Source organism: Gopherus evgoodei, chromosome 9 (assembly GCF_007399415.2).
Source record: "Gopherus evgoodei ecotype Sinaloan lineage chromosome 9, rGopEvg1_v1.p, whole genome shotgun sequence".
Taxonomy (NCBI): Eukaryota; Metazoa; Chordata; order Testudines; family Testudinidae; genus Gopherus; species Gopherus evgoodei.
Genome location: NC_044330.1, coordinates 97,724,896 through 97,964,700, shown reverse-complemented (window position 1 = coordinate 97,964,700; position 239,805 = coordinate 97,724,896). Strand labels below are relative to the sequence as shown.

General features: G+C 42.6%; 3 protein-coding genes across 13 annotated transcripts; 2 read left to right on the top strand and 1 right to left on the bottom strand.

Moving 5' to 3' along the window:
* The first annotated feature begins 18,535 nt into the window (after nucleotides 1-18,535).
* On the top strand, nucleotides 18,536-76,703 carry MTM1 (myotubularin 1). Of its 2 annotated transcripts, XM_030575163.1 has the most exons (16): nucleotides 18,536-18,704; nucleotides 19,256-19,385; nucleotides 34,845-34,913; nucleotides 36,039-36,111; nucleotides 38,077-38,171; nucleotides 39,441-39,551; nucleotides 40,485-40,586; nucleotides 53,030-53,113; nucleotides 54,862-55,011; nucleotides 56,838-57,026; nucleotides 63,398-63,583; nucleotides 65,150-65,356; nucleotides 68,026-68,118; nucleotides 69,906-70,019; nucleotides 70,369-70,545; nucleotides 73,416-76,703. In XM_030575163.1, exons 3-16 carry the CDS (start codon nucleotides 34,854-34,856, stop codon nucleotides 73,581-73,583), a joined length of 1,809 nt encoding a protein of 602 aa, XP_030431023.1. In that variant the 5' UTR covers nucleotides 18,536-18,704; nucleotides 19,256-19,385; nucleotides 34,845-34,853; the 3' UTR covers nucleotides 73,584-76,703. The 2 variants fall into 2 exon arrangements, with proteins under 2 accessions (XP_030431023.1, XP_030431022.1); XM_030575162.1 differs by lacking the exon at nucleotides 19,256-19,385.
* Nucleotides 76,704-78,943: 2,240 nt separating this feature from the next.
* On the top strand, nucleotides 78,944-139,920 carry MTMR1 (myotubularin related protein 1). Of its 7 annotated transcripts, none has more exons than XM_030574916.1 (17): nucleotides 78,945-79,140; nucleotides 86,437-86,542; nucleotides 91,261-91,284; nucleotides 93,483-93,533; nucleotides 96,258-96,333; nucleotides 97,950-98,044; nucleotides 98,287-98,394; nucleotides 98,812-98,913; nucleotides 105,313-105,396; nucleotides 106,093-106,242; nucleotides 107,296-107,484; nucleotides 108,304-108,489; nucleotides 111,744-111,950; nucleotides 112,975-113,067; nucleotides 121,134-121,247; nucleotides 123,792-123,968; nucleotides 138,647-139,920. In XM_030574916.1, exons 1-17 carry the CDS (start codon nucleotides 79,013-79,015, stop codon nucleotides 138,809-138,811), a joined length of 2,055 nt encoding a protein of 684 aa, XP_030430776.1. In that variant the 5' UTR covers nucleotides 78,945-79,012; the 3' UTR covers nucleotides 138,812-139,920. The 7 variants fall into 7 exon arrangements, with proteins under 7 accessions (XP_030430781.1, XP_030430776.1, XP_030430775.1 ...); XM_030574915.1 differs by having other exon boundaries at nucleotides 93,483-93,536; XM_030574921.1 differs by lacking the exon at nucleotides 105,313-105,396 and having other exon boundaries at nucleotides 78,944-79,140; nucleotides 93,483-93,536.
* Nucleotides 139,921-143,165: 3,245 nt separating this feature from the next.
* On the bottom strand, nucleotides 143,166-235,382 carry CD99L2 (CD99 molecule like 2). 4 transcript variants are annotated; one of them, XM_030575045.1, is made up of 14 exons: nucleotides 194,051-194,223; nucleotides 193,076-193,238; nucleotides 189,826-189,891; nucleotides 183,884-183,922; nucleotides 177,248-177,313; nucleotides 175,570-175,608; nucleotides 170,469-170,549; nucleotides 169,117-169,209; nucleotides 167,803-167,844; nucleotides 166,100-166,165; nucleotides 154,527-154,547; nucleotides 154,116-154,235; nucleotides 147,335-147,400; nucleotides 143,166-146,870 (listed from the first exon to the last, which is right to left on the bottom strand). In XM_030575045.1, the coding sequence occupies exons 2-14, from the start codon at nucleotides 193,158-193,160 to the stop codon at nucleotides 146,803-146,805; spliced, it is 852 nt and encodes a 283-aa protein (XP_030430905.1). In that variant the 5' UTR covers nucleotides 193,161-193,238; nucleotides 194,051-194,223; the 3' UTR covers nucleotides 143,166-146,802. The 4 variants fall into 4 exon arrangements, with proteins under 4 accessions (XP_030430905.1, XP_030430906.1, XP_030430907.1 ...); XM_030575046.1 differs by lacking the exons at nucleotides 193,076-193,238; nucleotides 194,051-194,223 and adding an exon at nucleotides 235,330-235,382; XM_030575047.1 differs by lacking the exon at nucleotides 167,803-167,844.
* Between the last annotated feature and the right edge of the window lie 4,423 nt (nucleotides 235,383-239,805).

Genomic DNA, 239,805 nt, shown 5'->3' with positions numbered 1-239,805 from the left:
ATCCTTGGGCCTACAGCAGGCCCTGAGAGGGCAAGAGGGGACAGTAGGGTGATGAAAACCCCTTGCTATGTGCGGAGATGGGAAGATCCCTGACGAGCCTGGTCCTGGGAAGTGATAAGCACCTGCAACTCCCACTAAAGAGGGGAGGGAAGGAAGCCAAGATGTAAATCAGTGGGAGCTGTGGGTACTCTGCACTTCTCCAAATAAAGTCTTTATGCATAAACACAGCCTCACCTCCGTACAAAGCAGAGTATGGTAAACTCTTCTCAATAAAACCACAATGAGGGCATGGGTGAGTGAGTTTGGCTATGAGAATTGTTGAGGCTTCTGCTGCTTTTCTGTTCTGAAATCCGCTCTGCCAGTGAAGGGGCATTGGCTCCAACTGGAAGTCAATGCAGTTTGTCTCTTTAAGGAGAGGTGAGCTCAAAGTCCCAATTTTGACTCAATCTGAGATTCGCAGCGTGTCACTTAGAGACAATGTCAACTGCAAAATCCTGTGCTGCAAATGTCTTTACCTCCAGTACGTTACTAACTACATAGATGATTTTACGTGAAACAATTGTTAAAATCAGATTATTTTCTCTCTGGTTTTTTATTTTCTATTTTTTTTTACTTTCTCATCTGGGACCATTAAAATCACTGAAGTCAATTTGCCTTCCAATTTTTCAAACGCTGCAGAGGGTGGGATGGAAAAGCAAACATTTCTACTAGCATGTAAGAAAAATCATTCTCTTGGTCTCAGGCTGTGTTAAACACTTGTTTTCACACTCTAATTGTTAGGCCAGGTTTGAGCTGACCGTGCCCTTTTCACCTCTCTGTACCTCAGTTTCCCCATATGTAAAATAGAGTTGTTAATACTTCCTACCTCACAGGGGTGTTGTGAGGACTAAAGCTTGTAAAGTGCTTGGAAGATGAAAAGTATTATTACCTGGTGTCTATGGAGTATACTCATGAACACTCACTTTTAAATATGTCCCTTTGGCGATTCCACATGTAAACAGTAATGGGAACATCTCCATTTGGGATAGGCGGGCTCTCTCTTGTCCTACATGTTGCCATCCCAGCCCGCAGACTGCCTGTGAATGGAGCCTGCAGTACGTGGCCCACAAAGATGAAAGCAGGGTGAATATTGTGTAATGGATCACCGACTGGAGCATTAGCTTTACATTTCAAGTTGGGATCAGACTGTAACTGACAATGCCTCTGTCAATAAACTGTTTTGTTCTACCAAACGTCTTTCTCTGCAATTCATCTTACTTTGATTACAGAAAACAGTGTTCAGATGCATGGGGCCTGATCCTGCCCTCACATGGCTGTAAATCAGGGAGAGCTGCAATAGAGTCATACAGAGTTCAAACCAGTGTGAGACTAGGAGGGCACGTCTACACTAGAAATGCTACAGCGGCACAGCTGCGGCTGTGTAAACACACTACAGCGATGGCAGGGGTTCTTCCATTGCACTAGTAAATCCACCTTTCTACGAGGCAGTTGCTTAGTTGATGGAATTCTTCCATTGCCCTAGTGGTCTCTATGCTGGGGCTTATGTTGGCTTAATTACATCGCCCAGGGCATGACATTTTTCACAGCTCTGGGCGATGGAGTTAAGCTGCCTGACTTTGTAATGTAGTCCAGCCCTCTGGCTAGCTATTTGCACTTGCACCATTAGCAAATTTCATGTACTGGATCAACAGATTCCACCACAAAATACATGCAGGCTTATACCAGCAGCCAAATTCAGCTGTCAGGCACTCCAGCATAAACACAGAATGCTTTGTGCTCTCGCTGAGATTTGTTGCATCTCGCTGAAAACGCTCTCAACAAAGGCATGTGATGTTGAAATTTCAGGTCAAGTTCTGCTCTCGTGTAGGATGTCGTAAAGCAGGAATAACTTTGCTGACTCCAGCAGTTACTTCTGCCTTATGCCCAATTCCTGAGAGCAGGACTGAGCACTCAGGACAAATCCTGCACTTGCCGCTCTGGCGTGATTCTGCTGCATAAGGCTTCGGGGACCATGCCACAGCTGAGTAGCCCTAGCCCTGGTCTGCATTAGCACCCTGTGCAGCTGGACACGTGCAAGGAGGTGGAGAAGGGCTGAGGTCAGAGGATCTGTGGCCACATCAGTCTTCCTCTCCTCCTCCTCCTCCACTTACGGGGTGTGGGTGATTCTGTATCATATGGGAAAATTTCTCATAAGTACATCGGCACAGCCAGGCTTTGGTGCTTAATATCAATTTACAGCCTGATTCATCTCCCGTTCCCTGTTATACATAGCAAAGAAAAAAGGAGGGTGGGGGGAGTGTTGTGCATTTTAAGTACCAATAAGCCTTTCTCCTGGGAAAGCTAGAACATAAGTACTGATTGGCAGCTGCTGCAGCTATTGAAAACTTAAGGCTCCTTAGGGCCACAAGGTATAATACTGAATAAAACCCTGCAAAGGTTCCTTAGTGTGAAACAAAAGAGACTTTTAATAAAAGCAGTTTTCTTTGTTCCCTTCCCCCCTCATTTAACTGCTTTTGTAACACTGCTCAAAATTAATATGCCATTTTATACGTCTTTCTCCATTTCCCATTACATGGTGGGTAGGTCCAGCCAGAGATGGCTTCCCTCCCCGCTTTGCCCAAGGCATGCATTAGCTTAACAAGGACTCGCTCTGTCGTGCCAGGTTCTTTCTTTGCAGCCAAACACATGCGACCTCGGTGCATCTTTGTTCAAAGAGTCACAGTGCAGAGGCCAGTTTCTGTGTTTTTCTACTCTTGAAAAGCAGGGAAGGTTGGAAATGGTGTTTTCAGCATTTCATTAGCCTGTTCTATGGCACATCTATGTGGCAATTAAAACAATGCACAACCACACTGAGGATTTGTCCTGGAAGTCCAGTGGGACCGTCACTGTGCAGCTGAGCTCTGCTCTGCTGGTTTTACAGGTGAGAGAGCCAGATACCAATCAGATCTCCCTGATTGTTCTGCATCACGTAGACTTCGCCCTTATTAAGACTGGTGTTGCAATTTAATGACCAGGATTAAAAAAAATACTCCATCAAAATGGCATTTTCAATTGGCTGTCTCTTGAAAATCATGTTACATTTTGAATGTTCCAGTTTTTAAGTCTTGACCCTTTTTCAAGGACAGATGGAGACCTGAGTTTTGGCCCTGTTTGGTTTCCATAGTATAGTGCTGTGCTGCGTTCAGTGTGTGGATGGGATGCCCCTGGGGCATAGGCCAGCTGGCGCAATGAGAGAAAAGGATAAGGAGCTGATTTTTTCTTTTCACTCCCTGCGGGAGACCAGCTCTCCGGCATATCTAAGACATACAATTGTTAACACTCTGTTTTTCCTTTGCTGATGTAATGATGTGATTGAGACCATGATCTGTATCCAAACACTCGGTAGCAGGTTTTTGTATTACTGTCCTACAGATTTCTATGGAAGGAAATGTTCTGTATTGCCTCTGGAACGTGGGGGGAAGCTGAACTGGTTCTTCTGGGATCAGGCACTGTGTTTTCCCTTCCTCGCAATAGGGATTTTTATTACCTGTAGCTATCTATGGTACATACTTGGCCTCCATTACAGTAGTATCTGAGTACCTCACAAGCTTCCCAACACCCCTAAGGACCAGACTCTCATAGCTGTTTAGGCACCTAAAGATGCAGATGCATGTCTAGTGGGATTTTCAAAAATTCCCAAGCAGGTTAGATGCCCAGCTTGTGTTGATTTCACAGAGCTGGGAACTGAATGCAGGTCACCTAAATTCCAGATTAGCACTCTACCCACTGGACCATAATGCCTCTTAATTGTGCATCATTTAGTCCCAAACCACTTCACAAATTGTACAGCCAGCCCCACCAATAAGCTTTCATCTCTGGGGTGAAGTGTGACAGCTAGGAGAGGTGTGATCAACACACAACGTAAGTGTATTGGTGGCAATTTTGGACAAGGAGACTGGAGCTAATTCCTACCTTGTGGCAAAGTTTCCTGTGTAACCAGCTGCAGAGCAGCTAAAGGCTCATTTTTCATGGTTTCATCCCACAGACTCCCCACATGGCCGGTGTGCAGAGATTTTTCTCTGCTTTGTAAGTACACCACTACCTCGATATAACGCCACCCGATATAACACGAATTTGGATATAACGCGGTAAAGCAGTGCTCCTGGGAGGCAGGACTGCGCACTCTGGTGGATCAAAGCAAGTTCAATATAACACGGTAAGATTTTTTGGCTCCCAAGGACAGTGTTATATCAAGGTAGAGGTGTATAAAGAACTGGATCAGCTCTTATGGGATTCCAGCCTGTTGTAAACCTGAAGCTTAGACAACAAAGCTATCCTCTCCATGTGTGCCTCAGTTTACCTGCCCATAAAATGGGAATAATTTCAATCTCAGGGATATTTGGAGGATTAATTGGATACTGTTGGTAAAGTGCTGTGATTACATAAAGTAGTACCAGTGCCAACTATTATTTTTATTTTCACATCTTTGCTTTACTGTGTTAATCAGATCAAAGAACCTCATGGCACAGTAGCACTCTTGCCGCATTCTCTTCTCACACAGACCTTTACAGGCCATAGGCAGCACAGCTTGCACTGGACAGTGGTGTATGTAAAGAAAAATCCAGGCTGAGCACTAGTAAATGTCTGACTGCTTGAGTTACAAAGAACCTCGTCCACTTCAGAAAAGAGAGATGAATTTTTACATTAAAGATTTTGGGCCAGCTTCCCAATCCACTCAGTAAATTTGTGTTTGTGTCTCACAATTTCTGTGCACAGTTGTGTATGTTCAACGATTTGCTTTGACTGAGAAATGGAATTTGTGCCATTCATGCACCCAAATTCTCTGTGGGTGTGAATAACACTTGAATTGTAGACATGTTTTAACACATGAAAACCAAAAACATGTTAACTAACACAAGCGCAGCATCTAGCATGAGCAGGAGCCAAAAGTTTGTTGCTAGTTGTGTTGGGTTAAATTACTAGGAATAAAGGGCTGTTTGTGTCCTGAAATAAATGTTTGTTGCAGCATCTGCACTAGAATGTACAATTATGTTAGTTAACCCATGGTCAAACATGACTGGAAATTCAAGTGCAGACATACTGTGCCCCACCAATCGGGCAAGATGCCTACCGGAGCATCCCAGCTCATGGTAGGGACAGAATTTGGGGGGAAGGGAGGGAATGTCCACTTAACCACTCTTTATGAAAAATCAACATGAAGCCTCCTCCACGACTGGCTCCTACAGAGGGCCAGATTCCTGCCCCCTCTTCCTAGCCACCATGCCAAGGGTGCTAGCAGGCAGCAGTCTGTAATCATGGTTGGCCTTGCAGGGGGTCAGGAGGAGAGGCCCTTTTTGCCTCTCCACCATGGACATTCACCCGAGAACCAGGCACCATTTGATGTTATATTAAATGTTTATGGTGTAGAAAATTTTACTCCTAAAACAATCCACACTAACCGTCAGGAGAGTTTTGGTGCTGCCATGACTGCAGTGATGGGAACCTGTTGTAGCCACCTGTAATCTGTAAGAAATTCAAGATAGCTATTGTCTCTGTTATATCCTTGCACAGTGGGGCTCTGGCCTTACGCACTACCATATTACTACTAATAAATAACTCAATGCCGAGGTTAACACTACCACACAGAGGCTTTCTGATTTGATACATTAACTTCCCGTTCTTTTCATGGTGCATGTAAGCCCTAGCTGGAGATACGCAGTGCTGTGACGATTACTGTGAGTACTCTGATCTTTTCAACTCTGAATGGAGGTCACTTTTGTGTAATAAATTATATTACAATATAAATGAAAAGAAAGCATGTAGGCTTTTTTTCCAGCAGGAATTAGACACAAGAAGCTTCATGGAAGAAATGATGGCGTAACTCCAGTAAAAGCCAATATTTCTTTTAGGTGTCTGCTTGGAGCGTTGTTAATTGCCGGGAGCATCCTGTTTCTCAATCCTAGGTGATACCCAGAGTTCCTAAGAGGATTGCTGGTTTCAGTGGTTTAGTTGAGCTATGAAAGGTTTTTGTTTCACTCGGCAAATAGATGAATGGCCTGATTTGAAGAAGGGCTGAGCACTCACAGCTAAAACTGAAGTCAAAGGAAGCTGGGCAGTGAACACATCAAGTGCTATATAAAGCTAAGTACTCCGAAAAATTATGTTCTAGTCGTCTCAGGTTGGGCACCCCAGACTAGTGAATACTTTTGACCTTAATGTGTCTGTGCCTCAGTTCCCCATCTGTACATTGGGAATAGTGATACATCTCACAGTGGGCTTGTGAAAAAAATTTTTTTATGAAACTCAGATATTACAGTGATGAGCACCACAGAAAAGCCCATGAGGAAAATTTAATTAATTCTGTCCTCAGAGCAGGGTTTGAATAGCATGTAGCAAATAAGGCCTATTACTGCACCTTGAATGAGGAGAAAACAAAATATCGAACAGGTGCTCATTAAATGAGCACAGTCCATCTTGTGCACTGAATGAGGCAGGATCCTGTGGAAAAATTAGTATGTGATCACTGATTAAAGACTGCATTATAATTCATACACACAAAGGGGGTAAATTAAGGTTGCAAAGACAGCCTTAATTCTGACATTTCCACCCTTTGCGTGCTTGACTTTGCAACCTTGAACAGAAGCAGGATCAAGGCCTTAGTGATCCCTTAGATGAGAGCAAGTGAAAGAACCTTTACAGTCAAAAGTACTGTTCACTTCTATGCTGCTTGGTTAGTTTATGTAGTTCTCTCTTCTTGGACACCAGATATAGCTTGAAGAGTACCCATTACACTGTGCTTTGGCACGTACTTCTACCTAGTAAACATACTTATCAAAAGCATGAGTGCCAACTCTATCCTAGTGATAGCAACACAAAGTCCATTCCCCTGATCAGCTCTTCATGTAGAAGAGGTCAGAGTGGCACCCAGACACAGCAATAACTCTGAATGGTTCTTGAATAAAGAGTACTGTTTAATATTCCTCAGTGACGTCCTCTGGAACATTGGCAAATCCTATCCTGAGATATGGAAACCAACCCTTTAAGAGCCAAAGTCTGTTTCCCCAGATTCTAGCAAATGGTAAGGGTCTTTCTGGAGTTGTGTGGCTAATTCTACATCATGCTCTTGTTCACGTGATTTATTATGGTGCATCCCATGGGAGGGCACTAGCCATGCTTTCTCTGTAAGAGATCAGGCTTTAACTAAACATATTCACCTCCCTGTCACAGGTCACCTGAGCCCGTTTTTTTCATACAAGTTACAAAATGGACATCCACTAAAATAGCTGCCTCCTTTTCCAGCTGACTGAACTCTGTTTTCTGCTTACTTCTCGTCTCCATGCACAGGTGTGTGTGCACAGAAATGCAATAGCTTAGACTGGTGGATCACAGTGTAAACCGTTCCTTGAGGGATGCTGCTGACATCACAGGAGTGCAGATTGCTTTCTGGATTGTCAGTTTTTGTATCCTGACATCATATGTCATTTCCTATAACTGTGGGAAAGGAAACTGTCCATCTGAAACCCAGATTCTTCTTCCTCTCCTGTGACATGTATTTAAAAAAAAAAAGGTCTCATTTAATAGAAGGGAGGAGGTGCGGAGTTTTGCCATAGTGAAGGATAAGGCCTGCGAGACTAGGCCTGTTTTTCCTGTAAATCAGATTTAGAAAATAGTTTAGGGAAAGCGCAGATTAAACCAAAGTCAACCAACCATGGCTTGTGGGAAGTCGAGAGTAACCCCTTTTGAGATTCTTAGCTGTGCTCATTGTGGGTTCCCTCCTGGAATAGCACTGAACCTAGTTCTACTGGGAATTAAGTCCCTGCTCTTGCTAGCACTAGGAGCTTTCTGCAGAATGAATGGAACAGCTGGTGCCTATGAGAGAGAGAAATCAATGACATTGCAGTGGGCAGTGGTGACCAGAGCAGCTTGCCTCTGCTGAGTGCCAAGTCATTGATTTCCCTCCCTGATAAGCAGCAGCTGCTCCAGTAATCCTGCAGAAACCCTCCTTTTCAAACTGAGTTGATGGTGTGACAATGTATTTTATCGCTGAAATTATGCAAAGTATATTCTAACTTAATGGAATTATGTTCCTCAAGTGGAAAGAGTGGTGGAGGGATAGCTTCCCTGGCATTTCTATTCCCCGCTGCTATCCCTTCTGCAAACCTCTCATACTATTCCAGTGACCCAGGGCTCTTGAGTATTGCAGCTACAGTGGTTCAATGGCTGGATCTTTGCTCATTCATATTTTAAAGGCAACCTTCATCTTTGGTGCATGACAGTTGGTAGATGGTAGATTTTGTTTTCAAAATACCAAAGATCTCACTGGTAGTGTTGTTTGGAAATGGCATTCATCACTCCTGGCCCTAAGCTGGCAAACAGTGTCACTTTGTGCTGGTGAATACAGAATACTGCAGAGGGCATTATCTATTAGGTCTGTTCTGTCGAGCTGTCTACACTATGCCCATCACTACATATTTGAGCACCTTGCTTAACACATGTTACACAATGATTTTTAAATTTGATTAAACTGAACTATAATTTCAGTTGTGTGTGAGTGTAACTTTAACAAAAGAAGGCAGAAGGAGGATATTTTCCAGGACAGCAGAAGCCTTTTACATGGATAACGATCTGAAACCAAAACCCTATTATTTTACTATGTCTGTTCCTTTCACCGTCTCACTGCTGCCTCCTTTGCAGCCCCACATACTAGTTATAGCAGGGTGGTTCTATTGTGATTTGAATGAAATGTCAGCACTTCAAAGAACTCCACTGAAGCAGAGCCCAGCAGCAAAGCACTTAACAGGTATTAGTCTAAGAGGTTTCTGGTGTTTTATGAGCTAGAGTTGAACATTTAACAGGTCACTTTTTATTGTATTTTACCTTTCAGTGCCCTGGGAGTTTATCCCTTTATCTGGCATTGAAGTTAAGGGGATTTTCTTCTATTTCTGTTATTTTGGGCGGCTGTGTTGATGTATCTAAAATGTATTCTACTAGCAGTTCTGTTAATTCAACTGCTAACATTAATGATCTTGCATTTATTTAGTTCCTCTCATCCAAATGGGTCCAAAATCACTTTAGTCCTTTCCTATATAATTTGTACAATAAGTGAACATGAATCACATTCCACACCTCTGAAATGAGCCACCAGTGGGATGGAACACAGCACTGAATCTTATATTTGCATGTTTCCCTTAATCAGCTGTAGTGTCCCTTAATATCTGATATGTTCTCTGCTAGAGGACTGTGTCTTATCCTTGTCGGAGAAAGCATCAGCAGCCTAATAGGTCACATTTTTCTAAGATCCCTCCACTAGCCTCCAAGTATGCATGCCTAGGTTGTCACATGTTTGCTTTTTGGGTACTCACATTATTGTGCATAGAAAAACTTGACATCAGAAAGAAAGCACGCAACTAGATGCATAATTACAGGTGTGCCCATTCAGAAGGCATTTCTGAAAATGTGTCCCAAAAGGCAATTGTTATTTCCAATCAATATCATTCTTAGACTGCCAACATACAGCAAACTCATTATACAACTGCCTGATTACTACAGTGAGCTAAGCAGCAGAAGGAAGATTTTTTTTAAAGGTGTGGTAGGGATTTTTCTCTTTTTGTAACATGTTACTTGATAATGAAATGATTATACTAATCATGGAAAAAGCTAAATATAAATAGGCTACAGAGGTATTAAAGTAATGGCTGAAAGGAATTAAATCTGGGCAGCCTTTATTTACTGGAGTCAAAAATAAGCTGAGTTAACAGACAGAAAAAACTATAATAGAACCTTACAGAGGTGAGTGGCACAATATGATATGGGCAAGGAAACACAGTTAAATTGGTAATGCATCACCCTATGCTTTCTATACCTACCAACAATAAAGACGCTGTTGAGCCAAGAATGCACACATGTGCTTTGTGTGTGGGGGGGGGGAAGGTTCTATTTACCTGGGCATTTCCTTGCTTTATTTTGTCTGCGTCACAACAGCAACCTGCAGAAGTCACCCTTTGTGGTGAGGTTTGCCCAGATAACTCTGTTTCCACCCACAGGCCCTCACACTATGGACAGCCTGTTTCCCCAATTCCTTTGCCTTCTCCTTCAGTGTGGGATGGGGCCTGGTGCTTTGCCTCCCTTTTCTTCTCCACTGGGGGCTCTGGTTCCCCCACCCCACACACTGGTCCCGGGATCCATCCTCCTGCTGTGCTGGTGGTGAGGTTCCCTAGAATGATCTGCTTTCTGCCTGCAAGCTAGGAGCACTGTTTTCCCCTGCCCCTTGTGTTAGGCTGTGTTTCCACACTGTCTTTACCTAGGGTGGTCCCATTTTCCTTCTGGTTTGTATCTTTAGGTCTCGGTTTCTCTGGTTTTCCATTCCTGCACCTCAACCACGGTTAAAGGGATTTAGACCAGTTACACTAGCAGTGAATTGCACCAGCAGTGTGTATATTACACTTTCACTATATTTTCCTGCAGCTGAATGATTATGTCATGTAAATGATGGCTGATGAATCAAGCCAAATGTTGCTAGAACAGTGGCTCAAAACAATGAAATGGAAACTGCACCAGTGAATTTCCTAACAAGCCTTTTGTTGAAAAGGAGATGTCAGAAGGAAAAGAGAACAGCATCTCAACACAGATGAGATTATCTGGGGGAAGAAAAAGGAAGAATATCGTTGTTTCGTCTCCCTCTGGCTCAATGCTTAGTGTTGCTATTGTTAATATAAAATATGCTATAGGAATATCTTGTCTATACGTCAGAAACAATTTCTGTATCATAACAGGCATTAATTCAGTTCCCTTGTGTTTAAAAAAAATTGTTTGGACAAAATTAATTTGGTTTTTGGGAATTCCAGCTGTAAATTGTTGACAGTAAAGGAGACCCTAAAAATAATGGATTAAAATTATTTTAAAAACAATTTGTCTCATGATCATGACACGTAAAAGTGCATCACATCTGGAAGGAATGCATGTCTAGCCTCAAAATGCAGTTGTTAGACTATTGACCAGATCCTCAGCTGGCTCCACTGACAACAGCTAAATTAAAAAATTACTTTGCAACGTTGAAGGAAAACCCATGAAAGAACGCACACATTAGTTGCAAGTGTGATGTCTGTGATTTGGGAGGTGACCCTCTTCCCTCTGAGCTAATACTGAGCCAATGGCCCAGCATAGCGTTAGGGTGGTGACCCGACTGTTGGAGGTGCCATATCTTGGATTAGATATAAAACCAGGCTTGTGACCACTGATGCTCATGAAAGATCTCATGTCACTTTTCACAAGAATCAAGTTGGTAAGCCCATTGTCCTGATCCCAGTTTGGATAATTATGTTTTGCTTACCTTTACTATAAGACAGGGTATTCTATACCATCTAATGTCATTAATTCCTTTCTCTGTTAGAAAGCTAGTTCTACATGAGTGATAGGTCTCCACGTTATAACTTTACACTGTCAAGTTTTATATTAGTTACTTTACACTGTGTCTTAATATAGCAAAACATCTTGGTGGTCTATGAGTCCTTCCATTTTTATCTCATATTAATCATTCCCATGTCACCCCCCCTCAAACTGTTTTAGTAATTATTTTTGTTTTTTATTTGTACTGAGTTAGTATTCAAAAGTCCCAATGAAGCTCAGAACCTCCCAAGGTAGGTGCTCTATAAACACCAAAGCCATAACCTTTGCTCCAAAGGACTTACAATCTAAAAAGGACGTGACAGACAGACATACAATAATAAACAAAAACAAGGGCAGATGTGAAAGTAAGCCGGTACAAGCTGGTACAGAGGACTGGTAAGAAAAGGAGACTGGTTGAAGGGGGGAGAAACCTTCCCCCTGCATAAGAATAGTTTAAACTCAGCTGTTCCCTGAGTGGTTCAGCCCTTAGGGTTAGGAGCATTTTCTGGCATCCTTGTTAATTTCATTCACGGTAGCTGGGAGGAGTGGGCAGGGTGTGTTTGACCATGGCAGGGGCAGTCCTTGTCTGCCCCCGGGGATGAGGGGATCTCTCTCCAATACTAATATACACAACAAATACAAGCATTTGGCTCCACCGCTTAAATCCAGAGCTAATAAAAGCAGGTGGAAGGGGAAAACTCACTGTCACACTGGTTTCGCATCTCCGCCCTCCCCCTCCTCCAGCCAGGCTGCAGACAAGGCTCTGCATTCCTCCCTACCCCGCCCCCGCCAGCAGGGGTTCTCCTCTAGGCTCTAGCTTGCAGTAGGGACACTGGCTGAGATGCCTGCTGCTGCTGCCTGCATAAGAACAGTTTAAACTCAGCTGTTCCCTGCGCAGTTAAGCCGTTTCTGGCATCCTTGTTAATTTCACTCCCAGTTGTTGTTTTGGGGGCGGGTGAGGTTGACCATGGCAGGGGCAGTTCTTTTCTGCCCCTGGGATGAGGGGATCTCCTAAACACAAAAAACACAATCAAAATCAGGAACAATTTCCAAGTTCAAATCTATCCCATTCTCTCCCCAGCAGATAATGGTTTTGATGTCCAAACTGCTTGCAGATCCTCTTTGAAATGTTACTGAACCATGCAGGGAACAGCTGAATTTAAACTGTTCTTATGCAGGAGGCAGGCTTCTCCCTCCCTCAACCAGTCTCCCTGCTGCAAGCTAGAGGGAAGCTCCTGCTGCTGCTGCTCAGTGCCAGGCAGGAAGAAAGCACAGAGCCTAGTGTCCACAGCCTGGTTGGAGGAGGAGGGAAGACACGGAGAAAAATGTGACAGTGAGTTTTCACTTTTTCAGGCTTATTCCAATAGTAAAGTTTTATTACAGACAGTACTGGTAGTAGTAATAGTAGCTCTATTTTCTCTATCTATGTCATGCAATGGGAGGGATCCATGAAGTACATGGGAGAGGTGGGTTGCTTGTGATTGGACCATATGGGTAAGAAATGTAATTTACTTTCACCCCTGCCCAAACCCCAGGGCTCCCATCCGCCTCTGCAGCTGGTAACTCTGGGGGTGATTTAAAGGGCCCAGCCCCTAGCTTCAGCTGAATCCCTGAGCCCTTTAAATCCTGATTTAAAAGCCCCACCTCTTCTGATAGAGGCCACGCCTCTTCTGGTTGAGGCCCCTCCCCCTCTGCAGGACTCTGGAGTACCAGCAAGTCCTTTAAGTTACTTTCACCCCTGAACAAGGGGTAGTCATAGGTACATGTCTTGTTGGTGCCTTTTTCACTATTGCCAACCTCAAACATTAAAAAATCATGAAGTAGGCCTAAAAAAATGAGATTTCAAAATGGTTCCTGAGCCTTTGGTTCACTCAGGTCATGTTTTCCAGCTTTTTTCCGCAACATGAGGGCTAGAACACTACTTTTGTTTTAAATGAAGCCAAGATTCTTACCAAACCATTTGACTCCAGGAGCTGGGGCCTTAAGAAAAACACCAAATATCATGAGACTTGTGATAAAATTGTGAGAGTGGGCAACACTGCTTTTTATTAACTCATTGCCTAATTAGCGGTACTACTTTTACTTTATGATTAATCTTTGTCTGCTTACTAACCCATGCCTTGCCTTGTGTCTTCTCTTATTTTTCATTATGTTGTTTTATTGATGGATAGGAAATATGTTTTATTTAGGGTCCCTATCTAAGTGCAGACCCTTACAACTGTGGAAGCCTGTTGACTTATGTGAGAGGGTATATGCTTTTACTGGATTGAGATGTAGTATTTGTTATGTGCTGTATAAATTAATAGCATGCTATACCTAGTTTTTATTAAAATAATATTTAAGAAGTTATATCTTGAGGTAGCATCAAGACATCATATATGAGGTGTTGAAATTTGCTTTGGGCTGAAATCTGACACAGTCTCATCCCAGGAACAAGTTCTTTAAAACCATATTTAATAAAAAAGCTGGTTGTCTTTTTCCAATTATTTCTGAGATGCATTATTAGATTTGTATAGCTTGCAAATCTCAAGACAGATTTGTGTTACATTGCTAGCTGGTTAGGCCATGGATATTACTTTATTCTGACAACTTTCCTATTTAAAATGTTGCGGAAAGGCAGAATTAACCATCCCACTGAGTTCTTTAATAATAACTGACTCTAATGCTATTTAAATGCAAAGTTACTAGTACATAATACAGGCAAGTGAAAGACCAGCAAAGGATCTTTAAAAAAAATGGGTTTTCTGCAATCTGCATGTATTTTTTTCTATTTTGATATATAAAGGCAGCCTGAAATAAGTTTTGTTTTTAATCTACTCTGAACAGGCACTAGTATACATTGGACACACAAGTACAGCTTTTAGCACCACGTGAACAGGTTGGGAGACATGATGTTAAATATACCTGAGACTAGTCTATGCTGGTTCTCCTACTGTTGCCAGTACTGGTGGAGCTGCATCAGCACTGGGCCCATCACAGGAGAATTTCTGAACACAGTCTGTAGCAAAAGTGGGCAAACTATGGCGGCCCGCAGGACCGTCCTGCTCGGCCCTAGAGCTCCTGGCCAGGGAGGCTAGCACCGGGCCTTGCCTCTGCTGTTCCCCCTCCTGGGCGGTGCAGCTGCCAGACATACTGCTCCGAGCGGCATGGTAAGGGGGCTGGGACCAGGGGGTTGGATAAGGGGTGGAGGGTCTCAGGAGCCACTGAGGGGACAGGGAGCTAGGGTTCTGGGATGGAGATGGGGAACAGGAGAGGTTGGATAAGTGTGGGAGTCCCGGGGGGGCCTGTCAGTGGGCAGGGGTGTGGATAGGGGACTGGGAGGGCCTGTCAGGGGGCAGGACTATGGATAGGGGTTGGGCCAGTCAGGGGACTGGGAGCAGGGGGGTTGGATAGGGGGTGGGATCCCAGGGGGCAGTTAGGGGCAGGGGGTCCTGAGAGGGGGCAGTCAGGGGACTAGGAACAGGAGGGGTTGGATGGGTTTGGGGTTCTGAGGGGGGTAGTCAGGGGACGGGAAGTGGGAGGGGGCCAAGAAGGGGTAGAGGTCAGGAGTTTGGGGAGGCATAGCCTTCCCTACCTGGCCCTCCATACAGTTTTGCAACCCCAATGTGGCCCTCGGGCCAAAAAGTTTTCCCACCCCTGGTCTAAAGACTGAATCCTGCAATCCCTAGGTATGTGAGTAATGTTAGTCACAGGACTGCACATATGATGATGTGAGTAAAGTTACTTGCATGCCTGCAGGTTTGCAGAATTAGGCCTTAACTAAGACAAAGAGAACAAGAAGTGTAGGAAGAAAATTTGAGAGGGAATACAGATGAGGTAAAGATCATATTGCCTCTTGCATGAGTAATGCATAGGGCTTGAGCATTAAATAATTTTTTTACTTGCTTATTTGAGGGAGATTTCCTCATTTTGGATTAATTTTGCTGATGAAGAAATCACTGTAGGTGTTTCAGGTGACACATTTAGACTCTCACTGCTATGTTTTTAAATCTTCCTCATTAACATAAGAAAGGCCATACCAGGTCAGATCAAAGGTCCATTTACTCAGTATCCTGTCTTCCAACAGTGGCCAATATTCTTATGTTCAAGCACCGACGGTCGAAAGGACTCGCCGTGACCTTTCCAGCTCTTTCATTTTGCAGAACAGTCACCAGATCTCTTGTTCTCCTCTGTACCGTGCCATTGCCCCGTGGCAGCTTTCTGAAAAGCTCACTTTCTGGTTCTATGGCCAGAACCATTTTCTTTAGGTGTTCTCCATCGTGGAATGTTTCTTTGCTTCCCTCATAAGTGGTGCAACTTTAAAAGTCGCCCCTTGAATTTGATCCCCTGTATTAAAAAAATCTTTGAGCTGCCGCTGTTGTCTTTCGAACTTGGTTTTTGCATCATGTAACAGCTTGCACCTCTGAAACTCGTTGTGGCAATTCTGTTCAAAAAAGTGGCCAATGCCAGGTGCTTCAGAGGGAATGAACAAAATAGCTAATCATCAAGTGATCCATCCCATATCCCCCATTTCCAGTTTCTGGCAAATTGTAGTGCAGGGGTCGGCAACCTTTGGCAGGCGGCTTGCCAGGGTAAGCACCCTGGTGGGCTGGTCTGGTTTGTTTACCTGCCGCGTCCGCAGGTTCGGCCGATCGCAGCTCCGACTGGCCGCGGTTCGCTGTCTCAGGCCAATGGGGGTGGCGGGAAACGCTGGCCAGCACATTCCTGGGCCCATTGCACTTCCTGCCATCCCTATTGGCCTGGAGTGGCAAACCGCAGCCAGTGGAAGACGCGATTGGCTGAACCTGCGGACGTGGTAGGTAAACAAACCTGCCCGGCCCCCCAGGGTGCTTACCCTGGCAAACCGCGTGCCAAAGGTTGCCGACCCCTGTTATAGTATTTAAATTGTCAGAGTCCTGGTACTACCCTGTTATAGTGTTTAAATTGTCAGAGTCCTGGTACTATCAAAGTACAGCAATGTTTTTAAATATTTGTTGGATGGTCTCTGAAACGGCTTTGTCAAACAGTACAAAATGGAACAATTCAATAAAGAAGTAAAGCACACGTGCATGTATACTGCTTTATCTTATTTATCCTCGCCAGGTTTGAGAGTAGCACATTTTACCGCAATCAATGCCTTATCTAGTCCTGCTGATTTGACTTCAGTCAGCAGCCCTTGCTTTAAAAAGGAGAGGTCAGAGAAGTAGATTTTAAACAGACTGAAGGGAGCAGGAGAGGAATTGCACAGCAAACACCAAAGTCTCACAAAGGAGTGGACACAGAGGTGGATGAAGTGTGTCACTATCTTAAGTGTGTAGTTACTTGGGATCTTGTGGCATAAAACACCATCATACATATGCAAAAAATAAAAAGGAGGAAGCCATGGAGAGAGGTAGTTAGCCTGTCCTCACCAAGAGAGGGGATATTAAAAGGCTCCTAAGAGCCTCTTCTCTAAACCAAGATGCCCTGGAAGGGACTTAATTTCTATGTCAGCTAAACATAGCCTTCAGTTTCACTTGTCTAAACAACAAACCTTTCTTCTCTACAGCATAGTAATTCACTCCTCACAACAATGCCTCTGGAATCCCAAAATAGCAATTAGTACAACTTGCTGCCACCAGCAAAACTAACCAGCCAGGCAGAAAAGCTTCCATTTCACACTTGCTCCCTCTCCTTCACTATTTCCTGTTCTTTTTCTGATCCCTCCCCTCTTTCCTTTCCGGTTTTCTCCTCTCCTGCCTTGTTCTGTCTCCTCCCAATCTCTCTCCTTCTTTGCTCCCATTTAAAATACCTTTTAAAAATATAGTAATGGCATTAACAAGTGCTGCCAAAGTGTAAAAAAAGACAGGAACTTGGGTGCTTGTCAGAGGCAGATACAACACATCAGGCATCTATCCAAGACATAGTTCCGGTATGTGTCTAGGTTTTAATCCAGTGTCTATTTGTCATTATTATCCATTCTTGATTTAATGGTAGATTGCTACATAGCAATACTGCCTCTGCTATCTGTCTCCATCTCCTAGGCCAGGTGTAGGGGGTAATAGGAGCATACATAAGAAAAAGACCCCAAAATCAGGACTGTCCCTATAAAATCGGGACATCTGGTCACTCTAGGCCAGGGTAATGCACAGTTGTCCCACACAGCTTTTTGATTGGCAGTCTGTTATAATTTCTGATAATCTGGGGCAATAACTCTCTTGTAGCAATTCACCAGTTCCCTGCATTTTCCGGAGTCATTTGCGTTGTGAGCTTCACACCAGTGGAAATGACTCCACGCAGTGGTCACTCAATGGTGATTAAGATATTCCCTGTTGGTGTGACCATTTCAATCACTCCTCTCTCATGCTGGTCGCTGTCCTCCAACTTTTCACTGTGCTGTGTTGCCAGCCTTAGTTCATGGCTTCTCAGCGTGGGGCTTTTGACCAGATTTCACAGGGATCCACCCACCTCTATTTAGGGCAACATGCCCCCCAGCACCCAGAACTTTTCCCAGTTGTAATGGGAGGTTACAGAATGGAACAGACTGAGGACAGAAACCCTAGTGGAGTCCGTGTGTGGCGCTGCTAGCAGTCCATGCACTGTTCTCCCCAGGGTTAGGCCTTAGCCTCCTAAGGGCTGCGGTGAATAGGATGACCAGATGCAGGGCCGGCTCCAGGCCCCAGCGCACCAAGCGCGTGCTTGGGGCGGCATGCTGCGGGGGGCGCTCTGCCGGTTGCCGGGAGGGCGGCAGGCGGCTCCGGTAGACCTCCCGCAGGCGTCCCTGTGGAGGGCCCGCTGGTCCTGCGGCTTCAGAGAAGCATCTGCAGGCATGCCTGCGGGAGGTCCACCGGAGCCGCGGGACTGGCGAGCGGCAGAGCGCCCCCCCTGCGGCGAGCCGCCGTGCTAGAGCCGGCCCTGACCAGATGTCCCAGTTTTATCCCGGTGAGGCAGTTTTTTCCATGGGTTGAGAGGGGGGCTGTTGTCCTGCAGGGGTTCATGGGTCTCCTTTGCCACTCTGCCCCCACCCGGCCACTTTCTCATCCTGGCTCTTTTTAGAGTCGGTCGTTGTGATATGGACCTGAGACAGGCGCTTTCAGCCCAAGCAAACTACAGCTCCCAGCAGGCCCCGCGGCCCGTCCCTGCCCAAGCAAACTACAGCTCCCGGCAGGCCCCGCGGCCCGTCCCTGCCCAAGCAAACTACAGTTCCCGGCAGGCCCCGCGGCCCAGCTCGGCCGAGCCCCTTCAGTCAAACCCTTAGACGAGGGGCTCCGCTCCGGCCCGGTCACGTGACAGGCCCAAGTTGGCCCGTGCCGTGAGGGGTGCGCTCGGCGCGGAAGCGGGACTCGGACCCACGGCAGGGGGAAAACGGCGACTAGAGCGCGGTGAGTGTCCTGGCCTCCCGCCGGGCAACAGGCGGCTCCTGCGGACCCTCCTCCCCCCCCTCCGCGCGATGTACTCCTCCCTCCCGCCCCCACAGCAACCCCCACCATACCCCTCCCCCACCCCCACCCGCGCCCCTGCAGCTCCACCCTGGCACGCCCCAGCCCCATACCCCTGGCGCCCCCCCACCCCATTCTCCTCCCTCACACGAACCCCCGCCATACCCCTCCCCCACCGCACCCTCACGGACACCTCTCCCGCCCCGCCTGCTAGGTCACTCCCAGCTGCCATGCCCCCCCCAGACCGCCTAGGGCAGCCCCCACACCGCAGGGTCTTTACCCCCTAGGTCGCTGCCCTCCACTCGTGGCACCCTCTTTCCCTTTCCCTTCCGAGGCTACATAACACCCCTTCTTCCAGCCATCACCAGGCCTGCCACCCCGTCTTTCCAGCGCCTCTCCCTCCAGATCAGCCCCATCCCACGGAACATCACTTCACTTCCCTAGAGCTTGGTGTGATGATTAACTCTCAGGCCATTTCCTCTCCCTTCTCTCAGGTCACAGCTCACCTTGTCTCCCAAGACACTCTCTAGGCTCCCACCTTCCTGCCATCCTAAACCCTTTTAAAAGCTGGGAGTTGTGTTGGAGAAGGATATCGGGCCGTGGAGAGATTTCCCTTCCCCCAGTGTCTGTGTTGCTCTCGGTTTGGGTGCTGTGTAAATTACCTTTGGCTTCAAAGGGAGATGCTGCTTCATGGGGCTCTTTAGGAGTCTGTTTCTGTTACTGTTCATTCCCTCTGGATTCTTCTTCTGTTTCTAGCTGCTCTGATGGCCTCAGCGTTGGTGATTTAAAATGAGATGTTAAATGTTTAATTGAAATACATGACACATTCTTCAGGGGAGTAGAGGTGCTTACATAGATTTTTTTCTTCCCCCTCCAGAAAAGTTTCCCTTCCCAATGACATTAAAATGTGGGGCAGGTTTTTTAATTTCAGAGCAAATATTTTTATTTGATTCCTAATGAGATTAGTTCTTTCTAGCAATTTGCTAATTTGCTGTTAGTCCTCCTTGTTTTCAGTCTTTTCTATGTGATGTAGGAAACACGGGAGTGATGTTTGCAGTTTGTTCATTTGGCTGAGTTAGTGCTAGAATAAAATCAGAAAAGTAAATCAATTTTAACATCTGCATTGTTTTTCGAATTGCTATACTGCAAGATCTTATAAGATCTTTTTTGTTAATTTGAATGGTGCTGGGAGTAGGGCTTCCTTTAAGGAGAAAGAGGGAAGTTCTTGGTAGCTCTCAAAAAATACCTCTAGAGATGCTGAAAGACTAGAATACATTTTAGGTTTAAATTAGTTGTGTGTTGCTTAATATTAAACGACTGAATGGATTTTGTATTTATTTGTATCTGGTATGAAGATTGCTGCCCTTTTGGTGGTGTAGTTAATAAACAAGGTTATATTATGTTAAAAAACAGACTGACAGAAAATGTGTGTATAGGTTCTTATGGTTTGGCTTGACTGTAGCTGTGGTATAATTGTCTACCGTCCAGAACCCTTTACTTACCCATAGGGAAATAGTGTTGTTATGGTCAGACTTATTTGTCATTAGCCAGGTCTAAAGGACAAAATTTTCCTGGCAGAAGACTGTATCGGTGGACAAAAACAAAGCATACTTATTACACACTGCTATAATATTTGGTTTTCATCCATCATTTGGTGGTAAAAACAAACTAGGTTTCCAGTTAAAGATATCAAAGCTGATAGGTGCAGAAAGCTGAAATGTAATTAGTATTGTCCTGCAAGTGACAAAAGTAGAGAGTTCAGATAAAAAAAACAGACCCATATGAAATGTTGAATTATTTTCCATACTATGTATCATACTTTGTTTGCTCAGAAGGAAACTGGTAATAGAAACATTTCCTGAAGAGAGAGTTAGGTTCTGCATCATCTAGTTTGATCAAACTAATTCTATAACTTTTTTTTTGTCTAGTAGAATACATTTCTGGTGTGTGTCATAGCTACACAATATATTATGACATTCCCTTAAAATCTTTGACAAAATGAATCTTGCACACTATGTAACAGTATTTTTAAAATGTGTGAGAGAGGGCATAAATTGCTTATTGTTATTGAATTGAAATTGTATAAATTACAACTTCTTTTTCAGACCCAGTTGTTGCCCACTTCCTCTGCATAGGTACTGTCTTTTCAACATAAATGTATAGCTGTGTGTGTTAAAATAATACATCAAAACAAAACACTACTGCACACCTCTCCCCTGGGGAGAGGATCAGAGAGCAAACATGTGACAGATGTTAGTCACATTGCTTAATATGCTGCTGGAAACTGCACAGACACTACAGTGATGAGTGCTTTATAAGAACCTATGTAGAAGAGAATAGAGAAGAAAATAAATGCTAGAGGCCAGTTTGGAACTGTCATTCTTAGGGTTCCTGAGGGGAAAGCCCTTTACCTCCCCAGCTGAAATTTTGCCTCCACTTAGTTCACTTAGGTGGAGTTAGTTCAGTTTTTCCTTTTACATCAGCAGTTGAGAGTTCCTTATTTTTTGCTTCTTATTTTGGCATTTTAAAATTAATACCTGCTAGAACATTGCTGGCAACGGTGGGATGCCTCTCCCCACCTGTTGGATTCCTGCCAGAGGCCCAGTTATAACACACAAGCCAAGTAAACACCATTTGTAGTGGAAGTGCTTAGTTTACAGTAGTCATTCAGCCTTGCACTGAAGTGGATCGGGTCATGCTTTTGCATCTGAAATGACTTGACAGAGTCTAAGGGGGATCAGCAGGTGAAGTTAGGATCTCCCTGAAAGTGATGGCGCCACCCAGTAGGATTGATGTTTTAGCCAGGTTATCTCAATGATCAGTTGCCCACTTAGAGGGTGGGCATTCTGGAGAGGTATAACATTGCTAACAGCATGTTTAAAAACATAATTCCCCTGAAGAAATGGGTCTTCCAGATGACCACACATTTGATAGAAAGCAAGATTCATGTCCTCCTCACCCCTGCCTCTCCCCATCCTTTAGCTAGTTTTTATAGGCACTGGGGATAAATCCAACACAGCACTGAAAAATGGACTAAAGGGAATGAAAAGTATCGATGAAAGAGAATGGCACATTAATATATCCATTGTTTGAGAACATTATCAATGGGGAATTGGGGAAAACCTGGACACAGGTTGTCATTTCAACCATCATAATTAAGTTTTTATAAGGTATAGCAATGTAAAGGAGAAATAACTTCCATTTCATAGGTGGAAATGTCAGTTTAATCTTTAGCAATAGAGCTAGTGTGGCCTGAGGGGATATCTTTCAAAAAGAACAAGCAGAAAGAGAGACTGAAGACTTTCTTAAAAGAAACTTTGAAGCAGCATCTGTTGCTTCTCAAACATTTTCATCAGCTACATCAGTTTTTCGCAACATGAGTGGCGGTATGGGAGGTACAGACTACTTCAATGGGATGCAAAGTAGAAAAAAGGGTCTGTCTGGCTTGGAAAGCTGCAGATCATTCCTAACTACATGTGCACATACTGCAAATGTGCTGCTCAGTCTGTTTCCCTTTTTTCCTTTGCTCCTGTTGTGCGTCTTTCTGTAGCTTGCTGCAGCAGAAGCTCACTGTACAGGACTTCAGACTGAGCAACCTGCCACACCTGAACCTTGTTTGCTGTGCTCGCGTGGCACTCACATCAGCTTTGGAGGGCAACAGTGGATGTTCCCCCACTCTGGCAGTGTATGGCTTTGAATTGAGTGGGATAATGAGTAGGGGAATCAGAGCTACCAGAGAGTAAATTAAAGTAGGAGGTAAGTAAGGGACAAGTCAGAAAAATGCAAGAGTGGCAAAGGAAGAACATGAGGATGACAAGGGGAGGGGAGGGAGAGACAGAAAAAAAGAGATGGCACTTTCACGATGTGGCACTGGGGACAGGCACTAACAAAAAAAAATATTGGGAACCACTGAAGTGCATGCTGCTTTTTCTTGGTGATATGAAGACAGAGGATATATAGCAAGACAGTAAATACAAGTCAATCTGCAAAAAGCTTACTTCAGCTACATCTATTGGTACACACTTCTATTGAATCTGTCTTGTGAGATATGGCTTCTAATGCTATTGCTAAAAGACATTGTTGGCTCCTCCATGGCAACCTCTCCAAGCAATTTTTTCAACATAATTTAAAGGAGGAGAACAGTTAGAGAAAGTACTGTTGGAGGCCAATGACAGGAATATGTAGTCTGCACCTTAAGTGACCTTAAAGGAGGTCTAATTAACTCTTCAAATGCAGTCTTTTTGAAATTTGGGTAGAAGTTAGAGTTCAGACTACAAAGGAAAATGCTGAAACAGAATTTGAGGAGGAAAGCCTAGGAGCGGTAAAAATCCTCTCCAAATAAGAGTTGGATTTCCTAGAAAATTTTTTCATTCAATACCTGCTCTAGAACAGCAGGGTGTTTTCATTGTAATGTTAATTTTTATTTATTTAAAGCCATTGGTACAATAACATCTTGTCTCCTGGTTCTAGGAGGCATTGGAAGAGTATCTTGTCAAATTTTCCGTTGAGTATTTTCACACTTCTCGTTTGTGTAAGAGGCAGCATGGGGAGACTCCTTGTAAAAAATCTACAAGGCCACCACATTCTCTTCCTTTAAATCTCTTTAAAACCTAACAGTGCCATGATGTCTATAATATGCTTGACATTCCTTAGGCAGCTGGAGTACTATGATTGCTGCTTATTATATTAATCATTATTATCTCACTGTTATCTTGTGCACTGTATTGTATCCTCCCTGTTCTCATTTCATACAATTCTATTGTAAGCTCTTTGTGGCAGGGGTCATTGTCTTGTTATGTATATGTTTGGTGCATATGAGGAAACTGTTGGGAGTGGTTCCAACTCCTTAATAGTGTACCTCTCATGATCCAACTTCTCATTCGTAGTCTCACAGAGAATTGGTGATGTCAGAGGCATTACTGCATAGTCCTAAAAGAGCAGGCCAGCCTGGAAAAGAGCTCAGTATCCGCACAGAGCAGATAGAAACGTCTTCTGGAGCTAGAAGTGATACTACTGACGACAGTCCTCCTTATGAGACACGCTCAAGAATCTGCGTACATCAGCGATGAAATTGACTGACTTCACTTATGTAAACCTACAAGAAGGTCTAAATAATATTAGGAAATTCTGCAGATAGAGCATATACTATTCAGTCAAGCCACATATATAAAGAGCTTTCCACATGAAGGTGGTTTGACTTATCAGGCAATTTGCACATACTGATTGCTGCATGGATTTTTGTCTGCCTTCAAAACTCCAAGAGACTTGGAGCTCCACAGGTAGACGCACTTGACTGAATTTGTGAATTGCTCTTGGTGCAAATGGAATGTCCAGTCTGGCAATGTAAATGGCTACTCTATTCCCATATTGGTTAGGCATGCCGTCATGATTTTATTCAGACCACAGTCAGCAGGACCATTCAGACAGTAAGGGTAGAGACATCATCAATGACATATGTAAACCAAGATGAGCTTAGAATGCTATGGTCTTCTGACCTAATGGAATTGTTGTTATGCAGCTTACCCTACTATATAGACTATTATTTTCAGGTCCTATTTGGCATCCAAAGCCAGAAACTTTGAACGTGACGTAGCAACTGAAATAAATGTGATGAGTGAGATAGATATATCTGAATGTGCAAGCAAAGAAAATGAAAGCTTAGTGGGGTTGCTGGATTTTAAGGAACTGATTTCTAGCCTGTTGTCTTAAAGTTCTTAACTGTATATCTTGAGAGTGACTTTGTTATGAAGAAAATGTTTGTATTTAATTACAAACTTATAATGTGCTCTCTGACAGCTTTTTTTTTTTTTTTTTCAGACGGGGAGTAAAGAGTAAGTATCTGAGGAGGGGCTCCTTTGAGGGGAGGGATGAGGGAAGAGAGGGCAGAAGGTTGGAGCCATGTTGTCTTTACAGGAATGGAAAGGGCGGGGAAGCAAGCAAGTTGCATAGCAGTTGGTGCAGGGATGGGGCCCATAGGAGAGAGAACTAGCAAGAGGAGCAGCAGATGTACTGTGAAAAGGACTGATAAAAAAAGAAAAAGGGGGAAAAAAAAAAAAGGGAAGCCATCAGTTTCCTCTCTAAGCCCAGCTGGGAAGCTGAAGAAGCATCTGAGTAACTTAGAAAGTAAAATTTATTTGTAGGCACCCAAATTGGGAGCTGCTTTTTGCTTTCAGTGCAGTTTCTTGAGAGAAGACAGGAAGGGGTTAGAGAGGGGAAAAATATTGTAGGTTTAAACTGTGCTATCTCACCTGATTGTCTCCTTCACATTTTGAAATAGGACATATGACTCTTAGGCTGAAAACTTTTGGATGCTATTGATTTTGGATCTGAAGATGTGGAGAAAGGGGGATTTATCTGTATTTCTTTTATGAATATAATCTTCACTTCCGTTTAGTTGTTTGATATCTTGTCTGATTTAATGGAATTTAAGTCAAAGGAGGCTGTTGGGGGAAACAAACAGGAAATAATGACAAAGATAAGGTACTGCCAGAGAGAATACCTAGTATCCTCAAGGAAACAATGGGGGAGCTACTAATAGGGAAATGCCTGGCTACAATCAGGCTAGCAGATTAATTTTCTCAGGCCTGTGCCTGGGGTCAAAAGGGCACTAGACTGTTAGATCCTGGCCTGGAGAGGAACTGGTGTGATCGGGCAGCCATAGCTAGGGACATAATGTAGGGTTGCCAACTGTCTAATTGTACAAATGCAAACACCATTTTCCCACCCCTGCCCCAAGGTGCCCCCCCATCCTCCCTCCCGCTGTCACTTGCTCTCCCTCACCCACACTCACTTTCACCGGGCTGGAGCAGAGGGTTGGGGTGTGGGAGGGGATGCAGGCTAGGGGATGGGGCTGAGGAGTTCAGAGTGTGGGAGGGGGCTCCAGACTGAGCCTGGGGCAGGGAGTTGTTGCAGGGGGTATGTATGGTGCTGGCTCTAGGTGGGAGTTTGGGTTCAGGAAGGGGCTTAGAGCTGGGGCAGGAGGTTGGGATGTAGGAGGGAGTGAGGCAGGAGTGCAAGCTCTGGACAGCGCTTACCTTGGGCAGTTCCTGGAAGCGACTGGCATGTCCAGTTCCTAGGTGGAGGCGTGGCCAGGTGGCTCTGTGCACTGCCCCTGCCTGCTGGCACCACCCGTTAGCCACAGTTCCTGGCCAATAAGAGTTGTGGAGTTGGTGCTCAGGGCAGGGTGCAGGGGCAGCGCGTGGAGACCTGGCCACCCCTGCATCTAGGAGCCAAACAGGCCATCCCATTCTGGGAGCCACATGGAGCCAGGACAGGTAGGGAGCCCGCCTTTGCGCCGCTGACTGGACTTTTGTCATATTAAAATGTCTAGGATTGCTTTGAAAGGTCACCGGGAGACTGAAGCCAATTTCGGTATACTCCCAACCAATCCGTTAGGGTTGGCAATCCTAGACGTAAGAGGGAGAAGCACAGAAATGGTGGTATCTTGGCTAAGTGCAAGAAAATGCAAAACTTGCAAGGAAGGGATCGAGATTAGTTGGGACCAGATGTGTATAGACTGTTGTTTTAATCTTTCTCCCGGCTTGGTATGTACCTTTGCATAAATAGATGATATGTTTGTTTTGAATAAGTTGTTTTGTAGTCACTTTACTCAATCACTGGCCTCAGGCTTCCAGAGACTCATTTCTTATAGATGCCAAATACAATTGGGTCTGTTGTGTTAACACAATTGTAAATGGGGGGAGCTGCCACTGCACGAGCTAGTCTGAGTGGTAGAATTGAGGGCCTCCACATGGAGAGAGGTGAAGGTAGCAAAATTTGACACTTGAGTGCACTAGAGAGGGGCTGTAATGTGAGTCTAAGGCACTCCTAACAGTGGCAGTACCATTGGAATGGGGGTGGGCTAATCTGGTGATCCAGTCTAAAGTGTGGGCAGAGGTCTGACACTTAGGACTTGTGTACATTCACTGGAGGATCCACATGCAGCGATCGATGCATTGGTGGTCGATTTAGTGGGTCTAGTAAAGACCCAGTAAATCAACTGCGGATTGCTCTCCCATCGACTTCTGTACTTCACTGGATCAAGAAGAGTCGGGGAAGTTGACAGGAGAGCATCTCTCATCAACATCGTGTAGTGTGGACCCTGTGGTAAGTAGATCTAAGCTACGTTGACTTGAGTTACACTGTTCACATAACTCAAATTGTGTAGCTTAGACCAACTTTTCCCTGTAGTGTAGACAAGGCCTTAGAAAGGGTGCCCACAAAGACACTGGGTAGAGGTCACAGTTCTAACTTCCCACTGAATTGTGACAGAAGGGAATCTTAGATTTATTGTGCACTTTTGGAAATTGTCTTAATATTTCCTCTCCTGTTTAAAACCTATTGTTGAAGCACTGTGCTTTCAGGTTTGCTCATTCTGCTTATGATTTTAGGAATTTTTCTTTTTCATCTGGCATTTTCTTGCTAACTAACAAGTGAGGGCTGGTGGCCTGCAGCAGTGAGTGTGTATACCAGTGATACTTAAATTGCCTTCATTTTTTCTATAATTCTTGGTGACTATTAGTTGTATCATTGGCATTTAAATTTGAAAATCTTGAAATTTCTTGAAGCTGAATATCACAACTTCGAGTGTATCGTTTTAACATCATTCTTTACTTCTTTCAGTGTTTAATTTGCAGGTACAATCTGCCTTGACAGTTCAACCTTTTATATGAGAATCATTATTTTCTTTTTAAATATGCATAAACAGAATGACTTAAACCTTCTATTGGCACTTTTAAAATATTTTGATACTTCATCCTATATTATATTACAAGGATGTTGGAACTCTTCTACATGTTTTCATACTCTGCTTATTTTTCGGCAGCTTCCTTTACACTTTTTGTGACATTTGAAATTCATCTACCTTATTGCTGTCTTCGTCTGGTATGGTTGACCATATCCCCTCTGTGTTAAGGGAAAGTTGTGGATTTCATTGATCATTTTAAGATCATGGATAAGATTGTTTCTGCTTGTCCTGATTTATTTATTCAGTTTTGTATTCTGCTTTCTAGTCCTGACTTCAGATTTTTTGCTTTTATCTTTTGTTAATAAGCACTCACTCTCTTAGCTTAATTTTAACGGAATTCTTCCATGTGAGAGCGATCTCCCTAGATTTCTGCTCTTCCCTACATGTTTATATGTGTGTATGTCTTTTGCACAGTTGTGGAGGCTAGTATTGTATACAAAAAATCCAACTCTGCCAAGAGACAGTGACTTTGTTTTTTGTCCTTTATATTTTATTATTGGAGACAGGACATCATCTTTTTCTCATTGCATCTGCAAGTTGTTACATAGGTTGTACAGACTTCTATGTGTTATAGTAACTCTAAAATCTTCTTACGTGCAATTGTTTTTCCACTTATATTTTTCTTTTTATATTCTTTGTTTCCATACTTATATATATCTGCACTGCTCTGTATTTGCCACTTATATTCAAGGTAACAAATTATTTTAATCTATCTTCATTGTTCCTCGTTGCTTGCTATACTTTTTCATTTAAAATCATGTTCAAACATGCAAATATTGATTTCGGTACCATCATCTTTATTTATATGACAAAACTGCAGATCCATTGCAAATCGTAAATAAGTAACTTAATAACATGGGAAAGATCTCTTTCTTGAGTATTGTGTGAGTCTGATGTTACTTGCCTTCATCTCTGATGCAACACTTTCAGTTGTTGTCTGAAAATATAAGCAGACAATTCATATGTTTTTCATACCAGAAATTTGACAGGTCTTCAGATATTAACTTTTTTTTTTACGCAAAGCATGATTTTGGGTAGCACAGAGTGCAAATATTTGGTATCATCATGTATTGTCACTGATGGATTCATATTGTAGACATTGTGATAAGATAAACTATCAGACTTTCTCTCTTTTTTCACCTTATAATTACTAAAGGTGATCCTGGTTTAAGTAAATGTCCCCCATCCTGTTTAGTCACCTCTAGTATTTGTGCATATAATTAACTTCACTGTAGTTGCCTATGTCACTTGCGATGAGCCATAATGTCATCCTTTCCTCATGTTACCACTCTACCAGAAATCTAACATTGGTACCTTCTTTGTGCTTTGTTAAATCTGCAGTGAAAGTGGGTCATCATCCGAGACTGCTATAACATAAAATATATGGGAGAAAACGGGTAAAACAGAGCAGGGCACATACAATTCTCCCCCAAAGAGTTCAGTCACAAATTTAATTAACACATTTTTTTTTTAATGAGCATCTTTAGCATTAAAATATGTCCTCTGAATGGTGGCCAAAGCATGAAAGGCTAAACATTCATATGCCCCATCTGACACGTAAATACCTTGTAATGCCGGCTACAAAAGTGCCATGTGAATGCCTATTCTCACTTTCAGGTGATATTGTAATTAAGAAGCGGGCAGCATTAGCTCCCATAAATAAACTTGTTTCTCTAAGACAGTGGTCCCCAACCTTTTTTGTCTGGCAAGTGCCAGATGACAAGCCACGGAGGACCATGGTGGCAGATGAGCATCAGCGGAAATGCCGCCGAAATTTGGCAAGGGCCACCTCTTTGGATGACGCTGTTTGTCGGCAGTGAACGTAATCACTGCTGAAAAAAATCTACAAAAATCCAATACTTTTCCTTTTAGTATTCAAAAAAAAAAATGTCTCTCCACACCAAATTATTGTTTCATCTTCTAACTGTCATATTGGTGTATTCCTACTTTTTCTTCATCCCAAAGACTATAGAGATATATTAAGTATATATTTTACTGAATAAGATTTCATTCATTTATCCTATTTGCATATTCTGAAACTAAATGTAGTAAGGAATTACTATAAATGAATGAGGAATCAGTAGCAATTAATAGCAAAGAAACATCTTATATGAAGTGCTTCATGGTAATATAACTGCCATTAAGGTGCTGTGACTTTTTAAAAGCCATTGTTTTTCTGTTCTAATCAATGATAGTGGCTTAAGAATAGGTATCTGTAAAGAAGCAAATGCTATGTTATCAATAACTTACACTAATTACACAACATTAGTTGTAAGTATGCATGCCTCAATGTAATACTCAAATGTAATTTGAATAAAGTTAAATTGATATGTTGGGTACAAAGTGACTTTAAATGTGTCCACATAAGGGTTTGCACAACTATAATAATATCGATTTAAATACTGATTTTAGTTAAACAGTAATTCTCGTATATAGATAAGGCTTTAGAAGACTCATCAATGTCAAAGGATCCTTAATTGGATCCTGGACCCCAAATGAGCCAAATCACTCTTGTTAGGACTCCAGTGATCCAAATTTGGCTCACTGGACATTAGATCCTAATAATGGAGTTGGTGGTGGTTTCCAAACCTTTTAAGAGTCGTAGTGCAGCGGTTTTCAAACTGGGGGTTGGGACTTCTGAGGGGGTCACGAGGTTATCACATGGGGGGTCATGAGCTGTCAGCCTCCACCCCAAACCCTGCTTCACCTCGAGCAATAGGTTTATTATAGTTTTAATTAAAAACACTTCCTTATATATTTTATAAGGGGGAGGGTTGCACTCAATGGCTTGCTATGTGAAAGGGGTTACCAGTGCAAAAGTTTGAGAACCACTGTCCTAGTGAACTTTGCAAATTCTTGAGGGGAGCTGCCAGACTTTATAAGGGGGTGATGAGGTGTTCAGGAAAAGAGTGAATGCCTCTTGCTCTCTTCTTCACTCTTGCAGATCTCCCAAGTTCTTTAGGAAGGGTGACAAAATGAGAGGATTGAAGGGAAGTTGAGGTTTTACCCTCTTGTGGACCTCCTGCAATTTGCGGGAGGAAAGAAACCCCACAAGGAGCCTCAGTAGTCACTCCCAAACCATGATCTTTGAGTGGGTTTGACAAGCTACTCTCAAGGCTTAGGACCAGATTTTTAGAGGTATTTAAGTCCTAAAGATGCAGTTAGGTACCTGTAGCCGTTTTTGAAAATCCCATACCACCAAACTCCTATTGAAATCACTGGGGGTTTGGTGCCTCTGTGATTTTGAAAATTCCACTGGGTGCCTAGCCTGCATCTTTAGGTGCCTGAATACCTTGTAAAAATCGGGCCTTTGGTGCCTGCTCTTTCAAGCTCTGAGGAAGCTTAGTGAGGCCCCAACCTTATGAACCTTAGGCAGAGCTAGTATAGGTATAGTTTTTTGTTTTTTAATGAAAACTTAGGTCCAAATTATTTTTAGGTCATCTGAACCATCATTCTCTCTCAATGTTACTATATCATGTTTTAATAAACTTGTAATAAGACTTTGAACGACTATATTTTAAATCTGGTTGCTAGAACTCAAGTACATTAAGTAAAAGAACACTTTGTATCTTCTTTTTTCTCTCCTGCACAGTGGCTGAGGGGAGAATGTACCAACTATTTAACACAGTATGTATTTAGGATGTCCTAATACAGCAGTTCTTCGTATGATTCATTTAAAATTTTTCGCAGAAAAGTTGTGTGTCTGTCCAGGAGCTAACCTACCAGCTTTGAGGCTTGTATTTTTACATGGGTTTGTGTTGTGCAGTGTATTTGTGAGGGATTTGGGGGGACAAGAGGGACGATCAAAACTGATTCACTTGAAAATTTCTTACTATGGAGCTAGTGCTGTTGCTGCATAATAATTAGAAAGTTGAAACTATTTTAGGACTATGAGTATGCCTTTGGACTCTGCAGCAATATCACTTTGGCAGTTTGCCAGAAACAACTCTTCTAATCTATTCCGCAGAAGAAACGAAATCAGTGTTTTAAAGGGAAATGTTTAATGTGAGATTTAAAAACCTTTTCTGAAAATCAATTAGTTATTCTAGTCTGAAGGAAAAAAACAATATCGGGTACTTCTTGAATTGGCAGGTACTGTCAATGAGAACTTGATCTGTTCAAGTAGATCTTCATTTAGAATTTTGTTCATTATCTTATTTCTTCATAAAGTCTTATGCAAAGTTTAATTTACTTGGCTATAGTTTGCATATAAAGTAAGGGTAATGAAGAACTCTTTAGTTTGGTGGTAAGATCTTATCTGATATTAATAGCTTTGAAGAAATTCAGTTTTTGCCATTTCTGGCTATTGGAAATGAAACTAAATTATTTGACTATTGTTCTGTGACTATATATGAACATGTTTCACTTCTTTGTATCTTTTGAAATAGATAGATGTCAGCAAATGATTTTGTTCCTATCATTACTGAGATCATCACTGAAATATCTAGAAAAACAAGGCTTATGAAGTATTGACAAATAGATTTCCTAAAAGTATTTATGCCGTATGTTCTACGTTGTGTAGCAAACATACTTTTTTGCTCCATCGCAACGTGTACTAGAAAACTTGAGTTTTTCAGTGGGCTGATGGGATGAAAGCAATTTGGGTTTTTTGTACTGCTGTGTATCAAGGTTTTATAACCATAAATTAGCAAGTATCTAGTAGACTTTTTTCTCCATTCAGTGAAACTCTGCATAAATACAAAGAAAGTAATGGGGCTAAAATTATAAGGCCTGTCCTGTGAATTTGATGACTGGGTTTTAGCTATGCAATTCAACTTGTACAGCTACATACAGCCCCAATCAACTTTGTGTGCCTGTAATATAGGAGGAAATGTTGTCCAGTGGCCAGGCAAGGGAATTGAGGGGTTTAGGATTCCTTCAGTCTGTTGCAGTTCCACTACTAATTTGCTGTGATCTTGAACGAATCACTTGCCCTTTCTGTGCCTTCATGCGCTCATTTTCTATGCTAGATGCCTGCCTGCCTACCTACCTCATATGGGTGGTATAAGACTTAACTTACATTTGTATAGTTTCTAATATAAGATGATAGATAAATACATCTTATTGTTGTTCGAGAAGAAATAAGGACTCTGAGCTCTGAATTACATGATTTTAGTAACTAAATTCTCAGTCTTAATGTTGTATTTAACTTCCCTCACCGTTTATTTTTAAACTTGTAACTGAATATCTTTAAGGGAGATTTCAGTAAATGCTCAGGTATCTTTGTGAACATCTGTATGTGAAATGGCTTAATGGACAGTCTTTCTTCTTCTTTTAATAAAAATAAACTTGAACCAAGAATAAGTACAAAAAATATCAGTTAAAAGCCAGTTTTAGTTTAAAGAAAATAGTTTCAGCCATTTGACGGTTGAGTATTCAAATATACACAAATGACAGCATTATGATTTAGAAAAGGTTGCAAACTTGTGTTCAATATTTTTTATACTATGAAAATTTGTCTGAAAATTTGCTAGTTCCAAACTACCTTCTCTCACACCTAGTTGCCTTTTCTATTATTAAATCAATACAACTGTGGTTTCTGAGGTATTGTCTGCTGAATACTAGGAACAGTTCGTCCTGAAGGTGGCACAAATAGATACACCAGACTTAGTTTTAGAACAGCACACTCAATTTATCTTCCTATGAAACATGGCAAAGGCATTAGAATTGCCTCAGCACTTGGTATGTTCCACATTGTAAGTTTTAAAACAAAAGTTTCTCGGTTTCATGAATCCAAAGATAAGGTTGTTCTTGAGCTCAACTGGCTAAATGTTTAAATTGAATAAAAATCCAAAATCACTTCTGGGTCACAACCAAAACAAGTTTTGGAGAAAGTTGAAACGGAGATCTAGGAAGGAAGTAATGCTTTGATATGACAGTGTTAAAAAAGCTGAATCAAAAGATTCTTTTTTCCTCATGGTTTCATTTGGAATATTAATGGGTTTCTATTTGTTTTCTGAAGGTGTGTTTTTATACTTTCCCCTATTTTTTTGCTAAGCCATAAATCATGGCAATTTAAACAGACTTGTAAATAGATTGAATATTAGGATTCCTGTATTTACCTGCTCTTATTCAAAAGACAAGCCAGTGAAGTTCTATTTTACCCTTGTGCTCCTCCTGCATGGAGTATTTTTCCTGTACAGTCACAGCAATTTCAAAACAAGTAGGGTTACAATTTTAAACTGCTGGTATCACTTCTGCCTGTTTCACACTGCTGCAGCATCATTGGTATCATGCTATTGTGCAGAAGCAGTGGTAGATTAAACCAAGTGACAAAAAGGATCTTTTCAAAAGTCTGTAGGAAAAAAGCCATGGTGTGTTTATCCATGGACACAACATTGTTGATTAAGGCTGTAATAAGAGCAATCTTTTGGTTTTATTACCTAAAAGCCACGACCTTTCAAAAGACTGCTTTCAGTTAATAGTTAATCTTAAGGAAAAGTGTCACTGGTAGAAGAAAAATACGTTACTGGAAAATAGTCTTGCACCTCTGCCCATCTGAGGTTAAAGCAGACAGGTTCCCCTTCTGCAAAAATCAGAAAAAATAAACTGAAGCTTGCTTTATACAGTAAATCCTGAAATGGCGCACTTTTGTCTTTAATCAAAACCAGCTTTTTAAACTTGAATTAAAAGGGAAAAAAAAAAAGAAAAGAAAAAAGCAGCCTCTTCATTTAAATATATCAAGGCTACTCTGATCAAGAAAAATACAGCAAACTCCCCCTGCTGGTGGCTTCATGGACACTTCAATTTGAGGAAGTTGGGATTGTGTTTTCTGACTATAAAAATACTGGGGAATTCCTTCTGTTTTTCCCATTCTGGTCTCTCAGTCTTTCTGAAACACTTCTGAGTAAACTTATAAGCTTAAATTTTAAGGTCTGTGTGATAAATGCCAGTTAATTTAATTTTGTTCCTTGTATTCCTAAATGAAAGTTTATAATATAGACCTTCAGGTGACAGATTACAAGGGTATATGTTTCTGTTGTGTAGCAGAACACAATAGCTAAGTATGCAGAGTAATTTACTCCATTAATCACATTTTAAAAATACCCAAAATATATAATATGGACTCTAGGGACTTTTGTTTGGGGCTGTGGGAAGGAATTAAAAAAAACCTAGTATATTATTATTTTATTATTTTGGAGGCTTTAAAATATTGTGATTAATTAAATGAGTAAAACATTAGATTGCAAGGCATTTTACAATAAATCTATATATCTGAAATTTTATTAACTTCTTTTTGCAAACGTTCAAAGCCTGTTCTCTCCTGTTCTTACATCTAACTTCTGTATAATATATGCAGTCTAGCTGAAGTCTTCCAATATCTGCTTTCTCGTCAGATCCCCAATATGGCCTCCTCATCACCTAAATATAATTCAAACTCCTTGGAGAGCTCGTCAATTAAAAGGGTGAGTGTAGCTTCTTCTCTATTATTGTGGCTATGTATTTTTTTTCCCCACTTTTTAACTCAGGTATCCCAGGGGCCATTAGCTTTCAGGTTCTTGAGCACAAAATGAATATTTATTGAGTAACTTTTATTATTCTTAACTGTATAAATTATTTCTATTTCCAAAATTGAAATGCAACTTGAAACAACAATAAACTGTAAGATTGAAGCATCAACCTGTGAAAACAAAGAAATGTCTTATCCCAGCATCCGAAAGTCAATCCTGTTTCAATTTGCACATTGCTTTGCACTTTTTCTAGTATTGTTGAATGTTGTAATTTTGTTACTATTCAGCTCTTTTTGTCTTTAGAAAAATTCCGTAACACAATTAATAAACAAGTTGTATCTTACTACACGTAGTAGCTGGCCCACTTTGAGATTAAACATAGTTACCTAAAGATAAGTACTCTCTCTGCTAAACTGCACTCTTTCATCACAAGTATTGGGAGAGGAAGTATTTTTATTTTAATTATTTTAGCTTGATTTATTCTGAGGCAAATAGATGCTGCTTCTTCATTACTTGGTGGACTGTGTATCCTTGCACTTAAGTAGCATGATAGAAGTTGATTTACTTGCTATTTAAAAGTATTTCTCACTACCTTCTACAGAAATACTTTTGTTGAACTACAGCCTTGTCACTGTTCTTTCTCTTAAAATCTTTATTAAAAAATATAAGTGCCAAATGTGCAAAGTGTGTCTAATAGTGAGATGAACATTTTGCTTATATAACTATTTGAAAAGTGGGAAAGATTTTTAAACTCTTGAACTAAGCAACTCTGATGAATAACTCTTATTCCAGACAATTGGAAGCTACAAAACCTTTCGAGACATTGAGATGTAGACATTTTATTCCAGTTAAATTCAAAAATTATTTTTGAATATTTCTCTAGCAAATAACATTAAGCACAGAGCTGAATTATTATTTTAGGGGTTCCTTATTATTTTGCTTTGCTATGTCAGTTCCTGTACTGAAGTTCCTATTCCTTTATGTACTAGATATTTCGTGTTTTAAAACAGTTTATAGCTATAAGATTTGAAAGAGTTGCACTAAGTATGAATTTGTTTTTATACCAACCTTTCTCTTTAGATCCCAAAAGATGGAACTAAATGGGAGCAAAATGAGGAAATACCTCGTCTACCAGGAGAAACTAGCATCACAGGTAAAAAATTATCATTGAACAATCTAACCTAGTGCATATTGAAGGATTAGTAGGCCATATATATGTAGTTTCATCTCTGCACTGTTGTGAATTTGTAGTGGAGTAACTTTTAGTGAACTCCCGTAAACAAACATTTTATTTTAAAGAACATTCAAGGTTGTTGAAGTCTGACATCCACGGAGTGCAAACCCTTAAATGCAAGGAAATGCCAAGATAAGGGTAACCTCTTAGTTGTAACTTACTGCCCATACAGCATGTTTGCAATGACAGGACTCCCACACTCCCTTTTTATATGCTGCACATAACACATCAGTCTCCCTCACACAATAATGTGCAACTTTAACTACAACTTCAGCAACATTAGCATGTGTCAGGGTTGACTTGTGCCCACCTGCCAGGTGTTGCCCTGTTGTGTTAGGGAAGTATGATATTGTAGTGAAGGTTTTTGCATTACAGCATAAGGAAGACTGTATGTAGTGTTTCCTTATGTGTTGGAGACTGAAGGCTGGTCCTTGTGAAGGTGTGTAGTCTATCCCCCTCAGTGGAAAAGTGCTTTAGCTTGACATTTCTTTGGGTATGGCTGCACAGCAACTAGACACCCATGGCTGGCCCATGCTAGCCAACTTGGGCTTGTGGGACTCGGGCTGTGGGGCTGTACAATTGCCATGTAGACTTCTGGGCTCAGGCTGGAGCCCAGGCTCTGGGACCCTTCCACTTCTCCAGGTCCCTGAGCTTGTGCTGGAGCCTGAGCCTGGAAGTCTACGTAGCAATTAAACAGGCCCATAGCCAGAGCCCCGCAAGCCCGAGTTGGCTAGCATGGGCCAGCCGTGGGTGTCTAGTTGCTGTGTAGACATACCTTGGTCTAATGGTTTGTTTTGGAAAGATATCACACTGATGAAAACCTTAACTGGTTTTAAATATTTTTTTAATGTGAATTTTCTAGATTTTTAATAGAGCAAGTGAAGGAGGGAATTGGGGCAGAGTAGATTGGGGGAGGAGGAGTGGCTTCCCGGATTTTTCCTATATTGTTAGTGTACTACAGAATGAGTGGGAATTCTTGATGTGGAGGGTGGGTGGGGAGAATGGGCCAGGGGAATAAGTGGGGAGAAAAATGGATGTACTGCACAATGAAATCTCTGTTTTTAATGAGAGCAGTAACAACTACTATAAGATTTCTTCACAAAGCTTATGATAGATTTTAAGAGCAGTTATTTGTATATGTAGTAGTATTTCCTGCGTTGCAGATGCCCTCACTAATTGGTAGTAGCGGTACTGATGTATTTAGAATGCCTCCAGGGCTCCAGTATTTGCAGTATAGGCTACCCTGTGAACTGTTCTTTGGCTCTGGTCAAAGTGAAATTGAGTAGTTCTCTCCAGGATGAACTGTTAATGATGAGCCCCATCACACCTCTACAAATAGAATTGTGTACCTTGACACGAGAACTTGTTGCAGAGCATCAAAAGATGAAACAATATCAACATTAAGAATGTGTTCACTTTGGAATCTTAAAGGTACAGTCCAACCGCTATAAAAGAGAGAGATTTTAAATCTCACTCACTTCCTCATGTTTGTGTAGTTCTTTCACACGGGAGTGAGGAAGAGGAAAATACCGATGTAGTTAGAAATCAACAGACTTGGGGCGTGTGTAGAATCTGAAACATTCAGCTTTTTTTCTAAAGGTCTGTTAATTAACATGTAAAAGTTTTCCCCTCATGCAGATCCTTCTCTTAATAAAATTTGTATTATGAGTACAGTCATCCTTTTTAAGTATGTATTATAAGTACAGTCATCCAACGAAGTGGGTATTCACCCACGAAAGCTCGTGCTCCAATACGTCTGTTAGTCTATAAGGTGCCACAGGACTCTTTGATCCTTTTTACTGCTTCTTATTAGTGTTGTCCTTAACTCCTAAATTATGCTTTTTTCATAATTTTTTAAAGGTAAATGCTGTTTCTCATTTACAGACAAGGAAGTTATCTACGTATGTCCATTTAATGGTGCTGTTAAAGGAAGACTGTATGTTACAAACTACAGACTATACTTAAGAAGTGTGGAACTAGTGAGTAGTGCGTGTAAACATTTTCACAATGCAAATCTGCATAACTGAAGACCAGTAATAAGATGCAATAGTTTGTTGTTGTTTTGGTCCCTTCTGGCCTTGAAATCTATGAATCTCTGCCCGTGGAACTGCAATGGTGGGGGAATAGCAATGGCTGTTCAAGAAATTATGAGTTCAAAACAGAATAAAACTAAATCATGGGCTGCTCTGTTGTAATCAGACTCAAGGTCTTAGAACCCTTGAACTGAGATCATTGCGATCTCAGACAGCTTTTATTACTTGGATGTAAAAAGTTGGCAATATTTAGATGCAAAAAAAGTGGGCAATTTTCCTCTTCAGTGCTAAAGTTCATTGCTGTGACAATAGTTTTACATTGCCAATACAAGAGTTATTTATTCCTGCAGCAGAGTTCATGTGAAGAAAAATAGAGCTGTCACAAAAAAGATTTGTGTTGTTAGCAAAAGGAAGCTGATATTCAGTTAAGATAGTAGCAGAAATATTAGCTTGTAATAATCAATATGGTATTAATTTTACTGCAGAAATCTTTATTTTAAAAAAGTTAGTATATCATTTTTCAGGTTTCGTTGTCTTAGCTTAGTTTGTACTCTTACAAATGAATGCAGGCAAGATTGTGGTGTTGCCTTTGAAAGATGAAAACAATTTTCTCAGATATCTATGCAGTCATTTATAATTTCAAACATTAACAGAAAATTACAAACTAGCTCAACTTATTTTAAAGCTATATTTTTCTTAATTATATGAATATTGTTAACACTTTTGAGAATGAATCTATTTGTCAGACAGATCCAAGCCAATAGTCTTACTAGAACTTTAGCACCTCTGGATAACTAGCTATATTCTTCTCAGTTCACTGATTTGTATTCTATCTGCAATTAGACAGTCAGAGCTAATGTAATGTCACTACAAGGTGTCTTCTGTGCTTTTCCCTCTTTTCCTGCTTCATCAGTATCTTGAGTGAAACGAGACACAAATTGGCAGTTCCTGGAAAAAATCAGATAGGCAGGGATATAGAGTGACTTCACAATTTTTCAGCATACATTAGGGGGGAGGACTTATCAACAAGTCGGTTTTGGGTCTGCATTGTAAAGTTAAAGCAAGAAACAAACTCATTTACAGAATACATGACACCTGCTATCTATATTTTATGACTATAATAGACTACATATCTTGTGATTTTAAAGAAGTTTTGTCTGAAGCTTAATGGCAGTAATACTGTATTTACTTTTATATTTTATCTTTTCCTTCCAGGATCCAGTTGTGATATTAGATGTTCCTCTGGGTGTAATTGCAAGGATTGAGAAAATGGGTGGAGCTTCAAGTAGAGGAGAAAATTCCTATGGACTAGATATTACTTGTAAAGTAAGATTTGCAACAATTCATTAAAGAGAGAGAATTCGTGGATGTCAATTTTTTATTGCATACGTCTTTTGCAGAAATTAGAAAACAAAGCATTTTGTTCATCCAACAATCAATGGGATTTTAATCACTTTTATGAAAGAAGGCCATAATTCATGCACCTATAGTTCCTTATTTTATGGACCCTAAAGGTCATTAATATATTATTTTATATATTTCTTAAAAGACCCACCCATTGTCTTATAGGAAGGGTCAAATAGTTGTACTGGGTTTCATTGCCAGAAAAAGGATCTTAACCCAAAGGTGCAGGCATACTTGTAAAACAATACATCCATTTTCTTAAGTGTCACAAGATTTGTGGCTATGTATATTGCCACAGAAAATATGGTCATGAGTTTAGTTCCTTTTTGATAATCCAGGAGTCCTCTGTATAACTCTTGAATAGAATATGTAAGCCACAGAGTCTGTTCTCCACATGCAAATTTCTTAATTTTAAAGTTAATCAAGAGGAAACGTCTGAGGACAGTGTAGTCTAGACTGCTTGTTGGCAAAGTACTAACGGTGTAAACATAGAATAACTCATAATCCACAAACATTCAATAGCCCATGAGACTTGCTAGAGAATCAAATAATATTGCTTCTGACAGTTTTAAGCCAAAGGGGAGGAGCACCAGTATCGCACGGTAAGGTAAAACTCTCTATTCCAATCATATGTTGCATGTGAAGTTATAAAATTCTTTATGCCCTAAAATAAAGTACCTTTTTTTTTTAACACCAAAAATTAGGAGATGTCTTTAAAATGAACATTCATATTTGTTTTTGATACATTGAGTACATTCTAAATCATGTTAATCATATAATACAGTATTTATAAACAAAGTAAAGATACTGTATTACTTTGCTTCTTTTTTAAAAAGGTAATTGTCCTCATTTTAGGATATGAGAAATCTACGGTTTGCACTGAAACAAGAAGGTCACAGCAGAAGAGATATATTTGAAATCCTTACAAAATATGCTTTTCCCCAGTCCCATAATTTGGTAAGTTAGCACTATTGTACTGTTTAATCCCTTTTTTAAATGCAGAATTATTTCCTCACCATTCTCAATTAATCTCTGTATCTGGTGACAGGCACTGTAGATGCATAGAATTATAGAACTGGAAAGGGACCTCGAGAGGTGGTCTAGTCCAGTCCCCTGCATGACTACTTAAAAAAAGAGTCACTACCCCATGCCTAATCTATACAGAAGAGCTGTATTTCTTGAAATTCATTTATATTAAGATCTTTGCCATTTAAAAACATCCAAGTATCTCTACTGTTATTAAATACATAGACTTGTATCTTTCCAGTCCCCTGTGACCCATACAGTTGTTATCATTGCCGGTCAGAAAACATGAGAAGTTACATCTTTCTTGGTCATGTTAATAAAATACTATTTAAGCTGTTTGATTTCTCCCCTTCTCCCCCCAAAGGCTGAATTGTTTGGCAGTCTCCAAAGCAATCAGAGTTCCTTGGTGTTGCTGAAAATATGATTTCATAGAATAAAACTGACATTTGTGGGCAAGTACTCCATAATGTAGACTCCTCTTAGGCATTTTGGAATAAAATATTTGAGTGAATGAAATTTTGTATTATGCAAAAAACAGAAACAAACCCTATGAGGGACAAGAATTATATAACTTCTGCTTGGGAAATAAAATAAATGCCACTGCAGGTTTAAGCTTAGAAAAATTGCTTTCATATTTCATAAGCGAATATATATATATTGCAACAATATATATGTTGCATCAATTGGTATAATTATACCAACTTTTTGCTTAAAATTCAGCTCCCCTGCTCTGTTTCCTTCCTGGTTAACAATCTTTAGTGCTCTAATAAAATGTAAAGCACAACTAGCCTTTGAAACTTACAAGTTACAGGTAAATGAGTGCACATTTTTGCAAGAAAATAAAATTTCTGAGACAAATGATAATTCTAAGTGCTTTACATGTAAAGCCTTATTGCCCTGGCCTGTATTCTGAATCAGTTGCTTAGTTACCATCCTGCTTAGGCCATGTCTAAACTTCAAAAATAACCATGGTTAAACATACAACATGGTTTGTCCACAAGCATCTTTAAACCTGGTTATTTTTATATTGTACATGGGGCCATAAATCAGAGTTGACACTCAGTGTTGTGTGATTAATTCTGCCCCAGAGACTTTCCCCACGGTGCTTAATTACTCAGTAGGTAAGAAGTAGGAATTTAATGATGTAAATTTTGCTATAGTTAGAGAGAATTTTCTAGTTTCAAAAACAAATGTTCAGAATATTTGCAGCTGCTAGTTGCTGTTTAGAAGTGGCACACCAGTCTGTCATATACTTACATCTAATCTCCTTGTAAAAATATTTCCAACTTTCAAATATTTTACTTATGTTCCTTCTAGGTGCCTTGGTACTATGTATGCTTGATGCTGTCCTTGGTGACACAGCTTGATATTTTAAGAGATTCTAAGGACCCCTTTCATGCAGGTCCCATAATTGGGTCAGAGTAGCATGGATTCATTTTTATTAGTGTATCCAGGCAACCTTCAAATACAATGTGATCACAGTAACTATAGCAAACATTAGCACTGCTTATTTGCAAGGAATAAAACATGCAGCATAAACACAAACTAAAAAGGAAATATAATAGTACAAACAATATTGGTAATGCCCTTAATAAACCTTGTTGCAAAGAATGATAAAGGATTACATTTAATACATATTTGTGGTCAGAGCCTAACATTGGCTCTCAAGGTAGGCTGGATTGTGAGAGTGACTACAAGTGAATGATGTAGAATGAATTGCTGCATCCTGTGCCCATTTGTTATCTTCTAAGTTCAGGTTCAGTCCTCCATGGTCTCCAAAGTCTCGTCCACTCAATACACTCCTGACTAGCCTGTTTGAGTTTAGTAAAAATTCACCACACATACACAAGCCCATAATTTAAAGAACCCCTCTTCATGTGACTGATAAGACATTAAAAGTCTTTCCTACTGAATCCAGGGCGTCTACAGTCCAATCTCACGGTAGTGATCAGTCTTTAAAGAACCCCTTGCCCTCTATGTGTGTGCTTTTTTTTGCACACAGTGTTCAGAAAAGAATCATCATTAGCTAATTTAGGACCTTGTGCACTGCTTCCTGGTGTGGTGCTTTGTAAAAGCCAGCGTGGATGGGGTTATTGAAACTATTTCAGCCTTCTGAACCACTTGTTTCCCAACAAGTCTGTCTTCTGAGATGGTTAACTAGAAAATCACCCTTTTAGCTATCAAATCCAAATAAATATCATCTGCTTTAATTCTCTTAGGAAAAAAACAAAAACAAATTTAAGAGAATTATATGGAAAAGTCACTGTATCAAATATGAATCGGAATGTGATCAGTAATTGTTTACTACTTGTTTTCTTGGAACACTGTATTTAAAGAGTTTTAAAATGTGATACATTTTTTTAAAAGTGAAAAGTTTTATACCATGGATTCTGTGCTTCCACAGTTGTGGTTGTCGACTTCAATAACTTGCAAAACAGAGCAGGAAATGCATCCCTTTGTTTCTTTGGTTTAAATAATGTGCTCAACTATAGCAATTGACTCAATTTTTACTTTGAAAATAAAAATGAAAATTATCATTAAATGTATTAGCGACTTTTAGAACTAAATATTTCGCTTATTATTATTTTGGTCATTTGGGACTTTAAGGGGGTTTGTTGTGTACATAGTTGTGTTTTGCAGCTCAGTTTTAGTTTAATGCTCCAAGGTTAGCCATAGGCATAGCCATCCATTGCAGATGTTTTTGAGCTGCTGTTCTTTAAGCAAGTGCCTTACATTTGTCATCAGTCTGTTGCCATGGATATTTTTGAAGTACTGTAATAATGTTAGCAAACTAGCTGTTTTCACTTTTATTTGTCATGCGATACAATTTTATAGGTGGCAGTTAAAGCAAGCTGTTGAACCTGAATAATAAAGAGTATGTTTGGTTAAACTCCAGTAAGCATAATCTCTTCATAGATGTACTTTAAGAGCTATTGCTGAATAGCTTTTATAGCCAACTTATCAGAAAAAACTTTGTTTTTAAGAAAAATTTTAAAATGTATTGCTTAAGTTTCATAACTTCTAAATGCTCTTCTGCATATCTTTAAAAAAAAAAAATCAGAGGATGCCTTCCTTGGAGAAGATTCTACTTTTCTGCTTTGTCAGGTCCTGACATGATTGATGTGGGTTTCAGATTGCCTGTTTGGGCCAGCCATTGCCTAGGTAGAGTGCAGCAGGAGGAGGTGTGTGGTTTTTATGATCCTAGCTCCTCCTCAGTCTGCCCACCGGGCTTGTATGCTTCCCTTGGGATAAAAGACTGTTAAGTGGAAAACTGTATCACTTCCAGCCCACATTGTGATAGCGGGGAAGACTTTCTCTTGTGATAACTCCTACCCTACTCCATGGCAGTCTCGTGGTACATTAATAGTCAGAATAGACTTAAATTATGGGCAAATGGCCTGTTTCTTCTGGCTGAATAAGTAATTAGTGCCATGTTTCGATGGTCTTTGCTGACAAGATCAGCGTTTTGTTGACTATCGGCTTTTGGGTCTGCAAGGAGTTTTCTCCCATGGCAAATTGGCTGTTCCTTAAATATTTTATTATCTTGTCTAAAGTGTCTGTCAGAGATCACTTAATCTAGACTTCATTACTGAGCCAGGGAGGTTCCTGGTGGAGGAAGAGTGAGTGAGCCCATGTGAAACGAAGCTATTCATTTAAGACCTATTACATTGTGATGCATATGGAAGAGTCCCTTATGGTTTTTGGTTGGTACCACGTCTAGTCCAAGCACAGAGTGGGAGTAAGATGACTAAGGGATGGGTTGAGAGCTGGCGTGTAGACAGGCCTTATGATCAGAATCATAGTTGAGATACTCTGATGTGGAGGCTAGATTTCTTCCTTAGGGAACTGATTTTAGGGAGTTTCAGCCCAGTGATCACAGTGAGTGATGAGTGGGGACACTGTGCCTTCTGCCCTGTCTCATGTTTTGGACCTCTTTAGGCTCTCACATGAACAGATTTATGACAGACTGAACATGGCTTTGCAATTAAAAAAAAAATCATTATCTAGGGAGGTACGGAGAGGGCTTCAGGTCGTTTTGTTTTGTTTTGTTTTTTAAAAAGCTCAAAACATGACTCTGACCCGTGACTCTAACTAAATTTCGAGCTCTCCTATGGGACCCTGAGAGCTATGAAGTTAGGTGTGATGGGTGATCAGTAAGTGGATGCACTGCGGTGCATCTAAGGTTGTCAGCTACCTTCCAACGTCACTTGGTATCTCCCCATGTGAAAGCATGATTTTCTTGCTCTGGTGTTTCTCTTAAATTGTTTGCAGTGCTTCTTAACAAAATGCTTCCTTGCTAGGCTATATAGAACTAATTTGCCTGGGAGAAATCCTTAAATGAATGCAGCTTCTAAAGAACAAACTTAAATTGCCCATCATCTGAACAGTGTTATATACTCAGATCATATTTTTTAAATCTGAAATAATCTGTGTGTTTCAGATGTTTAATTTCTGCCCAGCAGCTGCTTCATTTCCTGTTCTTGGAACTATATATTTAGATTCTTATATGGTTGTCCATCACTGTGGTATTACAGCTCACTGTATGCACTGTGGGCTGACGATATTCATTTAACCACTGTTTTCTGCTGGAGCAAGGGGTTTGAAGAAAGCAACTTTACTTCGTATAGGGAGGCCTACCGACTCCTGTACCAACCAGTGGGTAGTACTGACCTTAGCACTCATCAAGCCAAAAAGGAAACAGCAGTGAGGCAGAAAGTCTGATGAAGAAAAAGGCTAGATTAACAGATCCATCCCTGATGTTGAGCTCTGCTTGTTAAAGGCACCGCCCATCTACTAGCTCCCTGCATTATGTTGTGAACACATTTTTATTCTAATAATTTAACAGTTACAAGTCTATTTGTGTCTGTGGCTTTTTATGTATTTACTATAAATAGTAAAATTATCTTAAATTTGTGATTATATAAAGTTACTATTTGTTTATCATTGACACCTTTGAGTCTTAGGTCCTCAACGTGAGGCTGTTGAAATTTCTCTAGGCCTCAGGGTGTTTTGATTTTTGACTGTTACAGAAGCAGAGTAAAAGTTGATCCTGACCATCAGGCACCGCATTATGCTGACTATAAATGCTGCTCCATATGCTCTCAATGTTTTCCTTCAGGACCTAAGTCTGCTTAGCATTAGGTGTCCGATTTGGTGAAGAGACCTAAAAAGGAAACTCCAAGTAGCTGCCTTGCACAGAAAATAACTTATCTGAAGAGCTGGTAAAGATAATTTTACAGAGGGTGAAGGAGACAAAAGGTCATATTGCAGTCTCCTGTGCCTACAATCCCTGCGTTAAGCATCTTGGGTCGCTCTTTTAAAGTAAAGAAAGGAAGGGCTGTGCTTTGCAAGCCAGCTTTCATGTGGATGACTGACTTCAAGGAAGTGCCATATTCAACTGCATGGTGCATTAAGGCTTGTCAGTACCAAAAAGCCCAAAGGCAAGGTTTTTAAGAGGTTCCAGAGCATTTAGTCAGCTTGGGTCCTGACTATTGTGCAGTAAGGCTGCATGATCAGGTTTCAGAAAACACTCCAGATTACCCCACTCTGAGGATATTTTTGTACTCCTTAAATATAAGGGTGAGATCAGGCTGGTGAAACACTCCTAAGGTCACCATATTTTCAGCATATGGAAGCAGATTTAGGTTTCAATCCAGCAAAACACTTGCGTAACTTTTATATGTGTGAGCACTCATTTTGACCTCAGTGCAACTATTTATGTGAGTAAAGTCATGCACAGGACTTTGCAAGCCTGGGGCCCTACTGTTAATACTGCAACAGTTAAATCTGTATGCATGATGGACAAGCTATCAACTGAACAGGATTCAAAACTACTAAGCTACTTTGCTTTTTTTTTTTTTTTTTTAAAGTAGAGCAGTAACTTTGAAAGTAAACTTTAAAGGAGTTACCATAATATAAGCCACTCCATGCCCTAGTGTTGTCGATTTTAGTTGTACTTATGGAATTATTTTTTAAAATTGTATATGAAATTCATGACACCTTAAATTAGGTATAAATTGTCTTTTTAGGTGGCTTTGTAGGCTTACTATTTTTTATAACTTGTATTAAAGCTGCGTTTTGCAGCTAATATCACTTTTTCCTTTTTGAGAGTAGGAGAGTGAGCTAAACTGTAAACCGAGTAATTAAAAGCTGCGTTTACAGTACACTTTTTGGATTTAGAGGAGCTGCATTTTAACGCCGTAATCAGGTATGTTTTGTCTGGTGACATTTAGACGCAGTGGCTCTTTTTCTTTTCTTCTTTTTTTTAAATTGAATGATGGGTGAAAAATACCAGCTTGATCAGTCAAGTGAAATATAAAGATTAACATTAAATATCTGTCTTATGCTAAGTGGTATCCATATGGCCAACTAACACAAGTCTTTCTAAACCTTAGAACCTCCAGGAATCTGCGGGAATTTCTATTGGGAAAATACACTGCATGCTAGAGAATTTCATTTACTTTTCAGTTTATAAAATGTATCTATTAGGTACTCTTGGCATGCATACAAAATTTACCTAATTTAAAAATCCTAAATTGACACAATATCAAACTCCTAGAACCCTGTCTCCTGTAGTGGAAAACACACTGGCCTAAAACTAATGTGTTAAAATGTTTCTTTATGTATAAGAGCAACACATTAGTTTAGTTTATTCATCCCAGATTCTAATATCCAATTCATGTGTTTGGGTTATTTTTTTTCTCCATTTCCCTGTGTGCTGAGACACTGAAAATCAATTAAGTTAGTTTCACTGTTAGGATCTTGGCACAGAAATGCTTATTTTTAAAAAAAATTTCCAGGGAATTTTTTAAAAAACAGATTGTTAGGGAAACATTCTATGACCGTATTATTTTTATTTGCACATGTGTATATGTATGTATAGATGTGAACTGTAATGTCACTTGTCAAAAAAATTGTTCCAAAATTTCCCTTGTGATGTTGTCTTTTATGAATCAGTGCATGGAAAAGCTAATTCCTGTTATATAAAGGCATATATATTGTTTGAACAAACCTGATTTAAACTAGAAAATCCAAAAATAAGATATGGAGCTTAGGGTATTATTATGTCCTTAATTCACCCTGTCATGCTGTAAAGCACAAAAATACATTGTCCTATGTATACCTGCTAAAGTAACAAAATTGTCACGGATATTAATACATCCTCTGTCAAGTAGTGCACCCTAATGCTCAGAAGGTTGTTGAATTGTAGCAATGAAAAAAATGGTTAGTATATGTCAATATATTAAAAGCTGGAGACTTCTGTATAGAATAGTAAGTAGTCTTGAATTGTGGGTGATATTTGAGGCTGTACAAGTTAGCTGGGCTGGTTCACATGTTGACTTTGTGCTGTTCAGTAAGGAGGGACAACTTAAGTAATTTTATTTAGATTTAAAAATACTCAAAGTACTGAGGTCAGTTGTTTTAAGAACCAAATAAAAGTGGCATAAATGCTTAGATTTCTGAGTTACTGCTGCTGTGGGCAGCTGGCCATACATCTGCAGTGAAAAAAGCTGATGGGGGAAACTCACATTAGCAGACATTGCTATATGTACAGCAACATTTTTTGTTTTTTGGCACTTATGCCTCTTGGTAGGTAAACTTACAAAGTAACAATGAAAGGTAATGCACAATATAATCAGTAGTCCCTGGAATAATATTTTATTGTTGCCATTATTGAATATTGAGTTACTGTTATTTTGCAAATACACTTAATGAGGTAAACTACAAATTCTGCTTTTTGATATAGAGTACAGCCTGCTGCAGTGTGTGTTTCTTAACTTCACATTGTAAATGTTAGGCTCCCACAGCCCAGCTAATACTCTGACCACTTGACAGTGGTTAGAATTCATCTGATATATAAAGGTGTCAAGTTACTTGAGTTCAGTAATATTTTTAACCATTCACTGTGCTCCAAAACAGTAACAGGTGGATAGTTCTTTCTGATAATACCTGTCAAGAGTTCTGTACCTCATGGAGAACACTTTTGTTTTCAGTCCACCTCATTTTCACCCTCAGTTGTCAACTCTTATATAAACTACAAACCTTTAATTGTTGAGAAACATCAGCTGGGGGATGAGGGACTATTATATTTCTGACATTGAGAGCTAAGAATGAAGAATTTTCCTGCCACTTTGCATCTCTAGCAATAAAAAAATCAGTTATGCTTTTAGAACATTACAGTAGGGTTGCACTTTTGGTGGAACTGAAAAGTCTATAGCTAAAGCACTTTTATTCCTAGCATGTCAGTGGTCTAGAGTAAAAATGTTAGTTAACATTGGTGTAAAGGAAGATAATTTTAAAAATTAGTTTATATAAGATTGATAGGAGCGGCAATGGGTCTTCATGACATGGTTTTGCAAAACATTTTGACTTGAAGCTTCACCCTGAAATACTTCTCAGCAATTTAAGTACGACAGTGTGAGGTTATTACATTTCAGAAATAATCAGGTTTTAATTACTATGCAAATACAAGATGTTTGATTTTCATTTGTAGGCAAAATCAAGTAAGGGTTGCATGATTAGCTGAATTGTAGTAATAGCATCCTAAAGCTAAGGGTAATGACAACTTTGTTTTAAATGTTTTTGCTGTGAAGGTAGCTGTTTTTCATTGAATAACAGAGTACAGTAGTGAGTTATGGTATATAGAAGGGGTGAATCCAATGAGTTAGAAACAGAAAAACCTGTGTGCCAGGATTGGCATCGTTTGCAAGAGGTGTTTTTTTCAATGCTCCTTTTTTTGTTTTCCATAGTAGCTGTTATCCTACATTCACTGTAAAAAGACCAGTAAAACAGTTACTAAAAATGGCTAAACCAGGCTGTCATGTGACAATCTCCACAGTCAAAATTTTCTTCTCCTGTAGTGTTCCAAAAATCTCTTGCTGATGTCAGACAGTATATAAATAGTTTATTTTCATATATGAAGTGGTGATGGTAAAGTTAGATGTTAAAGTTGAATGTAAGCCTAGGAGGGCTTTGCAGAGGAAGAGGCTAACATGTATATTGAGAATTTGAGTTGGCTTTCCACAGAAGTGAACAGAATTATTCATGTAGTAAATGTAAAAATTTTACCAATGTCAAAAGTTGGTTGAAAGCTTTTTTCATAAAATGCTAGGTTTCTCCTACTCCTTCCCTTGCCCACAAATTCTTTGGTGATGGATGCACCGTTAGTGCTTTATCTGTAATCAGTGAAAATATTTTCATCTGCCTAATTGGTATCTTTAGTGGATTTATTTGTTTAGGTTTTAAGCTTTTTAGGGAAGGAACTGTCTTATTTGTATTGCCAAAGCCAAGCATTGAAAAATCATGAGTCAGACTGCAAAAAATCTTGGACTTTTTAAAAAATGTTGAGGTGGTTTCAGATTCTCTGTGGTTTACTTGCTTCACTTTGCATAAGTAAACAGTCCATTGGATCAGGGGCTTTGAACTTGAGTCCTCCCCATCCTAGGTGAGTGCCCTAATCACCAGGCTTCCCTGATCCAGGCTCTGTACTGCAGTGTGGGAGACTCAAGTTCAGATCCCTGCTCCACGTCAGGCAGAGGGGTGAATTGAACCTAGGTTTCCCACATTTCTGGTGAGTTTCCTAACCACTGAGTTAAAAGTTATAAGGATGATGCTACTGACACCTCCTTCTCTGACACCTCTGGCCACTTTGATTCCAGTCCCCCAAAATCAAAAGGTTTCAGTAGTGTTATCAATTCACACAGTTTCAGCCAACCTGAAACTATTTATTTTTCATTAAATAAACTATTAAATGAAAATTTTTGCCCAGCTCTAGCTGAAAGAGGTCTGATGAGAAGTGTCAGTGGGAGACAATGACTTAAATGCTTATTGCCTTGCCTTTAATGGTATGCATTGGTGGAATATGCAGTCAAGAATCTTTAGCTCAGTTAATCATAGAATCATAGAAGATTAGGGTTGGAAGAGACCTCAGAAGGTCATCTACTCCAAACCCCTGCTCAAAACAGGACCAACCCCAACTAAATCATCCCTATAATGAAGGTCCTTGTTAGGGGGATGAATAAAAATTTAGATAGTTAACTGAGAAAAGACTTCAAAAATGTTTCCTGCATGTGAAACAGTCATGCCTATGTTTATTAGTGACTGAAAAAGGAAGCAAATTCACTCTCTAGAAACTGTTCTGCTTTGGATATTTAAGTATTTTGCTCTGAAAGAAAAGCCTAAGATGAGAGTGGAGGTGACAGTGGAGAAATGAACTATATTCGGTCTTAAACATTAGCATTTGACTTGTTTTGTCTTCTTTCAGTGTCTAGTCTTTTAAAAAGAAAAAGCTTAAGTGGAAGGCAGAGGGGGAATGTTTAGCTTATTAAAGCAATCTCTACCACATTTTTCTTCTCTAATGAGTAAGATCATTGATAGTTACCAGACCTATAATTTGGATGGTATATGTACAATATATGCTTTTTATTAATAGCTTTTTCAGCTCCTGTATAAGGATACAGAAGCACAGTAGGCCTCCACTTTTTAAATCCTTTCATCTTTTACCAAAAATATTATAGCAAACCTAAAATTTATTTTGAAAGCATGTAGCATGCTGGGATTCTCCTCCTAGAGCAGGGGTTGGCAACCTTTGGCACACAGCTCGCCAGGGTAAGCACCCTGGTGGGCCAGGCCAGTTTGTTTACCTGCCGCGTCCGCAGGTTTGGCTGATCATGGCTCCCCCTGGCCACGGTTTGCCATCCCAGGCCAATGGGGGCGGCGGGAAGCAGCGCGGGCTGAGGGATGCACTGACCAACGCTTCCTGCCACCCTCATTGGCCTGGCCTGGCCAACTGTGGTCGGTGGGAGCCACGATCGGCTGAACCTGCAGACACGACAGGTAAACAAACTGACCCGGCCTGCAAGGGTCCTTACTGTGGTGAGCTGTGTGCCAAAGGTTGCCGACCCCTATCCTAGAGGATAGTTCAGATAAATATATTGAAAAGCTCCAAATGCTTCCCTCATTCCATACTCTTATAAAGCTTCATGTCGTCTTTGCATTTCATAATTGTGTTGTGCTGTTATATATTTTAATGAGAGACAGCAGATTTTGGCACAATTCAATTGACTGCTTATATTCTAGCTTTTCTAAGGTTACCTAATAAAGTCTACAAGTCCTGAAAGGAGAGCATTATCAATTGTTAATTAGCTTTCTTCTCAGTTTGTCAACTCTGAGTTAATAGTTGTTCACTTGACTACTAAAGGGAACTTATTTCTCAATACCATGTTCTTAAATTTCTATGGTTGCGCTCTTAAAGTTTTAGATCATCCTGTTGTTCTAACAAAAAGAGACTAGAATTTGTATATCTAGATGTTTCAAAATAAGACCTGAATGACACACTATACGCATGGGAGCACAGAGTCCTGCTTTAAATAAATCTTTTTTCCCATTGTAAGCATTCATCCCCTCTACGGACAGTTTTCTCATTTCAGTTTTGAAACTTGAAATTAAAATAAGGGTTTCCCTATGTCATTCTACATCTGAAAAAAAAATTTTTATTTTGATGGTGAAACATACAATATGGCTACTTCTAGATTGGGTCACCAGCTTCTTGATTTATTTTAACAGGAAATTTATCAGTGTTAGGAATATTTAATTGCTGTCATAGAGTACTAGAGACAGCTCATTCTTATTTTATTTTTCAGTGATTGAACTGGGGAATGTTTTAATTTTCCGGTGAAAATTCTAAACAAGTATGAATGTTTCTCAAAACTGGTGAACCTAGCTCTATTGAATTATTGAGCTGCATAACCTATAGAAAGCCAGCTTTTATAAAAATTAGGAAGTCTTTTCCAACTCAGTATTAAAGATACTGAAAGGTAAACTGCTTCCTTTGTCCTGAGGTTGCTATATGACCTTAGAAACATCAGCAACAACCCAGTCTGTTGTTCCGCCTTCATGTTTGTGTCTAATGTCTTGAGTAATAATAGCATTGACGCTTACTAGAAAAGAAGTTGTTGACTTTGGGTGGAATATGAAACTACCTGGACTGTACAAAATTTTAAAATAGCTCAAGGAGTCATCTGCTTGGATTAAAGTATTAAAAAAAAACAAAACCTCTTACCGTTTTCACCCTCCTAATTTTCTGGTTTTGTATTACTTTTTTTCAAACTTTTTGTTTAAAAATTTATTTTAAAACTCTATTTGTCAAATTTACATTGTTTCATTTGAGATTTTTGTGAATACCTAGAATACAATACAGAAAGTTCTGTTTTACATTCATCTGTCGCATTTCAACTTTTACTAGAACATACAGTGGAGGTAGCAACACCAGAAAATTGATCTAGTCATTTGGGACATAATGAGAGAGGGTCTTTCTTGTGTAGCTACTTTCAGCTGGAATTCTATGATTAATTCCTTTGTCTTACCTCTTACAGCCTTTTTTTGCATTTGTAAATGAAGAAAAGTTTGCTGAAAATGGTTGGATGGTTTATAATCCGATGCCTGAATATAGGAGACAAGTGAGTTAATAATAACATTATCTGAAAATGTACAGAGACCTATTTTTTTGTATGTGAATTTCAAAAAGTAGCAAGGTCATTTGTCACCATTTTTGGTGTGTGGACTGGGGGAGAATAAAATAAAGAAGTGAAGTAGAGAAAGGTTGACAGATCTGACCCAAAAAAAAAAAGTAAGATTAAAAACAAAATATGGTGGAACCTCCAAGACTGTTTAAAAAAGAGACTTAGTAAAGTGCCTCTGTATTTCTTTTTAGACACTTGATAAATACCATTATAGCACGCTATTATTATTATTATTAGACTTATTGAAGAGTTACAACAGTTCTCAATTGTCTATATTGCATGTAAAATGAATTGTAGGACAACACAGAGTTTGATTTTTTACATTGTAAACCCTGCATTTCAGAAGTTTATAAATCAGCTCTAAAAGCTGTTGGGTTTTTTTTAGCTGAAATTTTCTGCATGCACTGGTCAGTATATAATATTAAAAAATGTAGAAGTTTTCACTCTGGAAGTCTGTCTTGCTAATTTTGGATATTTTGAGCCCTGCTTCAAAAGTTGAGAGAGTGAGAATGTAACAGAGGCAGTTAGGATACTAAGTATGCAAATTCCATCCAGTCTGGTACTTCCAAAAGTTTAGAAAATTGCTTATTATGGAAACTGCACATTCTTTTATAGTGGTTATTTATATGAACATTAGTTCACACTTTGAATTGATATGAAAAAAAGTAACGGCAACAAAGGAAAGGGGCATGGTATACTTAATTTAAAAAGGTATGTTTATTAATTAGGTGAATGCATCTGAGAATAGCACCAAAACTATTTTCATGACATATTGCATAAATACTGAGTACATTAAAAAGTTTTAAATTCATGTTTACACAACAAGCCATAACAACTCTCTTGGATTTTTTCCTTGTAATTTTCTGATGGGCTAAGGAGTATCCAGATTCACGCAGCATCTGTTTGGTCCGAGGTTTAGAGGCCCAGAAAAGAAAAGGTAAAAATTCAAACACCCACACAAACCCCACTCAGTGTGTGTGAGTGTATGGGGAGCTTGTTAGCCCCTTTGAATTCCCTGATGGGCTGTTGGGGGAATAGTCTCCTGAGTAACAACATCCTGTTATATCAGTAGTCTGTTTAGCTAAAAGGCAATTATGTTTCCTATCTAATCAGGAGTCTGCCTTCAACCTCAACAAACTTCAAACAAATATGAGACTCAAGGTTTGTTAGGGTATGAGAAGGAGAAAATTTGAGAGGAAGGGCTTTCCTCTAATTCTCTCCTCAGGGTTGTGCCTTTTTATAACCTTTTTTTCATAGGCAGGCTGGAAAGACAGTTTTCTCTGTGAGAGGAAAAAGCTTTTCTTTCCCTCCTCTACTCCTAAATTGGGAGGAGGTTTTTTTCCACTTTTTGTTAACTATTTTTCTCATAATTTCAGTGTTTTTTACATGAAGGTCTAGTTAAAATACAATTTGTGAAAAGGACTGCATATACAGGCAAGCGTGTTTTAACTACTGTAGTTGTTAAAGACTGTGAGTCCATCAGCAATGTCCTGTCTTGTGTGGTCTTGTAATCTTCTAAGCTACCATTTGTTCTGTATCATCATTACTATAGTTACTCATGGTAAATTGGTAGGTTGTTGCCACCATGTGGCCATAATAGCATGTAAAAGAATAAGTATAAAGAAGAATTTGCAAAGTTATAAAATACCAAGTAAAACATACCTTATTTCTGTTTCGTTTTTAAGGGACTGCCCAATGAACAGTGGAGAGTAACTTTTATCAATGAACATTATGGACTATGTGATACATATCCATCACTTTTGGTAGTCCCATATAATGCCACAGATGATGATCTCAAGAAAGTTTCTGCTTTTAGGTCCCGAAATAGAATTCCAGTAAGTACTGTACGTGATAGAATGTGCCTTATAGAGTAATTAGTGTTAAGTTTACATGCAAATATATTGTTCTTGTGGCCTGAGAAATGAGGGGGCTTTTTTATGTTGCAGCCAAGTAACTTAAATCGATTTTACTGCTTTAAACTACTGTGACTGCCAAGCCCTGTTCCTGGTTCCCCTGCAAAAATATCTCCCATCCCCATTTTGCTGTTCTCATTTCCCTTTCCTAGTAATAACTGCCACTGTTGCACATTCCCTTTTGTTGACAGAGCCTGAGCCTCAGGCCACCATCTGTACTACTTTGTGGGCTGACTATTGTTGGATGCACTTAAGAATTGATAACAAATGTTATCCTTCTCATATGCATGCAAACCACCTGGCAGTTGAACACAAATCTGAAGGTCATTCATAGAGCCAGACCTCCTACATAGTATCCTTTTTCCGAGTTGCCAGCTTTTTTTTTCTTGATAGCTTGGAAGAAATATTTTTAACTTACACAACTAAAATAAATTTTAGGTAGTCCTGGAAGAACTTCTTTAACTTTAGAATAGAAACTACAGAGTAACAAATTGCAGCCAAATAGAAACACACAAAAAATTCTAATTCAGTATAAATCATTTTGACTGATGTTTGTTTTTGTTTTTATTTTCACTGTTTGTTTAAAGGCGCTCTCATATGATCATGTACAAAAAAAAAGTGCTAGATCAAATCTAGTGACATGTTTAAGGTTACCTAATGGATTTACTGTTAGTTCTTTTTGTAACCAGGCTAATCTCATCTAAATCTTGCTAGGTCCTGTATACGCCTGCACAATGGGATCAAATTCTTCTGCAGCATGAACTTATTCTATCACTGTGAAATAACCGTTCATTCCCATCCCCCACCCCACCCCCCCAATTGACAACTATAGCTCGTTGATGTAATCTTCATTGAGCATTATTTTCAACAGTGATTTTTTTTTAAGGATGTTCACAAAGTGGCCTGGCTCCATCCCTAGGTTCTCACAGTATTGTCAAGGTACTCAGAATATTCTTGTTCTATGTGCCAGGGACAATGGATAAATTGTAGCCAGTTGCAGAGGCTCATCTCCCTGGTTCCTCAGACTTTGTTCTCATAGACTAGGCTGCCTCGTTTTTTCTCCTTCCATTCTCTGACTTAGTGAAACAATGAAGAGAGAGAAAACAAACTCTACTCAAATTAACTCCCCATTGCTGGGTGATCTGGAAAGCAAGAGGCAGCGGCAGGGAGACAAAACAAAATTTCAGGCACCTAGATGGAGCAAAAATGCTTAAGTATGTGATATGATGGAAAAATGCCAGACTATGCATTTGCAGAATTGTGGGGCCTCTAACTGAAATGTATGGGATCTGTTCACACCTTTGAATTATTGTTTCAGCCTCTTTGCTATCAGGCAGGCATTTCTGCATTAGTTTATGCTCAGTTTGCATTTTCAAAATTATTTACCCAACCATAAGAATTTAAAAAAAGATGAGATTAAAGAGATGAATTCTGAAGTTACAGAATACACTTGGCCTTGTATTTGTGCCTATAATTTCAAGATACCTAAATAGAAGTTACATACACAAGAGGAGAATAAACTCTTTACATGCCAGTAGTTTTGTGCAATGATCTTTTACTAGAAATAGTAGCTTGGTAACTCCTAACTTAAGACAAAACATACACGACTTTTTTATTTCTTCTAATTTAGCAAGGTCTAAATATTTTAACCTTTCCATTAACTGTTTGTAAAGAACATAACTTTGATGCCTTAACTTGTGATTCTCAAAGAGTATATTCCTTGCTAACATTTTATGGCATGTGACTAGGTGCTGTCATGGATTCATCCAGAGAACCAAGCTGTTGTTATGCGCTCCAGTCAACCTCTTGTTGGTATGAGTGGGAAAAGAAATAAAGATGATGAAAGGTATCTTGATATTATCAGGGATGCTAATGGACAGATCTCAAAACTGACTATCTATGATGCAAGACCCAGTGTAAATGCAGTAGCTAACAAGGTAAGTAGATGTTTTAACAATCCTGTTTCTGAAACTAAAAGCAATTGTGTCATAAGTTTGCTGTTTCTAACTGTAAAGAGGTTTTTAGAAGCAGTTTATTTTTAAAAATTTTTTTAACTGTTGGTAGTTTAAAATAAAATATCAAAATACGAGGATGCACTACACTACAGTCCTCACGTAAGTGGAGGAACTTGGAAGCTTGTAGCAAATATGTATAATATATTTGTTGGGCTGCTTCAGAGTTCTGAAAGTGGGATAAAAAATGAACTCTGCAAAATGCTTTTGCACTGCTATAACTCAAACATAAAAAACAAATGCTTGTAGGCTAATTGCTGGTAATATAGAATAGCTTATTAAAAAAAAAATATGGCTTTCATTTTTTCTCTGAAGTGTATGGAATGTACTTTATCACAGACAGTTTAGCTAGATTTTAATCTGATTGGTTGTGTTTTAAGGCTTGGGTTCAAATGGCTGCATTTTAGTCCACAAATAACATTTTATGCAGCACACTTAATTTTAGTGGGTGACCAAAACATTCTCTCTCTGTTACAGCCATGTAATCCTCTTGTGGTTTGCATTGTGGAAGGAAAGCCATTTCTTACAAAAGTGATTTAAAAATTTTTGGACTTAATTCAAAGATGGATTATGGCTGAATCTTAAACACACACATTTCTTTTATTGTAATTTTCCTGTACATCTTTTCAACCTTTTAGCAAAATGTTCTAAATATTTGTCATCTGATTGTTCTTTTAAAACATTTTTTGTTAGGTAGGAATGATCAGTCCCACTTATTGCTCCTGGGGGAATTCTGCACCAAAAAATTAAAATTCCATGCACAATATTTTAAAGTTCTGCAAAATTCTGCTTATTTTATTTGTCAAAATAACACTATATAGTCATGCCAGTTTCAATTATTTTGGTAATTTGTTTCAAAATCTCCATCAACAGGTATGTCTGTAACAATACAGACAAGAAAAATCATTCAGAAAGTGTTTTTTGACAAATAGATTACTTACTAGGCATATTGATACATAACTTTGAGTAATTAATTAATTAATTAAAACTACAGTACAGAAGCATATTTCGAGCACACCTCAGAAGCTGTGCAAAGGCTTGTGGGAGTCAGGGTAATGGAGGCACTGAGGGAGAGGGAAGTAATTGCAGGGAAGGAGCCTGGGAGTGAACCTGCAGTGTTGTGGGGTGTGGGTGGGAGAAATATGAAACAGTTTTTGGGGAGTTGGGAAGCCTTACCCATTCAGACTCTTGCAGACCCATAGCCTTTCCCATTCAGTCAGGCACATTTTCCCCTGTCCCATGTGTCCCTACACCCCACTCAACCACCTCTCCTCCATATATCCCTGCAACCCCTCACCTTATTCCCCTGCATCCTCACACCCCCAACCCCATGTGGCCTTGCACCCCCACCTCCCATTTAACCCCTGCCCCAGTCTGTCTTCTCCTCCCCCACACCTCCACAGCCCTTCTGAATATAATACAACCTAGACGGAGCTGCTACAACGTGGGTGCACAATTGTTTGGAAAACGGCTCCCTGAGAGTAGTTTTCAGTGGTTCACAGTCAAGCTGGAAGGGCATATCAAGTAGGGTCTCGCAGGGATCAGTTCTGGGTCCGGTTCTGTTCAATATCTTCATCAATTATTTAGATAATGAGATAGAGCAGTGTTTCCCAGACTTGTTCCACAGCTTGTGCAGGGAAAGCCCCTGGTGGGCCGGGCTGGTTTGTTTACCTGCCGTGTCTGGAGGTTCGGCTGATCACGGCTCCCACTGGCCGCGGTTTGCTGCTCCAGGCAAATGGGAGCTGCTGGAATGGTGTGGGCTGAAGGACTTACTAGCCGCTGCTTCCAGCAGCCCCCATTGGCCTGGAGGTAAAGAAACCGGCCTGGCCCGCCAGGGGCTTTCCCCACACAAGTGGCGGAACAAGTTTGGGAACCACTGGCATAGAGAGAACACACAAAGTTTGTGGATGATACCAAGCTGGGAGAGGTTGCTTTGGAGGATAGGATTAAAATTCAAAATTATCTGGACAAACGATAGAAATGGTCTGAGGGGGTAAATAGGATGAAATTCAATAAGGACACATGCAAATTACTCCACTTAGGAAAGAACAATCAGTTGTACACATACAAACTGGGAAAAGACTGCCTACGAAGGAGTAATGCGTAAAGGGACCTGGGTCTCATAGTGGATCACAAGCTAAATATGAGTCAACAGTGTAAAAATGTTGCGCAAAAAAAAAAAAAGCATGATTCTGGGAGTATTATAGCCAGAATGTTATAAGCAAGATAAAAAGTAATTATTCTGCTCTACTCCATGCTGATTAGGCCTTAACTAGAGTATTGTGTCTGGTTCTGGGTGCCACATTTCAGGAAAGATGTGGACAAATTGGAGAAGAGCAACAAAAATGATTAACGGTCTAGAAAACATGACCTATGAGGGAAGATTGAAAAAAAATTGGGTTTGTTTAGTCTGAAGAAGAGAAGACTAGGGGGCAGGGGGGACACAACAGTTTTCGAGTGCATAAAAGGTTGTTACAAGGAGGAGGGAGAAAAATTGTTCTCTTTAACATCTGAGGATAAGACAAGAAGCAATGCGCTTAAATTGCAACAAGGGCGGTTTAGGTTGGACATTAGGAAAAATTTCCAGTCAGAGTGTTTAAGCGCTAGAACAAATTACCTAAGGAGGTTGTGGAATCTCCATCATTGGGGATTTTTAAGAGCAGGTTAGACAAACACAGCAGGGGATGGTCTAAGATAATATAAGTCCTGCGTTGAGTGCAGGGAACTGGACTTGACCTCTCAAGCTCCCTTCCAGTCCTTTGATTCTGTGAATCCCAGTCTGTGTAATCCCCCAGCATCTCCATTTGTCACTCTCTGTCTGTCTCCCCCCAACTCCCCATAACCCATGCCCCCTCACCTGGCACCGTGGGCGGGGCAGTGTGAGGAACGCAGCCTCTCCTCCCTATTGGCTGCTGACTGCTATGCCTAGTGAGCTGGCTGCCCTTTGTTTTGGTACCACAGCAGCCCCTGGTGGGCATAACTGCCGCGCCTCTCTGGCAGAATGTATTTTCTGCTGTGGAAGAAAAAAATCGACGGAGACATGAATTCTGTGCGTACGCAGTGGTGAGAATTCCCCCTTGAGTAAAAGTATTTTCAATTTTCTAAGCTGTAGAAGCAGTGGAAGGGTGCATTTGCTGGGTTTGAGAAACATTGACCTATACAGTGCAAAGGATTGGCCTGTAGAGTAAAAAAAGCTGCAAAATGGAGACTTCATGATTTGCCTTGGATAACTTTTATGTACAAGATTTTGGGCTTACTCCCTGGGCTTTGTATGTCGTTTTTCATCCATACCCAAAGACCACAGAGCCAGTACGAGTTACTGAAGCCCTAGAGCTAAAGTAACAATCGTTCCTTACGCCAGGATGGATAAAGCCTAATAAAAGAGACTTTATATAAAAATATGTAAACACCTCTCATTTTAGGGGCAGGATGGCAGCTCTGACTCATTGAGAGAGTACCATCCCATGGCAGTGGTAGTGGACTATCCATGTACTCGTTCCTCACTATAGTTTAGAGGGTTAAGTTGAATTTTTACTGTCCGTGGGAAATGTGATTTCAGACAGCTTGGAAAGCATGACTTGTAGGGGGAGTGTATTTTTGTCTTTCCTCATAACCTCAAATACCAAGTAGGAATCAGCCTCTGCAGCTGCATTGCCGTGGAACTGTTGGACCTTCTGAGAGAGCAGCCATAGCAGTGACTTTTTAGTAAGAATCTTAAAATGTGTTATGCAAGGCACATAAAATCTGTGGAAACAAAAACTTTGCATATAGAAAACTCAATTAAAGTAAAGCTGATGGTGATCATTCTTGAATTCCATCAATTATTGGTCAAGCTATAGGGCAGGGGTGGCCAAACTGTGGCTCGTGAGCCACATGTCGCTATTTTACTGGGGCTTGCAAGCCCCCCACGCTGCCCCCCTCTCCGCCTACCAGACTGGGAGCTCAGGATCTCTGCCTTGCGGTGGGATGGTGGGGTAAGGGCTTCTTTACAGTGGGGAGGGGGCTCTAGGAGCTTCAGCTCTGTGGGACTCACCTGCTGGGGCTCAAGGCTTCAGCAGGAGTGGGGCTGAAGTCCCGAGCCCCGCTCCCGACAGGTGTGCCCTGACTTTCAAACTTCTGAAGATTGTCGTATGCAGCTCAGAGAGCCAGTAAGTTTGGCCACCCCTGCTATAGATAATTTTATTATTTAAGCTTTATTCATTCTAGGAGCAAATAAACAGGACACTGAAATATAGCAAGCTTTGAGACCCTGCGCTTGCATTAATTAAAAGTTTGTAATATGGAGAAAGGAAAAAACTGTCAGTTCCTCTTGATTAAACTCCTGTCTAGTTAATATAGAAATGCAGTGAATAAATATTTGCTCTTTTCATTTCTGCCATTGATGATCCAGTGTACTAAGAATAATCAGAAGATTGAGATATTGCTGCTTTGTGGCATGTACTTACATTTTAATTTTTATCTTCTAGTCCATCTGAGTGCACTTATTTTTAATCAGTTCCCTCCATACTTAAATCACAAATTTGTTTAGCTAGTAGAAATAAAGCAGGAATTAAAACAAACCAAACAACATGGTTAGACAGCAGAATGTCTATTTTAAAAAAACAAAAAAACAAAAAAAAGGTAATTTTTATTAAGGTAGTTTTGTGTCTGGTCAAGGGAAGGCTATTTACCACCATTACTTATGTATACTTATATATAAAGTCCAGGGGCATACCTATTTGTCCTCAAAGCAGCCTGGATCTTATCTGAGATAGTGCATGTTCCATTTTTGCTTGTCTGGGTAGTTTAATCCAGTCCATGGATTCTGGGACCCACCTCCACAAAATTTAGCTCTTTTAGACAACATTATTATAACTGTTTTGTTTCACTTCTTAATTTTGGCACTTATGAAAATAGGGAACCTGAATATCATCACTGTTCAGGAACTGGAAAACCAAATCAAGACTGAAATGATTATCTTATTTTGAAAGATGCATAAAGGCTTTGGAGGACATGGAAGCATGTGATGATGGTGGAAGGGTGAAATGTGTGAGGAAGCTTGTATAGCCAATAATTCCTCCACATGAACCTATCTGCTTCAGTAAATACCTCTCCTTTTGGAACCTTGATCAAAAGAGCACACAGGCTTGGAAGATTGTAGAATAGACCATCCAACAGCATTAGCCACAAGGCAAAACAGATTTATCTGTATGCTGATGATTTGTCAGACACATTTTTCAATAATGGTGATTGTGGTGTGGTGTGGTGATTTGTATCTAGAGGCCTAATAGCGAGTGCAAGAAAGAGAGCATTTGTTTGGGGTATATCTGTTCAAATGAAATGAAATGAAAGCTATTCTCATTGCACTGCAAGTGTAGAGCAGAAATAGAGGCGGATGTTGTGATGTTTGTTGACTTGCAAGCAGCACTCCTCCGTTTCTTTCAAAGAAACCAGAACATTTTCATCAATCCAGTTCATAAAAAGAATCAAAAAGCAAAGCAATAAATTGATTTTTCCATGGATTTAATCATGTTTGTATGCGCAGGAATGAGGTAGCTGCTAATCTTGCCAAAGTTGGAAGATGGGAAATTCAGGTATATTGGCGCTCTATTAAGGAAAATATTAACTGAAATAAATAGTTGAAAGTTAAAAGATCTTTTGATCAATATCAGACCATCTTAGAAAGTAACATCCACTATCATGAGCTGGAGGACAGGGCATGTTGCAAGAATGAAAATCAACAGAGATAGAAACAAGATATATCCAGTTCTGTTGGGAGAGGCCCAGACTTCTGAATGTATGCAAGAAAAGTGATGCTCTTCAGATTTGACACCTGGATCAAACTCTTACAAAGGGCCCTGTAAGAGTTGCCAAAATCATTCTCTAACTTCATGGCCTGATATGTTTATCTAAGACAAGGCGACAGCAACAGCAGCAACTCATGTGGGTTCCAGAAAGAAAACTAGATTGATGGACAGATTTGAACTTTGTTAGAACTTTTACGAAAAAAACATTTATTGGGCACAAAGCAAGCTACCTTGGATTTGCATTTTCTATTATTTTCTTCATGATGAAGTTTGTATTGAGGTGAAATAAAGCTTTCTAAAAATATATTTAATAATTACTAAATATAATATAAAAACAGGGCTAGCCTAATATAGTTGGGCTATATAGGTGGACTTCCTCATAAATAATTGACTTGGTAATGTGGCAGGGTGTCCTAAAGAAAGTTTAATCCCTTCCATCTTTATTAAAGTATTTCAGCAGAGTTTAAATGACAACTAAAAGTAGATTTAAAATCTATTTTTGTTTTTTAGGCCACTGGGGGAGGATATGAAGGCGATGATGCATATCCCAATGCAGAACTCTTCTTCCTAGATATTCATAATATTCATGTCATGAGGGAATCTTTAAAAAAGTTGAAGGACATTGTTTATCCTAATGTAGAAGAATCCCACTGGCTATCTAGTTTGGAGTCAACTCACTGGTTAGAACATATCAAGGTGAGTTTCTAGCACAAAATAATATTCTGTAGGGATCAGATTTTTCACTTACCTTACATGACTTTTTTTTTTTTTTTTTTGGTAAAAGAAAAACCACATTAATTTGCTTTTTAATTTGTGTGATTACTGAAGAATCTTAATTATTGCTTTTCTGGAATTGAGTGACCTTGAAAATGTCTTACTGTTTTGCTTGTTGGAAACTGTATAAAGAGTTGGCTGGTAGGGTAGGACTTCTGCAAATATCAGACTTGCTCTCTTTATTACAGATGCTATTTTCCAAAAGAATTCTTTTAAATAAGAGGCAGCATTTATCTACTCTACACAAAGTGGGTTACCTTTTGATTAGTCAGGCTGTAAAATTATTCAGGTATAGAGGTGTTAATATCCAATAGCTCTGTCTAGATTGTACTAGTCTTAAGAATATATCGTTTTAATATCCCTATTTATCAACAGTAAGAGACATTTATAATTTTAAATATTGACATACACTGCTACCTTGATATAACGCTGTCCTCGGGAGCCAAAAAATCTCTACCGCGTTATAGGTGAAACTGCGTTATATCGAACTTGCTTTGATCCACCGGAGTGCGCAGCCCCGCCGCCCCCTGCACTGTTTTACTGCGTTATATCCAAATTCGTGTTGTATCGGATCACGTTATTTCGGGGTAGAGATGTACCTTGCTTTTGGGGGGAACAGATGAAGGTAGTTTAATAATTGAATAAGTACAAGACAGTGTAAGATTAAGATTAAATTAATAAATGAGTGCTGTAAAATAAAGATTCTTGAGTTGCAAGAGCACATGAACACAGAAAATTAAACTATTTTACAGCATGTTTAAGTAAACTGCAATTTACAAAACGTACAAGTTTTAATCTAGCAATATTTATTTATTATATGAATTTTTGAACTTCATTTTCTTTGCAAACGGGCTGTGTGCGCTCCACTTTATAATTGAAATAAAATATTTTAAAGTATGCATTAATTGTCATAAAAATGTTTTTAGCAATATATTTTGTCAGCTGGCTTTTTGGCTTGTACCCCTAACATTTCTGCATTTTTATAATGTATGCCCTGCTGTAATAACTACTGTTTACTTAGAATTTTCATGTTAAGTGAATGGTTGCAAAAATAAACACGAGAAAAGGATAAAACAGGCTTTAATTTTAGCAATAGCATCTGTCTCAAATCTTTAACTCAAAAGGAACTAAATGGAATGTGTAATTTTTAACACAGGTACTTCTTGTGGTAATCCTATTTTTAAAAAGCTTTTATTTTGTTCAGTATGGTAAAGACACTATTTTCTATCCCATTTTGGAGAAGTTGCTGTGAAATGAGTTTGGTTCTCTTTTTCTTAGTAAACCCTATCTTGTATAGTTTGGGTCTTCGTTTTTTTTTTACAGTAGAAATTGCAAATTGCTGAACTCCCAGAAAAATCTGATTAATTTAAGATACACACAGGTGTTCTTCGCCAAGTCTTTTAATTAAAATTGTAAAAAATCAATCATTTTTGCTGGAATGATAACACTAACCTTCTGAATTGTCTGGTATCTGTACCTCGTTGTCAGCTTGTCTTGACAGGAGCTATTCAAGTGGCAGACAAGGTGTCTTCAGGGAAGAGCTCAGTGTTGGTACACTGTAGTGATGGTTGGGACCGAACAGCACAATTAACTTCTCTAGCCATGTTGATGTTAGACAGCTACTACAGAACAATTGTGGGTTTTGAAGTTCTGGTACAAAAGGAGTGGATAAGCTTTGGACACAAATTTGCATCGGTAAGAATTAAAGAAAATTATTGAAAGGAACTGTTTTTTAATGTTTTCTATGTACATTGTAAATTCTTAAGCAAGGACGATTTTTAGATGCTTGTATTGAAACTTGCATGCTATGAAGGTTCTATAAATGTGTTCAACTTTTCAGTTGATCAGCATGTCAAGTTTTGATCTGCTCTTTACTCAGTCTGTCTAAAGTGATGAAGAAAAATAAATTTGAGCAGAATGATCAGTCTTGCCTAGACTTGAAGCTAGTCCATAGCATTTATTTCATTTTTGTAAAATTCATTTTCTTTGTCTCCCCTTTTTGCATCCTGCTAGAAATGCAGAACAGCTCATGTTATGGTGCCATTTAGCAGGCATCAGTAAGGAGGATAGTGAAAGCTTTCCATATGCCTCCAGGACGGAGCAAAGAATACTGGAAACGTGGAACATAAATTCAGCTTTCTGACTCCAGCAGTTTTTCTTGGCTTTTCTCTGACTGATCATAATGAGACACACAGATGGAAGAATCTGGACAACCTTTTCTAGGTGACGTGCTGAGAGAGAGTGTTCCACCTTCTTCCAGCATGTCCTAGAATTTGTCATAACAGGTTTAAACATAGGACTTAAGCACTGCCATGTCATAACACCAAGTCCAGCTCTCTCCTTCTACAGTCTTTTGAGTGAGAGAGAATCCTTAAGGCTCCACCTCTATACTTAAAAACTTTTCAAAGGCTTTTCCTACATGAGGCTCATCTTCAGATCCATTCTCTCTCAGTAAGACCTGTCTTTTATCTTCCCAAGTTTGTGTCATTGTCTCTTTAAGTCCTTATGTGTTGCATCTCATGATTTAATCAGAATTGGGCTTTTAGTTGTCCTTTCCCCGGCTTGTAGTTTTGAAGAGCTAAGCTCCTTAGTTATTAATCTTTGCTACCAATACCTTCCATTTCTTTTCAGACAAATTGATAGTTTTTCATTTGCCTCAGGAGTACTTTTCCAGAGTAATCATATACCTCCACATGGTTTTTTCCAACTTTTACCTAAACTCTTCCTCTCCTTTCAAACAGACATACTACTCTCAGGCTGTAAAGGGATGAGCTATCCAGCTTTAGTTGCACAGGACTGATATTCAAAAAGTTAAACTGTTTTCATGGTCCAGTGCAAGGATTGCCAAAGGCGGCGCTCGAGTTGATTTTCAGTGGTACTCACACTGCCCGGGTCCTGGCCACCGTCCGGGGGGCTCTGCATTTTTAATTAATTTTAAATGAAGTTTCTTAAACATTTTAAAAACTTTATTTACTTTACATACAACAATAGTTTAGTTATATTATAGACTTATAGAAAGAGACCTTCTAAAAACATTAAAATGTATGACTGGCACGCGAAACCTTAAATTAGAGTGAATAAATGAAGACTCGGCACACCACTTCTGAAAGGTTGCCAACCCCTGCTCTAAGGCCAACATTAGTGACTGGCCGAAATCCTGTATTGACAGCAGGGTAAAACCCCCTTCTCTCACAGCGAAAAGATGCTCTGCCAGAGTCTGTCTTTCTGCTACTTAAGCAGAGAGAGAGAGAGAGAGAGAGAGAGAGAGAGAGAGAGAGAGAGAGAGAGAGGAGGCCACTTCCTCTGATATCTGCAGGGCCACTACCTACTCTTCACTTCACATCACACCTTCATCAGTCCCTACAAAGTGGACCTAACTTCCCCACAAAGGCAGACTTTCAGGTAAACCCATGCTCTTACTGGGGATACTGCTGGCTTCTGCTAGCTATTTTCACATCCTGCTGGCAGCACAAACTCTGTTACGAAAGTTACTCTGTGCATGAAGCTACATTCTTTAGAATCTCTTATCAGCAAGGCTAAAGGTATGCAGTAGATGTTTTAGTTCATCAGTTGTAGTAAAACAGTAACACAAGTGAATTGTCTTTTTTGAGGGATCATCTGACAGTGGATCAACATTGCTTCAGCTCAGATCTTTAGAAAGTTAGAAAATATACTGCTACATTTTGGGAAAGGAAGATTCTTGAATATGAAAAGCTATACAACAGCTACTACTTATCTCTGAGAGAACATGAAGGGGTAGGATAAAGGAGCATAAACTTGATTTCCATCTCTGAGGAAGTGTTGGTAGAAATTGATTCCATACGTTTACAGCATGTTCAAAAGAAACTCAGGACTTGGAAGGCAACAGTAGCATGAATTTAGTGTAAATGATTGAGCTGGGTAAGTATTAGGGAGAAAAGATGTCATATTGTTTCAAACTTAAATGAAGATAAGATAAACTAGTGCAAGTAGGTGGAGTTCTTGCCACCTCAGTCATGTTTTGCATAGTGCTTTATGTACAGGATTAAGGATGCTGAAAATGCCTGTGCTTTGGAGGGTTGATTTGAATGCTGAATGTTGCAACCCTTAATCAAGAAACTCCCCTTGATTCCAGCAGAAGTTATTTGCACTTCAGAATCTTTCAAATCTTTGTGTTTTAAAATAATGTTAATATGTAAAATTATATAGCTAAAGTCAGGAGGGTGGACAATAGAGTATTAACCCTCTCATTGTAATATTGTAGATCAAATGTGTTTTTCATGCGTCTCTTGGCATTTATGAAGCATGTCTCACACCAAAATAGACATCAGATATATACCAAAACCAGTTATGAGTAATGTCCAACTTGCTTTCTTTCACTTCAGAGAATAGGCCATGGTGATAAAAACCATGCTGATGCTGATAGATCACCTATCTTTCTCCAGTTCATTGATTGCGTGTGGCAAATGTCTAAGCAGGTAAGCTCTAGCCATATCCAAGATGATGTTATCCAGCAAATAACAATATTTTAAAATTATCCTTGAATTAAGAGTCTGAATCCTCAAAAAACAACAAACAACCACAAACAAAAAGCTGCCACTCCCCCCCTAAACCCCCCCCCCCAAAACCCACAACAAAAACAAACAAACCACCACTGTATACATAAGTTTTCTACTCTGACGAAGTGGTAGAAAGTAGCATATTTTCTTACCTTTTTTGTATGTTAACCCTCTCCTCCCTCCCAAGCCGGAAGTCTCACTATTTCTTAGTAGAAAATATGCTGGCTTTATGTCCAGTCCTTTTGCTCATTAACCGATATTTCATGCTTAAAGGATTGTACTATGACAATTTAAACAGATTATGTTATGAATGTTTATAATAGCGTAATACTGTTGCATATAATTACAGGAACTAGAATTCCTGTATTATGACTAATTTTGTTTTATTTCATCATTCCAAAAACTGTTCCTGGAAACAAAATTCCCTCATGCAAGGACAAAACAACTTTAAGTCTTTGAGTATCAAACTAGGTCTACCAAACTGCTGTAGGTTATTTCACAGTCCCTTCCCGTGTTTTCACAGCACTGAGATTATTTCTCCTTCCCTCCTTTTTAATCTTATTCTAAAACCTTGCCCTGAAGACACTGTGACATTGCTCCTGTCCTTCCTATTGGAAGCTTGAAAAGAATGCTTGGGGCTACTCAGTTTTACCTCATGAGCTAACAAACTCTTTGTATTAAGTAACAAAACTATGCATATTGTCTTTATAGCATACCTAGCCCATGTAGGTCAAAAAAAAATGAGAGTCAAGAACTGAAAATCAAATATTGGTTCCCCTATGTGTCAGCGCAAAGCAGGGTCACTAGTTCACTAGGCCTATGACTGTTATATTACTAGTTTAAATGTAATCATTTTGGTTGTCTAATCTTGATGTAGTTGAGTTAGCAATCTTTCATGGTATCGTTACTGAAGAACTGTATTTCACTGATTTTGATTAATTGTGTTTCTGCCAGAGAGCTAATTATTCATAAAAGTTTAGCTAACATTGTGGAGACAGAACGTTTGCCTTGAATTTCTGTTGAATCTTATCTTGTGGATTGCAGTCTTCCAGCTATACCCTTTCACAGCTTATTCTGTTTATAGAAACTTACTGTCTCCACTTGAGATACCTCAAGAAATGTACAAGTTCACTTAGTGTAATAATACTGTGCAACCAACTAAGTACTGCAGTTTCCTTTTGCCCACTATAAGCCCCTCCTTGCATTTTGTTTGGATAAACAAATCCTTTTCCAATATCAAGTTAAATCTGTCACAGAGAGGTCAGCAGCTTTCTGCTTAATTGCAGTGACCCCATACCTTTATCAGCTCCTAATTCCTGCATGTAGTTTAATCTTAATCGTTTTGAGACAAAAGTGAAAAAGTTCCTGATCAACAAGGAAACCAGCCTCTTGTTAGGCAAGATGAGACTTTATCCATCTTTAGAGTGGCAGAACCTTAGAAACTGTAAAGCAACATTGCTGGTCTGACAGGACATGTGCTAATGTATTGATTGATAAGAATGTAGGAGTGTTGACATCTTATCTGTTTGAGCATTTAATCCATCATGTTTGTACTTGTTTTGTGGCAGGAAACCTAATTTTTATGTAAACTTAATAACAGGTTTCCTAAATGATGTCTTTTAAGCTAACTATTCAGTCAGACTGTTTCTATGTGTGTGTGCACTCACACAGAAACAAATCTCTAACAATAACTTTTTTGTGCCTAGTTTCCAACAGCTTTTGAATTCAATGAACAATTCTTGATTACAATTCTGGACCATTTGTATAGCTGCCGATTTGGTACTTTCTTGTACAACTGTGAATCTGTTAGAGAAAAAGAGGTAGGTAAAACTGATGATTGTTTGGCTGTGGCAGGAAGAATATATGATCTTAATTTAAAAAAAAAAAGTAAGTTGTGTATAGCCAAGGTAGCAAAAATGGCAGTGTTATTGGAACAGTTGCAAGACAGCAAGCTTGTTTTCATGTATCAAAATGACAATATTCAGACTTCAGGGTACTTTGTAAGTTTGTTACTGCTTGTGGAATTTCTTCATATAGTGATTATACATGTGATACTTCTAGTTGGAACAGAACCATGCTATATGAAAAGTGTAACTGGAGTTACCATAGTGCGTGCTCTCTTATACTGTACAAATACTCAAAACCCTTACCATTTCATTTTCTTTGCAGAAAGTGACTGAGAGAACATTGTCATTGTGGTCACTGATAAATAGTGAAAAAGCAAAGCACACCAATCCTTTTTATACTAAAGAACTGAATCGAGCACTCTATCCAGTAGCTAGTATGCGTCACTTGGAACTTTGGGTCAATTATTACATTAGATGGAATCCACGGATTCGGCAGCAAGTAAGTCACCTTCTCTAACTTATATGAAATACTTCTCAACGTAAAGCTACAATAACTTTAGTTATGGCTTGTACTGTTGGGTTTTTTTACACTATACAGAATGTAATGTATGTTCTCTGTTTAGTCATTTCAACTAATGTCGGTCAGGAAGAGTGACCTTTTTTGAGGAAAGAGAGACTGAAGTTGCTGATTTTTTTTTCCTGTTGTATGTTTAAGCCCCATCTTCACTAGGAAATTGACTCTCTGTTGATGTGTTCCCCTGAACCAGTACTGAATTTTAACTGCTATTGGAAATGGGACAAGACACTTTTCAGCATCATTACAAAAAGCACAGCTGAGGCTTCTGTGCAAGCAATGGATCAGTTTCCTAGTGCAATATTCCTTTAGAGTTAGGCATATTGTTTGATAGCTTTGCTATTTTCCTGCTAATTCTCTAGGTAATAACTGAATCCAATAGCTTCTATGGTTGGGTCATACTCTCTACCCGTTGTACCACTACCTCACCTGCTGCTTAATGTTAGAGAAATAGACTACATGTGAGGGGAGTAAAGAAATTAATTTATTTATCCCTAAAGGTATGTGGCATTTTATTTGGTCCTGCAGGGACCTGGAATTTGTTGCTGAAACTGTTCCTCTGATGGATCACTTCTGAAATTATAGGGAGATATCTGAAAAGCAGCAGCAACCCCTTGACACTTGTGGAACCTGGCATAATTGAAGGCTGTGCCTCTAAGTTTGCCACGTGCAGTATCTCTTTTCTACTTAATTTATCATTTCCTCCCTACAGACAGAAATTATTTGAAGTTTTATTGAATTATGTCAGAAGGGAAATGCTTATCACCCCATCCCCTGTTAAAGAACTGCTATTTATCTGAATAGTTTTTTTTCCTGAAGCTCAAGAAATTTCATAAAACAGATGTCCAGAGTTTCATTAGAGAATTTACTAATAGAAAATGCACTAGCATTTTTTGGAGGAACTCGGAAAACGTAGGTACAAAGGTTTTATTTAACACCCACTCCCCTCCCTAAAAAATCCAAACAAACCAATAATTATTTTTAATTATAAGGATGCTAATATATTATTGGTCTAGCTTTATGATTTACCAGCACTTCCAAGCAAGACACTGTGACTTTAAATCTGGACTTAGATTTTCAATTCTTGGGTTGTGAAGAGGTAGATGTGCTCATGACGTCTGTGAGCACAATAACTCGACCTAAGTTACGCCACTACGCTTATGTGACTCTATATATATACTGGAGTTGATGTAGTTTAGGTTGACTTAACTGCGGTGACTACATCACGTTGTATTGACGGGATACGCTTTCCCGTTTACTTCTCTTACTTTTCTCGGAGTGATGGATTACCGGAGTCAGCTGCAGGATGCTCTCCCATCAATTTAGTGGGTCTTTACTAGTCTTTACACTGTCACGGTTCCTTCCACGCTCTGAACTCTGGGGTACAGATGTAGGGACCCATATGAAAGATCCCCATAGCTTATATTCTATCAGCGTAGGTTAAAAACTTTCCCAAAGCACAAATTCCTTTCCTTGTCCTTGGATGGTATTGCTGCTACCACCAAGTGATTTAAACAAAAATTCAGGAATGGGTCACTTGGAATCCCTATTTCCCCAAAATATCCCCTCAAGCCCCTTCACTCCTTTTCCTGGGGAGGCTTGAGAATAATATTCCAACCATTTGCCTTTAATGTAAGTACAGACCAGACCCTTTGATTTTAGTGTCCTAAAGATAATCAGGTTCTTAAAAGAAGAAATTTATTGTAAAGAAAAAAGTAAAAGAATCACACCTGCAAAATCAGGATGTAAGGTAACTTTACAGGTAATAAAAAGATTTAAAACACAGAGGACTCCCCTCAGGACTCAGCTTCACAGTTACAAAAACCGGAATAAAACTACCTCTTAAGATAGGGAAAATTCACAGGCTAAAACAAAAGAGAACGCATTTCCTTGCCTTACTTACAATTTTTGTAATTTTAGATGGATCATTTCAGGAATGTTTTTAGGAGATGTTGTACATGTCTGGTCTCTCTCTCCGTCCAGAGAGGGAACAAACAAAGAGAGCATGAACAAAACCTCGCCTTACTCCTGCCCCCTCCCCCCACCCCCAAGATTTGAAAGTATCTTCTTTCCTTATTGGTTCTGGTCAGGTGCCAACCAGGTTATTTGAGCATCTTGACCTCTTACAGGTAAAGAGATTCAGTACAGCTGCCAAGGAGGAATTTTATGCTACTCTTTCCTTTATATTTGACATACACCCACTGCATCGATTGTGGCAGCGCCAATCTAAGGGCTTGTCTACACTTACCAGTAGATCAGCGCTGCTACAATCGACCTGCAGAATTGATGGGGGAGCCCTCTCTGGTTGACTCCGGTAATCCACCACTCCAAGAAGAGTACGGGAACTTGATAGGAGAGCATCTCCTGTCAATGCAGCGCAGTGTAGACCCCGCAGTATATCGACCTAAGCTACATCAACTCCAAGTATGTTATTCACATAACTGGAATGGCGTAACTTAGGTCGACTTACTGTGGTAGTATAAACAAGGCCTGAGAATGGGAAAAAGGGAACAAACAACCCTCTCATCATTCAGCAGCAAGCTTTTCTGACTGATATTGAAGTAGCATAAACTGGCTTTGGATAAAGCTGGATATAAATCTCTTGTTGTGAGGAAAGGAGGATAGATATGAGGAAACCCTTTTGAGAAGATTTTACTGTTTGTGACGCTGGAGAGCCCAAATGTTGGGTGCTGCCAGATTGTTAGGTAGAGTTGGAACAATCTCATGCTGAGAAAACCTGGTCAAAATAACATTGTAAAAGTCACCTTTGTTGTTTTGTTTTGTTTTTTTTCCAGCAGCCAAATCCCGTGGAGCAGCGTTACATGGAGCTTCTAGCACTGCGTGATGACTACATGAGAAGACTTGAAGAACTACAGATCACAAATAATTCTAAGATTTCCAATTCATCAGCCTCATCAGCATCTCCCTCACAAATGATGTCCCATGTGCAAACTCATTTTTGAAGGAAAAAATGTTTCTTTCTTTGAACATTGTAACCATAAGTGGTGCTTACTGTAGATCTATAATACAAAAAGGAATATCTGAATGCCTTATATTGGACCTCTTCCTAACATGAAATTTTTTAGATTGTCTCCATAGTTGGAAGACTTGAAAGAACAGTCTCTTCAATTCATCTGTGCCTTTCAGAATCTGTGGACAGGAAACGTTATCCAACATGGGAAGCTTATATGGGATGCTTTAGAAGTGTATTTTGTAAAAGTTTGATACAATTAGAAATATGGTTTGATTTTTTTTTTTTTAGTATGCATTAATTTATTGCATCATTAGGTCCTGATCCTGCAAAGACATAACCATGTGCTTAATTTTATGCACTGTGAATAGAGCCATTGACTTCAGTGGGGCTTTTCACAGTGTATAAATGTAAGGATGTGTGTAAGTCTTTGTAGCCTTAGGGGCCTTAGACTTTTTGAGACAAAAATGAGAGTTGTATTATCTTCTTGAGCTTTCAAAAGCAAAGTGCTCAGAAATAGATTTTTTTCTAGTAAACTGAAAACTACTCCAGTTTTTATTGTTCAAAATAATTCCAAATCTGAGGACTTTAGGTGACAAGAAACTTGTAATTAACAATTCAACTTGCTCAGTACGTATCTGAAAACAAGATAACTGTATAGAAAGGCTAACTTTTATATTGCAGATGAAGATTTTAGAATAAATGGATGAGGATTGTGGTGGCTTTGGGGAAAATAAGTTGCAAACTCCTTTTTTTTTTTTTAAAGTTAGCTGTGGAACACTACATATATTTTTGATTCTCGGTTCCGTCAGTAAAAATCCAGAAAATATTGCTTTCATTAATTTGCCAAAAATAAAGAACGGTTCTCAAGAAGACGTATATATATCTAAAAAATAGGATCCACAAAGACATTACTTAAATGTCAAATAGTAGCAATAAGCTTAGCTTTTATATGTTTTCTAAAATGAAACTTGCCTATTCAGAGCAGCTTTTATACCAAAATAGTTTAAAATTCTTCAGATTATGAGTAATGAGTTGGGAACCTCTTAAATGTGTAGCTAGAGCATTTTAATCTATTCCTTTAACAAATTTATTCTTTATCAAGTATTTAAAGGGATTTCAGTATATAAAATTTGCAGATAATAGATTGTGCATTGACTGAATCTTTCAACGAACTTGGTTTGACGTTCATTTCAGAGGCTTCTATTGTTACATTTATAATTTGCTCCTTTCAGGTATTTTTTCATTAGAGTTACAAGCACTTAAAGCAGCACAAACTTTGCTACTTGATATTTTAATTCATATTTGCATATACTTGGAAGTTTTAATGATTTTCAGGCAATTGAGTACATTTTGCAATATAGGATTTGTAAAGGACTGTTCATAGATAATATAATTATTTTAAAGGGAATGTTTGACACTTGAGGCTTCTACCTTTGTAAATTATTGTATATGTAAGTTTTGATCTACAAAATGTAACAGCAAAATACAATAGGATATGTACAAATTAAGTTTGTGTAAGTATATAAAATATAGTTTATTAGAAATTCTCCAGTTTTTGTAAAGTGTAAATACTTGGGTACAAAAGCTAAATTTAAAGCATAGAATTCCATAAAAATCAGATAGTTTAGAGAACATTGGAATATTTCAGAAATAGTATTTTGCATAGAAATAAAACACCTCTTAATTTGATACAGTAAATATCATGCTAAGAAAATTGCACTATTTTTTCAGGGAAATTCAGAATACTGCTTGTATTGTGTGTGTTCTAAGGACATATGGCTTACCTCCACTTATATTCATCCTCTCAATTTTACTCTCTCCTGAATTTGTCTTATATAATTCAGCATATGTATCTGGAGCAGCAGCTTTGAGTTCCCCTCCCCCCAAAATCTTGGCACGTTTAAAATAAATTGGGCACTGTACATCTAATGAACAAGGAAGCTCAAATTCATCTTGGCTACTTATCCCTATGGCAGAGTATAACTTAACAACTTTAAAACTATGCAGATTCTGATGTAATTACCTTCTATTTGTATATAGTCTATAAAAAACTAGTTTATTAGTTTTTGAGAATTGTAGTAGTTGGATCAAACACCCCTGTAGAATCTTTCAGCAGTGTGCAGGAGGAGTTTAGAAAATCTAGTTTTTACTTTGTAAACACTAAATGATAAACTTATCGTTTGGGAAAGTTTAATACAATGAAAAGGATTAAACGCACTTGTTTCATTAAATATATACAATTCATTTATATTGCCAATACAGTTGATACTGCATTTGTTATGTAGCTAGAGCTGAAATTCATTCTTTGAAAACCTCTAACTTAGCTTTGTGTTCACTTGGATTCTTTGTCAAGACAATGATTTAGAATAAAATCCTTGTTTTTAATTCTATTAAAATAGCAATTTTAAATACAAAAAACCACACCTTTCTAATTCTTTAAGCTTCTATTTGTTCTAGGATGCTAACCTTTTAATCTTAATGTGGCTATGGATATAGTGTGAAAACTCTGATCTTTATTAATACACAGCTTTTTCTATTTGTTTTAAGCTGCTTATTTAGGTCCCGATCCTGCAGTTCACTGCATGCTGATGAACACTGAGGCTCCATACGGACACAGCAGTGGACTTGTAGAATTGGGCCTTAGACAGCTGTTAGCTCAATTGTTTGACCAAGGTAGTTATATGAAAATTGCCAAACTCTTAATTTAGGGAGGGTGAATTAGAAGAGAATTTTTAGGCATTTTTAAAAGCAATGTTGGGCAGCCTTTTATTGTGCTATGTTTCTGCACTATACCATGGTGCTAAAATGACTGGAGTAAATCTTCATTGTGACAAATCCCCCAAAACTTCTCCCCCTACAAAAAATTCTTCTGCTTTTTCCTTTATATCCAACAGGGCTTAGATGTAAAAGATGAACAAGCTGCACATACATACCATGCATCACTACTGTGATTACCGCTGCCAGCTTCAAAATGTTGGTTTCCTTCTTCCATTCCTATCTGCATACTGTCTCAAAGGCTTGAAATGGCAACTCAGTTGTGTTACATCAAGCACCACCTTCTCCTTATTCAAAACTCTTCTGAAAATTCACTTTTTACCCTTGTTGCACATTCTCTCCACCCCAACATCACAATACAGGTACACTGATTATAAACTAACTCCCTCATTGCTGTCTTCTCAGAACCTCTCTTTTAGTTTATTAACTCTTCAAGACAGAGTCTTGCTTTTGTTTGTACAGCACTGCAGACATTGGCATTGCTCAGCAAAACATTGATATTTATAAATGACTAGAATTCTGAAAATGTAGAGTTTTTAGCTGTTTTGTAAATGGCAAAAAGTTGTTACAGTTCAGACTTATCAGAAGGAGTAACACTGTAATTCTTCATAATTGTGACTTGCGAAAGAGTATAAAATCCAGCTGCATGTATATGAGTAAAAGAAAGATGTCAATATAAAAACCCAGACCTCAACATCTGATTAAACCTCTCTTGTTAGAGGTTTTTTTTAATACTTTACTCAAATACTAGACTGCTTTTCAATCAGTTTGGCGTTCAAATCAATTTATTTCACATGATTGGCATCATAGAACTAGCATATTTGCTAATTACTAAAGATGCGATTGTTTAAACAAGTGTGCTCCTTAAAAATCTATGTAAAAGGTATAAGAGCATCTCAAACTCTAGTTGAAGTTTATAAGCCTTGTTCTTGATCTGCATTTGGCAGGCTACTTGGAACAAATATTATGCAATCAGACTTTTAAACCAGATTCCTTAGAGTTCTTGCTAAATGAAATCTACTACTACCATTAGTGAAAATCTGTGCTATCAACCCTACCTCCTCTTTACAGGAAGAGCTTGCTGCTCCAGTATCTTGTAATCTGATTGATAATGAAAGCTGTGCCACTAGTTACAGAATAGGAGGTCAATATACTTAGCTCAGTATACTTTCCTCCCTTTCAAAACTGGCCATGTTATCAAAAGGATCAAAATTAAAAATCTGTCATATTTAGATTGAAGAATGTGTTACTGCTGGAAGACAAACTTCCCATAGCTGAACCTCACTGAAATTTTGGGCATAGGCTACATTTGACATTTTAAAAAAATTTTTTAACCTGTTGAAAGCAACAAAGAGTCCTGTGGCACCTTATAGACTAACGGACGTATTGGAACATAAGCTTTCATGGGTGAATAATACCCATTTCATCAGGCATCTGATGAAGTGGGTATTCACCCATGAATGCTTATGCTTCAATATGTCTGTTAGTCTATAAAGTGCCCCAGAACTCTTTGTGGCTCTTTACAGATCCAGGCTACCCCTCTGATGCTAAACCTGTTGCATCACTTTAATTAGTAGGTTAGTACCATAACTAAACAACCCTTTTATTAAAGTGAGATAAATGAGCTCTTCCAAACTGTATTTCCTTCTTTATGTAATCTCTGCATTAATAAAGGAAACTCTAAACCACTTCCGAATCCCTAGTTGGGTATGCCTGTCACTGCACAAGGGAAGTGCCCCTGTGCTGGGCCTGCTCATTCTGTTCTGCTTTATTTGGGTGAAAGAGGGATAGCAACACTGCCTGGAGCTTCCCTCCCCCACTAGGTGTGGTCTCTGTAACCCCCCCCCCCAACCCTTTTACTTCTGATGTGCTAGTCTACCCTGCATGCTAACCCTGGGCCCTAATTCAGATTTGAGCTTAACCCCCTTTCTCTCTATACAGAAATCAACTGACTTCAAGCAGGATGCCAGGACCCTGGAAGGGGGTGTGGGTCAGCACCCCAGTGCCATTGTGACCAGCCCTCTCCTGTTGCAGTATGTGACTGCAAAGCTGACTCCCTAGGGCTGCATAGGGAGCAGGGAGGCATTAAAACTAGGGAGACCTGACAGCAAAGATGAAAAATTGGGATGGGGTGAAATAGGAATCTATATAAGAAAAAGACCCTGGCGTTGGGACTGACCCTATAAAATGGAACATCTGGTCACCCTAAAAACAGCTGTGAGCCCCAGCTCCCTCAGATTTACAAGGCAACCCCGGGGGGGAGGCGCTGGGGGCTTTGGAGAGCAGGGGCCGAGGGCGCTGTGGGCGGCTGACGCCCTGGTCCCCTTTCCAGACCCCTCTGCCCTGGGGTGGCGGGAGCTCTGCCCCGGCCCCGCGCTAGGACACACCCAGCAACGTCTCTCGCGGGCTGTGAGGCCGGCGAGCTGCGGGGCCCCGCGGCACCCTGCCCTGGGGGGGGTCCCCTCCCTGCCGGGGCCCGGCCCGGCCCCGCTCCCAGCCTGGCCGCCCGCTCCCCGCCCTCTCGGCGCCGCGGAGGCCTGTGGGTAAGCGCCGCCGCCAGGTGACAGTTCCTGGCGCCGCCTGGGCCGGGCCGGCCTGGCTGAGTGTGGCCCGGCGGGAAACCGGCAAATCCCGGCCGGAAAGATGGAGCGGGTGCTGGGGCCGGGTCTGGAGGGCGGCGGGGTGGCCCGCAGATCCGTGCGGCCGGCGGGGTTGGGGGTCGCCGCCCCCGCTGCGGGCTCCCGGCAGCCCAGCGTGGAGACCTTAGACAGGTGAGCAGCCCCCTGCCCGCCGGGCCCTGACAGGCGCCTCCGCCCATCCGCCGCCGGGTCGCTCCCCGTCCCGCTCTCCCTGGCTGGCGCTGCGGGGCACGCCCCCCCCCGGGCACTACTGGGGGAGCCCCACCCTCGGCGGGGCCGCCATCGGTCCGGGGGGACCCGCAGGCGGCGGCACGAACAGGAGGGACGTGGCCCCGCTGTCCGCGACAGGCTCGTGAAACGGCCCGCGCCCCCTTCACCAGCCGGGCACCCCCTGCTCTGTGTCTCCGGCCAGGGCCGCTCCTCCCAGGCTGATGCCAGCTCCGGTTCTCAGCTTGTTCACCGTCCTGGGCTGAAGACCAAGGGCCGCCCTCTCCTGCTGTGTGGATAGCCACGGGAGGGGGGATAGTTGAAAGAAAATTAACTTCCCCATGAGTTATTGCAAACAGGGTTGAGACTGTTGTTTTACACCAGCGGTGCCCTTGTAGCTTAAGGTGCAACAGCAGGATGCTGACATCAATCTGGAACTTGGCGTTGTAACCTCACACACAAATGGAAAACAATCCAGCTCCAGGGATGTACTTGATATCTTAAAAATAGGGGGAAATTATTATCTAATTTACCTTAGATAAGGGGTATCTGAGAGAGCTTTTAAAAACTTCTAATACATATGTATGTTACATCAACTAAAACAAATCTAATATGCACAAACTAGTGGGTAATATTATGGGGGGAATGGGCACAGCTGGAATCAAGCAAAAAGTGCACCAAAACAGTAATAGCATTAGACTATAGTGTCAGGGTAGTCTCTCCGTCCAGCCTGACACACTTAATGAGGCTTGGAATTATAGGAAAGAATGATCTCTGAATAATATACTGTAGTGGATGTTGCTTGATATCAAACTTCTTTGTGAAGAGCATGTTGCTGTTAGTGATAAACTAGCAATATTTATTTATATAGAGGAAGTGAGCAGCCACTTTCAGTCTTGTTTTCAGAGACTTGTACATTTCTGCCCAATACTTTTTTGTACCTTTCCTGCTTGTACCGTTCCGAAAGAGAATTTTCTTGCAAGTTCAATAAACAATTCCTTTAGCTGTTAGAATTATCAGAGCATGTGAGGAGAGTATCTTTTCAGTGGTTAAGATGGAAATTTGGAATTTAGATCATTCAAGAGTTCATTATTTTAAAAATATTTTACCTATAGTGTTCAAAATAATTTTGTTTAGAAATGGGAAGAGAATAGTATTCCTTTGATATCAGTGCTAGGGCTGGGGAGAAGGCATGCTGTGCATATGTGAGGGACAGTACCATGGTACCAATAGTGAACCTTGCAGTTCCTGGCACTGAGGAAAGGCTTTTATGTGCAGCTGCTGCAACATCAAAGCAAGCCTAGCTTGTGCATGTAGTGGATCTCCTCCTTCCTGTGATACTGATATTCATCATTGCTGTGATTCATGAGAACAGCCATACTGGGTCAGACCAGTGGTCTGTCTAGCCCAGTATCCTGTCCTCCAAAAGTGTCCAATGCCAGGTACTTCAGAGGGAATGAACAGAACAGGTATCATCAAGTGATCCATCCCTTGCTGCCCATTCCCAGCTTTTGGCAAGTAGAAGCTAGGGGCGCTTCAGAGTATGGTTTTGCGTCCCTGCCCATCCTGGCTAATAGCCACTGATGGACCTTATCTGATTCTTTTTTCAACCCTGTTATAGTCTTTGCCTTCACAACATCCTCTGGCAAAGAGTTCCACAGGTTGACTGTACACTGTATGAAGAAATACTTCGTTTTGTTATTTTGAAGGTGCTGCCTATTAATTTCATTTGGTGACCCCTAGTTCTTGTATTATGAGAAGGAGTAAATAGCACTTCCTTATTTACTTTTTCCACACCAGTCATGATTTTATAGACCTCTATCATATCCCCCCTTAGTTGTCTCTTTGCCAAGCTGAAAAGTCCCAGTTTCATAAATCTCTCCTCAGATGGAAGCTGTTCTATACTCCAAATCATTTTTGTTGCCCTTTTCTGTACCCTTTCCAATCCCATTAGATCTTTGCAGATCCTGATGAACACTGAGTGTCTGCAACCTGCTGACATTTACAGGATTTGTTTTTAATATAGCACCTATTGCGTGGTATCTAAGTGCTCTACAAAATTAGGCCTTGATTCTGTAATGGGTGCTGTGCTGGCAAACTTTATTGCAGGATCAGAGTCTTAGGTAGTACAAAAACAAAAAATCCCTTACTTCTTTTTTCTGAGGCAGAAGAATGTGTGTAGGAGTTTCTTCAGAGCAGTGCTTTTGGGGAAGTCACTGACACATTACTTATTACCATAGCTACTGCACACCACAGACCATGCAACAATAACAATGTCCCCCACTCCCCTTTGCTAAACTACCATATCTCCTAACATCATTAGTTACAGATATTGGGTGTAGATCATAGAATATCAGGGTTGGAAGGGATCTCAGAGGTCATCTAGTCCAACCACCTGTTCAAAGTAGGACCAATCCCCAACTAATTTTTTACTCCAGATCCCTAAATGGCCCCCTCAGGGATTGAACTCACAACCCTGGGTTTAGTAGGCCAATGCCCAAACCACTGAACTATCCCTCTCCCCTCAGATTAGTGGTCTCCAATCTCTTTACACACAAGATCACTTTTTGAATTTAAGTTCAAACCAGGATCTGCCCTGCACCACTTGCTCTTCTCCACGCTCACTCACTTTCACCGGGATGGGGTTGGGGTGCAGGTTCTGGGCTGGGGGCCTAGGGGGTTGGAGTGTGGGAAGGGGCTCTGGGCAGAGCCTGGGGCAGGGGGTTGGGGTGAAAGCTCTGGAAGGGAGTTTGGGTGCAGGAGGAGGCTCTGGGCTGGGGCAAAGTGTTGGGGTGCAGGATGGGGGCTGACTGCAGGAGGGGGTGGGGTAGAGGGTTCAGGGTGCAGGAGGGAGTATGGGGCTCTGGCTCCTGGAGGGGGCTGGGGTGCAGGAGGTATGTGGGCTCCCGCTGGAAGTGGCTCTTACCTGGGGTGGCCCGCGGGCAGCGGTGCAGCGAGGCTAAGTCAGGCTCCCTGCCTCTCCTAGCCCTACACCACTCCTGGAAGTGGCCAGCATGCCCCTGCGGCCCCTGGAGGGGGGAGCATGTGGTTCTGCACGTTGCCCCTCCCTGCAGACACCACCCTTGCAGTTACCATTGGCCGCAGTTCTCCGCTCCTGGCCAATGGGAGCTGTGTGGGTGGTGCTTGCAGGCAGGAGCAGTGCGTGGAGACCCTGTGCCCCACCCCTGGGGGCCACAGGGGCATGCTGGTCAGTTCTAGGAGCAGCGTGTGGCAAGGGCAGACAGGGAGCCTGCCTGAGCCCCTCTGCACTGCCAGACTTTTAGCATCTATAGCTCACGATTGACTGTCAGAGGCTCATTAATTTAGTAGCAGGGATGATGGAAGGTTGGGATTCTCTAGGGGATCGGGAAGGGCAGGGTTATGGTTGTGGTTTGTGTTCCACAGTAGCTGTAATGGTAGGGTGCGTCCCCCTGTTGGTGAAGGAGAAGATAGTATGTGCTCTTAGGTGGCATAATTTTTCACTTCCTTGGTTTTGTGGATTTGAGTCAGGCATGTGATGAAGTGATTAACATTAATTACTTCACATTTTTATAGATTAATTTCCTTTTTTTTTATGATTAAGTGTGGTTTTGTTTCTGTGCAGAGTTGGAGACTGGGACCTGGGTGGTGGGTATACATGCACCTGCTGATAGAGAAGATGAGGTACACCAGCAGCTGGTGCATGTGAATCATAATGTTTTAGAAACTGTATGTAAAAGCCTTCTCTGTTGTGAACAGAAGCTGCACATAAACCCTTATGCCAGCCGTTCCATATTAAAGTCTTTTGTCATATGTGTCAGGAGCTGCACATAGTTTATGCAATGGCAGCTGCTTGTGCGCAAATAATTACCTACAATCCATTTTTAACACAGTCCTCCCACACTTCTCACCTGATCTACTCAGAATACACCTTTCTACCAAATTTTGTGAAAATAAACATGACTCCTGCGTCTATTAAAATCAGAAGTAGTTTTGCCAAGTTTTTCCCCCAGAATGTTTAGATAGCAACTGATTGTTAAATAGACTGCTAAAAAAATCCAGCAAGAGTCAAATTTCAGACGCTTCCTGTAAAAACAAAACAAAAAAGAGATGTCAGCCAAATTACATAGTTTTTAGACCCTTTGAGTTTTCTGACTCTGAAATTTTAAACCAAAAGGCCACCCACTTTTAGGAGAAAAAACGAGTTTATGCCCCATTTTAAGAGCACAACTCTAACTATGACGTTCCTAGCAGAGCGCCTTTGTAATGTTACATGAACCACTGTGGAAGTGAAACCACTGAGTTTTAATTTTCACGAATATGTGTTTTCCATTCTACTTTTCCTTTTCAGATGTGTCAACCATTAAGCTATATGTGGTATAATTGCATACAGTTTAAGCTGACCACCTTAGCCTACATTGGAAAAGTTGCACTAAGTATATCAGTGCTGGTTAGGGGTGTGTGGACTTTTGTTTTTTTAAGCAATACAGTTATATCAGTATAAAGATGCTTTATATTGGTGTATCTTATTTCACTTCCTGAACTGAATAATTTATACTGTTGTAAGCACTTTTATGCTGGCATAACTGCATCCATAGATACTAAATTTTTCTTTTGCTGCTTCAACTGTACTTGTATAGTTAAAGTGGCAAAACTTTCTGGTGTGGACAGTCCCTAATAAAAACCCAAATTATTTTCATAATTAACAAAATGGGGAAATACAAACTGAAGTGTGTGCATAGAGAAATGCTTAGAAATGTGGGAGTCAGGGCAAAAGTGTAAGATGCCTGAAAACCAGAGACTGTTTATCGTGAGATGAAACACACCAGAAATTTCATGGAATAAGGAGAGGGCCAGTAAGTGAGATCAAAGAGACAGGTGAGCAAAAGAGAGAGAAATACTATCATTAGCTGGATTTGTAGCTAAAAATTCATACACTTTGTTCCGCAAAATGTGGGTAGAAGTGTCTGCAAAAGACGCAAATGAAACTAAAATCCGGTTCAAGGTAAAGGAGACTTCTCTGAAAGAAGAATGTAATTGATTTTTAATAATGAAACCATACATTATGAAGTGGTGCTGTGTAAAGTTTATGCAGCAAGGGAGAGAACTAATAAAATCCATGACTAAAAATTACTTGATGGTCTTCCACTTCAGATATGTAGCTGCTGCAGCGCTCGCCACGCTTATCTTCAGCCAGCACCTCTTGAAACCCATGTGCTACTTCTCGCTATGACATAGTGCAATTAGTGTGTTTAAGGCCTTTTAAGAGGTATCTTGTGCTCCTGGTGAACAATCTATCACGCCCCCTCAAATCCCAGTTTTACCTGTTTGTGCTGTGTTCATTTGTGATTTATTAGTCATTCACTTTAACATTCTGGGAGTATCCCAGAATTCAAAATTAGCTTATATGTTTGTTCATTATATACTATTTTAAAAATGTATTGTACTTTCTGTTCCTAACTTGAATTGAAACACTATGCATACAGAAGAACCTCACCTCACTAAAATGCATTTAATTGTTGAAACACTATCTCACGTTATACTGCTGTGCTTGGAGCAGGGACAATAGGGCAATAGGGACCATCCTATTACTCCCCCATCCTCTCATCTGGCACTCTGAAATATACTGAAGTAGACCTAGGGCACTTAAAATTCTCTGGTGTCAAATTACAGTCGTTCCTCCAGTCTCAATATTTAGTAGTCTCTGAACTTCACCAGTCTGCACTGCCCTGTCCCATTCACACATTGCATTAGTCCAGCTTAGTGAAATTCTGCTGTAGACTTGCCTGTTCCAGTATCTTGGGGGATGGTGGGGGAGGGGAGGGTTATCTTGTGTGCTTGCTAAATTACAAAATTCAGTAATGTGAAATGGGTGTCCCTGTCATTAGCAAATGCAAAAAAGGAGATACAGCTAGGTAGAAAATTCCCTTGAAGAAGAGTTATATATTTTTCCTATTGTTTTAGAGGTGTTCCCTTAAAAATATTTCCTTTTAAATGGCAGCTTCTATCTCTTAAGGTATGGCTACACTGGGAGTTACAGCTGTGTTTGTACAGCTGTGTAGGGAAAGTGCTGCAGTGTGGCCACACTGACAGCTACCAGCGCTGCAGTGTGGCCACATTTGCAGCGCTGTTGGGAGTGGTGCATTGTGGGCAGCTATCCCAGCGTTCAAGTGGCTGCAACGTGCTTTTCAAAAGAGGGGGATGAGGTGGTGTGTGACAGGGAGCGTGGGGGAGACAGAGAGAGTGGATTTTTGGAGCTGACACTGTTCTCAGCTCCCTGCCTTGCAAGTTCTAAGGACTGGAAGATACACAGTGCCTACCTTCAATCATTTTGACCTTTCCCCCACCTGTCTCTTATTCACTAAATGCAAATTATGCACTCCTAAATAGTCTTTAGACCATATAAGCAGCTGCTCAACACTACTCCTCCCGTCTCTCCTCAAGCAAACAGCTGTGAACATTCCAAAGCAATTCCCCTGCCTTCGCTCGCTCGCTCGCTGGAGCAAAGAGCAGCTGTGTTTGTTTTTTAGCTAAGTAGCTACGGGGAGATCGGAGTTCAGCCATTCCGGTTTGTTGTGGACAGGAATTCTGGGATACCTCCTAATACCCTGGAGGCCAATAACAGCGCTGTTGGTGGCTACACTTGATGACCAGCGCTGCATCACCAGCGCTGGAATCGTTACACCCCAAGCAAACCAGGTGTACAGCCAGCACTGCAACCAGGAAGTTGCAGCGCTGGCCGTGCTTTGCAAGTGTGGACACAGAGTGAGTTGCAGTGCTGTAACCCCATCACCAGCGCTGCAACTCTCCAGTGTAGCCATGCCCTTAGGCTTTATTTGAATAATAATGTCACATATATGAAATTCTTGAAAGCACTTAAGTCCTGGAAGCACTTGCTTAAAATAAATTATTTTTGATGGCCTTAAACAGAAATATATGAATAGTTTTAACAATATCTGATAAGGGAATCAAGAGTTTCATGTCCCCAGGGCCCTGAACATTTTTATAGATTAACAGTTGCACATCTGAATCAAAATTAATGGCAAATACCAACAAAATTGAATTCTTCTTTGTAATCTGATGGACAAAAAAGTAATATGTAGTCTGTTCTTTTAAAGAGTGTTTGTGTAATTGTTTGTTGGTTGTGTTCGTGTGGGATGTAATTAAATGTTCTCATCGCTTCCTCAGTGTAAAGTAGTAATCATTGCTAAACATTCTGAAATATTTATTTTGTTCTTGTAGCCCTACAGGATCCCATGTTGAATGGTGTAAACAGCTCATAGCTGCTACCATTTCTAGTCAGATTTCAGGTTCTGTGCCATCAGACAGTGTATCCAGAGATTACAGGGTAAGTGACATTTATCATTTGAGGAATACAAAAATAATTGTTCAGTCTGTTGAAATGGCTGGGCAGGAAACTTGCTACTTTGATTTATCCACATGAGTGGATCCTTGACCATTTGAGAGTCAAATGTCAGTTAATAGCGAATCGAGAGGTGCAAAGGTTTTCTTTGTATTTTCTCTCTCATTTAGAGTAATGTCACTCAGTTCTACAGAACAAAAGGTAGATAGAGAAAAGAAAGGAAACTTCGAAGTGGCATTTTACAGTCATGGGGTGATTTTCTTCTTTCTTTTGATTTTGATCTAGAAATTTTCTGGAAATCGGATTTTTTTTTTTTAATGGTAGGAATGAAACATTTGTTTCTTGGTTTGAAATCTTGTCTATTCACCAGGCACTCACGAGAAAGAATTCAGCCATGTGGATTTCACAAAAATTAAATATAATTTGCCTTGGTGAATATTAAATGAGCATATCTTCTCCAGCATGAAAAGAACATTTACCTATTTTTACTTCCTTTGTTTTAATGTGACAGTTTCACTGTTTATGGTACAACGTCCCTTATAAATCAGAACAGACTCTCTCTTGTTTGTTTTCTTATCCAACAACATAGATGTAATGAGTGTGTAATGTCTTAGCTCTGATTAGAATCTTTGGGTTTTTCCCTCCCTCTCCTTTCACGCTCTCTTCTGTTTCCCTACATAGAATCATAGGACTGGAGGAGACCTTGAGAGGTTATCTAGTCCAGTCCCCTGCACTCATGGCAGGGCTCAGTATTATCAAGAGCAGTGTGTATTAAATCTCTCTTGCACTGCAAATTGACACAAGTGTTACCTCTGTTTCCAGTCCCCATAAAAGTCCAAAAGGTGCTGTTAAGCTCAGGTCTTCCATGTGCTTTATATTCTCTTTCTTCCCTGGAATTAAAACAAAATCGTGGGTCTGGATGCAAAGTGTCCAAATAAAGATTTTATCTTGTTTGCTTTAAACTGTAGTTAAATAATCTACCAATGCTTTCTGGATTTAAAAGGCCTTGAATGCTCTCCACCAACAGCATATTTCCTTAACTTCTGTGACTGCGGGTCAAATTCAGCGTGAGCTTGAAGATGAAGCCACTAACTGTATTTGATCTTAGTCTATTTAAAACTTCACCTCGCAGTTTGTCACTATATTGGTACAGTCAGCAACTTGTACTCAGAAAAAGCTTAGCTCTTCTATAGTCTGGCAGCTGAATTGCAAATGTTCGCTCTGGGTCAAGGCTGATGTCTTTGATAAAGCATTGTGGGAAACCTTGCATTACAGCTGTCTATGTTGTATTTGCCCTGTAGATCAAGGACTTCATTTTAGCAGAATCCAAGTCTGCAAGTTTAGTGTTCAATTCACCAGTTGAGTTATTATGCATTCCTCCAGAGGAGAACCAATTTTTTTAATCTAAATAGTCTGGTTCTCTATTCCAGACTGGTCTTGCACATTACTTAGAAGGGAGAAATATTTTGAGGCTTAATGAGCAGCATTTAACTCTAGCTCATTCTCTGTCTCTGACAAATAAAAATAAGTTAAACCTTTCTGTGCTCAAAATCCTGGTTGTTAATAAATTGTATTTAACATTTCATGTCTATTAAATGATATAATGAGCTAAACTCCCACATTTGCAAATCGCATTGCAGAGTTTCTAATAATAAAATTTTATTTACCTACCCTGAATAATAATGCATAGGTTTTTTTTAAGCTAAGAAGCTATTATATGGTATTTTCAAAGTGCTGCTTTGGAAAAGGGCCTCCTTTGCATTATAACCTCTCCTTCAGATGATTAAACTACTGTCTTATTACCTCCTGATTGCCATGGAATAAGCAAGGTTTTACATATTTCCAGAAAATCAGTTGGCTACTGCATACACAATATTTTAAATGTCACAATTTTTTTAAAGTGGGTGAATTTAATGTATGTGTAAGTGAGAAACTTTGTATAGCAGCAACTAAAATCAAGAGCAACATGGGAAGATGCTGTGCAAACTTCTCCACACAGTTGTCAAAGCATCTAAGTCTTTAATTGCAACCTTCCTATTCTGGTCTTGGGGTAAATCATGCCAAATAGTACTAATTTTTGTATGGCTTTCTTTGAGGATGAGGCCACCATGCTTGCTTTCTCCTGTGATCCAAGTAAAATATCCAGAGATACCTAGCACTTTTTGTCAAAATTTTGATATGCATCTACATTAGCATTTCTCATTTTGAAAATGGACACAGTACCTTATAACTAATGCAAAGTTAATTAAGTTTAGGCAATAGAATATATATTTACTGTTGTGCATTTATCCAATACATTTAATTTATCGTATTTACACAGTAGGTTGTAATGGTTGTGAAGTAATCATTCAAGTTGATCAGCTAGAATGTCCATGTAAAAATGGCCAACATATTAAATGAAAAAGTTGTTATAGATGAGTAAATGGCAGACAAAAGAGAATCCATATGATTATAATATAATAGTGCCTATAAAGCTTTCCATCTGTAGATCTCACAGTGCTTTCTGAAGGTGGGTGAGCCTCATTATCCTCCTCTTACAGATGTGGAAGCTGAGGTGTAGAATGGCTAAATGATTCTCACAAGGTCACCCAGTCAGCAAAGGAAAGCCAGTTTCTTGATTTGCAGACCAGTACTCTCTCCACTGGACCACGCTGCATTCAGTGCCTTTTAAAATCTTGATTAGCATTTAAGAAAAATAACACATCAAGGAAACAATATAGATAGCCGACTTCTGAATTTGTGTTCAGAGTTGTTTGCTTGTGCAAATTCGGTAGTTAGTCTGTTTTCCCAATTTGTGAGCAGGTTTTTGATCAGACAAATTTAAAGGCAGTTTTTGAAAATGTGCCCCTAAGTTTTTTGGTTTAATGGCTAGTACAAAAATTGAGACTTAAAGCAGGAATATAGTCCTGAATTGCAGTGCACTATGGACAGAACTTCTGTCTTCAAGGCTGAATAAAACTGTGAGCAAGAGAGAGAGCAAATATACTCCTTTCTGAATTTCATTCAGCTTTGCTAATTAAAGTTCAGATACTTGCTCTTCATGATTAGTTAAAAAATATACAGTTTGGGGCCATTGTCAGTATGGATTGTTCAGAATACAACTTGCTTTCATTCCAAAAGCAAGTGATTGCTAGACCTAGTTGATCATGAGGTGCTGTTGAGAAACCTGTGGGAATGAATGCGATAGCTTATGCTGTTTATGTGCAGGCCTTACGGGTAGAGTCTAGTGGCTTATAATTCTCTCTCTTCCTGATGGCTCCTGCGTCAAGGATCTCAATACGAAGGCTCTCTTCTGTCATTCCTTCTGCTGAACGTGTGTGTGAGATCGCTAGGGACAACAATTCCCCCTTTTGATTGACTCTAGATCTTTTAGTCTGCTAACTTTCCCAGTGTCTGGTCTACTTAGCCAGGGGCGAAAACTAACTAGCCCCAAAAAATCAGAGGCAGAGTTGTTGGGAAAGCATCTCTAGGAATAAGTGTAATTGGGGGTATGTGTGTGTGGGGGGTTATTATTGTATCCTTCCCTGAGGGACTGTTCTTCCCTTGGTCTCATCAGTATGCACACTCAGGAGTCACTTTGCTCATCACTGTTGCTGAATTCATGGGTAACAGGATGCTGCAAAATGCATTCTGTTCTAGCTAAAACTTCTGAGTCACTCTGATGCAGAACTCAACACAGTATCTGTGACTTGGTCACTCTGGTCTGGGCTGTTTTAAAGTGCTGTAGCCTTGGAAACTACTCAGAAGTTTCAGCTAGGGTGGAATGTGTCTGCCTACCTCTTCAGTTTGACAGACAGATTTGAATACATAACATCAGTTTTCTTGGCTTTTGGATGGCTCCCCATCAGCTTGTGCACTTCAGATTGAATGATTATCAATGTTTTGTTTCTTAAAATGTCTGTTGCTATGTCCCTGAATCCATATACACAAAAGCAACACACACAGTTGTTAAAACATTCTAAGTATCATGGCTCCCTCTCCTCTGTGTTCCATGGTGGGAGTTTCACTCCTCCACAAAGCTTTTGCAAAAATACAAAGATCAGGAGGGAACATATTGGGTTGCAAAGGGGAACGTGGAATTTGAAGCATGTTGAGCTTGCTTTTTCTTGTTAGACTTGTACTCATGCCATACACAAGCAGCATACTTGGTTTTGGGGGCAGTCTGAATTCATAGCGTCTTATGTAAATCTCACCTGACTGAAAACTTAGTGATAATGAGGTGGTATCAGTGGAAAGCACTTAGATAATAATGGCTGCCTAGAAAGTTGTGGAAATAAGTTAGGGAAAAGTTAGAATTAAACATACTCTGGTGTTTGACTCAAAAGTATAGGGCCATCGTTTCTCATAGCTATTATTGTGGACTTACTATATACTATCCTAAAGGTTTGCTAAACTCTTCAATTTTTCACTAGTATGTTGTCACTGAATTGAAAAGATGCTTAGGACCTGATTTCAAGAGCGTGGCTCCCATTTAGACGCTAAAATGAAGTGGCCAGATTTTTAAAAGTGCTCATCACACTCTGTTGAATGTGGTGGGAGCAGCTGTGTATTGTGCAGTTTTGAAAATCTTGCTACTAATTTAAGTACCATAGTGGCAGCTGCGTTCCTGTGAAAATCTGATCTGCTACCTGATGTCATCTCTGTCACAAAGCAACATTTGAGTGCACATTTTGTTGGATAACATTTTGTATTTTAACTAACAGGTATACAAGAGGCCTGATATACGGGTAAGAATACATTTGGCTATTGGCAAAACGGCCTCCTACCTGTTTGTCTTTCGTGCTGTGTTGAGAGCTTAGTGTGCCTAGTGTTCTTTTTTACGTCATTAATGTTTTTTATGAACCAATCAGACCATTTTGCTATGCAGCTCAACAGCTTGTTTGCCATAGAAATGCTTTATATACATTGCAATCTTTTCATGAGCAGTAAAAGCCAATGTGTGAGAGAGCCGTATTTTTAAGTTATGTTACAAATGTGCAGTACAAACTTCAGTTTTATTACATTAATTCTGACAAAATGGATGCTCACGATGGATGCTTACATGGTTTGGACTGCAGAGCACTGTTTAGTGAGTTTAATGTGTTATCTTGCTAAAGAATTTCAATAGTAGTTTATGGAAAAACGGTAAGTCTTTGTTTATTCTATTTAAATAATCTTTCAATTCATGCTTGCATTTATACGTGTTTTACCTTAATTGCTACAGCCCTTGAGCAAAATAGAAAGTTGGGATTGAAGTTAGATACTAATGCAATGACCTACATCTTTTTGATGATCATTTTAGAAGCTGGGTCTTATCCAGTGTTCATTAATGATATAAAAATTCATATCTTTCTCTTCCGTCTCACTTTGGAACATTAATTAATTGAGAAAAGAGAGGGTTAATAGTTTGATTTTATTCTCTAAATATTTTAACCCTGTCATTCAAACAAAGGTTTGCATTTGTCAAAGGGAATCAGTTAAGCCTGATCCCCTGGTTTGAGACTAATCAGTTATTTTCACATCTGAAAGCTACTTGGATTTGTATAGTAATTGTCATACACAAAGGTCAGTATTTTCAAGGGCAAATCTAGTAGTAATTGGAATGAAATAATGCACGAAAATGCATTAAAATAATAAAACTTGATTATTTTCTTTGGTTTTTCACCTTTATCAGTAAATGTTCAAGGATAAGAAACCATCTTCAGTGCCTGTGCATACTTTCTGTCATCCGTAATCTGTTGGTTTAGAACTCAATTGCCTTTCTTCCAATTTTTCCTTTTCCTGGGATTCTAGCATCCACCTTTCTTTGGACTTTAAATATAGAAGCAGTCTTCAGCTATTTCTGTGGCCTAAGCTTTAACTAACTACTATATTCACTAAGGTCTAAATGTTGGGAATCCTGTGTTATTTGAAAGTGGTGGCTGTTGCAATGTAAATTTTTTAGAAGCATGTAAAATCAACGGAACCTATGTTTTCTACAAATGTAACCCCTTTTGTTAATTTGTTTTCTTTGGGGGTTTCATAAAAGTGATTAAAATTAGATTATCAAAGCAGATATAAACTGCCTTTCTTTCAGACTTAGGACAAGAAGTGTTATCTGTTAAACAATAAGTTTTTGCATTTGTGAATTGGGACTGATCTGGAATGTAACCCAACTCTGTGAAAGATGATGGTGGCTTCATTCCAGTTAATTTTGGAAGCAGATTGAAAAATAATTTTGGCTGAAAGTAATTAAAAAAAAAACAAACCCCTTCATATGACCCAATGACATTTTGTGTTCTTGCCTGTAACACATAGGGCTCTTTTTATGATATAGTAAGAGAGATCCCAATATGATACAACAAGTGTAAATACATAAAGATGTGAACCTTTTGGCTATTAGGTGTAATTTGGGTACATTTTTAACAGATGTTTTTGACAGTAACGTTGGAGTTACTGGAAAAATGTATCAAACCATAAAAACAAGCATTTAAATGTGATCTATACAATATAGCAATTCCTTAAATTACCTGAATACTAATAAATATGGAAATATTTAATTTTTTTCTTCAATGAAAAATGCATGAATTTTCTCTTTATGCTACCACAACAAGCAATACTCAATTTCTTCTATTTTTAAGCATGTGGCATACATAATTTATATTCTGCATTTTCTCTCCTATACGGTTGATTGTTTTAAAAAGACAGTACGTACTTTGTGTTCTTTGATATCTACACTGAGTCTTTTTGTGAGACTGCAAATAAATATTCCATTTCATATTGTGCCATAGCTGGGCCTAATAGCTGTGCATAGTTTAAGCAAAGAGTGGAAAGTGTTGAATAAATAGGTTGATGTTCAAGTATCTACTGTCTCTTTAAAAAGTATGATTCTGTCCTTTCACCTGTTGTCTGCATGTTTTTTTCCTATTACCCCTCTTTTGCCCTATTGCTGTCTCATGCAATGCAGGAGATTCAGGATGGACACAATGGCTATCATTCTGAAGCAGAAGCTGATCAGGTGGCAAGTTTTACTCATCTTTTGTTCATTAACTGTGTAGTAAATTACTGTATAATAGCCCATCTACAGTAGGTAGAAATCATCCATTGTTAAGTTCTGAGGAGCAGTACAGAGTTTCAGAATATTACCTCTAAACTCCTATCATTAAAAACAAACAAACTACCCCCAAAAAACTGAAAACAACCCTCTTCCCCAAGCAGAGTTTTTAAGCCCAAAAGGGAGAAGTGCCAGAGACAGCATGAAGACCACTGTGGAGTTTGAAATATGCATTGCTTCTGAAGTTCTTTTCTTTGGATTCAGGGTTTATTAAAAATTTATTACACCTTAATTTAATAATAATAATGGGTAGCTATAAAAACCCCTGTTTTCTAATATTACATTTTTAAGGCACTGAACAAATAACATGCATAAGAATCTAAAATGATGGCAACATTACCTCTCAAAAGCTTAGCTATGAATAGATTCTTTAGAGGGAGAAAAAAAGCTTCTGCTGAAAATAAACTCTGATTCTAAATGTTTCTAGAAAATCAGCTGTGAGAAAACAGCTTAGACAGTAACATGGTTGAACTCTGACTTTAAATAGAATTTAAAGGAAAGCCCTTGCTTAAAATGTAGAACTTCTGATCAATGAAAAGCAAAATGCAATGCTTAACTGCTAAAACAATAAAATTTAGTTTTTGGCATACCAGATTGTGTATGAAATAATGTGTTGAAGTTCTTATAAAGATTTGGTTAAAAATTCCTAGACTTACCTGCATGCCATTTATAGTGTAAAACTCTTCCCTAATTCATTAAGCTTTTCTGTACTTCAAGAGAAAAGTGTCCCTGTGTGGGACTGAGTCGGTGAAGTGTCTTTATAGTAAATTATAAGAATATTTTCACTTTCATTCAAAAGATGTTTATGGGTCTTCTGTGCACTATACAGAAAACATTGTACATACTGGTATGTCTAAAAATGTTTGGTTATATTGGGAAATATAAGTGTTGTTCCTACTCTTTATTTTTATAGGACACATTCATTGTATAACAAATTATTTAATAAAGAGTACCTAAATTATTATTTATCTGGGGCTGAGGTAAATTATGTACTTCCAATTTGTGCAACTTTTATTTGCTTCTGAACTCAACTTAACCATTATGTTACATTTGGTTGAGATGTAGTGCTCTTTCTCAGAGACAAATGTGTCAAGAATTTGTAAAATATAATTCGATAACATATCAGTCAGGACTGGCATTTCGTAATGAAATTAATACGTCTTTAAATTACACATACCATAATGATTTTAAAAAATGTTTTATTTTGATGTCATTTTTCAAATTAAAAGTTATATTTCTGACAATGAAGGAGGAGTTATATTAAGTCTAGTGCAGGAAGGAAACACCATTTGCCTCGGTAGCACTTTTTGACTGTATAAGAGGTCATGAAATATAAATTATAGCACTGTACTTGGATCCCAGTCTAGCAGAGCACATAAGCACATGCTTACCTTCAAGCACCCGAGTAGTTCCATTGACTACTGTGCTACACCTTGTTCCGTGATAGAACTTTAGATAGCAAATTCTGCTAGTTTCAGACAAGATTAAAAACAAAAAACTCATATAAATTCATGCTAAGAAAACAATATAATGTTAAAATTCTGTGTTTAAAAATATAAAGAAACCCCCTAATAATCTTATTTCCTTGCTTACAAGTCAGAAATATGTTACAAGGGATGAGTATCTGTATATGTTTCTATGTACTGTGAAACTAGCTCACTGTTTATACTATTCTAATGTAAAATATTGTTACTTTTACACCAACCACTTAAAATGGAAATCTTAAACTCTCACCTTTATATGGTCATAACATTTTTTGTAAACCCTTAGGTTATCCACTAAAATCTTCTTCAGAATATTGCAAACATCAGCAGAAAACTAAAGGCCCCTTGTTGCAGTATTTAAGGAGGAAGACATTCACCGGAGCATTAGCTTTAAAATCAAGCCCTGAATTTATATTAACCAGCTTTTGAGACTCTCTAGAAAATAATGTGGCATCAAGCTATAATCTGAATTTTTAGTTCTGTCATCTCTATAATATATCTCTGTCAGACCAAGTGGTACTTTACGACAATGATACCTGGTCAAGTAGGGTGTGGTGCATTGTTTCTGATATTATAGTAACTACAACAATGGTACCTTGTCAAGTAGGGTGTAGCAGAATGTTTGTCTGTCTGATATATATTTTTTTACATATAATTTGATTTTTTTTAATGTTAAATAAATTAAACTTCTCTCATACAATTCTCCGTGATATTAAAATAGCTGACATTTAATTAAGGTGTTAAGAAATAAAGAATATAAATGCTTTTAAATAAACACTTTAAAACATTCATGAGTAGATGATAACCTAAAACCACAAAAATTAGCCTAAATTTTTTGGCCTAATTTGGGGCTGATGATATTGCTCACGTATTTGTGCGCTATATATGTAGCTAGCACGTTAAACTAATCATTGTGTAAGTGGTTTGTTACTAATATTTAAATGTCTGCATAATAAATACTTTGTTACCTACAACATCAAGCCCTGTTTTCTAATACAGCATTGGTTAACACAGTTGTGCTTTGGAAAAAGGATGCACATTCTCATGCTCCCAAAACCTCTTAGCAAAAGCACTTTGCAGCAAAATGTATCGATGGTGTGCAGATGGAATGTGAGATTTACTCATGGTTTTGGATTTCTGCCAGGCACTGAGGGATGGGAACAAGCTGGCACAGATGGAAGAGGCCCCACTTTTTCCTGGAGAATCAATCAAAGCGATTGGTATGTGTAGTTTTGAGTTTATAGTATTAAATCATTATTTTATGAATAAAGATAAAATCAAATGGTTTCCATGTTGGTTTTGTTCTTACTTCTTATATTTTATAATTCTACCTTGAATGATCAAATTTGCTGTGGATTTTCTTAGTTATTCAAACCCTAATGCTATGCTGCAAGTAAATCAGTTCAACATAGTGCAACCAGATCTGTGTGGTATTTTATTTCAACAAGCAGCTGATCGACATAGACAAATTAGCAAGGTGTGCAGGGGGGTGCATTGGTGCTCAAAATGTCCCCATAGGTCATAAATTCGTTCCCTAGTTTCAAGCAATTCAGGATTTAGTCAGGAAAGAAAAAGAAAATGAAAATGTGGTGCTGACTGTCCCACTTTAATTAGATCTTTTTCAGTCAACTGACTTGCTGTGGAAAGTTGTGTGGTGGAATTAGTATGTGAGTAAATGTTTTGTAGGGACCACAAAAAGATCACTGACTACCAGAATGGAGATTGTAACCCAGTCTGTAGAGGCAAAAGGCACACAGTCGCTCATTCTACTCTCAAGATCTCTAATTGAATACAGTCTTAATGATGGCTTTTTCAAACTGCTCCCCAAACCTGAAATTATCTGTGGAAATCTGATAACTGTGTATAAACCCACTCTGTTTAAGTATGTGCAAAATAGAAGGCCTTAGGTTTAGTTTTTGTGAAGTGATATAGTCTGATCTTGGGGTGTTTTGTTTGATACAAGTAGGACAGTTATGTGAAACCAGGTTACCAAATGGTCACTGTTTGTTCTTCTGAAATGTAGAAATTATCTTTTAAAAGGTATGCAAAACCCAGATTTGGACATAATCTTTGCTCAGACATATTACTTGAGCAGCTCACTTGAGTTTTAGTTTCAGGATGACTGTTGCTTGCCACATGAGCCTTCCCATCTGACTAATGTAAGGTGCAGCAAGAGCAGAGAATGCTCTTCACTGTTGTAATTATCAGAAAAAGGGAGACAAATATGGGGCAGCCTGGTATTTCTGTAGTATGAAGACTTTGGGGCGCCTCGAATTCTGATTTGAAGTAGATGAAATGTGGACAGAACTCCCATATGGATGGTTACAGGACAAATAGCTACTATTCCAAGCCACTCTGGTTTTCTTAAATATAGGACACAACAAACTGGCAACTTTGGAGAAAGACAAAAGGCTGTTTCTCTTGTTACGTAAAATATCTGTATGCCACTTCATGGACTCCCCACAGAAACATTCTGTATAGTATAGCTCCATTCTGTATCGTAAGGAGCAATGCTTGATGTCACATTACCATTCTCGTAGGCTGGCTTATGGTGGGGATTTAGCACATATTGCCTAGAACCGAAGAATATGATCATTCTCTTTGTAAAGTACCTTTTTTAAAAATGCAGCGGAGTTTTTCTTTCAAATCAAAATTGAGAGTAGCAGGTCAGTTATAGTGGCTTTGAAATAATTTCATATAGAGGTCTCAAAGATCTCTAGTGAGTTGGAACTGTAGGAGGTTTCTTGTATAACATTTTTATTTTTCTATAAAGAGTTTCTTATACCACAAATATCTACAATAATAAACTGGAACTTTTATTTGTGTCTTTCTCCAGCTAAAGATGTTATGTATATCTGTCCATTTATGGGAGCAGTCAGTGGTACACTGACAGTGACGGACTTCAAAATGTATTTCAAAAATGTGGAGAGGGTGAGACTTTAAGATCTATTTGCATATTTCTTCCAGCTAGATGCTCTTCTTTGCTGAAGTAGATTTTCAGAAGGTGACAAACTTAGTTTAATTAAATGTCAAGTTCCACTGCAATCAATTAAAAAGGAACTATAAAAGACTAGTAGAACACACAATTTGACATGAATTTTACCAGATTACATATACTTCCCACTGCAATTAAAGATGTTCTCATCTTTTTTTTTTTTTAATCTAAATTTCAGGATCCACATTTTGTTCTTGATGTTCCCCTTGGAGTAATAAGTAGAGTTGAAAAGATTGGAGTGCAGAGCCATGGAGACAACTCCTGTGGTATAGAAATTGTTTGCAAGGTACAGAATGAATTCCTAGGAAATATAGTGGATGCCTATCTATTACTGTTTAATTGCATTAATTTAATTTTTGTCTTGAGGGGAACCTGCAACCACAACACCTTGTGCTGTTGTCCTATCTGATCCCCTAAGCATGCTGGGTTTGGTTGGAATTTGGATGGGAAACTTACAAGAAATATTTCACCCCATTGGTGAATTCTAGGGCATAATGCCGACTTCAGTAGCATATTGAGACCTTCCTGATGCTCCCAATAGTCTCATTTTAGAACAGAATTTTTTTAATTACTATGAGGGTTAGAAAATGTGATTTGTCTTAATGTCAGTAGCCAGTGCTTGGTTTCAGTCAGCTTTGTAACTGCTTCTATTTTTTTTTTTAATTTATCAAAGTGTAAGAGAGTTTGACTTATTTTCTGACAGGATATGAGAAACTTGAGGCTTGCCTATAAACAGGAAGAACAGAGCAGACTGGAAATATTTGAAAACCTCGTAACGCAAGCATTTCCTCTTTCTAATGGTCTGGTAAGTACTAAAATGAGGAGAGGTCTGCCTGCCTCTGTTTTCTTTTTGGAAGTGTAGGGAAATAAGAAAATACTGCATAACAAGTATATTAAATTGTTGATTCTAGATATCATGGAACATTCAGATTACTCGGGCGTGACTTCTTTATTTCAATAATTTACAGAACTGAGAGCCAGGTGCTGCTAATGAAAACAATGACTTTATTGGTTTCAGGGTAAGGCCCTCCATTTTGTATGGAAAAAGGCACCTTTTTTTGCACATACATAGCCCTGACATTGTTAGTTGTGCCTGTTAGTGCTTGTGGAGGTCAGAGTTTGTTGACGTTTATAAGCGTTTGTCTGTGACAGATATTTGGGGAATTTCAGAATGAAGGATAAAGGAGTTAGGTGCCTCAGACCAGTTTGGGGACCACTATGATGTACAAAACTCCCACTGAACCCTGTAGTTGCCTAATCTCAGGCCTGGTCCACACTACGCAGTTAAACCGATTTTAACAGCGTTAAATCGATTTAACGCTGTACCTGTCCACACTACAATGCACTTTATGTCGATTTAAAGGGCTCTTTAAATCGATTTCTGTACTCCTCCCCAATGAGAGGAGTAACACTAAAATCGATATTAACATATCGGTTTAGGGTTAGTGTGGTCGCAAATCGAAGTTATTGGCCTCCGGACAGTATCCCACAGTGCACCACTGACCGCTCTGGACAGGTATCTGAACTCTGATGCACTGGCCAGGTATACAGGAAAAGCCCCGTGAACTTTTGAATTGCATTTCCTGTTTGGCCAGCGTGGAGCTCTGATCAGCGCAGCTGACCACGCAGAGCTCATCAGTACAGGTAACAATGCAGTCTCCTGAGAATCGAAAAAGAGCTCCAGCATGGACCGCATGAGAGGTACTGGATCTTATCGCTATATGGGGAGAGGATTCAGTGCTAACAGAACTCCGTTCCAAAAGATGAAATGAAAAAATATTTGAAAAAATTTCCAAGGCCATGATGGGAAAAGGCCACACCAGGGACTCAGTGCAGTGCAGAGTGAAAGTTAAGGAGCTCAGACAAGCCTACCAGAAAACCAAAGAAGCAAACGGAAGATCCAGGTCAGGGCCAAAAACATGCCACTTCTACGCTGAGCTGCATGCAATTTTAGGGGGCTGTGGATTCCGAGGTGGAGGTTATAATCTCAACCATGGCTGAGGATTCAGCGGAGGGGGAAAAGGAGGATGAGGATGAGGAAGAGGAGGACGACCTTGCTGCGAGCACACAGCACTCCGTTAGCCCCAACAGCCAGGAGCTTTTTGTGACCCAGACAGAATTACCCTCCCAAGCCACTAGCCCAGACAGTGAAGCCATGGAAGCGACCTCTGGTGAGTGTACCTTTGTAAACATAAAACATGGTTTAAAAGCAAGCGTTTTTTAATGACTGATTTGCCATGAGGGCGTGGGATGCATTCACAGCCAGTAAAGTTACTGCAAAAGTTTGTTAACATGTCAGGATGGAGCGGAAATCCTCCAGGGACATCTCCATGAAGTCCTGGAGGGACTCCAAAAGCCTTTGCAGAAGGTTTCTGCGCAAGGCAGCCTTGTTCCGTCCACCATGGTAGGACACTTTACCACGCCATGCATGTAGCAAGTAATCGGGTATCATTGCATGACAAACCATAGCTGCATATGGTCCCGGTGATTGCTGGCGTTCAAGAAACATCCGTTCTTTATCTCGCTCTGTTATCCTCAGCAAAGTGATATCGTTCATGGTAACCTGGTTGAAATTAAGGAATTTAATTAAGGGGACAGAGATGGCCATTTTCCTACTGGGCTGTTGCTTAAAAGAAAGCCTTCCTTGCACGTAGCAAAGCGGGGGGAGGGGTTGGGTAATGGCGCTGAGCTTTTTAGCGTTTGGCCAGCAGGAATCTTCCCAGCTACCAGCCACGCGGTGGGGGAGGGGAGAAAGGGGGGTGATTAGCAGTGATATTCCATGATACCAGCCATGCGGTGGGGGGAGGGGTAAAGCAATCCTAGAGTATTGGATTGGAGAGGGGAGGGGTTGGTGTCTGCTGCTGCTTGTTAACAGGAAAGAAGGATCAGAGGGCACTGTGTATATGAAGGCTGGAGAAGCTGTGGCTTACCATGACCGCATGCAAGCTGAATTGTGATGCCCAGACCTGCGTCTGTGAGATCTGTAACACCAGAGCTGCAGGCACTCAATATTAAAAGTTTCCAAATGCGACCTTGTAGTGAAATCACATGTGCTATGTAAGGTGAATAGTGTTGTTCACTGTGAAAGAGTATAACCATTGTTCTGTAAAATGTATCTTTTTAAATCCTTCTCCCCCTATTTTCCCTCCCTCATGCAGCTGCACATTTTTCAAGCGTCCCTACTCCATCTCGAAGGCTAGCTCAGATAAGGCAGAGGAAGAAGAGGACGCGAGATGAAATGTTCTCTGAAATCATGGAAGTAACCCGTAATGAAAGAGCTCATCTGAAGGAGTGGAAGGACGTAGTAGCAAAGTACAGGAAAGATGCCAGTGAACGTGAGGATAGGAGAGACGCTCGAGATGAGAGGTGGCGGCTGGAAGATCAGAGGTGTAGGCAGGAAGATTAGCGGTGGCGAGATGCAACGCTGGAGCTGCTGCGTGATCAAACTGATATCCTCCGACATCTGGTGGATCTTCAGGAAGAGCAGCGGGGTCACAGAGTACCGCTGCAGCCCATGTTTAACCACCCTCAGTACTCACCATGTTCCATATCATCCTCACCCAGACATGTAAGAACGCGTGGGGGAAGGCTTTGGGCACCCGCCCACTCCACCCCCGTGGACAGTCCAACCAAAAGGCTGTCATTACATTGAAATGTGCTTAATGGCCTTTTCCTTCCCTCCTATCCTCCTCCCAAACCACACCTGGGATACCTTGTTAATTCTCTTCCTCTTTTTATAATTACATGCTTTTTAAACAATAGTGACTTTATTTCCTTAAGCAAGCTGTAATCGAAGGGGGAGGGTGGGTTGCTTACAGGGAATGACTTTTAATAAAGAATACATGCTTTTTAAACGATAGTGACTTTATTTCCTTAAGCAAGCTGTAATCGAAGGGGGAGGGTGGGTTGCTTACAGGGAAGGAGTCAATAAAGGGGGGGAGGTTCATGGAGGGGAAACAAACACAGCAGTCATACCGTACCCTGGCCCATGATGAAACTCATTTTCAAGCTTCTCTGATGCGCACCGCTTCCTGGTGAACTCTTCTAATTGCCCTGGTATCTGGCTGCGTGTAATCAGCGGCCAGGTGATTTGCCTCAGCCTCCCACCCCACCATAAAGGTCTCCTCCTTACTTTCACATAGATTGTGGAGCACACAGCAAGCAGCAATAACAAAGGGGACATTGGTTTGGCTGAGGTCTGAGCAAGTGAGTAATGTGCGCCAGCGAGCCTTTAAATGGCCAAATGCACATTCTACCACCATCCTGCACTTGCTCAGCCTGTAGTTGAACAGCTCCTGACCACTGTCCAGGCTGCCTGTGTATGGCTTCATGAGCCATGGCATCAAGGGGTAGGCTGGGTCACCCAGGATAACTACAGGCATTTCAACATCCCCAATGTGCTTGCAGCACCATTGAAAAGTACCCCTTGCGGTTTATGTACTGGGTGCCCTGGTGCTCTGGTGCCAAGATAGGGATATGGGTTCCATCTATCACCCCTCCACAGTTAAGGAATCCCATTGCAGCAAAGCCATCCACTATGACCTGCACGTTTCCCAGAGTCAAAACCTTTCATAGCAGCAGCTTAATGATTGCTTTGGCTACTTGCAACACAGCAGCTCCCACAGTAGATTTTCCCACTCCAAATTGATTCCTGACTGACCGGTAGCTGTCTGGTATTGCAAGCTTCCAGAGGGCTATTGCCACTTGCTTCTCCACTGTGAGGGCTGCTCTCATCTTGGTATTATGGCGTTTCAGAGCAGGAGAAAGCAAGTCACAAAGTTCCATGAAAGTGTTCTTACGCATGCGAAAGTTTCGCAGCCACTGCGAATCGTCCCACACCTGCAAAACTATGCGGTCCCACCAGTCTGTGCTTGTTTCCCGGGCCCAAAATCGCCGTTCAATGGTTAGAACCTCCCCTGTTACCAGCAGGAGCTCCAAAGCGCAGGGGCCTGCGGTTAGGGAGAATTCAGTGTCCATGTCCTCATCACTCTCGTCGCCGCGCTGCCGTAGCTGCCGCCTCCTCTCCTGCCTTTGCAGTTCATGGTTCACCATAGACTGCACGAGAATGCGCGAGGTGTTTACAACATCCACGATTGCGCTATTGATCTGAGCAGGGTCCATGCTTGCTGTGCTATGGCGTTTGCTCAGTTCACCCAGGAAAAAAGGCGCGAAATGGTTGTCTGCTGCTTTCAGGAAGGGAGGGGTGAGGCTGTACCCAGAACCACCCGCGACAATGATTTTTGCCCCATCAGGCACTGGGATCTCCAGAATTCCAAGGGGCAGGGGAGACTGTGGGAACTATGGGATAGCTACGGAATAGCTACCCACAATCCAACACTCCGGAAATCGATGCTAGCCTCGGACCATGGACGCACACCGCCGAATTAATGTGCCTAGTGTGGCCGCGTGCAATCGACTTTATAATATCTGTTTTATAAAACCGGTTTATGTTAATTCAAAATTATCCTGTAGTGTAGAGATAGCCTCACTCAGTCCCTAAGCACCTTGGTTTCTGCCTGTGGGCATGCACACTGCTGCCTCCCTCTGGACAGCTGGTGGCTTATCTCTTGCCTAAACCTCAGACATTTACAAACTGGTTGTTCAGCCACCTAGGTCTTGTGTGAGATCTGAACCAGTAGGTACCCTCTGAGCATGTCTACCTGGTTGGGCCCCTTAGGTGAGTTCAGACAAAACAACTGGGGGACGGGGAGTTATGGGAACTCCCTCATAACTTTTAGCCCAGTGATTACCTGGGATGTGGGAAAGATGCAGTTCAAGTCCCCACTCTGTCTGAATGGGAAAAGGGATTTGAACAGAGATCTGCCACCTTCTCAGGGCAGTGCTCTAACCATTGAGCTATGGATTGTTCTCAGTCTCCTGTTTAACTCTGGATAAATAATCATTTCGGCCAGAGAAAGAGAGTGTGTACAAGATGAGTGACTCCCTAGCTTGGTGGGAGATCCAAGATCCAGTCCTACTGCTCTAGTGACTTTTCAATTATTTATCCAGAGTAGAACAGCTTCAGCAGGAGACACTGAAGGAGCCCCACATCAGAATATCCCATAGCCCAATTGTCCCTATCATCCCACCCCCAGGACTTCTTGCAAACTCTGAAGAGAATTCCTGGCTGTGACTTGCTAGCAGAGATAAGTGCTTCCCTACTGCCTGGACTTAGGCGCGTATCACTGTGAGAGGGACACACAACCTCTGCTTGGCATCTCCCATTGGATAGCTTAGGTAGCTACTTGCCTACTGGGCTGGCTTTTGTGAATTGCATCCTAAAAGTACATTTACACAGCAATGAAAAAAACAACCCATGCACCAAGTTTCAGAGCCTGGTACAATTGACTTGGGCTGTAGGGATAAAAATGTCAATGTAGACACTCGGGCTGGAGCCCAGGCTCTGAAGCCCACTCCCCTCACAGGGTTTCAGAATCTGGGCTCCAGGCCAAGCCTGAATGTTGACACTGCAACTTTTATCCCCACAGCCCAAGCCCCATGAGCCCAAGTCAGCAGACGCGGGCCAGCCATGCTCATGTTCTGGGTCTTTTATTGCAGGCTTGTTTTCAGGAGCATCTCTCTCCTCATTCATTGTATAGGGAGCCTAGGTACCTAACTCAGGCTTTATGAATTGCAGCGATTTTCTAGGGGCCTAAAAGTTTGGCACTGTGATGCTCAGTGTCACAATGCTTAACTCCTCTTGTGCATCCAGGCCGAAGTGCTTTCCTGAATTCCCTATCCAGATAACTCAACAATAGCTAGGCACAAGTTGCCTTGTTAGCTTTAGCTGTACAATTTCAGTAGCACATTAGCATTCAATAGTGTACAATTTCAGTATCATCCAATGGGTAGGGTACTGGACTGAGGGTGATGGGGCTTGAATAATATTCCTGGCCTTACTGCTGACAAGTGTAACCATGGGCTAGTTGTTTTACCTGTCTGTTTCCTTTGCTATCTGAATTGGCAAGAGACACAGTGTCCTTGGGGACGGAACTGTCTCTTCTTTTGTGAAGGCCCCTCTCGACGGGGGTCTCTAGGCACTACTGTAAATCAAATGTTGGATATAAGATTTTGTCTTCTGGAAACTACTTGAATCAGCTTTTCTGGCTTTCGTTTCCAGAGCTCACCATGTTTACAGGAATTCTAGTTTACTAAATGGCTAAATACTACATTGTAATTTGTGGTTTTACATTGTCGCTTTCAGCCACTTTTTGCATTCAGCTATAAAGAAAAATTTCCTGTTAATGGCTGGAAAGTTTATGATCCAATGGCAGAATATAAGCGGCAGGTAGGTTATACAAGTAATCACCTTTTTCTTTTATTTTGATAGTCTTCTGAACCTAATTTACCTTTTTTTAGAAATGTTCACAGACAGTTTGCAAAACTGAGTACCTAAACTTACTCTTTTAAATCCATATTTAGACATCTAAATGCAAGTCACTTGATTTTCAGTAGTGTTAGGCCCCCACAAACCCCATTGAAATCAGGTGGGATTATAGGTGCTCAATACTGGAGGAAGTCTCTTGGTGTTTACATAGGGACCTAAATTCATATTTGGAGACTTAATTTTAAGCACCAGTTCTGAAAAAGTAGTCTTCTCATTTAAAAACAAATATGAACAGCAGTTACACAGAGGAATAATTTTAGTTTGGTCTCCTTATTCCAGCAGTTTCGTGGTGTAAAATAATTTCTTTCTATTTCATTATAGGCCCATTTTTTACTCTCGTGCAAACCCATTCAAATGACTGTTGCTTTTTAAATTATCTATAAGCTTTGGGGCTTCATACTACCCCATATCTTTGACCAAAATATTGAGAAATACTTCTGCTCACATAATCTTTGAAACACTGGGCAGAACAATGTGGGTATTTTTTTTTTTTAAAAACGTAATGGATCATTCTTTTTTAGAGTCACTATACAACACACACATGTAAAGATCTAACTTTTTTTTAAAATATTGGATAAATGTTTTGCCTCTGCACAGGGTTTGCCCAATGAGAGTTGGAAAATATCCAAAATTAACAGCACCTATGAACTTTGTGATACATATCCTACTGTCTTCGTTGTGCCAACCAGCGTGAAGGATGATGACCTCTCAAAAGTGGCAGCATTTAGAGCAAAAGGCAGAATTCCGGTAAGTGAGGCTTCTAGAATTCATTATGAATTCTCTCTGTATTTGTACTGTAGCTTCCTGAAGAAGAAGAAGAAATGTATTTGTAATGCATCTTATAAGAGATGATCTGAAATTCCTTTAGAGTTTTTAAAGGCTTCTGAGACAGCTATCCTGCTCCCTTCTTCAAGAGAGAAAGTATAAAATGTATAGAAATACAGTTACTGGTTTTGGAGCTGGAGGAAATTTTTTAAAAATTAATGAAGATAGTTATTGCAGGGTTAGTGTAATTTCCAAGTGGCTTACTGCTCTGTAATGAACTTTAGTTCAAAGATAGCGTCCGACACTAGTGGGGAACTGAAAGTATCAGGTTGTGCTCCCCCTTGCACCCATGGTAAGTGAGGTTTGAGGTGAGGTGGAATGTGTGCTGTATCACTCTGACACCACATCGTGGGCTTCCTGAGAATGGCCATGTGTTCTGAGTGGAGATTATCCTGCTCAGATGCTCATATAGAGGCCAGTAAATGCAGCCATATTATGCATGGGGAAGGTAAACTTAGAGAAGAAATGACAACCCCAGGAGGGAGAAAGAGAGGAATTTTAACATGATGTCCATAAGATATGAGTCATCTTGCAGTAGTTCCTGCCTGGGGCAGGAAGGAACGAGATACGTTCATGCTTCACTGCATAGACCTCCCTATGGAAGTAGCTTCCCGTTATCCCACCAGAAAATCCTCTTACTTTCTTTGGGCTTAAATATGGTATATTGAAAGTAAAATTTAAGGCTGTTTCTGAATGCTGTGGAGAATAAAGTCATAGTTGTTTAGAACTACTTCACATTTCAACCTAACTAAATTTGGAAACAGTGATGCCATGTCTTTTAGGGCATGGTATTAATCTGCCACTTTCTCATCATCTCACTTTTGAATATATGGGGTATGAATTATTCTAACTGAAATTTACATTATCTCTCCATGGGAAGTTGTACCATGAGTTATTATGACTGACCAATTGCTCTAAGGAATGTTAATTTGATGCTGGTGCACTATCCTGAAACTAACTTTTTTTTACACACAGGTGTTATCTTGGATTCACCCCGAGAGCCAGGCAACTATAACGCGCTGCAGCCAGCCACTGGTAGGCCCGAATGACAAACGTTGCAAAGAAGATGAAAAATACTTACAAACAATAATGGATGCCAATGCTCAGTCGCACAAGCTTATCATCTTTGATGCCAGACAAAACAGTGTGGCTGATACAAACAAGGTAGATCGTCATTATTGTTAAAGTGGAGATCACTTTGCCCATGTACTGAGAAATAAACGTTATTCTTATATTTTCCATAAAAGTTCACTTCTCGTAATAAGGTAATACATGTGTAAGCACTTTGATAGTGTCAAAGCATTCTATCAGTGTTAACTGATTCTTGCAAGAGCTCTGTGAATTATCGCTATCTCCAGTTTAAAGTTGTGTGGAGACTGAGGCAGAGAGATTGACTTGATTGTAGTCACAAGTGTTGTCAGAGCCAAGATTTGAACTTATCGGTTCCTAGCTTCTTGTCCTGTACTGTAAGAAAATCCTTCTGTCGATTTAGTAACTTATTGAAGACGTACTGCAATGGCCTGGACATGGACCAATTGAGTTTGTTACAGTTTGAGTCAGTTTTGTAACTAGAAGAAAGCTGTAGGAAGTAGAGATGTGCTGGTAATTATTGTGGTGGGAGGAGTGGGGAAAAAGCCTACATGGAATCCCCAGATCTATTTCTTATGTGTATGGCACCAATTACTGAAGTAATTGTGCACTGAAATAGTGTACTTACAAATAAATAGGGGTAGGAGTGGGAACGCAATAGTCCAAATTAACCTTAACCAGGCGCTTCAGAGGGAATGAACAGAACAGGCAGTCATCAAGTGATCCATCCCCTATCGTCCACTTCCAGTTTCTGGGAGTAGTTAAACCTCAGTTTTTATTTTTCTTAAAATGTGTTTTCATTTGTTCTAAAATAACCGCCTCTAAAACTTTGCAGAAAGCAAAAATACCCCTCAGGACCTTATCAGAAACTCTCTCTAAAATTTTAAATGATAGGCAAAAGGTGGAGGATATGAAAGTGAAAGTGCCTACCCAAATGCTGAGCTGGTCTTTCTGGAAATACATAACATACATGTGATGAGAGAATCATTGCGGAAGCTGAAAGAAATAGTTTATCCTGCGATTGATGAGGCCCGGTGGTTGTCCAATGTGGATTCAACACACTGGTTGGAATACATAAGGGTAAGAGACTACAGATGTTAAAGACATTGCATGCTTTTTGCTTTTTAAAGCAATGTATTTGCTTGAATTTCAATGAACCGCTCTAGAAATCCTTTCTCTGTGTTTATCGTGTCTTTGATCAGGATAATCCTAAAAAGTAACCCTTTCTACAAGTTTTATTTAGAACACAATATTTCAGATTAGATAGAATATAAATTTATGCCATACTATGTATTGTGTATTTCATACTGTAGGTATTAGGAAGTAATAAGTTAAATCCTGATAGTGTAGGATCACATTTGGTTCTGGGCAGCACTTAGTTTTCTTGAGTGTATGAATGTTGGCCAGGATGCCAGGATTATCCCGGCTTTTTGGAACACTGCCATGGGAAATTCAAATTCAACTTGGACAACTACCAGAGGGACCTTGTTTTTAAACACAGCAGCCCTTCTCATCCTTCTATGCCATTAATTAAGCATTTGTGGAGATGCATATTTCAGTGGGCCTGACTTCAGTGGAAGATGGATTGGTCCCTGTTACCATGTGGATTACAGTCTCCTTTTATTATTTAACACTGCATTAAAATAAGTCAGTCTATATCATGTTTAATTTTACTAAGTGTTTTATTAACCTCAAAGAAGCTTTAGAATGGATTTCTGTACTATTTTCCTTTCTTTTTGGTGGTAAATATTGATGGAATGGCATTTAATGTGGAATTTTCCTTATACAACTTCAAATCAAATGTGACTCATGCAAAGCATCTTTGGGTTGTGAACAAAATTAATCATATAATCTTAGCACTGGTAATTCAGCTTAACTGCTACAGAGAAGCCAGCAGAGGGAGCAAAAATGTACAAGAAATATTTGCTATTTTGGGAAGAACTTAACTTTCTTATTTAGTTTAAAATCTTCCATTCCTATCAAACTATTAAATATTCACAATCCCAAAGCCTTTTTCCATCCAAATTGATCAATTTGGTGCTTAAGTTTGACTGTCTATTTAAAAAAAGAACTTTCTGTGGACCAGATAATCCCATCTCACTCCCATTAACGGCAGTGGGAGCTCTCTGCTTGAATAGGATGACAGGATTGGACCCTGAAATCTCGATTTCATAGTTAAGTTTAGATTAATACCCTGAGAATTTTCAGACTGAAGAAGATGGTAGCAGTTGACATATGTTTAGTTCTATTTAAAAAAAATTCTGTCTGAATACAGCCTGTGGATGATGATCACAATTTTTCAACTTATTTGGTGCTGACTCAGACTGCAGCTCTCAAACTGCAGCTTAATTGTAAGAGACTTTGGTTATGTCTACACTTAAAATGCTACAGTGGCACAGCTGCAGCAGTTCAGTGTAAACACTAAGAGCTCATCTTTACATAAAGTAGTGAAGCTGTATCAGTGCAGCTGTGCCGCTGTAGCACTTTAGTGAAGATGCTACTACGCTGATAGGAAAGGTGGTAGCTATGTCAACAGGAAAAGCTCCCCCTTCAACATAGTGTTGTCTACACCGTGAGTTCGGTCGGTATAGCTTCCTTGCTCTGGGGTGTGGATTTTTCACACCCCTGAGTGATGTAGCTATACCAATGTAAGTTTGTATTGGCCTCACTATAGCAAGCGAAGGAGTTCTCCCATCTCTGTAGTTAAGCCACCTTCCTGAGAGGCAGTAGCTAGGTCAGTGGAAGAATTCTTCAGTCGACCTAGCACTGTCTACACTGGGGGTTAGATCGGCACAACTCTCTCTCTTAGGGATGTGGTTTTTTCATACCCCTGAGAGACCTAGCTATGCCAATGTAAGTTTTCAATGTAGACCAGCCCTTTGTGGTTTTCAGCTACCACAGTGATAGGTAAGTTAAAAATACTGAAAGAGAAGTTAACATGAAAAGTATTTTATGGAAAAAATAATTTTTAGTTTCTTTAAATTTTTTACCAATAAACCATTTGTCCAAAGTGGAACAAAATGCCCCACCTCATTCCACAAGGGGTTGCTAAACTAATACCTAGCTTTTGTTCCTTCTCCCAGTTTTTATTCACTGCCTGCATCTACTCTTTCCCCAGCTGTGTTTTCTGCAGTAATGCTTGCCTGACATGAGTACCATTCTCAGTGATCTTTCTAGGACATAGAGTGCTGCTATACCTATGTCACATGAATTATCTTTTTTCCATTCCTTTTCAAAGATCCAACAACATAATATTTTTGTAATATTTATAATTTTTCAGTGAAGTAACGCATTGGCTGTGACTTAATAAACATGTGAGAGTTGTATGACTAACCAGCTCAAATTGCAAGCCCTTTAATTTACTAACACAAGCTTTAACATTGATCTGTAGTCGTTTCATCCTTGCATACTTCAGTTTACCCATAAAAGAACAAAATCTATGTAGCTTTGTATCAGAAGCCTGAATGGCTTTCAAGACTGTGTCCTGTGCATGCACAGTTGCTCCAGTGGATGCAGGCTTTCCAGCTCTGGAAGTGTCTTTGCATGCCTTGGAAGAGAAAGATGTCAAGTGTCTCATTAGATGGCCTACTGGTGTCAGAGTTGGCTTTGCTGATGTCCGAATCCAAAGTCTGGAGCCCTTCCAATGGCTCTGGTTCTTGATGTTTCTCACATAGTTGTCAGTGCTTTCAGGAATCACGTGGTGGACACAAATATGTGCCGGAGAGAATACTCCAAGTTAAACAATTGAATAGCTGCCAAACGTGACTGAGGAAATCAATAGAAGGACTTTCATTGGAAAAAAAATAAGTGTAATGCTCACATGAGTTGCTACCGTCTTGTGCCACTCTGACTTCTGAACCAAGTTATTACTAGTAGAAATAAAGACCTATTCCCTATATGAACATCATGTGTACTCCGTGCACCAACAAATCAGGGCAAACGATCAGCAAGCAGCACATCCCTTTTCTTGTCTGAGCTGCCCAGTAATCTTGCTATAGGTTTGATTAGCTTCACTCCGCTTTGTACTTACTGGTTGAAAACTGAATGCTGAGGAAGAAAGATTATAATAGTTTGCGGGATAACTGAATTTATTAAAAGGATTGATCTTATTCTGTAGTCTTGAGTAATGTTTCTACTGAATAGTATAAAGTATATCTAAATATTTTCTTTATGAACAGATTTTCAGGAGATTCTAATGTTAATTTAGAGTATATTTGGACATATAATCGGGTTTGAATTCTAATTTTAAAATATAACATTCTAGGACTGAATGGAAAAACAAGTCTTTACTACAAAGTGACATTTTAACATGCTGCTTTCTTGTTTTTTAAAAGATGCTTCTTGCTGGAGCCGTAAGAATTGCTGATAAAATTGAATCTGGTAAAACATCAGTTGTTGTACACTGCAGTGACGGCTGGGATCGTACAGCTCAGCTCACCTCTTTAGCCATGCTCATGTTGGACAGCTATTACAGGACTATCAAAGGATTTGAAGCTCTTATAGAAAAAGAGTGGATAAGTTTTGGACATAGGTTTGCAATGGTAAGTTGAAAGAATTATTAATAAAAAAATTATCTCCTTCAAATCTCTTTTTTTCTTTTCTTTTCTTTTTTTTTTTTTTGGTCAGGTGGCTTGTCCCTGTGTTTTGCAGCATTTAGAATAATGTTCCGGCAGTATGTGAAGAAAGAGAAATATAATTGATTGAGTGTTCTGTTGATGTGATAATGCTGTGTGTGAAATATTAATACACAATTGTCTAATATAAAGTTTACAAGAGGGACAGAGTTTTAAGCCAGTAGCACAAGACAAATATCGAGACTTTTCTGGAGGAGAGGAGGATTGCAGAGCATAGTGAAAAACTTACATGAACAGATCTTGCTTGGGGAAAATGAAAATGAGAAAGCTATGGCTATCATGTAGGTAAAAATCACGGAAGTCATCATCCCACTTCACCGCCACAGTGTTTAAAGAAAGGAAAAAAAATAGCTTGAGCTGGAATATTAAAAGATTGTGGTGCTGTATGTGGCCTTCTGAACTGGAGCTGTAGCAGTAGTGACATTTGGTTATGGCGAGTGGGTATGGAATAGTCATAGTTTCCACACAGTCCTAGTAACTACCTTTCAGTTAAAGTTAGTTGATTCAGCATTATAATACGCCAGATTTCCTAAATCCATTCCCCCATGGAAATGAAGTAGAGGATATATCTCCTGCAGTTCTGAACTATTTATTCTTTCCTCTTATGCAGGAAGAAGCAGATGTCCTTATGCTGAGTCTTTGAATCAACAAGTGCATTTGGGGGTTTAGTGGGATGTCCACTTTAAAAATAAGTTTAATGTCCCTCAGACCATTGGAAAATGGGTGGATTTTGTGGACTGCCAGACTATAGGACTATATTTGTGAATCAATTCTGGTGGGGGGTTTTAGTTATAGGAAGGGTGGAGTTTAGCTTGAAGAAAGGTGTGCTGATCACAATCCTTTAAGAACCTGCCTAAGATATTTGCAGAACTTGCGTTATTGGTTGCTGCTTTAAATGGACTTGACTGAAATGAAAGCGTCTGTTTTTCAGCGAGTAGGCCATGGAGACGATGACCATGCTGATGCAGACAGGTCTCCCATTTTCCTACAGTTCCTTGATTGTGTTTGGCAAATGACGAAGCAGGTAAGAAAATTTAATAGGCTGTTCATGGGCTGTTCAGCCTTTTTATTGAAATGCTGATCCATACAAGCAGCCATATTTTCCTTAAATGTGCATAATCTTAAATGTTGACTAAAGAATTTTAACTGTGGGTAGTCTACTGCATACACTATAGGAAGAACAAACCCATTATTTCATGCACCGTTAGTACTACTTTTTCATCTAGAAGAGATGTGAGATGGGCTAGTGTAGAAATACTGATATGAAGCCAATGGCCAGGCATTTCTTTGTGTTCTGAATAGACTGTTTAATGTGCATTTCTGCAGACTGAAGCGCTGAATTATCTCAAAGCATTTTAAATTGAAAAATGAGTAAGATTAATGGCTCTTGCTTTTTTGAACCCATCCTGCTTAAAGTTTAGTTTTCCCAGTGGTTAGAAACAGATGTGACTAGACCACCGTGTATTATGTGAGGTCTTGCAAGCTGAGCATTCAGTTTACTAGTAAGCAGAGATGCAATTCTGTGAATTGTGGTTAAAGTGAAAACTAATATAGAGTCAAATGGCTTTTTACCTAGCAGTCTTTAACCTGACTGAAATAAGCAGTGATGGCAAATTCAAAAGTTAGATTTTCTTTAAATAAATAAATATGCAGAGTGGCCTACCCTGACAGTTCAGTGAAAGTTGGTTTTCTTCTAGAATCTTCCTTTCTCAGAATTCTTTGATTAAATGAGTGAGAAGTAAGAGGGCAAAGTACCTTTGTTTCTGTTTCAGCAGTGCAGTCCGTGTATGTTCACAGGAGATTATCTGTATTTTAAAAATGGCACAAATACAATCTGATTGTGGATCAGAGAGGACCTACTTTTCTAATTGTCTCAAAAACATGCTTGCATACTTAAAATGTGTGTAATAATATTTCCTAATTTACATATACTCCAATATTTACCTGCTGTAATATGCTTTCCTCCTTCCACCACTAGCTTTACATCACAACTGGGAGAAGATCCTTTTTGAAGGGGGTAGTACTTAGAATATCAAAATGTTACGGTCCTCACAAAATGTTACAGGTGCATTATCTTGAAGGCCCATCACAGCCCTAGTTTTCCTCTTACTTACACTTCCATGGGAAATAAACTTCATTATAGATTAGAATTTCTTGTAGGATCTTCCATTCTTCTATTCTACTGAGTTTGACTGGAGCTGCTAAATCAAGTTGTCCAAACTAAGGCCTTGCTTCCAAGTAAATGTAAAACGTTTGACCCCTGAAGCATAGTAGACATCTGCCTCTCTTTCCTCCTGTAATAATACTCAACAAAGAAACTGTTCCTGCAGGACCACCTTCTGCAATATATGATGGGGGGTGTAGCAAGAGAATAAGGTGGAATAAAGAGCTTTCTATCACAGGAGCCCTCCTCCCCATCCCTTCTGCCCCAAATGCTCCATTCCAATCCTGCTTATCTTTTTGAAAAGGCTTCTTGTAAATTCATTGGTGTCAAAGTTTCATAAAATATTTTAAGACTTCCTGCTAGAGAATTTCCCACTCTTTGTATACACATATATTTTGGTATTTATATCGTGATAGACCCAGGCCAGTTGGGTACAGCAGAATAGCAGAAGGCAGATATACTGGCCACTGGATTAAGAGTGTTCTGTTCCCTGACTGACCAGAGCAGGGGCTGCTCCAGGCTAATGAGAACACCTGATTCTAATTAACCTGCAAAGAGTCAGGTGAGGTCATTAAGTTAATATGAACGCCTGACTCTAATTAAGGCCCTGCTGATACTATGAAAAGGGCTCACTCCAGTCAGGCAGGGGAGAGCCAGGGAGCCAGAGGAGAAGAAGTGCGACTGAAGGGCTAGTTAATGAAGACACCCCCAAACCATCGTTTAGGGAGCCCAAAGGTAAGGGTGAAGAAGGGAGAAGCAGGAGAGCTGTGGGGAAATGACCCAGGGAAATGTAGCAACTCTGGCATAGAAAGGTTGGCTGCCAACAGCTGCTACCATTAGGGTCCCTGGGCCGGAACCCGGAGTAGAAGGTGGGCCTGGGTTCCCCCCAACCCACCACTACAGGAACATCTCCTGGGAGGGGAAGTCAGGCCTCTGTCAGGACAGGAGGCTAAACTGTTCTGAAATAAACTCTCAGGGACAACAGAGACTGTGGGAGTTCTCTCACCGACCTCCTTGCAGGCCTGTGATGAAAAGGGCTCAGTAGACTGTGACCCTGGCCCTCGAGAGAGAAGGGCTACGTGGAGGGCCACAGTGAGCCACTGAGGCTGGCATAAACCACCTAGAAGTGCAGGACTCACGAGAGCAAGGTCAAAGCTCTGCCACAATATGCTATTGCAGTATGGTTGGAAATACATTTAAAACTTTGTCTCTGCTCTGAGGAAAGCCAAGAGTAAGTGCCCAGCAGAAAAAAACTCAGTTCTAAACATCTGGAAGGAACAAAAATCCTTCAGGGAGACAGTTAATTTAGAACAAACTTCTCTGTTTTTGTGATCTCCCTTTCTGTCTCTTATTTTTTGCTATAAACTGTTTAGTTCTCCTCTAGCAAAAGGACTGTGCAACAGTTTTCAAAATTTACATCTGTGCAAAATCTGAATCCAGACTGAATTCTGAAGTTCTTGAACAGCCACGGCACTGAAAAAATAAGGTTAGAACAGGCAAAAATGAACATAAAATGGTCTGATTCCCATATTTTTCCATTCTAGCAGACTGCAGCACATGTACATTTTTGAAACATGCACTTTTGGTGAGATGAGAGAATTCCTAATTTTCCAATAAGATATTAATTCCTGAATAGCTCCAGAATCTTAACAATGAACCTCAATCCTTAGCAGCTATACATTTTTCTGTTTTCTCCTAGCCTTGATGACACACACGTAGAGTAATGTAGAACTTGAGATAAATGATGCTGGCTGTTAATAAAGAACATGTGCAATAAGTGAGGGGTTCTCAACCTTTTTCTTTCTGAGCCCCCCCCCACACCATGCTATAAAAACTCCATGGCCCGCCTGTGCTACAAAAACTGTTTTTCTGCATACAAAAGCCAGGGCCAGTGCTAGGCTGTAGCAAGCAGGGCAGTTTCCCGGGGCCTGATGTCACAGGAGTGTCCGCACCACAGAGGACCTGCAAAACTCAGTTGCTCAGGCTTTGGCTTCAGTCCCAAGTGGCAGGGAGGTGAGGCTTCAGCCTCCATGGGTCAGTGGAGCTCCTGGACTCCAGCCCCCACGGGGCTCGAGGGCTTTAGCCCTGGGTCCTAGCGAGTCTGACACCATCCCTGCTTGGCGGAACCCCTGAAACCAATTCACAGCCCCCAGTTAAGAACTGCTGCTTTAAGTGATTCTAATAATCATGACTGACACAAACTTTAAATCGTAAAGTCCTCCCGTAATCTGTAGTCGTCAGGGCCGGCTCCAGGCACCAGTGTAGGAAGCAGGTGCTTGGGGTGGCCAATTCAAAGGGGCGGCACTCCGTCCAGTATCGGGGCAGTACATCTGTGTCTTCGGCAGCAAGTCCCTCATTCCCTCTCTTCCTCTTTGAGCTGCTGCCGAACTGCCACCGAAGAGGAAGAGAGGGAGGACCTGCTGCCGAACTGCCGCCGAAGAAGCAGCGTGATTTAGCTTGCGCCAAAGTGCCACAGCTCGTCTTTTTTTTGCCACTTGGGGTGGCAGAAAAGCTGGAGCTGGCCCTGGTAGTAGTTGAGGGGAGATGAAACAACTAATACTATGAAGTAGCCTATAAGTCTGCTTGGAATCACTGCAGTTCCAGTAATAATATGCCAAGTCTAATATTCAGCAGCCCAAATATAAGCAAAATACATTCAACTCTGCCGTGCCCAGTAGAGAAATTTCCATTATACTATACTATGTATTATCTTGCATTCATTTATTTACCGCTAGCATATCACCAATAATATTACTGCTTAATTTTACTAAAGACATAATAAACTAAATAACTGGACTAAACAATTTATAATGGTGTGAATATTATTCAGGTAATTTAAAGTTAATGATTTGAGGACATAACATTAAATATTGTTTAACAACATGAATGTGATACAAGTATTAGGTTATCTCTTAATTTAACTAATCACGAGAAATAAGCAACCCTTGTAAGTAAGATACTAAAGATAATGTTACCCTTGTGTGGTAACAACCAGGACTTGTCTCTAGCCAGAGATGCACTTTTCATTAATCTTAACAATGTACTCTCTTGGGATGTACAGTGCTCAAGCAGATTGTCTCAATCCACTTCCAGGAGAGTGAGACCTAAATCAGTGTTCCAGCTTAAAATATTACTGCAGTGCAGGGCAGGCCTATTAATCACAACATTTAACAGCAAGCTTCTTTTGTGGGCTTCAGAATCAACTCCGATTCAGCATCATCAGTCACCTTAAATTGAGAAATGTTCTGTAGCTTTCTTCACATAGCTCACTTACTGAAATAAATAATGAAGTCCAACAGCACCAGATGACAGATTCTAATGGACTGGATATTTTCCCAGAATTAGTGGATTGGTGGGAAATGAAATTTTCACTTGGGGAATTTTTCCATCTGAATCCTCAAGCAGACACTAATGAGCTTGGAAATTGAGAGGAAAGAATTTGTAGGTCAGTGATTTTTCAGCGACAGTATAAGAAGCTTTACAGTCTAGGTACATCAGCTTTCCAACAGAGATGGGGTTCTATCCAGAGATGGGGTTTCAATAGTACTATCACTTTATAAATAGTCACAGTGCCATCACTGGCATATGGAATTTTGAATATGCTTCACTGGATCGTCCTAGCTGCCATGTCAGTATTCATCTGATTAGTATGGACCCATCACAGCTTAGAACCCTTATGTGACAGGGCTCATTAAATGCTTTCAGTTAAAGAGTATCCCTTCAGGGGATGCTTTGTCTTGAAAGCTGTTTCTAATATTTCACTTTGAACCTTTGCATGCTATCTTTATTCATCTGTGTCTCGCTGCTGCTATGGGAAGGTGGAGACTGAGTTCAAGGAACATGTGGATTTTATTCATACCTCAGTTTTTCCAAAGCAGTTTACTTGAGCTTTTTTAAGTTTATATCAATACTTTTTACACAACACAGCCCTATCACTAACATGGTTAAATGGAGCTAGGATCTTAATTCCATTTGTTTAAAGGCAAAGCATGTCTTAAAATCCAGGGACTTCTGTTATTTATAAACCTAAATGATCCGTGTCATCCAACTCCTCACTTTCAAAATAAAAAAAATTCCTTTATAAATCATCGATAAGGCTGAGAGTGTCTTTTTGTATCATTTGGTTAATGCCCAGTCACAATTGCTGGGTTAGTCCTCTGAGCTAAATCCATAAGTGAGTAACACACTTCGTAATTGAACTAACTCTTGAGTCACCCGGTGCAGAGGTGTTAAATCATAGGATCATAGTAATGTAGAGCTGGAAGGGACCTCAAGAGGCCATCAAGTCCAGCCCCATGCACTGGGGCAGGATAAGGAAACCGAGACCTCCCTGACAGGTATCTGTCCAACCTGCTCTTAAAACCTGCAACGATGATGATTCCACAGCCTCTCTTGAAAGCTGATTCCAAAGCTTAATTACCTTTCTAGTTAGAAAGCTTTTCCTAATATCTAATCTAAATCATAGGACCCTGGACTTCAGAAAAGCATACTTAGACTCCCTTAGGGAACTGATGGGCAGGATGCACTGGGAGGCTAATATGAGGGGGGAGTCAAGGAGAGCTGGCTGTATTTTAAAGCCTTATTGAGGGCATTTACTACTCCCTGATCTAAGTCACTAATAAAAATACTGAATAGTACGAAACCCAGGGCTGACCCTGCGATACCCCACTAGATTTGCCCTTCCTGTTTGATACTGAACCATTGACAATTACTCTTTGAGTATGGTCTTTCGATCAGTTTTGCACCCACCTTCTGGTAATTTAATCTGGGCCCCGTTTCCCTGGTTTACTTAAGAGAATATTGAGGGACTCTGTTGAAAGCCTTACTAAAATCAAGATATATCACCTCTACTGTTTCCCCCGATCCACTAGGCCACCAACCCTGTCAAAGAAGCAAATTAGGTTAGTATGGCATGATTTGTTCTTGACAAATCTATTTTGGCTATTCCTTATAACCCTATTATTCTCTAAATGCTTACAAACTGATTGTTTAATAATTTGTTCCAATATCTTTCCAGGTACCAATGTTAGGCTGACTGGTCTATAATTACCCAGGTCCCCGTTCTCCTTTTTAAAGATAGGTACTACATTTGCCCTCTTTAGTCCTTTGGGAACTCATCCATCCTTAATAAATTCTTGAAGGTATTTGCTAACGGTTCCAAGATTGGTTCAGTTAGTTCGTTAGGTACCTTAGGATGAATTCCATCAGGCCCTGCTGACCTGAATATGTCTAACTTATTTAGTTAGACATTCTTTAACTTGTTCTTTCCCTATTTTGGTTTGTGTTCCTTCACCCTAGTTGTTAATATTAATTGTGTTGAGTATCTGGTCACCACCTTTGTAGTAAAGACTGAAGCAAAATGGGCATTAAACACTCAGCCTTCTTGATTTTATTGGCATTCCTTCCTTGCTAAGTAGAGGACCTACACTTCTTTTTGTCTTTCTCCTGCTCCTAATGTACTTATAGAACTACTACTTATTGCCTTTGAGAGCCCTTGCTAGGTGTAACTCATGTTGTGCCCTAGCCTTTCTGATTTTGTCCCTACATGCTCATGCTGCTCTTTTATACTCCTTAGCAATTTGTCCAGGTTTCCACTTTTTGTAGGATTCCTCTTTGATTTTCAGGTCATTTCAGAGCTCCTGATGGAGCCATATTTTGGCCTCTTGCTATTCTTCCTGTCTTTTCTTTGTATCGGGATAGTTTATAGTTGTGCCTTTAAAGTGTTTTTCTTTGAAACAAAAAGAAAAAGAAACTTCGAATGTTGCTTGCTCCATGTCTTAAATACTCACGTCAGCTTCCTGCACAATATGAATCTAGAAAGCTACCATTTGAGACTCTGCAATGACTTCTCATTATTGAGGTGCTGCTTTTTTCATAGAAGAATACTCCACTCTTTTAAAATTGTTTCTTCTCTTGTTTAAAAAGTATTTTCCTTTCTCTATAACTATTTGAGCCCCTCTCCATACTATCTAGGGACAGAATTACTTTGTCCTATGGACGGGGCAGTTGTGGACAGTGACAGAATACTTAATCTGATTATTGAGAGAATCCTCTCTCATTTGGATGACCACCACCCTTTATAGTTTTATTTATTAATTCTTTCAATTTGTAGGGCTCCTAAAATTGCCGGTGTCTTGGATTTTTACTTCATAATTGTTAAACTTTTTGTAATTTTACTATATATATGGTTGTAGGTACTTTAAACCCTCTAGTTAGTTATGAAGAAAGTATGTAATGGTGAGTATTGGCATAATATTTCTTTCATTCCAGATGTGAGGGATTTGCATTTTAATATGAAAAGGAAGATGGATTAGAGGATTATTCTACATAGTGGATAATAAACTCAAGGGGAGAATTAGGGGACAATGTAAACTGGGTGGAATGAAAAGGAAGTGTTTTTAAATACATATTTACTATTAAACACATTGTACATGCAATAATCTTCACTATTCAATTTATTGTACATTAGTTTAGTAAATAAAGCTCTTAAATGCCAAAAGTGGGGTTTTTTTAAGATGACATTCTATAACAAAGCCAGTAACTTGATGCAATGTTTGTAGGACACTGCCAGTCAGGGCTTCTCGGTCCTGTTGCTAGGTGTCACTGCTAGCGTTAGCAGATCACTCCATATTTCTGTTTCAATTTACCTGTTAGAAGAATGGATGTAATACTTGCTTACTTAGGAATATTAGTAAAGTGTCATTAGATTTGCAGTGAAAAGCACTATATAAGTACAGTAGAGATTATCAAAATTGCTTATCATTTCTAAAATTTGTCAATAGTTGTAAAACCCACTTTTTCCAAAAAATCATCCTTTTCTTGTGAATTTCTTGGTTGTTACCTTATTTATAAGGCTGCTTCTCTTTACTGTGGATAATAAAAGTTTAAAATAACTTTAATACATAAAAATCTATATTTTTTTTAAGTTTCCTGCAGCCTTTGAATTCAATGAACTGTTTCTGATCACCATTTTGGATCACCTTTATAGTTGTCTTTTTGGGACTTTTTTATACAACTGTGAACAAGAGCGATTGAAAGAGGTAAGTTCTACAGTTGCTTCTGTTTGACATGTTGATTTCATTCAGAGGTGCTTAGAGTGTGAGACAGAAGAACATTTGAGCCTGTGTTTTAGTGGAATTTATTTTCATCTAAGCCTGTAGAGCTGGCCTGGAAATGAATTTAATGTTATAGCTATATGAGAAGTATGTTTCAAACATCCCCATAACCAGATGAAGGGCCACAACATTGTTGAATTAAAACATTTTTCTAATTATGTTAGGCTCAGGGGCGGCTCCAGGCCCCAGCACATCAAGTGTGTGCTTGGGGCGGCAAGCCGCGGGGGGCGCTCTACCCGCACCGCGAGGGCGGCAGGCAGGCTGCCTTCAGCGGTTGCCTGCGGAGGGTCCGCTGGTCCCGCGGCTTCGGAGGCACGCCTGTGGGAGGTCCGCCGAAGCCGTGGGACCAGCGGACCCTCCGCGCTTAGGGTCAAAATGCCTAGAGCTGCTCTACACCTTCCACCCCTACACCTTCCACCTCATTGCAGATCATGAACTGCCGTTCCAGATGATGTCCCAGCCTGCGCACAAACCTCTAAAACACTTCTCTACGGATGGCCAAGAGAATTTTGGTAAGGAGTTCCATGATTGATGTGGCATTACCAGTACACTGCAGACTGGGGCATCATTTGAAGCAGGATTTGATTACTGATGATGGAACATGAGGCTGAAGGATGGGAGAGAACTTAAAATATTTTAGTGTTCGTGAAGTTAGCACTAGCACTCTGAAGTACTTTGTACCTTCTACAGCATGCTTCGTCCAGTCTCAGAGTATTATTACTATACTATACAGGATTCTCTGCTGCTTATGCTTAAAATGTACATTTGTGGTTGCCCTTCTCCTCTCCATCACACTTCATGCTTTCAGTAAAATAATTAACCGTCCCTTAGTGTTTTTGTTTAGCTTTGGTATTTTTCTGGCTTGGCTGGCTTATCTAGTACAACAAATGGCATGCGTACACCACAAGATGGAGCTAAATAATACACTCTCATAAGTACAGTACGTGATCCCCAGACAACTTTCTTTCACAAATGGATAATTGGATGCAGCTCCCTTTTAAAAAAAAAGAAAAGAAAAGAGCAATTTAACACACAGCTGTAGTAGAAACAGATGCTTTATAGTACTGAAGGAGTATAAAATTGCAAGATAAACTGATAAGGTTTCAGAATCTGAATTCTTGATTTTATGGTTTTATAGTGAGTTTTTTTTATTATATAGTTTTTTAAAAGTACAGATAAAGCTAAAACTGGACACTTAATTAGAAGTGGAATATTTAGATGGCTGTAAGCAGACAATGGAAAAAATAGATGACACTCATTTTCCTCAAATACGGTTCTGGTTATTCCAAAGGATGCATTCTCTTCACGGATTTCTAGCTAATTTAATTTTGTCACATTTTGGGTTAGCCAGTGCGTTGTTATGGATATGACCAGCTATGGTTACCACTGCAGGGTTATAAGCAGTGTAACACTAATCTGCTCAAACAGCAAAATAGCTCCCAAATAGACTGGAATCTCTATTCTGCTCCTGAACTGTTTTGTGGGAAAATGACAATCTTGCAACTATGTTTAAGTCTTACAGCTGTTCAGTGACATGGATATTGGGAATGTTCTGGGTGCTTCCTGTATTGTAGAAAATAAAGTTGCCACTAGCTTCCCTGCCCCGTTAGTGCAGTAACTGGTCTGGCTTCTTGGAAGAAATTTCCCCCAAAGATAACAGAAGGAAATGGTATTTCTGGGCTGCTAAATCTCAGCAAATTAAATTAATGTGTCTTTAAATAAATATTGTATATCAAATAGTTCTTGGAGCAAAAGAACATTACTATGCTAAAATGTAAAGATTTTGAATGACATGCATTATAATGGGTTGGCAGTCTTTCAGAAGTGGTGTGCTGAGTCATCATTTAATCACTCTAATTTAAGGTTTTGCGTGCCAGTCATACATTTTAACGGTTTTAGAAGGTCTCTTTCTATAAGTCTATAATATATAACTAAACTATTGTTGTATGTAAAGTAAATAAGGTTTTTAAAATGTTTAAGAAGCTTCATTTAAAATTAAATTAAAATGCAGAGCCCCCCTGGACTGGTGGCCAGGACCCAGGCAGTGTGAGTGCCACTGAAAATCGGCTCACATGCCGCCTTCAGCACACATGCCATAGGTTGCCTACCCCTGCACTGGAACCTCAGAGTTACGAACTTACCAGTCAACCCGACACCTCATTTAGAACCAGAAGTACACAAGCAGACAGCAGCGGGGGAGGGGGAAAGGGTGAGAAGCACATATAGTACAGTTACAATGTTCAACATAAACTACTAAAAAATGAATGGAAAGCAGCATTTTTCTTCTGCGTAGCAAAGTTTCAAAACTTTATTAAGTCAATGTTTGGTTGTAAACTTTTGAAAAAATAATCATAACATTTTATTCAGGATTATGAACATTTCAGAGTTACGAACAACCTCCATTCCCAAGGTGTTTGTAACTCTGAAGTTCTACTGTATACTAAAATACCATTCTTTTTATTTATTCAGGAGATAAATACAAAGACTGTATCTTTATGGTCCTACATTAACAGTCAACTAGATGAATTTACTAATCCTTTCTATGTAAACTATGAGAACCACGTCCTGTATCCTGTTGCCAGTCTGAACCATTTGGAACTGTGGGTAAATTACTATGTCAGATGGAATCCAAGAATGAGGCCACAGGTATGGGTTTTTTCAGTTACCTACTTGTGCCTTGCAGTGAAAAGTGAACTGAGCAAACAGACTTTGAAACATTTTAATTAATTAATTACAGTTTTTAATTTTGAATGTTCTCCTGTCTGAATGGTAGAGTGCTCTAAAACATGAGGTGATGACGTTATAAAACCTTACTGTCTCCCAGTTTTCATCAAAATCATAAGTGTACTGTGTACTATGGAAGAGGAGAGTTGCAGTATTCTTTTACTGAAGTTTACTGATTCTTCTGTTGCTCCTGGCCTGTTTTCCATGGCATGACAAATATCTTAGTGTTCCACTTTACTTGTTATGATGATGCTCAGAAGCTTACTGCAATAAAATACGCACACACAAAACTTTGGCTTATGGTTTCCAGTATAATCTTCAAAGTCCAAACACATGCAACAGCTTCTCATGCTGATAAATACAATGGACTGTGTAATCACAATTTACCAAGTTCACCTTTTCTATTTTTGGTCAGTCTAGTTTCAGATCCTGTTAGCCTGTCAGTAGAAAAGATCATCCCCATTTTTATTTAATGGACCTTCTGTCTTCTTCAGAGATAAAAAAAATAAAATGTGAAGTCCTTGGGGGATCACTGAAGACATTAAAAGAATGGACCTTTCCAACTACTGATATGTTGGTTTTGTTTAATGACTCTTCATATGATTCTTTCTTTTGTCCTGTTTTATGCTAGAATAAGGGAAAATAAAGTATTTAACATTAACAGGGAGCCCGCTGAAGGGTAGTGTAAGGGCAACTTCATAAGTTCCTTTATCAAACTGCAAAAAAAAACTTCTTTAAGCACGAAATGTTTGTAGTGTTTTGGAAGTCCACTGAAAAGAGAAATGATCCACTACCTGGGTGTAACTGAGGACTAAGGCCAGCCCTTTAGCATCTGTAAGAAGAGGTGTTTGAACCTATAAATTAATTTAATCTTTTTGGTAAGAAGAGAAACTCAAAAGAATTAAAGGGCAGTATTTGAATCAGTTGATATGTCAGTTAATGCATCTTTAGTTTTTCTGAATTACGGAGACTTTGGATTTTCAAAAGGGCGCATGGGTGTTAGGCACCTAACTTCCATTGACTTTCACTGGGAATTGTGTATACAATTCCCTTGGGCTCTTATTTGACCATTCCAATCTGTTGTAAAATAGTAACTTTCTGTAACCATTTTCTTCTTACTCCATTCTTGACCATCTCTGAATATTTGTTAATTTTAAGCTATTCTCTGCTTTGGAGCTATAGGATTCCAACTAAAGCCTGAACATACTGGAAGACAGTGCGTGTTTAAAAATCACAACCAGGCAGGGTATTTAGAGTTTATAGCGATTATGTTCTGTGAACAAGGGGCTATTTATAATTTATTGTAGCAAGAGGTGGCTGAGTGCACCAAGCGTTGGCAACACTAATTTAATGTTATAGTAGTACCAACAACTTCAATAGTAGGATTATGGCCCCATTGTGCCAGGCTCTGTGCAGTTGGGTGACACAGTGCCAGCCACAGAGAGTTCACAGTCTACATGTATGATAATGCAATGGGTGGATGGAACGGACAAATGGGGACATCTTTTGCTGGGAACCTTCTCACTAAATTGTGTTGCAGTAAGAGAGACACTTCTTTGTTCTTGAGCAAAAACCTGTTGCTCTAAATTGAAATTGGACTGCTGCTAATACTAAATACAGTTGTTACTTCCTTATCCCAACAAAATCAGGTGGCCCATACTACTTGATCCAAGAACATTATCTCTGTTGATAAAGAAGATCATTTCAGAATTATTCTTTCCTCCTTGAATTGGAAAGATTGACATTTGTACTCCACTTATGGGAGACCTGCTCTTACATTTTAGGTACTATATTCTTTCTAGGCTTACCTGCTGCCTTTCACTTCCAAATGCCTCCATACCAATCCACAATAGGTAGAATAATGCAACCCCTTGGAAAATGCTCTCAAAATTCTCCAATTGAGGTGAGGTCCCTCCTTTTTTCTTCTTATTTTTATAGTACTTTTCAGCTTAACCAGAAATGTAACAAAGAGGCTTTCAGCTATCTAGCATCTGTAAGTATTCCTTTCTTGGACCCCTCTTGGCTAGATTTTTCTATTTCAGAAGACAGGGCAAATCCATCAAAAAGACCATTCTTCCCAGAACACGGCTTCTGTAGATGTAGTATTTCAAGGCATGAACCTTTACAGTCACGTCTGCAGGTCATGATTAAAGCCTTGAAACCTTTGAACTGCAACCCCCCATTGCTGTATGAAAAAGGATTTATTTTGGTCATGAAATTTTCTATTAGGATGTACTTTAAAGTTTCATTTTGTAACTAGCTAGTATAATCCATTTGTATGTAGGTTGTGACCATATCTTCTCCTCTTCCAAAAGCAGGTTTTTCCTCTAAGGCCAGCTTCCTTTTATGCCTTCTACTATAGATACCTTATCCCTCTGTCTGGGAACGTTAACTTTTTTAATTGTTAATGTTTGTCAACTTTACTTTTCCTGATGACTTTTCTGCAGGCTGTGTTCTTCTGGAAGTGAGGTTGTTATGAATAAAGCAGACATTTTAAGAGCCCTAAGCTATTAATTTGATCAAATAAGTAGTTTTGCACATTTGTTCATCTTTTTATTTGTTTAAGCCCTTGGTCCAAATACAAACATGACAATGTTTGTAAATGTAGGCATTCAAATTAGGTGGTGAAATGTGTATTGTGTGTTTGTTATAACAAATCTATCCCCTATCACTTCATAGTTGCATCTACAAGAAGCTTAGGAGACGGAACTAATCCAGTATGAGAACTCATTTGTTCCTATCAATATGTTTTTATTGAGTGCCATCGATGTGCTTGATTTTGTACAAAACACAAAAGATGAAACTCTCCAAGAGAGAGCTTGTGTTATAGGCAAAGCTGGTGATGCTACCTAAAGTTAGGATTGCCCGACACTTCCCACTGTGGGAGCTTGTATTTAGTTGCTTAAAGCTTTGTTAAAATTTAAACATTTGGGCTGAAATTTTTGATATTCTGTATCTATCACTGACTTTTTCCCAATGCAAGCTTTGTGTCTGTGCAGCCTTCATTTGGCCCTATTATCATAGTGTGATCGTATTATTAAATACTGTTTTTTCCACAGCACCGTACCTCATTGAGTGCATAGGATGGACCTGCTCTGGGAATGCTCTGGATTGTATAGTGAGAGGCTGTTTGTTTGTAGGATGGCTGCCTTATTTCTTGCAGAAGTTGAAAAGAGAAGGAGAAAGGACGGTCTCATGGTTGAAGCGGTATAATTTTGTTGCCCTGGAGAATCTGAATCTGTCCTTCCCTCTGACACAGACTTCCCATGTAACCTTGGGCAAGTCACTTAAAATCAAACTTTTCATAGGTGGCCGCTAATTATGTGTTTGTCATTATGTGGGTGCCTGGCTTGATACCCCGGGATCCAATTTGCAGACGAGTTAAGGATTCATAGCTGCAACTGAAGTCAGTGGGAGCACTGCGAACAGAAAATGCTATGGAATGCTAATTTTACTATGAAAAATCAGGTCCTAAGCATCTCAAAGTGGGCATCCAAAATCAGTGGACACATTCAGCCTTAATCACTCTGTGCCTGAGTTCCCGATCTGTAAAAGGGGGACAGTTATACCACCTCTCCTCACAGAGTTCTGTGAAAATAAATTCATTAATATTTGTAAAGCCCTTAGATACTGTAGTGACGAGTGCTACAGAAAAGTCCACAAGGAAGCAAATAATTCTGCCTCCTGAGTAGAGTTTGGATAGTGTACAGTAAATAAGACCTAAAATTGAACAGTGGCGAGCAAACAAAATATTGAATAACTGCTTATTTTGTGCACTGAATAAGGCCTGGGTCCTGTTGGAAAAAATAGTATGTGGTCAGATAATTACTGTCAAAATGCATATGCACAAGGGAGCTGAACAGCCATCTCCTAACTTCTGGATACTTAACTTCGCAATCCTAGTGTTATTTTATCATAATTTGTTAGATGTCATTCTAAAGAGCTATAGATTTTATCAATGGAGTTAACTTTTAGAGTAATACTTGCACTAATGCCTGCTCAGCCAGACATAGCGCTGTGCCATCTTCTTCACCCAGTGCTGCCAATTCGTATAGGCACGCCCTGACCTGCAGCCCTTCTGCAGTTTTAATCGCAGGCCTCACTTGAGCAGGCACTGTCAGTTCTGGGTAGCTTTGTAATTGGGAGTTAATATGTGCCTGTAGAAGTGCGCTTCGCTTCACCTCTCCTCTCAAAAAACCAACCGGAGACCTCTCTGTGCAAACACCACGGCCCTTTTATTTTCAGTGTTTGTTCCCATCACCTTTTAGGTACAGTTCAATTCAGTCCAGGTAGCCCCTTGGGGGACAGCTGGCTTCTGGAGCTAGCTGGGAACTCCAGCCTAAGGCTCCTCCCTTTCCTGTTCCACCCCTTTCTGCTTCCTTCCTGTGAGTTTTATACAGCCCCCAGCCCATAAAACCCACAGGTGTTTCTTCTTTAGCCCGGCAACGAGCCACACTCTGCCAGCTCCAATTAATTCCCCTTAATGGGAGCTGGGGCTAACGAGAGCTTGGCCAGGTCTCCTGGCCAGCACCCTGTTACAGTGCCCATAAAACTGTGACCTACTGGTAAGTGCATTTGCACCCATCTGTAGCTCCAGAGGTAAAAGACTAATGCATTAACACCTTTCATCACTTGATCTTACCTTCCTTTCCATTTCTTCTTTTCTTTCCAACCACTCCTCAAACTCTCAGCCACAGCTTTTAAACCTATACACTAGTTTCCAAGAACCGTATGTCAGTTTACACACAATAAGTTTCAGATTCACTAGTGACTACTTTTAATGATGGCTTGGTGTAGTTGACACAACTTTATAAAAAGTTTGTAGTGTTGATTTCTATTGAAAAATACTGCTGTCATCATGGTAGATGGACTTTACATGTAAGTATGTCATTAGCTAGGATTTTAAAAGCAGATCAGACTTCCTGTTCTTTTGTGAAGAACAAAAAACTGAACTGAAAAACATTGTCGTCTTGCAGCACAAAGAGCATGTTTTTGAAAAACTGACTGATATAGTCTGAATCAAGCAATGAATTTAAAATAGTCATTTTCCTCTGTAGCCTTTCGTCCCTGTCGCTAAAATAGATAAAGTATGCTCATGGAACAAGAAGAAATGCATTCACAGCTGAACAATTTTCAAGTGAATGACTGTCCTTGAGCGAGTACCACAATACGAACTAGATATCTATCCAGTTAAGAACTGGTGGTACTGTAAGTGAATAGCTATTATGACTTTGTTTAAATAAAGCCTTGTGCTTACAAATATTGTTATCCAACAGTACTTCAAAATACTGAAGGATTTCATTGGAGTGAAAAAATGAAAGTCTGTGAAGAAAATGGACGCAATAACTTCAGGAGACCAAGATTTGACATGTTTAAGAAACAAAGTTCTCTTTGACATATATACTTCGAGGGTGAGGGGGCAGTTTAACTATGAAGTGGCTGTTCATTTGAGTTATTTTGTCTTCAGGACAGTAGACTCTTCTGGAGAATGTTTTGTTTTTTTTAAAGGACACACATTACTTAAAAGACAGTTACTGTAAATACCTAAATACTTCACTAATATTTTTCAATGTAAGAAACCGCAGTGGAAGTGCGCACAGTTGTAAGTGGGATTGTGATTAGGAAGTTGGGAACAGAGGTGGACCACAAGACAGTCTCTCTCTTAAGAGCTAATTCATGCTATTAAATAGTTGAAAACCCCTGGGTTAAGCAAGCCTCTCCTTTATATCATAAGTCAAGTTTTTCTTTTCCCCTCCTACACCTTCAGCGTTGCAAGTACATCCTTTGCCTTCCCCTTTGAACTGTCAGGGTTTGGCTACATTTGCAGGTGTGCGGCGCTGGGAGTTAAAGCTGTCTTCGTACAGCTGTGTAGGGAAAGCGCTGGAGTGTGGCCACACTGACAGCTACCAACACTGCAGTGTGGCCACATTTGCAGCATTTGCAGCAGTGTTGGGAGTGGTGCATTATGAGCAGTTATCCCACAGACCACGTCGTCCCATTTTGGCGCCATTTTGGCTCCATGGGTTGTGGGAAGGGGGCAGAGGGTGCAGGTCATTCTGCTTCCTGTCCCAACGCCCCGTGATGCATCACTTCACATCCCAGCAATCCCTGTTTTTCCGTCCACGTTTGGCGCCATCTTGACTCTCTCAACGGTTTCTGTGCAGCGCGATTTCTGTGGAAAATGGAGCCCGAGCTGCTGAGGAGTATGCTGACGAGTCTCACCAGCACATCACGTTTGGCAGTTGAGCTATTCCTTAAGATACAAAGTGATGAGGAGTCTGACGATGATAGCGAGTCGCCTGACGCATATGACACTAAAGTGCTTCTGGCATTCACGGAAATGCTGAGCATCGTGGAACCCCGCTTTTTGGCTCAGAAAACAAGCACTGAGTGGTGGGATCACATCGTCATGGAAGTCTGGGATGACAAGCAGTGGCTGCAGAACTTTCGGATGAGAAAAGCCACTTTCATGGGACTGTGTGCTGAGCTCGCCCCGACCCTGCAGCGCAAGGACACAAGATTAAGAGCTGCCCTGACGGTGGAGAAGCAGGTGGCTATTGCAATCTGGAAGCTGGCAACTCCAGACAGCTACCGATCGGTCAGGAACCAGTTTGGAGTGGGAAAGTCGACTGTTGGAATCGTGTTGATGCAAGTTTGCAGGGCCATTAATCACATCCTACTAAGAAGAACCGTGACTCTGGGGAACGTGCAGGACATTGTGGATGATTTTGCACAAATGGGTTTCCCTAACTGTGGAGGGGCAATAGATGGGACGCATATTCCTATTCTGGCACCACCCCACCTAGCATCCGAGTACTTAATCGGAAGGGGTATTTCTCTATGTTTCTCCAGGCGCTTGTGGCACCGTGGGCGTTTCGTTGACATTAACACAGGCTGCCCTGGAAAGGTACATGATGCAGGCATCTTTCAGAACACTGGCCTGTTCAGGAAGCTGCAGGCAGGGACTTTTTTCCCAGACCGGAAGATCAGAGTAGGGGACGTTGAAATGCCCATTGTGATCCTTGGAGACCCCGCTTACCCATTAATGCCTTGGCTCATGAAACCGTATACAGGGAAGCTTGACAGGAGCAAGGACCAGTTCAACTACAGGCTGAGCTGGTGCTGAATGACTGTGGAGTGTGCTTTTGGCCGTTTAAAGGGGTGCTGGTGGTCTCTGTATGGGAAGCTAGACTTGGGGGAAAGCAGCATCCCCGCGGTTATATCTGCGTGCTGGTACCCTCCATAATATTTGTGAAGGGAAGGGTGAAAGATTCAGTCAGGCATGGACCTCCGAGGTTCAATGCCTGGAGGCTGAATTTGCACAGCCAGAGAGCAGGGCTACTAGAGAGGCCCAGCACAGGGCTTCAAGGATTAGGGATGCCTTGAGGGAGGAATTTGAGGCTGAAAACCAACAGTAATGTTTGGTGCCTTGCACGGGAGTGAAGTGCAGTGGTTACAATGTTAGTAGGAATCTGTGTTCCATAAGCTGATTTGCAGTGCCTGTTTCTTTCCTGGGCTAAGGTATCTTTGACTTTCTGCAATAATAAAGACTGTTTTCAAAGCCAAGAATTCATTTATTGAAAAGAAAATAACTTTATTGACAGACACACAACATTTTGGGAACCTAAAAGGGCAGAGGGGTGTGGTGGGGAACTGTACAGTCACAGGTTTGAATATGTCCTGTCTGGAGCGCTGGGCAATGACTGCTGCACTTCAGGATGAAAATATTGCATGGTGATGGGGGTTGAGTGCAGAGGTTAAGGGTCGTAGTTCTCAGGGCTGGTTGGTGAATGTACAGGTGTTGGAGGCAGCTGGTGGAGGTAAGAACCTGGATGCTAGGGAAGGGGGTTTTGAGCTGACATTGGGGCACAAGGGAAAGAGCTTTGGGACTAGAGGGGGCTGGCGCAGTAGTGCTCTGCCTGCATGGCTACGAGCGCCTGGATAGAGTCTGCTTGGCACGCCAGGATGCTTATCAGCTGCTTTGTGCTTTTTTTTCTGTCCGCTGCGTTTTTCTGGCGAATCCTACTTTCCCTTTCCCTCTAGTCCTGCACTTTTTGATTCTCTGTGGCAGAGTGATCCATAACTGCTTGCAGCAGGTCTTCTTTGCTTTTTCGCGGCTTCTTCCGGAGGTTTTGGAGTCTTTGAGCTGTTGATAACACGGGCAGCCGAGAACTCAAGGTTGCTTGTGGAAAGGCAAAAACGGCAACACTTAACAGAGGCAGCGTTGTTTATATCTCAGACATTTATTCCCACACAGTGAAGGAGTAACATTCTTCACAGTAGCATAATTTTCCCATACCAAGAGAGCGCACATAACCCACAGGAGCCCCGAAATGGTGAGTAAGGGGGACTGATTGCTTCAGGGCTGTGCTGGGGTTTCTGTGCGTTGGGGAAAGCAAACAGCTGCAGGGGGCACCTACGCTGAACACTCTCCCAACATTTTCCACAGGAGTTGATCCTGGAAGATATCTCGCTGCTGCGGGTCACCTGGGAAGAGCGGGAGGGTCTTCTCCAGCAATGCGATTTCCGCCCTGGCCCCTATGCAGCTTGCCTGTGTGCAGCAATGATCCCCACACCCCTCGCGGCACAGTGGCGCGGACGCATTAGCCTGACTGGGACAAGGACCACGGTGGCTCTCCCTATAAACTTGCGCAAGCGCATTGCCAACGCTCTGGCTGAAACTTTGAAGAGATTACCAAGGCCGATTACCGCGACGTGATAGACCACATCAATGCGCTGTTCCACATCTAGGCATGCATGCATGCAGAACCCTCCCTCCTCTCCCGAAAAATTTCCATCCTGAAAATAAAAGCCGCTTACCGGGAACCCGCTCCTCTGTTTGTCCTCCACCAAGTACCAGCTGCTGCGACTGGCTACCTTCCTCCTGGCTTGAGAAGAGCTCCTGGCTGCATGCCTCCTGGGACTCCGGGGTGTCTTCCTCCACCCCAGTACCCTCACTCTTGGTTTCCTCCTCCCTCCCCCCCGCTCTGAAGTGTCCATCGTCCTCGATTTGGCGGTGGGGTCACCACCAAGTATCGTGTCCAGCTCTTTGTAAAAACGACAGGTCGTGGGGGCAGCGCCAGAGCGGCGGTTTCCCTCGCAGACTTTGCAATAGGCACTGCGCAGCTCCTTCACTTTAACCCTGCACTGCAGCATGTCCCGGTCATGGCCCCTTTCCAGTATAGCCTTTGATACCTGCCCCAAGGTATCGTAATTACTACGGGTGGGTCACCTGAGACCAGGGCAGTAGAGTTCGAACTGATGAACAGAGTGGCTGAACAGGCATTCTGGGATACTCCGAATACCTCTGGAGGCCAATAACAGCACTTTTGGTGGCCACACTGGCGGAGCAGCGCTGCATCACCAGCGCTGCAGTCGTTATTCCCCAGGCTGAGGTGGAGTACAGACAGCGCTGTAGCCAGGGAGATACAGCGCTGGATGTGCCTTGCAAGTGTGGACGGTGAGTGAGTTGCAGCGCTGTAAAGCCACCACCAGCGCTGCAACTCTCCAGTGTAGCCAAGCCCTCAGTTTGCATAGTGCTTTTAGATCTCATTGGTAACAAAGCATTTAGTACAGACATGTTACAAAGCCATTGCACGGTTGCAAGAGAAAATTGACCCCCCATCTCCTCCGGGCAGGACAGCAAGAGGGAGATAATGGAACATGCAAGAAGGAAATGGAGTGGGCAGAGGCTACAGAATACTGCAGGAGAAAAACCAGCATCCTGGAGACAGAGAAGGACAGAGAAGACAGAGTCAGGACAGATAAGGGATATAGGCAACCTCTGAGGGCTTTGAGTGGGTGGAAGAGGAGGAGTGGGAGTTAGGGAGGGGACAACATACAGATTTATGATGAAGGGGCTGCCACATTGCAGGTAGAAAAACCCTCCTGACTAACTTCTGTGGCTGCAGTGAAGCTTCAGGAAGTTCCCTGGGCCAACCTTTATGGAGGCAATCAGCTCAATTAGGCGTAAGGGCCAGTAGTCAATAGGGCTGTGTCGACAAACACCAGGCGAGGACCTGGCCCTTAATCTCCAGTGCTTAGTGCTGCTGGCCAACTCCTTCACATTGCCCTACTCTGCTTGTCTTTCTAGATACTAACGGTTTAATTGATGATTTTTTGATAGTTTATCAGTTTCTAATGTTCTTTTCCTAAGAGTTTAGAATAATTAGAAAATCTGCTTTTTTTTCTCATAAATGGTCAAATGATCAGTAAGTTCTTTGATCAGCTTCACACTTTGAAATATGTTAATGTGTAATAGGTAACTATGGTATCTGTTAATTTCACTCTTAGTAAAATATTTTGATAAATCGTGGAAGTGAAATTAAGAGCGATTTATCATTTGCTTCATCACTTGGGGTATTTATTGGGACTAATGGCATTAATATATTTATAGCTTTATCAGCCTACAGAAACAGGAAGTGCCCTCTTTTCTGCTCAAGAAGAGGTCTGGGACATCAGTCTACGGGAGGTACCTTTCTTCGACCTTCGAAGAAGGGTCTGTTCAATGTCGCTGATACTGAGGGTGATGAACAAAATCAGACAGGCCTGGCCAAAGTTCTACTGATAATCGCTCAGTCTCCCGAACATTCCTCATCTCCTGTCATAGAATGTGTGTCGTGTGCCTCCTCCCACTCTAGTTCTACTCTGCCTCAGGATGTGGCTCCTTGATTGTTCATGGAGTTAGAATCCCCCTTCTCTATGGAAGAGCAGCGGGTGTTACTGAATAGTAGAAAGACGTCAGCTGGTCCTGCTTACCTGCAGAAATGGAAGAGATTCTTCCATTCGGGTGATGTTGTTGCCACCTTCTGCCTGATTCGGTGCTACTTTCAGTTATCTTGGATTATCTGTTGGTTCTGAAGACATCAGGGTTCTCAATTAGTTCAGTTAATTAGTTCGGTCCTTTTGGCCGTAATATCAGCCTTTCATCCTCTTGTAGAAGGATCCTCCATTTGTGCTCACCTCGTATCGTTTGGGTTTATTAAGGGTTTGGAGAATCTCTGCCCTCCAGGTTAGGGAACCCACCCCAATCTGGCACCTCAGCTTGGTGTTCAGTTTCTTTATGTGACCTCCATTTGAACTAGTGGCAGCCTGTCTTCTGCTCCATTTATGTATGAAGACATTCTTTGTAATAGCCATAACGTTGGCTCATAGGGTTGAGGAAATGGATGCCTTGATGGCATATCTCCCGCTTTGTTATTCTTCATGTTTTTATCTTCACACAATGAATCCCTACCTAAGGTTCTGTTGGAGTTCCGCCTTCATTTTTTCCCACCTCCATGTATTCATTTACCAGTTGTTTTTCCGAAGCTCCATATCTCTCTGCAGGAATCCTGTTTTCATGCCCTGTATGTTAGAAGAACACTGGATTTCTGCTTAGATAGAACCAAGCATTTAGAAAGTCACCTAAGTTCTTCATTTCCTTCATGGATAGATCCAAGGTGTCCTCGATCCCTGCTCAGAGACTATTGAGATGGATATCTGGATGTATTGCTTGGTATGGGGATGCAAGCATTCATCTTCCCTACCCCCGAAGGGTGATAGCACATTCGACCAAATCATAGACAACATCTACAGCATTGCTTAAGAATGTGCCAGTTTGTGAGCTGTGTAGGGCTGCTCTTTTGGCTTCAATACGTACATTTTCAAAACATCACGTCCTGATCCATGCTGCCAGATCCAATGCAACATGTGTTTCTGCAGTGGATCTTCAGTTCTGGTCTCAATTTTGAAACTCCCTCCTCCATCTGTGGATTCTGCTCAGAAGTAACCTGAAGTGGAGCATCCATAGGGACACTTCTCAAAGAAGTGGTAGTCACCTTGTGCAGTAACTACTGTTCTTCGAGATGTGTCCCTCTATGGGTGCTCCATGACCCGCCCTTCTTCCTTTCTGCTAGGGGACATTTGGCGGGAGAAGGAACTGAGGGCAGTTCACCCGCACACCCCTATAAAGTCTTAGTTTCTGGCATGAGGAGGCCTGGGATGCATGCATGGGCTGAATGGACACTGCTACTGAAAATCTCCAATCAAAGGCTTGAGAGGCACATGTGCACCTGAAGTGGAACGCGCATAGGGAGACACATTTCGAAGACCTGCAGTTACTGCACAAAGTGAGTAACCTCTTCTGCCCATTACTGGAGCACCATCCATTCTGTGCAGTGAATGAGGCAGGAAAATATGGGGGAAAACAGTACGTGGTAATGTAATTAAAGACTGTATCATAATGCATACGCGAGGGGGGCCACATTAAAGTCACACAGATGACTTTAATTGTGGCATTACCTAACTTTTGAATGCTTGACTTTGCAACCTTAATGTTCTTTGACCATATTTTTTTGTGTATAATGCGAATATATGGTGCCTGAAGTTATGTGTTTTAAATTTTGTAGACTTCATTACTGTGACTTTTACATAATTTATGGATGTATCGTCCTTTCAGATTGAAGCGTGGGAGGGACAGCAGACTGTGCGTGAGACTGTAATGTGTTCTTTGCTAGTTTAGGTATTAGGGAGGACAGAAAAGTAACACAGCCAGCATCCTCCCTTTTAAACGCTATACATAATGTCTGTATTCAGCAGTGTTCACGCAGTGTGTCCTGCACAGATCTATAGCAGGGTTCTACTAAGTCTGTTATCTGAAACTGCTTTTCATGAGTCTGGCTTGCTCAGTGGGACGTGTAGGTGATATATGTGACAAGCTGTTCAGGTCCATAAAAGAAAGATGTCACATTACATGGTCCATGATGATGCTGGGCAGAAATCAGGCGTGCAAAGCCCCTATGGCCCAGTGCAACACAACAGCTAAATCATTCTCTTGTGGACCTGAGCACTAGTGTAGGAAGAGGATTCACAAGAATGAACTTTAGTAGAACAGCAGTTTTTTTCTTATTGAAAAATTTAGTGGCCACTACAAGAAAATTCTTGCTGTCCATTAAATTGAATTCCCATATACATGCTGTGGTACATCATCTCAGTATTACTTGGCTGTGGAGGTAATTGTTATAAATGTGTTTCTAATATGCCCTGTCAAGAACCTGGTAGTGTGCAGTGACTACAAACCTTCAGCAAGGCAGACAAAGATGCCCTCTTTATGGTGCAGTTGATATCACCACATGTGAGCGGAGGATGCTGACCCAGTGACTTCCAGGGTATCAGAAGTGGCATAAGCAAACTTCCTCTTTCCTCGACACAGCCCAGCTCTAGGAGTTTCAGGCTTAACCCTGTAGCCCTGGAATCCGTTCTGAGCAGTAACTAGCAGTCAGGGATGAATGCAGTTCCCTTGAGCCAAATGTTCCATGGTTCTAGGCTACCTTATCGCTTCTAAGAGCCCTAGAGTTCCTCTCTACTCTTCTGACAGCACTTACAGAATATCTGTCTTCCTTACTCTAGATAGTTGGAAATAGTTTGGTAAAGTACGGTGAAGACTCAGTCTGAAGTGTGGCAGTTTTCTGGCCGTTTCATGGTCGTTGTTGCACTTTGGAGGATCACGCTGGGCTTTGTCCAGAGCAGCAGATCTAGTGAGAAAAATGGGGTTAAAGGAGTGTTCCTCTTGCCCAGCCGTGTTCCACTGCTTCACATAGACATGAAACAAATCCTTTCATAACTCTAGGAAAGGCACTCAGCCAAAGACAGTGATGTCTTCAAGGCTCCCTTCAGAGGCCACAGAAAGGGCAGAAGACACCACTCCTGAACTTGCTTCTGCAAAAGGCTTACCAGTGCATGAATCTGGGAGGCTTGTACAGGCAAAAGCCATTTTTCTACCTCTGTGACAATGACTGATGCTTAATCCCAGGCTGAGAGGGGCTGAATGCTTGTAAAGCTGCCCTGTACAAAACCATGGAAATATGTTCCATTGGCAAATGATCCAATTTCTTTGAATGGAGCCAAGGAAAACACTAAGTTGGCTGTTCTCTGAAGCAACAGATTAAGAAAAGGCCTTGTATGATCAACTTCCCTGAAATGTGGAGGTCCTGAGAAGGACAGGACCTTCTCAGACTACAGCCAGTTGGACTAAATTGCATCCAGTCACTCTTCTGTGCAAAGCACTATGGGGCAACTTGGAGGGATATGGCCTCTCTTTTTCTAAATTCCATCTTTGGTATTGAATTGTGGACCAGTGTTTGTATTCTGGTGCAAAACGCTTTTCATTATTATTAATTTACTTTTTATTTATTTTTTAACAAATTCATCTCACGGGAGACGAGAAACTCCTGGTGAAGGCGTTTCATACATTCACTGACAGTAACGTTGGTAAAATTAATTAAAAGTATATTATTAAAGTAACTTGCTTTTCCTTAATCATCCTTTACTTCCCCCCGCCCTTGTCTTTGGGTATCCCTTCAATAAATGTGTACCGCCTTCTGAATAGGGGCCCTACCAACTGAGTCATGATCAACTGGGGAGAGAGGAAGTTGACTAGAATATTTATCATTTGAAATGTTAAATAAAAAAATAGTCACTCCAAATATTGAGATGTAATGAAATTCACAAGAAGCTTGGGGTTTCTTATGTCACAACAGAAGAAAATAGCAGATGTATTAATAACTGAGAAGTTAACTAATTATTATAACAAAAATAGCTCTCTTCTGTTAAACCACCAGATGCCAATTCATCAGAATCTTAAAGAGCTACTTGCCATCAGAGCCGAGCTTCAGAAGAAGGTGGAAGACTTACAGCGAGAAGCTGCTACCCGATCCATTTCTTCATCATCAGATAGAGGGTCATCTCCTTCTCACTCAGCCACACCAGTGCGCACTTCTGTCTGATGTGCAGCAAAAGCCATGTCAAACCATTCATGTCAGGTGATCTGTGTATATATGCTTAGAGGCAGGTGGAATATTTTCCCTGTCTCCCAAGGATTGTGAGTGACTTACAATTGCTATCAATCTACATGCCTTACTCTTTGTGTCTGTTTCTGTTATGATGAGGCCAAAAAGAGCTTCAGAAGTTGTGATGGTATTTTCTGAAGTTGGCAGTTCCTGTATGTGTTTTGACATTTCTCACTAAATCATCATTTGTAAAATTAACTTTATTTTGAGCAACCAACAATTTAACCATCTTAAAAAGGAATCCATCTGTCAGACAGATAATGTGAGAGGCATTTTGCTGTCTTGGGTACAGAGGCTGGTTGAGAAACCCAAATGAAATGCCATGTAATGTTTGTGCTTAATCAGAACATTGAGAGAAATTTTCTGAATGGGAGCTCTTTATTTAATGCAGTACATTATTTTTATCTAGAGCAACTGCTATTATTCTTGGGGACATATTTAAGTAATGCACTTTGAAACAGATTTGAAATTAAGTATTTTCCAGTGCAGCCAATTTTACATTTTGAGTAAATATGCCATTAAGAATGGATGGTAATGAAGGTAAACAGGATTTGCCAATTATTACACACCTACTGGTACTTGTATGATGTAATATATTTGGTGAAGCATGGATTTTAATTTTTTTAATGCCTTTTTTTTTACAAGTTTAAATAAACCTTTGGACCATTTATTGTCCCGTTTTACCCTCATGAATAAGGGGTAAGCTTAATTAGGTCTGTCTTGTACTCAGTAACTTGTTTTCTAGCAATTTGGATTAGAAGAACATTGAACTGTGTAAACTGTATAGTCTGTATAGTTCCACGTATTTTAAGTGTGTCCTGTTAAACACATACACACACAATCCAATTCTGTGTATTTATGTACATGCATATGTGATGTTAAACATGCACACACTCCATTTGCATGTTATGGGTTCAGAAAATTGATTCTGCCTCTCCAAATGTTTTGGAAGATATAAACTGTTACAATTGATGTTTTTAAATAATAGGCTCTTAATTGGTTTCCTTTAATAATAAAGCCTGTTGGGTTGGGTTTTTTTAAATGCTGCCAATGTTTTCTCTGTTTTCAATCATTTATCCATATTTTTATATAAAATCTTTGTTTCTCATTTTATTCCAGTCCTGTCCCAAACCATATTTATTGCAGAACTGTTTGATCGATGCCATTAGTGACATGCAGCTTTTTAAAAAATAATTCTGCAGCTGCTTTCTCAGCAGGCGTGAAAGTAAAACGTGCTTGAAATTTCCCTTTGTTTTTTCTTTCCTACTTGACCAGCATTTCACAAGAATCCCAATCTCCTCCTTTGAGTAGTCAAGATAATGTAACTCCACTTGCTGGCCTTGACTTGTACGATTCAAATGCTGCCTGGAGGAATTAACCCTGCTTCTTGAGCATCAGTTGGTTCTATGCACTAGTTGTAGTTCTTACTGTACATGGATAACCATTGTCCAGCTATGCTGGAAGGACGCCATGAGACTCTGGATGTGGCTTAGGCTGCAACTTTATTCCTAAATGTCTGGTAGTACCTGGCTCATAATTCCATACTTGTTTACATATAGCTGGGGGGGAGATGGGGGAAGGGCTGCTGTCAGCCCTCCTGCATTATCCATCCAGGTCCCTAGCCAACCTGCTACCTGCTCAATTTAAGGCACCCTGCCTATACCCTGGGAAATAAGCACCGCAGGGTATGGGGTTAAGTTTTGGGGGTGGGGCTATAAAGGAGCAGGGGGTTAACACCCTGCTATTCTAATCATCGGAGCTCTAACCTCCCTACTCTCACCGTTTCCACTCTAAAGCCTTTACCAGTCCATTTTATCTGATGGTGGTAGCCCTTCCCTACGGAGTATCTTCACTGAATATCCGCCTCAAGGAGGCCCTACCAATTAGTGTGGCTGTGCAGTGAGGTCATTGTACTAAATATGCCAGTGTGTCACACTGCGTTTCCCCAGTTCTATGCACTTACATACATATAGCTGTCGTGTGTAACACAAACCGATGAGTGCTTCTTTTGCAAGTGTGAACTGTTGATAGAAGTTCTGTATCCAGTCTTCTAAGTTTAGTATGCACGGTGCATGATATTGCAATGTGTCCTGTTTATTTGTGATAGTAAAATGTATTTTTATAGTAGTTTATACACCTGAAGCAGAATAGTTTAAGGAGGGACCAAGATGCCACATCTGTTAATCTAAATCAGGCCTTTCATAAGAGATCATTAAGACGAAAGACGGTTTTTATATAAAAACAATGCTATAAAACAGTATACCATCCGTGAATTTTACACAGGCAGAGTATGTTGAGTTGTGAATTAAAGTCCTTAGTACTTCAAATGTAGCATGGCATTTTAACTGCCTACTGAAATAGAGCAGGCTGTTTCTAAAATGAAACCTAAAGAAAGTAATTTGAAATTTTCTCTTTATTGGAGCTAGTGATCATGGAAGATTGTGCTCCATAATAATTGTAAAAGGGATAGTTGGAATAACTGTAGCACTTTCAGATATTAAACATTATATGCTCACAGCTACAATGTATGGATTCATTTTTATATAGAAAAGTGTCACTCATTCCTGCAAATAGTCTATATGTGCCACAGGTTTCAACCTACCCAAGTGATCTGTCATCGCAATAACAACATGAGGGATCCTCCTGAAATAATGGGAGTAATAAGCAAAATTGACTTGACTTAACTCAGTATATACGAACATAATAGACCAAAGGTCCAGCTAGCCCAGTATCCTGTCTTCCAACAGTGGCCAGTGCCAGGTGCCCCAGAGGGAATGAACAGAACAGGTAATGATCAAGTGATCCATCCCCTGTCGCTCGTTTTCAAACTGATGCTTTTTCATATTTCTGTTGGTCCAAGTGTGGTTTTACTCTGGAAAGTGACTTAAGTGAAATGATCTCTCAGCTCCGCTCCCTGTGTGAGCATTCAGCATCTTATTCTACTAAGTGACAAAATTAATGATTACTTTTTACTCCTGTTAACACAGCAGAGCCAATGCATTCTGTAAGAGGGAGCAAGGTTCAGATCTGACTGGTGCATCTTCAGTGGAATTGTTAACTGTGTTCCAGTAGCTGGTTCAAAATCTGTCATCTGTTACACCAGGACAAATCTATGGAAGACAAACAAGTGTGTACAGACATAGGTAAATTTGACCAGCAGAATCAACCAGCCAGCAGAACCTACGAGTGGGGAACCATGTCTCAGGAATCCCAGAATGGGTCTGAAGCACTGGTAGGTAATTAAACCTAAACTCTCCAATTTTTTTAAGGTGTCAGAGCAATACAGAAGTCACATTTCAGAGCTGAATGACACTTTGTGAACCCCTTTCCCCCTCATTAGTTAAGTTTAATTCTGTTTAAAAAACAAAACACCCGTTTGTTTTTACTAAACTGGTAAATATAGTCTTATCCAACTGTTTCCACAGCCCTCCCACCCCGTAGTTATACTGTAGTTTATATTTACTCCCTATCTATCTATTAATTATAAACAAGATATTCAGTCTTTCACATGGATTTAATAAAGCCAGAATGACTGGCACTACCAGGTGAAAATAAGGGCTTAGAACTTTCCCAGCCTACAGCTGAGTCCTTTAAGGGAGACAAACAAGAGAACAGGTAAGGCAAGATGTGAAATTCATAATATTTGTGCACACACACTTTTATATACAAATTGTAAAAAGGAGAAAAGGGTGCACCCCCACTTTTGTACGTGTCACTTACTTTGGCTTAAAGGTATTATCACTGCACCAGAATTCTCTTGCCCCTCTAATCACCTGCATTTGTTAGAGACAATGGGCTTCTACTGTTCTACATCAAAAATTACTCAGCAGCAAATAGTATCAAATGTAAAAATGGTGACATGCTGAGTCACCGTATCTGGGGCCAAATATTTAAGTTTAGAAATCACCACTACAGAGGAATTTCACATTTTAGACATGGAGGTACAGATCCAAAGTCATGTACGCCAGAAGTCCTTGGTTCTACAGGAAAACTCTGGATTCCAGACTGGCTACATTGAGTTGACCAGTGGTGGGGCAGAGTTAAGGTCGTTAGGGTGACTTTACCAGTGTTTTCCATACTCGTCAATTTTATCCTTAATTGCAGATTTTCAAGCTAATGTTTATTTTCTCAGAAAACCAACACTTCTCTTAATGTGAAAAAATAGTTGAAATAGCTTTAGTAGGGCTTTTATGCAGGGGTGTGTGTCTGTGTCTGTGTCTGTGTCTAAAAATACTCTTCCGCCTTTTTCCTATTTTTGTCAAACACACAAAGAAAACACACCGTACCAAAATGTCACTGTATGAGTGTCTGTTTTATTCATAATTTTCCAGTGGTAGTTCAGCAGTCATATTCTGATTTTTCCCTATAAGCCTTATATGCACTTTAGCAAAATGAGTCTGCCTTTTCACAGCATAATACACAAATTTCATTTGGTACAGATCAGTTCTGCCTTAGTAAACTGTATGCCTTACTTTTATTCAAAGAAATAATTCATTCAAATAAATAATTTACTCTTTATCTAATTTCATCCGTATGGTTTCTGAACGTCACTTGTCACAGAAGCAATTTTAACAGCCAAGTCTGTCTTTCCACTTTAAATCTTAATGTTTTCTTAATTTTAAATGGTTCTCATGGACTAATTCCACTTTTACCACAACAAAATAAGTCATTAAGAATATGTACTATTGGGTTACATGAAAATGGGAGATTTTAATAAGAGATTCTGAAGGTGTAGTAAAAAGCGTCAAGTCAAAACCGAATGTCACAATTCTCTGGCTTGAAAGGACAATTACAACTTTACCAAAAGAAAATGCATGTCACTAATGTAGTAACAAACCAAAGCTTTATGTGACTAGAGAGGGTTTCTTGTCAAGGATCTGTTTCATGTATGTACAGAAAACTAATGGATTTTAAATTAGAAGTGGTCTCAGTTAACCTCCAAAAAGCAGGGCGTGGTGAGTGCATGGCTACAGCACAGGCAGTATATAACCTTCCAGCAGGTCCTCAGCTATATTTTGGACTAAAAGAAAATTAAATCATTTCACTTAGCGTTGAGCTGTTCCTGTATCCTACCACTTTCGACTTGCAAATATTTTTTCTCTGGATACTTCGAAGGGGAATGTGGCTGAGATCATGTATGCAGAGTTTCAGTGCAGAGTTTTGTTTTTTTGTTTAAGTTGTCACCTCTTTCTAAATATGAAGGTCTTTAGTAGGGAAGTAACAGCCCTATCAAATTCCCCTGAAGCATAAAGTAAAACATAACTTGCACTGAAGTGACAAGTAAGAATTATTCGAGGTGTTGTACAGATTGAACAGACAATCTAGAGATGAAGGATGGGAGAAAGAATGCAACAACTTTTTTTCTTTCAATGTAATATCAGTCAGTAGTCTCCTCTTTAAAGCCCTCCTTCTCCTAGATGCCAAATTATGCTATTGTAAACTTGGAACCGTAGTTCTGCTGTGTATATATGTACTTTTTCTTATATTGTAATTATAAATTGCATTAAGGCATAACTGCTTACCAGAATCATGGAAAAGGCTGTGGGAAAAAAAGCAGCTTCTGTGCAATCTACTTCTGAGTTCTAAAATTTGGTATTCTTTTCAGAGAAACGACTTTAAAATAGAAAATTGAAATATTTGTGAATTATTAAGAGGTCTCAAATGTTCTAGTCTTTTAACACTTTCCCTGCAAGGGTTAAGTGGTCTTTCCTAAAGTAAGCAATCCTGAACACACCAATCCACTGTACAGTAGACACACACAGTGATTGTACAGAGCAATAGAAATGCAACAAAATTTGACAATCTATACTCATCAAAACACTTTCTTTCATCAGCAAAAATTAAATACGGAATTAAGTTCACTTGATCTACCCAAGAAAATGGCTCCTGGTATTGTACCAGTGCCATATACTAACCTTTAGCGCTAATATTTATGTTTGGCTATGAAAGAAACAAACTACACTATTTGGAAATATACAATCATATGAATTCAGCTTTGTGGCTTCATTAGCATCTGGGTTTGTTTATGTGCTCTTCAAAATTCTACAAACCACATTTCCTCCTTGATAACCCGACTCTAGAGTATCTAGGCACGCACGAATGCTGTATTCCTTGTCTATTTTTCCTGCTCCAGTTCCATAGAAGCCAATAGTTAAATGAGAACTTTGGAAACAGCTTGTTACATTTTGTTTTGTAATACCAACACGTTCATAAAACAATGTATTTCTGCCTGCAAAGCTATTATAAGGCTTTTGAAATGCATGTATCAAAAACTAGAGCATAAGGAATTGTACAGCTGCTGCAAACATTTACAATGCTACTAGGTACTTTCCTTTAAATCAAATTGTTACACAAAAATGTTCCTAGGCTTATACAAATACCTACAGGCAAGGCCCCATGTAAGTCCCTTCATGAAAACTGAGCATGTACATCAAACTGAAAACTAGACACACTCTTACTCAGCCGCTACTTCCCATTCACATAATGGGGATTTTTGCAAAAACGTTACAAAATGTATGCACATCCTGATTCTATAAACACTTTGTACCTTTTCCACGTGAGAAAGTGAAGACTTTTCCTATATTTCAAAGCCTCCTTTTCCCAATTTGGCTAATTTTGAAAAATGTATTGAAACATGGCAGTGTCCACATTGTAGCAGCAATAAAAGGGGCATAAAGGAAAAAAAAAAAGTTGTAACAAGTGATAGTCAAGCTACCAGAGGCCAGAATCAATCTGTTACACTTCAGTTAAACAGGAACACAGATCAGAGCGCTGCTCTAACGTGAGTACAGTATCCTGTCAGTGGCCAGCATCAAATGCTTCAGAAAAAGGTGTAAGAAACCCCATAGAGGATGCAAAGAATCCTGTAGCACCTTATAGACTAACAGATCCAGACTAACACGGCTACCCCTCTGATGCTTGACGCCATAGAGGATAATGCTACACAATTACCCCATTAGTGGCAGTTTCTTTTCTTCTAACCATTCTCAGAGGTTACCTTATGCCCTGATCTTTTTAAAAACATTTGATTAGTTTTAACTCAGCTCTCTGAATTCAAGTGACTCTGGCGTAAATGAGATCTGAACCTGTCCCTAAATCCACACAGTTTTCAGTTAATCTCAATGACAATGCAGAAGTGTCAGTATCATAGCCAAACCCTGACACTCCAGGCTCAATGCCAATCTCAGACACAACCATGTATGGCAGTGTTACCTGCCAAAATCCCATATCGCAATGATCTGTATCATTATCTGGTATCAAAATCAGGTCCTTAAAGGTGGGTAGAAGCCTAGTAGCATGAGATGATGTGCACCCTCAACTCTGTGACTCCAATGAGTAAAGGCCTTTGTTACCCCCCCAGACGGGGCCCCTAAATGAGGATCTACCCATAGGCACTTTATTTTTAGGTGTAGCTACTCTAAGGAGCAAAATGTACCCTCAGCTGCACCCACAATTTTCACTGCTGACACTGGACACTGCATGCACATAGCTGATGGCAGAAATTGGCTGGAAGTGATTTACAAAGGTTCTTGCATGGTTTGCTTTGGATCGTTATTTTACAGGCACTTTATCGTCCTCACACCTGTACGCTCTGGCATTCTTTGAAAAAGACATTATCCCAGCTGCTTGTCCCAAACGTGAAAATCCTAAACGTTGCTTGGAAGGCTACTGAAGCACCTTTTGTTGTTTTGTACACGTGACATCAATCCTACATTATTAAATTCCATGTAAACATACAACTCTTTACAAAAAAAATAAAGAGACACTGACATTCTAGCCCTACCACCTATATCAACAAGAAGCCACTTCTAGTCTAAATACACATTAACAGCTTGGATCCAAATTAAATAAAAAGCTGAATTACAAGCATGTGAGATGGTTTTGTGTGTGTGTTTGCCGCTGATTCTCTTCCAGCCCAAGGCCATGCTTTAGACCTTCGCATTGTCTTGTGGTGGTGGCGGCTCTGCTGACTGTGTTTCTAGGACTGAATATTTAACTGGAGGGGGAAAAAGAATCACCATGAATACAACAACATATTAAAGTATTAAATACAAGGAGTCAATGGTGGGAGGTGCTCTGTGGCCTTGGGAAAATCTTTTCATCTGTGTGCCTATGTTTTCCCATCTTTAAAACGGGGATGATGCCTTCCTTCTGTAAAGCACTTCAAGCTGACAAGCACTGTGGCAAAGTATTAAGGCCCATTGTTTGCAGAATCAGGCTCTGAGGCCCCTGGATTTATCTATCTCTTTCGTGTGTGCAGTAAGGGAGCAAGGGCTGCTGTGGATGTTTTAGGGCAAGTGGCAGTGTCATCTGTTATATTTGCTATGACTTGCTTAACAGAGAGAAGAAGGCCTGGCTGACGTGGGAGACACTTACAATGGGAACATGTACTGATGTTTAGCAAGAGTTGTGAAAGCCACGGTTCAGAAAGATTAAGAGCGGTGCCAAAAAAGCTCTCACCTTGAGGTTCTTCAGTTACAACAGCTTCCGTGTTTTCTCCTTTCACGTACTCTGCATTAAGACCCTCTATGAAGCGATGATAAAGAGAGTCAGATGGGGAAGGAGAGAGTAAGGTATATTTCTCACCAAATGCTAAATTATGCAAAGGAATCTTACCAACACATGGGTAAAAGAAGCGGTTTAGAGCAAGCCTGTATTGTTTATGAAGCAAAATCGCACTGAGGTTCCCAAACTTGTGGGCGTTTGGGCTTTCAATGCAAAAAAGTTTTCAATGTTGGACACAATTAGTAAGGCTCTTCGTTTCAGAAGCACATCATGCCAGGCTGGGCACTGAGGTAGGGTGGGAAAGCCAAGCACTATTGTGAATAACTGAGGGGGCCAAACTCATCATTGGCAATAAGCCATTGAAATGGCCTTGACTTCAGTGGCGCTGGGCTCACTTCCATCAATCTGGCCCAGGCTCTACTTTTCAACAGGCTAGAGATACAGTGTAGGGCAGAGAGGAGCCAGCCACTCCCACCTGGCACTTCACAACCCTTGCTGCCTTTCTGCCCTTTTATTCACAGTGCTTGTGGGAACAGGTCAGAGGCATGACAGCGCTGCAGCACCTACCTGCAATATCTTAGGGCTCCATAGATTTCAATGGTGCATCCCCTTCAAATACCAGGCAGAAATACCCCAGGAAGTCCAGCAGTGAAGGTGTTACTTACCGGCATGTTTTCTTTAGGCATAGTCATTCTGTGTGTGTGTGTGTGTGTGTGTGTGTGTGTGTGTATGTGTGTGTGTGTGTGTGTGTGTGTGTGCGTGCGTGCGTGCGTGCGTGCACCTTACAGGCTTTTGCTGTGAAGTGAGACCTGCTGTGAGATCTCAGCTACCCACCTAGTTCTGCTCATCTGTGGTCTAAAGAGGGCACTCCTACTATTTCATACCCCCCACTTCACATTCAGACAGTTAATTTGCTTTTCTGCTATACACAAGCTCAGTTAAGGTGCATTCCATAAGGGTGCTGCAACAAGCCCGCCCCTCCCCCCCCCGCAGCTGAATGGTGATGGGCAAACTAAGCAGATTGCACGGGGAACAGAGTTGCAAGGGAGGAAACTGTGCCAAACATGCTCAATTTGGGGGGGAACAGGGTAAAATGAGGATTTCAAGGCTTAAGCAGACAAGCAAACTGGGCAGAGATGCAAGGCACCTTTACCTTGCCCTTCTGCAGCTTTGACCAATAACATACAAGTCTTAGCACAGAACTCACACAACAAGCAAAGCTACACCCTACAGCCCTGGCTGCATTATAAACTTTCACCATTTGTAATCAGGCGCTGCTGTTGCTTGTGTTCACGCACAACATGGTCATTACATGATGTAGGCTGGGATCAGGCTGTAATGCTGATTTTAACAGTAGGCAGACCCCTCTAACCATACTTATGTCACCAGCTTGGCCAGCCTTCCTTCCTCCCAGCGCTCTATGGCACGACATCCCAGAGCATTGCTTCTTCTGCACCTCCGCTAGGCAACCCGGGCCAGCTCGCCATCTGGTCCCGGAGTGCAGTGGTGGGGTGGATGCACAGTCACGGCTGGACACATGGGTGTGTTATGAAAAAAAGCTTGCGTGTGGCTACAACTCCATCCTGTTCATTGTAACTGGATCTACACCTGTCACACTGTGTACTACAGCAACTAACAGCATGACGCGTGCCGCTGGGATTCAGAGTAGGAGAATAATTCAACAGGGCCTGCTTGGCATGGCTGAGTCATTTCAAAACAACAGTGAGGTCACAGCGCAGGAGTTGCACTGTTGAATGTGAAACACATGTCTGGGCTACTGTTTAACAATGGTTTGAATCCACATCAGGGTTAGTCACCCTGACAACCAAGGACAGCAGACCCCAGAGGCTTCAGAGTTTTGGGCAAAGTAAATTCTGAGGGGGAGGTCGGACACTGCGAGGAAGGAACTAGCTGCTTTATTGGCCTAGTTCTATTCCATTGCCTCACAATAAAATCAACGAGACTACTTGTGGGGGTCAGGAGAATGGAATTTAGCCTCTTACTGCAACTGTCAGAAAGCGACGGCTGCAGGGAACAGGATACACAGAAACATTTCAGTGTCTGCTACATGCTCATGGCAGCAAGGGCAGAGCAGGGCTAACATTTAAAGACCACATAGTGCTGTTCTGCCCCAGTGCCAGGTCAGACATGCAGCGGCTACCTGGCCAATGCCTCTGAGGTAAAGTCTTTAGTTACAACTGAGGGCTGGATGGTTTTATGGTTAAGGCACAGGCCTGGGCCATGTAGAGCTGGATTTGAGGCTGAGCTTTAGCACAGACTTCCTATGTGGGGCAGGGGGTGGGAGGCAAGCCACTTAAGCCCAGAACTTCTAAGGCATTTAGGCACCTAACAGTCATTGAACTCTTGTGCCTAAATCTCCCTCTGTCTCAATTTTCCATCTGTAAAATGGGGATATTACTGCTCACAGAGGGGGTAGCAAGGACTAATATGCCATGAGACCTAGTATTATACCCAGCACTAAAGAAACTATAGCCTATTACATGGATGTGAAAAGAAATGTGACTAAAAAGGTGAAGGCACGTACACTGCAGGCATGGGGAAGCCAAATGCACTACCTTGGCAGATAGGATGGGACCTTTACACCTGGGCTGGTACTAAGGAATACAGAAGAAGTTGCCAAACCAAATGGCTGGTCACTTATGTGAGTTCCCTATCACTCAATGGCAAATGACAAAGGCACTCTTACCACGATGGGTGGGTTTGGTTCTACATTCTGTGGGAGCAGTTAATTCAGCAGGGGGGTCAGGGGGTGTCTTTTAATGCTGTTTGGGGAAAAGCAGGTCACAAGCTGTAGGAAAGGGGCACAAATGTTGCCAGCAAAGCAAACATTTTCTTCTCTGACGCTGCAGGAGGGCTACAGAATAACACAGCAAAGTGTTTAATGGGAGGTGAGGCACAGCCAAAGCCAGTACTAGCCCAAGCAGCAGTGGGCATTCATTTGCTGGTCAGCACAGAGGCCTGGGAAACAAGACTCTTGGGATCCTTCTGGTCCTTGCTCTACCCTATCCTTGCAGTGTGATCGTAAGCCAGTCGTATGCCACGGTGTACATGGCAGGTAACAGTCACTGGCTGACAGGGTGGCTTGGGAGGCTCAAAACATATGACACGTTTTGAGCCCCTCCCACAGAAGGTGTAATGTTATTCCTGCTATTAGTGCAAATCACTAGAAAACCAATGACCAAGGGGGCTGGGAAGGGGGACAGGGAAACAGAGTCTGAGCCTGTCAGGGCAGAGAAGCCTCCTTTTCTCCTATTTATTTTAGTGGGAATTGCGGGCTCTCACCATGTCAGGCCCAGTGCGGCAAGGGAGCTGTGTAAGTGCGGCGTGCTGGCGAAAGAAAGGCCTTGCTCCAACTGGTGAAAGAGATGGGTGTGAATAATGCAGATGATGCTTTTTAATGGAACCAGGTGCCCAGCTCCCATTGGCTGCATGGCACATAATTCCCTTAGGCGTCTTTGAAATTGCCAGCCTTACTCTAAGTTTCCTCTCAGTAAGTGTGACCAGTAGGTGTGGCGTTTTCCCACATAACTGCTCAGTAGCATAGAAATACCAACGTTGCTCTGTTTGACTATGGCCTGTCAGAACTCCCCTAAGTCATCTTGATGCTCCTAGGTACCAAGGTGATGGGTGTTAAAGTACAGAGAGGGGTAAAGGATATGGGGAAAACTTTGCATCAGTCATGGATAAAAACATGAAGAGTGCGTGAATGTTCCAGTCCAAATGAGATAAAAAATGCAAACAGAGCCCACATCCTCACTATTGGACGGACGGACGGACGGACGCACACCCACACACCCCTAGTGTTCCTTTGTGCTACCAGAGCACAGTCATTCCATAACACAGCAGCCTCCCCCAAGACATGTGTTTTGCTGGGATAACACCAAACACAATTTATGTTTTTCAATAAAAAGCCAGTTCTGCCACTGCTGACTGCTCTCAGATCTCTGTCATGCATTGCAATGCATCTAAGGCCTGACATTATCCCAGCATGCCATGTCTGATGACTTAAATTAATCCTCCTTTATAATTAACTTTAATTTCCTGCTGCCTTTCCGAGCTTTGCTTCTTTCGGCTTCCCTTTTATCAAAGGCTTTATTTTTTATTTATTCTTTTCAAAATATCATTTAAATAGGGGGAACAAACAAGGGCATTTTATTCTATCACATTCATTCGACTTTTCCTGCTGATCTGATTTTCCAAAACTCTCACCTGTTTGTCACAGCCCCAGCCAGGAAAATAGCAGTGTTTCAGGGTAAGTTTTGGCCCCGATAGTGAAGGAGACACTCAAGGAATTTTAGCTGATTAATTTTAAATTAGCTTTTTTGGCTGTTCATAACAACTGCTTGGAAACCCTGGGACAGTGAGTCCCACCCCATGGGCTCCAGGCCACCAGTATTCAGAGGTGAGCCCAGAGGTGACTAGGATCCGCCCAGTTGCTACATCACATTAAAGACAGCTACTTCAACTACACCAAGCACTTTCCCCAGTGCTCTTCTCTATGTACACAACGGCTGTGGCTGCCCTGTGGGTGTTACATGCCAGGTAGTGGGAGAGGGAGGCGGGTCAGGGGCCAGAGAGGTGTCCACAAATACCCACTCTTGTGACTCATACTATGAAAGGGTTTGAGAATGGTTGCTAAGGCCAGGCTCTGGCCACCGCTTGCCTGGGATTCTGCAACTCCCTCCTTTACCATCTCCCATTCCTAGGTCTCCAGCAGCTGCAGAATGCTGCTGCTCACCCTCCCTCTCACACACAAAGGAACTCGCCTGCCCAGCCTCAGAGACAGCCGCAGCCCTTTCAGACTCCCCCATGTGTTTCAATGTCCTTCCCATCTTCTCAAGGGCCTTATCTCCTCTCCTCCCTCCACCTGTGCAGTGTGAGCCCCTTCCCACAACCTAGCTGTGCTTGGTGTACCTGCCATCTGGATTGCAATAGCTTCTTTCCAAACCTCATCTCAGAGTTAATGATAACCCCCCACCCCAGTAGCTACATCTTGGTGTGTCCCTCTCTGCTGTTACTACTTAACTCTACAACTGGATTAGCTAAGGGGCAGATCTTGAAAAGTCTGTCCAGGGGAAGGAACTTACAGGATCAGGGCCTAATGCTGTGAAGTGTTCACAATTAATGATGCTTTACAGAAACAGAAGGTGATGAAGTGTAATCCATTTCCTCCCTGAAATCATCTCCTTCCGCTTTGCTTTCTTTTTGTAGGGTTATTCATGAATGCTGGCCTGCTGCATTCATTATTTTCCCAATGGGAAAAGCATGGAAACATTTATTTTGAAAGGCAATCTTTACAACTGAACTATACGAACAGCTGCCTGGGGAGGGGGAAGAACTTGAAGCTATTAAATACAATTATGTGGATGCAATACTGCTATAGCCACTTCCTTTATGACTCCCACTGCAGGCTTTTTCCTTTTATAGGAACTTCTTTTTCCCAGCATGCTTTTCTGGGGTTAGTCCTTTAAATTTGACAGACTCTAGAGAGGCCATTTTGGAATCAGCCACTGCTTGCTGTATCTCCTCTCTCTGCTTACTGGTAAGTTTTCAACTCTGGTTGTATTTCCTCTTTCTTATTCCTCAGTCTACGGTATGTTTCTACGTCATTCATTGGGTGCTGCAGTCTGGACAGATCCTACCCCAGAATAGTCTTAGACTGTAATGAAATGCTGTAGAGCCATCACTTTAAGCCGGAACAACATGCTGGCTGTTTGGCTTAAGCTGGTGTCTTGCATTTGAGCCAGCACTAATGTGTGTGCATGTTCAGTCAACAATTCTGTGTGCAGAGGCAGGGGGTAGCTGAGTCCCCTCACTGACACTGGTGAAGGGTGTAGCTGCTGGAGGAGTTGCCACCCTTATCAAATGGTGGGTTTGAATAGTTTGGTTGATTAAATAGTTAATGTTATAAGAAAAAAACTTTTCAGATCCAGAGTTCCTGACTGGGGTGGAACAAAGCCACCCCCTTGCAAGAGCTGGAGCTGACACATGTTGTTTCAATTTCAAATGAATGCTTTATCCTACAAAATTTCTCTGCCTGCTAGTGAGCCAGGTTTGTGGGGTGGGGATGTTTCTTCTCCCCCACCACAGGGATAATTTCAGTCAATAATAATAAATACCACTCCAGTCTCCTCCATCACTCTTCTTGTTCCTGAATGTCCCAAGGTACAGCTTGGCTCCTGATGCCATGCCAAAGACAGATTGTGGTGGAGGCCTTAGGTGTATCCCGCCAATTATACACACAGGTTTGCTTCCCGCCCAGACTGTCTCATGTTGCCTCTGCTCCTCTCCCTGCCTTTCCCTCACCCATCTCCAGTGTAATGAGGGGAGCTCCTTCTCACAAACTGGGTCTTTTAGCTAGTTACAATTGAGAGAAGCAGCAGGGGGCTGATAAACAATTTGGGCCTCCTGGCTAGGAACACAGCCAAGCAGCAACGTTCCCATGAACCGATGCTGCTGGCGCTCCCGTGCATGGTGGGTACCATAGCCCCAGGGTTACTTCAGCCTCAGGGTGTGTTAACTTCTCTGAGGATTCTGGGTGGGGTTTTCCCCCGGCAAGTCCCTGGAGGGCTCTCCCCAGGGGCCGCAGCCTCCTCTTCTTGCACAGAAAGGGGGAGGGTTGCTGTCCCTCATGTGGACCCTCAGGCAAGGGTGGTTTTCCTCCTCTTTTCCCCAGCAAGCTCTGTGTTCTGCTCGGAGCGTTTGAACCACTTACGTTGTATGCTGAAGCAAAACTTCTTTTGCTGATAGGAAATGTAACTGGAGACGGCGCCGACCAATGCCATGACAAGAGCACTGGCTATTCCTGCTATTGTCCCAGTCTCGGCAGTGGTGCCTACAAAGCAGAGGAGCGGATGTTGTGCTTAAATACGTATTAGGATCCAAAATGATTATTCCAGGGATCTAGCTGTTCTCTCCCTTCCCCCAAGCCATCTGGGCTATTCTGCAGACACTAGGGCTGGCCAGGATTTCTCACCCATAGCCTCTTAAGCAAACTAGTCTGGGAAATGTGGTGGGCAGGGCCCGGGGGGCCGACTGTTTGCATGTGTCTGTCGCTCAGAGTTGCCATGGTAGCAGGGTTGGTCGGGGGCTGAACGGAGCTGAGCTTCTGTGCATCGCTACTTACCTGTATCGTAGTCACTGCCACCTGGAAGAAAGACAAGAGGCGTTAGGGCTGATGCTGCCAGCACGGGCTTCGCATTCATTGGTGCCTGTTGGGGATCAAAGCCAACAGCAGTGTTGTTCCTGCCCCCCATCACCTGACTGAATCCACTGCTTTCAGTAACCCACACCATGCTCTGCAGCCTGTCCCAGCCAGGGTGGGAGGAAGGTGGACTCACCCCACCCCCTACTGCAAACGCACCCTAGAGCTGGTGTAAAACAGTTGCTGGGCTCTCTGAAAGCTCTCCTGTTCCTGGGGTGGCCAGCCAGCCACCTGGGCTCTTGAATATAGACTATGCCCTGGTCTACACTACAGAGCTAGAAACAGCTTACGTCAACCTAACTCTGTAAGTGTCACACTAGAATTTCGCTCCCGCAGATGTAACTCGCCCGCTACGCCAACCTGACTTCACCTCCATGAGCGGCATAGAGTCAGTGTCTATGTCGTTAGGTTAATGACACTGCCTTGGTTACATCGACTGTGGCTGGCTTTCAGAAGCCATCCCACAATGCCTCACACTAACAGTGCCGTCAGTGCAAGCGCTCCTGGTGAGGACCTGCAACACCGACACACAGAGCCAGGTGTAGACACGCACAAGCGATGTAGTTATTGCGTGGCTGCATGCCGATGTAAGTTAGGGCAACTTAATTTTGTAGCGTACATGTGCCCTTAGAGACCAGGACCAGACCACTTTGCTCTTCTGTGTCCCTGCCCCTGCGGAGCCTATCCCCCACCCCGAGACATGTGGGCAATAGAAACTGGGACAAAGACAAAATGGAACAGGCAGGTGGGGTGAGGGAGAAGTGGAGAGGAGACTAAGAATGAGAGAGAAACTAGGCTGAGAACAGATGGCAGCAGCTGTGTAGCCACAAGGCCAGGCCCAGTGGCCAGCCTGTCACGTACTTAGTCTTCACCCTGCAGCACCAACCCCTGGCGTGCCAGGGCAATGGGCACAGAGCTGGCAGCAGGGTGCTCTGCTCTCACCACAACCCTTCTGCACTGGCTCTGGTGGAAGGGCAGGTACCAGGAACCTCAGTGCTGCCTGCAGCCGCGCTGGGGGGCAGAACACCTAGTGCTTGCTCCCCAGCATAAGCGGCTCCCCTCCTCCACAACTGCTTGCGATGGCTCCTCTGCTGAACCTGTGTAGCATGCATGGAGGAGACACCCCCCCACACATACACACACACTCAGAAAACCAGCAGCTAGGGCCAGGGACGTCTGTGTGAAAGCACAAGCCACCTGTGGAGACAGCTACCTTACTGTGCTATGGCTGGCAGAGCATGCAGGCTGTCTTCGCTCGGACAAACAGTGGGATGAGTAACACACAGTAGCAACTCTGCTGTACAATCCTAGTGGAGACATGGCTCTGTAGTGTTTACTGAGCGGCAGCTAGGTGAGGTTGACCTCACCGTAAAGCCACAGGTGTCATGTCTCCACTAGGGTTTTATGTGCATTAGTTGCCCTGGCTGAAAACACACCTGTCTTGGCAGTGAAGACAGTCACAGAGGAAAGAAGAGCGGGGTCATGCTTTCTAACTACCATCTCCTAGCACAGCAGGGTAAGGGGCTGCCAGCCTGGCCCAGGAGCCTTAACCTGACAGCCACCTTCATGATCCTACTGTGACTTTAGTGATTTTCAGTGTTGGTGGTGGTGGGGGGGAGGTAACACTTGCAGGAAAGCGGCAGTATGGAACATGCTGTTGTGTGACTGCAGACCTGCACGCTAAGGTAACCCTCATATATAATTAAACAGTTGCTGGCTCAGTAACATTGTGTTAGGCTATAAGTGGAACTAATTATAAATTTAGTGCTGTGCAGTCAAAGGCAGGCTTTACAGTTGCTTGTGGCTTCATTTACACGTATCTGCACTCGAGTCTAGAAATCTCAGCTTCCTCTGAGACAATGCCAGGGTGACTCCAACAAAGGTTTTTTGGTGCCAGACTGTGGGCAGGTAATGAAAGAGGACCTGCATAATGAGAGATGCTTGCAACACACGCAGCTTGAAACTGTATATACAGGGGAAGGGGCATGTGGGAACTGACCACCCTCTAGTCTACTTGATCCCTCTGGAGACAGGCTGACTTAAAACAGTTCAGCACATTAATCAGCCTCGCACTTCTCTTTCATGGTGCCTCCATTTTCTTATGTTCTGAGAACTAAGGCGCTATGAAGTTATGCCACGTGTGCAATGTGGTAGTGGGGGGGGCAGTGTGTGTGTGTGATGCACATGAGTGTAATAACTACTGGCTCACTGAGGCCAAAGCCTGACACTACACTGGGGCTGTAAATCTCTAGTCAAAGAAGAAGATTTGGCTGGAGGTATGAAGAGCCAAGTGGCTTCCCCCTTTTTCTAAGGATTAATTAGTTCTTCTTCGAGTGATTGCTCACATCCATTCCAGTTAGGTGTGCGCGCCGCGCGTGCACGTTCGTCGGAAACTTTTTACCCTAGCAACTCCAGTGGGCCGGCAGGTCGCCCCCTGGAGTGGCGCCGCCATGGCGCCCAATATATATCCCTGCCGGCCCGCCCGCTCCTCAGTTCCTTCTTACCGCCGTGTCGGTCGTTGGAACTGTGGAGCGCGGCATAGCTGTCCTCCACGTCCCTAGCTCTCCTAGTTTCTATCGCTTGTTTATCGCTTATCTCTAGTTCTATATAGTTGTTAATTAGTATTGTTAAGTAGATAGTTTAGTAAATAGCTGTTAAGTAGTTCCTTGCCGGGGGCTTAGCCCTTCCCGGCACCGGGCGCCAGGCTCATGCCTGTTTCGCCAGGCTTCAAGCAGTGTGCGGCCTGCAAGAAGCCCATGCCTACCAGCGATCCCCACGAAGCTTGCTTGAAGTGCCTCGGGGAATCGCACAGATCTGACAAGTGCCGCATCTGTAAGGCTTTTAAGCCGAGGACAAAAAAGGAGAGGGATCAGAGGCTCCGAACTCTCCTAATGGAGGCGGCACTTGACCCGTCGACTTCGCAGACCGTGGTTTCGGCACCGGCACCGGATCGCTCCGGCACCGAGAAGACTCCCCGGCACCGACCTTCTCCGGCACCGGAATCAGAGCCTAGGCCGTCGAAGTCTAATACTCCGGCCAGGCAGACCCGGCTCGAGCGCCCGGCCTCAACATCGGCCGCGGCACCGCCGGCACCGTCAGCACCGTTGACTCCGGGCCCGGCGGGTCCGTTGAGTCCGGTGCCGCCGAGCTCCCCCATGAGATCTGGGGTTGAGATAGTGGTCCCATCCACTCCGGAGACCTTCGCCTCGGCTCGGGACCTTATTGCCCTGACTGAGCCCACTCGGCTGCCACCCCCGGTACCTCCGGTGCGGGTTGTGTCCAGAGGCAAGCCCATGCTGTCGGCGCCGCCCAGAGACAGTCGTTCGCCATCCAGGTCCCGACGTCTTGGGCGCTCCAGATCCCGACGCCGCTCGCAGTCCCGGCACCGCTCCCCTCAGCGATACCGGTCGCACTCGCGGCAACGGTCGGCATCGAGACGGTCGCGGTCAGGCTCCAGTCGGCGTCACCGGCACCGCGACTCCAGGAGCAGGTCCCGACGCTACTCAACGCACCGGTCGACCTCCCGGCACCGAGCTGGTGGCAGGTCCCGGTCCCGGTCTCGCTCGACCTCCCGGCACCGAGCTGGTGGCAGGTCCCGGTCCCGGTCGATCTCCCGGCACCGAGCTGGTGGCAGGTCCCGGTCCCGGTCGATCTCCCGGCACCGAGCTGGTAGTAGGTCCTGGCACCGAAGCGGCGCCCGGTACCGAAGCGGCGCCCGGCACCGTGACAGATCCCGGTCCCGGTCCCGATCCCGACACCGATATGACTCCCGGCACCGGTCCCCGGCACCGAGACGATCCTCCGTGCCGGCCCGCGCAGACCCGTACCATCCAGGGTCGGCCCCGCCGTGGCCCTCGAGGCAGCCGTCCGTATCCTCCCAGACGGACAGCGGCTATGCGCTGGGCACCGACCGGCAGGCGGCGCTGTTTGCTGATCCGCCGCTGCAGGACCAAGGCCCACAACAGTGGGGATTCTGGACACCCTGGGCGTACCATCAGGCCCAGGGCCCCCAGCAGCTCCCTGCTAGGCCGGCGACTGCGGAGCGTAGGGCCCCTGAAGCCTCTTTGTCTCGCCCCCCTCCCTCCCCGGAAGGGGACGAAGGGTCCAAACAGCAGGACTCCGCTGTGGCTCCGGAGACAGAGGCGAGGGCTGAGGAAGACCCTCAGTTGGACACTATTGTGCCTGGGGTCTCATCATCCTCCTCCCCGGATGAGGCGGTGGCGGGTACCTCCTCCAACAGTCCCCCCCCGCTGGATCTCAGGGCGCACCAGGACCTCCTCAGGCGATTGGCTCAAAACCTGAGTCTGCAAGCAGAGGAGGTCTCGGAGATAGAGGACCCAATTGTCACCATCCTCTCTTCCGATGCTCCCACCAGGGTCGCCCTGCCGTTCATACGGACCATCCAGGCCAATGCCAATACTATCTGGCAGTCCCCGGCCTCCATCCCTCCGACAGCAAAAGGAGTCGAGAGGAAGTACATGGCCCCTTCTAAGGGGTACGAATATTTACATGTTCACCCGACTCCCGGTTCACTGGTAGTGCAATCGGTGAACGATAGGGAGCGTCACGGCCAGGAGGCTCCGGCCCCCAAATCCAGAGAAGCCAGGCGGATGGACCTCCTTGGCCGTAAGGTGTATTCGGCTGGGGCGCTGCAGCTCAGGGTCTCTAACCAGCAGGCCCTGCTGAGCAGATACGCCTTTAACTCCTGGGTGGCAGTGGACAAATTTAAGGAGCTGCTGCCACAGGATGCTCGCCAAGAGTTTACGGCCATCCTGGACGAAGGCAAGAAGGTCGCGCGCACGGCCTTACAAGCCTCCTTGGACGCTGCGGACTCGGCTGCCCGTACCCTCACGTCAGGAGTTACGATGCGTCGCATCTCCTGGCTGCAGGTTTCCGGCCTTCCGCCAGAGCTCCAGCACACGATACAGGACCTTCCTTTCGAAGGCCAGGGCCTGTTTTCCGATAAGACAGACCCCAGACTTAAGAGTTTAAAGGACAACCGGGTCATTGCGCGGTCCCTCGGGATGCACACCCCCGTGACACAGCGTAGACCCTTTAGGCCGCAACAACAGCAGCACCGTCGGCCGTTTTCCCAGTTCCGCCAGCGGCAGGACCTTTACAGGCGCCGCGGCAGGAACGGGAGGCGCAGGCAGTCGGGGAACCAAGGGGGGCAGAACCAAGGCTCCTCAAAACCCCCGCCTGGTCCTAAGCCTTCATTTTGAAGGTGCGCTCGAGGGCGCAGTAACAGTTTCCCCTATGGATCCTTCCCCCCCGTTTTCCAACCGCCTTTCGTTTTTCCTCCCGGCGTGGTCCCAAATAACATCGGACCGCTGGGTCTTAAGCGTGGTGCAGACGGGGTACCGCCTGCAGTTTGTTTCGTTTCCTCCTTCCCGCCCTCCTTCCTCGTCCCTCTTCAGGGACCCCTCTCACGAGCAATTCCTTCGGCAGGAGGTGCGGGCGCTCCTCAGCAAAGGAGCTATAGAGGCGGTTCCCGAAAACGAGAAAGGCAAGGGGTTTTATTCCCGCTATTTTCTGATCCCCAAGGCCAAGGGGGGCCTCAGGCCTATCCTCGACCTGCGAGAGCTCAACAAATACCTCGTGAAGTTGAAGTTCCGCATGGTATCCCTGGGGACCATCATTCCATCCCTGGATCCGGGAGACTGGTACGCCGCCCTCGACATGCAGGACGCGTATTTCCACGTTGCCATTTGGCCACGCCACAGACGCTTCCTCCGCTTCGTTGTGGGGGCTCGTCATTATCAATTTGCGGTCCTCCCGTTTGGCCTGTCCACGGCCCCGAGGGTGTTTACAAAATGCATGGCAGTTGTCGTGGCGCATCTTCGGCGCAACCGTGTCCACGTGTTCCCTTATCTGGACGATTGGTTGATTCGGGGCACGTCGGAACAGCAGGTGTACAGCCATGTCCGCGTGATCACCTGCATGTTTGCGAGTCTGGGCCTCTTGATAAACACAGACAAGTCCACCCTGAGGCCCACTCAGAAGGTGGAATTTATCGGGGCCGTCCTGGACGCCACTGTGGGCAGGGCCTCGCTGCCTCGGCAGCGGTTCCAGACCATGGCGGCGATCGTTCAACGCTTGCGGTCAGCCCCGTTGACGTCAGTGAGGACATGTCTAACCCTGTTAGGCCACATGGCGGCGTGCACTTTTGTGACCGACTACGCTCGGCTCCGCATGAGGCCTCTCCAGCTGTGGCTTATCAGTCATTACAGGCCAAGGCAACCGCTAGACATGTTAATCACAGTCCCCCAGAAGGTCTTGGATTCCCTCGGCTGGTGGTTGGACCAGTCCGTATTGTGTGCGGGTCTTCCCTTTCACCCGTCTCAGCCCTCGGTATCCCTGACAACGGATGCCTCAGATCTAGGCTGGGGGGCCCACCTAGGGACCCTGCGGACGCAGGGCCTATGGTCCCAGGAGGAGGTGGGGCTACACATCAACATGAGGGAGTTGAGAGCGGTCCGCCTTGCTTGCCAAACGTTTTGTCATCAGCTTCAGGGTCGTTGTGTAGCCGTGTTCACGGACAACACGACGACCATGTATTATATCAACAAGCAGGGCGGCACCAGGTCCTCCTCCCTGTGCCTCGAGGCGATACGACTCTGGGACTTTTGCGTAGCCCACTCCATTCACCTCAGGGCTTCCTTCTTTCCCGGAGTACGGAACACGCTGGCGGATCGATTGAGCAGATCCTTCCTGTCACACGAGTGGTCCCTTCGCCCGGACGTCGCTCTCTCCATTTTCCGGAGGTGGGGTTATCCCCGGGTGGACCTCTTTGCGTCCAAGGGGAACAGGAAGTGCCAAGCGTTCTGCTCCTTTCAGGGCAGGGAGCCGGGGTCGATAGCGGATGCCTTCCTCATCCAGTGGTCGACCCACCTGTACTATGCGTTTCCTCCGTTCCCTCTGGTTCACAAGGTCCTCCTGAAGGTGCGCAGAGACAGGGCTCGTGTGATCATGGTGGCCCCGGCATGGCCCAGACAGCACTGGTACACCATGCTGCTAGACTTGGCCGTAGCCGACCCAGTTCCCCTGCCCCTTCATCCGGACCTGATTACCCAGGACCACGGGTCTCTCTGTCACCCAGACCTGCAGTCGCTGCACCTAGCGGCGTGGCTCCTGTGTGGCTAACTGGTTCCGAGCTGCGCTGCTCCACGCCTGTGAGAGAGGTGCTCTTGGGCAGCAGGAAACCGTCCACAAGAGCCACATATTCGGCAAAATGGAAACGCTTCTCCTGTTGGTGCGTAGAGAGAAATCTCCGCCCTATGGAAGTTTCGGTATCCGAAATCTTAGACTATGTTTGGTCCCTCAAAGGGCAAGGTCTGGCCTTATCGTCGTTGCGAGTCCATCTGGCAGCTATCTCCACCTTTCACCCGGGTGCGGACGGTCGCTCCGTTTTTTCTCACCCGACGGTGTCGAGATTTCTTAAAGGGCTGGAACGGTTATTCCCTAACGTCCGTCCCCCTGCTCCAACCTGGGATCTTAACCTGGTGTTGTCCCGGCTCATGGGGCCCCCCTTTGAGCCGTTAGCTACTTGCTCCCTGCTTTACCTCTCTTGGAAGGCTGCCTTTCTAGTAGCCATCACCTCAGCTAGACGGGTGTCGGAACTCCGAGCCCTTGTGGTAGACCCCCCATATACGGTCTTCCACAAAGACAAGGTACAGCTTAGACCACACCCTGCCTTTCTACCCAAGGTGGTCTCAGCCTTCCACGTCAACCAAGAGATTTTCCTCCCGGTTTTTTTCCCAAAACCTCACTCCTCAGGCAGGGAGCAGCAGCTCCACTCGCTGGATGTCCGTAGAGCTCTCGCGTTCTACATAGAGAGGACCAAACCCTTCCGCAAATCCCCCCAGCTTTTCGTGGCGGTAGCGGACCGTATGAAAGGGCTTCCTATCTCCTCCCAGAGATTATCCTCGTGGGTTACGTCCTGCATCAGGACCTGTTATGACTTGGCCCATGTCCCTACGGGCCGTGTGACTGCGCATTCTACCAGGGCGCAGGCGTCGTCGCTAGCTTTCCTCGCCCGTGTGCCCATCCAGGAAATCTGTCGGGCAGCGACCTGGTCATCGGTCCACACCTTTGCTTCCCACTACGCCCTGGTGCAGCAGTCGAGAGAGGATGCGGCCTTCGGAACTGCAGTGCTCCGTGCCGCGACTTCTCACTCCGACCCCACCGCCTAGGTATGGCTTGGGAGTCACCTAACTGGAATGGATGTGAGCAATCACTCGAAGAAGAAAAGACGGTTACTCACCTTTGTAACTGTTGTTCTTCGAGATGTGTTGCTCACATCCATTCCACACCCGCCCTCCTTCCCCACTGTCGGAGTAGCCGGCAAGAAGGAACTGAGGAGCGGGCGGGCCGGCAGGGATATATATTGGGCGCCATGGCGGCGCCACTCCAGGGGGCGACCTGCCGGCCCACTGGAGTTGCTAGGGTAAAAAGTTTCCGACGAACGTGCACGCACAGCGCGCACACCTAACTGGAATGGATGTGAGCAACACATCTCGAAGAACAACAGTTACAAAGGTGAGTAACCGTCTTTTTCCCCGCACTGACACAGGCACATGCAGCAGAACCTCGTCCTACAAAGGTCTGAGTACCCTAAAGCCCCATTGCCTTCAATGGGAGCTCAGAGTGTCCAGCACCTTGCAGAACTGGGCCCGTAACAGCTGCTCAGAGAGTTGACAGGCTGTGTTTAGCAGGCATTTATATCAAAATGAGTCAACTCTCACATTCATTTATTCCAACTGGAACCAAAGCAGTGACAGGATTCAGTGCCCAGGAAGGAATCCCGATGAGAATTCTCCCATTCCAGCAGAAAATCCCACCTGTGATGTTTCTTATTATTTTATTGCATCTTCTACAAACTGTGAAGCAGTGACCTTTATTCATGATGCACTTCGGTAGAATGGGACCCGTGCTACGGACCGTAGCTCAGAATCAGAACCTGGCTTGCCAGACCTATTCACTCTTTCACCATAAGGTGAGATCAGTTCCAGGGATTTGATGACTCTTCCTCTCTTTTCTCTTTGCTTTTGTTGTGAAGACTTAAGACATCACACATATTATCAGAGAAGCCGCCTTAAGTGGGTAGTTCTTTCTGTATGACAGATGAGCTCTCTATACCCTATTCCCGTGCTAAGCAAAGTTTTGTACATTGACTATAAACGGATGATAAGTGACACGCTATATAGAATCACACAACATACCTGCATTGTCAATAGAAAAATGTGCAGCTAAGCTCCAGAATGCAGAGGAATCTTTACTTAGCCTGAAACCTATTTAAAAACTGCTTTCTCTGGAGAAACAGGGTTAGGAGGAAAAGTTCTCTCCGAACCTATAGTTAACAAATCACTGTAAATAAATCTTGAATTTATGGAAGCGGGTCAGCATAGTATTAATTATTCCAATGCAGTTTATCTTTAGTGCAGTTTGTTGACTTGGCTGGTGGTATTCATCCTTTGAATTTTCCTATTTTAATATTTAATATTGTGGATCTTCACAAACATGTGGCCTGATGTCTTCATCTTAACGCTCAGTAAGGAGTAGTGAGTGGTTGAAAGTTGAGGGAAAGCTTTTATCTTTTCTACCATTTTCTGTATATTCAAAGTATTAGTCATGAAAGCCAATTCCCCAAGCCAATTCCCAGTGCTGTGGGACTCTTGTCATTAACTACACTTGGAGTTGGATCATTCCTCAGAGCACTTTCCAATCCATAAGTGAAACCACTACTTCCTAACTAATGAAGCAAAGCCTCACCCAGCGCCTGCTGACATTAAGGAACGCTGACCTCAACAGGAACAAGAGCACATCCTGACAGTACGTCATTGCTTGGGGTTCATCCTAGAAGGCAGATGCTTTCTTGTAAAATGCAACTTTTAGAAGTTTAGTTGATATCCATTAAAAATCACTCCTCAAATAACTTAAAGCTAATTAAGGAAACTAATTAGTTGGGGGCAAATGAAGGGGGCTGAGTCATAAATTGTAACTGTTTTTGAAGTTAAAGAAATCAATGGTACAAAGGTCTTCCCCTTCCCGCCAGTGGGGTACAAGTTTGTTCCTTGCCATTCTGCTCCTCCAATGTCTCAATAGGTAATTCAGAGATTCATGTTAAAAAGGCTACTCTGGAATCATGCCACAAAGGGAGGTGGTTGAAGTGACCTGTGAACAAGCTTAGGGTGGTTAAGGAGCTGCTCTTCCTCCTGTACTGCGATCCATGGCATCCATACAGGTCACAGTGCTAATAAAGGAACAAATTCATCTGCATAGGTTTCTCCTCCTTGCATTCCTAAAACTTCCCCTGGACTTGGGAGGCCATGAAGGCTGCAGACACCTTGCTTTCTTCTCTCCTTTGCTTTGCTGGGATAAAGCTAACGTGCCTCTTTGCCAGAGCTAGCCATGGTCTTTCCCCAGGGCCATAATACACTTCCCCTTTGGCACATTTCCTAGCTTCAAGCGGGAGATCCAAAAAGGAATTGCATGCTCTCTCTGGAAAGTCTCACTGCAGAAGTTTTCAGCTTCTGAAATTACCTCCCCATCAACTTTATATGGGGCTTGCTGGCAATAATGCTTTTCTATCTCCGCTCCATGAAAGGCCTTAGCATGGCACTTGATCCTAGTCTCTGTTTCCACCAACATCTCTTAGCTCAAGGACCAGGACTCGCTCATATTGTCTGTTAGTGATGCAAGGCTCTACTACAGTGATTTACGTACAACTTCACACATGTATGTGACTCCTTATCAGTCTCATCTTACACTCCAATTTCTCCACTGCCTTTTGCACAGGGTGCTCTACTAGATTAGCTGCTCAGATTATATTACAGATGCTTTCAGTGAGGCTAGGGAACTAGGGAAGGCTGGCTGCCCGCCTGCCAGGAGGAAGGGGTGGAAGTGAGTGCGAAAATCTTGCACCAGGATTGGCTGCCAGCTGCTGAATGACAGATAGCAGCCATATCATGGAAAACAAATGATTTGGGGACTACAACCAGACACTGCGGATGTGTGGTTATAGGTGACTATAGTGCACAGTGCAGGTAATTATATCAGGCATGAATACATCATGGTACCTGAGCATAACATTAATACCTAGGCTATCGTGTTGCTTAACATAACAACAACAATGAAAGAACAACAGTTAAATGAATCCAGTTTATGTCTTTGAGACTACTTATTCTGGATTTAGATTGACTTCACTTTGTTTCTCTCACAAACAAGTGAAAATGAGTGCTGTAGCAAGATGTAGCAACATTAAAAAGAGCTATTACCACACCTAGCACAATGGGACTCTGATCCTCATCGGCGCATGTAAGCGCTACCACACTGTAAATAATGATGAAATATCACAGACTGTCCACTAACTACACCCTCTATCTCAGTTCTATCACCATTCCTAGTCTCCAGATGGAAGGGTCATACTGTGTATTAACTGACCTGGGATATAAACCAACTATAATGGACTTGGTCAGCAGAGTGTAAAGACCTACCTTTCTTCTTATCAGGATGGTACTCCCCATCGTCCAGAACGCTGGCCAGATCATCATCTGAAAATGCTAAAAAAACAAACAAGATGTGCTGACTTCCAGTAACTTAGACATTGCAATATGTTACATGTTCAAGGCCTTTTACCGAGTTGTTCAGCTACATCTACTAACCCTGGTAACCACAAAGCTCTCTGCTAAACCATCCAGAAGGGTTGCAGGTGGCACTGTGTTGGATTTGTAGAGAGCAGGAGAGGGTGAGAAGCTGATAAGCATCAGCAATTAGGTATCTCACTGAAATGTTACTTCCCTGACAGTGCCCACACTGTGCTTTGGGAATGACAGATCTGCTGGGACATGCAAAAGGGACAGTGTCTCTTGCTTACAAATCTACCATCTATTACACAAATATTCACTTAATGCCACATTTGAGCTATATCACCTCTATGTAGACAATACAATTCAAGTGCAGTCTGTCTTCTGAACTGAACTTCATAAGTAGCCCAACTTTGAATTCAAGAGGAGCTCCCATCTGTGTGGACATCTCACCGTTTCACTGTACTCCAGGTTCAGGAATGGCAGAGATTAAGAGAGTCCCATTGATATATTGTCTGTTAATACTTTTTGTTGGTGCTCATGCAGTACTTGCTCGGGTCTGGTACATAACTGTATTCATACAGGGGCTGATTTTCTCATTTAACTAGTAATTGAAAATATTAATACTGGTTAGTATGAAACCACAAGACATTGGGGGATGGTGGGAAAGCATGCAAGGGGAGGGAGGCGGGTTTGCCAAAAGAATTAGTTCAGCAATCTACTCCCAGATGCCTTTCATTGGCTTTATCTAACTTAAGCACTAGGGCCTTATTTTTGGGTTGATCCAAAACCCATTGAAGTCAATGGCACTGACTTCAATGACTTCAGATTCAGGCCCTTGCAGAAGTTTTGAGCACCTGCTGTTTGTGGGCAAGGCAAATGCTTAGTTCCTAGAAAAAGTCAGGCTACAATCACATACTGAGCATCCAAATTCAATCCCAAAGGCCTTTTTCTCCCTCAAACAGGATGTAACTTGCTTGCTTGTTTGAGCTGATGTTCTTTATTTGTATTAACCCTCTCCTGCTTAAAAGTAGCTCAGACAGTGTTTAATTAAAATAAATATGGGGACTATTTTAAGGGTCACGAGGTCTGTATTGCACAACATGCACTCAGCAGACTTAGGAATGATTGTCAACTGGCAGATTAGAACAACCCCTAGGCTGCTCTAACCAATGTGGCTGTGCAGAGCAGAGCATAATGGCTCACTGAGAGTTCCACCACTCTCTTGCACTGAGCAGATCTTGACAGAAAAGGGTATCTGGCCTCTCATCGTGGGATGTTACTGCGTTTGGCTTTTTTTTTTTTTTTTTAAAGGGTTACTGGAGTATCTCCAGCAGAAGGATTGTGCATGAACACATTTCTAACACAAGTAGCTGAGATAAAATTACTGAGAAAATAAGTTTAATGCATACAAAATTGAAATGGAGAAATACAAAACAACTCTGAATTAATAGGAAAAATAGTGTTGATAGTCAAACCATTACATGCCCAATTTATTTTGCAGATAGAAGAGGAGTAACAGAAGTTTTCAGTGCTTAGTAAAGTGGGTGCCAGAAAGCTGAGATTCGTATAAGGAAAGAGGTACGGCTGGGAGCCAGTACAAGACTCCTTACCCTGTTTTCCACCTCTTGAAGGGTTATCTTTACCTTTCGAGCCTGGAACAGGATTCTCTATTCATTAGCTGATCACAGAAAACAGCATTTATGGATTTAGGATTCGCAATAAGATTAAAAACAAAACTAACAAATTGAATGGAGGCCAAAATGTAAGTTGTACCAATGCTGATTAAGTTGGGGTATAAATTACCATGAGAGAGGCTACTTTTTGATACTTGGTACTGACACACTGACTCTTTAGATTTTCCTCAACAAGTCTAATATATTTAAACAAACCTTGAAATCAAAGTACTTGCAAATCACCTAGCTAATAAAATCTAATGTAATATCTATGTATTAATTACACAAGCGGTATAGTAGTTTATTCTATGCAAAGGTTGTGCAAGTCTTTTCTAGATTGGTGCTCAAGGAACAATAACTGCAGACAAATGAGTCTCCACCTGTAATATTTTGGTAATGGAAAGAGGCCTCCCAACCCAGTTAAGTCCAGCCCATATTCTATTTTGGGCTGGGAATTAGGACTGCTCTGGATTTCTGTGTCTTGGTAACGATGAAGAGTCACAAGAGCACGTACCAGTCAGTCAATGAGTTATCAGGTAGGGACAACATAGCAGACCTGCAGTAGTTCATGAGTCATAGTGACAATAAGAAATAAAACAAGGGGACTAATACGTAAATGTGTAAATAGCCAATGAGACGCCAGACAAGGCCTTTAATACAAAATATATTATCTCTCTTTAATTAATTCTGCAATAACAGATGTTCCCTCCTCATCCCTCTTTATGGGCTTGATCCATTGATTTCAGTGAAGAAAGCCCTGAATTTGCAGAGTCCTATTTGGCCTTCAGGTATGTATGTGTGTGCCACTCTAAAGAGGGAGGGGGGAGTTTGTACGCTCTATCCAAAGGAAGAACGTGGCCTTTCATGTTTAAGAAAGAGACAGGGAAATGCCATAAATTTACATGAGAGGCTAGAGGAAGAGCTAATGCTCTGAGAAAGCCAATCTCCAGCTCTTGCAGTTTTAAATCTCTCCACTTCCTCCACCTTTGTCATTTGCAGCAATTCTTTGCTTAAATGAAAGGATGCACTGAACAATGAAAACTATGTATCGACTTGATGGAGGAATGGGAAGGGCCCTTCATCTGATGTAAATCAGCACAAGCTCCACTGTAATCTGAAAGGGAGGCACTGTCCCAGGGGGTCATTCTGTTCGTTCCCACTGTGTTTTGCATTCCCCCGAGTCATAAGAAAAAGGATCGACAGCTTTACGCTGCAGGATCTAGCGCAGAGTAAGAAAGTTAATTTACATACCTCCACCAGGTTTTACGTTTGGTTTCCCACCACCTTTCCCATCATTCTGATCATCTAGTGCATCCGATAAGTCAAAGTCCGCAGGATCTTTTGCTATAAAATACCATACTGGTTACTATCTTGGACCAAGCGTTCCAAGGTATTTCATTCAACGCTCCTTGATCTAATCCCTTAGTTCTGACAAAGGTTCTTAAGAAAGAAAATTCTCAACCCTGTCAGACAGTGTCAATGGGAAAGATGAAGTAACTGACTTTTTTTTGACTTCTCCAGTTTAAATAGATAATATCATGGGAGATATTTGCAATTCATTTAGTTTTGTGCTCTCATACTGGTGTTGTGATAAATGTCACGTTCTTCTTGCAGAAATTGTCTTGCATAGTGGATCAAATGCCAGGAAATCATATAAATCAAGCAAGAGGGAAAAGGGCAGAACGAAATAGACAATTCTATGTGTTCAGATTGTGGAAATAAGGCGGGGGGGAGAATCTTAAAGGACAAGGAAGCATTTTCTGAAATGCGCCTTTACTGACTGAAATAGTCAGTAGTGGGGGAAAAACAAAAGGATAAAGGAAAACACATTGCTCTGTATCCTGAGAATTTGAGTTTAAACAGAGAACAGTTTCCTACTATGTTTATTAAATAACTACTGTAGAAATGTAACCAAACCAATTGAATTTTTTTACTCTTTCACTGGCGGGAAAGTAAGATTGCTTTCTCAAAGCAAAGCAAGATTTAAAATCACCAAAATTCTGCCCACAATACCTGGCAAAATGATTGGCTGTTAAATAGTGCTTGGTGTCATTAGGTTTCAGACTCAACATCCCACTGAAACATGTGGGGGAAAGTTTTAGCAACAATAATGTTTCAGATTATCTGCCTAAAATCTTGGAGGTAAATTCACTGCTGGCATAACCAGGTACAACTCCACTGACGTCTTCATTGACTTCAGTGGGGTGCCTGAAACAGTGCTTCATTACTTTACGTCTAGAATATTTTCTTCACAGCAGTCAGAGCTATACACAATTTGTTGGCTTTGTTTTTAAATGCAAAGTAAAACTCATCCAAATTAGCTGGTACTACCAGAGAAGTGTTGCTTGAGCTACCAGCCAGGACCAGCTCAGTGTGTCCATGGGATAAAGATGGATACACCAGACCCCCTACTTTCCAGGACTACTGAGTGAACAAAATAAAAATAGGATGAAAATAAAAGGGGCTGGGGATAGGTGAGGCAGAAGGTGAGTGCTTGGAGAGGTTGTGGCTTCCACTACTTCTCCAGTTTGTGCACTGCTGGCTTCCCCTTCTTTGACACTAGCTCTTGATGCTCCAGGTACCACTCAAGAACTAGCACTTACCTGGATTCTTTTTGGGTGGAGCCTTGGTGGTTTTTGGCTTCTTGGTTGTGGTGGTATGGATCACATCCCATAAGCTAATATCTGAAGGAACAAGACCACAACAAAGTTACATTACGAAAGCTCACCAGGCAATAAGACGACACCCTACCAGGCCTTGTAGCTCCAGCACATCAGACTGGGGATGGTGGGTGGAGTACAAGCCAAGGGCCTGTGCTACAAAGCCAGAACCCTCCCAAAGCACTAGTGCTCTGGCGTTTGCTCATCTGAGATTACCAAACACTCCTCCCTGCTATCTGTTCTGAGGAGCTACGTTCAAATACCCACATGCGCAGAACACACTGGTACATATCTCTCTATTAGAGCACATGCCACCATGGCTGTAATTGCTACGGCCTGAGGACACCGCTGAGTATCACAGGACTGTTGTTGTTGCATACATCGCTCCTTCCATGAATTCGAGGAAGGGGTAAGGGAGGCTTCTTTTAAACTCCAGTTCTAGTTTGGCTCTTTAGCAATACTGTGCACTTTTGTCATCCAGTGTATGATGACGATTATAGTACATGAGCAACTGCCCAAGTGCTGGGTGCTCCATCAGTAGAGATTAGATTCCAATGGGAGTTGCATTCAGTGCTGGAATATCCATTATCTTCTGCCCAATGAGGAAGGAATACCACACTTTGTTAAAAAGATTACCCAATGGTTAATACTGTGCATTACTACGTCTCTGTTGTAAGGGTGTTTTAATAGCTGAGAAGGACTCAGTTATGGCTCCAAAGCACTATATGGACACTAAAACTAAGTCTCCATCTCCCTTCTGGGTAGGGCTCTAATGCCAGCATTTTACAGATTAAGTGATAACACAGTAAGCGTTTGTGTGAGCCAGGTCTCCTGGCTCTGAGTCCTGTGCTTAAAACACTAGGCAATGCTTCTCATGGTTACACTGACAAGCAGTTTCCTTCATTCACACCCCAGAGAGGAATCTTGGGCAGTGGGATGGTATGTATGCATTCCTACACAGTGCCTCAGGAAATGTGGTATTATCTGGCTTCTTTGGATAGGGTTTAGTGGTTGCCTTTCCTGGTTTTGTTGTAGTCTCTAGTGGGGTGTCAAAGTAGTCAGATAAATCAAAGTCCCCTATTTTTAAAGGAAAAAAACAAATCTCAGCACTGTGTCAACAGCATGATTCTATCAGCATGACTCTGCTGTTGAAAAGCTTTCTGTGACTGCACTAGGCAGGCGATGCATATCATTCAACGTCAATGTGAATAGCCTGTACTGTACATGTTTATTATCTGCAGAACCTTATCATTGGCCCTGAGCCCACATGTGGCCCACTCCTGTGGCCAACCTCCCAGGAGCTCTGCAGCCTTAATTCTCTTTCTTAAAGGCAGCATCAGAACATTTACCTGTTGTGCCTGCTGGGAAACATGGGCTCATGGCTGCCTTGTCATTTCTCACACAGAGAAACTGTACATAGAGATCAGTGTGACTTAGTAAGATACAATGATTCACAATAGGTTAGCTGAGAAAAGGTGTCTATATACACCAGAGCTCTCGTCAGAATACAATCCCATTGCAAAGCTTTCAGATTAAGCTGACTACAACCTAATCTCCTAGATCTGGATCTATTGTGTCCTAGACCCATTGTACTGCAATGGGGGGAGGGTTCTCAACTTCCTCCCACTGATGGTCTCTTATAATGGACGCAAAATGCTGTGAGAAGTGTTAAGGAAAATGCTTGCAGTTGTCAAGGCAATACTGGAAATGCAATAGAAAGAATAACTTAATTGCATGCTTTCCCAGAAAAAGGTTTTCTTTAGAACAGAGCATCTTTCTCATTAGAGCTAGAAATGTGGTGTGTGTTCTCCCCGCCTCTGATCACAGAGGTGTCCTCTACACACAGGGTTGAGCAAGTTACATGTTATCAAATTGGAGTGAGGACAGAAAGGGATTTCAGAATCTAATCAACTAGAGAAAGCTCAGAGCACAGGACAAGCCAGAGAATGGAAATGGCATTTTGAAGGGAGGGCTGCCCAAGAACATGCAGTGCCTTGGCACATCTGCCAGGCTGTGTTCTGAGGGAACCTCTGAAGGACAGAACTCACTGAAGGGAATTAGTTGTAAATACCCATCCAGCTTCTGGAACAGTGCTACGAACCTTGGCTGCGTGAGCGATTTTGCAGCAGGAAAAGCATGTGGAAGCTAGACATGGAAACTGGAGAGAATCAGGTCAGAACAAAAAATGTTCTGGGGCAAGGGAGATGAGCTCAAGTTCTCAACGAGGCACCTTGAATAAAATGACTTCTCTCACCAGGGACTGAATCCAGGGCAGACACCCCATGTCCACATGTTAAAGGCATGTTGAGATATACAGCTGGCTAAATCCCAGTGTTCATAGTTCTTATCTACAGAACAATTGCTATTTACAGAAGTGCACTGTATGGGAAAGACAGATGTGAACTGTCAGCTGAATGCTACAGCCAGTCTGCTAAGCGCAAATCCTACCATGCAACTAGCAGTTCCCTGCCACATATGGAAATAAAGCTACCAGACTGCTCCTTACTATCAACCCTGCATCTGCATCCCCTGACCAAAATCACATGAATTTATGGGGTCAATTCCTAGCCACATTGAAATTAATGGGAGCTTTGTCATTGACTTCAGTGGGGCCAGGATTTCACACCATTGTGTCTTTTTCTAATGTGGAAAACTTGTTGACTTTGAAAAATGGAACATGGTGTGACAATTCTGGATCATGCATGTATGTATTATGAATACAAGTACTGGTGCTGGTTCATAGGCAGGGACCAGTGATAAATATCTACCTAGCTTCTTGTAAGGTGCTTATCACTGTGGTATCTGATCTGGATATGGTGAGCTTCTGAACCTTCTCCTCCCACTCCCCATTAATACTCGCCTTGTTCTCCCTGCCTATATCTGTTTGCTCACTAACAGTTAAATGCAGCTGAATTGTTCCCCTCTGCGCAGTGGTTGGCTTTTGCTGGGTACTTTTGCTGGGTACTAGCTTAACAGCTAGCTTATGGTGTAGTTCTCTTCTGGCTTTTTGTTTCTCCTTTATTTTGAATACAGGAGAATGAAACTGAGCAGGAACAATGAGCTCTTCTGGCTTTCCGAGCCTCCACAGGTTCTGTGCTAGCCTTGACCCCGATATATCTTAGAGCAGCCTCAGGGGCTATGGCTGCAGGAAGTTTGTATAGGCTTCCAAGAGTTGCCAGAGCTCAAGCCACACCCCAACATACCCTCTCCAGTGGGGGACACAGGAGCCAGCTATGCTAGTTCCTGCACTTTCCCGGGATTCCTGGGGGAACCCCTAGATGGCCAGTTACGCTAGCTTTCCCACTCCTTTGCACCACCACAATAGAGGGAAGAATGTGGCTCACAATTTTTCATTATGATAGTTTTGGTGTCCTCTGTTACAAAGTTTAATCTCTTTATTCTCCTAGCGTTGTTCTTGAAGCTCAGAAATATAGTTAACACTCAGCAGATGTTACGTGACGCTGTTTCCACCTGGGTCTTCCTGACATCCCAAATGAAAGCCATATTGACCAAAGGGTTAGGTTGGGTTTGCTTTGGCTAGTGAGTGTGTTGGTTTCTGGATCTCCCTCGCTTGCTGCAGTTTATTTCAAACTGAAGGGCTGAGCTGTTACTCAGCTGACCCGTCTACATTTCAGCTGACGTTTGGCTGGAACTGAGCTGGAGACATTGCAGATGGTAAAACTTTTACCAAGCAAGTTTCCTCAAATGGGTCCTGAGCAGACACTCAAATGTGCCTGTATCTAATCAGCAAGGGCATTTGAAAAGCACAGAGTGGGGGAAGTGTCTCCCCACAGCTAGTGAGAACTGCACTGTTTCAACAGAGATTTCCTGTGTCAGGGATGATAAGAAACACGTGAGAGAAAAATGAAACCGAGAATAGTTTGTTGTGTTTACACACGGAAGGAAAGCAAGGGGCTGCCATTCTTTGAGCAGGGAACATGTGAGGCAGTAGGGCATTATTACTGGGAAAACGAAGGCACAAAACCTTTAAGACACTTTCCCTAGGTCACAAAGGAATCAGCAGAAGCGCTGGGAACTGAACCTAGATTTCCTGAGTCCTGACCCTGGGCCTCGCCCACACGTACATCCTGCACTACAGAAGCAGATTTCAAAAAAATTTAGAACAGTTTTGAAAAATGGCATCTATTGACCTGTATATTGCAAGCTCTTTGGGCAGGGACTGTGTATGTTCTGTGTTTGTGCAGCACCATGCACTGTGGGGTCCTGTGCCAGGACTAGGGCTTGCTGGTGCTAAAAGATAATATAACAGTGTCCTGCTAGCACAGCTCTTCTAAGCCCTTTGTAATTCTAGTCTTGATGCTTGTGTGTTAATGTAACAAGTCACTGAAGCCGCCGAATGTGGCAATTCCTGTCATGTGCACAAGGCCTGGGGCACCTCTCTTGTAGGTGTACAGTTCCTGTGGTAACTACCCTTCTGAGCCTTCCTGGCTTGCTTGAAGGGGACTCAGATCTCAGGCTTCCGCCTGAGACAGGAACAGGTCTGTCTCTCTCCCTCCAGACTGAGGATTTCTGCTGCAACTTTCTCCTGCTGCTCCCTCTCATCTTAGCAAGTCTGAACTTAGGACTGTAGGTGCTGCACTGTTCTCCCGCAGAGGCTAGAAGCAGGTGCCCAGCAACCACCCAGCCGTCATAAAGCAAAGAACTTATTCAGAACCAACAGCAAGACAGAGAAAACATACCTTAAAAACAAACAGCTTATTCACATGGCTTACCAGATGACCCCCATCTTCCACCTGGAGCCCCTGTCAGATCCTAGTTTGACCTCCTCTATGTAAGACTGGCCACCTCCTACCACACTCTGTTATTTGCTCGCTAGGCCCCTTGAACCCACTCAAGTATATGCAATTTCACCCAGAGAGCGGTACAAGATAAAGGGAAACTGAGTCACATTCTTTTGTAAAAAATAAATCTGATGTCTCCCAGTTCTCCGCAGAGGCGAATTAACCCATTGCTTAAAATGAATGTTTTCAAGACGAATAACCCATTATTTTGTTTGAATGATAAATGAATAAGGACACCTTACCTGTTCCGCCCGATGGCTTTCTGGGTAGTTTGGGAGTAGCTGTGATTTAAAAGAAAGGGGGAAAAAAAAAACTTAGTTATTAGTGTCACCTGGAAATTTATCAACTGTGATTTAGAAATTAGCTACAAGGGTTTATTCATCACAGGATCCTTACACCCCATATGTGACGTGGAAGATTACAGAATGCTTAGACTACATGCTTTTCAACACTAATTAAATCAGGTATGAACTGAAAACCAGTGTATTACCTCTTTTATACTTCATTTTCAGACCTCTCTCAAGCCCTGATCCTGAAAAAATTCATGCAGGTGCTTAACTCTAAGCATGTCAGTACTCCCACTGAAATCAACTGGACCATGTACAGTTAAGCACCTGTGCAAAATCAGGCACAAAATTGCTGCTCACACCAATGACGGCACTGCACACCCAGAGTCAAATTCTGCCTTCAATTACCCTAACGCATGCTGCTGTCCAGTGTAGCAGAGAGCAGAATTTGATCCCCTGTCAAACTATGTACTTCAAACAGAGACTAGGCAAATCAACTGCTAATACAACAGGACCTGTCCAGTGCATAAAGCAAATAAGACATCTGTGGATGTGGAGATACCATAAACCTTTTTTCCCACCTGCTTAGTCTCCAAGATCAGTGACAATAAAAGATCTAAGCACCCCATGCCCTGCCAGCTAACAGAGAGTGATGTTTTACAGCAAGAATTTATCTTGCATTGATTTCTGGTCAATGAGAGCTTTCTAGTAACGGGAAAACACTGCAACTCCTGATACTGTCAATATTGTACGAAGCCAAAGTCTGTTTTGTTTTAAATACTGTAAATGACTGATGTTTGCTAGTAATGGGCTGTATTACCATGTGAGTATGAATAAAATATGAACAAAAGGTGTGGCTGCCCTTTTCCTATTAGTTCTGCCTGTGTCTCTGAATATCGGGACACTTTTAAGCTGGTGATTTTTCCAATGGTGCATTGTGGTTAGGGCTGAAGATTGCCATGGCATTTTTATCAAGGAGCAGCCACAATAAATTTAGTAAAGGTCAAGGGTTATGGGCGAAATGGTGTGTAAAGTAATGGGAGTGCCATTTAAAGTGGGGCAGGCATGCAGGGTGGGGGTGTTAGCTCCTGTTCCTGGGGATGGGATGGTCTTAGAGGAGGGGGATGGGAAACTAGGTCCCGCCCAAGGGATGGGTTGCCCAGCAAGCCCACCTCATGTGCACCCTGCAAAGCCGGCTCCTGTCCCACAGGGCTAAGCCTGGCTCTCTGCTCCGGGAATCGTGAGGTTGTGGTGTCACTCAAGTTTGGACTGGCCACCCCTCTGTCATGGTATGCGGGGTATGAAGGAGGAGCCAGCCGCCAGGCCATATTTGAGTGAGTGGTGGTGTGACCTGGCATATGGGCTCTCAGCAACACTCACTCAAATTTGGCCTGGCCACCCCTCCACCCTAATGACCAAAGGGCAGCTGGGCCAAACTTGAGTGGTGCTGTGACCCCATGTGCCAGGTCACTGTGCCCAGACCGGGAAGCTGGCCCAGCCCTGTAGTGCAGGAGCTGCAGCTGGGTTTATTAAATCATGGATACACCAGTCTTGGACAAAAAGAAGAATCATAGTATCTGACATTTTGACCACCGCCCGCTCATTGTGATTTTCCTGTCAAAATGTTACTTACGTTGCTTGGTGGGATGGTCATCCAGTGCATCTGACAAATCGAAATCATCCAAACCATCCCCATATCCTACAGACAAAGAAATGGTACTGGTTTTACTCATTACACCTGATGTACTGGTCATCAAGCAGTACAGAGCCATTTGACATCCGACCTATCTATGTTTCCCCTTCAGAATCTCCTAGGTGCATTGCCAATGAGAGCTCTCATCTGCCCCTACTTATTTCTGTCATCACAGAACTTCCATTCCCACCTCTCATCTGGCATCTATGGACTGAGGATGGCGACCCTTTGTTCCTCAAGGGGTTGGCTGCCCTGGTCGTGCCTTGGAGGTTCCCCCACTGGGGAATTATAGGAAGTAACCCCCTGGTCAGATACGCCTGGCTCCTCGCAAAGCTGCTTTTTAACCATGCAGTGCTTTTAGCCACTGAGGGACCCCAAACTTTTGGCAAGCGAGAATCTTCAACCCTCCCCAGAGCCAAATTCCTTTCTATGCCCTACCTCCCTGTAGGTCAGGGACTCCAGACCCCATGGCATCACCTCCAGCTCTCTGCAGGGGAGAAGGCAGAACCTGACCCCATGCCCCACTGGGTTTGCCTTTAGTTTTCAAAATGCAGAGACTAGGTGAGTGGTGATTCCTCTCCCACCCTGTTCAGCCATTCACATTCTCACAGACCGTCAGGGGGTTATAGACCGGAGAGAATAACTCCCCTCCCCCCTTCGTGACTGTAGTCACCTCTGCAATCTCTCAAGCACCAGTTGTGCGTTTTACTTGTGTTCTTCCCATCCTGGAGTTGGTATCATCGCTTTGACAGTGCTCCTTAACTGCCTCAGTTTCCCTTCTTGCAGCTGGGGATTCAGTCACAACCATGCTCTGCGCTGCCTCAACTTCCTTGGTGTGGGCGGGAAAAGGGCTAGCCTCTCTCCCTAGCCTGGGGGACAGGTGTCAGGCAGTCTAGAATCATAGACTTTTAAGGTTACAAGGGACCATTATGATCATCTAGTCTGACCTCCTGCACAATACAGGCCACAGAATCTCACCCACCCACTCCTGTATCAAACCTGTGTCTGAGCCATTGAAGTCCTCAAATCATGGTTTAAAGACTTCAAGGTGCAGAGAGTCTTTCAGCAAGTGACCTGTGCCCCTCACTGCAGAGGAAGGCGAAAAAACCTAGGGCTTCTGCCAATCTGCCCTGGAGGAAAATTCCTTCCCAACCCCAAATATGGTGATCAGCTAAACTCTGAGCATGTGGGCAAGACTTACCAGCCAGACACACAGGAAAGAATTCTCTGTAGTAGCTCAGATCCCACCCTATCTAACATCCCATCACAAGCCACTGGGCATATTTATCGCTAGTCATCAAAGATGAATTAATTGCCAAAATTAGGCTATCCCATTATACCATCCCCTCCATAAACTTATCAAGCTTAGTCTTGAAGCCAGATATGTCTTTTGCCCCCACTACTCCCCTTGGAAAGCGGTTCCAGAATTTCACTCCTCTGATGGTTAGAAACCTTTGTCTAATTTCAAGTCTAAACTTCCTGATAGCCAGTTTATATCCATTTGTTCTTGTGTCCACATTGGTACTGAGCTTAAATAATTCCTCTCCCTCCCTGGTATTTATTCCTCTGATATATTTATAGAGAGCAATCATATTTCCCCTCAGTCTTCTTTTGGTTAGGCTAAAGAAGCCAAGCTCTCTGAGTCTCTTTTCATAAGACAGGTTTTCCATTCCTCGGATCATCCTAGTAGCCCTTCTCTGAACCTGTTCCAGTTTGAATTCATCCTTCTTAAACATGGGAGACCAGAACTGCACACAGTATTCCAGATAAGGTCTCGCCTCGTATAACGGTACTAACACCTCCTTATCTCTACTTGAAATACTTCGCCTGATGCATCCCAACACCACATTAGCTTTTTTCACAGGCATATCACATTGCCAGCTCATAGTCATCCTGTGATCAACCAATACTCCGAGGTCCATCCTCCTCCTCTGTTACTTCCAACTGATGCCTCCTCAGCATATAACAATAATTCTTGTTATTAATCCCTAAATGCATGACTTTGCACTTTTCACTATTAAATTTCATCCCATTACTATTACTCCAGTTTACAAGGTCATCCAGATCTTCCTGTATGATATCTTGGTCGTTCTCTGTATTGGCAATACCTCCCAGCTTTTTGTCATCTGCAAACTTTATTAACACATTCCCACTTTTTGTGCCAAAGTCAGTAATAAAAAAATTAAATAAGATTGGTCCCAAAACCGATCCGTGAGGAACTTCACTAGTAACTTCCCTCCAGCCTGACAATTCACCTTTCAGTACGACCGGTTGTAGTCTCCCCTTTAAGCAGTTCCTTATCCACCTTTCAATTCTGATATTGATCCCTATCTTTTCCAATTTAGCTAATAATTCTCCATGTGGAACCGTATCAAATTCCTTACTGAAATCGAGGTAAATTAGATCCACTGCATTTCCTTTGTCTAAAAAATCGGTTACCTTCCCAAAGAAGGAGATCATGTTGGTTTCGCACAATCTACCTTTTATAAAACTATGTTGTATTTTGTCCCAATTACCACTGACCTCAATGTCCTTGACTACTTTTTCCTTCAAAATTTTTTCCAAGACCTTACATACTACAGATGTCAAACTGACAGGCCTGTAATTGCCCAGATCACTTTTTTTCTCCTTTCTTAAAGATAGGAACTATGTTAGCAATTCTCCAGTCATACAGTACAACCCCTGAGTTTACAGATTAAAAATTCTTGCTAATGGGCTTGCAATTTCATGTGCCAGTTCCTTTAATAATCTTGGATGAAGATTATCTGGGCCCCCTGATTTTGTCCCGTTAAGCATTCGAGTTTGGCTTCTACTTCGGATGACATTCCTATTTGTCATCCTACCATTATCCCTAAGCTCATCATTACCCTCATTAAAGACTGAGGCAAAGTATTTGTTTAGATATTGGGCCATGCCTAGATTATTCTTAACCTCCATTCCATCCTCAGTGTTTAGTGGTCTCACTTCTTTCTTTGTTTTCTTCTTATTTATATGACTATAGAACCTTTTACTATTGGTTTTAATTCCCTTTGCAAGGTCCAACTCTGCATGGCTTTTGGCCTTTCTAACTTTATCCCTACATGATCTGACCTCAATAAGGTAGCTTTCCTTGCTGATCACTCCCATCTTCCACTCCTTGTAGGCTTTCTGCTTTTTCTTAATCACCTCTCTGAGATGCTTGCTCATCCAGATTGGTCTACAATTCCTGCCTATGAATTTTTTCCCCTTTCTTGGGATGCAGGCTTCTGATAGTTTCTGCAACTTTGACTTGAAGTAATTCCAGGCTTACTCCACCTTTAGATCCCCAAGTTCTTCAGTACAATCCATATCCCTAACTAATTTCCTTAATTCTTTAAGGAAACAAAACCCCTAGTCCCAGATCTATTTTTGTTTATCCTTCCATTTAGTTTAAACTGAATCAGCTCATGATCGCTCAAACTAAGGTTGCCCCCTACAACCATTTCTTCTATGAGGTCCTCACTACTCACCAAAACCAAATCTAAAATGGCATCCCCTCTTGCTGGTTCAGCAATTACTTTGTGAAGGAATCCATCAGCTATCGCGTGTAGGAAAATCTGAGCCCTAAAAGACTCATCTCTTTGTGGGAGTGGGTGGTGGCCTCATCTCCCCCAGGTACCTGTTCTCATACATTGGGAACCTGAGCTTAACTCTGCTTTCCCTTTGTTAAAGGCAGGAGGAAGGTGACTAACACCCACCCCCACCACGTCCACCCTTCTCTCTGCCAGCCACTCCAGCTGCACTCTGGCTGACCATTTCATACACATTCTTATAATGAATTGTACAGGTCAGATTCAGACACTGTCATCCCAGGAGAAAGCTGGATGGGTTCTAAAGCCATAACTTAACTTCTAAGAAGCATGTTGAAAGGTGTTTCATTCAGGATCCCAAACAACAACCCTTCCCTGTGTCTGCATCAAAATCTGAGCTGTGGGCAGTGCAAAGGGCTTCACACTAGGAACAGTTACCCTTTCAGCCAGTGATGTAGTTTCATTACACAGGGTTTACTGCTGTGCTGTCTGTTCCAGAATCTCTTCATCCAGTCAATGTCTCTCCATTAACTCCCACCAAGTTCCGCTGCCACTGGAAATCCAATGGATCTGCACCCAGGAGAATAAGATTCTGTGTGACTCCCTCCCTCCAGGGGCTTGTCTGAAACAGGACTATGTTAACATGAACTCGCACTCTCAGGGTCTATGCAGGGCAGCTACAGCACAAGGCTTCAGTGCCTGCTACAATTCACACCCCCGTAGGCTGTGCTGCAGAGCCATGTAGACAAGCCCTCTCCCACACAGTTATCTGCAAGGTTTAGCTACCAGTGGCTTTTCCAGGACAAACACTGGGCCTCATTGGGTGCACTCTGCAATCCTGGAGAAGGTGACTCAATGCTTTTCCCCACTCACTTTGGGGTCCTTCTGAGGTGGCCTTCTTCCCACTAGAGGGGTGGATTGCTGCTTGACCCTGACCCCTTCTCCCTGGTCCCATTCACTCCCTGTTAAATTTTTTTTAATAAAACCCAGGCCATCTAATCACATGATCAGCCAGTTTCTCACCTACACATACTTCCCTCAGATTTTTGTCTATTAACCATGATTTCAGGTCAGGGGAGCAGAGTTTATAGAACCGTTCCAAACTTATTAACTCATAAGCTTCACCATCTGTACTAATTCCCCAACTAGTTCCCCATTTTCTTATATATAGCCTAATTTGGGTTGCAATATCAGCACAGTTCATATCCCCTTTTTCTGAATTCCCCAAAACTTCCTTCGGCACCATGTTCAATTTACACCCAGTTTCAAGAGCATTTAAAAATAAACCCATGTCAACCTCTTCTCTAAAATAAAATAATATGATGGAGTATGTCTCTACTGCAATAAAAAAACCTGGGGCATGGCTGCGGCTGGTCCAGCTCAGGTGCCTCTGGCTTCAGCTGTGAGGATGAAAATTGCAGTGTAGATGTCTGTGCTCAGGCTGCGGCCCCGGTTCTGAAACCACGCGAGTGGAGTGGGTCTCAAAAATTGGGCTCCAGCCCTATCTTGCATGTGTATGCTGTGATTTTTCAGCTCTGCAGGCTGAGCCCCATGCACCTGAGTCACCTGACCTGGGCTCTGAGACTCTGTGCCACAGGGCTAAAAATTGAGGTTTCAACGTTCGCTCAAAGTCTGCCTCCCATAGGACCAATCACATGGGGTCTGGTTCCACTCACTGGATCAGGGGTTTCCTGGCACATTCTTCTCCACTTTTTCTCTCCGATGCTGCTTGTACTTCTCTTCTTGCTCATGCTAGCCCTGTTTCTCCTTATACTAGCATTGCTTCCCTTTTGTTGTCTTGTCTTATTCCAACTACGGAGGTGTCTCCACGATTTCCCGGGCCTGCTGGACTCGGTCAGTGATCTGGGTGTCCCTCACAGTCCTGGATCATAACTCCTTTTCTGGTCCTCTAGGGCACAGCTAGTTGACCTGCTCCTGAGAGTTTAGTTGTGGCTCAACCAGCTGACCTTTCTTCAACTGTTCACACCTAATCTTTTCTATTTGTCTCTCCCTATTCCTATCCTAAATAGGCTATGGGACACTCTGTGCTTTTTTCCTTCAACAGTGCTTGTTGTCAGGGCTGTTGGCACTTACTGGAAACTCACCATTGTCCTAGATCCCACTCCTGGCACCATATGTGTCACAGATCCCGAAGTAAATGTACCGCTGATGCTTTCATGGCCCCCTTGTGGGACCCCACTCAGGTCTCAGGCCTTTAGCCATCACCTTTCTTTGGGTGGGAACAGGCATTCCCCTCTCTTCAGACACTGGATTTACGCTGCAATTTCCTCCGGAAGCTGTGCACACCTTAGCCAGTCTGAAATGAGCTCAGCACCTTCCATTCCCAGAAGTTATGATATGGCTCACTCAGTGACCTGCCAGCCTTCACAGGCAAAGGATTTAGTCATTATAGGTTTTCTCTATCTTGGCAACCGTGAACACCTTATACATGTGCCTGTCTTACCAGGTATCCCCATCTTCCACATGGAGCTCCTGGTAGGTTTCAAAATCCTTCAAACCCTCTCCAGAGGGTCCATCCCTCTTGGTTGCTGTGTCATGTCAGCTCCTGGTTCAGATAAGAGTGACCCTGCTCTGTATCAGACAGGTCACTTCATACCACTCTCAATTCTTGGCTTTCAGGGCCTCTTGATCCCAGGCAAAACCAGTATATGCAATTTCCCCCAGAGAACAGTACTTCTGCACACCTGTTTAACTGTCCACAGATTTGCATTACTTTCTTTATAGTAATTTTAGTTTTTGATCATTCATGCTTTAGGTGACTTTCCCACCTTAACTCCATTGATTGCCTTGTTTCAAGAAAGAAATTCAATGCCATCATTCCTGGGATGGGTTGGTGGATGTGCATGTACCAGTACAGGCTATGGGGAAACCGAGTCACATTCTTTTATAACAATAAACCAGAAGTTTCGCAGTTCTTCACAGTAAGAGAATAACTCATTAGTCACCATAAACGTTTTCAAGAGAAACAACTCATTACTCTGAATGATAAACCAATAAGGATCTTTACCTGTTCCACCTGCTGGCTTTTTGGGCAACTTGGGAGTAGCTGTGATTTAAAAGAGAGAGCAAAAAAACTTTAGTTACTAGTGTCACCTGGAAATTTGTCAACTATGACTTAGAAATAAACTACAAGGGCTTACTCATCACCGAATGCTTACACCCCATATGTGACGTAGAAGATTACAGGATACTTAAACCACATGCTTTTCAACATCAATTAAATCATGGTATGAATTGAAAACCATTGTATTAGCCCTTTTTTATACTTTATTTGCAGACCTCACGCAGGCCCTGATCCTGCAAAAGTTCATGCAGGTGCTTAACTTTCAGCGCATGCATAATCCCACTGAAATCAACTGGACTATGTACAGTTAAGCACCTGTGAAAGATCAGGGCCTACGTGCTGCTCACACCAATGATGGCATTGCACACACAGACTCAAATTCTGCCCTCACTTATCCTAATGCATGCTGCTGTCCAGAGTAGCAGGGAGCAGAATTTTACTCCCTGTCAAACTATGTACTTCAAACAGACTCAGCAAACCAACTGTTAACACAACAGGACCCGTCCAGCACATAAAGCAAATCATCCTGAGAACATGGAGGGGCCGTACGTTTTATTCTCACCTGCTTAGGTCTCTCAAATCAATAACTTTAGAAGATCTACAGCGCGCCACACCGCATCAAGTAACAAATGGGTTTGTTTTAAGATAAGAATTTATCTTCGTTGATTTCTGGTCAATAAAATATCTGGTCAATGAAAATATCACAACTCCTGATGCTATTGTACCAAGAAGTGAAAGTGTGTGGGATGGGGGGGTGGTTTATAATGCAAGCCACTGATGATATCTATTATAAGTAATGGGCCATGTTACCTTCAGCATAAATAAAATATGAACAAAAGGTGTGGCGACCCTATTCCTATTAATTTCTGCCTGTTTCTCTAAATATAAGAATGCCTCTCATCTGGCAATATTTCCAATGGTGTGTCATGATTTAAGTCAGCTAGCCTCCTTCAGGTGCTTGCTTTCTGCTGCTTGATTTGTTCAAGTCCAAGGATGCAGTTTAAGATATGTCTTGATCTGATTGCTCTGGGAGGCTTGCTCCCTTGTGCCAGAACCACAGCACTCCAGGTCACAGCGTTTAGTCTGTAGTCTGGAGTAGTGTTCTCCCACAGCAGGTGTGTATGGGTCATTGTAATTCTACAGGGATAGAAAAATCACGCAGGGTAGAGCTCCAGGGCTTGCTACATTCAGTATGTGCTAAGACTTTGCAGTGGTCACTGGTCTAATACCTCATTATCCATCATCTTTCTAGTGGAATGAAGTATTAATTTCTAGCCCTGGCTGATTACAAGGTATCTGATCTGAAAATCGCCCCATTCAAATTATGTGCATTTTTTCTTCCCCATGTGAATTCCAGTACAAGAAAGCAGAAGCTAAATTAAGCCCTGCTAGAATCTGAAATCTGTGCTTATGCTGTAAAGCAAGGGATTTCAAATCTTTTCATAGCTTGCATCACATCTTTAAGGAGCTGTCACCGGGGAACATCACATCCCATTCACAACCCATGGACCCACCTCCCTTTCAATTCTCAGAGTGTAACACCTGCCCTGCTCTTCTCAGGGCTTGTCTACACTCGAAACACTACAGTGCACATCTGTGCTGCTGGAGTGCTTCAGGGTAGACCCTACCTATGCCAACGGGATGGGTTCTCTTGTTAGAGTAGGTAATCCACCCCCACAAAAGGCAGTAGCTAGGTCAATATAAGAATTCTTCCGTTGATCTACAAGGGGACTTAGGTCGGTTTCCTGTGCTTCTCAGGGATGTGGATTTTTTACATCCCTGATAACATAGTTAACCCAGACCAGGCTCAATCACAATGACAACTTGAGCGATTGTTCAGGTGGCATAGTGATAATAGGGAGATATCTGATGTATTTTCAGCTGACTTCAACATGACATTGCTACGGGAAACGAGCAGAAGTATCACCATGTGAGCAGTGAGCTGTCTCTGAATCATCAATGTGTGGTCTGTGGATCAGCAGTGGTCTAAGGACCACAGTGTGGGGAACCACTGCTTTAAAGCCTGTGTGTGTGTGATGGGAAGCAACATATTAATAGGAATGCCATGGATTTGTAGTAGTCTTGTATCTGACAACTTGCCTGGCTTGGCCTAGTACAGATGTTTTCAGGACTTGAGGATTTCTTCAAGTGCTCCATCTGGAACACTGATCAGAAAGGGGGAAAAATTGACTCCATGATTCTGGATATCTTGATGGGTTTCAAAGAGCCCTCTGATAAAAGTAGAGCAGTCTTTTCCTCTGTAGGCCAGATCCTCTGCTGGTGTGTATCTGTGTAGCTCCATTTACTTCAGAGAAGCAAACTACTCACACCAGTTGAGGACTTGGTCTACAATTTCTGCACACCATGGGGCACATTCTTGTATATTCAGGCAGTTTCTACTGAGGTCAGTGGAAGCCACACAAATCCATTCCAGGATAGAATGTGGCTCATCACTGGTTGTGTTCATAGGGCTGTACAATAATCTATGCTGGTTAAGGTATTAGATAGGGACTTATTTTCTTGATGTGTTCCTGATCCTGTCTGCTACTAGGACTTCACATTTCTTCTCTGTGCATTTATAGAGACAACAGCTTTTCACGCTGTGATTGATTCCTTGCATTTATTTATCAGGGGAAAGACTATGGTCCAGAGTCTGGTCTGGGTAAATCAGAAGTCCTTCTACTGAATACCACAGAGTTGTACTGGGGCAAAACTGACCAGAATCTGTGTAACTGTAAATAGTATCTAAGGACTAGCATTGTCAAACAGCTGTGCTCCTGCAATAAGAGTGTCACCTAGCCATGAAAGATATTATTAAGCCATACCTTAACATAAAAATAATAAGAGTTTTCTTTGCCTTCTCAAGTACCAGATAAGATCCCCCTCTTAGAAGTGATCTGCTCTAAATGATGAGCTACAACAAAGTAACTAAAATAGGGTATTTTCCCTACATGCTGTTTAGCAACGGTACTAATGGCTCACTGGCTTTTTAAAGGGGATTTGGAATCCCACGAAAAACGTAATCTACAGGAGAAGTAAGTTTTGCCTGTTCAAACTTTTTTTTTTCAGTGTAGAAAAGATCTATGGCATGAAACTACATCAAGAATATTATACTGCTAAACTAGTAAAAGTATTTTGAATGCAGCTCAATTGGAGTGCTCTGTAGAGTTGGTATCAATAGGGTAAGACCATGTCATTGGATAGTGCTATCCCAATGCTGCATAAGCTTGAGTGAAAGTGGTGCTTTTTTGGTGACTAATTTTGTATTGATTTTAATAAAAAAAATACAATGAAAAGTACAAAAAAGTAAATAACTTACAGATTATATGTTTCCTGTGGCACATGCAGTATTTGGATACCCAACAGAATTAGGCAATTATGCAATTTTACAACTTGTCAAAGACTAAATAACACAAAACCAGACAATATCACACAAACATAATATGTTAGGGTGAGGTCACAGTAATAGAGTAGGAGAAGACATGGATGAATAGCCAGGAGGGAAGGAGATGGGGGGAAGAAAAAGGGGGGAAGAAGCAGAGGAGTTAAGTGGAATGAAGGCCTCTCATGCTTTGAGCCATCTCAACACTTTTTTTTAAACCCAGATGTATCTAGAAATGGGGTCCAAATTTCTTTGACTTCATATCATTGCTCTATACAGCAATCAGCTATTCTTTCTTTGGCTGCTAATTAAGATAAGTCTGAACATCTCTACTCTTCCATTTTTGTAATATCATGCAGTTGATTATCTATTTCAAATAATGAAACCTGGATCCTGTGACAATGCTGTAGAAAAAGAGTTAATTTTCATTATACCCAATGAGCACTACCCTCATCTACAGCAGAGATCCCCAAACTGCAGGGTGCGCCGCCCTAGGGGGGCACAGAGGAATGTTGGGTGGGGGCATGGTGGGCCCAGGCCAGTCCCCATAGGGGGTGGAGAGGGAGCACCATCCAGCCTTGCTCCAGCCCTGTCAGCCCCCACAGCTCCGCTCCCACCCCCAGCCTCGGCCCCTGGCCATGGTTCCATTCCCGACCCTGGCCCCAGCCTCAGCCCCCTTACCACTGCATCCCCCCCGGCATCCCTGGCTTGTGGACAGTATAATTGAGGTGGGGGTGGGAGGGCGTGACTCTGAAAAGTTTGGGGACCACAGCTCTAGAGATTGCCTGGTGAACAGTGGTGCAATTAAATGACTCTGTTGGAAGGAGACTCCTTTACACCATGCCTCATGATATAGGACATGCCAATGCTACTCAGTCAGTCATGTCAGATTGTTTCATCCCAACTGACTTTGTAGGAAGAAGTCATATTTTTATCTGGAATCCTTACACCGGAAAATATTTGTGCTTTATGCAATTCATTGTGACATAAGTCTATTTGAATTATCTGAGTAGAATTCAGGAGGTTGGACGGGGGGCTAGGAATAATCAGCCAGGTGCAGAGGAAAGTGTGAGGCTGATGGTGGTATGAAGAATGTCTGAACACCTCTATTCTGTGCACAGGCACAATCGAAAAGGAGAACAGCATATCATGTGTGTGCAAAACACTTCTTCCAGCCATTCATAAATTCTCTACAAGAATTGCAGCCATATAATGTTCATGGGTGAAAAATTGACCAGAATTTGTTCCCAGGCCTATTCTGTGTACGAGAGTACATGAGGACTGCTGTATCAAACAGTTGGGCTCCTGCAATGTCACCTAGCCATGATAAATATTAAACCATTACATCATTTATAAATTCTTTATTATACATGTGGCCACTTACTGTTAAAGGGAAAATCATGGGGCCATGGCAGAAAGAGGGCAGGGTAGCAGCTTCTCACTGCATATGCCAGCTACAGGAGGGGACTGGCCAATCCTCAGGGCAAACCAGGTATGCAAAGAAGGAAGAGGGCATCTGCACCTGCTGCACATCTGGGTGGTGCAGAACTGATTGGCTATCTGCCCTCTCCAAAACGCTTGGCTGGGCCCCTAAACAGTCTTCTGCCCCAGGTCCCAGGACAGCTGTGTACATTTAATGGGGCTGCAGGAACCCATGTGGCACTCATGGAGGAGAGAGGTGAGGGGAGGGGTCTCTGTAGTGCTTTGGAGATAAATGGGAGGATCTCCTAATCCCCGGTTGTTTTGGGAAAGGATTAACTAGGAGCTTGATTTGTGGTTGCAAATGGGGTATTTAGCCACTGAAATGCTCCTGGAATCATTTGTGGAAGAAAACAATACAGGCAAGAGGGAGAGTCTTGTGAAAGTCTGAGCCATAGGGTATGTCCTCACACCAATTAAAAATCTGCAGCTGGCCCATGGGGGCTCTGGCTCGTGGGACTGTCTAATTGCAGTGAAGACATTCCGGCTCAGGAGGCAGCCAGGGCTTGAACATCTACACTGCAGTTAAACAGGCCTGTGATCATGAGCCCAAGTCAGCTGGCCTGGGCCAGCTGCAGGTGTCTAATTGCAGTGTACACATACCCATAGAGGGCAAGCAGAGAATGGAGAAAGGTCAGAGTCAGACCATCACAATCTCAGAAATAGTGCTCACACCTGCTGGAAGAGAAAAGCATTACACCATGCATGCCAGGCAAACATGGGAATGAATGAATGACAACTCAAGTAATTAGGTACACAAAAGCATGTGTTCAATACTAACAGGCTGTCAAAATGCTAAATCAATGTGACTGGCTAACCAGCATCGCAACACAAAGGAACACTAGGTTAGAAACAAATTTTGCAGAAGGAATATTTATTTTAGCTGTCGACAATTAAGTAAACTGGATCTGACCAGGAAAAGACGACTGGGTCATGTAAACCCCTCACCTTTAACCTGTGATTAATCCACATATGTAGTTACACACACAATCGCTATTTGCTTTTTCTTGTAAACTGTACTTACGTCGCTTGGTTGGATGGTCATCAAGTGCATCTGCTAAATTGAAGTCGTCAGAATCATCACCATATCCTAGAGATAAAGAATTGGCATTGGCTTTACTCATTACTCACTGAATGTAAAACAACTTTCAATACAGCATGGCTGGACTTGTACACTTAAACTGCTTTAGTTTTAGAGATTTTTAAATCTGACCCATTACCAACATTGAAGAAGGCATCAGCCTTCTCAGAATTCTGTGACTGTTAAATTGCAGAGCAGTCATCTCTGGATATTCCATTTGTCTGCTCTAATGGATTTGGTATAAATACACATGCTACACTTAAATTTGTCAAGTGGAGCCTACCAATTCATCTCTCTAGCTGCCACTCATCTGTGGATGTATTCACAATTATATGTTTGCTAAACACCATAAAAATATTGGAGTGGCTTAGATAATGTTTGTGAAAAACACACACGCTCTCTCCACTCCGCTCCTAAAGGTACACTCAAATAGCAAAGATTTTCATACACCTCTACCTCGATATAACGCTGTCCGTCTTACTATGTTTTAGGTGAAACTACGTTATACTGAACTTGCCTTGATCCACCGGAGTGCGCAGCCCAGCCTCCGCCTCTCCCTGCTTCACCGCGGTATATCCGAATTTGTGTTATATTGTGACGCTTTATATCGAGGTAGAGGTGTATTAAAAAAATAAAATTTGCTGTTGTCTGTTAAACACACAACTCAACATTCAGTCTGTCCAGGAAATATAAATTCTGGACATATCCATATTCAAAGAGTATACCTGGCAAACAGAAGGTATATTTATAAAAGATGCCTCACGACATCTTAGCTATTTCCTATCATTTAATATCCCAACGATGCCCCTGAACTATATGCTATTCTAATGTGGTAGGTCCACTAATCCTTCCTTTCTCTTTTTGCATCACATTAATTACTGTTGACTTAGCCTAGTTCTAGATGCATTTGTCTTGATAAATTCATGCTTTTACATCTCAGACCATGCTGAGTAATTAATATCCTTTGGGTTTGCTAAGTACTGCAGCACTGCAAGAGAACATTAAAATGGCTTTCCTCTTATTCCTACTGCTAAATGGATTTAGCTGTTGCCACCTGAGCTCCAGCTTGCTTCATGAATAAATTTAAAGCTTTACTGACAAGGACAATAACAATGAAAAGGCACTAGTCCATCAGAAAGCAGATATCAGCATTTCAGTGAAAAACTTTTACACACGGTGGTCACAAAGTATTACAACCCATTCAGCTCTGATTTCAGTTATTCACACATCACATCTCGTTTCACTTACCATCTATTTAAATGTAAACTTGGCAAACAAGGGAACGATTTAAATGTAGGGTCTATGGTTTTTAAGTTGCTACGTATTTCTGCATCTTCCATGGAAGCACTCAAGAGCATTATGCTGCTGCTTGGGCGATTTATTTTTTCTTAGATAGGTCCATAGATGAATTTGTCATTAGAACAGTTTACATCCTCCTTTGTTGTATGAGAATGGAGATGTTTATGGTGGAAAGCAAGCCATGCGAGACAGGCACGGTACGACACCACAGATGAAGTGGAATCTTAACAAATCCTTTTGTTTAGAAAACTGATACCAGGGTCCCTGGGTCTGGGGAAATGGAATACAACTTCAAAACTCCAATCTACATCCTTGCACACCAGCCTATTGTTCTCCTGTTTGTACCGTGCCTTCCACTGGATACAGCACATTTCTCCTTCCCTGCCCCCCACTTGAAACTGTGCCTCCCATGCCCTGCTACCAGTAAAGTCTCTGCAGTGTGAGACAGGAAATGCTCTCACGCTCATGGCAAAGGAAATGATACTTCAGCAGTTGAAAGCATCCATTGCTGAACACATAGAAGAACTGAGCAAGGAACTGTGCATATCAGCAGCTGGAGACTAAGGCCCTAATTCATCAAGGTATATAGGCAAACGTCTAACTTCAAGCAGGTGAATAGTTCCACTGAAGTCCCAGGAGTGGTGTATAAAGATGAAGCAAACTGAAGAACTTTGAGCATGTAACCTTTAATTCCAGAATGTTAAGGAAGAATAACTAGCCTTCAGAACTGATCTGCCGTACTGGCACACAGAATGTGTTACAACTGACAATATTATTACAGGTGGCAGTGTTGTAACCATATTGTTCCCAGAACATCAGAGAGAGAAGGTGGGTGAGGTAATATCTTTTATTGGACCAACTTCTGTTGGTAAGACAGACAAGCTTTCGAGCCCTATCGAGCTCTTCCTCAGGTCTGGGAAAGGTACTATACACTGCAATTAAAAACCCACAGCTGGCATATGCCCACTGACTCGGGCTCAGGCTAAGGGGCTGTTTTAATTCCAGTGTAGACACTCTGTTTGGAGCCCAGGCTCTAGGACACTGTGAGATGGGAAGGACCCAGAGCCTGGGCTGCAGCCCGAATCCCCACTGCCTACATCTCTATTAAATGGCCCCTTAAGTCCCTTGAGCCTGAGCCAGCTGACACAGGCCAGCTGTGGGTTTCTACACTCAAAAGTTAAATCAACCCAGCTACATTGCTCAGGGGTGTGAAAAATCCACACTCCTGAGCAATGCAGTTAAGCCGACCTAAACCCTGGTGTAGACAATGTTAGATCAATGGAAGAATTCCTCTCATCAGCGTAGCTAGTGTCTATGCTGAAGTGCTACAGCGACGAGCGGCAGCAGTGTTTCAAGTGTCAGCAAGCACTAAGACTGATTTTTAGTGTCTAGCAAAGTTTATCATCCATGAGCAAACACTTTTCATAAAACTCTCAATCCTCATCCTCAAAGGAAACCTGCACAACACCTTCAAAGGACGAGCCTGGAAGCTTCAATAAACAACTTTGCTAGACACTAGAACTCATGGTCTTAAAGATACTGGATTTATGGCATATTACAACAATCTGTAACCCACTAACTCTGTCACCCCACTCTTTTTTGTTCCATGACTGCAGGGGTGTTAATGGGCCATTTCACCTTGAATGGTTCCTTAGAATATGTGTTACCCACATATGATAAACAATCTATTCTACCTTGTATTTAGCTACAACTCTGCATACCTTTCCCAGACCTCAGTAAGAGCTCTGTATAGCTTGAAAGCTTGTCTATTTCATCAACAGAAGTCGGTCCAATAAACGATATTACCTCACCCACCTTATTTTTATAGAGTTATTATAGTAGCATGTAAGGGCCCTCATCAAGGATCAAGGCTCCAATGTGCCAGGTGCTGTACCTGCTCCAGAAAGCTTGCACTGTAGCTTAATGCAGAGAACATTGCCTCTATATCTTTGAGTACTGTATGGATTTGCCTTCCTCATATTGTATCCTTCTCTCTAGCCTTCATTCTGTCTGCAGGGGTTCACTTCTTCCCAATGTTGCTACATTATCCTTGATGTCTGTGTTTTAAATGAAACATACAACAAAGAGTAAAGAAAAGTCCATAAAAATCTCCAGAGTGACGAGGGACAAGAGAGAGAAATGCTACAAACCTCACCCAATGGATCTGCACCATCTTAGGGCTTGTCTACACTGGCACTTTACAGCGCTGCAACTTTCTCGCTCAGGGGTGTGAAAAAACAAACACACATACACATACGCTCCGAGCGCAGCAAGTTTCAGTGTTGTCAAGCACCAGTGTAGACAGTGCATCAGTGCCAGGAGCTACACCCCTTGTGGTGGCTTTTTTAGAGCGCTGAGAGCGCGGCAGCGCTTTAACGTTGCCAGTGTAGACTAGCCCTTAAATTCTATTTGAATTCCCTTTTAACGCAACAGTTTGTAATAGGTGCAACACCAACTGAAGGCTGGTAGCAATACTAACATTCACATTAGTATTCTAAAATCCTTCCCCTGCCCCTCCTTCCTCCCCCCCTCCCCGCCGTTCTCAGTGATTAAATAAATATTAAGGGCACCGATTCACTGTACACCAAGGCTGTGTAATTAACAGGTCCCAACAGGATCTTCTGCTTTTTACATATGATAATGCAGCTGGTGAAATGCACCGTCAGAGGCGGATTGCAGCTCTTCTATCAAACAGTTGGAAACATGTGGAAACATAATGCCAGATGTGTCCAGTTACAGTTTCCTTTTCTTTTAAAGAACATAAAGGGGCCTTACTTCCTTGCAATATGCTCAGCTACCCCAGGAATGCCAAGAATAGCCAAACTCCTATTGGAAGAAAAACAGCTAAAGCTAAGGAGGCATGATTCACCCTGGGGCGCTGAAAACTAGATGAGAAATGTATATCTCCATTCCTGCGCATGGCAGTAAAAATGCCTCTTGTTCCATGCACCACAGCATATTTCCGCTGAGTCTATTTCAAAGCTTTCCCTTTGCAGTGTTGTCAACTCCCACGATTTTGTCATGAGTCTCATGATAATTACTGTTTTCTTTAAAGCCCCAGCTCCTGGAGTCAAGTGGCTATGTGATTTCAGCCTTCATTTTTAAAGAAAAAGTAAGTGTCTAGCCCTCGTGGTTGTGAAGAAAGCTTTAAAATGTGACTTCAGTGCACCCTAAAAGCTCAAAAAGCAGAAGGCAAAAAACACCAACTCTATTATTTAATCTCATGATTTTAAAGTAAATCTCAAGATTTTTGGTGAGCCTGACTCATAGTTTTGAACATTTGGAGTTCGCAATAGAAGAGAAAGGTGACACGTCCCCACAAATCTTGTGGCTGTCTTATCCTTGATGCAGTTTAGCTTGTGAATCCTTGGTTAATTATTTCTGAGGGCCTTTTACAAACACAAATAGGTCGATGGCCAGGAGGGCTTACAGTCTCAGCTCAGCTTTTCAAATGTCTAAATTTTAATCTATTCAAGGGCAGTTTAATCTCTGCCTCTTCCTTTACCACCTTTTATTTTACCACAGTATTGTAGCCAAGTGATTGTGATAGACACCAATCCACATTCCTGGGTGCTGGTAGCACTGGGGACTGTCTCAGGGTATGTCAGCCTGGCAGAGTTACAGTGCCGGCAGTTACATTGCCACACAGAGCGCTGAAAGGAAACCGATGCTGTGCGTTCACACTGTCAGCTGCCTGCGCAATAGCGTGTTCACACTTGCAGCAGTATTCAGAGCGGTGCACTCTGGGCAGCTATCCCAAAGAGTATCTCTTCCTCTTCTGTTGCTAACAGTTATGGGAAGGCAGAGGGGGTCGTGGGGCATTCTGGGTCCTGTCCCAATGCCCCATGATGCATTGCTTCATATCCCAGCAATTCCTGTGCTTCCGTCTGCATTTGAGACCATCTTTCAACGATTTGTGTACTGCATGCTCTGCCTCTTCAGTCTGCAGAAATGGATCCTGCGCTGTTGACCAATATGCTGCTCGCTCTCACTAATGCATCCTGTGTGGCAGTGGAGTTATTCCTTAAACTACAAAGGCAAGAGGAGTTTGACATTGATCTCATTACACGTAGTAGCTACGACACGAGATTGCTTGTGGCATTCACAGAGGTGCTGACCACAGTGGAATGCTGCTTTTGGGCTCGGCAACCAAGCACTGAGTGGTGGGATCACATCATCATGCACTTCTAGGATGACAAGCAGTGGCTGCAGAACTTTCAGATGAGGAAAGCCACATTCGTGAGACTGTGGGATAAGCTCACTCCGGTCCTGCGGCGCAAGGACACAAGAATGAGAGCTGCTCTGTCGCTGGAGAAGCACATGGCGATTTCACTGTGGGAGCTGGCAACTCCAGACTGCTACCGATCAGTTGCTCACCAGTTCAGAGTGGGAATGTCTACCATTGGACTCGTGTTGACAGAAATGTGCAGGGCCATTAATCACATCCTGCTCTGAAAGACCGCGACTCTGGGCAATGTGCATGACCTTCTGGATGGCTTTGCACAAATTGTTTCTGTAACTGTGGAGGGGCAATAGACGGCACATATTTTCCAATTCTGGCACCAGACCACCTAGCCACCAAGTACATTAATTGGAAGGGGTATTTCTCTATGGTTCTCCAGGTGCGTGTGGATCACCATGGGTGTTTCACAGACATTAACACAGGCTGGTTCAGAAAGGTGCAAGACATGCATCTTTTGGAACACGGGCCTGTTCAGGAAGCTGCAAGCAGGGACTTTCTTCCCGGACCAGAAGATCACCATAGGGGAAGTCGAAATGCCCATTGTGATCCTGGGAGACCTTGCCTACCCCTTAATGACTTGGCTGATGAAGCCGTACACAGGGCACCTTGACAGCAGCAAGAAGCGGTTCAACAACAGGCTGAGCAAGTGCAAAATGACTGTTGAGTGTGGTTTTGGCCATTTAAAGGCCTGCTGGTGCAGCCTACATGGGAGGCTGGACCTGGCCAATGACAATATTCCTATGCTTATAGCCGCATGCTGTAGGCTCCATGTTTGTGAAGGGAAGGGTGAAAGCTTCACTCAGGGCTGGACTGCTGAGGCTGAATTTGAACAGCCAGACACCAGGGCTATTAGAGGGGCGCAGCGTGGGGCCACAAGGATCAGAGATGCCTTAAGGCAGCAATCTGAAGCTGCAAGTCACTAATTTGTTGCTATTCTTGGGAGTGCAGTGCTTGTAATGATAGGAATTGATTGTGATTGGTGCAGACGATGCACTGCGAAGGTTTAAGAAAATTGCCAGTTGCTTTGCAGGGCTCTGTTGGCTTTCAATTAATGGAATAAAGATTGCTTTCAAATCAAAACAATTATTTTACTCAAAAACAACTGGAGGAGAGAGACAAACAAAAAAACCCTCAGAACTGTGGGCGATGGGGAAAGGGAGGGTCCCGGGATGGTTAAAGATTTCTGTATGTCCAGATATCATATGCAACCTTGTCCTCTGAAGTACAGTGCAGCCGCTACTGTACTTCAGCAGGGCTAAACAGTGCAGTGGATAGTGGGAGTCTACAATGCTGAACTGTGATGGAGAGGAGTGGAATGTAGCGGGTACAGACAGGAGCCAGGAGGTTGGCAGTGTCTGGAGGGCGCATGGGAAAGTTTTACAACAGTGGCTGCAGGAGAGGGTGGGCGCAGAGCTACTCAGTTTGCAGCGTTAGTGCCTGGAGCGTGTCCGCTTGGCATTCCATAACATTTAAGAGTCGCTCCGTGGCTTCGTTCTGGCGCCTCGCATTCGGTCCCTTTTCTCACTGTCCTGCTGTTCCTTCAATCCTTGTTTTTCGGCCACGGAGTGCATCATGACATCACGCAGAAAGTCCTCTTTATTTTTCGTGGCTGCTTCCTAATTCTGCATAGCTGTTCAGCCAGCGGTAACAAAGAGGAAGGCTGGGCTCCCAAGGTCATATCTGTGAAGCCAAAATGCAACATTTTACAGAAGCAGTATTGTTTGCAACACACAGACCACTGATTCAGTGATTTAAAACACAGCCACTATTCACATACCTGTCACTAACTGGCTGACCCCTGGCAAGCACACATGAGCCACAAGACCCCCAAAACAGTAACAACAGTGGCAGGGGAAATCAGTGTTCCTGTACTGTACGCTGGGCCCTTGGCTCTTGGGAAGAGCCTGGGGGGGACTTTATAATCATTACTGTCCCCAAATTTTCCACAGACAGTGTTAACTATGGAAGATATCTCTCTGCTGAGAGTGAGCTGGGAATCAAGGCAGGGTCTTCTCCAAGACTGCGGCTTCCGCCTGGGCCTTTATGTGGCTCACCTCTGTGCAGCAATGGTCCCTGGCCCCCCCAGTGACAGCAGAGTGGTGCGGGAAAGTTACCCTTAAAGGGGCAAGAAAAAAAGTAGCTCTGCCAAAGAACCTGCGGCAGCAGATTGCCCAGTATCTCCATGAGAGTCTCATGGAGATCTCTGAGGCAGATTCTCATGAAGTGAAGGAGTTAATCAACACCGTTACGCCACTTAGACTAAGCATGTGGTAGTACATGCATCACACAATACAAGCCTGCATTCTGCAACCCTCCTGCCCCCAACAATTTGTTTCAGCGATTTCCCCCTGCTCCCCCCCAAAAAAAATCCACTTACCAGGGGCCTCCTCAGCTGTTTGTGCTTCACCAAGCTCCAACAGCTACAACTGGCTAGCCTCCTCTGGGATAGAGAAGAGCTCTTGGCTGCATGCATCTCTGACCTCCAAGTCATCCTCTGCTTCTGGGTCCCCCTCCCCATCCTCGTCCAAGATTTCCTCCTCCTGGCTTGGTCCAATCTTGACTGGCACGCGAGCCACTGAAGTATTCAGTGGCCTTCACAGTGGAGGTGGGGCTGCCACCGAGTATCACGTCCAGCTCTTTGTAGAACTGGCAGCTCATGGGCACAGCACCAGAGCAGCGGTTTGCCTCCTACGCCTTGTGGTAGGTGTTCCACAACTCCTTCACTTTGACCCTGCATTGCAGTGTGTCCCGGTCATGGCCACTTTCTATCATGCACTGCGAAAATCTGTCCATAGATAGCATAAATTCCTATGGCTGCAGTGCAGCTAGGACTGGACAGCTGCCTCTTCCCAAATGCTCATGAGGTCCAGTAGCTCAGCACTGCTCCAAGCAGGGGATCATCTAGTGCACGAAGCAGGCATGGTCACCTGGAAAGATGCGCTGACACCATTGCATGCATCACCAAATAGGAAGGGAAATTTCAAAATTCTCAAGGAATTTAAGGGTTGGGGCTCACGGTTGGTCACCTGAGGGAAGGGCAGTAAAGTTCAAAACGATGACCAGAGAGATGAGAACAGACATTGTGGGACACCTTTGGAGGTCAACTGCAGCACTGTAACTGACCAGGGAGTCCACACTGGCACCGCGGTGCTGTAGCTCCAGTGCAGAAAGCTGTATGCTTCTCATCAGAGTGGTTTATATACAGCGCTGCAACTGTGCACTACGTGGCTTGGCAGTCTGTACACCTCGAGAGTTGCACCACAGAAAGCTGCTTTATTGTGCAGAAACTTGCCAGTGTAGATAAGGCCTCAGCATCTGGCTGTACTGAGCACTCCCCCACCCTGCATTCACAAAGCTCAGAGCGGCAGGGGCAGAGGGAAACTGCACATAACTGGTAATAACTATGAAGAATTTCCCAGTCTCTGAAATGTCGGGGCAGGGGGAGATTTCTTTAGGAAGCTGTTCCATAGCTGAAAATGGTTAACTGAGTTTAAATCCAAGCCGTGTCTGAGTAAGAGTTCCCTGACCCTGCACAAAGCACCTGGACAATGTCTTTTTAAAAATAACACCTTTATATTTTCCTCGTCGTCTTGTTCATTTCAGCTGGGACTTTCAAAGAGGCCTAAGGAAGATAAGTGTCCGTGGCAGCCCAGTTGCAGCTCCATGTGTTCTTGCCATGAGAGTTTTATTAGCATCCTCACTGCTCAAGTATCAGTTTCCAGTTAAGTGACCAAATGTTCTGGATATTGTAACTGTTTGGACACATGCCACACACTCCATTCTCACAGCCAGGTTATTCGTCATTGCAGACTGTGGAATGAAAGGAGCAATAGAATCAGTGATGTCCATGGCAAGCATTTAAACTGTGAAAGTTTAACATGCTGCTTCAGGAGGGTTGGGTCAGCCTCCTCACCTCCATTGATCTATCAGGAGATCAAAGAACAGAGTGCAATTGACTTGAGATGGGAATGTGGATATAAACTCTGACTGGCAAGAACCACCAGCTGAACAATGTTCATACACCTACTCAAGTTTAACTAAAGATCTGCTGCTGCACTCTTCTTGGCAGCTGCCCAAAAGCAGGGCCACTGGGGTCAGAAAGTGGGGGCAGAAAGTGGGGCAATTTGCCCAAGGCCCTGCAAGGGTCCTGCTAGCCCTGGCCAAGAATCCCTTCCCTGGCTACTCACCCAGTGGTGGTCCGGGTCTTCAGTGGCACTTCGGCGGTGGACCCTTCACTCGCTCCGGGTCTTTGGTGGCACTTAAGCTGCGGGTCCTTCAGTGCTGCTGAAGATGCGGAGTGAGTGAAGGACCCACAGCTGCTGCCGAAGACTCGGTGCGCCGCCCGGTGAGTACAAGCACCACAGCGGGTGGCACCTTTTTTTGTTATGTTTGCTCCCCCGCTTTGCCCCAGGCGCCCTGAATCCACTGGGCAGCCCTGCCCTAAAGTATTAATATTCTAGTAGTAACATAACCTGGTATTATACCCACCACTGAGTCCCAAGCAGTAGTAACAGGCAATGAACAATTCCGCCTTCAGAAAACACAAACACTGAACACCCAGATGCAAAACATACAGCAAATAGAGAAGGGGTGACCTGGATAGGGAAGAAACAGCCTTTCCAAAAATGCTCCACCACTATTACAAATACGCTTCAATTCAGGAAGATGCTCCAGCACTTTAAACATGCCATTAATCCTTTCAGAGGTGGGAGTTTGTGTAAAACAGCAGGGGAGCTGTGAGCTAGTGCTGCAATCTCCAAAGTCTGGAGGGCTAAGTGCCCCATTATTTGGGAGATCTGTGGTACCTGGTAACATTGGGCTGTGTTAGGCTATGTCTACACTACAAAGGTCTACTTACAGCCATCGCATTCATTACAGTAGTGGCTGATGTCCACACTACCTTCCTTGGGTCGGTGGTGCATCCCCCAGGAATGCTTCCACCGCCCTTAGAGAGGCAATCTGTGGAGCTGAGTGCCCTGTCTCTCAGCTCCGCAGGCAGTTCCCTGACTGGAGCCTGGCTGCCCCACAAGCTCCTGGCAGGCTGCACCCTCTCTCCCTCGCCTCCCCATTCCCCACCAGGAGTGGAGGAAGCCACGAGGGGCTTCCCTCACCGCCCACTCCCTACCAGGAGCTGGGCAGCCTTGTCAATTTCAGAGCTCCAGAGCCTAGTGAAAAGAGGATATCTCCATGTTGGGTGAAATTCACCCAAGGGAGAGGGCTGTGTTATGAGCATAAGTGGTACACGAACCCTGCATCAGACCCTGCACTGAAGTGACAAAGAAGTGACAAAGAATATGAAATTGGGGTCGGGCTATTTTTTCCCCAGGTTTCCATGAGGATTTGGGAAAAGCCAATATACGGAATGTCTTTATTCATTGAAATCTTACCTATGAATTACTATATTTGACACTATCCGTTTCATAATGGTTTCCTACTGTTACCCAATACAAGTCAACAAAATCACTTTCCAGGGCAAGTTAAGCAGAGGAATTCCCTGGGTGTTGGCTAGATTAAAATTTGTATTAAAATTTATGTTTAAAATCAAATTTACACAAGTGAAGAGGGAAGGTACTGTACATCTGGGGTTGGGCTAGGGTTATGGGAGATTGCAAGTATAGGTTACAATGTTCACGAAGTACATTATATATATATATGTAACCAGCATAGATCCAGATTGGAGCGTGTGTAATACATTGCCAATTAATTAAAGCTGACAACATCTTTGTTTCACCCAAGGAGGATCAGAGACATATTACAACCTTATGGATCAATACCCAAGCACCCTGTCAATACACTAAACACACCTGTGTGCTCACCCTAATAGATAAACACTACTCTCCTTATTCTGTTATTAAACAGTAATTAACTTGGCACTTCCCAGCCAGATGCTCAAAATCCAGCTAACACACACACATGCATATTTTTTTTTCTTTGCCTGGTATTTACAGCAGGGAATTTGTATTCACGAGAATTTGTTCTATTTCTGACTATCAGACTCCCTGCTGGCTGCCTCAGTTTCTCCATCCATATAATCCAACTTCCACAAGTCTGTAAAGTATAAGTTCAGATGAAAGGTGCTATATAAGCATAAAGTATCATTATATTAGAGTTTGTTTCTACTCTTCAAGGAAGTTTATGGTATGCAGTTCTATTCCTAAGTCTTACAAATGCTTCTGTTGGGGCTTGTCTACGCTTACTGGAGGATCGAAGCTGCAGCGATCAATGCATCGGCAGTTGATTTAGCGGGTCTAGTGAAGACCCGCTAAATCGACTGCCGGTCACTCTCCTGTTGAGTCCTGTACTCCATCTGATCAAGAAGAGTAAGGGGCATTGATGGTGGGAGGGATAGTTCAGTGGTTTGAGCATTGGCCTGCTAAACACAGAGTTGTGAGTTCAATCCTTGAGGGGGCCACTTAGGGATCTGGGGCAAAATCAGTACTTGGTCCTGCTAGCAAAGGCAGGGGCTGGACTCAATGACCTTTTGGGGTCCCTTCCAGTTCTGAGATAGATATATCTCCATATATTATTATTTATTATTTTGACACTGCATATTATTTTGACCCCACAATAAGTAGATCTAAGCTACATTTCACGTAACTCAAATTACGTAGCTTAAATCAACTTTTCCCTTTAGTGCAGACAAGGCCTTGAGAATACACTAAATACATTTAAGCTGTTTTGCCTTTAAACATACCCACATTGCCTGAATCTTGTTCTAAAATCTGGTTTCTCTTCCAGCTCCCTTCTTCCTTGCCATTAATAGAGCTCTGTGCAGGATTCCTGATGCTAGTTATTTAGGTCATCATCCTGCCACCAAATCTAGGCCTTAGAAGCTGCACTTGAGTGATTTTCACTGCCAATTTGTTCCTGCTCACAGCAGATTGAAGTCGTGCCCGACGCCTTTCCCCTTCAGGCGCAGTTTTATAATTTGCCGCGCTCCAGTAAAAGAAGGTTGGCCGCTGTGCCTCATCCTGTCCCCATCTCAGTCAATGGGAATACTCCAACTGAAGCTAAGGGAAGCAAACGTGGGCTTGTTAGTTTTTGCAGACACTTTGTAGCCTGCAGTACTGGAATGGAACAAGACAGATAGGCACTGCTTTGCAGAGTGGCAGAGCAAGGCTTGGAGACAGCCACAGCTATATCCTCCGTTGATGTTCAAGAGCTGGTAGAAAGGGGTACCATCGATTGAGATTTTGGGATAATTTTTATAAATTTTACACAATCTGGTCTCTACTGATCTTTTGTTTGTTTTTTTGTCCTCCTCCTTCCCTTCCCGCACCATCCTAGTTCTGGAGTGTGGCTTGGTTACTAATTAATTCCATGTAGCTCGAAAGTTTGCTTCTTTCACCAACAGAAGTTGGTTCACCAAAAGATCTGGGACCAACACATCTACCATAACACTGCAAAGGACATTTAGAATTAAGGTAGCAAATAAAAGCCAACCCTGCAGTTGCAACTTACAGTTTTAAAAAATAAAACCGAAAGACGTGAGTTAAGGCTGATTTGTCACACAGTGTTCGCTACCAGGGGTACACGTACCCCTGTGGATACGCAGAGGTCTTCTAGAGGGTACATCAACTCATCTAGACATTTGCCTAGTTTTACAGCAGGCTATATGAAAAGCACTAGCAGCGTCAATACAAACTGAAATTTCCTACAGACAATGTCTTGTTTATACTGCTCTATATATACCAGACCCTTCCTAGAACGCGTCTATATAGCGCGAATTCGCACATAACACGGTCGCAGCCATAGATCCCAAATTTAATTACTTTAATTGCAATTCATTTTAACGCGGTCCCTGCGTTAACACAGTACCACTCATGGATCCCAAATCCTGCGTTCTAGTGAGGGTCCAGTGTACTACACACTGAAATTTAAGTACAATATTTATATTGTAATCAATTTTTTTTAATTATATGGTAAAAATGAGAGTCAGCAAGTTTTCAGTACTAATGTGCTGTGACACTGGTATTTTTATGTCTGATTTTGTAAGCAAGTATTTTTAAGTGAGGTGAAACTTGGGGTACACAAGACAAATCAGGCTCCTGAAAGGGGTACAGCAGTCTGGAAAGGTTGAGAACCACTGCTTTTGGCTTTCAGTGTGGTCTCTGATCTCCCTTGCTTTTCTACGATATTTTTAATCAGACCTCAATGCTCTTTAAAGGTGGAAGCTATTTTGTAGCTAATGCATTCTGTTCTCATTATTTCCAGTAGCAGGAGGCCTCGAACAACCAATTGTCCTAGTCAGCTTTTTCCCCCCACAATTATATATATTCTAATTAAGCACTACTATTTGACAAGGCTTGAATTATAGCATTGTAATTCACACCTAGCATATTGTTATGCGATCTATGCTACTAGGTGTGAACTGTATTCTGCTATAGCCCAAGCCCTCATGTTTCTGAGTGCAATATATATATGTTCAGCTTCTTTTCAAGGACCTTGGCATTTAATGCTTGTGAAAGTACTAAATTGACGGACCCAGAGACTGAGGTGTCTGCAGAACAGGTACAGAAAATGCAGCAAAAGTGCAAGTTTTCTTGCCTTACCCACGTCAGTCCTCTAAGAGATGGGATGAAAGTAGTTCAGTGTTCTCTATATGGTGCTGCTCCTGCGAATAAATGCATCAGTGCAGACCTCTGTGCTACATGTAGGCACAGATATAGAGGGCCAGCTACCTTATCCGTTTCCAGGATGGCCTACATCTTTCTGCATTGTTAGCATCTCTGCTGACCCTGCACACCAGGGAGCAAACTGGCAATGGGGGCTTAAACAATTTGGTCCCTTGTCCAGTAGAAAATGGACTTGGAAGACCCAAGCAAAAAGACCTGGCTATTCAACAGTCATCTGAGAACGTAACAACCTCCAGACCTTGCACAGATTTGAACGGGTGATCTTAACATGAAAGACTCTGTATTGTATTACCATCCCTTTAGGAGACTTCCAAGCCACTATTTACAGCAAAACTGTACTAAATTCCACCTGTATCTCTCTGAGACACTCTAGGTTCTCCCACTTTCTCCGTGAAGGTAAAACTGCAGCATTCTGCAAGGGCCACCCACTACCAAAACATCACTCTCTTCACAGAGTGGGGTTCAAAATATTTACTAAGATATTATTGGAACACTGGTAAAACAAGTACCACCTCTGGCTAAGGCCATAGGCATTAAGCTAAGAATTGACAAACAGAGCTGGAAACCGAACCAGCTCACCTGTATCTTATTTTATTTTTGTTCAAAATAGGTGTTAGTGTTATAAGAATGTATTCAGTGTTTAGACCAGTGGTGGGCAAACTTTTTGGCCCAAGGGCCACATCTGGGTATGGAAATTATAGAGCAGGCCATGAATGCTCACAAAATTGAGTTGGGGTGCACGAGGGGGTGAGAGCTCTGGCTGGGAGTGCGGGCTCTGGGATGGGGCCAGAAATAAGAAATTCAGGGTGCAGGAGTGGGCTCCGGGCTGGGGCAGGGGGTTACGGTGAGGGCTCCGGCTGGAGGTGTGGGCTTTGGGGTGGGGCTGGGGATGAGGGGTTTGGGGTGCAGGAGGGTGCTCCAGGTGGAAATCTTGGGGTTCAGAGGGTGGGAGCAGCATCAGGGCTGGGGCAGAGGGTTGGGGCATGGGAGGGGTTTAGGGGTGCAAGCTCCGTGCAGCACTTACCTCAAGCAGCTCCTGGAAGCAGCGGCATGTGCCCCCTCCTGCTCCTATGTGGAAGCGTGGCCAGGCACATCTGCACATTTCCCTGTCTGCAGGTGCTGCCCCTGCGGCTCCCACTGGCCACACAGTTCCCAGCCAATGGGAGCTGCGGGGGTAGTACGTGGGGTGGGGGCAGTGTGCGGAGCCCTCTGGCTGCCCCTAAACATTGGAGGCAGAGGGGAGACATGCCGCTGCTTCCAGGAGCCACGCGATAGGGCGGCATGCATGCACCGAGCAGCCCCCGGCCTCACTCCCTGGCTGGAGCGTGGGAGCAGGGAAAGCCCCAGCTCGAGGGCCAGATTAAGTCGGCTGGTGGGCTGGATGTGGCCCGTGGGCTGTAGTTTGCCCACCACAGTTTAGACTCTATGGAATGCTTGTAAATTGCTGCCTGAATTAATCTCACTTGTATTCAGTGCTATAAGGAAATATGTAAGTTTTCCTTTATAACTTTGAAAATGTTTGCTCTGAACTTGTGAACCCAGGCACAAGAATTTTCCCCTCACCCTCACCCCATTAAGAAGGCCTATCAAGATAAAACAGGCCATTAAAGACCATCACAATACAAAGGATAGGGCCATTCACCAATCACACCTTGGAAATGTTACTGGCAAGGGAGCTCTCTCATGGACTGATAAAAGATAAAACAGAGTCACAAGAAATGTTTTTCATCTCTTTGCTGTTTGAACTCTCATAAGGGCCACAGGCACTAAATTAACGCAGAAATCCACAAGGTCAACCTGGGTCCGCCCTGGAAGACATTTTGAATTGACAGATTACTCCATCTCTGTCACCTTTAGAAACCATGGATGTTAACTCATTTGTATGTCTGCTTGCTTTCACCTGTAAATAACTCTTTTTTCCCCCTCGTTAATACCCTTTAGATAGTTTATTGGAGTACTGGCTACGGACATTGTCTTTGGTATAAGATCTAGGGTACCAACTGATCTGGGATAAGTGACTGATCTCTTATTAGTGGAAGCAACCTGAATATTTTGTGGTTTTTTTGGTGTAAGTGATCATTTATCACTAAGTCACATTCATATGGGTGGCATGACAGCCTGGAGAGGTCAAAGGGACTCTCTGTGACTCCATGGTAAGACTGTGACCCAGGAGTTCACATTTTGTTACTGGGTTGGTGAAATCTAATTATAGAATAAAGAACAGGAGTACTTGTGGGCTTTTCGTGTAGCCCACGAAAGCTTATGCTCAAATAAATTTGTTAGTCTCTAAGGTGCCACAAGTACTCCTGTTCTTTTTGCGGATCCAGACTAACACGGCTGCTACTCTGAAACCTAATTATAGAATAGTTTGGGGATGTCTGCCATTCCAGACAGCACCACAGTTATGAAGCAGATTGTAAGCGTTTGGAGGCAGGAGGCATCCATTTAGGATAAGTGTATACAACACCTAGCACAATGGGGCCCTGATCCCTGGATCTCTACGTGCTGTTGCAACGAGTTATAATAAATAAAAAACCTGGACTACAACTGTCAAATACATGTAATTTTGTGACATTCCCCTTCCTTTTACTGTTGTTTGGAGTTTGCTTACTTAGTTGCAAATTTTCAAAATCATGTGTTCTGTACTGCCTCTCTGACTTAGTGAGGATCTCTTTTTTTGGCCTTTAACCTGTGGGGATGTTCCTTCGACGGGATCTCCGCTCTTTGTTCTACCACGTCTCCGAAATGTGTTTAGCCTCAGATCATGTCTCGCATTCCCTAGGCCCATCTAGTTTTACAGAGTTTGTAACATGGCTGAGTTCTCCCACATGGGTCTCAGTCCTGCAATCTGATATGTTTAGATGAATTCCTGCACCAGCATAGAGCCCCTTTGACTTCAATCGGCCTCTGCATGCGCACACAGGACAGCCCATGCAGATCTGATTGCAGGGCTGCTGACACACCCATGTTGCAGGTGAAATAACAACCGAACGCATAGTTTCTAACTGTGTGCCTGCGCTGTGTATGAACTCTGATCGTGAGCAAGGCTGAACCGTGACAGGCTATACCTGAGTCCAACACATGGCTCTGCTGTACAGAAGGTAACGCTTACCTAAGAAACTGCTGGTGGGATAGCTAGTCTCATGCCTTGCAGGACATCTCTGTGCAGGACAGCAACCCTGACTGGCCACTCTCTTACCCTGTCACTACCAGCCATGGTACAGTGGCTGCCAGCAGTCACCCCCACGGCTCAGGACAAACACCATCAAAACTTTGGTTTTGTCAGACCCATCTTTGGTTTTGTCAGACCCAACCAAGAGGGGGTTTATTTGGCTGTTGGCCTCTTCCGGTGGGGACATTCCTACCCTACAGCAGCAAGTAAGGCACTGGTAGCAAACAATTGTCTTGCATCAGGCCTATCCTCCTTCAGGGAGGGTCTGGCAGGCAGCAGGCTCTCAAGGATGTAGACATCACTCCTGCCTCAGGGAGCTGCTAACTGGCAGCAGTCTCTCAAGCAGTTCCTGGCCTCAGCCAGACCTCTTGCAGAGAGCTAGTGGTCTGCTCTCCTTCCTGGTCAACCCCTAACCTGAGCTGCCCTCTCCTCGTTAACCTCTCCCTCCACACCTGACACCTACGACAAGGACAATAGGAGGGGGGCACTGCAGCTTGTTAACTCACTCCTGACCCCCGCCAGGGGGGAGGTGTTTACCTCATCACGCTGCCCAAATGTTCCCAAGTGTAGGCCTGAGCAGAGCTTGCAGTGCAGAGATGTGGCGAAGCTGAGGGGTCATCTATGCTGGGAAACTTTATTCCAGAGTAAAAATCACTTTGTTCTGCAATAAAGTGGAATAATTGTTCTAGAAAACCTTATTCCAAATAGTTATCCCAGCCAGCTTCTCCATGTAGCTTAGCACTGACAAGCTGATCGTGGGATGGGATGCAGAGGAGCATGGTAACCTTTAACAGGTTCTATCTGGGTCTTTAGCCTATGGATTCTCCTCCCATATACCAGAGCTAGAGGACAGACACATACACACAGGTGAGCTCAGTCCTATAATAATATAGCGCTGTAAATGAACCATCCCGACGAGAGGCATACATACAGCTTTTTGCACTGGGGCTATGGCACCATGGTGCCAGTGTAGACACCTTGGTCAATTACCGCGCTGCAACTGGCCCCCGGGGGGTGTCCCACAATGCCTATTCTCACCTCTCTAGTCATCGGTATTGTATTCAGGGATGATCTTTCAACACAGTAACATGGAAAGTGTGCATGGGGGACACCTACATCCAGGAAAGCGTTGAAGGAATCAAACTTTTCAAAACATTTTTATGCTCTTCACTTCACTTGAAGTTTTCCAAACAGATATTTGAAATGTATCTCCACTTTAAAAGCCAGAAATAAATTTTCCTTTTGAATTCTGGTGGAACAGCCTAATCTCAAAGGACTGCCAAGGAAATGCAGCCCCTTAGATATCAGCTACAAGCTCTTGTAACCTTTTCTAGCACTGCAGTCTTAGTCATCAGCATTTTTCATTCAAATATAAATCAATAGTTGGCAGAGGAATTAATTTTTACCCTTAGCCCTTTATGAATATATTGACCTGGTGGAGAGAGATGTATCCAATGAGTTATATATGGGCCTGATTCTGCTCCCAATAAAGTTGCTGAAGGTTTTAACTATTGATGTAAATAAGGAGCAAGAGGGGCCTATAGTCTATGGAATGGTATGTGCTAGGCAGAATGTCTGTGAGCTAAATCCTCTCAGATTCACATGGCAAACTGGGATGAGTAGAACTGCCACAAAATAGAGCTGAGTAGTCACTTTAAGCCAGGTTTCACAGGTGTCCAGGGAACCAGAAAGAAATGGTTGTCTAGTGTGGCTGGGTCTTTAACTGGAGGAATAGCACAATTGTACTGGAAACCTTGGGATACTTTTGAGGCAGTCACTTAAAAGGGCGGTGGAGAGGAGATAATGCCTGCTGGATGTGTCCTTAAAGGTGGCTTCAGTGAGAACCAACATTTTCCCCCACCCTGAAAATCATCTACTATATTGTGAGGATATTACTATGAGAAGTTATCACCTGAAGGCCCTCAGACACACCCCTCTTTGCACCTTCCTTTTCTAACTATTTGGGGTAGAACTCTTAGGACCCTGGAGAAGACAAGGGTCAAATATGTCTCTTACCTACACTCATGTAAATCCAGACTAATCAAGGCCGTTACTCCAGATTTACACCCATGTAAGACAAAGGAGACTCTGGCTTGAGCAGTTTCCAGAAGAATTTGCTTCTTCTCCAGAAAGAGATTAATTTTAAAAACTTTAGTGGCAGATTAATGTGGTTTAAGAGCCTCTGAATATTTAGAGCCAAATATTCCAATCCATTAAACTTACTCTGTGCTGCTCAAGTAAAGCAAAGCAGATTTTCAGACTGGCCAGAAAGGGATGGCAGAAAATTCCCCCTGTGCAAGGGAGATCTGTTGGTGGAAAGCTGGAGAAAGTTGCAAAGCTTCCCGCATACTGAAGAGAAAATACTTCTCCAATTCTCCACTGGCATACGGTTACAGAAAGATCTGACACCAATGGTGTAAGTTAGTACTGCTCAGATCTGCAGTTAGGCTGGGAGGTGTGTGGTCAGGGCACCATTGTTGGCTCCTGGACAGCTCCCCCAACCCCATCAGGAAGGTTAATCCAACTCTTTGCCTTTGGGGGGGGCTGTACTCCTTCCCACTGCCAGTGGAACATTTGACTTCAGAAGTATTAATCAAAATCACTCTTGATTATGGCAAAAACAACCTTTGCTATAATTTTTTTTATGCAATTAACAAGGGTGTATGATAATTCCAAGCAATTTTGCTCTTGAGATTAACGGAAAAGCCTGCCAGGAAACACATGAATAAAGCTTTAAGATCAAAATTTGCATAATGAAGACTTTTTCTTCGTGGATAGGCTAATGGTGGTTCTGTTTCAAGCCTATTAACAGCAATGCTTAAAAGCCTGTGCTAAAGTCAGCAAACTGACAATGGGAGACTGTGACCGAGACAGTCTCCATGACCTTTGGATTCACCTCCAATCTACCAGCTAAAGAGAACAGCCTGGGTTTGAATTGCTGAGCCATGTTTAATGAATCGTGGCTGTGAAAATACAGATGCTGTGATCATCAGCAGCGACTGAACTACAGGACTTTCAGCATCAAAAACCTCGCCTACGTGAGATACCGAAAACCTCCTTCAGCTCTATGTTACGGGCGCTTACATTCGCTGGGGCTAGCCACTAGAGGGAGACATGATTACACAGACAAACAAACTATTGCACACATCTACAGAAAAACTCTGGTAACAACAGAGGACAAGCCGGAAAGCCCCCATATGCAAGTGACCTTTTCTGTGTTATTTTACAATCATGCACACATTTCCTTTGTGTTCAATTCACAGGACCCTTGTAGATTTTGTAAACATGGGTAACTGGACTGAATGCAGATCTTTGTTATAATTCATTCAATGCTTTCCAGGAGTAAATTTTTAAACAGGGCTTCGTCCCTATCCCTGATAAGCATGATGGGTCTTTGTGTAGTTACAACAATGTTTCATGCGGAGTATTTACATTAAGGGCCTTTACTTATAGACCCAACAGCAACATAATGCTTTGTGCATTGAAAGCCATAGTCAGGCTGCTGCAAAATATCTGGTTGGAACCCAGTCGGGCCAAGGGCTGGTTCTAGCCAAGCATCTGAACACTAGCACAGGCCCACTAAGGTTTGGCTCCATTCACTTGCCCTGAAGGACAAGGACCACAACACAATTTTACCTTTGCTGCCTCCTGGACAAGGGTGGCTGGTGATCTGATCCTATCATGCTTATTATTGCTGGGATCCCCTCCGTTAGGGATTTTCTGGGGAAGTAAGTGGCTGTTCCCCATCTTCCTTCCTATGAGGGTGGGGGAACTGGAGAGCCCGACTGACTCCTGCCAAATTTACCCGTTTTGTAGGCAGCAAGAGAGGGGAGACACACTAGGTCTGAAGAGGGGACTCATCCCCTTAGCTCACAGTGTAGATGCAGCCCCCATGAATCATCTGTGCTAGTGATATTCCTTCTTTATGGTCTCTTTATGCTACCAAAGCAGCCTAAAGGAGCAATTAGACATTAAGAACAGGGCGTTTCTTCCCTGTTGCTAGCCACAGCTAGAGAGACAGGCAGACCCAATAGGGTGCAACACTGGGGCTCATGGGCTCTCTCTATCTATCAGTGGCTGGCACTGGACTATCTCCTCCTCCCCCTGCTGCCTATCTGCAAAGGGCAACAAGCTGCTTTCTAACCCCTGTGGATCTGGGAAGGTCAGGGGACACACACACACACCCTGCAGCCTGTGAAGAAGCATGATCCCCAAGACCACCTCAAGAAGAAGGTGCTGGACTTTGGCTAGGAACAGGATGGTGCGGGGGGTCAGGCCACTGTCTGTCCCCCCTCACAAGACAGCAAAGGCAACAAAGCTGTGGGGAGAGCCAGAAATGGAGTGTTTGGATTTTATAAAGCCCAAACCTCCAATGAGCCTCAGGGGGCTGGCCCTGTGACAGAACCTTGCCAGGCTGGCTCAGCCCTAGCCATGATTCAGAAATAACCCGCTATTATCATAGCTGGAGGCTGTTGTGCGGGACTTTCTTTGCAACCAAGTGTCTGATCAAGTAACCCAAGTTGCCATTCACATAAGTGCTAGGCTAAGGCAGCACTTGGCACAGTCTGATGGACTGAACGACTGGCTGATGTATGATTTCAGAAGGTAGCCAGTGACACACTGAAAAGGGGAAAACCAGAACGAGGCTATGTCAACAGACAATACTATACATGAATCTGCTTGTCAGTTAATTTGAGTTCCTCTCCCAGCAGAGCCCAGGAGCATTAATGGGAAACTATCCACATAAACCATCATTCAATTTCCCAGCAAAGTCACTCCTCCACCCTTCTGAAAATATCTTCAGTTCCTTCCAGGCAATCTGGAACAGATACTGTCCCTCTCAGATTCCCTCAATAGATAAACCATCCATCTGTGGAATGAGTCCACCCTCCGAAATGGGAATATTCAGATGGCTCGTCCTCCATCACCCAAGGCATTCTACAATAACATGGTGTGATGTACCCAATCATATCATGGGTGTTGACAGCTACAAAGCCCTAGTTTAATTTCAAAGCCCTAGTTTACATCCAGACCCAAGTGCCTCTTCCTGCTCACATACAAAAGCCACGTATAGACAATAGGTGCTGTCTGCAGGAAACCTGCCCAAAGTCCAGACAAAAACAGTGCAGGGAGGTTCATATACTACTCACTATGCTGCCATCTCCCTCTCTCACACTGTGCCTTGTTCACAGAAGTGCAAAGCTCCTTGAGGGTAAAGGCTCACATCTCACTGAGCACAACATTTGCATCCACCAAATAGTCTGCAGTACAGTCCACAGGTTTTTACTGGGGTTCGCACAGACTTCACAAGGCAAAATGTACAGGATTCAGGTGAATGGTGGAGATGCCAGCACTCCCCTCCTGAACTTCGCCTTGTAACATGTGCCCACAAAAAGATCTCTTGCTCTGAACCACGGTCTATATTAAGGTCAATTTTACCATTCTGTCTTTCCCCTAAACTCTGCCTTGAATGGAACAATTTAAAACTACAGTTCCCTTTCTGCCCTCACAAGAGTCAAAGGAAACCTGGCCAGACAGTGGGGAAATAAGAAAACCCAGCATCTACCACCCACCAGGAAAATGAAGGAGCCAACCTATTGCTAATGAACAGCTTAAAGCTACATCTACACTGCAGACTTCCGCCAGAGGTGTGAAGAGGTGTGATGCCTGACTGACACAGCTCTGTTGGCAAAAGCCTCTAGTGCACACTCAGTCAAACCAGCAAAACTGGGCTTTTACCAATATAGTTTGTTTTGCTCAAAAGGTGGTGGAATAAACTATACCAGCACAAGCACAGTTTTGTCAATATAGCTGCATCCATACTAGGAGCACTTTGCTAGTACAGGTTTCCAGTATTCCTATACTGGTAAAGGACTCCTAGTGTAGAGACAGCTTAAGACAAAAGCCTGCCTAGAAACCAACAGAGGAACTTAGTTCAGCATAAACACTCTTTTCTCTACCACCTCTCTCCTGTGTCTCTGTTCTATCTACTTTAAGACACAAAAAATGTGAAATATTTCTGCTTGGAAACAACAGTTATTCAGTTTACTATATTTTTATGTTTAAAAACAACTAGAACAATGAGAAAGTTAAGTGAATGGCTTGTTTGCTCCAGGGAATAACTTTAGCAGTTGACTACATGCCAAATTCTTTTTTCTTTTAAGCTAACGTGCTTGTTTCTCACCCAAAACTTGACTAAAACCATTTCCAATCTTAGCGAACAATTTTTTGTAAGCTTCAGGACTTGCATCATCTCCTCGAAACAGAAAATTTGGTTCAGAGCATGTATTTAGACAGAGTTTGTATCCCTCACAGTGTCAATTTCAGCACGTCAGCATATTAAACCTCAGAAACGGAGGGTTTAGAACAAGGGTCGGCAACCTTTCAGAAGTGGTGTGCCAAGTTTTCATTTATTCACTCTAATTTAAGGTTTTGTGTGCCGGTAATACATTTTAATGTTTTTAGAAGGTCTCTCTACAAGTCTATAAACTACTGTTGTATGTAAACAAGTTTTTTAAAATGCTTAAGAAGCTTCATTTAAAATTAAATTAAAATGCAGATCTTATCAGTTTAGTGCAGTGGTTCTTAACCTGGGCCGCATGCACTCCCTGGGGCAGGGCCGGTGCAAGGATATTTTGCACCCTAGGCAAAACTTCCACCTTGCATCCCCCCTGCACATCGTTTCATTGAGGGGCAAATCCCAACGAGCCTTTATAGACCCCAGGGGCTAGCCGTGCCCAGGGGCTGCTCCCCAAACCAGGTTCCCCTCTCCTTGCCCCCTGAACTCCCCTGGAGGGTGCACAGCCCCCCTGCGAGCCCTCCCCACCCCACCTCAGTGGCCCCTGCCCCGAGTCCACTCACTGGCTTTGCCAGGCTTGGGCCACTGCAGCAGCTCAGCAGGGAGGAGCTGCCTTCCGGAGGCACTGGAGAGCCAGAGCATCCCACTTGTGGCAGCAGCGAGCCCCAGCCATGGAGGAGCCGGTGCGGTGCAGGGGGGCAGCAGACCTGCAAAGGCAGCGGTGCCGCTAGCAGAGAGTAGCCATCACCCCCTCGCCCTTCTGCCCAGGCTGCAGCCCAGCACTCCCCAGGGGCCTCCTGCAGGCTGCAGTGGATGTATGCAGGTGCCAGCCCTCACGTGCCCCCTGGTTCCCCCTTGCCTAGGGTTACCATATTTCAACAATCAAAAAGAGGGGACAGCCCTGCCCTAGCCCTGCCCCCATCCACTCCCTCCCACTTCCCACCCCTACTGCCCCCATGAGAACTCCCAATGCTCCCTGCTCCTTGTCCCCCGACTGTCCCCTCCTGCGACCCCCCCAACCCTAACTGCACCCCTAGAACCTCCCCTACCTGTCCCCTGACTGCCCCAACCCTTATCTACACCCCCATCCCCAGACACCCTCAGGATTTCCACACCCCACCCAACCACTCCCCGCCCCCTGACAGGACTCCCAGAACTCCCGACCCATCCAACCCTCCCCCTACTCCGACTGCCCCCTGGGACTCCCCTTACCATGCCCAAGCTGGTCAGACGCTGGCTCCACATGGAGGCAAAACTCCACGTGGAGTGCTGAGGCAGCAGGAGGGGGGAGCTGCGGGATGGGCAGCGGCGGCTCACACTTCCGGGAGCCGCAGAACCCGAGTGCAGTGAGGGGGGAGCCGGGAAGCGCCTGCCCGGGCTGCAGCCCAGTGCCCGCCCCCAGGGGGCTCCTGTAGCGGATGTACGTGGGCGGTGGTCCCAGTGCAGCCCCCGGCTCCCCACTTGCCGCGCTCGGGCTCTGTGGCTCCTGGGAGTGTGAGCCACCTCCCCTCCCGCAGCAGGCTCAGGGCTCCACACCCCAGTGGCTCACACTCCTGGGAGCCGCAGAACCCGAGTGCGGTGAGCGGGAAGCGGGAGGGCGTGCCTGCCGCCGGTCTGGGGTCCCGGCCACCAGCCCTGCTCTGCCTCCTGCCAGCTGAGTGATCGGAACCCCAGGCCGGCAGCAAGCTGAGCGGGGCCGGCGGCCGGGACCCCGGATAGCAGCTGCGTGCCCGGCAAAAATCGGCTCGCATGCCAAAAATGGTACGCGTGCCGTAGATTGCCAGCCCCTGGTTTAGAATGAAAATGCCACATGGTCCTTAAATACAGTGATGTGCTCCTCTAATAAATATGGTCTAATGCAAGAGATGACCTCCTCAGTGCTCCTGGGCAGGCAGAACACAAGGATATGATCTAGCTTAACCAGAAGATACGAGCTTGATACAGGAATTACTGGGTGAAAATCTGTGGCCTGTGTTATGCACGAGATCAGACTGGAGGACCATATTGGTCCTGTATGGCTTTTTTTTATTATTACACAAAAATATATGAATCTATAACTATTTGTAACTGCTAGCAGAGCACATTTCATGTGATAAACTTAAATTCTAGACAAATGTTACCAACTGGTGCGCCTGCTTTGCCCATCATTGAAAAGCAGCCATCTCTGGTGTGGAAGTTCGTAACTGCACAAACAGTTCAGTACAGAAAGCAAAGAATTATTATTGGGAAATGTAAGGAGGCAGAATGTATCAGTTGGAATACTAATAAACAACAGGGATATGAGAGGATTTCCCATACTATGCTCTGAAAATAAACCGCTGGGGTCTGGTTCTCCCCACTCATGCTGGCATGACTCCACTACATAAAGTAGAGTGAGTCCTGATTCACACTTATCTGAGAGGAGAATCAGACCACTTGTGTCTTTGTTAGCACTTATCCAAAATTACCCAGTGCTGTTCAAATAAAACAAAATCCCAGTCAAAATGATTTTCTTCTGTATCAACATTCAAATCTTTCAGGATTTCTCAGACTCTTTTATGTCTCCAGACTAAAAGTGGGTGACAAATTTCTAAGCAAGATAATGGTTCTTTCAGATTTAAGTTATTAATGTCAAAAAGACATCTCTGCCCCCAGTGTTTCATCTACTCTGAAAACTGCTTCCAATTAAAGTGACTAGATCAGGCACATTAAGAGAGAAGGATCAAAGATTCTCAGCACAATTTTTAAGGTTCCTCATTTTTAGAGGGATGTGGAATTGAAGACACACCCAGAGGGCTTGTGAGATTGACACAAGTGCCACTAATGCTAATGTGGCACAGATGGGAAAGAAAGTCCTCCTATTTTGAGCTTCCTGCCTTTTTTTTTTTTAAAGAGAAAAAAAATAATTACAATTTGTAACAACTTAAATTACTTTTCATCCATAGCTTTCAAATCACTCTACAAAGGTGGGTAATTAACATCATCCCATTTTGATAGATCAGAACAAGAAGTGTAAGGAAGGTAGGCAACTTGCTCAAATCAACTGAAGACACGTGCGTATGCCCAGCCATGGCCCCTATTCACCAGACCATGCTTCCTCTAGATCATAGAGGAATTCTGATGGTCTCATGAGGCCCTGGGTTTTTCTTTTACGGAACAGAGTCTGTTGGCTAAAGCAGTGAAGTAGGAAACTGGAGTTCTAGGTTTTATTTATGTTGCTGCCACAAACTGGTGTGTAACCTTCAGACTGTAAACTCAGAGGCAGGGACCTTGTCCTAGTATCTGTTTGTAAAGCACTGTTGGCAACATACAAATAATAGCAGCAGTAATTTACCCATCTTTAAAATGGAGATGGCAATACTTGCGTCACAGGGAAGGCCTGGGGCTTAATTCATTAAAGAGACAGTTTGAGATCTCTGGATGGAGAGTGCTAAAAAAGGGCAGAGATTTTTTTACCATGACTCCACTGGCCATACTGAAAATGTGGGCATTTAAACACATGTTGCATATACTGTCCAGGCTTATAAAATGACTTATAATCAGTACAGGGTGTGCAATAAGTAACAACTGTGAATTTCCCTATATGATGGGGGTGTATCAACCCCACACTGGTCCTGAAGGGGTCAATGAGAGCCTGTGGGTGCAATCAGCTTCACTCCTCATACTGCTGCAGTCAGTGTCAAGCCTGGAGGGAGGAGATAAAAGGGCTGATCCTGGCTCTGTCAGGGCTGAGCAGGAAGGAGTGTGGATGGCTAGTTGTCACTCAGTGAGAGACCAGGCAGGAGCCAGGGAGCTGAGTTGCTTGATGGCAGATGCAGTGTCTCTGATGGAAGGTACATCTACACCTGGGAGCCCAAGGAAGCTGGGAAGGAAAGCAGTGGGACGTGAGTGCAGCTGGGGTTGCGTGAACTGGTGGAGGGGCCTGCAGGGAGCAGGAAAACTCCTGCTGAGTCAGGGACTGCCCAACCAGGGAGTGGAGAAAACTCTCTAGTATCCAGCTGATTCTGCTGCAGGAAAGTGCCTACAAACTCTGTTGTGAGCCAATGGGAGAGGCTTATAGAGAGCAGAGTTGACAGATGGGAGGTGTGGCAAAGGCCCAAGACAGGGAGAGGTAGGAAGTGGCCTAAGACAGCCAGAGGTTTGTGTAAACTGGCCCTGACTACCTATTCAAAGGTGCCTAGACTGGAATCCAGTGGAGAGGGAAGGCCTGGGTTTCCCTGGCTGACTGAGGACTGTGGGGAAATGCCCTCAGCAAGGAGTTAGGACTAATGAAACCTCCCTGATGCTATGGGTAAGGACTAGTGAGTCCAGACTCTGATTGTGAGTTCACCAGGAAGTTGATGGACTATTATTTGTTAGACTTGTCCCAAAAGGGGTGGGATTATACATGACCCAAGTAGAATAGCAAAAGGCAGACCACAGTATGGCTGGAAGGGCTGTCAGCAGGGGGTGCTACAGGAGGCCTGCAAAATCTCACCCCACCACTAGGAGGTCTGGACTTCGCTGGCTGGTGAGTCACATGCTTACACCCTTCAACCACGGAGTACAGTTTATAAACCAGATGACAAGTTGTGACACAAATACACTTCTTTCAGCCAGCACAGAACAGCCGAGGACAGAGCCCGAGGTATTACACAATGCAGGAGAGCCCAGGCGTGTGATGGGGTGTTTACCCCCACACTTCCCCAGAGGCTGAGAAAAGGCCAATTAACTGGATAGGCCCCATCTGAGGGGAATTAGACGGGGATGGAGACCAGCTGAGAAGGAACAGGTGGGGCTAGTATAAAGCCAGGAAGCTGGCAGGAGAATAGGGGCTGCAGTGAGGGAGCCTGTATTCACTGTTCGGACACTAGAGGAGGGAGGATGGATGAATGAATGAATGAATGGATGGATGCCTGCCTGCCTGCCTGCCTAAATGGAGGTGAAGGAAAAGGCTCAGGGAAATGGCAGCAATGTTTAAGATTTTGGCTGCTGATTAGAAGGTTCCTGAGCTGCAACCCAGAGGGTGGCCTGGTTCCCCTCCCAACCACTGAGAAAGTGGTACAGTCAGGGCAGTGAGAGAGAAGACTGATGTTTTTGGATGAGGATACTTTGATAACCCCTGAAAGGAGAAAATGCACAGTGACCAGGCTGGAGGGCCAAGCCACAAAGAGATCACTCTGAGTCACAGAGCGAGAGGTGCATGAACGAGCAACAGAAGGGTGTGTTGGACTGAGGAGGAGCTAATCCCCTGAATAGCCGGGAGGAGGCGCCCTAGTGGTGAGTGGACTCTGTAATTAAATGCTTATCAGCAGATTCCTAACAAAGAGGTTTTACTCCACAGATAAAGAGAAGATATAACTTTAGATAATGTTTTCACTCCTCAGCCACAAGGCTGAGAACTAAAACTAGACAAATAGGAAGTTACACAGTGAAAATGCTGGCTCATCTTTGGAATGCAGTGTTCCTATCTTCCTGTTTATTTCAGCTAGGCAGTAAGTCAGTATTGAGGCTCAATCCAGTTAAGACTTAGGTGAAGTTGATGGATGGGGAGGGGGAGATCTCAGGAAGCACAGAAGGGGTTATATCTACATTTAAAGTTGAAGGTATGTTTCTGTGATGTCATTCAAGTTTGCTATGCAGGGGTCTGCTGTGATTCCCTGGATGCTGTCAGATGCAGCATCCAGAAGGGCTTCTCCACTTTTCCCCCTCCCTACATCTGTGTCCAGCCAAGAGGTTGTGACTGATTCTCTGAAGTCAGACTCTGCTGCCATTGTATGTGCCCTTATTGTTTTGGGAACAGACTAGTGCAATGGAAACTACACGCAGCATCACCATAAAGCCATTTTAAGACTGAAACTAGTGCACAGTGCATCCTCCTACTTGTCGGGCAGAGTATTCCATACTTGTGAGTACATATCACTAATGTGCCATGATCTGCCCTGGACGTCTGATGGTTACAAGTGGTGGTAAAGCTTCTGGCTTTGAAATATAAAGCACTAAACACCTAACTGATAGCACCTCTCTTTCCCCATGTGATACTGCTGAAGCTGCAGAGGGAGGACTTCATGTTGGATTTCTCCATTTAGAGGGGAAGAGGCTGATGGCAGCATGATCTCTGTGAACTTTAGATTTCTCTCTCCTCTTTGGTCTGAAATAGCCCAGATCTACTGGCCTCCAGGGCATGCTGCAAAATTTCTCTATTGGCTGGGACTTAAGTCTGAGAGAAGGCTGGTATTGCTGAGAAGTGGGGCATTTTATCCCTTAACCTCTCTGGTTAATTTTAAATGACACAGGTGAAATGATATTTCTAAAGCTGCTATTTCTCCTGACTGTGATATAAAATGCTGCATAAATTACAACATCAAACCTTCTTTTCAACTAACAGTACCGCAGATTGTGAACATGTTGCAAGCAAACTGCAGTGGCTAGATTTTTACCAGTTATTTGTAAAAGCTACTCAAGTTGTTCAGTTTAATGTCAACACTTTCAAAAAGACCAGAAGCCTGAAGTTAGGCTTCTAAATCTTGATTTAGGCTCCTGTATAAATGAGCAGATTTTCACAAGGTCTGGGTTCATACCAGTTCCTAGGGAAGTCAAAGGGAACTGCTGGGAAGTTTAAGTTACTGTGCAAATGTACCAGGCTTCTGAAATATGAGACACTGACAGAATCCATGTGTGCCCTCCCCTTGGATCATGGATATCTGCTGATTTGGAAGGCTAACCACTCTGCCAACAGCATGATTCAGGGGGAAATTCCACAGCCTCAAAGCCACCACATGTCCTGCTGACTTTCCTGATGCAGATTTTGAATAGCAGGACAAAGTTTTGCTTTTAAACACTTCACATATTTGGGTCAAATGCTTCTAGCAATGTTGTTAGCTAGGGCTATTAAGGCTTCAGAATCCAGAATTACTCCAGTTCTTCATAGTTTGAGAACACTGTTTATCTACCAGTATGTTCACTGACTTTCCTATAGTAGTTGTCTTTACAAACTTGGGCCACGTCCAGACTAGGTATTAAAATCTATTTTAGATACGCAACTTCAGCTACGGGAATAACATAGCTGAAGTCGAATTTCTAAAATCGAGGTACTCACCCGTCTGGACGGCGCTGCATCGATGTCCGCGGCTCTCCGTGTCGATTCCGGAACTCCGTTCAGGTTGATGGAGTTCTGGAATCGATGTAAGTGCGCTCGGGGATCGATACATCGCGTCCAGACTAGACGCGATATATTGATCCCCGAGCAATTGATTTTAACCCGCCGATGCCGCGGGTTAGTCTGAACGTGGGCCTAGTCAGCACAATATTTGTGGTGTTCTGACAGAGACAATTCCCAGCGCACAAATTAAGCACACACAAGCAGCTGTAGAATGCTGGAACACAGCCCTCTGCCGTTTGAACTAAAGGGAACTCCACTAGTTGCTATTAGTAGTAGGTCCCTTATCTGCTTTCCCAGCCAGCCACTAGAGGGCAATAGGCACAAAGCCAACTGCCATCTACCTTACAAAATCTTTAAGTGAAAACCCAAACAAACAAGTGAATACTGCTCTGTGCTTTCCCCTTGTGAAATAACACAACTTCTTCTCTCAATTAACTTCAGATTTACCATAAAAATCTTCTCTTTAAATGTGTACAGTTTAAACCAATCTCCAAGTACATTATTTTTCTAAGACCAATAAATGGTTAAAAGTGCAGGTAGGCTCACCACAAAGTTTGGAACTGTCCTTCTCATGAATTTTGGGCTGGCTAATACTGGTCAATCTAAATAAAAATAATTATCCAAATGATAGCACACCTTTTGTTTGTATCTCTTGACAATGGGTGTGATGGAGTGGCCCATAAGTGGGAGTGACTGCCAATTGGTTGGAACTTAGGGGGAAGTATAAAGCTGGCCCTAACTTTGAAAAAGTTAGTTTGGCCTGGGTGATTTGGTCAGACAGATCTGCTCATGCTTTGGAAGACTGAGCTTAGCCTAGAAGCCTAGCACAGGCATACACCACCCCAGAAAGATTTTTATTCAGCATAGATAAAGGCTTGTTCTGAAGGTGGGGGCTTTTATTTCAGCCAGGAGGTAGACTGCCATCAAGCTGTAACAGAATCTTTCTAACCTAAATCATTTCAATTCCTATGGGACTTAACATTCCAACTTGTATGTTTTTTCCTATATTCTTACTGCTCCTGAGTGTGTGTGTGTCTGTCTCTCTCTCCCCCTTCCTTCATGCTACCTGAGTCTACATCCCAAAGTTCTCTCACTTAGCGGTTTTGTATGTGCTGATGCCATACAATGGTTCAGAGGCACTGTGCTCATTCAGGCCTTGGACTGGTGTATGGAATTTATTTATGGCAGGAATAATATAAGACAGATGGTACAGGGGACTAGAGCTAGTCAAAAGTGCTTTTTGTTTGTTTTGACAAAAGAATGCCCTTTTCACAAAACCAAAAACCAAAACTTTTTATGAGAGAACTTCAGTTTTGCTGAAAAAAGCCCATGTTCTGGTGGGGAAAATCACAAGTGATGGTTTCTTGGCTGCCTGCCAGCCTGGAAAGTTCTTGTGAATTTCAATTTCTGCTCTCTGCCCCTATTTTCCCCAACTCAGGAATGGAGAGGCAGAGAGCCTCATGAAGCCAAAAAATTCCATTTTGGAATTTGGGATGAAACTTTTTTTCCAAAAATGCAAATTTTTTTCTGGGAGATTTCCATTTTTTGGGGTCTGCTTTACAGTGGACAAATGTATTGTTGCCTATATGTCACCAGCATTTATACATCCTGCTTGGTTTTCCAGCTTAGAGTACAGTATCACTCTACTGTATGTGATGCTACACAGATTATTTTTTCAAAGTACTATGCATGCCACGTGCCATCCTGAAGATTTTGGCTGTCAGGGCTGAAAAGGGAATAAAACCACCCTGTCACTTGAAATAAGGGATCATCCTGCAAAGCTACAAATCACAGAAATTTAGGGCTGGGAGGGGCCCCCATGAAATCAAAGTCCGGCCCCCTGTGCTGTGGCAGGACCAAGTAAACCTAGACCATCCCTGACAGGCATTTGTCCAACCTGTTTTTAAAAACATCCAATGATGGGCACTGCACAATAGTGATTTGTTTCCCATAATGGCTGTTCCAATGAATGATCTGCCTGCAAGAAGAGGCATCACCTTGCATCCTTGATTTTTATTTTTATTCTTTTTCCTCCTCCCGCAAATCCTTTTGGGAGAATACCTGTATATGTCTCCAATTAGCCAGACGCAACCCCTTTTGGTCCATTTGTCACCTGCCTTGCATAATGCATGTTCCACGAGGCTGCCAGGCCTCCAAGCTGCACAGTATTTTGTGAAGGACCAAGTGCCATTTTCACATGAATTGCCCAACAGCTGTATAATGTGTCTCAGCAGTGCAAATTATACAAACCTCCGTGATAAACACTGTGTGTAACTAATGAGACTCTAAAAGGGTTTTCTGTTCCAAAGGGGGGAGAGTGGGTCAGACATAGCTTCCCTCACAATACCTTGCATTCTCTGAATAGGAGATGTAAATTCAGAGCTAATTGGGATGCCTAAACACAAAGAGAAGGTGGCTGGTCATTCAGGAGATCAACACTTAACCAAAGCACTCAGAAGCAGCTTGAGTAGAGATTTCTGCTGACAATGACTTCCTTGCAAACATGTGGGACTACGGAGGTGTGAAAGCCCTGCTTCTGCAAAAGGGTCGGACCTGCTTTACTTGGGAGTTGCTTCTGACAGGGGCAGAGATCGATCATATCTCATGACAGGTAGAACCCATGTCTAATCTGGTCTTCAGCAGCTGGCACAACACAGGAAACTGATAAATCCAATCTCAGAGCAACCCAAGCACTTCAAGGAAGGGGCTACTCTTCCCAAAAATCGGTTAGTACAGTAAGAACCAATAGCTTCTAAGAGGCATTCCTCAAAGAAGCTCTATGGTGTTGATTATGATTTCTATCCCAGTAGCCCCATTCTGCTAGATGGCATACTGTGTACCTAAGCAGTCCCTGCCCCAAAGAGTCAACTGTTAAGACAAGTTACAACTGGTGGGGTTGAGAAATAGATGGAAGTACAGGGGAGGGAGGTAGAGGCCAGGGTATCGTTGCAACAGTAATAGGAGCATGTTTTGCACATGTTATCAACAGCAAAATGAATCCTATTACAGTGCAGCCGAAGGAATGGGAGAAGCAGTAATGGCTAGAGCAGGGGACTGGGAACCAAGACTCCTGCCTTCTATTCACCAGGACGTAGATCTTAAGGGACCACTACGATCATCTCATCTGACCTTCTGCAGAACTGGGTTACGTTCTGGTTCTGCTACTCACTCATGCTGTGACTTGGGCCAAGTCATTTAATCTTTTCTGTGCCTCAGTTGACCCACTGCTACAATGGCTATGGTGACAGTACCAGCCTACTCAATGGGGTATGAATTAAAGTTGGGAAAGCGCTGTGTCCCCCCCAGGATGTAAAGTAATTTTTAAAAAAAACTTCATTTACTAAAAATGTATATAGGAGCTGCCATCTTGACAGTTGAAGTTGCACTGTATATTCTTAAACAGATACCAAGTTCATATGTAGGATACTCTAAAAATAATAATTGCAGTCCTGCTCACCTAGCCCCATGACAAAAAGAAATGGGGGGGACGGGAAGGAGTGTAAGGAAGCAACTCCAGAATAGTAGGACAACACAAAGATGCTGTAAAAGAAATATGGGGTAAATCAATAAGTACTAAAAGGACAGAGGGGGTTTCTTTTGTTTTTGGTCATTGAGAGAAACGGGGATAGTCTGAGTTGCTGACGATAAACCTGTGAGTACTATTGTTTGAGTTAGTTTTGTTCTGTTCTAAAGGAGATGAAATCTCCCACTTCTTTACAATTCTTTAAAATCTCTCCCCTCACCACTCCAAAGCAACAGTGTCAAAAGATTTTAGTTTTGAAAAAGTTTCATCAAAAATAACTGAAAGGGGGAAAATCTTTTTAACTAAGGACGTCAAATCAGAGTATCTGTTCAAGCCCTGTTCATTTAGCAACTTGTGGGACAGAAATACCTAAAACCTTCTAAGATTCATTTTTGAAAAAGCATCATTTTGCCATTCAGCAGATTTCTTTGAGCATAAGTTCTTTGAAATGCTTTTCAGCTTGAAAAATGCTGAGCAGTTTGTTTGTTTTTGGGGGGGGGGGCGTTAATTCTCTAAGATTATTCTCAATTTATTCTCAGCTGCACAACCACCTTGTGCTGAGGTTTGAGAACAGTGCACTAATTTTCTGCCCTTGTCTGGGTCCTCAGAGTTTCTTTCAGAAATCTTGCAGATTCCTCTAGTTCCCTGTCATCTAAACCTGAGACCCCATGCCATGATCTAGAGACCAAGGAATCCACTCAGAGCAAGGTGGAGGAGGTAGGGAATTGCATCACTCAACAGCTATCTCCCAAAAGAAGAAAACACTGCATTTACTGAACTACAGTATTTGATCCTGCAGCTCTGGAAGTAAAGAAGTGGGATGAGACTCAATAACCTGCATAGCCGCATTCAACCCTGTCTCTAGGCCAGACAGAGCCTGTCCATTTTACAATATGATCACTTCCCCAGGAGACTTCAGGATTTGCAATGGAAATTCTTGGAAGTAAGAGTGCACTATCACAAGGTTTATCCAATAGGCAGCTGTAGCCTGCACAGTGAAAGGATGTCTGGATCAAATGTGACCTTGGTTTAACTCCTGTGAATTCAATGCAGATACATCAAAGATGAATTTGGCTACCTTTTGGTCAACACACCATTTGCTTCCAAGAGTGGCACAGACAAGCACTCAGTATACACACACTCTTTCACCCACAACCTAAGTCACTGCTAGCAGATCAAATGTCTGGCTCGCCAACTTCGAAATTCTCTTTGGAGAGAAGTCTTGACATGTTTGCTTTTTAATATGCAACATTCATCTTCTCTAATTTTGTTCTAATCAAGTTCTTTCACTGGCTTGTGAATTACACCAGTCAACAAAATGGATGACAAAAGAGAACCTACAAAGTTATTAGCTAGTTTATCAAACATATTTTGTTATTAAAGTGGCTTCAGAAGCAGTATTATCAAACCAATTTCTTTCTGGTAAATCATACGTTCAGGATTTTATTTTTCTAAGGAGAAACATATTTCTATTTTAAACCCAGCAATGCTAAAACTTTATTCTAGGCAGCGTTGGAGATCAGTGGCTTGCTTGTTGCTAACATGCTTTAGGGGCAAAATCTGTTGCAACACCCTTAGTACCATATTTGCCACAATCAGTTTCAATGCCATTTCCTAGTGTCAATATTAACGAGAGGAGCAAAAGAAATGACTGTTCAAAATTGTCAATTTCAGTCCTTCCACTTCTATTTCCAGCATTTTGTGATTTATTTTGCTGCAGTGCACTGACTAGTGTATATTTGGCCACAGATGAGGCAGCTGAAAGAGAGAATTTGCTTTTGTTTCTCTCACTCTATCATCAGACACTGTCAAGGTAAAAAAAATCTAAAAGTAAGACCTCTAACATTTGATTAAAGTCTCTCAGTTTTAATAAATGTTAACATTAAATTAACCGTGTAATTGGTTAGTGTCATTAGTGATTAAGCTGCATTGTGATAATTAATCTACTTGTTGCACGCCACTCAGCTTTGACAAGGAAACTAGAATGGATAGTTTCGCTTTGCACTTCTAGTCTATTTCACTTTTTGGTTCAGATGTTGTAGCACAGTGGGTATCAGACTGCAGTGAATACCCACTGGAACAATTTATCAAGGATTGTGGTGGAGTCTCCATCACTGACCATTTCTGAAAGCAAGACTCCGTTTTTCTAGATCTGTTCTAGGAATTACTTTAGGAAAGTTCTATGGCCTGTATCATACAGGAGGGTCAGACTAGGTGATCAATGGTCCCTTCTGGTCTTGGAATCTCTGAATCTTGAAGGTAATCTGTGCAGTTCTGGCAGGTCATGAAGTGCTGGCTCCACCCTTGCTTGCAGCTGCTTCTACTTCTCTCCATGGCAAAGGGGAGCCTGGACACCCATAAAAGCATCTGAAAACAGGCTAGCTCCTTTCCATCTGCCTTCCTGAGAAGCCAATGCTATATAAGAGACATAAAGAGTTGCTGCCTGGGGTGATGGGAGCCATCTGTCCAACAGTTACAACTAGCTAATTACTTCCTTAATATTACTTTCCTATGGTAGTAATTATAGTAATTGCTACCAGGATATTATGTTCACACTTGGGAAGAGAGGTGGTCTAGGAGACATCACCCAGTAAGGCATAGGCAACTATCACAGAGTGACTGGCACCTTTAGTGGAAATGGGACCTGCCTCACCTGTGCCATAATTAATTAGCTGCTTCCCAGCCAGAGGGGATATGAATAAGGATGCTCAGGTGATAGCATCATGGACACTTGAGTATTATAAAAGTGCTGAGTGGGCTCAGTCTGTCAATGCAACCACAGTGAGGGAGAAGGTCCTGAGTCAGGAGGCTGGGTATTCCAGATGAAGCAGCCCAGGAGAGGTGAAGAGCTCTATACTGGAGCAGGGAAGGATGTGAGGAATATAGCCCAGCATGGGCTGAGACTGATGCTCTAGGGAAATATTTTGCTACAAAACCCAAAACATAGGCCTGACCTGCTTAACAGGGTTTCTTTAAAAACAAACTTGCAGTTCACTAAGACACTTATGATTCAGAATTGCTGGGTGTCCAAATACCCCTGATTAACACACATGGGCCTGTTTATATACATCTATACTAGTGCAGTTTAAAGCAGGGGAGAGAGTCAGGGTGAGGAATGCCTCACTCTACCTATGTGAATGTTGAGAATTCCTTATTATACAGCAACCCAGGACAAACTCTATGCTTAGCCCAGGTGAATGAAATATAGTTTGCTGCTTTTCAGACACTTGAAAATCTTGGGTGTGCTGACTGGCCAATGTAACTGACCAGAGACTGAAAATTATATAATGCACAGCCAAGGCTGCAGTTAGACTGCAGATGTGTGGGAGTACTATTAAAATGTGGCTTCCTTGGGATGGCAACTATGGCATGCTGCTTCATTTGTAATCCTGTGGCTTGGAGTTTATATTTTTACAATGTGAGGCAGTAAATACCACTGAGCTGATTTTTACACTGCCTGCAGTGTTCTTAAACAAGCTATTGAGGGGTAGAAGAAACATATGGTTTCCCTGCCTAGCACTTTTCTGGCCTGATACTCTGCCAGTTGTGCCCCATACTGCACTTTGGGAATACTTAGTATTTACATGGCACTCTCAACTTAAAAAACCAAACAAAAGGAAAAAAAACTCCTGGCACTCTGTTAAGCCTTCCAACAACCCAGCAGAGAAGTATTAGCCCAACATTACAGAAGAGTAATCTGAGACGCAGTGGCTTTAAAGGCCAGTTTTGAATGCATGCATGCTCAGATCTCTATGCACAAGCATCCTCAACTTGGAAATGCTCAAAAGACACATGCAGTTTTACATGACTGGGCACAGGGAAAGGCCATGGCAAAATCAGGAACAGAACCCTGATCTCCCAGCCACCTCATCACAAAAATATCCTGCCCTGTTCAGTGCTGCTTGGCCTTCTCCCATGGCAGTACCATGCGTGTCTACCAAGAAACTGAGGAGGAAAGTCTGTCTTTGATTTTCAGCCTCATGCTGATATTTTGGTGAGTCAGCTTACCCAGCATTTTGGAGTGCAGAGCAGATGAGCAGATTCTTCTTGCATGAAGGAACTTAGAGCACAATCTGATTTAAAACAAACTAAACATTTTTAGTTGTTATATATTGATACATTATGGGCTGCCATGTCTGAGATCCAGATTGACCTTCAACAAGTCACCTTAAATCACTTTTGTAGCCTGGGTGGTTCTCTTTTTGGCTTCTGAAAATCAGTGGACTCCCTGGATTTTAAGAGGCTGGCAAGGCCTGGTGCGCACCCAGCTTCAGCAGGTGTTAGATGACTGTGTAAAGCTGTTGCTATTCTGATGGCTCACTAAGGCAGGTGCAGGGGATAGGATGGAGGAGCACTAGTGAGAGGGGCCTGGGCTGGATTAGGTGCTGGAGAGAGATCCTAGGGACAGCTAAATTCAGGGAGGCAGCTTAGAATGAGGTTTATGTGATACTGCTGCTGCAAGCTACCAAAAGGCCAAACCTCAGGAAGGGAGTTAGTTTGGACACTAGTTCAGGGTCCGTGCGGTCTGATGAAGACAAGCTGGAACTCAGCTCACTCACAGGGATGGACTCTTTCACCTCCAGGTGACCTGTTCAAATCCAGCAAGTGAGTAGTGACAGAATTAGTCTGACAGCTTTAAAATGGCCTACATAAAATAACTGAGCTTTCTTCAGTTCCCAGTAACACATGTCCATGTCACATAAGCCATCATCATCATGTGATGCCCCTCAAATAGACATTAATAATGTTTCCTATACAGACTTACAATTTCTGGAAAATCAAAACAAAATGAAAAAGCCACAAGTCTGACTCTGCAGCTATTGTACATGCAAGTAGCCCTGCTGGGACAAAGCAGCCTAGTGAAGCTTGCAGGAGTGTGTCCTCTGAGTAATACATAGCCAAAGCTGCAATTACAAACTGCAGACATGTAGGAAAGGCACCCAAATCTGGCTCTCTCTGGGCAGAAACTATGGATACTGCTTCACTTGTAATCCCATGGTTAAGATGTGTATATACTTTTGAACTGAGTTTATTTTTCTTTTGTTAATTGCAATACACATTACAGATAATGGTAGACAGTGTTGCCACTTTAGCTAAAGTCCCATGATATGTGGTGTCTTTTCTTAAAGCCCCAGCTCCTAGAGTCATGTGATTGTGAGAATCTCCACATTCATTTTTTTAAGGAAAGTGTCTCATCCTCATGGTCGCAGAGAAAAGCTTGAAAATGTGACTTCAGAAGGGAAATAATAAAAAAAACTTTGACTTAATTATGATTTAAAAAAATATATCATAATTGACCAGGGGGCAGCGGCGTACATGATTTTTGCATACTTGGGGTTGCCAATACTGAGATCCATGAGCTACAACAAATGACTGTGGACCTAATCCTAAGGTCCTTAGTGCCATCACTTGCTATCATCCATGGCAGCTGCAGCACAACTCCTGAGCATGGGCTCTGTAGGATAAAGCTACATATTTTTGTCATTTTCACACCTTGGTTTTCACACCTCAACTGCTAGAACAGGGCCTCATCCTCCCTGATTGAACTAACCTCATTATCTCTGGCTTGCCTGCATATATATACCTGCCCCTGACGAAGTGGGTATTCACCCACGAAAGCTCATGCTCCAAAACATCTGTTAGTCTATAAGGTGCCACAGGATTCTTTGCTGCTTTTACAGAATAGATGAATTTCCCTATGAAAAGGAGGAGGCTCAGACCTCATCCTCCCAGAAACTACTTTTTTTAACAAAGTGGTCAATGATTTTTTGGGTGCCCAACTTGAGACTCATGGACCTGACTTTTTCCATGCTGCTGTGGACCCAAGGGAAGCTTGAGGTGCTGTATTTATAGAGTGTTTATTGTTGTTGTATCCTAGGAGATGAGCCAAAATGTTCAATGTGCTAGGATACTATAATAAGTGCCCTATCAACACAAGAGACAAACATTCCAATGGCAAGCATGTATCAGACCTAAGTGAACTACAGTGTTTCTCCATGAAGTGCCTACTCTCACTATTTTGAATTGTGGCTTTAGTTTTATTTTCTTCATTTAGTACATTAACAACTTTGTGTGGGGGCAGGAACACAAATTGAACTGTGCACATGGCCAAGGAGAAGTGGAACAGTTTCTCTGGCCGTTATTTTTAAGAATGGATTCTAATGATGGATTTAGAAATGTTACAAGGACACTCTGTCAAAGCAAGGTCTAACAGCAATCGCATTGTGGGGCTGATGCTGCAGAAGCCTGGAAGAGAGACCAGGGAGGACAAACCAAGGGAAAGTGAGATGATGTGGGAAGGGGAAAAAAATGTGGGAAGAAGGGAAAGTGATAAAGATACATGAGTGGATGAAGAGAGAGAACTATCAGGAAAGACTTTATCATTTGTTGTTTTAAAAAATGCTCCACAGATTCCAAGACCAGAAGGGACCATAGTGATTGTCATAAACAGATAGCTAAGGGTTAATGTCTCTTACACCTGGAAAGAAGTAATCTGAACCACCTGACCAGAGGACCAATCAGGAAACAAGACTTTTTCAAATCTGGGTGTAGGGTTTTTTGTGTGAGAGTCTTTTGTTCTTGGGTTTTTCTGCCTGACTCTCTCTCGGCTATGAGGGGATTTCTATTTCCTGCTTTCTAATCTTCTGTTTCCAAGTTGTGAGTACAGAGATCATAAAAACAATGGGGGTTATTGTTTTTTTCTTTTGTATTTACATGTCTATAGTTGCTGGAGTGCTTTGAATTGTATTCTTTTTTAATAAGGCTGTTTATTCAATATTCTTTTAAGCAAATGACCCTGTATTTGTCACCTTAATACAGAGAGACCATTTTTATGTACTTTTTTTTTTTATATAAAGCTTTCTTTTTAAGACCTGTTGGAGTTTTCTTTAGTGGGGGACTCCAGGGAATTGAGTCTGTGCTCACCAGGGAATTGGTGAGAGGAAGAAGTCAGGGGGAAATCTGTGTGTGTTAGATTTACTAGCCTGACTTTGCATTTCCTCTGGGTGAAGAGGGAAGTGCTTGTGTTTCCAGGACTGGAAATAGAGAGGGTGGACTCCCTCTGTTTAGATTCACGGAGTTTGCTTCTGTGTATCTCTCCAGGAACACCTGGAGGGGGGAAGGGAAAAGGTTTATTTCCCTTTGTTGTGAGACTCAAGGGATTTGGGTCTTGGGGTCCCCAGGGAAGGTTTTTGGGGGGACCAGAGTGCCCCAAAACACTCTAATTTTTTGGGTGGTGGCAGCTTTACCAGGACCAAGCTGGTAACTAAGCTTGGAGGTTTTCATGCTAATCCCCATATTTTGGACGCTAAGGTCCAAATCTGGGACTAGGTTTATGATAGTGATCACCTAATCTGACCTCCTGTATAATACGTGACAGATTTTTCCCCCAAAACATTCTAGTGTTTATGAAATACAAATAATGTAAGCATGAGTGGGAGAGAAGGGGTATCATCCTGAGTCTGTTGTAGCTTTGGCTGGGGAAGGTATTCTCACTAACTTATCCCACAAAGGCTTTCTCCACACTTTAAAGGTATAGATCAAGATGACATGCATCTCCTAGAAGGCATATTCCTAACACTTGAGAAAGAAGGGTAAGAGACCTAATCTCTAATAAAAAAACAAAACACAACTGTGCTGCATAAGGACACTCTTTATTGGTGTCAAAGGTCTTGCCTTTTAAGTGTTGCATCAGAAGGAATGAGACTATATGGGGAAAAACTCTGACCATGACCCCGCAACTAGCTCTGCAGGGGTCTGAAGTCAGTGGGGCTTTGTGTGGAGAAATGTGCACGGTCAGAGCTTATAATTGTGTTTGAAAAGATCAGATTTTTATTGGTAAATGTTGCTTTTCAACACACACCCCAAAAATACTTCCATTGATGATTATTGAAATTTACAGAAAAAGCAAAGAAAGAAATGCTGCTTGAGAACTTAGTTTGATTTAAGAATATTTACTTTATAGATTTTTGACATGGGATGTTGACAATTTGAGTTATAGAGCTTTAATTTTGAGTCAACATCTGCCATTAAATAATTGTGGCCCCCTTTATTGTTTTTCCCACCCCATAATTTCCCACAACTATGAAAATATACATGGATATTGATTAGTTAAGCTTTTATTATATGCTTAAATTGAAGAATCTGCCAAGACTACTTATAATTGTACTTACTTTTTTACGTGTTCACTTCTGAAATTCAAGACGATATCGGGTGAATTAGAACCCAAGTCACGTGTTAACCTCTGTTCCAACACCATTATTTATGAAAATTTCAGTAAAAGGTGTTATAAATATTCTCTCGCCACACTTGTAATCCAACTACTGCAGCATTGTGCTCGGGCACGAGAGCCAAGAAATGAAACAGGCTGGTCTAATTTCTCTGTCCATAGAGGAAAAAAGCACAGAGCGCAAACAAACTACATAAGTACTGATAAAATAAGTCAAGGAAATCATTAGCTTTCTTCCCATTTGAATAGTAAGATGGTTTTTAATAGCACAGGTAAGGATATGTCACTTTTAAAAACTGTTAACCTGTCAGCATCTCTTTAAGAGGGACACTTTGTTTATGGTGTTTATGTGGCTAAGAAGGATTGTGAGAGTAAGGTTAGATATTTGAATTATCCATATGCTCAGAGTAAATAAACGCACCACCTTATTCACAGAAAGCTATAAGACTGTGGCATTATTTCCAGGACAAATACCTAATAATGCTGAAAACAGAACTACAAAAGACAAATACTCAGCACAAAGGACTACTGTGGAACTAGGTAAATAGCTGAAGTAAAGTCACTTGGTTTTCAAGCCTGATTTAATTTTGAGTTTTCCTATATTCTTGTGTTCTCCTTAATGACTCTGTTAGGTGTGATGGACTTAGGAGGAAGGCTCGAAACCAAAATGGACAACCCCAGAAGAAAGGTAAAAACAGAATACTGACTAGAGCTCTTAGGCACTTCAGCAATACAAAATTGTAATGTACATAGTGCCCCTGCATCACATCCTTGAGGATGCCAAAATGCTCTGACATACTATCAGAAAATTCTCAAACGTACATAAATTCATTGAATTTTCATGAATCTTAGGCTCCTAAGTCACTGAGCACTTTTGGAAAAATATCATCCTTTATGTACAGAGCACCATTGAAAAGCAGCTGCCTCTGTAACAGGGCTCAAGCCAGATGCCTGGAAAACTGCACAGCTGTGCAATGAGAGGAAATTTTGCCCAATGACACTGGCCAAACAGGGGAAACCTATTCAACGTAGAGCAGAAAGCATCTCAAATTTTCATCTCAGCCCTCCTCCAAAAATAACTGGATGTTGTACAATTTATCTACCTGAGAAAGATCAAGAACCAAATCAGCTGTGTTGGGTTTTGAACCTAAAGTTCCAAGGAATTTAGACCCTTTTTAAAATGGTACTTACCACTATTAATTTCTCTCTACATTTGCCCTACAGCCTTGATTTTTACATATAGTATGTTAGCTGTCTGCCAAATTAAATTAATACTGTCCAGTTTAAAAAGTAGAGATTGGGGAGAGGGGAAGGAAATGAAGTAGATGCAACTTCATATAATATTTCACTTTTTAAATTATTTGAAGCCAGCTGTAGCAGGCAGCTGACTACCTAAGGCAAATGGAAATTAAACCCCAGACTGATACATGGCAGCATTGTGCTCTATTAAAAGAAATGCTTTTTAACTTGGTTTACTGAGTTGTGATGTTAAATATTCTATCAGTCCTGTCTGTGTTTGGCAGGCGCATACTATCCAGTAACAATGGTGGTTTTAACTGATTTTTTGCATGTTCATTTACATGTTAATTATATTGTCCTATTTTGATTTGACAACAGAAGCTGCAAATAGTGATTAAATTACATTGACTTAGATCCCTCTTAAAGAAAAGGTTTTGTTTTCCAAGTCCCCATCCACCTCTGCCTCAATGAACAATGGCAGATCTGCTCTGAGGTCAGGCAACTGACATGTAAAAACAGCAGAAAATAAATTTTTTGTTTCTTCTTTCATTTGTCTCAAATCTGGGTCATGTTTGTAGATGTTCCTAAATCCCCAAGAACACAGTGTGCTAGCCTCTGGACAAAAGTCTGTCATTTTCTTACTGTCCAGATCCTCTTTGTTCTGGTACATATTTAGAGGCATTTGCTCCTATGAAGTTTAATACATTTAGCATCACACTTCTATTTACAACAATCTCTCAATGAGAACATTTTTATTTAAATTTAAACCATGGATTTGTTTTTATAATCCTACTTTTCAAATATGAATACCTCTGAAGTGTGTAAAGCCCTGTTGATTACTGCATAGTTGCCTTAAGCTGAAACTTCAGTACCTGTCCAATCCAATTTTCATCTCTAGCCGTTGAATAAAACTATCTGTTAAAAGGTTATAAAGCAGCAGTATTGTTTAAGGGAAGGTAAAAACAAAACTATTAAATGCATGGCTACTTGCCTCTGTTCTTCTTTGGTTTAAAACAGAGCTTTCTAAACAAAAGAAGGGGCACTGGGGCAAGGGAAGGGATTATCCACTAGAGGTGATTTTGTTGGTAGGACTCATTACATTTGTTATCGCTGAGTAAGTGCTGGAATTGCATGATTGTATTCTGGAGTGTGGCAGGGCTGCCCCCAGCTTTGATAAATAAAAAGGAGACACTAGCCTTCATCTCTCGATCAGTCAAGAGCTGGTAGAGCTGCAGCCCGTACCGGTTACCTCCCGCGGCAGGCTTGTCCTGGACCGCGGTGTATTTGTCTCATCCCCCGCCGCCCCCACTCAGTGCTGCCCCGGGCAGAGCGGCTCTGCCCCAGACCCAGCGGCTGAGGAGAAGCGCCGGCTCGCAGCATTGTTGCAGGCTGCCGGGGGGGGGGGGGGGGGGAGGGGTGCGCTCCAGCGCAGGCTCCATTGTGCGAGCCGTAACCAACGCCGCTTGCCAGCCCGGAGCCGGGACCCGCATTGTTCTCGCGGGGCGGCAGCTGCCCGCATGGGGGGGGCGGTTTTGTGCCCCCCCCGCCCTTTTCATCCTGTCACGAGCTGGGCCCGGCCGGCTTTAGCAGCCCCCATTGTGCGGGGGGGGGGGGGGCGGAGAGGCTCGTGCGGCGGCCCCGAGCCCTGCGCGGCCCACAAAGGGACCCCGCAGCGGCGCCTCGCGCTTACCTCTCCCGAGCAGGGCGGCGGCCAGCAGCAGCAGGAGCGAGCGGCCGGCCATGGCCAGGCTGAGGCGGGCGGACGGGCCCTGGCGCGAGCGGCGGCGGCGGGACTCCTCTCAGCCACCCGGCCAGGCGTCTGCCGTCAAGGCGAGGGGCGGGCGGGGGCGCGAGCGGCCGGGGCGGTGCAGCCTCCGCCGGGGAGGGCGGGAAGGGAGGCGGCGCGCGAGGAGCGGGGCCACCCCCTTGAGGTGGGAGGATTGGGGGAGGGGCCGCATCTGGGTTTATAAGGGTGAATCCAGGATGGGGGAGGGGCGAGGTGAGGGGGGGGTCTGCAGAGGGGACCCCCAGGGGCCGGTCCTGGAATCCCGGAGAAGGGGCCCTGTGCGAGGCGCCGGAGCCGATGCGGATGGTTGGGGCGGGGATGCATCCGGAGGGGGCAGAGGAGGCGTCTGTCCGGCCGGTCCCCGGGGGTGAGCAGCGCTCCGCCCGCCCTTTGCTCGCTCGCTCGCTCGCTAGGGGGGCTGCAGCACTCCCAGGCGGGGCCCGGAGATCCCCCGGGGGAGGACTGGACCCCGGAGTCGTAGCGCTTGGCCTTAGCTCGCTCGGAATGAATCTAGCCAGGCCTCCTTAGCAGGGTCGGAGCAGCGTCCGGCGCTACCAAGCACAGTGACATTTCTCTCTAGCCTGATCCTAGATTGCTCCTGCTCTTCTTATAGATGGGCAAGGGCATACATCCTTTATCTCTAATGGCCACAACGTGGAAAAAATACTGAAGATGCAGGATGACACAAAGGAAGGCAGCTTCTGTGATCCCCTAGTCTCCTTCGAGCAGATGCATACAAGGTGTACTTTTGCACCTGTCAGTTTGTACTCTAATTAGCTACCCACATCCGATAAGCAGGCTCCTCATCTCATGTAGGTTTCAGACAGAAGTGTTCAAGGAAATGAAAGTGGGGAACAAACTCCTGCCCAAAAAATCTGCCCAGCCTCCCCACACACTTTCTCCTGGTACATGCCCAGATTTGGTTTTTGAATCCAAACACAACTAGGACCCAGCTTTGTTTTGTTTCAATGGTGAGGGGAGTGGAGGGGGCAGGATGCAGAACATATTGTTCATCAATCCCAAAATATGAACCTACAGGATGAGGCCCAGGATTTTCAAGGGTAGGTCCAAAAGTCACCACTGCCCATCCAATGAAACTTGTTATTGAAAGCTGCTGACCTCATCAAAGCAGATCCATACCATAACCAGGCCAAAGAAACTAAAGAGCCCACTCTCTGTTCACTATTTAGAATAAGAACAATGGTAGAATGGGCTGCTGTTCTTATATCAGTAGCAATGGTAGAACAGGAAGTTTGGTCTCATTCTAATTTTAAAACAAAACAAAAACCAGCAGTAGGAGTATGTTACAAAAATCTTGTCCTCTTGCAGCCCTCATAAAGAAAGTGTTTAGAAGTACAAGGAGTAGCCTAAAAATCAGTGTGCATGATTTGCACGTTAACACATGTATGCTTTCTGACCCCCTCTTCCTGCTCCATGCAGCCCCTCTACACATGACTATTCCCGGAGGACTGGAATGTGGATACATGTCAATACTTCTCTTGCAGGGTGCTGTGACCAGTTGAGGGGGGTAACTACTGCCTCTTCCTCCACACTTGCCTTGTGTATTGGCACTGTCAAAATAAACACAACATGAAAATGGAAAACAAGAAATGAAAACTGATCATGAAAGTCTATCATGATTCTGTGCTCTTTAGTAGAATTTGTTTAATTATGGTAAAAAGATTAAAAATAACTGTTATGATCCCTCAATGCAGAGATCAGCTCTTTGAGAAGCCAAAGCTGTCTTGCTGGTTTGCTGTTCTTTGCACAGCAGTCTGTGCATTCATACTGTCTGTCAGGGACTCTGTGTTGTGTTTTCTGCAGCTTTTGGGTTTACTTGAGAGTGCAGCCCAGGAACATATTTAAATAATTGTTCTGGGCACAGAATCTCTCTTTTATTTAAAGGCCAGTCACATGGCTGCAGCTGGAATTTGAGTGGGATGTTAATGAGCAAGTCTGTAAACAAAAATTCTGATGTACTTTTAGTATGTGGCACAGTGCAGCCACAAAGGGGCTATTTCAGTTGTGTTGGAACTTCAACCTTTATTCTGAGTTCCTTGGCTTTGGGGTGCAGTTGAACTACACGAGCTCTGGGGGAGGCCTAGTCATGGATCAGGACCCACTGTGTTAGAGCTGTACAAATATAGAACAAAAAGCCCAGTCCTTTTCCCAAGAAGCTTACAATCTAAATACAATATGAGCCAACAGGAAAAAATGAAACAGTACAGGTCTGCATGATAGGCAGTGGAATCAGCGCACCAACAGCCTAACCCATTGGCAAGTTTTTGTTAGGCATCACAGCAAAGGAGAGTTTTGAGGAAGGATTTAAAGGTGGATAATGTTCACAAGCTTTGTTGTAGATTCACTCCTACAACGAGTGTCCTCTTTACTGGTGTTGTAGCATAGCTTATTGAGAGCTGAATGAATGAAACTGGTTTGAATGAAAAGGAGCTCTCCACTCCCCTGTAAAAGTGGGTTGAGAGGTGTTGCTGGGGCAGCATGGGAAATCTTGCTCTACCACTGCCCTCAGTCTAGAGAGGCTTGCAGGTTCTGTGGCTGTCAAAGCAGCACCTTTTATGAGCACTAAATTCACATGGAAAAAACATTATAAAGAAATGCTGCCTAGGCAGCTGTACCCAAGTGTATGTTTCTTTAAGTAAATGCTATGCAGTGGAACATGCATTCTGTTACAGTTGCAGACTCTTCTCTACTGCTGTAGCAGAGGTGGAAAGAATCACAGGGATGCTAATGTGGAGAGAGAAGGAAGCAGGGAGGAAACCACAGAATACAGAGTAGCCACTGTAAAGAAAATACAATTCAGCTGCTGCATAGAGCCGCATATGCTCTGAATCTCTGCCTCATTTTCTTTCATCTCTCCCCTTTATGGAAAGAAGAAGATAATTTTTTTTTCTCAAGACAACAATCCCACTTCGCTTGACGCTAACTGAAACTAATAGAGCAACATTTGTATTGCCACAGTCTGGTTCCCCAATAACCTCTCCATATACTATTTGCATTTCAATAGACCTCCAAGCTTCCAGTAATTGTTGTGGATGGTAAAAAGGCTATTATATTAGAGTTACATCAGCTTTTGCAAGTCTGAGAAGATAACAGTGACATTGATAGCAGCTGACCTGAGTCATGACAGCATATTGTTTGCAGTTCTGTATGAGTCTGGGGTTTGCACCACTGTTTGTGAGTTGATTCATAATTATGACAAAATAAATTTAATTTAGCAGTTTAATTGATGGGAAACACAGAAGCAGTTGTGGGGCCAGAATGGAACAGAGCAATGCAATCAGGTCTACTGAGCTACCTAAAGAACACTATGAAATCAGATGGTGCATTGCTTGAATAACCACTTCAGTAGAGACCCAAAGACTATCTTTTATGGATCAGAGGAACTCCTTCCCTGAGAAATGTCATTACTGTGAACTAAAAGTTACAGAATTGTAAGAGTAGATTTTTCTCTCCTGGTGCCGTGTTCTGATGGACACAATTCTAACTCCTGAAGATGGAATGTAAATGCCCACCCCAAAGCTCATCAAAGTCAATTGGAGTTTTCAGTGAGCTTTGAATCAGACTTTATGTGACATGAAGAGTAGAGCAGTAACACATGACTTCATTAGCATGAGTACTGGATACTCACAGGCTGAAACTATCTTAGGATGTGCCCACATCACAAGAGTATGATTTATGTGTGTAGTGGATCTGGGCTCATTCAGTGTTTCCATTCTGTGATATTTTTGTTTGCAATTTTCCAAGTATAATCCAATAACTGTTGAAGAGGTGGAGACAGCAGTGTCTCTTTCTTTATTTCTCTCTGCGAAGACATTTAAAAATATAATTGTGGAGTGAGTTGAGCAGTGATGAGGGGCAAATTTTCAAAGGCACAGATAGGAGTTAGGAGTCCAATTGCCCTTGTGCCTTTGAGAATCTTCCCCTTAGAGCCTAGCACATTTTTGGCCTCTTGGAAAATAATCAGGAACATGATCTCTTAGGATATGTTTGGCATCCTTATTAGACCAAACAGGCTATTTCCATTTTCTCCCTGGGCTCATTAATATAATAATTATTATATTATTAATTATATTTTATTAATAATAATAAAATCAGTTGCACTTTTAGAATCTTTCATCCCTGGATTCCAGAGCATGTCAAATGATTAACATGTGTAAGCATTACTGGAGGCACCCCTGAAAGACAGGAGAATGGGCTGCTGTGTGACTGTGCATGGCATCACTATGCAGCTGGTTAGAACAGGAAGTGAAGTATATTTGTAGAAAATGCTGGGTGATTTTTAGAAGAGGGGGTAGGATAGGATCACACGCAGCCTGTGATCACTTGATATTTTCCTCCTCCCCAGAAATTCTTTCCTGC

Bases quoted from the DNA above. Each gene is read 5' to 3' on its own strand.
- CD99L2 (XM_030575045.1), bottom strand. From the start codon at position 193,160: ATGAGGAAGGCAAATCCATACAGTACTCAAAGATATAGAGGCAATGTT. The intron at 170,550-175,569 runs GTAAGGTGTCCT...TTGTTCCTTCAG, and splicing joins AAAGCCATCGGGCGGAACAG to ATATTAGCTTATGGGATGTG. The intron at 169,210-170,468 runs GTAAGTGCTAGT...GGTATTTTATAG, and splicing joins TCCACCCAAAAAGAATCCAG to CAAAAGATCCTGCGGACTTT.
- MTMR1 (XM_030574915.1), top strand. From the start codon at position 79,013: ATGGAGCGGGTGCTGGGGCCGGGTCTGGAGGGCGGCGGGGTGGCCCGC. The intron at 105,397-106,092 runs GTAGGTTATACA...GCCTCTGCACAG, and splicing joins TGGCAGAATATAAGCGGCAG to GGTTTGCCCAATGAGAGTTG. The intron at 106,243-107,295 runs GTAAGTGAGGCT...TTTTACACACAG, and splicing joins GAGCAAAAGGCAGAATTCCG to GTGTTATCTTGGATTCACCC.
- MTM1 (XM_030575162.1), top strand. From the start codon at position 34,854: ATGGCCTCCTCATCACCTAAATATAATTCAAACTCCTTGGAGAGCTCG. The intron at 34,914-36,038 runs GTGAGTGTAGCT...CTTTCTCTTTAG, and splicing joins AGAGCTCGTCAATTAAAAGG to ATCCCAAAAGATGGAACTAA. The intron at 36,112-38,076 runs GTAAAAAATTAT...TCTCATTTACAG, and splicing joins AGGAGAAACTAGCATCACAG to ACAAGGAAGTTATCTACGTA.